Raw genomic sequence first — 288,358 nt, 5'->3', positions numbered from 1 at the left:
AAGGCGGTGCTTGATTAAACCTGAATTGCACAGGGGCAAGTTTTTGCCTTTTTGAACAAATTTAATCCAGTGCTGCAAGCTGTACCAGTTGAGTACATTGCACCAAGAGGTGCTGACATTTTTGATCTGGGATTAACTCCTGTAACTTTGGATTTACTGCCTGGTGGAGCCTTGGCCTGATTTTTGCTCCCAAATGATTTAGATAGTGTTTCTTATATATCTGCCTTGAACTCATTTACAACTCTGCTAACCTATCTTCTTCCAAACCTTGTCTCTGGATTGCCTCTGCAATACTGTCTGCAAGAAACTTCTAATGCCTAATGGCTAGATAAATGACCATTAGGAAATAATGGATTCATGAAATATAATTATGTAGCTTTACGAAGCAATATTTTAGTGATTTGCAGCAGGCCTAGGGCATACATACGATTACTGTGGACTTCTGGTGCTTTTGTCCTCCATCCCTTCTCACTGCTTGCTCTACCCACTTAGAGCATTGTATTTTAGCCTCTTGAATTTGACGGATTGAATAAGTCTTTGCAGCAGTATTTCCAAAGCTTATAATACAGGGAGTTCCCCAGCATATTGGAGATTCTTAAAACTTCAGGAGGGAGAAAAATATATTCAAAGCTTTTAATATTTAAATATATTTCCCCCCATTGTTTATAGTTTTACTTTTCGTAGTTATAGAAATCTTCTGAAAAGGACTATTGAAAGGGTTGTCTTGCTTTAATCAACTTAGTAAACTTTTGTTTTGTCCTTTATGTCGATTACAAAAGAAGCTGACATTACTCCATTCCACTTGCACCTTTTAAGCCACTGCGCTGTGTTAATGGCCGCGCACAACCTCACGGAGCCGCAGAACCCGGCCGGCCCATCAGCTGCTTAAACGCTGCTGCAAGAGTAGCACCAGAGAAAAACGTTGTCTGCAAGGCCCTATAGAAACTCTGTAGCTGGGGAAGTGAACTGCAAGGAGATGTGGCAGGGCGAAACTGTAGATGGAGAGGAGGAAAAAAAAAATGGGAAAAGGGGGTGGAAAGGCAAAGGGAGAGGCTGTTGCTTCAGTAAGTAGAGAGGGATGGCTGAGCAGGCAGCATCAGATTGCTCCCAGTCTCTGTTCTGGCACTTGCGGGTCTGTTGAAAATAGGCCAGAAGGACATGCTGAATTTGTTGCTCCCGTGTGCCAGCCTTTTCTGCAGCAGCGAGAGAAACCAATCAGTGCTGCTTCAAAAGCAGCTGGAAACTGAGAAAACTCTGGTCCCCTGCTGCCTGGCAGTCTGCAGGACAGGGTCTTCTCGGTTTCCAGCCACTACAGAGGCTCCATTGACAAAATGTGTGCTGCATTTGAAGGAGCACAATGTGACAATGAAAGAACCTGAGAGAGACAAAGCAAGAAAGAGGGGGGAAAAGAGGGAGGAGGGAGAATTAAATGGGACTGGGGGAGCAGGCTAAAGGGAGGGGGGACAAAATCAAAAGAAAAATATGCTAATCTGCAAAAGTGGTGGCAAAAATAGATCATAATTGTCACATTTGACGCTTCTTAAAATGCTTTATCAAAGAATATAGCTGAGACGGCAAGAATTGAGAAAACAAATTATTACTTTACTAATGTTAATCTCACCGCCCCTCTGAGACAGAAACAAGCTTATTTTAGTCTCCCATTTTTACAAATGTTCTTATGAAATACAGACAAGCTGGAAGGCATCAGGTCCCCTAACAGACTTACAGAAGCACTGCAAACAGGGGTTCACATCCTCATCCTTAGTTTCAGAGAGAAGTAGGTAAGAGCTCTGCAAGTCAGGAGGCTGGCGTGTCTTTCTGTTGCTCAGAATAACTGGGAGAGAAAAAAAAAAAAAAGCCACCCCAAACAAAGCCATTTCTCCTTTCCTTTGTAGTTCATTAAATCCGCAGAGAGAATATACGGCAGTGTACAAACCGGGGTGTTGCTGATAGCTCAAATCAAAGCAGTGTGGCTGGAGTTTTATCACGGTGTGCCTGGCTCTGTCGTGGGACACCTAAGAGGGGCATCCAAGAGCTCAGAGGAAGCATGTGTCGTAGTGTTCTGGTAATCTCCCAGCTGACCCTATTTGCCATGCTTATCCAGAAGGAAGAGTAGGCTGGGAGCACCAGAACTGAATTTTGTTACGAAGCAACTAAACTGGAAGGATCTTCCTGGATGCCCCCACATTGCTCATGGCCTTTCAGTCCACGGGTCCAGCTCTAGCTGCTTTAAAGTAAAATCCATGAAACACATACAAGAGTGAACACAGGGTCTTCAGCACCAACAGTTCCACCCTAAGTATCTGCAATAAGTTAGGAATAACTTGGTAGACGTGCAAAAGAGAATATTGCTTGGGAGAGAGCACTAACGTCTACAGATTTTCTGGGAATTCCTGGTACTTTCTGAAGGGTCAGAGAAGAGCGCCATAAAGATTGAGATCAAGTAATACAAACGACGATAGCAAATTTCAAAAGGTATGTCAGCCATGAAATGAGAAGAGGATAAATCCTTGATTGCCCACACTGGAAGTGGGTACGCTCAATTTGCCTGCATTTGCCTGTGAGCACCCTGTTGTGATCATTTTAGATGAGTGTTGTTTTTTTTTTATTTTTTATTTTTTTTCAGCAAAGGAAGGCTCCTGCCCTGAAGACAGGATTTTGAAGTTAACAAAACATTTAAAAAATTTTCTCCATTATCATTCAGGTTCAAAATAAACTGCGTCCTTTTGCTCTATTAAGTTGGCATTTACTTTCAGTCTTGGGAAATTACTCTCTAAAGTAGGTCAAAAAAATAGTTGTTTCTCCAAAGCAAATTTAATTTGAGCATGACCCATGGCATCTATACAAATCCCCAATTTTTAGGTCAGTGATGAAGCTGTCTTTCTCTGTAGGAATGGTACGTAGTGTGGAATGAAACTGACTTTTTCTGTGAAATTTTTGCTAGCAAGTTAGCGTGTCATAATTTTGAAAGAACTTGCAGATGCTTTAGCAGTTGTAATATTAGACCATCATCCTGTGTCCATCATCAGTTATCCTGCATTGGGTAGTAGTTTAAGAATGGGATAGTGTTTACTTTATTATGTCATCTGCTCAGTTCATGCATAATAGAACAAAATTAATATCATATTTTTGAATTTAGCATTTCAGGAGTTTCCCATCTGAACTGTAAGTTTATTTAAAATAAAGGTATCTTGCTTCAGCTGTAAAATCTTAGCTGCACCTCTTATGTTGTAGGAGGAGGTGATGGCAAGGGCTGCAGAAAAATAAACATATTGAGGTAAGTTTTATAATATTGTGCTAAAACCTACGTTATGATTCTCAGGACTTATTTTCTTTTTTTTGATTATGTCTCATAGGCTGGCTTTGTCTGTATCAATGAGTAATTCATCATAACAGATCACCATACTGATGTAGTTAATGCTGAGAATCAGCATGTTTGTTACAAGCCCTTTGCGGATTTGAACTTCAGGCTACCTTTGACTCGATCCCTCGGACTGGCTGTTCTCACCATACAAGCAGTTTAAAGCTGTCCAAAGGCCCACTGGCTGGTTTGGACTCTTGCATCCCCACTGGAGTTTGGAGTACATTTCCCACGCACTGGGCAGAGCTGCGGGGTTGGCTTCCTCTGAAGGGAACCTGAGCTGCTCTGTGAACTGAACCAATGAGCAATAAAGGGGTGTGATGAGGGATTTCTTTCAAAACTGCACTACTGCTCTGAACCAAAATGCCATTGTATATATAACTATATATATAGTTTGTGGTTTGGGGAAGATACTGCGTATTTTTCTGCTGTATATAAACCCAATAATTTTGCATGATAATGGTGGTATACCTTCTTGTATACATTTCTAGCCAGCAACCTCTAGTAAGTTCTCTATGTTTAATGGTGCAAGACAAAAGCCAACTACACTGAATCACTGTGCAAGCAGATAAATTCTTACATGTATACTTTACATGCAACTCAGAAGAGCAGATTTTATTTTATCAAGTGATAATAGTTGTGGTCCCCACATAAGCAATATGAAAAACTGTTTTCCAAGCTGTGATGAAATAACTGCAATGTAAATTGAGGAAGTGTTACTCCAAACCTCCAAAAAAGAGAAAGTGATGTGTTTGCCAAACCTGGAGAAGAGACTTACTGTCTGTGATCAAAGGCAGCACTGCTCTACACAGAACTTCATGAGAACACAGAAAGGGTGAAGAAAAAAAAAAGGTCTGGAATCATGCAAGTTTCATTTAGAGCAATGTACTTGAAAATTCATTCACTCAAATACTGGATATTAAAATAAATGAGTAAGTCCCTTTTGTCTTCTCAACTGGAAAAAAAAAAAGAAAAAAAAAAAAGACAATAGTACTGATCACTTCCCGTAGCTAACCAGCTTTCCCTGTTGCTGTAGTTCAGGCAGTCTGCATGAAAAAGGACACAGATCTAGTAACTTAAAATGATGGTACTCAGGATAGTTAAGTGCCTGGTATTTAAAACTCACCCACATTAAAAATTTGATTTTTCTGCCAAGATCAATCTTTCTGTTTCATCTTTGCTTTTATCATGGACTTCTGTTTTTGCTTATATTTTGGGCAATGAGTACAGCACATAAATATATTTCAGGGTCTCAACAAAAAAGAACATTTGCTTTCCAACTCATTTATTTTGATACTTAATCTTGAAAAGCAAGCTGTGCATTCTAGAGCTCCATGAAAGGCAAAGTCTTCTCTTTCTAAACTTGTCAAGGAAAAAGTTATCCCAAAGTATCAGTCAAAATCTGAAATGTATCAGATCTGAAGTCTGAAAAAAAAGTAGTTAACTTTCATTTGTTCTTACTCCTCTCTACCAGAGGTTATTAAAAGTAACATTAGAAATGCAGACACAATCTACTACATCAACATATTGCTCATGAGATCAGAAGTCAGAACTCCCAAATGCTAATTCTGACTTTGTCAATGATTTTCATGTCTCTCAGGTTGTTACTATTCTAGGTTTCCCACCCAAGAAAAGGAATATTAATGCTTCAAAAAGCACAAGCAAGAGTTTAACACAGTAATTTGCCTTTCCAATCTCTAGTTTATTTAAAGGAATCATTATTACTTTACTCTTAAAACGTTGATGCAAATTTTGTTTACTACTGCTGTCTTTTTGCACTGAATGTTTTGATTTTGAGCAGTCATTCATCCGTGTAATTTCTGTTCCCTTTTTGGGTTGCTGTAACTCAGGCAAATTTCTAGTGTGGTTGCTTGTACAGGCACAAAATCTAGTTTCTCTTAATTATTGTGTATATGATTTTTGCATTTGCATTTGCTCTCAAGTAATGATCAGGCACATTTTCAGGAGCACATTTCCGGAAAGCCAATAGAAAGTGAATGGTATAAAAGCGTTTGACTGCTAAAAAAAGACAATTCCTCAAGTATTGTGCTCTATCGGCTCAGCTCTAATACTCTTGAATTTCTTCCACTGGGTTCTGATCCATAAAGGGATTTGGTCACTTAAAATAGCAATTCTGTCCTAATGTTTGAAGTAGGTGTTGTTAGAGCTGCACCTCAGCTTCTGTTAATAGAGGGCACCCACATTTACACTGCTGATTATACTCCCAGGCTGCCTTCCTGCCTTCAAGGTCGCTTTGCTGGCTGCAAAAGGGAATGATGGCTCCTAAAACCATGGGCACTGCGGTAAATCCAGGCAAAAATGCTCAGCTGCCATGGAGGTGCCTGATCTCAATTACAGCTATGTTATTTTAACCCAGAAGTTCTTTTGGAACCTGTGGGTTTGCATTTGCACACGTTCAGAGCTGCATTTGTTAACTTGCTGCTCACTGCCATCGAGGCCCAGCTGATAACACCAACTCCAGTGCAACCACACCAGGGCTCGCAGAAGGGCCGACTTTTGTAGGAGCGACAGCAGCAGGAAAGATTTTTCCCTTGTAAAAGGTAGAAGTAGGAATCGCTGCCATCCATTTTTGTGAAATGTCCAATTTGGTCCAGTTTCCTGCAAATAAAATTTGGAGAATAGTGTCCCAAACTGGAATTTTCCTATCCCCAGACCAGAAGCGGAATTTACCCAGAGAGCTCTGAGATGCTGCTTCCTGGGGAGCTAAGATGTTGTCAGGCAGTTGTGGCTCCAAACTCCTGGCAGGCCACACGCTAATTAAAACCTGCTTCTGGAATGTCGTTTTGCACTTCTGCCTCGAAATGTCATTCTCGTTTAGGAAACTTACAGAGACACCCATACTCAGCTCCTTTCTGAGTTTGAGAGGCCTCAAAACTACATTTTCAGCCTCCTGGACTTTCTCTACCTCAGCACATCTCCTCTCTATTTCTCATTCTTGTCCTAGAACAACAAAAGTGAATTTGTTTCTTGATCAGAAGACACTGTTGTAAAGCATGCCACCTCATTTTTTACCAACTAGGACTTTCCTCATAGTCAGACATTACAGATAGCCTCAAATTTAGTTTTTAAGTTTTTTTATTTATTTTTTTAATCTGAACTGGAGGTGGTCCACAGGGGTGTCCAGATAGGAGACCTCAGTTTAGTCCGATGAAAGAACAGGACCTGTTTGTAAAAACTGCATCCGGATTTTGAACATCCCCTAGGGGTTTCTGATTTTCTTCTCTCAATGTAGCACAAAAATGTAAAATATCTTCCCTTCCACCTCTGGTCTGGAACGCATTTCGAGTTGCAGGACTTATGACAACTCCATGTCTCAAACAAATGTCAGTCGTTCTAAATTTTATCTCTAAAGAAAGCTTGCAGAACCCCTGAGCAACTGTTCATGGGTGCCCTGATAAGTCACTGAAATCAGTACTTCTTATCCTCAACCATTATGCACCCTACTACAGGTGAGTACAGAGAGACAGACGGGGCAGGCTTTTACTGAAGCATAGTCAGTCTGTACAGATTCATTAGAAAACAGGCCCAGCGCAGTTGATGCCAAAAGAAAAAGTCCAAAGCATGAAAAAAAAAAAAAAAAAGAAAAAAAAAAAAAGAATTACATCATTTCCTTGTATCTTCCCTGAGGACAAGGGATTGGAGAGTATGAGTCAGTCTGAAGAAATGAAATGAAAACAGCCCAGCTTTTAGTGACTTTTCCTTGTGCTTACCTTATCGAGCAGAGCAGGCCATCGAGAACAAACAGTACAAGTCCTACCACTTGCTAGGTTTTAAAATAGGAGTGAAGGTGTGCACGTGGATAGTTTGGCCTTACAATTCCTTACAAAGATAGAGTGGACAGGAAAATGTGGACTTGAATATGGGGCAGCACGGCCTTGTGGGCAAAACCTTTACATGAGGACCTGCTGCCTACTGTCAGCTGCAAAGTAGGTGTGCTCTGCAGCTGGTGGGTGAAGTGTTTTCAAAGCTCCTCAGATAGAAGGACACCTTCCACGTCCTTTTAGGTGCTCAAGCCTCTGCTTTCCAGTCTACAATACAGAGCTGTAGGGAGGATGAAGTAGCGGAGGACTTACACACTGCTTTCTTGGTCTAGGGAAAGTACATTTTGTCTGTGTCTTGTGACTTATCACTTTGCCATTTCCTCACCTTGCTGTCTGACTGACCTCACAGTGTCAAGTATGCTGGCAAATGACATTCAATAATGCAACCTATTTTTCTGCTTAATAATTCAGCAAGTGAGAATTATCTGGATACTAATGAACTTCCGACTGGGTCAAAATGCTATTGTTCACTTCTGTGTAAAAATGCCCAAGATAATGAAGGATTAGCTGCTTGAGACAGGGGTTCATTTGAGAGTATAATTTGTAATTCCTTTAATATCAAGGATATTCACAAGGTCAGTGTGTCTAAGAAACTAGGTACATGTATGACCTTTTTATTTTTGATGTGAATCATAGAATATCCTGAGTTGAAAGGGACTCACAAGGACCATCAAGTCCAACTCCTGGGTCCCCAGAGGACCATCCCAAAATCAGACCGTGTGTCTGAGAGCATTGTTCAAACGCTTCTTGAACTCCAGCAGGCTCAGTGCTGTGACCACTTCCCTGGGGATCTCCCAGTGCCCGACCACCCTCTGGGTGCAGAACCTTCCCCTGACACCCAGCCTGACCCTCCCCTGTCCCAGCCCCATGCCGTTCCCTCGGGTCCTGTCGCTGTCCCCAGAGAGCAGAGCTCAGCGCCTGCCCCTCCGCTCCCCTCGTGAGGGAGCTGCAGGCCGCCATGAGGCCTCCCCTCAGCCTGCTCTGCTCTGGGCTGAACAAACCAAGGGACCTCAGCCGCTCCTCATACATCTTCACCTCTAGGCCCTTCACCATCTTTGTAGCCCTCCTTTGGACACACTCTGCTAGTTTTATGTCCTTCTTATATTGCGGTGTCCAAAACTGTACCAGTGCAAAAAAAAACCAACCAAACAAACAAAAAAAACCTCTAAACTTTTATTTTATCCCTTATATGTTCCTAAGTTTATCTATCTATCTTACAATCTACTGGTTCATGTATTATTGTGCTGTGGTATGTGCTCCACAGCCAGCACATGCTACACTCACAGTCTGAGAGTGCTAAAGGTGCTACTTTCAGTGACAGAAAGAATGGCAATTAAACAAATTACTCTGATAGACATAATTCAGTTATTGACATTGGTTGAGAAAACCAAAAATGCAATACAATGTATTTTTTTTTCATACTCTCCAAAGTCCGTGACATCGTTCAGTGATCAAACCCAGAAAGATCCAGGATTGTCATGGACCCTGTCAGACCAGAGCTTCCAGTGTGGAAGACCTAAATAGCCAACTCATGCCCCTAAGTTTCACTGTCCTCCAACTCCTGAGATTTCATTTTAGAGGGAAAGGATTTGGAGTCTCCTCTTGCCTGTATTTTTACCTTTTTATCTTTTTGTTTTCTGTTTTTCACTGTTAGGTTCTGCAGTCAATTCTATCATTTCATATCGTATTCCTCCCCTGCTCCAAATAGATAGTCTGGCAAGCACAAAGACATTGAAGTACTACAACTAAGCTAAGAGTGTGTGTAGAAGTGACGGAGGATTTAGGATGAGAAGGTGGAAAAGAACTACCTGGCAGTATATGTTTAAGTTATCTGAATAGTTTTGGACCAAAACATCCTGAGGTTTGTTTGATTTTACCATGGTCTCAGTTTTCATTTCAAAATAAGTCCCCCTGAAGAAATATTTATGCCAATACTGATGCCTGAGTGTGCAGTCTGGAACAATAGCTGTGAGTACCGCTGATCTGCATCATGAGGTTCAAAGAGAGACGTTCAGTAGCTCAGGGCTCACTGACGACCTTATGAAGTGACTCTGTGTGCCAAGACAAGAGAAATGTGAAGACCCTGTTAAACTGAACCCACTAAAGCCTTGCCTTTTGGAATAATTGCCAAGGCCTCTTTGCCTCCATCAGCCTGTGAGAGGAAATGGGAATGAACTGTAGGATGGCCGTGAGAAGCCAGAACCACGCAAGCTTCATGTCACGCTGTGCCTTGGGCAGAGGCTTGCTGTAATCTGACCCTGTCCTCAGCATCTCTTTCCCCGAATTGCAAATCATTCCATTACCATCATGCTGTTTTACCATCATACAAATGTGAATTTACCCTATGACAGAACAAGTCATATCTCTTGATGGAATAGATTTCGCCATCCCGTCTCGTGTGTGTGCTTTATGCTGCAGGTCCTACGTAAGCCTAAGAAAAACCTTCTGATGTGTACTAGTGATTGTTTACATAGGTTATCAGAGGGGGGAAAAAAAAAAAGAAAACAGGAAAGGAAAGCTGGCAGCTGACACTGCCAAGAGACCTGGCAGTGTCTAGAATCACATTCAGATCATTTCCAGTCAATAGGCTCTGTTTTCATTTAAAAAACAAAAATACAAAAAACAACACAAAACCCTTCCTAGAAAGTTGCTGCACTGTTATTTTTTCTCCATTACAGTCAATACAGAGGAATACTTGCACTGACTCCTGTCCTCAGACCCGAAGCAGGCGATACCGTGAGATACTTCCAGGCAGAAAGTGGAAGGCATGGCTTGCCAATAGGTGCGGTAAGATACGGTGGTTTATACAAGCTCAACACAAGCAATGCTGCTTGGAGCTGTGATCACAGTTCTGTGCGATAAAGGCCTCTTAATGATAATGAAATCACAGACTTGTAATGCAAACAGAAATCAATGCCAAAATAAGAAGGAAGAATGCGATAAAGCTTAGGACCTAGGCATGTTTCTCATCTTCAGGTCAGGCTCTGCAACAGGGCTAGAAAAGACGCATGCTGGAGGACTAAGAATCCAGCTGCCTGCATTTCAGATTTGCCTGTAGCAGAGGGAACATTTCTTTGACCAGCTCAGCCAGCCCTCACAGTACTCTTCTGAAACTAAAATGTTGGAGAGAATATACTAATGCAGTTCTAATGAAAGTCCAACTCAGATTGTGTCAGACAACAGAAATGTGTTTAAATTTGTGTTGTATCAGCCTGTCTGTTATCAGCACATTCACATGTACAGACAATACAGGAGACTTTGTTAGGGTGAAATCAAAGTTGCAAACTCACATCGGTATCTCAGGTGCTCTAATCCCTGCTAATCCAGGCTCAAGCTTCAGAAGTCTTTGGCTTTAGATATAAAACTATTCCCGTAAAGTTAAGCATATGAGGATCAAGACTGTAATTTTTGAAAATGCTGACTCATTTTCTAATAAAAACTTGCCTGAAGAAATGCCACATAAGCAAAACTCGGATTTAAACTTCAGCATCAGCATAAATATTAGACATTCGTGTTAGCATCAGCCAGAGAGGAAAAAAAATAAAAAAAAAAAAGAAGGAAAAGAAACTCAAATGCAAGTAATCACAGTGGCAAGGAGCTCTAACAGGAATACCGTGTGAGAAGGTGCATCAGCATTTCTTTTGACATCTTAGTCATCAGGAGCACAAGGATGGTGGTTGTAATGCTGTAGAAGTGGTGGTTGTAATACTGTAGAAGCAGGACAGTGATAAATTCACTTCGTGTTCTATTATGGTGTCGGATTCCAGATCCAAAACATAAGGATTATCTCCTGGCATCATAAGCATGTGAAAAAGTGACTTTTATTCCACTTTCAGTTATAAAACCATTAAAGACAGGAGCACTGCAGGGTTTCTGTTAAATTCTACTCACTCCCATCAAGTACAGATATTTTACTGAAATGAAAACAGAACAAACAAAAAATTTCCCTTTTGAAAAGACTATTTTAAGGCAATTTTCTAATCAGAAAAGAAAAATGAAGAAACAAACAATGTTAGTCTTTTCAGAAGTTGTTGACATGGAGGAAGATATGCTATTTGCTTTTCGCATTTAACTGAGACACACTCAGGAGACTTGGGATCCCAGTTTTACTCTGTCATCCCTAGATAAGAGAAGACCAAAGAGCACCTATTAGATACTGGAGCTGCCTACAGGTTACAGTCTATGTTACTTCCCTCTGCTCTCCAAGGCAACTGGGGTATTTCATTTCGGAGATACTGGCTGTTAGATCACGTGCTTCAATACACCAGTGCAATACCAAGAGCTGTTGATACAGGGAAAACAAAGCAATGCTTGTAGGCTGAGATGTCAGAGAGATGACAAAAGCTTTATCTGAGAAGGGAACCAAAAAAAAGAAAAAAGAAAAGATGTTATTCATTCGGAACTTGTTGGGAAACTACCAGTTTCTGCTGTTTTTTTTCTTGCCAAAAGGACAAAAACGTTTTCTCCTGAAGGCTGACAATGGTAGGACATCGGCATGCAGCAGTTTCATACCTGGAGGTACTCCAGGCCAATGAAAGTGTAAAAGAAATTGAAATGAATAGACATAGGTTCCCCAATCTTCATCAAGACCTAATCCTGATCTGAGCTACTTCAGATGGCAACAATCGTCTGTGCCAGACTCCCAAATATACCTTTGTCAATGAACTTTTTATGTGTTTGGGAGAAGGGGGGAAACGTTGGATGAGTTAAGTCTGGCTGAGGAAATCTTGGTTCCCCATTGCAGGCTGAGTAGGAATATTTTTGAGTTTAGCTCTTCTGCAAGAACTGTCTGACTTCTTTCCATGAGAAGAGTAAAAGTGGACCAACACAGTTAATCATTTTACAGAAAAGCCTTTGCCCACCTTCATTTCATGCTCATGACTCCTGCAGATGTTAGGCACAGTTTGGCTCATAGCCAGCGCATGGCAGTGGCAGCAAAAACTTGTTTCCATTAGTTTCTTTATTTCACTGTTTCCCTTACAGACCTAAAAAGAGATGAATCAAAAATAATTGCTTGCTTACAGAGTAATAGTGACTTGTTCATTAAACCTTGTTGGGGCACTGGATGCAGGCACTTGAATGATCTGGAAAATATGAGAAGAACTTGGCTGGGGAACAAAACCAGAGCTGATATGTGATAATGGCAAAAACAGGAGTAGAAGCTATATAATGCAAGTGAATTCCTATTGAATGCCTCTTTGTCTTGCTTTAAAGAAGTACAGAGAAGCACTCAGGATGTACAGATAACCAGTCAGCGTTCCTCACTGCAGAGCTGAAGGAAAGAAGGAAATGCTTCAAGGGTTAGTGCCTGGCTATGTGGAACATTGCTGGGTTGAAAGCAGTCAGCTGGAGTTCATCGCGATACTCTCTCAAACCACTTTATCACAAAAATGTACAGCAATCAGTAAGAAGCAGCCGCAGTATTTTTCCCACCGATTGTGTTTTGTAGGCACATGGGGAGACAGGGAGAGAGCGTGGTGTTCATGTCAATAAAGAGCACTGCATCAAATAGTGAGATAGGTCTGTGTTTAAGTGATGTATCTTGTGGAAAGGGAACAAAAAAGGAACTGTGATGGCATGTGAACTTCCTGTTGCCTACCAGTTAGTTGTTCTGCTAAGCAGTAAGGGCAGTGTTTCGTATTTGTTCATATGCAGAACATGGAATAAAAAAATAATAAAAAAAAAGCAGGAATAAAGATGAGTCAATAAACGTATGGAGGCCTCATTCAGGAATTTCTTTGCATCTGCCTCCACTGCTACACTACCAGCTAGGGAGAGCCTCCAGAAGCATCAGTCCTGCTTCACAGGCTGATCAAATAGTTTGCTGAAGACAACATTTCTCCCTCTTACAGAAGTATGAAGTTAGAAGTTCCCAAGTATTGTATCTTAAGAGAAACTGATATTGGTTGCTTTCAGAGATAAGAGTATTGGGTTAACCTTCAACCAAGCCCCACACGAGTGCAGTTTTGGCACCTGTTTTCTATTTATACCGATTTATGGATCTGGGTCTTAAACTGAATCCTTTTATTTCAGTGTGATGTTTCTTAATGTTTTCGATATACAGCTTTTACCCTTTGCAGGTAAGGGTAAAGGTGTGTGGTGTGCCACCTTACTCTGCAGTTTAGATTCAGGAGAACAGTCATACTGCGGGTTATATTCCGCTCCCGGGTCAAAGTGCAGACCTGCTGTCATTGCATCCTTTGAGCAATGACATTGAAAAAATGAATTATAGTGGTAGTAACATCAGTGGCAAAATGACCCAGTGATATTTCTGTTTCAGGCAAGTTCTTACGCTGTTGTCCTTCTACTAATTCACTTCCAGGTGACACAGGATGTATAGTTAGCTCTGACCCAGTTATTGGACAGAAAATCCCAGTCTTGGCCTTAGTGAGATAATTAAGACCAATAGAAAAACCCTATTTTGTAGAGTTAAAAGACATAGGATTGATGGCATGAAAACAAATGCCTCTTCTGGCATTACAGAGATATGTTTACCACCTCTGTGAAATTGTGATACAGTCTTTGTTCAGTCTGAGTCATTTCTACTTTCCTCTTTTACTTCACATCCCTGCAGCCAGGATGGAAAGAGGAGGTCAGCTAGTCAGTTAGCATTTATTTCCAAATAAATAAATAAATAAATAAATAAACAGGTTTTTTTCTACACATTTGTCAAACCTGAAGTGCTCCCTCCCGGTCCTGATGGACTGCAGCCACGTTGCTGTAAGGTTTCTGTCCAGGAGCCCACAGCTCCAGAACAGCCCTCCTACACGAACAGTCCTGGGGCTGGGGGTTTTTTGGGATCCTACTAGAGCCAGAAGCAAGGAAGCCTTGGAAGCCTTGACTTTAACTTTATTTTGGCCTCCATCTCTACAGCAGTCAGCTTGCAACCCCAGCTGAAGCCAAAACATGCCTGCTTGCCAGGCGTCCTGCCACGGAGGAGGCTGCGGAGGTTCGCTGCTGATTCAGGCTGACGTGGGCTGAGGGTCCCAGGGTTTCCAGGCTCCCCGTCCAGCTGGCTCACCGGGCTCCCCAAGTCTGCCTGGAGTCTAGAAGCCATGGCAGATGCTGGTGTGATTCCTGCTGACTGAACTACCGCTTACCCCCGACTGGCAGTGACTTTCTCAAAACTGCTGCTCTGCTCCTCGCAGAGCACCTTCCTGTTTGGAAATTTTGTATACTTGGATTTCCAATTTTATTTTCACTTTGCCTGCTTAGCAGGAAATTTCACAGACTTTCCCTCCCCACTTTAATTTGCACATAAACCAATTTCAAAATGCCGAAATGTCATCGCTTCAGATATTCTGGGGTATGTCCATTTCCAGTCTAAATGTTCGTATTTAAATTCCAAAAAAAATATAATAGTTTCAAATGGAGAGACTCTCCCAGAATGTAGCAGATTGCACAGGGTTACCCTAGGAGATGAAAAGATAGAGTTCTGCTGACATGGTCCACCTTCTTCATACTAAAATTTGAGAAAGTTCATCCCATGAAGGGATTATAGCCACTACTTTTTTCCCCCATTTTCTTTAAGCTGAACAAAGACACTGGACAATGCTGAACAAGATATGGAAATTCACAAAAGCCATTTTTGCTCTCTCCGCAACTGTGGTAATGTCTCTGCCCAGCTGTAGAATCATCAATAACTTTGGGAAGGCAGGAGCTGTAATTTTTAATGCTCTTCTTTGCAGGTTGTTTTGTAAAATATCTCCTTTTAAGGCTGTCAGACAAGTGCCTAATTGCTCATGAAAAAAACTTACTGCTGATGCATAAGGAAAAGTCCATGGCCTCCTAATTCTTAAACTTCCTGTGCTCCTGCAGCTGAACAATATAGAATTGTGTTGAGAAGGAAAGCACATTCCCAGTGGTACCTGTCTGAGTTTGGGATTACGCTGTCACTTAAGGATGTGCCTAAATGTAGTTTTAGAAGGCTCCAACGCTGCCATTTGCCTGAACATGTAGTATGGCATTACTACATCCTTTTATCTGCCTTCTGCAACTAAAATATATGTATTTTTAGAAGCTTAGATTCTTGGGTACTAGTGTTTTGAAACCAGGAAGCCCTTGTGGCCATTGTGCTGGGTCAGATGAGTAGAAGAAAAAGAGCAAAGCATCAGTGCTTTGTAAACTACCATATCTCTGTGTGGTGATTCTGAAAAATAAATAAATAAAAACAGCTTCCTGCTTTAGCAGGAAACTTCCTGTTATTCATGTAGTCCTCTCTGTCACCTAATGCAAGGTGTCAAGTTTATAACTGAAATGCAATGCATCAAGTTTTGTACTTCCAAGAAGCTGAGCCAATTCTAATTTCCACTGCTTCATTCTTATGGGCACTGCTGGGAGTGGCATGAACAGAAAAGCGAAATGAGGAAGTTTCTGGATGACTATTTTGCTGCTAGAAGTTCTCATTATTTTTATATTAAAAGGAATTCTGTGAGTGGTGAAAAGAGTCTCTTCTGTAATTTACCCACAACATCCTGTATATGCTTTCAGCTCTATTTTGCCTCCAACTGAACCTCCAACATGAACAGGGTCTTTAACCCTGCAGATATTTGAAGTTTCAAGGCTACAAACAAGATAGAGTAGAACATGATTTCTTTTGCATGTGTTAAGGTAGAACAGAAGAGTGTGTTATAACAGAATGGTATGTGGCACTTTGAGACTATGTGGCTAAAAATCAGGAGACTGTGTTATTTTCCCTGCTTCTTTAATATTTTAATTTTCTTAGCAAGTGTGTTCTCTTTATGTATTACACCTTCTAACCCTTCTATCATAGATTAAAGGCTATTAGGGAGTGTTTGTAACAACAGGACAGGAAATATAATGTGGTCCTCCTACTGCAAAGTTAGTCCACTGCTACAGGCTGCAACTGAATTTCCAGAAGTGGAAGCATGGAAATGGGGACCTGGCACCACGGGCAAAGTGCTGCTTTACAGGTGCTGATCCAAGGATCCAAAACCCTGGAATCACTAACCAGCAGATGTCTGTGTGGGGGCTTTTCTTTAGGGAATGAAGGTCCTAACACCAAGCAAAGTATTTTTCTTGCTCTTACCACCATAAGAGGTTAGCTTCTGTCAACAGCCGCGTACAGGTTCCTATCATTTTAAGTAATAAACAACAAGAAGAGCATCGAAAGGCCCTGCACAAGTGTTTCCTGCAAAACCCTCTCTGTCATCTCTTCCCTCTCCCTTGGCACCGACAGATGGAACAAATCTTTCCCACTTACAAAGGTGCAGTAGGCTTCTCTGCAGGTTGTTTTCATTGCCTCTCCCCAGTGTTTTGGCTTTTGCAGCAAGACTGGTTTAATTTTTCAGATCTGCTAGGATTTGGCCTGCGTGTCTGGCTTTCCCTTTCCTGTGTTATTGCAGACTTGTGCCCTTCTTGCATACTTATTGATGGGCAGCCAGATAATGATACTCAAGAACTTATTTTTGTCTTCTTTTTTTTTTTTTTTTAAGATTTTTTTTTCATGGTAGAAAAAGGCATTGAAATTAAGTTTAAAAGCCTTGCATTCACAAGCATTGGTTTTGTTCAAAATCACTTTCAATTTTCTCACTTTAAAATACAAACAACCGGAACCGTTATAACAACAATGGTGTCATAACAAGTCCCAGATTTCTTCATTGTTTTCCAGCCTGCTTTTAATTGTCTGAGTGTTACAAAAGTAAATTCAAGAGTTTTGAATTAGCAGCATTTAAAAATCTCTGCATGTCTGGAACTAATCAAGCTTGCACTGAATATTAGTTCTAAAAAGAAAGGGCATTTCAAAAGATATTAATTTGTGGCCACTGCAATATTGGCATTAAGTTTTGACCTGAGTTGACTGTGTACAGAACTAAGGAAAATTATGTATGACGTTAAGAGAGAAACCAGGACCATAACTCAAGAGAACAGACAATGCTAGATGGGATCAGAGAAGTAGAGGCTCCTGTTAATGTAAGATCACTGAAGAAATCACAACCATATTCCTCTAAACAATGCATAAACAAAGGTGCCAAACATGTGGCGTAGGTGCACTTTCGAGAATGTGTGTGAATGAAAGTATCACTAATTCAGATTGCAAACGAGATGGGAAAAACTCCATTTGAACCTGCGTAGCCACCTGCCATTAACTAACCTAAAGTCAAGTGAAAGTTATTGTGTGGCTCGACAGACAGAAGGGAAGATTACTGAAAGCATTCAAATGAAACAGCTGAGCTTTCTTACTACAGCTACAGAAATAAGGCATAAAATGAAAGAATAATCAGGGAGAATTTGAACCTAGTAATCATTAGATCAATAAAAAAGAATTCGTTTAGGACAACTGGGAACTTAAGAATGTAAAAGCAAGCACAAAAGTGATGCTTTGGCCAGGAACGTCTGGACAGGGAAAATAACTTTTTTTCTAATGTCAGCAGAAAACTTTGTCTAAATGTCAGCAGCGAGAAGCAAATGTGAAATCGTCAGCAAAAAGAAACATTTATCATTCCTGAACTTCCATGTCACCTATGGCAATTTCTGGGAACAAGATTTTCCACAGGGAATATTATGAATATTTACTGGCAATAGATTTCAAATATTTTTAAACATCTCCCTGAAAACAAAATATGTCATTGAATGTCCACTCCAGAATGGCTTTTTGTGTCTGAGAGGAGAAAAAAAATGAACACCTACTTTTGAGCAAGATTCAGGAAGATTTTCAAATAATACAAAGACCGAAGAGGGTGGGTGTTTCAGGTCTTGCTGTAGAGATGCAGTCGGTCCTAAAATGCCAAATAACTGAACCCTACGCAGTCATTGTTCATCACAGTGAAGCGGTTATGTAAGAGCCCATTAAAAAACCCTGAATCAATCAGAACAGGTAGGCGAAACCCAGACCAGGTCATGTGAAACTCTGAGGAGAGCCCACCACAACGCAAACCACTCCATCTACAAGGCGGCGTAGTTCACCTTAGCAGAAGACCGGGTTGCTCCCTGTCAACCAGTCCGGTCAAGAAGTCCCTCACCTGCTGCAAAATATCCCTTCTGACCAGCCCAGGGTAGGAGCTTATACTCCCACTTCTGGCAAGTATTTATTCATTTTGTGGGAGTGGTTAGAGTTCTGGCTTGAGACTGATAAAAAGGGCCTACTACGTTCTTGGATGGAGAGCTGACTTTGGTAGGATGGAGGAAGGGGTGACACTGACAACAGTGTCCTTATCTTTGCTAGCCGTAAAACCAAACCGAGTTATTCCTAATACAGAAAATATGTTTCACCTGCAGGTAAAGGGGTGGGTAAATATTTCTCTGACTACTAACATCTGAGAGGGATGCTAGTTTTCAAGCTACGCTTAAAAGTTAGAGTGATGGAGTTTAATAACTCAGGACCTAGAGACAAGGGGCTTTCTTTGAGAATTTTTTTTAAATTATTTTTTATAAACTGTGAAACTAGCTGCACAAAATGTATGTATTACCACAGAGTCTAGCCTAGACTATTAAACCCAAAATTTAAATCATGGCATAGTTTAAGACCCCAATAACGCAAAATTTCTGGAAAAACTAGAACCATCTTCTGTGAGTGTTCATCAGTAAACAGCACAGACTCTTATTTTTTCAGCATAGAAGAAGACCCAAATAAACCCAAAGGGCTCTCAGAATAACTAAAAATACAATACCCATTTTTGTACCAAATTCATGCCCTGCCATATGCTAGGATTTTCATTTTACATTCTCATGATCATAGAATCATAGAATATCCTGAGTTGGAAGGGACCCATAAGGATCATTGAGTCCACCTCCCGGGTCCCCAAAGGACCACCCCAAAATCAGACCATGTGTCTGAGAGCACTGTCCAAATGCTTCTTGAACTCCAGCAGGCTCGGTGCTGTGACCACTTCCCTGGGCAGCCTGTCCCAGTGCCCGACCACCCTCTGGGTGCAGAACCTTTTCCTGGTATTCAGCCTGATCTACTGGACTACATAATCTGTCACATTTTTGAGGGAGAAGACATCTAAAAGCTAAGTTAACCTAAAGCGATTTGCACTTGTTTTGCCATAATTGGAGGCACTCCTGTTTACAGAAAAATACCCCTGAATTTTAAGAAGACATCAAGAAAATGGCACAGTCCCCTGTCGTATACAGGACTGCCATGTAACACATTCAGTAGGGGAGAATTCAAACCACTGTCTGTTGTGTCACAGGGCAGGAACTTTAAGACCTGTCCATGCAGAGGCACAAAGAGGATGTGCTACAACTCTCAGGAGGCTGTGGTGGGCTACTGAAATAGTAAAAGTGAGGAGAAGGAAGTACTATCAGTGCTCAGTGCAATAAATAAACAGGATTCTTAGCAAATAGGCATGTAGGGGGTTATCTTAGGAGCTAACATCGAAAATCATAATCACTTCCAACCACTTTACCCTCAAGCTAGGAAAGCAAAAATCCTAAATCTCAGGAAAAAGGATCCTCAGAGTACCATATAAGCCTTTTGACCATCAGAGAGCCACACTATGGCTCCAGGAATTTAAAGGCTATGAAAATAAACCCGTTACCATTCAACGTGTAAACAGGAGGCTTCATCATTACCTAAATGTCCTGCCAAAGCTAGAAGCAATTCTAATATTTCAAGAACACCCTGATGATGCTACTTGGAACTTGAGATTGCTACTCAAACCTTCTAAAAGGAAAGCTGCCATTTATTGAGGTTTCTGAAGATAAGTTGAAAACTTGGCTTCTTGCCATACAGCCTACCTGAATACATGTTATTTAAAGCTCCTATAGTGCCTTTCATAAACAAAGCCCAGACTTATCCTTGACTGGAATTGTGAAAATCTCTTTCTAAGGGAGATAAGCATTTGCATTGCTTCTTCTGGGCTTGCATAGTTCTGGATATATTACTACCATGGAAAATTCAGGAACATCTGACTGATTCTGTTACAGAAGAAGGAAAAGGTTAACCAAATCTCATGCCTATGCAGTGATACAATGGATTTATGATTATAAAACCCAAGCTCGTGGAATTTTGAACCCAACACAGTTTTTATTTTGCTGGATTAGAAGAGCAGACATTTTATCAACACACAGGAGATCCTGCAAATTTCATTTGATCATACTGCATAATTCTCTTTTCCTAATTTCAATCTGAATTTCAGTGATTCAGAAAATCTGAAGTGCCATTTTTGGATACAAGATTTGTAAAGTACTTTTTTATGTACACATATATCATACTCACATACCTGTGTGCCTGCACCCATGTTCCCTTTTCTGTCATTTCACCATTAAGTTCTATGTAAAAATAAAGGAGTTTTTTTGGCTGGTTTTCTAATGGCTTAGAATACCCGCTGAGGCTGAAAACAAGCCAGAGTTTCTGGAAACCTAAATCCTCTCATTTTAATAGTTTTTAAAATCCTTGGCGTTTAGCTTTGAACTTTTACTAAGAAAAGTTATATCTTATAAACAATGGCATTTGTTGATTGGATGAAAGACTAGATCAATATTGGTTTTGGCAACTTGTTTTGGCTCTGTTTGCCTGAAGAAATATGCTGGTTGTGGTGTTAAAAAGTTATGTCAGTTCCTTAACATGTGCCTCTTTTTCTTGGAGCACTGCCTGAAAATTAGTTTCCAAAGTTACTTCCAGAAGTTAACCTAGAGGCTGGCCTCCTCAGCAAAGGAAGCTACACAAAAAATACTGCAATATAGTCTATTATTGTGAGCTATCACCGTGTGTGAAATAAAACAATTAAAGAAGAAAGACTAAAGACATATCATAAAACAACGTATTTCTGTTTCACAGAAGTACTAAACCATAGGACACAATTTTCATTTCCATTAAGTCTGATTTACACCATTCTTAAATTACGCTATGCAATTTAAAAGGAGCTTGGAAGTAAATAAGTAGAATGATAGCAACAAGATTTTAGGCACTATGGGAATAACCTAGACGACACACAGCAAAATACAAGCCACGTGGTTTCCATGAATCAGTTCCTGATTCAAGGCCAGTGCTATGAATGAACAAAAATATATCTTTGAGGGAAAATGTGCCATTTCGATTTCAAAGTTTCCATTGAGAGGAAACGCAAACTGACAAATTGCTACAATTACCTTCAGAATTAAAATTTTCATCTTGTTTTGATTTGAACTTCTCTCGTTTCAGCTTCCAACCATTTCAGCCCATGATATGGCTGCTACAGGAAAGAGTCACTTTGAATTAAAATGTCTGTCCCCTGAGCTGATGTTGATGGTTCCTCTCTTGGTATTCTCTGTTTTTCAGCATGCTGGTTGAAGGTTGAGCTGGCTGAACTCCAGAGCCAGACAAAATAGTCCTGCAACTGGTACAAAGGTACCAGCATTAAATAATCTCTCATGCTTTTCTCTTTCTCCCAGGTCTTCCTCATGAAAATCACCTCTGGTGATTTTAAATGACTCCCTAATGATTAGTGTAAACTTGATAGTGGCCCTCTACTTATCTATCTATCTATCTATCTATCTATCTATCTATCTATCTATCTATCTATCTATCTATCTATCTATCTATCTAATCTCTTCCATCTCCTGTATACGTTCTAGTTCACCCATCTTTCTCCTTTCATGGTGCTTAGCCCTGTGATGTGTTTCCAGAAAGCAATCTCATTACATCCCAGCCTTTCTTTTGCTGTGATAAACAAGACAAGCTCCTTCATGCCTGCTCTGGAAGAGGTTTTCACATGTCATCCAGGAGCCTGCTGGATAACCCATGTTTAAGTCTGAATTCTTGAAAATGACTGAACAAGTTTCCACATAACATCTTACCAATAGTCTTGGTGAATAACATTAGTATTTTCCTATTTAAAAAAATAAACTCCTTCATCTGATTCATTCTGAATTTACTTATCCCTTTTTGCATTTGGGTCACTTCGTTCCTCTGCCTGACAAGAGCCTTTTCCACTTTTTTTGTTGTGCCCTGATGAGGAAGGCCACTTAACAACAGAAATTCGTGTTGTTTGACCCAGAGTATGGTATTCATCTCCTTTCAGAAAGTACTGAAGTACTTTCAGGCACTTTCAGAAAGTAATTTAGTCCGTCCTGAGAAAGGAATCCTGGACAGGTAGGATGAATGAGCAGCAAAAAGCTTCCATCTTTATATGTTAAATATAGATGTCTTTTGATAACAGCTGTAGTTATCAAAACTAAAGTATTTCATCAACAGGTTAAATGAATAAAGTATTTTATTTCCCTTCCCCTGAAAAGATCAAAACCACCTACCGAACATTTCTGGATTTTCTACATTATTTTACATTTTCCTCTAATTATGGCTAAATGGATTGATTGTCGTCCTCTCTGTCCTTACTTTTAGCACTTGATCTTATATATAGAAATAGAAAAAATATATATAATTAATATACTTTATTGCTTTGGAATCCTCCTTTACTTCATCCTATTCAGACCAAGGATATTTTATTAATTTTGGACATGCAAAATGATTATTTCTTAACACAGTATAAAGGAGACAAAACAGTCCCATCCAATGATATGCAAAGTAACATGAACATTTGACTATGTATATCTTTTTTTTTCCATTGTACTGTCCTTTATTAAATGGCTTCACTTTCACTTTAGTGTCAAGTTTTTGTTTTAGGAAAAAATGTGCTGTTTCAAGTGCTTTATTGTTGTAAATTATTGTTAATGAAAACTGAGTCATGAATGACATAAAACTTAAGTTTATGTTAAAGATGTTTATCCATCATAATTTAAGTGTCTTGCAGTTAAACTAATGCAATTCTAATAACCTATGAAGCAACATATTCATTCCATAGATCTTTTTCCCTGCTATCATGATGATACAATAGTTCTATGTGATTACTTTATTAATTGCTTTGTGTCAAACTAAATCAGAGGAATTTGTGTACTGTATGGGTAGCTGCCTTTGTAATTTTAATTGAGCAACTTCTTCCTTAAAGAGTTCAAAACTACTTTACAAAAAATATTCCAGCTGTACATTGGAATTATTCTATTCAATAAAGGAACGCAGGTAGCACTAGGGTATGAAGCAGTTTGATAGTGTATGTCAGTTTAGACAAATGGTGGAATTCAGGTGGAATTTAATTATGCACTGGAATTTGGTCGGTTAAATATTACTCTGCCGAAAAAAAATAGAGAAAATTCAATGGCAGTAGAGATTCTGCAATTGGCTTTGCTTAGTTTTCCTTGATACGGAAAATGTAATTTTGAAAGTCTGCTTTAGCCTCCATTGGCACAAGAACTGTACAGTGATTTATGAATAGGGCTGCTCACGGGCTTACTAGTGCCCACAGTAGAGTTTCTTTGAAGATGTTGTGACGGCTTTTTCCATTCTCCATTCTTTCATTATTCCAGAAAACTTTTCCAGTTTAGACTCAGTTAAATGTAAGTTTTTCATCACCAAATCTAATAATTTCCAGAAAAGGAGAAAACATCTTCTAAAAGCTAGGTGGCCCTTTTCCTTTCCTTTACAAGAAAATTTTCAGCCACTTTTGTAAGCCCAGCACTTCCTGCAGTCATTGGGAGTCTGATGGCTGAGTTTTGATCAATTCTACTTCTGATGGCAGGATCTGTCATCAGTTTGAAGTATATTGTGACAGAAAATACTTAGCATTTTACAGTAAGTTTGGATAGAGATCTGAAATGCTCTAATCCTCTTTTACCTCAAATGCTGATTCTGAATTATGATGAGAGCAGAAATAATTTCCTTATTGCCAGAATTTGTCAGACATCTGTGGGAGCAAGCTGTATAATGGAATTTCAGTGTCTCTGCCTATAACCCTAGGTTGTCAAATTCAATCATTTGAACCCCCCAAAAATTTTTTAAAAGTTCTTTCTCCAAGGGCCAAAAAGAGATTTGTTTCCCTTTTTGGTCCTCATTTCTTTTGCCACTGTTTGCTCAATCTTAATGTATGTTAAAAAGGTTGCTTTACCCGTAATACCAAAATCAATCCGCACTTCTTGAAAAGCTCTTGACAACTCCCAGGCAGCCTGTCAATGATACAGCCATTATAGCAGCTCCCTCCTCTACCATCTCAGTTGGACCAAGTGGAGCTGTTGGACTTTGTGGGGAAAGACTTTATTTTCTGCTGGGCTTTCAGGGGAGGCTGCAGGTCTCGTTTACTCAGTTTTGTACATTTTTTCATTAGATTGGAAAGCCATTTATCATCACAATTTTTTCTCTTCCTCAAAGAGCATGATTTGCACTCTCTTCCCCAAATTTATCATCCTAATGCATAGCTTGAGCGCCTTCAGTCTGTCTCTGTGCCTTTTCCTGTTCTTTAACGATTGTTGTGTATCATCTTTGGGTACTCTCCATTTTTTATTTAGATCACTCTTGAATGGTAAAAACAAGAGCTGTGGTATTCTAGAAGCTGTTGAAGCAACAGCTCAGTGCAGAAGCTCTTGGCCATCTCACTGGCTTGTCTCCTTGGGTTGATGTTGTGTCTACTGACTCCAGCACTTAGCTCTGCCCTCCTGCTGGGAGGCAGAGAGTAGTCAACGAGATTATCAGCGATCTTTGAGATCCTTATCAAAAGCCAGCAAGTATGATACATCAGTCCCCCAGCTGTGCAAAGGCTCTGTCAGCCCGTGCAGCCACATCCCAGGTCCCAGTTCGGTGAGATTCAGATGCCCGCTGTCTCCCCACCAGCTCTGGGGATGGACTCATGGGCAGGGAGGAGCCAGCACACACTTCAGCCAGGTGCTTAAATCAGACAACCACAGCACATACATGCCCTACAATTTAAGGATATCCAGGGAGACATTCAAACTTTGCTCAAAGGCTTAAAACCAGCCATACGGCTCTCAGAGAGAAAATAGCTTGAAATACGGATTCAGAAGTCTCCTTATCTTCCAATACGAGATCTCTCAAAGCTAGGCATGAAGGGCAGGCAAAATGTAACTGACTTCCATGAAAACTGACATAGTTATGCCTCTTTACAGCACCAGGCACAGATAATTTAATTAATAATTCAGGTTTTGCATTAAGTCCTCCTTTCTGGAAAAGGAATACAAAAAAAGAGCTAATACAAGGAATAAAAGGAATACCAAAAAAAAAAAGAGCTAATACAAAGTAAGACAGGGGCAGAGTAACAGCGCAGAAATGTTTAAGAGTACATTTAAATACACAATAAGCACTTGCAAGACATCTATTTTGCCCAGTGTATAGTGTCAGCGTGCGATGTCCATGCAGTGCTTCGACGTCCTGAGGCACGGGACTGACGGTCTTACGGCTTTATCCCCATCCCTCTGTAACTCCCAAGTAGAGAGGGTTCCTGGTTGGGCTGTGTTGTTTTTAGCTTGAAGTGGAAAAGGGAAGTTTTTCAGATCTTTCATCTGAAATTCACTAACTCTATGTAAAAGAGCAGACTTCCTGGTTCGAATATGGAGCAGGTTATATTCCTCTTTCACTATGACTGTCAGATCTGTGATATAACCTTCACAAACCCACTGCAGAGAAATTCAGACAGATTTTAGAGAAGTAACTTACTTTTACTAAATACAAAATGCCAGGGACTTGCTTTTAGTGCTCAAATTTTGCTTTAAAAGTGATCTTAGTAAGAGAAGGAAAATGAGTCATGTGGAACATATATCACGTGTGAGACATCCTACCCACAAAAGGGGAGAGGGAATACAGAGAGGAGTTTTTTCTGCAATTTTAACAACATCTGAAAGATTTTTTCTCTTTACCTTGCAGTATATTTCTTTATTTATATACAAAAGCAGTCATTATGCCTATCCTAACTTCTAATTGACTCAACAACATCCTTCCGTCTTGTATGAGCACTTAGGGGGCTTTGCCAATGTGACCTACTGATAGAAACTTCAGTGGTCAAGAGAGAATCATCTAAGTTTCAGGGCAGATCCTGACATAGGGTGCCTCCCATCGCACATCCTGCTATGGCAGCAGCAGAAAAGGGAAGAGGCTGGAAAGCCTCTGACCCAGCCAGCTTTCTGCTGCTTTTTAAGTCTTCTGTAACTCACACAGCCCCAGCATCAGCTGCACAACTCTGTCTTTCCCCTTCCTCACCACTCCTCTGGACTGCTGCAGGCTCCAGACATAGATGTGAATGACAGGAGGGAGAGAGGATAAAAGCAAGGCTATGGATAAAATTACGAAATCACATGGCCACTTGACATAATTCACAAAGCTGTCAGAGATGCAGTCCTGAGATGCTAGGCAGGTCTAGTATCCTTTACAAGAAACACCCACATGCTTTTCTGTCTTCTAACGTTTTCCCCTTTACATGTGTGCAAGGCAGGAGGAGGCTATCACTGCTCTCACTGCACACCCAAAGAACTGGGACCCAGAGGTCATGATGGGGCAGCTCTCTTAACATAAAGGGACGCAAAAAGCAACTGTACCCACATCTGTTTGTCAAACTGGCCCCAAACTGTTGAACTGCGTGTTGCTCTGCCGATGGCCACGGAGACTTTCGCCTACATGAAAAAGCTTTGACTTGGGCTCTTGGGTATGTCAATGGTTCCACTGAAATTATATTGCTGTTTTCATAAGCTATTTATTTCCTGTGAATACCTTGGAAAAATTCTTAGAAGAGACTTAAATTAAGACAGTATTGTAACTTGGCAACATCACTTCAAAATTCATTAGTGTTCCTTTTCTGTTTTCCTTTGCAGAGCTCTGGTGCCTGTCGTCAATAGTCAAGGGGAGAGTTGGGGGCTGTTTTGTTTTATTTTGATTCTACAGAAGAAAATCCTATTGGCTTCAGTGTTTGGCCCTAAAAAATTATTGAATTTCCCCTAGGAAGCTGCAACTTCAGAATATTCTGCGCTGATGCATTTTTAAGTCTGCCCAGATGTAAAACGCTTACATCAATTAGCTTCACTTTTTGAGTACCTAGGACAGAAAGATTTCCCAATTAAAGAAGATATATCCTTTATTAGTCTTTTGTATCTATTGTGATTCAAGCCATACGATCAATGTATTTTCTTTATGTCGTGGATTGCAGAGATCATTCAGCTGTGGTGATTTAACATAGTGCCATGCCGTGTTTGTGCAGAAAGATCGCACAAGGGAGATTCCAATGGGATTTTAGCAACCCCCTTCCAACACAGGAATTTTGAACAACACTACTTGGCCATAGGCAAAAGAATTTCCTTTTGGCAGTTTTTCTCTCCAAAGAAAACACAAAAAGTGGAAGTTAGATAGTACTGTTATTAGAGCTTTGTTGCGACAAGAGCAAAAGTGGTGCTCGCAACAGCACGGATACAGCAGCAGCTGACAGACAGCTTCTCTGCTGGATCTTCCCTTCACTCAGCCTCTTTCCTGGATTCAGGTCTTTACAGAGCTAATCCCTCACTTGGACCATGCCTGCACATCCCACTTCCTTTTCTTAGAGTCCTCCATATCATGGGGAGTCTTGGAGGGCAGAGATCAAGCGGTGAGGCCAATGTTGAGATTTTTCTATTTTAAGTGTTAGTTACTAAGGAAATGCTCGGAAATACTAAGGTTTGCTTTATGTTAAGTTCTAATGGAAGTAAGAAGATGAAGACTGAATAATCCTGTCAAAAAGCCACAAGCAAAAAAAAAAAAAAAAAGCACCCCACCCATACTTCCGCTTGGCTGCCATCTGAATGGTGTAGAAAGCACCAGAATATAGCAAGTCTGTTTCATGCACTCACTGAAGCCAGGGAAAAAATGTTAATATTTTCTTAGAAAACATGTCAAAATAATGTCCCTTCTGCCTTGGTTTTTGGGTTCCGTTTTCCTGGTTTGCTTTCTTTTCCTGTGTTCTCCTTCCATTTCACCTTCACTGGTGAAAGAACAGAAAGGAAGAAACTTTTCCACTTTTAAAAAGAAAATCTAATGAATGATTATTTCTTTTTCCAAAAGAGGTACTCTAGGATGTTATCCTACTGGAAAAAATAGTTCTCCATGAATAATACCCATCAGTTCTGGCCACATCTGCATTCATGGCTACTGATGTGGCACTGAATATGACTTCACTGTCAACAGAGTCTGATCGATATATTGCTAGTTAACAACCCCTCGGCCTTATGTTCTGACTTGGTTTAAGTTTTCCTTGGATGACAAATGCCAAGGTCTCCTTCTCTGTCTGCTGGGCTTGGTACTTTCAGATGAGACAAATTCCTGTGTCCGAGTCCTACCAGAGAAGAGTCCTAGGCAGGACAACCTTTGGCCACCTTCCCTTCACTAATATTCCCAAGTCTTTATCTAAATGTTCACATAAAATCAATTTTAATGAGGTATTGTTTCTAAAAGGCAACTCTGGGAAACTGTTGAGAAATGAATCTTTGAAAAATCCGAACTAACTGTGGGAAACAACTTCATTTCATTCTGTATTTCATGGGAGTCCTCAAGATACTTAAATTGGTGAGAAGACTTCTAAACCATTCAGATGTCATTTTTTTAGCTCTGTTTGCAAACTTATTATACCCTCAGCACAAATATCAGAATGGGAGCACATTGTAACACAATTTGGCACACATGTAATCATGTAAGAAAACCCACAATAGATATTTCTTTTTTTTTTTTTCAAGGAAACTACAAAACTACATCAACTGGAAGTAAATATAACGTTATCCTTACAATTTTAATTGATGGAAATTTGAATTATCTTTATCAAGAATTCATTTCAAATCTATTTCAAATGAACAACGAACTCCCTTGGGTCACCTGCTTTAAGCTTTGGAAATAGTGGATGACACTGGCAATCCCATGACACCCTGGAAATTTCCCAATTTTCCAGCACTTGTCAAATGTTTACCAAAATGATGCACCTAAAAGATCTTTTGACCCGTTCTTCCTCCTGCCCCACTACTTCCTGACTCCGCTTTTGTCACCAGTTCTTAGTGGCCTGTTTCTTTTTCTATCACACAGGGTGACAACCTCTCACTTCTCACTTGCTAACACCTACCCCATCTGCACATGAATGAGCGGCCCCTTACTATCGAGTTATCTGAACCGTACAGTTAGGTTAAACTGAATGGGGGGGACTGTGGGGGGAGATCAGCAATTAACCTAATTTAAGAGATCCCTCCCCTCAAACAAGGGTCCTTTCCTCACTGCACCAGTTTGCTGTTCCCCTGGCTTGTGCCTGTATTGGGTTAAAATGAGAAGTGGGTGGCAAAACGATCCAGGCACAAGTTCACCTGGCTGAATTATGGCAGTGAGCGATCTAGCCAGTGAGATACACAGGCAGGCACCTTGCAGTGACAGTCCATCTATTCTTTTGACTTCCCTTCATCACCTCTACACGTTGACTTGGAACTTAGTCTTGTTTCCATTTACTTTTCCTTTATGCTGTACATGGAAAAAGCAGCAGTAGGTCCTTGAATACTTCCCAATTTAAATTAACAATTCTCATGTTAAATTTCTGTTCCTAATTAACTATGCCTCAAACTGCTTTTGGCTTTAAAGAATTGGCTCGTTGTTTTTCTTTAATCATTTTTTCATGCCGCCTTCTGACTGCATAAGGTAACAAAATCATAGAGCACTCTTCCTCTGTTAGGTGGAGCTCCTATTTTAAGTCATCCTCTTGTGGGTGCAAGACTTTCTGTATTAAAAGTTGGTTCTTATTTTTAGAATCTCTTTTAAAAGAGTTCTGCATTAGGCACCCAGAAAAAGCAAGCTGAAGGCACGCAAGATGATTTTTTTTCTTCTTAGTGCTACCAAACAGACATCCCAACCAGTTGCATAAAAAGACGGGGCAGTCTCTAAAAGGTAGACACTAGTTCCTCTTTCAAATAGAGGCTGCGTGCGTAGGGGAGGCTTGGGCTCGCTAGTCCTCTTCAGCATGGTGCACAGCACCTTGTCACCCTGCACCCTGCCCCGACCTGCCTGCTGCCCCACAGACACTCCAGCTCCAGCCGCAGGGCCCCCCTCATGGCACTGCAGCCACACTCATCAGGTCTTATTCATGGTACGCATGGCAGCACTCAGTAAAAGAGGAGAGATGATTTTTGAAATGTGATTTAAGATGAGTAACTGCACCAGAGGATGTTGCAGAGAAGTGGAGCTAGAAGGGAAGCCAACATATTTCGGAGAACACAGACATGACTCAGAGTCACAGGACCACAAACGCTCAAAGTTCTAGTATGCAAAACTAAATATGAAAGACTATTGGCTCTTCCATCCATCTCCTTATTTTGTCTTTCTTTAGGACACTGTTTATGGTAGTTTTTCCATCAACTACAGGGAATACCAGACGAATTTATGGAAAAAAAAAAAAAAGTGTGGCTTGCAAAACACTGGTTTTCTGCCTTTCATAATGAAGTGCCGTTTGCCACAGGGTGATCCTTTGTACCATGAAGAGGTCATACACACTAGAGGGTGACTGATTCCATTTCAGAGTGTTACTGAGGGAGTGTAATAAAACACAGCATTAAACTTTGAAGAACTTGAGTCAACTTTGACAAGTATCACTTCTGAACAAAAGACTTTCTAGTCTATGTTCCACCTACCACGTAATGGCTAATAAAAATTAGGCCGTAAGCCTGCTTCCCTCCTTCTCCATTCCTCCTTCTGCTAGCATTGCAATTTACAGAAGCAAAAAGAGGAAATCTGATGATGACATTTTTCTAACTGCAGAACAATTTTAGCTTAGTGTTCCCTGCAGTGTTCTTTGCATAATGTTCTTGCTTCTTATTCCATTTGTAGATGTCAGTAGGAAGAAGTGATTGCTACAAGACTTGGTGTGCCCATGCTTGCTTTTAGCCAGGCACCAAGTGAAGGCTGAGGAGTCAGTTGCAAGACTTTTAGCAAAGGTCCCGGGAGGTTCCCAGTGCCCAGGCTGAACCCAATGCTACCTCATGATCACTTTTGTGAACACTGGAGAGCATCTTATAACTGACCGTGCTGAGACTGCTGTGGGAATATATCCTTAACTTACTTCTGATTATTATGAATCTTTATGGAGACAGGCACATAGCAGAGTAACACTTCCACAGTGATATCTATCAGATGATCTCAAGCTAATTTGCAAGGCACATTTGTGAGAGAAATACACCCTTAGAAACTTGCCATCCACTATACCAGAAGCCCTAAGACTGCTGGCATATCAACGTTCAGTGGCCCTCTCTGATGGTAGGCAATATCAGATTTTGTAAAAGACGATGAAGAAATCTTTGTAAAATAATAATAATTTTTTTTAAAGGAAACTAATTATGGTTAGTCACTGGACCAAAACAACTAATCCAAAACAAGATGTACTGCAAAGACACATCGCTGTCCAGATAGCAAATGTTCCCTCTGCCTGTTATCTAGAAGACTATATAAAGTCTATAAAGGTTATAGACAAGAAGGCTAAAGATGTTCAGAGAAAACAGGCTTACTGAATGAAGTGCTGTGTGAGACTGCTGCTACTTGAGGATCCTTTATGACACTGCAGGACTTCAGTTCTCCTAATCCTAAAAGATGATGTGGGCAGACAGAGTCAATGGGAAGGATCCAAAAGATAACCCCATTTTTACTAGCTTCTGTTGACTTCTGATGGATATCCAGCATGTGAGGCTCAGGTTCCTGTTCTCAGCCTCTCCCTTGTATCTTTTCTTCCTTCTCCAGTTTAGTCAATCTTTCTCGATTTCTGCCATCTGTTTAGTTAGTGCTGTCCTAGACTTTCTTTTGCAACACTGCTGCAAGCCGGCAACCAGAAAGATAAATGAGCACTGGCTTTGACAGCCCAACACTAGTGTAAAATTGCCAGGTCTCAGAGTGGCTGATAAGACTTTCAGCTCTGTTTTTCTTTCTTTAGAAAGAAAGAAAAAAAAATTCTTTCTCTCCTTCCCAAGGAAATGGTGAGATGGGCTGTACAGAGCTTCCAGTAATCGCTGTGGGCTTGAAAGTTGGTTTTCCACACCTGGGAGAAAGCCAAGGCTCTTCTCTTAGCTTGATCTCTCTTTCCTTCCATTCTTCATCTTGAGAAGCTATTTTGTCAAGTTTTGGTGAACTGACACTTCAAAGTTTGATTGCTACAATAAAACGACACTTTCTGACAACAAGATTTGTCAAAAGACTCCTAATGTTTTATAGTAGAGTGCCCAAATGATGTTCTGTGCACAATTCAACCTTGTGTAGTTTTTTTGAAAAGAAGCAGCCCTCTAATTTTTGTCTCTCATCAGTCTCACTTAAGACAGCACTCCAGTCTCAGTGCTTAAGAATCAAGTCTTATCCTACAACTTTGAAGACAAAACAACTGGAGGACAACTACTTGAAAGCACAAGATTTAAGAAACCAGAACTGTATGACAAAAGGAACACATAAATGAAAATCAGACTAACTTTTTTCTGAACTTTTGTATTTTTCTGCAGTATTACTTGCAGGGTCTCATATGCACTACTTGGCATGAAAAAGAAAAAAAAATAAAAATGCAAACAACTGAGCTATAGATGGACCTTGAGCCAGAGATGATAAAATGAGGTCTTATTGTCGCTGAACTGGCAAAGCAGCCTGACCACTTCTGACAGCTGAAAATGTGCCCTGAAGTGCACTTGGACCTACTTTAAACCAGGTAAAATGGGACTGCCACTAAAAATTTGGATCTCACCCCTGGTGCAGTTAACACTTTTCTTTCCCACCTTTGTGCCTTGTCTGCATGATCCTTTCCCCTGCAGACAAACCACAGGATAGCTTTAGCTGGATATGATTCTTGATACTGTTCACTGGGAGGCCTCCCAAGTACATGTGACAGGAATAAAGAATGGGGCAGAACTGGGAAAGGAGCAAGAAACCTGGTAGTTTATCCAGTCAAGGTCACCAGAAGCTGCACATTTCTCTAGAAGAGTTGGGCTATGGGGAAACCTACTTTTTATATCAATTATCCCTCTGTGCTTTCAATACAACAGAAATAAAGCATATTGGGACCATCCTGAGAAAACCCATTTTTCTGAAATGTAGCAGATGGCCATGAACTCTGTAAGAGGTGCTTGGCATCCCACAGGCCCGGGCTGTGTTATGTCAAGGGTAACTTGTCTGGCACACACAACAGCAGTGTGTGAGCTGCAGCACAATGCTGGATTCCACTCTCCCATCGGAGCTGAGAAGACTCGCGTACCTATTATTTCTCCAGCTATTGTGAGTGGGAGTTACAGGCTTCAACTCCTCACTTGAGAAAAACAGACTAATTTATTGACTAAAATAGTATTGTTCCTGTAAAAAACACACACACAAGATGTAAATGCAGATAAACTGTTAAGTAATTTCCAATGGTTTGAAACGTACATGCTCATACCATTCTTGTACACTTTTTTCACCAGAATACATTTTGCACTCTAACAAAGATGCTATTCCATTTAAGTCAAATTGAGCTTCTCTGGTGTATCTTAGAACGGAATTGGAGCCAAGATATGTATCTTGCTCAGTTCATTAGGCTCTCCAATACTGTAGATTAAATAAGCAAGTATGTCACTAAATCTGTTCAGCATTAAAATGATACAAAATGTATTTTTCTTCTTCCAACGAAATAGTTTTCTTCAAATCTGAAACAGATGGAAACACAGTGAGTTATCTTAGATGAGCTCATCTGGACTTCTGAATGGAATGTCCGACATTTGGTCACACATCTTGAGAAGTGAATAGGGTCTGAACGGGGAAATTTTTATTATCTTATGTTTACTCTTGTGGATAGGCTCATTAGCTTCAGTGGACAACAAGTAAAACAAATGACACGCACATACAGAGCAAAAGCATGCGGGGTAAGTTTCTGTATAAAATTTCTCGTGTAGTTCACATTCCCAAAGACAGTTGTCCCCAAAAAGTCCAACCAACACAGTAACAAAGCATAGGAAACTCAGCCTGAAAGTTGGCTAAAAATCTGGAGCAGATCCTTATTCTATGTCTTCCATTAAACCTGCTTTTAATGTGTGCCTGGAAGATTAATATTTCTGGGGGCACACTGACTTACAAGTCTTTTATGGAACAAAACATCATGTTGTCATTTGACTAATTAAAAAATATATATATAAAAAAATAAATATAAAAACAGGAATGTAAATTATTCCTTTTCATACTCATGGAAGAAATATGAGGGGAGTTTATAAATGTAGAGTGGCAGATATTAAATTCCCTCATTAAAAACAAACACTTCCAATGAGAACTTACTCCCATGCAGCAATGCTACCAGGATCTGCATAGGTTTCAGCTGTAGAATCACATTGTATTGGCAGGTAGGCTGAATGCTGCAGTGAAACTGCTCCTGTGTTGAAGAAGTACTTGTCCTGTCCTTTATTGGCCTGATCAGGCCAATCTTGCCCTACTGCAGTTCAGGAGAGCTTTGCCATTGATTTCCCTGATGCTAGAATTTTACCTTTAGTCAAGAGCCTGAATATGAAATGTGTTGAGCTCCCAGGTCTTCAGGAATGTAAATGAGACCTGTAGTGCTTAGTACCTTCTCTACGGTATGCACATCTGATTTTTAGACTGGTGAGGGCCGCTTCAGGCTAATTTACCAGCCTTCCTTGATAAGATAAATTAGCATATCTGGAACTCCTCTTCATGAGAATTAAGCTGCTTCTAATTTTTAGACTGAACAGGTTTGGTTCTTTAACTGCATTGAAGTGGGGCCAGCATACTTTAAATGTGCAACCCTCCTGACTCCCTTGAGCAAGGTAGAGGAGTCTGTTCTGGGGCACTGAAGAAGAGAAAATCTGTATATCTAAGAGAGAGAGTTAGCATCCATCTGCTTGAAAGTCTCTCCAAACTTTATTATGTTATTTAAAAATAAATAAATTTCTTACCACAGTCCTAGAATCAGGACTCACTTCATTACCTGAACATCACAAATTCAAGCAGAAAGATTTCTAATCAGAATGGGCTGTCTTTTTTCCTCCTGTGATTCCACTGAAGTTCAATAAGTATTTTGTATTTATTCTTTCCCTCTTTTGGAAGGAGGACAGTGAAAATAGTTGCATTTAAAAAAACTTCAGGCTCACAAGACAGCTTTCTTTCCTGGAGAATTCAGAGGTTTTGTGGTTTGTTTTTTAATCAAAATCAGAGACCCAAGATGTGATTTATATTGGCTAAATTCCACTTTTTTCTTCTTGCCTAATGTTTCCTCCCAGCTGGCCCTGCACCTTTAGCTGCCTGTAGCCAAGAGGAATCACCAAGCATGGAGACTCAAATGGAACTTAAACGGTCTAAATCTGGGCCTTGGTGTCTTCATTCTGTGACTTTTTTTTCATATCCCTGAGTTGCTTGACAGAAAGTTTGTGGTTCGAGATCTAGGTTATTATCTGAACAGCAGAAGATGAAACAGAATATTCTGAAACATAAATGAACTCAAAGCCGAATTTATCCAGCAGAAATTTTTCTGTAGGACATAACAGACACCAAAAAGAATGAAAAATAGCAGAATTTAAAAAAAAAAAAAAAAAAAAAAGGAAAAAGAATCATACTTACTGGAGCTGTGGACATTCTCCAGATAATTAGTTACATATGTTTTGGTTGTGCCCTAGGGTAAAATAAGTTCTGGGATGAGGTAATAAATAAATTAAATGTGGTTTTGGAAATAGTTATCCCTAACTACCCAAAATGTCCACTGCTAGAAAAAATTTGGATGCAGCCGACTTTGGAAATCTGAAAGGACCACAGAAACAATTTTTATAAGAGCAAAAATACTGCAAAGAAGACACCACAAAAACTGAAGTCAGCACATCTCAAATGCTGCTGATTGATGCACTGAGCAAATCTAATTGATATATTTTGGAAATATTTGTTTGAATAAGCTAGGTAATTTGGAAGTGAGGAATATAATGTACCCCCACATAAAGTCATCAGTTATTATAGCATCAATTATTACAGCACCAATTGAAATAATAGCTGCATCTTTTGTTCACAAGGCTAATTTCTGCAAATACTGAATTGTTTTCCATGACCACCACCCTCTTTTTCTTTTTCTCACTTTTTAGAGCAGAAAATGTAAATACAATTCAGCTTCACTTATCATGTCATACATTCATCCACTAATAGGTCTGTTGATCAGCCTTGCTTGCAGTACTTCTAGAGCAAACGTTTTAAAATGTTATGGGTCAGATCCAGATTAGGTCCTGTCCTGCTGCTGTTATGAAATATAAAATCTGTTTGACCCAGCCACTCTGAGAAGACAGATTGTAAGTCCTTCAGTAATAACTAGGGTTGTGCTTCGACCAAATTTCCATTTTCAGTGGAGAAGTCAGGGATTTCATATGGATCCAACCACTTTAATAGTACTAATAGTATTCATACTTAGTCTACAGGATCATTTCTACAGGATTGATTCCTATCTATCTTATGCCTTAGGTGACTATCAACAGAAGAACTTTTCAGAGAGACAGTGCCCAGGTCTCCAGCCCCCTGCCATTAATATAGTCACTTGCACTAGAGAAGAAGCTCTGAACGTCTATCCTGTGAAGTTAGCAGAAATTTACTCTTCTTTCAGTATCTGTATATACCTATACAAGGCCACTAACAGAATCCAGCTGAAGTGTTTTACTCTAGAGTCAGGTCCTCTCTCATCAAGGCAACTCAAGCTTCAACTCAAGCTTCAACCTCTCTTCTCTTTGAGTCAACAGAGATGTCTAAGAAATGAAGGAAGTACCCAAGCAGCATAAGAAATTAGGTACTTAACGCAAAACTTGAAGTCAAAAGATATCATGGGACTGCTCAGAAGAAAAATTCTGGACTGTCAACATGACAACAGAAAGATGAACATTGCTGTACAAGCAGAGGTAGACTGATCGGAGACGAAAGAACTTTTCTCCACACAAAGAGCTAATCAGTCTTTGCTTGGCTACTTACCTCATCTGAAAACTGTTTCGGCTGTGGTAATACTTTATTTCAGACTGACTAAGCTAAACCACAACTTTTCCCCTACTCTTGTCATGAAATCAAGCACTATGATTTTACCTTGCATTATTTACCAAGGTTAGTCAAACCTCATGAACACACACCCAAAAGAGGAGGAAGAGAAGATGGGATTTATGGATAGCTGATAAGAACATATTTCTGATGCTAATTATCAACAACTGATAGGAACACCCTCACAGATTACCCAGTGTTGAATCATATCTTACCAACATGTTTTTCTAGAACCTCCTTAAGTATATAGGTTGCGGCAGGGAGATATTGTTCACTTTTTTTCTTATTACCAAAGCTTCCAATGCAAATCTGATAGTTTGCAAGTTCTAGTTTCGTTTCCCTTGTGCTAGTGTAGCAAACACTTTATTAGTCAGCTCTCTGTCAGAGCTTGGAAGGCTCAGGGACTCCCCCAGCACTGCCTCTCAGCAACAGCACAGCATGAAAAAGTTGCTCTGGGACAAAAACTCTTTCCCCATCCTTGTCCAGTACACTGGACATCCATGCAATTATGCTGTTAAACCTTTAGGCACTGACCATTACTTGCTCCTTTGGTATTTGTTCCACATACTTCCAGACTGCCTCTCTCACAAGGTCTCTTTGCTGGTAGCGTTACTTTTGAAGCCTCCCAACTTTCTATGCACTTATTCCTTTTTTTTCACTGATCCCTTTTTCCTATATACTCAGGTATCCACAGTAAGAATCCTGCAAGCAAATAGCTAATGAATCAGAGGAAGAAACTATCCACTTAATGTCACTCATGTTGGATGCCTCACTGCTGAGTTCCTCAGCGTTTTTTTCCCAGATGTGAAATTATTTGGAGTGACTAATGGAGTTTTAAAAACTATGAATATTCACCTTGGGCATGAAAGCTAATCCAGGATGTTTGTGCAAATACCTCAAACCTAATTTTTGTGGACCATCACCTGACTATGCAGAATAACAGCTGAGTGTTTATTAACACAGCCAGAACTTCTGAAAAATTGTTGTGATAATTTCCTATTAGAAAGGTTCCCTCCAGGAGATTTTCTGATGATTTTGTCCAGAATCAGGTTTGCAAATATTACCCATACCCAAATCCATATCACACTAAATATCTTCAAAATGATCTTTACCTGAAAGTAGTATTAAGTAATGATCCAGTTCAAAGGAGAATAAGGACCAAACCTACCTCAGAAAGGCTACACATCATTGGGGGACATGAAGTAATCTGGGAAATATTGCTGGTTTCTAGACCTATTCTTATACTCTTCCCAGAGTGCCTGGAGTTGGTTGCTCTTCCTAGTGGATTTTCCTCCAGAAGTTATGAGCCTTAGCCAGTCTCTAAGAAAGCTGAACACCCTTAGCCCACAGTCTCCTGGCAAAGTGTGTGAGCAAAAGAAAAGGAAACTGGGGAGAAAAGAGTGATGGGGGGCAACGAATGAGAGAAAAAAAATAAAGTTCATGGTCACAGGTTAGAAATGAAGAACACTATTTGAATATGGAAGGAGACACCACAGAGAAAACCCTTCTAAGGGTCCAAGGAGATGGTAACTGCTGTGCAGCAGTACTCTGCCGAGAGACATGACAGATGATAGAGTGAACTTGGGCTTCTGTCTCTGGGATCCCCTTCAGGTATCTCCTCCTGAGCCTGTGAGAGGGGAAACTGATGGGGAGGTCTCCCACAACCTCCTGGATCTTGGGTGGGGGCATATAAGCAAAAAAAGCAAGGGAACAACTGAAACCAAAACTTGAACGAGAAGTTTTGGAGGAGCCGTAAGAGAGACTGCCATGTGGTGAACTCAATGCACTTGTGCCTCATGGTCTTCCAGTTGCCACAGAGAGGACATGAGTCAAGGGACCCACAAGAATTGCACAGAAGCCCATGTCCTTATTACACGAGCACTTTTACATAGTATTAAAGAAACACGCTACATCTAAGAAGTTGTGTGAGCAGCTATATATATTCACAGTTGAATTTAGCAGCACATTCTGTCCCTAAAGAATAAATAAGGAATGAAAATAAACTTTTAACAGCAGTCACCGTCTATGTTCTACCAGCATATTTCTGAAACATTCAACAGTGTTACAGAAACAGGAGATATTGTGGGTAAGGTAATCTCAACTCTGCACTTAAGTGGGCAGTTGCAAAGCATATGTTAGCCATAGCTGGTGACTAGAGTTAGGAGAGGCTGTCTTATTAAACTTCTTAATTAAGCAGTTTCCTATAGGATTGCACTTTACTTTATTAGGAGGGAAATATCTTTATTACTTGCAGCAGAGGAAAAGTAAAATAAGAAGTATTTGTTCACTTCTTGCCATAATGGTATATCAACAGTTGTAGACCTTGCTCCAAAGCCCTGCACTCTGAGCAGCAGCCACTTGTAGTAATGTGACTGGTAGTACTTAAATAAACTAGGATTAATAATTACTAGATATAGGGCTATGCATTGCATCATTCTGAATGTTTAAAATTAATAATCATCTTGATATTTTTTTTTACAATATCAAATATAGGGCTTTAGCACAACTCATTTTTCTGGCAAGCAGACAGCTGCTGCTGTAATTGCACCACCACACTGGCATTCAGGAGATGTAGGTTTAGCCACACGTTTCCTGTGTGACTTTGTATAAATTGCTTAATCTCTGTTTCTCAACTCCTCATCCATTAAATAGAGTTATTTCCTTGTGCCACAGGAATGTGTATTAAAACAAATGTATTAATGAGCAGGTACAGTTGTGACACAAACAATATAAAATGGCATGTAGACAAATGTTAGTATGAATTAAAATTAACAGTGAAAGGTCTCTGTATTCATACCCATAATTTATTCCTAACTTCAGCCTACAATTCTGCAGAACTATGTCAACACTTCAATGGGATTTTATTTATTTTTTTTTAATTTTCTGCTTAATTATAAATCATGGGAGGAAAGAATACAATAAAATTTTGTTTCCTGCAACAATTTTTGCCAGTGGTAAAAGTATTGTTGAACATTTTTCCGATGTGAAATTCATATATGTTAGAAATGAAACTGGAGTTAATTTGATAGATAGAAAACATGCAAATAGATTATAGCAATGCCTACTGAAGGGCCTATGATTAAAAAACAAGTCTTTGGTTGGGTCTTGAATATATTGGAGCAACTCTTTTCATGGAGGGTAAGAGGAATAGGGAGGCGAAGAGTGAGGGATGATGCAAGATTGCACAACTGCTCCACGTGGAGTGAATCTGCTCAAGCACTGAGGAACAGTTTGAGGAAGCTGGGAAAAGGAGAAGGGTGTGCGTGGTGAAACTGTGTCTCTGACAGCCATAACCACATGTTTAAAATAGCACTGAAAAAATAGACTGGACCATTTTTGTTGGTTTTCAGCGCAGTAAGCTTTCTATACAACGTATTTAAAAGAAGCATGCATACAGAAGGAAAAATACATTAGTGACACCGGTGTCCTTAATTTTCATGCCCCTCTCTGTTCTAAGTAAGAAGGAGCTTCCAAATCCAAGACTGTATGTAGATTATTGTCTAACTGATGAAGTAACATCTCTAGTGATGTACAGTGACAGAAAATGTAGATTCTGTAGAAAATGAAAGCACAGAAAAACAGGGAAAAGACTCATTCTCATTCATAGTAAAAACAAATGTGTAGGCTTATGCATCATGGGTCTAGATGGGTCACTGTCAGGAATAACATAGTATTCTGGTAAAATGGGTTTCCGCTTTCTACATGATAAAAGTATTTCATTTAGGCAGGCTGAGAGATTTTTCAGTGCCAAAGAAGTAACAGAGAAAGCCACGCAACCAGAAGCAGTAACTTTGCTAAAGGTCTCTTTCTACCCAGTTATTTAAAGGGAGGGGAAGTAGACATGGAACTACAACAATCACGGCTACTCTTTGAATTTGACAAAATGCTTTAGGTGACAGTAAAATGACAGAATGAAAACAAAGGAGATCCTCAAAGTGATCCATCTCAAAACAGGCCAAAAAGTCCTTATGCCACTTCATGCTAGCCCCTCTCTACAATTTCCCCAGGGCTACAGTCCCACATCTAGCAGAGACTGACTCAGTTCTGAATAGCCACACAAGAGATGTCTTTTCTGCTTGCATAGCCTCTTTTTTTTTTTTTTCTTTCCCCCTCCATCTGGACAAGCATGAGGAAAGGCACCTTCGTATAGTCACAGAGCTGTAGCAACATTTTGTGCACTGCTCCTTACATTAGAAGCACATTGCCTACCCATGTCCCCTATTAGAACGGTCTTCTTAGTGTACTTACTGAACTACCTTAGGACCACTGTTTTTGTATTGATTTAAACTGAAGGGTGATATAATGGCATGTATCCTTGTATGACAATGGGATTTGAGTTTTTTATCGTATGCATGATCAATTACTAAGGTAAATGGAGGCCTGAATAAACAAGTACAGCACATCAAACAACCAAAAATATTTTCACAGAATCACAGAAGGGTTGAGATCAGAAGGGACCTCTGGAAGCCATCTGGTTCAATCCCCTCTCAAGCAGGAACACCCAGAACATGTCGCCCAGCACCATGTCCAGGTGGCTTTTGAAAATCTCCAAAGAGAGGAACTCCACAGCCTCTCTAAGCAACCTGCACACAGTCACCCTCACAGTGAGAAAATGTTTCCTGACGTTGAGAGGAACCTCCTGTGTTCGTCTGTGTACTCATTGCCTCTTGTCTTGGCACTGGGCACCACCAAAAAGAGACTGGCTCCATCTTCGCACCCTCCCTTCAACTACTTATATACGTTGGAAAGATCTCCCCTGCACCTTCTCTTCTCCATGCTGAACAGCCCCAGCTCTCTCAGCTTTTCCACATATGTTTCAGTCCCTTGATCATCTTCATGGCCCTTTGCTGGACTCTTGCCAGTAGAGATTTTACAATAAATCTCCTCTTGCAATGGGCCAAGTTGATGAAGGACTGTATTTATTTCTTACTTTCCAAGAAAGAAGCATTGGCCAATACCAGTCTTGTCTAAGAATCTGTCATAACTTTCTATAACATACAACACTCTGTCTCTTGCCTTCCAACTCCACACACTCTGGGATCTTTTGTATAGGCAAAGCAAGCTTATTTTAGGGCTGAGTGAACTTCACTGCGATCAAATAAGCTTTTCTGAACTTTCAAAGATTTTGGGAAACTAATTTGGCAAATTGACCTTGTTTTCATATGAAGCACCAGCCTTGCATGCAGCAGCAGAGGAAGGTCCCAGATTTGCCCTCCTGTGTGGGGCAGCCTGTGCTGCACCTCCATTCAGATCTCCAAAGTGGCTCCTCTGTATTCGTACGTTTGGCTCTAAGCTATTAAGCAGAGGTTTCAGTTAGAGATGTGAAAGACTGTGATAAGCTCCTGGGAAAAATGTAAAATCTCATTCACTTAAGGTTTATAATGACTTTTTAAAACTGGCCTGCCAGGAATGTGTATGGACACTACATCAGTGTTGGGTAGTTTCAGGTCCAAGTTTTTTCCACCCCACCACTTTTACAATACCTAGCTAAGAGCTTCCTTTCTCTACTGGGAATCAGTCTGCAGGCTGAAATTCTCCAGCCATGGAGATAGCTTCTTTATTGCAGAGCCATGCATAGGCCAGTTGAACCTGAATAAAATAGCTTCCAGCACTAGTGCTTCTAGTTACTTCTGACTCAGTCTTATGGACAGCCTACATCAGGATGGCGTCGTGCCTCCGGCTCACACCGCGATCCTAGTCCACCAACACCTCCTCCACTCTCCTTCCCACGCATGACGACTTTAAAGAGCCCATTTCACCCTTTTTGCACCTGTTTCACATTTGCCTTGATTTATTGATCACATATCGAACATGTCACCTTATAAGCATTGTTCTTGTTGGGGAGCTCACAACTACTTCTGGCCTGGTGATCAGACTGACTGATATGAATACTGTGGGAGCAAGAGTCTACCAGATGCTCCAGAATACTTCTGAAGATTGATTGCAAGTTTTTTGTTGTTGTTATTGTTGTTTAGATTCAGCTGACTTTAGATTAATTAGCACTGTTGTTAATAAACAGTGGATGACTTCATGCTGAATGTTGCTGCCAGATACTTCATTTAACTATGCTCTCAGTGAGTATTTAAAAAGATCTTAAGGGAATCATTACATTCCCTCACTGTGAAGGGATTTCTTCTTGTTTATCTTATGTACTCTCACTGCCAGTTCAGGCGCTCAGCTTTTTGAAAGCTCCTTGTCACTTTCTTGGCGTGACATTGCCAATTCTGAACCACTGCCACCACCCTATTACCAAAATGTGTACAAAGTCTGCCATTCAGACCTCAACTGCTCTGCCTTTTTATTAAATAAGTATAATACTACTGTTATTATTACAATACTAATACCAGTCCCAGTGTTTATCACGATGGTAACATTTCTGATATGCAAACATCAATTAATTAATATCACAGCTTGAAGTAGTTACAGCATTTCCCTATGGCCCATTGGTTAGGACTCAAACCCCAGAGCTATATTTTTGTATTCTCACACTCATGCCCACTCTGCTATCTTGGGCTTGTCTTTAAGTGTTCACGTCCTTCAGTTTCTTTTGTGAAACAGGCAATGACAACTTTGCAGAACTTCTTTGTAATGTTTGTGAAAAGCCTTGACACTCTGGGATGAAAGACACTAGCAAAACCCAGAGTAAAGTTAGGAGCCTCATTTGTTTGATTGTTTCTTATCTAGAATCTACGAGATCAGAAGGTCCAACTCTAAACAGCCTGGTGACAGGGAAAGAAAAAATCCCCAGACCATAGGTGCGGTAAAAGATTAGAAACAAGTCTAAAACAGGCTTGCCACCTCGCACGCCCAGGGCTTTTGTTTAGCTGTCCCAAAGATCTGCTCTACTTGTGCTCTGTTGGTGTAGTTGGCCTCCAGGACACAGGAGCCCATCGCCCATTCTCCAAGCCAGCCAGCTGGAGCTGGATCTGATTAGCAACACAGGTAACCACGGCCAGCTCCAAGGACTCTCTTACTGTCTGCACCAGCACCAATATACATGGCCATACTCAGTCCATTCCCCAAATCCAGACAGGTATGGTTGCTGTTAAACCTCACACTGAAATAATTTTGCCTCTCACAGGTACTAGGCCCGTATCTACCTCTGTTCAGAAACTCATGTTCTCAGAGCCTCATTCTTTAGGAAAGGGCATTACGGATTACTGTGTAGGAAGGGACACAGATTCTCAACAGAGCAGGCAAAACTTCATTTTCCTCCCTGGGGATGAGAGGTCAGGCTATTTCTGCCATCGGAAGGGAGGGCAAAGGGCAGAGGAAGGACAGAGAGCGAGGGGAGAGCCCTTGCCTCCCACCCTGCCCTTGGGAGAGGCCCCAAGCCCACCTGCTCCTGCCCTCCAGCCCACCCAGGCCCAGGAGCGTGGTGGCAAGCCAAGGTGCAGGACCTCGGACAGGCCAAGCAGGCTGCAGAGCCTTTTTGCTACCTCCAGACATCTGCTGCTGCTGCTAATGGTCTGCTTTGCCTACCCCAGCAGCTGGCCCCTCCGAAAGTACACCTCGACAGACAGCTCTGGCCCTGGCCAGTGCCCCCCAGGCTGTGAATGTGTGCCCCCAGGGCATTGACAGACACTGTTGTGGAAGCAGAGGAGCTGCTGTTGTCCTTGTAGTCTAAACCTTTGTTTCTGACAGTACTTAATGCCAACTTCATCTGAGAAAAGCCTTAGAAAATCTGTGCAAGCAATTAGGGGATGAACTGCCTCCAAGGAAACTTTCTCTCTAACCCTTATTAGTAGTTAGAGGTTGGCCGCAGAGCAAGTAGCTTTACATTCTCAGACTTGCAGACACCACCATGATGGACACCACGATGGGAGCCAATTCAAAACAGACACATGGTACTGTGCTCAGTAGCATGGATGCCCTGGTGCAGATGAGGTACTAGCACTGCAGCTCCAAGCTAGATTGACATGGATTTATCTTTTCAAGGCACTGGTCTTAAAGAGATTTTTAAAGTTTTTGTTGTTGTTTTTCTTTCTTTTCCTTCCTTCCTTCCTTCCTTCCTTCCTTCCTTCCTTCCTTCCTTCCTTCCTTCCTTCCTTCCTTCCTTCCTTCCTTCCTTCCTTCCTTCCTTCCTTCCTTCCTTCCTTCCTTCCCTCCTTCCTTCCTTCCTTCCTTCCTTCCTTTCTTTCTTTCTTTCTTTCTTTCTTTCTTTCTTTCTTTCTTTCTTTCTTTCTTTCTTTCTTTCTTTCTTTCTTTCTTTCTTTCTTTCTTTCTTTCTTTCTTTCTTTCTTTCTTTCTTTTCTTTTTTTCTTTCTTTCTTTCTCTCTCTCTCTCTTTCTCTCTTTCTCTCTTTCTCTCTTTCTCTCCTTCTCTCTCTCTTTCTTTCTCTCTCTTTCTTTTCTCTTTCTTTCTCTCTTTCTTTCTCTCTTTCTTTCTCTTTCTTTCTTTCTTTCTTTCTTTCTTTTTCTTTTTTCTTTCTTTCTTTCTTTCTTTCTTTCTTTCTTTCTTTCTTTCTTTCTTTCTTTCTTTCTTTCTTTCTTTCTTTCTTTCTTTCTTTCTTTCTTTCTCTTTCTTTCTTTCTTTCTTTCTTTCTTTCTTTCTTTCTTTCTTTCTCTTTCTTTTTTAAATTAAAGCCAAAATTAACTTGATTTTGACAAGATTTCAACTTGTCCTGAAACCAAAAACAGACAGCCTACAAGCATCTTAAAATGAAATCTGTTACGAAAATACGTTTATTTGGGGGAATTTAAAAAAAATATTGACATCTCATTTAAAAAGTACTGACATCTCACGCAGTTGTGTTGCAGTTCTGTCTCATAGGACATGTAATGACTTACAATGCCTCCAATATTCTATTAGCTGATTCTCATATTTTATTTTATATATAGACAGCTGTGTGTTAGTGAAGGCAGAAACTCTTATTTTATGGATTGGAACCTCTTCTGTTTGTACCGTGACACATTTTTTTACAGAATATTTCAACAGAATTTCCATTCCATGGGAAGTTTCAGACTGTTTTCATTCTGAAGGAGAGCAATTTGTGAAGTGACAATATTTTCCATTACATGGAAATCCTGTCTTTTAACTCATTCCTGTCCTAAAGCAAGGAAGTGTTTGTCTGACTCCTTCCATCCCACTCCCATCTTCATTGCCAGTCCTGCCACTTCCTACATTACTGCTGCCTTTCAGTTCAGGATCTATGTCTCCAAGGTATGATTAGGTTGTCTTATCAAGGACAATTCTGAGTACAGACCTGGGAAGATGTCATGAAATAAGAATGCAATTTTTTGCAGGTGTCTCTCTTCAGATCAGAATCACACTCTAAAAACAAAGCCACAGCCCCAGATTAAATATATATTGTGCATGAGCAAGCCCTTCATTTTCCATGTCATAAGAGTTATTACCTGGCCTTGAATGGATTTGGATCCCTAGCTGTGCAACTATTTTGCAGAGCCTTTTATTTGCATGTACAGCTTCAGCTGTAATCATACATGCACCATATGCAAAGTCCTGCTTGCAATTCACATAAATTATTAATTCACAGCTTAAGCTGCACATTTCCTTTATTAGTCACATTTCTTAGAGGCTTCTCATTACTGCAGCATATGGAAGTCCTCCTTCCCTATGGTGCTGTGCAGTGATTAATTGTGGGAATCAAAAGGTATGTAAAAGACATAATGTAGGACCAAACTCAACGTCGAGATTTCCCTAGCACAAGCCTGAAGCAAGTACAGTTACTGAGTGTTTATATTACTGCAAGCTTTTCACTGTTTGAAGGCAATGTATTTTCAGCTTGTCTGATACCAAATGGACAACAGGAGTTTGTGAACTGCTTGTAGGGATTAATGACTAGCTGGGAGGAGCTGATGGCTCAAACGCAGTTGAGGGCCATTAATCGTGGACGGTCATTAATTCTCAGGCAACACCCAGTGTCAGAGTTGTTACTCTTATGAATCGTTGTTTAAAATCATGTGTATGAATGTTTTTAGGGTTAGGCGGTTATAGTCAGCACGTATGGGGCATCTCTAGAAAATTGATGTTTCACATGTTAGGCAGATAGATTGCTTATGTCAGCTCTCACTGTGGCTCTCATTTGCTAATGTAATTTATTGTTTTGCTGGATTGTGCTTTCTGTTCCTATTCACTCCCAACAAGGACATTTAAATCACACCTCCAAATCTTCCCAGAATGTTGCAGGTTATGTGAGTGTGCAAGGAAAGGACAAAGGCAGGTAGAGCCATACCTGCAAGATATTTCTAAGTCAACTGTAAATTTGCAGACACATGCTGGTTGGACACTCTGCAAACCTCTCTAAGATGGGTACAGGACAGGTAAAAATGAGCAAGTTCAAAGAACTATGAGGAGCTCGGGAAAATGGTACTGACGTATGAACTACTTTTCCAGTTAAAACTTTGCCAATGATAACCCATGTCTATTTATATGAGTTGTATGAAATTAAGGTGCTGTTCCAGTTCCATTCTCAGCACAGGTCCATTTGCATCACATAAGCCATCATCAGAGAAGATGTTAATATGACTTCCTTGTTGGGGAAGCCAAGATCTAAAGGACTATGGAAAACGAAGCTTCCTTTTCCTATTAGATTTATTTTCTTCAGACTGAGTTGGAAAGACAGTAGTGAAACACAAAAAAGCTTTCTTTACTATGTATATCTCTCAGGTGTCTCAGCATGCCTATTTAGCACCTTTCAGAAGTGCATTTTTAAAGATTATTTTAAGGAATGAAAAATCCTTTTTCTTTTTTCTTTTTTTCCTTCTTTTTTTCCTTTTTTTTTTTTTTAATATGACTACTAAAGTCAGCAAGCAGACATATAAAACAGCACATGAGCAGCTGCAGATGTCATCCAGGCAGCCAAAAGACTAGTGTGAGCATATTCTTCTAGATCTCAAACCCTGCCAGAGAACATCCATCCTCTCCTTTGCTCCCTTTCAAAACCCCCTTTGCCATCTTGCAGATTTGTTTATTTTCCCTACAAATCCTTAAGTTCTAATGTTTTTTAATAAATAAGAAAATAAAACACAAGTTGTTGGTGGCAGGACCTAGAAGTCCAATTGAGATCAGAGTTCTGTATGAACATACCAGTCACCAATATGACTGTATTCCTAATCTTGCTTCACATTGTGCTGTCTCTGAAAGCAAAGACTTCTGGAAGTGTTAAATTGCTCTGCAGGGAGAACTTAGAGCTTATGCACAAGGAAAGCATAAGGGTCAGGGAAAGAAGAAAGGAACAAATTTAATTCCCAGATAAAACTGGGTACTTAATTCACCCTTATAAATTATAGACACATCCATGCAAATTCAAGAGCTGTATATTTCCATGTTAGGGAACTGCCTCATCTGCAGACGCAGCAGTGTATTTTATGCACACCTGTTTGACTGCACAACAGCTTAGATTCTTGATCTTGCAATGAACTCTCCATAAGCAGGTCCCTGTGCGTAGGTGCTTATTTTTTGATAATGTAGCCTCTAAGTCTCTCTTCAGAATAGTTTTAAGGTTTCCATGAACTTTACTCAAAAATGTGCCAAAAGACTTCCAAGTAACAAACATGCTTTTGCAATTTACTGAAACTTTCCCCTTGTGTTCCAGAGAAGCAACCTCCCCATTACTCACCAGAGAGACACATGAGCCAAGGAGGAAGGAAAGGGAATCAGCTAGTAAAAACAGGCAATTCCCTTCTTTAGTGTCTACACTTAGTCATTAAATAAAAAATAGAAGTTAAATCCAAACTTTTATTTTTTTTTCCAAATGGGTCATTGCCTGAGCAAAGATCGACTAGGTCAGGATTATTTGTATCTTGGTTTTGATCAGAACTTTTTGTAATCAGTTGCTTTTTCAAAATAATACTGCTGTGCTTCATACCGTAGCAAGGGGCTGTTGTGTCTTTGAGGTACTCTGCATCCTTCCGAAGCAACGCAGCCTCCCAAGTATATCTTTTTACACTTCTTTAAATGACTAATGAAGTATATTACCCAATAAGCAAGGGGTTTGGGGTATTTTTGCCAGATACTAATTTTACTTGGAAAAGATTGAGTCAAGGCCAGGGCACAAAGTTCAAATCTAAATCAAATTCACTTTCCTCTAAAGTTGGAGTGTGTTGCAGCCTGAGGTTTCCTACTGCCTCTTCTTAAAAATGGTGTTTTACAAACTTTTAGTGTTGAGCTTGCTTGGGTCCTAGGTTTGTTTCAACTGAGAACTGTAAAATTTTGCAAACTGTCACGTGGAAGGACACGCATAGGTGATCATGACGTCCCTTCTAGCCTTAAAAATACAGCAATCAAGTAGAAGTTGAATTTTCAAAGGGAAATGTCAGTTGATACATGATTAAATGGTAATTCCTGTTCATTTCACACTATAATATATTCAAGCCACAAGAGTGATATTCAAACCTTACCTTCTGCAAGACAGTACTGTACTTAGTAATGCACTGTGTAGTATGAGCTGTACACTCGTAACTCAGGAATCCCCCCTGCAAGTTTTTGAGAGAAGTCAATGGTAGGTAGCAAAAAGCAAACACATGGATCCTCTTTTTTGAGTCATTCTCTAAAACCTTTCTCCACAAGATCACTGGAAAGACTGGGGCAGTGAGGGAGGGAGTACTTCCTTGTGCTTGCTGTACCAAAGTGACCACAGCATGGAAATCCATAAAATAATCAACATTACATAGTCAGAGAAACAATCTTTACATGCATCCTGGCCAGAGCAAATTCTAAAAGGTTTTCTGGTGCCAAAGCAGTTGAATCAAATTAAAAATTGGCTATATTTAGACATCCCTCAAGATTTCAGTTTCTGAGGATCATTTGGATGCACATGAAGGTGCAGAAGGACTCACAATCACAGGTCAAGCTGTCATAAATCATCTGAGGCCCAGGAAATACCTGGCTGTACACTTTTAATTTGGCCAAACACGTGGTAGTATGGCTTAGTTTAACCATCTTTCCCTGCAGGCAAAACTATGTCAAATTGCCTGACATTTTCCATGGGCTAAAAGCATTCACACTGGATTTACCACATCTCAACTGGTAACTTATTAAACATCAGTATGCTGATGAAGATTTTAATCCCACAAGATTTCTGAGTCTTTGAAAATAAATAATTTCTAAAGTGTTCTATAAAACCTCCACCTACACCGATACCTTTACGTTTGCAAATGCTTTGTGGATATAAGGTGCCAAGCAGATGTGGCACTTCAGCCTTTCTCTCTCCTCCCTCCTGCTCTCACAAATTATCATCCTATTGAAGCAAGCAGGCTATTTGGCACAGTTGTAAGCGTAGTTACATAACAAAGCCAAAAAAAGCAGCTCCCACAAATCCAAGCCACAGATTAAGTCAAGTTTTAGAAGATAATATGCACAGTAGTGACAAAGAGATTTATGCTGTAAGCAGGAACAACTCTCTGACTCCATTGCTCACAATAATTATGTATTTAAAATGCCCATACATAAACATTCCAAAACACAATGAAAGTCAGGTGTAATAGCCAGGATGGCATTTTCCTTTCATATTTTTTTCCCACACCTACAAGCCTACATTGGAGGTAAGCAAACTAGCTTGGACTGGGCATTCCGTCAGTAATGCAAGAGCTGTCTCTGGCAGCTGTGCTATCAGCATTCCGTGCTTACACACACAAGGTGATGGTGGAAGAAGGAAAGGGAAGAGAGGATGTAGACTTAAGAATTAGCGTGTCTTGAATTTCTTTTGGAAGATCCGAAAAAGCCCACCTACGGAGTCTTCAGAACCCTTCGCTGACCCACAATACCATTGACTCCTTTCTGAGATACACATATTTTAGGGGCAGATGCATGGCCGCACTCATCTACCTGTGGGTACTGAGTAACAAGTGCCTGGAGATTCTTGGTGAATGAAACATTATTTTTCTCACATCATTTGGGAAATGCCTCTCATTACTACCTTTTCGAGCAGATTAAAATGGGTCATAAAAGAACTGGCTGAGTGTTAGATAAGCTGTCTACGTGGGGCTCGTGAAGTATATATTCTCCTGTGGAACTTGACAATCTTCATTGTATTTGCTTTGTAATTTTGTATTATCATTAATGAGGATAAGAATAAAAATGAAAAGCTATGTACTTTGTTAGTGGGAACTGTAACAAGAACAACATGGTTTTGGCTAAACTTGAATAGAACAGTAGTTGAGGATACAATAAGAGAAAAGAACAAGAACTTTCAGATGCTGTAAACTGCAATATTCTCAGGCATAACAAAGTGTCACACGTGTCTTGACGTTCTGGCCCTATTATGCATATTTATCTTTTAGTCCCATTGGCTGATGTAGGAGAAAATGTGTAGCTACAAGTTTGTAAAATATTTGATAAAACTGGAATTGATTATGAATGACAAGAAACAGAAGTGAGTTTCAGACATTCCAGAGCTAGAGTCACAGCTCTCATAAAAAAAAAAGCAAAACACACACACACACATTAAAAAAAAACAAACATATACAAACACACAAAAAGCACACACACACCCTGCCCCGCCTCACCCTAAAGCTAACTTGTAGCATATGAAGCACAAGGATGAATTCATTATTATTACACTAGCAGTTGTCTTAGATTTGTTGGCAGGTTGAGTGTTGAGTAAGGACTAGCCAGCCTTGTCCAGGACACAATTTCTTGTGTTTCTTGAGTCAACAGAACTCTCTCTGTGAGAACAAATCACAGAAGGAACAACTAGAAAACAGAGGATGGCAGGATTGCATGTGCCTAGCCACTTGGCACCAGAACCTTCTAACGACAGGAGACAATGGGAAAATAATACCTGTAAGATTTGCACTGGAAGTGGTCAAACAGAAAGCATTGAACAAGGTACATGCCCTACAGATCTTATGCAGAGGGTAGAACACTTAGGAGTGGCTGAGGGATTGAAATCAACATACCACTTTTCTGGTGTGATCAGGACATTATCAAGCCCAAGTTCCTCTTTTCACCACTGCTGTCTCAGTGCTTCGGAGCTTTCTCACCAAACAGGTCTACTTCTAAAAAGAGCCTCCTATCTGGAATGTTTGCTCACCTTATAAGAACAGAAATACTCTCTCATTAATGCCTTAACCAGCAGCCCAACTATCTGATGATAGTTGTCAGCAACACGTGAATGCCAAACTGCCCACTCTGATAGGAAGTTCATCATGGTTCAGAGATGGCTCAAGACCAATAAATCAGGCAGACAGAAATTACTCTTTAAAAAGTATAGCACAATTACAACCACAATAGTTAGTTCAGTACCTAAACCAGCTCACCAAGCCAGGGACTTTAATGAAGAAGGTAGGCTGAGGCCCTGGAATCTCCAAAGAACCATCAATATATGGTACTGGTGACATCAAGTGCATAAGAAATGTGGTTCCATCTTTTAGCAGATACCTGTTTTGTCACTTCTGGATGATCCTATCCCATATATGTATGGCAAAGCTCACAAAAAGTGGGGAAAAAAAAAGAGCCATAAATTACAAAACAGTTTTATGGCTTTCAGTATTGGTAATGGTGAAGAACAAGTTTGCCTGCCAAAGGTGGAAATAGCCAATACTTCAGTTAGAGAGATTCACCTACCGAGCTCCTTGGAAAATAAGCAGTTTTTCCACTCCTAGGGAAGGAAACACTATCCCCTGAAGATCTCTGCAATCGCCATCTCATTCCTGGGCAAAACTATCAAAAAAAGCAGTAACCAGAAAGTGCCAACAGCATACAACTGCCAGCTTTCTGGAGGCCTCACAGTCAGGGTTCACGTCAGGACACGGCATGGAGACTGTCTTTACTGCCACTCAGCCTACCACTAACATGCAGAAAACTTTGATTATATGGAGAAAACTCCATATACAGCCATATGCAGGGATGTAATAATCCACAAAATGCTGCATACTGAAAGAGGTGACCCTGCACTGTGGTACCTGTGATATCATCTTTGAAGCAGAGCACAGAATGATATATGGCTGTGTCTTCTGTCCAAGCGTATCCTTCATCTTCTCTCATAGCTACACAGGTTCACTGGTGGATGCTCCAAGGTGGCAGAGGTATTGCTGATAACACTGCAAGAGACACTTGGTGTGAACACCTACAGCGCTGCTACTATTATTGAAAAGGCAGCACATTTACAGGAAGTCAAGTCTTAGATAAAGCAAGGTTCAAACTGAACTTAGGCAAGACTGAGTCAGTGTTCATCAGAATGGGGAAAAGATTTGAGCTGCCTGAAAATATAGCGGAAACCTTCAGATTTGAGCTATCACAGTCATGTGGCACATCAGGGCATTGACTGATGCCCTGCTAGGTGTGGATGGCCAGAGAGCATCACTCTCCTCCTCTGCTCTGCTGGAAAGCTTATTCTTCACTCCTTAGTGACAATCAACCCACCCCTCGGTCAGATCCCACCTTAGGCAGCCTCATTTTCTGCAGCTAAACAACCTGTAGGCGGTAACAGACCTCCTCTGTCCTCTTTCCCATCAACTCAGACCTCTGTATGAATATGGCCTTCCAGAAGCTTCGGAAGCTGGTTTGAAAATCTGCTCCTAATTTCTCAAGCATTCAATGGACTAAACTGTAGAAATGAAAATGAATTTTGATCAACAAGCCTCTGCAGCTGCTTTATCCTCTGGGACAACACGATCACAATGCAGCAAAGCCTTCCACCGCATCATGGCCCTTGTCTCCAATAAACCCCAAATATCTTCCTGCCCTGCAAAGAACTCTACCCACACCGTGTGAATGAGTATGGGCAACATACCAGAAACAACATGAAATATAATAGGCATTTAGCTAAGTTTTTGAGAAAGCATTTGCACAGTGTAGTGATGGACAGTGATACCAATCCCATAAAGAGGTAATAGTAATAAATTCTGTAACAATAAATAGTAGGTGAGTTCAATGTTGAGGAGGAAGGAAGAGAAACAGGAACCTAGGCAGTCAGAGTGATAGGAAAAAAAAAGAGAAAGATAAAAAATTGAAAAGTTGAAGGAAAAGGAAGGCTATTTTTTTTTTAACTCTTATGGGAAGAAGATGGTTCAGAACAGAAAGGTGAAGCACAAGTTTATGAATGTAGGCTACTCAGCTGAGTGTCCTAAACACTGCTCTATTTTGTGGTGGATATCATGAAATTTAAAGTCTCCTAGTATTGGGTAATACCCTATCCTTTTTAAGATGGACCATTCTAAGAATAAAAATGCAAGACTAACAGATTGTGTATCTGGGCCAGACTGAATGGGACATTTTTGTGCCATTCTGGTAATACAGAACAGCTGGAGTGGACCTTGTATGTATGCCCATATTTTTGACAATGTGAAATCTAAACTGGCTTCTCCCCTTTCCCTTCTATTTTCTTCAAAACAGTCCCCCAGCAATTCTGGAGAGATGCTCCTCTTGCATCCTGTACACTAATCCCCATTTGTGTGCTCCTTGGAATTAAGCACTGACTTCATTGCGTGGAAACTCTTTAAAAAATTGTGGAGGTGTGTGGGGGAAGTCATTTCCAAGTGGCATTCCAAGCCCCTCCTTCTCGCTGGCTCCGAGGAGTAATTACTCAGCTGGAAAATGAAACAACGCTGCTATTTTAGTGTGGCTTAGGACCTTGGGCCTGGTTTCATGTTTCAGATTAATGCTTTCTGTGCCTTCTGGAAATTCAGAAGAGCAGAAAAGCCACTCTTCAGATAAAGCGGCATCCTATAGTTGCAAGGCATTCTGCAGACATGTATAACTCGCTGCCCCGTTCCTATTTTGCTGCGTCCCATTGAGACAGACATAGCTATTTCCCCTCCCACTTGAATGAACTTCTAACCTGCATCTATAAAGCCACATCTGTTCTTCCTGACCCCCCGTCCCAGGTCTCTGGTTGCTCTGTGATGAACACTCAGCATACTTTGTTGCAACACACCAAGAAAGTAAAACAGACTAAACCGAACTGTTTAAAAATGAAGTACTGACATAAACCACGTCGAGTCACCCAGAAAATCTGGTCTTATGATATCTTATGATCCTAGGTCTAGTGGAACAAGGCTGACTAGAACCCCGGATCTTTAAAAAAGCAGCTGAAATGCTTTCTGGAGCATATTCTCTAGTATTTCAACAGGCGAAGAATAAGTCCTTCAGTCCTTCCTTAATATGATTCTACCATTTCTTATATTCCAGTGTGGTGGTTGATCCAAGAATATGGGCACACCAGGGCAGTGGTGAGATGCCATGCAAGGGGAGCTTTGACATAACATATCAGTCTGAGGAACAAATCAAAACAAGGTACCGGTTAGCAGAAACAAGGCAGTCTCAGACCAGTTTGGAAACTGAGAGCTACTTCCAGATTGTGAGAGTAAAATAAAGAATAATAGCTTCCAAAAGCAACACGATCAAGTAATAATCAACAGCTAAGGAAAAAATGAGGAGAACACTGACTCAGTAATTTGCCTTTCCAATCAGAATGAAATAAACTATGAATTTTGTGAATATTTCTATCCTCAGGTCCACACCTTTAAAGGTGTATGGAAAGAAACAAATAGTGTTTTAATAGCACTCTGCTATCTACTCCTTTATTTTTATATTCTAAAAATGGCTTAACATTTAGCATAGGAATTGCTAAGTCTGCTCAGAGACAAGATCCATTTAGACCTGAATACTTCCTTTCAAGTGTTGGGCAGGAAATGTTCCAGCAAAGGGCACAAGAAGCCTCAAAAAAAAAAAAAAAAAGCCACATGTGGTATGCTCTGTAGCCTTACTTCCACCCCAGCTCTCTATACACTCTCTTCTCTGGCACATAATAAAAGATGTAAAAGATGCAGGTCCTTTTCAAATGTCTGCATGCTCTTCAGTGTACCAACAATAACAATCCACGCTGCTATAAATTCTTTCAGCAAAAGCAAGACAGTTTATTAATAAAGCATGAGAAGAATGAATTCCCAAAGCTATGGGTAGGCCATTCTCCTATAAATCCCACATACACCGTTGCCAGCAGTAACAGTTAATAGCAACTAGACTGTGCAGCATCAGATCCCACTATCTGCTCTCCACTGAGAATATTATTGACCAGGTGATTCTTTCTGTTTGTTAAGTCTGGGAATGTTTTCAACAGTGCAAAAGCAGACACACATATACACCTCGGATCTGCCATATGTGTAGAACAAGTACCTGGTTGACTCGGTAAAGTTCTGAGCTCTTAAATATACTGGCAACATCTTACACATAGTTTTACTAAGGTAAGCAGACATTTTGTAGGGAAAGTACAAAAGTGAAGTATCAGTACTCCATAAAATCCCTTCACACTTGAAGAATTGTAATAATTTTAAATGAATCATTGATCTCAGACACACTGCCTGGAGATGATCACAGAGACTTCTGCAAAGCTTTGTGCGTTGACACGTTTCTCCTTGTGACAAGATACCCAAAGGTGGAAATAGCCATCCCCTTAGCTCCTTAGCAGTGAACAGAAATCAGTCTCCAAAAAACAAATGATCGCTCTCTTTTCCTTATGAAGTGCCACGATAACTCCTTCTGGCTCAGCAATAATAGGACTAGCTTACCATGCCAGTACATAAACACCTCCCCGCTCTTTTTGATGTCTCACATCCAAGTTCCTCCTTCAAATCCCCATAACAATTCATCCCTATCTGATATCAGTCATAAGAGAAAGTAAAAAGCCATGCTTCTTCAGGCGAGCTTTTGTTTTCTTTTCCCACAAGTGCCACAAGTATCTCCTTGTTCTTTGAACGTCATAGCGCATCACTGCCACCAAAGCAGTGTCATCACCTCCTCCTAGTGCTGCTGAGTCTCCACTCCAAGCAAAAACAAACTTCTGTCAATCACAGCCATCTTGCAGGAGCTTCAAGAGGAACTTCTCCTGTCAACACTGATCTTGTGTTTTAGCCTTTGTTTCGTGGAAAAAAAAATCTCAGGAAGTGTTATTATACTCCTTTTACCTCCAGAAAATGGTGGGACTTTGAACTTTATCCTATTTCCTGAAGTCATCCAGGAGCTGCCATAAATTGCTGCATCAGGGAGCTGTTCCAAGAAATATGAAACAGATTTCTAGAGAATAATGCAATATAGTGGCAAAGTGACTGGCGCAGGGGCATAAAATACAGGGACAGCTGAAGAAAGATGGCTGTTGTTCGCTGCTGTTCTTCGTGCTAACAGTATGAGTTCATTTCTCTAGCCCAAGCCACAACAGTTTATGTGTTTCTTTTTCAACACAAGTAAGTTCACTTAGGGAAAGAATATATAGATCTTCTATCAAGCATAGAAGTTTACTCCAGAAAAAAAAATCACTTCCTTCCTCGAAGCATGATAGGTTTCTTGGTATTTTCCAATCCCATGCTCTAGGCTAGCAAACTAAGAAACACACAAATCCTTAGAACAAACAAACCAAGAGATGTCAAATGATATAATTATTTAATAAAACATTTAAATGAAGGTTGAGTGTATTAGGGACAATTCTGTAATAAACTCGGTCAGTTAACTGGCTTTTGACTGAACACCTTTTATTTCATATTTTCCGTTTTCCACATCATGCCAGCAAAATGATTTTCATTCAAGATCATTGAAATTGGAGACAAATTATGGTGCAGTATGTGAAAAAGAAGGAAATAAATTATGATCTTCAGTTTCTGAATGATGGGGCTACATTTTAAACACTTCTAGGGAAACTGCCCTGCATGCCCAAATTATTTCTCTGGCATTTCAGCTAACACAGGTGAATGGAACAGTCTGAGGAATCCAAGCCTGAAGTTTTCTATCACCAACCAAACATTACTGCCAGTACAAGGTCTGGATCCAAAAAAATGAACTTCATCCAAAACAAGTTTGAGGACTGAAAAAAATAAAATTCACTTGAATCTTTTCACAGAAAATTTTAAAACAAAATCCAACAAAAGATTTCAAATTGAATTTCTTATGTTTTTCTCCCTCTCTTCTCCCCTCTGTGGAATGTAACAAGTTCAGTAGAGTTTAGGGGATGTTCCTTCCTTTACTATTTTCATGGCTATTGTTTCATTTACTCAACAAACTTCCTTCCAATTGGGACACTTAGGGAGCAACAAAGCATCACGAGTGTGGTGTCTTGCAGTTACAGAGCACGAAAAAAGCTCATCTTTGTATCTAGAGAAAGCTGGACGTTATAAAATTTTGTGATACTCTCTCTTAAAGGAGGGGAAAGGTTAGAATATAAAAATAAGTATTCCCCCTTTATTTTTAAATTAAAATTCATTCCACTTTAAGCCCCATGATGGAATTGCAGCAACAACATTCTGATACTTAGTTTTAAATAGCTTTCCATATTTTCACCTGCTGTATTCACTGGTCTGCCAAAGCTGGCATGCCTGGGTTTTTATTGATAACCACAGCACTTGCAAGAACTTGGACACAGTGGCAGAAGACAAATGAGGATCAGGACAGATTTGACCTTTTAGAAGTGAAGTAGTGGAAGATGAGATCGTGTTATCTGACAGAGCAGGTCACACTCACATGTGGGACTGACAGATTTCCAGAGTGTTGGAATAATCTTCCAATTAATTTTCTAATAATTGCCTTGTCTGCTTTTCTCCCACATTTGTGTCACTTCTTTCATCACCTGTATCTCCTTCCCCTTTTGCTCCCTTCTCTTTGTCTTTCTTTACTATCTCCCAAGCCTTTGGTCTCAGATGGGTACTCCTCTTTCTTTACCAGTGCCTTTCCTTTGATGTAAGGAACTTCATTGGTGGCAGCATTAGTTAATGCACTTTAAACACCTACAGAAAAAATAATACAGTTTCTCTCTTTGTGATGATTGTGAAAGGTCTCAGCACTACCATTTTTTCATATCCATTTAAGTTCCTTTCTTCAGGAATTCTACCTAAAATTTATTAATCCCTTGCTTGTGTCTTCTTATTTCTCTCTAAAATAGGAAGGAATCTATTTCAAGAGACCAAAGATTCCTCACCGCCCAGGATTCATGACAAATCCAGCCCTGGGGAGGAGCGGTGGCTCCACATTAGCCAAAGTATACACTGAAATGCTGTTCTGGTGCTTATGGTTTCCAAAGAAGTGTCATGTGGCAAAGATGTCACTTGGTATTTGATAGTTTAATCAAACCTTCAGGGTCAGCAGACGTTAATTATCTTGTAGTCCAAAAACATTATTCCCTTCCCAAAGTGACATCATTTAAGTATGACAAATGCATATCCTTTCACTTTTCTGACTGGAAAGCTAACACAAAATAATTCATCAACTGTATCATTTTTTCTACAGCAGCATTGTTGCTTGGGTGGAAAATGCTACACAAAGAAAGAATATTGCTATGAGCATGGCAAAAAATCAGACCAAAGCTTTCCCCATCACATCATCTTTGCCTTAATTGCAGGTAACCTTCAGTTCCTACTTACCTGTTGGAAACTAACCTTCACTTTGGGATCCTTTTACCCATTTACAGAAGTTTACCTCTCTGTGGAGTGAGTTATGTCAGTCAGGGACTGACTTATCAGATACCGAGTGCTTGCAATTCTCCTTGATTTCACCTAGCAGTGTTACAGGCACCACCCAGCTGCAGGAACATGGGGTGACCATCACTGAGTCCTGCAGCTAGTCTGGCCGCCATCACGTGCAATCATGTCAAGAGCCACTTCCAGTGGTTCTGCCTTACATGTTCCTGAGAAACAGACTTTTCCATTGAAAACTACTCTGCTGATTTTTAAACTTACTCCAGTTTGCAGGGAGAATTTCATTCAAATAGGCATGTATACTTTGTTTATAGTCAAAAGACCAAGCTGATGCTTAGGTTGTGTGCTCACCTTTAACAAATGGTTTTGTTTACTGTCTGGCCAGATGATGATTTTGTCTGGCTACACTCAAGAGACATCAGCATTTGTAAAGCATCTCCAGCCATCCAGGAAAAAAAAAAAAAAAAAAAAAGGCCAGACTGTAGCAGTCACCTTCTTCTGGCAGAAGCATTAAAATCTGGTATTTGATTAGGTTTCAGGTTTATGAACTGGAGAAGGCACTCAGGGAAGTTCTCTGCTTGGAACAGGACCAGCATGGAGCAAGCAGGTGTGTTCATCTGGATGTCTGTGGCCCATGTGTGCTACTGCTGGCGGGGCCCTGAGGGTCCTGCCAGCCCCAACTGTCCCTGACACCCCCCCCCAGATGTCTCCACCCTGCCCATGGCCCAGAACCCCTGGGGACATCAGCCCCTGCCCCAGCAGCACCACAGCAGGGCTGGGTTTTGTCTCCCCACAGCCCTGCCTGGCCATGGGCCCTGCTGAGCCAGGCCTACCCGTGGGCTGACACCCCAGCCTGGCCGTGTCCTGTCCCTGTCCCCAGGGGGCTGTCCCCATTGCCCCCCGGCCGTTCCTGCTCCTGGCTGGGGTGGTGGGATGCCCTGCTGCCCCATGGGGATCCCCCACATCCCAGACCCTGGGGCCTGCCAGTCCCCACGCACCCCCTCAGTATTAAGCAGTACCACCATCAAAAGTACCCAAAAGGGCGGCCCTTGCCAGCAGGCTGTCAGACAACAAAAGCATCCTGGCACCATTTTAGCTAAGCAGAACAGCTCTTGGAGCTGCTCTAAAGCGTCGACAGCTACCAGCGTGGCTTTCGTTTATTTATGTGAATGACCTTATGTGCAGCAATTACTATGCAAGCGGTACATTTCATTGCAGCCAGCTGAGCTTTTGCTTTTAGCTAGAAACTGGTTGGATGGCAAGAGTGATTTCAGAGCAGCTGGTTTGTCAGAAATGGCCATCCCAGAGGCCATGGGCTGCTGCACATGGGCCAGCACAAGAAAAGCAGGCATCACCCCACTGGAGATCCAACAGTAAAAGGCTAATTTGGGAATAACACCTCTCAGTACGGCTGTCTCCTTGCCATGCTGTGTGACTGTAAGCACACATCTAACTCCCACGAGTGACACAGAAGTCAGATGTGCTCCTCTGGAAAATGGGGCCCTTTGCAAATGCACAGGCATTTAAGTCAGGAACGGGGTTAGATGGTGTTTACAGATGGCTACTTGTAGAGCAGGCGGGCCTGAGAGACAGAAATTAGGGCTAGTTTAGGACTGCTGTTTTCTCCACTATCCCATCTCCACCCACAGCATCCACCCCCAGTGAGTATTGCAGTTTCTGGCAAAGGTTTGGAGACACTGCACGTCTTCTCAGTGGGATGTTTGGGAGCAAGAAACTAAGTGTGAGGAAGCCGGAGACAGAATAGAGAGAAAAACCTTAGTCACAGAGTAAGAAAGGGGTAAATGAAAGCAGGGCAAAAAGAATGGATTTTTGTCTTGACATAAGAGCACAGGGGTTTCCCCCTTTCACCTGGAAGTGAGAGCTTAGCCAAGTGTGGCTTGGCATAGAGTTTTATATTCCGCAGATTTGCCCCCTCAGAGCAGCATATTTTGTACCACAAACCTATGCTGCTCTTCAGTACATTGGCTTTTCTCTGCATGGGTGGCAGATAAAATAAAACAATGGGTGCCACTCACTTTCACATTATTTCAGCCTCCACCTCTGCATTTCTGATACAGAGTCATGGACAGAAGAAAGGGCAAATACATGAGTCAGTTCTGCTGTGCACATCAGCTAGGAAGGATCAGGACAGGATTTCCTCTCCAGCACTGTGCCATTTTATCCTCATCTATGTCTGAAGGTCTGTCTCAAGTTGCAATCCAATGGTCTCACAACCTGCAAGTTTACCTTCATTTGTGCTTTGTTGTTCAATATTTCCAACACATTTTTCACTTTACCTGCAGATATGACTTACTGAGGTCGTACATCATTTACCTCTTTTGGACTTCTAACTGAAGCTTGCACCATCCATGGCATAAACAGGCTTCTTCCAGGCTTCTTATAAAGGCTTCTTCCATGTGCTGCTTAATTGCACACCAAGAGTCCTCTAGGAAGCCCCTACATTGACTCATGCGGGGTTTATTTACAAGGTACATTGCAGACAGATGTTTTGGCGCTGAGGGCTGACTGGAAGCTGTGTACCCATGTTAGAGAAGTGTTAAGCCACAGCTGCAGGTTTATTAGTTGGGCTCTGCACCCTGCTAACTATGGTCTCAGCTCAGAGCACAAGCAGAGGGAGCTCATATCTGCTGGTGAGCAACCACATAGCTATACACGTAGGTATAAGGAAGTGAATAATAAGAAAACCCACAAACAAAAATTTGCTGGAATGAAGATGTCTGACACATCTTACTTTGTTGAAGAGTATAAAGTTCAAAGATGGCAACTCTAACTTTATGAAATCCAGCAATGAGGAAGTAAACATATCACCGTAATCAGGTTGTTAATCATAGCTGGATCAAAGGTCCTGTTTAAAATGAACAGATTAAGGTAATAAAGACTATCTGTGGGAAATGAAACATCACAAAGAAGCAATCAAATGAGTTATAAAAATAAGTGATTTTTGGATGACAGTTTGATCTGCATTAGTGGGGGAAAAAAGTGTTTTGTTTTTTTTGACAGTAGCACCTGTAGGTCAAAACAGGCTGAAGTTTATCCTCTGCTTTATGAGACTGAATCATATCATGTGCAACAAGCCTCAGATTATGGAAAAAAATCCAGTGTCAAAGGACACCGGGGCAAGGTAGCCTCTGAGCCCCCAGAGGCTTCCTGGCTACCAAGCTCAGAAGTCTTCAGAGCATCACTGGCAGTTCATCTTCCCCCACCTCTCTTCCCCTCTCATTTCCCAGCATTTGGTACTGTCGTTACTGATTAGGATACGTTTACTGTTCAAGTGACCTAAGTTACTCCTTCGTGGCTGGTAGCCACCTTCTCCCCACCCTCAGCTAAGATACAATACTTTACAACAGATAAAAAGTGTGCATGTGTCATCTGGACTATGAGATTTACTTAAACCCCTCCAACCCACATCACCTGTAAAGACGTGTTTCAAGGTGAGTTATTTCACTTTGCCCTAAAGTAGAACAGGAGCGTGCAATTAGATACAGAGTTATCTTATTCTGTCTTGGGGAAAAGATGAACAGAGGGACAGGATAACAGAAGACTAACGTGCGCACCATCTTATCTGAACTTGGCATTGATGTAAGATTTAACTAGTGCTAAACTTTTGCAGGTCACTCATGAATAGGGAAAAGAGTACAGTCTGCCTTCCTTCCATGTTCTGCCTCGTAACTTCAGGGTTGATGCTTTTCAATCCTAAACCCCTTTTCTCTTAGTTTTCTTCCCCAGGGTCTCCTTCGTCTTGGAGACTCACCTGTAATGCACATCAGGATGTGGCGGTAAGCCCACAAGTCTCAATACCTGAATTACTTGCCAGGCATCAGTGAGTATCTGCCTACACACAGCTACACATCTGCAGGAAGGAAGGGGTATAACCATCTTAGACTGAAATTATCACCTGCCCAGTTGTAGCTCACACTGTGGTATAAATAAAAAAGCAAAAGGTACACATAACATGCAAAAAAAAAACCCTCTGTCTTACTACTTAGCTGTACATGGCAACTAAGGGAGCCCATCCACAATAAAATCAGCTTAATGTAAGAAGTCTCTTAGGTGAACGGGGAGCTAGAATGTAAGTGCACTGTCTTTATAACTTCCTATATACTTGAAGTATATGCATCTAGAATGGTTCCACATTTTCAGTGCATAAAATCTAATTTTATTTGCTAGCCAACAGAAGCCAGTGTCCTGGATCAACAACATAGCTTGATAATTAAATTAGGTATTTAATACTACATTTTTATATATTTTATACTATATATATATATTTTTTTTTTTTTACTCATAGAATATGAGCTTTGACAGGTCCTGATCCAGACTCCTCCCTCAACCCCCAGTGAAGCCCATAGTCTCATTCGGTTTTGGATTAGACTTGTCTTTACTTGCTGTAAAACGGTGCATGCAGAGAGAGGGCAGGAGAGCTGCAGCCTACTTATGAGAGTGAAAGCTGAGGACTTTGCAGGCACAGTGTCGAAATGCCCTGAAGGTGTTAAAAAGTGACGCTGTGTTAAGTAAGGTCACTAAATGGGTTTCATCCATTTTGACAGGCTCAGTTCTCCACAGCTAGAGGAAGGAAAGCAAAGGATCATAGGCCTGGAACGGATCTCTAGGCACTTTCCAATCTACTTGCCCACCTTATTATTTCTTCTAGTGTTTAAGACAGGCTTGGAAATTTATGTTATTTCTCCCTTCTTTACCATATTTGAAGATTTACAACCCTCCTCAATTTGGTAATTTGTCATAGTTAAGTTTTGGGGTTCCTATCCTCTTAAAAGCAAAACAAAAGAACAAGTCACATATCCTAAGCATTGTTCCATCCCTACTGGGGTCAGAACAGTCTCACAGAGCAAGCTGTTGCAGAGGGAGGACTACACGACGTGCCGACTCCCTCTGACCCTGAAGTGTGCAGCACCGGGCCAGCAGCGTGCTGTGCTGCGGCTCTGTTCCACGGAGACACTTTCCCCGTTTATTGTTCTTGATTAGAAAAACATTCCAATTTTTAGAATTGACATTTAACACTGAATAAAGTTCCAGTTTGGTTTTATCAGGGCAAACTTTAAAATAGATCGTCTATTAGCCTTTGTTAGTATATTTCTTTTACGAGTGTGAGTGGGAAGAGCATTAAGGAAAGCCATAAATCAGATGCATACTTCTGGTGAGTGCAGGAAATCCTTTAACCTTTATGTTTCATATAAATAGGAATAAATGCGGATTTATTCATATTGTCTACATTTTCCGAAACATCACCAGAGGAGGCATTTCCAGAAGCAAAATAATAATAATAAAAAAAAAAAAAAAGCAAAAATCTTCCACCAAAACACAGCGGTGAAGAGGCAAAAAAGCCCTGCATTTTTACCTTCATTTGTTACAGGGATGGGTGGGGGGGGCGTAAATTAAACAAAAATCACACACCACACCACGGTACTGAGACTTGAGACAACTCTCTTAACACCAATAGCGTGCAAGTATGTCCACTGGAAAATAATCTGCCCTGAGTGACTGACTCCCAGCAGAAAACTCGGCGACTTGCCAAAATGTAAATATCCCTTCGTGTATGCAGGAAATCATTTTCAGCAAGCCCAGAGCTGGTCTAGCAGGCTGGGAGATTCTGGGCCGTGCACCGTGCGTCTGTTCGTATTGGAACGGGTTAAAAGGCGCTCACAGCAGCACGTTATGGATGACACCAGTGAGAATTTAAGCATGCAGCACAATGGTAAAGCAATTAATAAGGGCAGTTGCTAACAGTTGCACAACGGAGGAGTGTTTTAAAATTCCTGTGCTCTTTAACAATGATGTGGAGAGACGCTGTGAAGGGGGGGGAAAAAAAGCCTGGCATGGAAGGGACATTCCTTCAGTTCCTCTCAAAAGTTTGAAAAACCTCTGGATAGGAAAATACTATTGAGCAGCCAATTCTTTCCACATTTGGCTAAGCCCAATGCCCAAAATACACAGAACACTACTTCACTTTGAAAGGATTGCAATACTCCTATCTGAGTCATCTGAAAGCAAATAAAATGAGACCTAAACAAATAAACCTAATTGTGCATGGAAACAAATCCAGCTTTCCAGCTTGGCCATGGCTTTGTTTTTGTTAGTTTAAAGCCTGCATATGCAGTTTTAGTGGCATCAGGAGTTATACAAATATTGACAACAAATTGCCAAATGTTGTTTTTTTCCCCTCAGTGCACAGTGTGAAGAAGCTGGGGGAATGCTTCTAGGAACCTTCCCTGGTGCACTGAACCAAATCGCAGCTTGATGGGATCCGCTCCAGCCTCTTCTCTGAAGGGTAGACACTAATGAGACAGAGCTTGTTGTTTGTTATCCTCAAAGACTTGTATTTTTCACTCGTGAACCCTGCGGAACACAAGCCCAGGCTTTCGAAACGTAGCTCAAATGTTTGCACCACAGCCAGGGCATTGTCACATGCTCTGTCCTCCACCCCGTGATTTGTTGCTCGTTTGTGTCATCCCTAACCTGCTGCTGGTGGTTCGGCCAGGACAGAAACAAATAATGATGACAAGTGAGAAAACCAAGCTGCTCTCTGACATTCTGACATCCTTCCTTTAAAATGCGATTGCCACTTGCTGGCCGTGGAGAACAGGCAGTCACCGTGAGGCAGACATCACACTCACGAAGTCCCAGTGTCGTCTGTCGAAGAGGATAGTAGGTTTTGATCAAGTTGGGCCGAATCCTTCGCAGCTCCCAAGGAGAAATGAGAATGTGTTAAATCTTGATCTGTTGTAAGCCAAAGTCAGCAAAAGGATCTTTATATTTGACTTTTAAATCAAGCCCGGCCTTTCCTCTCACACGGAGCGAGTGAAACAACACATTTTCTTCTTTGCCTCGCGTTCACAACACACCTACAACTTTTAATACTCTAGCTGGCCAGATAACAAGATTTCCATTTTGCAAAGGCATGAACTTTCAATCTCAGGTTTAAAAAAAAAAAAAAAAAAAAAAAAGGAAAAATGGAAGAATATAAGAATTAAAGGAAGACCCTGAGAGTCTTCACACAAAGAAACCGGAGAAAACAGACTCACACACCCTCCTGAGCACTCAAAAAAGTCCAACAGTTAAGACACTTAGATCTTGGCCTTGTACATTTCACATATCACCCTAACTACCAGGTTTTTTAATACCCTGCAATGAAAGGCCTCTCTCTCTTTTTTATCAGAAGTTACATGTATGTATAAGAAACTCCCAGAGTTGCATCACAAGTACGGAATTTCCATGAAAAGTTTTAGGTTTTGGTTAAAACATCTTCCAGCAAAGAATGTTCTTGGCTAGCTGTATATATCTTATCTTTCACTATTAAAACATCCACTCTTCAAGCATTATGGTATTACATACTCATTACATTTAATAAAACATTAATGCAGAAGCATCTACCTAGGCCTCCTGTATTGTGTTTCTTACTGTGGTGCAAGTGCCCCTAAGCTCTTGCACAGTAAAGGGTGAATCATTAAATTGGTGGAAGACATAGTGAAAAGGCATGAGAATTTGTGGGTTTGTGAGAAAGTGGAGGAAAAAGAGGTCCTCTCTGTTTCACTGACTCTGGACCTTCATAAAAAAAATACAAAAATACCAACACAATGCTTGGGACTGTTCATGCTGTGAGCAAACGCTGAAATATGACAAGGCATCAAGGCGTGTTGCGTTACGTGATATTCAGACAGCTGCTGTGATGGCAGTTTCAGTCCACCAACTGGTGCAATGAAACAAATCTGAAATGTAAAAGCTAGATTTCCACCAAAATATTTCACTAATATTACATGCATGTAAGTCAGGGAACTCAGACCACTAATCCCCACAGCTACGCCGAGCCAGCCCTTGCGGACAAAGCAGCAGTGCAGCTGCTCAGACAGGGTCTCAGAAGGTATTCTAGGTTTCAGTTTGCCGACTGGAGCGTGCAAAATTTCTCTAACAATGTTTTGTTAGTGTATTTTCTTTGAAAATTTGTGAAGGGGGAAAATACCCACCGCTGTTCTGTGGAATGCAAGTATGAAATGACTGCGCACCAACATATGAAGATACCCAGATATAGCCGAATTTGTATGAACTCCTACCAGTGGAAAGTCCCACCCTGTGCAACAGACCTCAGCAACATGCTTCAGGTCAGAGGTGGAGAGCAGAGCCGAATCTTCTCCCGTCCTAGATTGCAAACTGGGGACCACCCAACTTCCATAGCATTTGCCACCCTGGCAACCCGTCAGCACAGGCGATGGGGGGCTGTAAGCCCTCTCAGGAGGTGCAGCCCCTTGGCACGCAGCAACAGAGCTTTGCCTGCCCCCTCTCAGCTGAAATACCCTGCAGGTCCCTCCTTGTGGGGGAGAGACAACGACAACCAACAAAAGTCACCAACATGGGAGAATGACATAGTTCCTAGTGAAAGAAGTGAGAAGGCAGGAGGTTGACTTCCGTCTGGTTTAGCAAAGCACCTTCTCTTCATGGAGAGATCCATTAAAGCCTCTTTCAAATTTAAATTCAGATTAAAGCAACGGGGATGAGGAAAAGTAGAAAGGAAAACAGCACCTGAAGCCATCCATAAAATACATGTCGGATAACAGATTACTGGACAAAGGGCACCTCACCAGCCTGCTCCCTCCCCACCTCTTTTCTCTCTCTCACACACACTCACGCACTCTCCTTGGGCTGGGTGGCTTTCAGACAAGTCAATTAAGATCTAATAAAAACTATAAATACCACACAGAGGAAGAAGACTGCCCTCCCAGCGTTAACAGCTGGCACTGCCGACCCGAAACGCAAAGGGACAGTGCTGTACTTCCCTCCCACAGCCCCCAGCACAGAGCCCGGCTTGCGGATGGGGAGGTGCCAGTCTCCCACTGCAGCACATAAGCTCCCCCCCAAGCATCACAGGGCAAATTGCCATTTGCCACCCTTGCTGCCATCACGGGTGGCCACACTGGTGTCCGCTCTCACTTGCACGGCACTGGATGTGTGCTAAATGTTGGATCTGGCATGCAGAGGAAGGTGTCCCGTGCAGAGAAGCCCGTGCTAGCAATATGTGACAAAGCTGCATTTAGCAGCAGTGTTACCATACAGAGCCCCGGGTCTGTATTCAGACTGGAACTTCTGAATTATTTGAAGGATAAATGAGAACACCGTGTTGCTCAGTTCATGAAAATGCAGGAAGAGAGCCTACTGGCACGTCTGTGTGCTTTACCTAGGGGTTTCTACCTGCACGCTTCTGCTTGGGCTTTGCCATACATTTAACAGCTTCTTACGATCTTCATTGTTCTATTTAAACATCTCTTACTTTTTCCTCTTAATTTTCTAGGCCACCTAGTTGTTCGATATCTGATCTTCTTGTGCTAATTATTTGACTGCTATTTCTGAGACACTTTGTCAAGTTATTTACCTTGCCGAAGTGACATAAATTCTTCCCCCCCCCGCTCCCCATCCGCCCCCTGTCTGTCTGGTTTCCCCCCTCTAGTCTGGTTGAAGTGACAAACTCTCTCGCTCAGCCAAACACTTGTTTTTACAAGGTATTTTTATACCATCACCTCTTCCCTGCATCGCCCCCGCCCACCCACCACAAACATATGCTGTGGTGGGAGGACATACTGGTTTCACATCATTTGCAATGTTGAGGTGAAAAATTTCCCCTCCTCCAAGCCATTTTTTTTTATTTTCAAGACCTGGTTTGTAAAATGCAAATGGCACAGGGCTAGTTTCTCTGTATCATTTTTAACAAGGTGCACGGAGATGCCCTTCTTTGCTTAGAAGGAATCAGTGGAAGAGAAAGCAAAAAACATTTGATGCATTACATTATTTAAAACCTATTTACTCTAGAGAAAGAATCAAAAACACACAGGAAGAACTTTTGCCTAGGGCGATAGATTCCTTTTATTCATCCCAAGGAAGATGGGGATGATGGAGATTTCCAAGAAAGTAGTTAAGTGTAACCACCCTACTGACTTCATTAGTCGATCGTGGTCTGTTTTTCCCTATATTAAAATGCACATGCAGTCACATCCACACAGTAAAAACAACCTCAAGTTCTCTAAGCACCAGGCTTGGAACCATGAAAAACATGACTGTGGCTTTCATCATACCAAATTAGGGGGACGTGTACTCAGCAGTGATTCTGGTGTGGCGGAGAAATGCCTAAGCCAGCTTTAAATTAGGCAGGAACAGTCTAGTTAAAACAGCACAGAGCCCAGTTTAGGCTCAGCCACTCTAAATATTTACCCTTCTCTGAGCTCGAGGTTGCAGTGGCATGCACACTGCCGCAAACAGAGAACTTCCAGTGCCTACAGTCACCCCTGTAAAGCCAGGTCCGATGTGCTATGTAGCCTGGTAAATCTAGCATGCGTACAGAATGGGCTAAATTAAGACTGTTTATGATAAGATTGAGTTTACATAGCAGGATGGCTGAAAAGCAATTTTCATACAGAGTGTATATCTATTCCGCATGTACCATTAGACTTTTTGCAGCAGGATAAAAGTCATTTCCCTATTTCAGGACCAGACTGAATCTTGTTCCAGGATGGCAGCTGCATTTTAATTCCCATTTTATGCAGAACTTTGAGTGCAACACAAGACAACCAAAAAATGTACACACCAATAATGCATCTTTGTTAATGTAATCTTGTGATTTTGTCTCTTATACAGAAGGGGAAAAAAAAAAAAAGAAGATAAATTTGAAAAACAAACCAGGGTGTGTCAACTCACTGCCAGCAGCTGAGCAACAAAACAGGAAAGTACTAAACAGTGAAATTTATTTATACTTTGAGGCAACAGGCTCCAAAGAACAAATTATTAGCAGAAGGAGCCAGTCACAGCACATGCAAGGCTTCCCTCAAATCAAACAGATACGGCTGTCACAGTGGGCAGCCAGAGAGCAGAGAGTGTGGAACAGAGGAAAAAAATACACAACTGAAAGCATTTCATAGTTAAGGGACTCAGAGCAGAAAGCGGGGAGGTCCTTTTGTTTCGCCTTGGTTGTAGCAAGGTCATTTGGGCCACGAAAAACCACCACTAGTGAACTGAGCAAAGAAGGAGAAGGGAACAATGTGAGTTTCTCGGTAAAAAGTAGGCAAATTGGAAGGACGTGAGCTGTTTGTCCATCCCATGATTTTTGTCAGAGATTGCGCCTTTTGCATGTTGTGGGAAGGATTTACTAGAGGAGCACTGGGCCATCGCAGAGGAGCCGTCTACCAGAAATATCTGGCAATACATCGGAGAGGAAGAGCCATCCCTGAGTCACCCCGGAGCCGTTAGTCTGCAGGGCTCTGCTGGAAACTGTTCAAGGAAGCGCAGTCCTGCTGGCTCCTACCTCATTGCCACCCCCTGGCACGTACCCAGAGCCAGGTGACATTTATTTGGCAGCACATTCTTCACTAGAAAAACAACCTGAAATCCCTGAATTAACACTCTGCTGCTGGCTAAAGAGACAGTCCTCTTCTGTGTGCCACTGAAGACTCACAAGTGACCTCTGGATCTCAGAATAAACATCCAAAGAGGTACTTGTTGGTCCATGAGGAAAATACGGCATTAAGCCTAAAACTGCAAACATAAGAAGACACCACTTCTCTCCCTTTTGGATCACTGGACTTTTCTCTGCATTAGACATTAGCTGAATATTCAGTCAGAACATAGATATGGCACAACCTGGCATGAACCAATTTTTAATTGCAATAATCAACTCAGTATTTCACTTTTTCTGATTTTTCTCCCCTCAGAAGAAGCAGAAGAAAAGAGAGATGCATCTTTGAGACTTGTCTTTTGCCTTCAGTCCAGGTCTCAGATTATTTTTCCTCTTAAAAATAGGACAACTGCACGTCTGTGCTGAAATGACAGCATCTCATACGCTCCCACCTGAGCTAGCTGCACAGTAGCCTGCTCAGGCCCCATTAACAGCGTAGCTGCACCAGCATGAGCTCAGCTCCAGCCACAGACACCGTCTACGCAGCTAAGGAAATACTCGGTCACGTAACCACAGCAGTCCCAAAATCGGTGTGGGCTCTATGGATGGCAGTAACCAAAGCAGGTAGTAAACATCTGGCTCCGATAGGCCTGCAAACGCTGGTGTTAGCTTGCGTTTGTTAACGCTTTCGAAACGTTCTGAGATTTTGGGCGAAAGATGCTGCGTCAGCACAAAAGCATTCCTGCAGCAGTAAACATGCTTGGCTGGACCGCTGCCTTGTCTTGATTTGCCTCAAGTAAATACGGTCATTTACTGCATGCTTCACCTTCTGATGGAACATCTGCTGTCTGTGAGGAGCCAAATCGCAGACAGACTCTCAATCCTCCTGAGATACCTCTGGCTAACAGCACGCATAGCTTTCCTCCGAGGCCAGCATGTCACTGAACAGTTGGCTTACTGTAAACCATCGCATGCTGTAGGTGTTCCCAGCTGCCTCGTGCTGCGTTTGTGTCACAGCCCGAGTTCCTGAGGAGCTCATGCAGTCTGAGACAAGCTTTTATACCTACCATGGGAGCAGCGTGTTTCTTATAAAACAGTTCTTTCCACCAACAAAGCAGAAAACGGAGAGCAAAAGTACTGGCTCTCGAGGGAAAATGAAGAGTGGAATGTGAAAGGGGGGCTCAGTGATAGTAACGCTGCTCAGCTTACTGGAGAGCACTTCTCCAGGAACAGGGAAGGGCAAAAAGAAAAATAATTAGAAGACCATGCGGACAGTGGTGAAATCAGAGGAAAGCAGGCGGTCAAGATGCACACAATGAACACAATGCAAGTGCTAGCCGAAAACACACAGAGCAATCTCATCCAAAACTTAGTGATGCAATGAAAACATTCAAAGGCAAAGGTAGATATGGCAGAAGTCAGAGGAAATTTTCCTGTATGATCACCACTAGATTGACTGGAAAGTAATGAAAGGAGGACTGTGGCAGGCTGTAGGAATGTGACTGTGAGGATCCTGGTCTGAGTCAGGCTGCTCACCATGAAGGAGGCAGTGCTAGGGCTGAAGTCTGAGGGCATCACGCGGTTGAGAAAGAAGAAGCTGGAGCACCCTTTAAGTCATATGAGGAAAAGGTAATATAGATTGTTCTTCAAAAACGTGGATTAGGTTGGGATAATGCCCAGGTTCTGTACAATGTACTGTAGGAGAAGATGAGCCAGAATCTTACCAGTTTAGACCTTTGTAGAGTCTGGTTACACTCCTGCCTGCAAAGGAGCTGCTCTCAGTCTGTATCAGCTTCAGCCTTGTCCCCCTCCATACCCAGTATTACCCACCTCGATAGCAGCTTCAGGCAAGAGCACAAAGTCACGCTGATCCAGCCAGGAATTCCTCAGCTCTCTCTCCCACCCAGAGAAAAGTTTTAGGTATCACAGATGGATAATGACAGATGGTGGCATGTAGACCCCTGTGCTAAACTAGTTGGTCAAAGCCCAGCAGCTGAAGTTTTCCCTACGTATCCAAGAAGGCAGGCTTATATCTATTACTCCTGCTTCAGAGTTTGAAAATATGAGGAGTTTTATTATTATTATTATTACTATGTTTTGTTTTAAATCTATAGCCAAGCTGTTCTGTTTTATATTAACATGTTGTATTCGCCTGCCTTATCCAGTTTAATAGAGATACAGGTTTCTTTGCCCCTCCACCCAAATACCTCAGAAAGCTTGCCCTACTCTAAAATAAAACAAGATGAATACAGTATTACCATTTTTTTTTCAAGGCTGAACAGTGGGAGCTGCTTCCACAAGGGCAAGATATGCCCAACTAGCTGAACAATATCTTGTCTATGAGACAATCAGGAGCTCCCTGTCGTCACTGGGCTCTGCACCTGGCGAGCCTCCTACCTCGCACAAGGCCAATGTCACTGGAGTTGTTGGCCTCAGTGCAAGGCAGCAAATGGTTCTTGCACCTGCATCACACTGACTGCAAGAACACAGCCAGCTCCTGAACTCGTACCACCAAGCTGAGCATGCAGGACAGAGCAGAGCGCACTTAGGGAGCTAACGTGTAGAAGAACATGCAGAAACTATAGATAAAAAATAAGAAATTCTACGTTCCCTCATGTTTAACACAAATCTTTCAATCATTATGACAGGCAGTATTTGGGGACTGACTTATTTTGAGGGTCAGCCTCTCTGGATAAGTACATCACATGGAGTATGAGTGGGATCCAGAAGCATGGGCAGAAAGATAGTCTGCGACCAACAGCTGTGGTCACCCGTGTAGGCTGTTCAAATCTGGTGCACGGATAAATTTATAAAAGTGACAACAGCTTTTGGGGGAGACAACTGGAGCAGGTGACCTAAGTAGGCAGGTAAGGTGATCTTGTTACGGATACACCCTATGGGCACGTGGAAGACTACCAGGGACTAAAACTTGGATCCTTTGCATCCCCGTGAGTGTTGTAAACATCTAACTATTGGCTAGTTTTGGGGAGGGAACACTCATTCCCATATCTTCTCACAACAAAACCTTCAAAAGATTTGTTTCCATCCCTGTGCGAAAAGGAACATCATTTTAAATCTCAGAATTTCAAGGAAGAGAACAATTGTTTACGACACATGTTTGTAAAGAAAATAATCCAGTTGCGTCAAAGTACGTAATTTACCCTTATAGTACAAAGGTGAAGAGAGTTCGAACTAGACTTTTGAACTAAGAGCCAACGAGGGCTACATTTTAACTTCGCATTCCGAAAAATCTTGGTCACAACTGTAAGGAGGCTCGCTTGCCCCATCTACTGGTCAACGGGAAGGCTGGCTTTATGCAACAATTACACGCATCACTACCAAGGCCCCAGTTCAGCCTAAGTATCAAGTTCTCATTTCTAATTTTAAAGAGATGCTTAAATGCCATTGAGAGTAGGATTTCAAAAAACACCTAAGTGCTTTACCCACCTGTAGTCTCAGGCTGACTGCTTATCATGGCAGGAATAGGGTAATGACTTCTTTATGCCCAAAGAGTAAAATGCATTATTTTCAAAGAAAATAATAGGACAACCTACTCAGTAACACTGACTTGTTTGCCATGAGAAATTAAAATTTATGTCTTACTTTGTTCTTAACTAGGCTAAGATCATATAATACTGTAAAAGAGCAGCCTGCAGAACCCCCATCACAAGCAGCCACATGCATTGCAGCTCAGTAATGTCACCACAAAGTTAACACAGTTTTTTAGGGAATTTTTTAAAAAGTATTTACTAAATAGCAAGTAAGATTCCCCAGAGGCCTGCTGACCTTATATTTTCCATCGCTGCATTCAGTGCATCCATCCCATTGAAGCAGGTCTGTTCCTGTAGGGGACAGGCTGGATTCTAGAGCGAAAATATGAAGTTTGGGTTGATTTGAAGAGGCCTGTTTTCTTTCCTCAGGTAGGAAGACCTGTCAGATGACTCTGAGCACATGCCTCATTCTCTTCGATGTTCTTTCAGGTCAGCACCTGCACTCGTATTTTAACATCCCTCTGCTCTATCACCTCCCATGCTGGTTGCAGATCCAATCAGATGTGCCTAGAGAGAAGCTGCAGCCAACAGAAAGGCTACCAAAAAGCCTTTAAGGTAAACCAATAAACCTGCAAGCCGATTCACCACGAGATCCTACACACAGGCATACTTTCTCAACATGACACCAGCAAACCTATGACAGCTTGCTGAAGTTAGATAGTCAACGTGCAAGTATTTACACTTCCCACATGTGCACATCTCCCCTGCCCAAAGGACTGCTGCATTTTGAAAAGTCTAAGCAGAGACAGCACTAAACTATCAGCATGTCTGTCTAGGCCCAGGCATGAAAGTTCACAGGGCGGTTATTGTCACATCCACAACAGAAGATAATGAACCATCACTCTCAATAAGCATAGCCCAGTATCATCTTTGGGAAACACAGGTGGCAAAGCACAAGTGTGACCACCTATCTTAAGGAGCTATGACTCTAGTTACCCAGTAAACTTGATGAAAATAAACTGGCCACAGCAGGAGAGGGAGTGCAAAGAAGGAACATCTCCACCGAGGTTTATTCATCTTGGGTGATAAACCTGAGAAGTAATTATGACTAATTCCAAATATAGCAGGCAGTGAAAGGATGTATGGGGTGTAAATCTGTACCTACTGGTATACCTAGTGTTGCGTTGTACATAAGAACTGAACTCATCAAGCACATGCACTATTCTGAAGACCATCATGAAAGATTTGCTTAGCTGCCTCCCAGGAGTATATTTTGATCTGAATTATTTGTTTTAAAGGTACGGTCAAATGTCTCTGAAAACTCTAGAGTCCAAGACTCTATCATGTGAAAACCAATGGACAATAGTGTCTTAGAGCAAATGTTTGCATAGCCTCACAACTGCAGTGTAAAATTGAATCCAGCGTTTCTAGATGATATCCCTAGAGAGGTCACAAAAAGAGACAAAACATTTCTCAGATGAAGCATATAATAGCTAGCACCTCACTTACCAAGTAACTGGAGTAGAACTGTCTGAGTCCTGAAGTGTCTACAAGGAAAGTCCATTGAAGAGAGGTGCTGAGCACTATCTTCCAGGTACACAGTGAAAGATTTGAACTACAGGCAGTGCCCAGGACCACTTGTGGCATAAGCTGCCATCTTCTAGGACAGGCACATTGTGAGTCCTGTATCTAAGCGTACCTGGCTTCTTCAGGAATTCCTCAGCTGGGTGGAACCCGTAGCACAACTTTCCCCACAGTGAGATTAGAAATAACTTCCAGTATTTCAATTCTTCAGTCTATAAAATCCTGAGTGACAGAAGAGGGGCCAGAACAAGCAAGCAGTGCCTGGGCTTGCATCAGTAGTAAATCCATTCACCCAAGCTTCCTCAAGTTCGAGCTTCCTCACTCCTGTAAGGATGTGCTGCGCTGTGTTCCCCAAGCAGCCACCCCCAGAGCAAAAAACTTCAGTGCTGCTGTGCTGGGGGAGCTGCTCAAAAGGAGACACAGAAGATAGTTGTGAAAGAAGCTACCTAGCTGAAGAAAGATGCTAAAAGGACACCAGTTCAGTCTTACTAGCCATGGATTAGTATCGTGTTGAAAGCAGCTTCCACAGACAAGTGCTGAACTTCCTTAACTCTCTGGTCCCTCTTGACAGACCCTCTTGTTGGGCCAAGTTCTGGGTTATTAGGCTGGGAACACCCAGTTCTTTTCCCTATACAAGGTCTGATTTAGATGTCTGGCTTACATCACAGATCCAAATCTTATTTTGTCAGTCTAAGCTGATAAATATTTCAGAAACTGTCAAAAGCAAATGTTTGGAGAGAGCTTTGAATATAAAACAGAATTTAGCTGAAAGCTATGACCAGAACTGCAGATAAACCATTGTCTTCCTTTTTCTGTCGCCATCAGTATAAGTGAGGTAATTCTTCTCATCACTTAACTCCCTGCCGATCTCTGTCCTGTTATCCTTGTTTAGAAACAATCTGCAATTGCTATTTGCATGGCACTCCACACCCTGTGGAGCCATTTTTTTGTAAAACAAGATGAATCAAAAATTCTTGTTCCTGGTTGTGAATAAGTCAATAAATTATTATGCTAGTTATACACAGTACTTTTGAATGGAAACATCTAGAACCATTCTTCTCGAAGAGATTTAATGTTCATGACTATATAACAGAATTGAATGCAGTTTTTCTTCCTTTACCTTTTTCCTGAGAACAAAATCTGTGTTCTTCAGCTGTGATCACATAGGCTACTGTTGTTGTGTTTTTTTTAAATAATAATGCACAAGAATAACATAAATACAAAGATCCCGAGAGACTGAACCATTATATCGAAAAGCAATTTGTCTTTACTTGGAAATAAACATCAAAGAAAACACTAAACAAAAGTTTCATTCTACATTCAGACAGTTAGGACTGGACAATTATCCAGTCGATTTGTCTCTGCCTGGGGGGCTTCTGGGGTGCAGGGTTGATTATATATCTAGTCTCAGATATTCCAAATTTCACAACAGAAGAAATAGGAAATGCAACTAGCCCAGCACCTCTTGCTACCACCACAAGCTTTAAGAATATTCTTAAACATACCACTCACCAGGAACTAAACATCTGAAGGAGCTGGATATCAGTGCTCTGTCACCACTTTGCTTTGACACCGCCACTTTCCGTCTCCTTCCAGAGGTCCGGCAGCACCTTTCCAAGCACCCCTGCGTCAGGGCATGCCGTAATATCCCACGGGAGCAGCCAGCTCATTCTGACACAAACCTAGGCTCAGGTGCTGGAATCAGCCCAGGGGCTGAGTCCCAGCTGGCAAATCTAAAATGACTTCCAGCCCAAGGGAAACAAGACGAGTGTTTGGAAAGAGTTTGCACAGAGGGCTTCCAAATGTTAGTATCTCTCCTTTAGAGAAATGCGAATACTGCCTAGGCTGCAGATCAATAGATGGTTGTATGAGGTGTGTCGGAGGGATGGCTCTGTTCTTGTCCTGAACAGGGGTGAGCAGTCCTGGATACTTTGCTGCTGTTTGCTGGAATTTGCACAAATATGACTGTGGCTCTTGCTTTGCTGGGTGGAGAGAGGTGTGATTATCATGCATGCCCCACTACATGGTTGCTTGCAGCTGCCAAAGCCCTTCTACCAAAGATACTTCAAAAGGGATCATGGCTGGCCAGCGCACCCAGAAGCAGCCCCTCACCTCTTCTGGCAGTGCAAAAACCTCTTCAGAAGCTCATTCCATCCACAGTGTCACTGGGCAGTAACTGCTGGTTATTCTGCTTTCCCACCATCTTTGGTGGGAATAGCAAACAGCTCTCTAGCTTTTCTTCACATGGTGGACACATAAATGCATATGTTCATCACACCCACCCACATTCAGATAAAGACATCACAACGACCCTCTGCTTCACAATGACCCGTAAATATACAGCAGGCTGCGTGGAGCCTCCTGGAAAGATATTGATTAACCCAGTCAGTGACCAGTGTTGATGCCCTCAAGAGAGTACAGAAATTTAATCTGGCATTCATGGAGTATGCCACCTAATACACAGAAAAGTGATATTGCTGAACTTTTTAAGCACTGTAAGGGTATTTTCTTTATAGGGCATGGGTGCTAAGTCTGGAGACAATCAATACCATTGTCAGCGGTACAGTCTAACGAGCTTTGCTCAAAACCCATAATGATACTTCTGCATACATTTCAGACAAACAGGTACTGATTTACCATGCTCCCAGAGGTGATGATGTTTTGTACTGACTTACCAAAGCTTGAGTGAGTAGCTACAGGACAGCACTTAACCCTGAGACAAACATCCATTGAAACTTGATCTGACTCTGAAGTTAACCCTGCAAGGGATTGTCCTCCATCACCTCCACTCATCCATTCCAGCATTTAGTCTGTGTTTAGTCTATGTTAGTCACAGCCAACATGGGTCATGAGGGGAAAGTCCTGTTTAACTAACTTAATTTCTTTTTATGATAAGGTTCCCATCTAGTTGACCAAGGGAAGCCAGTAGTCTTTCTGGATTTCAGCAAAACTTTCAGTACTTCTTGTCACAGTATCCTTCTGGTCAAAATGCCCAGCATACAGCTAGAGAAACACACAATACAACAGGCGAACAACTGGATGATGGGTCGGGCTCAGAGGGTTATAGTAAATGGGGTTACATCAGGCTGGAGGCAGTCCCTAGTGGGGCATCCCTGGACTCCATTCTAGGGCCAGTTCTGTTCAATGTTTTTATAAATGATCTGGATGCAGGACTCAAATATATACTAAAGTAACTTTGCAGATGATACTAAATTGGAGGAGCTGTTGACTCTCCTAAAGGTAGCGAGGCCTTGCAGAGAGATCTTGACAGTCTAGAGCGCTGGGCAATCACCAATCGAATGAAGTTCAAGAAGAGCAAGTGTTGAATTCTGCACCTGGGATGGGGCAGTCTTGGATATATGTATTGACTTGGGTATGAGAGACTGGAGAGTAGCCCCACAGAATGGAATCTGGGGGCTCTGGTCGATGTCAAGTTGAATATGAGCCAGCAGTGTGCCCTGGCAGCCAGAAGGGCCAGCAGTGCTCTGGGGTTCATCAGGCATAGCATTGCTAGCTGGTTGAGGGAAGGGATTGTCTCACTCTGCTCTGCGCTGGTGCAGCCTCACCTCAAGCACTGTGTGCAGTTTGGGGCACCACAGTATAAGAAGGACATAAAACCATTGGAGAGTGTCCAAAGGAGGGCTACAAAGATGGTGAAGGGGCTAGAGGGGAAGACGTATGAGGAGCAGCTGAGGTCCCTTGGTTTGTTCAGCCCAGAGCAGAGCAGGCTGAGGGGAGGCCTCATGGCGGCCTGCAGCTCCCTCACGAGGGGAGCGGAGGGGCAGGCGCTGAGCTCTGCTCTCTGGGGACAGCGACAGGACCCGAGGGAACGGCATGGGGCTGGGACAGGGGAGGGCTGGGCTGGGTGTCAGGAAAAGGTTCTTCACCCAGAAGGTGGAGCCTGCCAAAGTTCAAGAAGCATTTGGACAACGCTCTCAGACACATGGTCTGATTTTTGGGTGGTGCTGTGTGGAGTCCGGTAGATGGACTCAATTGTCCTTGTGGGTCCCTTCTAACTCGGGATATTCTATGATTCTTTGATTTTGTGATATCACTGTTTTTGAAACAGCACATTTATGAAGGAACAATTAAAATTGTGTGAATTGAAAGACTGCTTTTACCTCAGATCTTGGATTGAGGCGTTCAACTAGAGTTAACATCATCCTGATAAAGATTCTTGATGATCCTTGTGATCAATGGCATTAGAAAAAGTGGAAAGACACTGAACAGCATCCACAGTAGACTTGTGGCATTGCTCTTTCGTCTTGCTTGGTGCAGGGATGTACCTGCCAACGGAATGTCTTCTTTCCTACACATAATTCCTCTGCAAAAAAAATCCCTCCTAGCACATCTGTGGAGCAACTAAATATATTTACTGATATCCAGACTCTTCAGATTGAATTGGTTGTGTCTCCTCCTTCATTACTTTATAAAGAGTGTGTTGTTTTCAGTGGTGATACAAAATGGTATATCCATTAGATAGCATTTAACTCAGAAATACTCACAAGCATAAGCCTACCATAAAGCATCTATACTTAGAACATGCAGGCAGTTTTAAGGGGTTTCCCCTAACATACTTCTGAGTGAGATAATGATAATATGAATAATAGTCAATAAAAGTCAACACATTAAGTAACACACGAGACTGAAGGGTACAACTTCTATTTCCATTCAGGTAGTATCAGCAAAGCAGACATAAATATTACCACAGTGCTTGTATGCAGTAGAGGTAACATTTCATAAGGTGTTTCATACACAAAGAAGCCTATGCACTCAGAACATTTTATTGAAACTGTCAGAAGGTATTTTCAGATAGTTGGGACCTGAAAATCCAGTTCAGGGTCTATTCCAGGACAGATAGACCATGAGTAAAGAAGGGTCCCTCTAAAATAAGTATACATTAGTTTCTCTTGAGTTGTCTCAAAACCTGCAGAGGAGTCAACATTGCCTAATTCTGAAAGAATTAAGTGGGAAGGAGCCTTATACCTGCTGTATATATATACCTGCCTTATATGCCACAAGATACAGCTTCCTAAACAAGTTAATCCTAAATCCTATGGAATGCTTCTTCAGAATTAAACTGTATTTGTGACTAAGCATTTCTGCACTACTGGCAGAACACACAGCAAGGCCACTTTAGAATTGGAGTTGTCTGCCTGTCAACTTAGATAGGAAAAATGGTCTAGAAGATTAGAAATCTCCCCTATATCATGATTAGAGTCCAGAACTTGAGCCTGGTCTTGAAGATTTTATGTTTGTCTCAACAGAGAGTAGTATGCAAACTTATTTTTCCTTGAAGGCAGAAAATAAAAGGAACGAAATACTTTCTGCTCTTCTAAGACTTAGAGTCGATTGGAACCTTAAATAGAACACATTACCATGAGAAGACTCCTGGAAAAGTGTGGGGTGCAGTGACTTGCTGTAAATATAGCATAAAATTGGATGGAGTGAGGCATCTTCAGAATTTCTAGGATCCAATAGAGCATACCATACACGTCATATTCTAGGTAGATCCCAAAGGATGTGACAGTTCACAAATGAATCATAAAGTGTCGTATCAGTGTCTTTCCATTAAAACCATTGGCACAGTTGAAATATCACATTTTTTGCCTTAATCTGTACCTTTCCTGTGAATCCAAAGGATTGAAGCCAAGAGAAAGTTCCTATTTTCTTCAAGGCAGTCATTATCTGTATGTCATGCCTGCCTTGTCAAGAGCCTTACTAAGCAATACGCACCCATTGACCTGTGGAAAACAGAACCAGATGTAAATTAATTTGCATCACCCTGAATAATCTTGCTAATGAATGCAGAGATGACAACTGAAATAATCACACTTTGTCAATACGGTTTGCTAACTGCCCTTCCTCTTCTGTGAGTTTGATGAGAGATAGTTTTTGTGACTAAATAAAACTAGCCTTGTGTTCTTGAACAAAATTTCCAGCAACTTTCTATTAGTCAGGCCTACTTCTTATGAATTAATAATCAATGGCAGAGAGACAGGAAGAATGTAAAATTTTGAGCTTTTGAAAATAACCAATACCAGCAAATGTCTCTCCTTAGGCAGGAAAGGCAGAACCCTCTCACAGTGTTTACTTAGTTCTGACAGTGCCAGTCTTTCATTTCATATGCATTATGGTGCATCCAGACAAAAAGAGTATGATGATGTCTGGGTACTTCTGTGACTTCTTTTGGAAAACTTCTGCCTAGCTGTCATTATTGCCAGAAAAAAACACGCAAGGATCATGGCAAACTCTAAAGTAATGAAAAATGGGGATACAAATAAAAATTTAAATAGCAGATCATGTCAGAATATCAATCTTGCTACTTCATCAGGTAACCATCTTGTTAACATGACAGAAATTCAGGGGATTTATTCTGTCTGGACTTTAGCAAAGCATTTAAATAATGTCACGTGGGAGGCAATTAGTAGTTATAAGACTCGCAAGCCAGGTATGGAACTGAAGCGGAAATGACAAAAGGAAGTCATTGGCCTGGAGGGATTTTAATAGTTTCATTCCTCAAAGAACTACCCTGGGACAAATTTAGTTGTTTGGCACAAAAAAAAGTAGCAGTATACTAATGAAATGTTCTGATTAAATGGTGTGGGAGGCAATGTCAGTACAAAAGACTTGAAATAGCTGGAATGATAGCTATGGGACCAAAATTAACTGCACTAGTGCAATGGGGAATAATAACAAGAGGTTTTGCTACAAACCAAAAGCTTGTCAGCTGAAAACAACTAGGGGGAAGTCTGTGACAGGTTAGTAGGATTGCCAGACTAAATGTATGGGAATGCCTCTCCAGCTCCTTAGAGGCTCTTTCAGCCATTGGTGCTGCTGGCATCATTGCTTTGATCCATAGGCAGATTGGTAGGCAGGCAGTAGGTAGCAGAGGCCACAAAATCACATAACCCATATTAAAAACACAAAGAAAATGCAGGGGAAAGTAACAAGAACCAAGTTCTTAATATGAGGATTTTATAATGGGATTTTTGACAGAACCATGAGAAATTCTGTGCTAGCCACTCACAGGATAACTATAGGAAGGACTAAGGGAATGGAGAGCTTATTTCAGAGGAAGCTACAAGCAGATAATGAAGATTGTGTTACTGAGATTACCTGCTTTCCAGGTTTCAGAAGACTCCTAGTGGTGCTGCTCAGTCAGTAATGGCACAAGTTAGAGCTCTTGTATGAACCTTCCTCTGTAGGTGGGGAGGAGATCTGGATCTAGAGCTGGCCTGCTACAATCACTGGCACACCAAAAGTCACAGATAATCAACCAAGGAACTGGTTGATTACCCACAGTGGTTTCTCTTCTCCCAGGGTGAAAGAATAAATACATTCCTAAGCTGTGCTTGAGCCACCCAGTTCTGGGAGTGAATGGGTGGCTGAGAAGAAGGACTCCTCCTACAGGAATTTCTGCTGAAGCAATGGGAGTATCTTTCTCCTCTATCCTGATTGGTATTGCTGATATTCACCGTACTGAATTACAGGATAAAGTTGACAGTGAAGGAGGCACCTTTCCCTGTGAACTGGGGCCTAAAGTACATTTTTCAACATGAGGCCCCTTCCAAGCTGAATTATTCTAAGATTTCTGACTTCTCAAGGTAGGCTAGAGTGAAGAATAGTTATATTGAATCTCCTCAGGTGCTCTCCTCTAGTGATAAATTCACTGTCTTGACTAGGAACTTTCTTTAGAAATGTTTGCCTCTGATCTGCTGGGGTGTAAACATATAAGAGAGAAAGAGGTATCCCAGTCTGTGAGCAGGAGAGCTAATGAAGGCTGCTTTCCCATGGACTTATGTCCTATGTCTCTCATGCTCCTGTCCATTCAGCTGACCAGTAAGCCCTGTCTCCTCCTCAAACCCACCACCCTACCTCCAAGGTGTTCCTCCAGGGCTACAGAACATTATTCTCCTGCAGTATTTCCAGTTCTTCCTCACCTCCTTTAATTGCCACTTGACCTCCCCTGCTCAGGACTTGCAGCTACTTTTTTTAACATGTGAAGGTGAGAAGGTAGGACCCATTGTTTCAGAAGACAAGGGAAGTAACAAGTCAAAACACCTGAAAATTGCTTAGAGCAGACACCTGGGTCAGTAGCAAAACCTGACCAGTTTTGTGCTTTTTGCGTGGCTGCAGTAACATACACGCTGGGTAGCACTTCAACTTGCAGGTAGAAGTTTATACTCAGATTTGGAGATCTTGTAACAAACTGTCAATATTGTGAAAAACAGGTGAGCTTCCAGAATATCAAAACAAACAACCCCTGTATTTATCTTCATCCTGCCTTGCAAGGAAGAGGAGTACTATTACTCTTATTTTACAGACAGAACTGAAGCTGACAAGCTGTGTTACTTACCTGCTGGCAGGAAAAAAAAATTGTGGTGGAACAGGGAATTGACCACTACACTCCTAATTTCCAAGACAGTGTCTTAAACACCGTACCATTTTTCTTGCTAAGCTAATATGCGAAAAAGAAAGCTTTAATATGCTGTACCCTGCACTTTGTTTTTTGCCCTCCAGTCATGCATTGTCCACATAAAAACTATCTTTCGCAGCACTTTCTCAGAAGCTGGAAAATAATTTCCTTCCACTAGCAAACATTCTATCTGGGCTGTGTGGCACCACAGAAAAAGTCAATGTAGCTTTTCATTTACTGCTGTGTCTGCATGTTAACACGAAGAAGGTCAGTAGGAGTGTACACATTTCTGAGAAAATGAGTAGTTAATTATTGCTAGACTGCAAGAAGGGAAAATAGATTTATTTTGGTATGGAAAACTGCAAATCATAAAAACTGCTTTTTTTTCTGGACAGGTTTCTTTTTTTTTTTCTGGGCGAGCACATATACAGTAAAATTTGCAGATCAGTTGATGCTATTTAATGTGTTTACGTATAAAAGAAAAAAAAATCCCTTCTCACCTTACCAGTGAGAACTAGCTCAATAAATCAAGTGCAGTCATCAGCAAATATTTAAAAATACCATTTTTCTTTCTTGCCAGTATCCTTTGCCATATTTCTTCCTCCTGCAGCGTTTGCATTTGAGGGCTTCATTGCATCAACAGTCCGCAATGTGTCTGAACCATGTTGCATTTAGACCAAAATGCCAAACTTATTCTTCATAGCACAAATTTTAACAATTTCAAAATTTATCAGCTTACTGCAGCAGGTCCAAATTTAGTACAACCAGTTGTTTTTGTTAGGAAGTCAAAGCAGTGTTTCAAACTTTAATCCAAGTCCACCAAAGGCTGAAGTTATATTTGTTGTTCATATTCCAGTTGAATAAATAAGTATTCATATTACAGAATAAATAACTTTAAAAAACATTCCTAGAAAACTTTTTTTTTAATCAAATGTTTTGTCCCAAACCGTCTATCTCAACAATCAGAACAAGTAGACTAAAACCATAAAATGGAGTCCTCTCTGAAGGTCAGATTAGACACAGATTTTCCAAGTGCTAGCGATTATATAAAATAATGAATTATTATAAACATCTAACATCTTTGTGTGCTTGTGCTGAAAAACAGTAGTTGCTGCAGGCTACAAAAGTAGTAAAACCTCCTAACTTCAGAGCAAGATAAGGAAACACTTCTAGGGAGCACAACTTGCTATCTATCCAACTTCACCTGCAGCTGAGCAGTTAGGAGATGGAAAGGCTTGTGTACAGTGCCCAGGAGCACAGCAAAGCATTGTCACCACGCCCAGAAAACCAACTGCAGGATCAGGACTTCCCACAGGAGTCTCGGGCAAGTCTCCAGGCAACTGGCAACTGCCAGAGCAATAGCATAAAATTTCAGTGTAAACTGAGAATTATCACAGTATGTTCCTTGTTGACTTAACAGTTCTATTTTGTATTGGTTTGCAAGAAGAGTAATTAGTTTTATGCTGATAAAATACAAAAGATTTTGAAAAAGGCATTCACTCTCCTAACACTTTAAAGAAATGGCAAATCACCCATTTTATCAGGTTGAATACAGCAAATGAAAAGTTATGATCATTAAAACAAACATACGATATTTTGCTTCAATGTAGTTTGGTAATATGCAACAAATATGCGCTGCTGCAAATTCAAAACAACAAAAATACAAAACTTATCAAGCTTATTTGCATGTGTTGTCATCTCATTTTTGCCCCAGAATGAACTAGAGATCATGACCAACAGACGTGTTGGATTTTATAAATTCTAAATAATTAAGTTCATGTACTCAAGTGTTTTGCAACATTTAAGTGAAATGAAGGCAAAAGGCTCAGAACCTGGTAGCACGCAGCTGCTGTTCTGAAACCATCTAATATTTGTCTAGGAAAGATCCAGACTCAGCAAATTGTTCACGTTCACAACACAGAAGAGTAGCAGGGATTGTCTTATCTCCTAACTCCAAATTAAATAATTTAATATCCTCCATCACATCATTTATCCTGAAGGAGCAGTTTAATAACTGTTCCGCATTACCATGATGTATGCTTTGTGTCACTAAGCAGCATTATTGAACAATACTGAACAATTTCCAGTTTCTGCTAGAACTCCTTGGCTTGTAACTAGTCAGTTATAGACAGATTATTTGTATTTAAGCAATGCTTTATTTCCATTGGAAAGGTATTTTAGAAGAAACAAGTGTGCTGCAACTTTCTGGTTCATCACTGTTTTGTTTTGCTCAAGAAAGCAAGGCTCCCTCATTTTCACGCTCTCATTGAAGAAACGTTTAAGTGATAAAAACCTCTTTGCTCTTCAGTTTGATTCTTCTTTTCCTAGCAAAGACTGAATTAGCTTTGTGACAGAGTTGTGCTATGCCACGTAGTGAAATTTGTGTCAACAACCCTGAGGTTGGATGAACTCTGGCTTCAGCCATCATCTACCATGTAAGAGCACCTGAGAACTCAAAAGAATCAAGTGTGCTCACATTTTCCCAGCAAACAAGCTAAAAATAAAAAATTAAAATTAAATAAAATAAAAAAATGTAAAGCTTACTGGGATAATAGGAGATTCTTAAAAAAAAAAAAACAGGAGAGGAAGTACGTGTCTGAATGGGAAGGGAATTACAACAAAAGGTAGAAAAGGAATAGCAAGTAACAGAATGGTGTTTTGGAAGAGAGCATCATAAAAGTCAAGTATTTTATCTGTCATTAATAAAGCCACATGATGTCTGTAAAAATAGAAAATGAATTCCTCAACTTTATAAATAACACTCACTGCACATACATTCTACATAATGTACATGATTTTGCAGTGGTCAAAATGTTTGTCCCACAATGAAATACTAAGAATAATCCAAGGAAAGAAGACAGCATATTCAAGATAAATATGTATGCGATACACCTATATTCAACAACAACATTTGTTAGGATACAATCCGTAACAACTGTAGGTTATAGAGTGCTTCTTCTGAAATCTGAACACATCATTTATTCAGAACCTATTGTTAAGAGAAACATCCAATTAGGGTAAAGATCTTTAGCAGGGGCAATTCTTTACTAGGCTGTTTTGATGATCAGCATGCTTACCATAAAAATACGTTCTAAAAGCTCAGCCCAGCAGCCAAGTGGTTGGCACCTTTACGAAAACACATTTAAGATAGAACAGCAGACAAGCAGAGTAAGAAAAAAAAAAGTGAGAAATAGTAGCATGAATGCCAACGTCAGAAAAGAACGAGGGGAAGGAGGTACTTCAGGCACCAGAGCGGTCTGTGCAGAGGACCATTGCAGAGCAGATATCCATGCTGCAACCCATGGAGGATCCCACATCACAGCAGCTGGATTATTTCCTGAAGGAACTGCAGCTCATGAAGAACCCATGCTGGAACAGGTTCTCCTGAGAGGAGCTGCAGCCTGCGGAGAGACCACGTTGGAGCAGGGAAGAAGTGTGAGGAAGAAGGAGCAGCAGAGGAACTGCTACAAACTCACTAGAACCCCACTCCCCATGTGCTGCTAGGGGGCTGGGGTAGATGAGTCAGGAATGAAGAAGCAAAGTTAAGCCTGAAAGAGGAGGGGAGAGGGGAATGTTGGAGTGTTTTATTTTTTTTGTTGTTCGTTTCTCACTATCCAAACCTATTTTAATGGCAATAGATTACACTAATTTTCCCTGTTTTTATTTAGATCCATGAGTTTCTTCATGCTATTTTCCCCCTTCCTATCCAGGAGGAGAAATGAGAGAATGGCTGGCACTACTCGCAAAATAAATGATGAAAAAATACACATTGGTTTGAAAGGAAGAAATTTTAATGTACAAATTCACACTCACCGTGTTATATTTTGCATAAGAGAGCACAAATCTGCAGTGGTCTCTCTCAGTCTAAACTTCTATCATGTTTTCATAAAACCACAAAAAGTAATTCTCAAACTAGGGAGGAAACTGCAGTGGTCTGCATGATTTAGTCTATTCATATTTTTTTCTAGAAGTGTTTACAGATTAACCACAAAAATAATTCTTCTTCCCTTTTCTCAAGGAAATAAATATTTCACTTTTAAAATTAATCCTTCAGCACTCTAACAATCTGTGCATTGTTACCAAAGCACCTTCTATCAAATTAGCATTTTTTTCCTCTTGGCATTCCAGCCAGTAGCATTTGTTGCTCCTCATGCGCCCACACAGCATATTCAGAATTCTTCTCCAGCGACACCCACTGGCACACTTCAGTGTAAGAAGAAACAGCTGAAGAGTCCGTCTTCAGTTCTGCCTTGCAATGCACCCAGCCAGCGACATTACTTTCTTCCAAAGGGATCAGACCACACTTTTAACCCTATAAATCAAATATGATAATACCAGCAGTTCATAACTAGAGCATTGGGGAAAACAAACAAACAAACAAATCTTGTCTTCTATTCCAGCCTTGTGGACAAAAATTGAAAGAATCTAACATTTTCTGCACTGAGCTCTCAGCTCTGCTTAAGGTTGCAAAAATATTTATAAAGTCAACCTCATCTTGACCTTAAGCTTCAGATAATGGAAAATCTATTACACCCATGTGTAAGGTGTTCCAAGATCGTTGGGAAAAAAAACCACTAGAACTGCACCTTGGCTGGATTTTGTTTTCAACTAGTGGATTTCATAAATTCTTATTGGCAGCTAAATTTGAATTAAAAAATTATACTGAGGATGATTAGTCATCAAGTACCTGCATCTTGGATAAATGAGACAGTCCAATCTTCTTTACTATTTAATAAAAAGGCAGATTTACCAGGCTCCTATTTCATAATAATTTCCTGCTCTTCTTCAACATTTCACCACCTTCTTGGAAAGCAAGTCCTGCACTGACGAATTAACTGATGTGCGTAGTTAGGACATGGCATTAATCCTATTGGATTTTCCCCTGCTGCTGCTGTCAGGCTTTTCTAAAAATAGGAATAAGTTATCCTTTAACATATTCAAATACAAACTGTTTCATCAAGACAAGCATTCTTGTATCTTTAAACAAGAAATGCCAACCTTGCATAATGAATTGCCAACTCTGTTACCTAAGAGACAATAAACTATCAGGGATGGTCTGACATACTACAGTTTTGTTCCTCCATGCTTTCCTACCAACAAGAGGTAGAAAAGAATGGGGGAATAGCAGGTATCAAAAAGCTATTATCGTTGCATTCAAAACCTCCATTTGTGTTACGGATTTCTGCCTTAACCCTCCTACCATGAGCTTGGAAGCTACTGATAATTTCCTCATAAACTGTGGTTAAGCTGAGTTGTAAAGCAGTACTCAACAAAACAAGGTATTTTCTACAGCTAGAGCCCAGACCACTCATGGTTCCTTTACTCTGAGCTGGTTTTCTGCTGTGGAAACTGTTTAAGAAAGACTGAAGATTACTGAATAACTACAATTTTATTTGACCAGTTAGATCAACTGAAAACAGGTTTAGCAAATCCGTAATTTGTAAACCTGAGAAAACACATTCTTGATAAGTTTATTATACATGTATTCTTTGAATGTAATCTTCACTGTATTGTTTAAATCTATAGAAATACTCAGGTCTTACTTCAAGACCTTTAAAGCAATCAATGCAAACACGTGAACTGAGTATACCTGGAGGCTGAATATCCTCTTGAACAATACCAGCTCGGTTTATTGACTGTTCTTTCTCTGGAAAACAAAACAGAAACAACACTACTTATAAAAAGAAAATACCAGACACCTTGCCTGTACGTAATAAAGCAACACTGAAAATTACATTCATTCTGAATCCTACACAGTAAAACTCTGGTGAGTATCTGTGTATGCAACACAAATGTAGCATTCACACTTAGCAAGGAAACTAACAGCTAGTTTGTTCTGAGAGATTACAACCTGTAAGATAGTCATCTTAAAGTAATGACTACTTTTCTAAAAAATGCTGATATACCTGTTGCGATGCCATAACTTAAGCAATGACCGGTACTTTTAGGAGCTACCCCTCACATGCTCAATGCAAAACTCCTCAAAAGATTTATTACTTCCAGAACCAGTGATCCCCATCTTCAGGTCCTGAAAAATCTTTTGTCTCATCACAAACAGATTTCATGGCAGCATCTATAAAATTACTGCTGGCAAACTTCATGAAATTGAGTATTAGGAGGATGTTTTCCACAGAGTGGGCCTGTCTCAGGGTTTTTTTGTTTGTTTTTTTTTTTAAATCAAAACACTTCCAGAAAGAGAAATGGACAAAACCATATCATTTTCCCTGTTTCCCTCCCTTTTTTCCCCCTTTCCAGTCAAGTGCTTTACCACTGTAGTGCTTTGAACAGGAAGTCAAAGCTTGTCTGGATTATTAGCCTTTTGTCAATCCCACTGAATTTTTTAATCCTCTAAAAAAATTGTTGTGTGCACTGTCTCAGGTGAAACTCTGAACTAAGCCCACCTTAAAACTAAAGTTTTTGCACATCCTACCACACTTAGAATGCACAAGCACTGCATGTTATCAGGCTGTCTAGGTACATGACTAAGGCTACTAGACACTAGCAGGAATATCAAGGGGACAGGCACTCAGTTCTGCGCACTGAGAATAAGAACTGCTGTTCCATACTCTTTAGCATACAAAATCTCAATCCATTTTCAAACAATAGGGTGTAAAACTCAGAGAAAACAGAACCAATTAGGGCAAGGAATCAGACTTATTCCTAGACATGGAGAAGGACAGCCAAAGAGTATGAGATGGATGCTAAAATAAGAGGAAAGGCAGAGATCAAAATGGGAATCAATTTGAGAGGTCTGTCTGAAACACACTTGGGGTGAACAGAAAGAGCTGTTGGCTGGTCAGGCAAAGAAACCAGCACAGAGAAGAAACAGACGAGAAACACAGAGACTGGACACAGAATGGCCAATAGGGAGACTAGGATGGGGCCTGGAAGCAACTTGGAAAATGGGTAAAACAAAGAAAAATGAGAAAAAGCCAGTCTCGATGGCAGGACAACCACCTCACAGGATGCAGAAGGAGCAGAGTCTCACAATTCGGCAAAAACATGGATTCTACTGAGAAAATGCCTTATTCCCATCTGGCATCAACCCAAATAGATTCTGTCAACCAGCTGCATTAATTAATCTAAGTGGAAGAGGTGGAAAGATCTCAAGGTTTCAATGCTGCCACTAAACTATGTGTTTAGTAAGAGGAAATAGTCTATTTTAAAACTAGTCCCAGACATGAAAATATTAGGAACATCAAAGCTAGAAACGGAGATGCTAAAAAGCTATAAAATTATAGCATTTATTTATGAAATTAAGTCAGAAACCCCTGTGTGCACAATTTATGGCACAAATTAGCAATTTGATTACACGCTGTTTTCCCAAGTATCTTCCATTTTATTTGTTAAACCTCTAGGAACTCCTCTGAAGATGTGTGAGTATCACGCAGAAAATACTTGTTCCTGAGCATACCGTGCCTCACTTGTGCAGAATTCAGGTGACACACAAGAAACACGAGGCTGAAGAAAGAAAAGATGGCACTCCATGTTTACGTAGCTGAATGTCACTCGAGAACTACAATCCATTCTCGCCTCTTGCAGGATTACTACGGGATGCAAACCCAGATGTCCGACTGCAGACCCAGCTTCCCAATACGCAGAAATAATGAGTATTCACCCACAGCTCAAGTTAATGGGGGGGGGGGGGGGCAGCAATCTTCTCGAAGTTTTGTTGCTATACAGCTTACTAGAGTGTACTCAGAAAATTAAAACCTCTGTAGCCCAAACCCTAAAATTATTATTTCCACAGCAGTACCACAACCATGAAAGTCCATGTTCTCCTCTAAGTGTTAGGTGAGTGCTTGTGCTGCTCTCATGCAACTGGTGAGCATCAAGGAAAGCACAGGGATCACAGAATATCCCAAGGTGGAAGGGAAGTTACTGACGGTGCAGTCCAAGGAGAGTTTGAGCAGAATGTGCTAAATAAAGCCTAGAATCAGGCACGAAATACCAAGTGTAAGTATTTACTAACTGTACACTGCCCATTTTATGTGTTAAATGGAGACTTAAAAAAATTCCTGACAGGGATCATTTGCTTATGTAACCTGCAAACACAGGTGAGGAAATTATCCATTGGCTCTCTCCCTTCCGTAATGAAGGATCACACATAACATTTTTGGAGACCACACCTCAAGTAAAAAAGAGTAAGGTAGGCAAAGAAGAGTAAGGATTTTAAATGGGAACACAGGGGAGAACACCTGTCTTTGGGGGCAGTCTGCAGCTTCACCAACATTAAATAACTCCCGTTGCTTTCCAGTTACATTTTACTTCACTTCCAAAGCGAGGCTAAAGTCCCTCGGAGAAGATCAATAAGTTTGCCGCCCTATTTTTGGTCATTCTTCCTAGAACCCCCTCAGGAGCCCCACCAGCCGCCGGCAGCGGGGTGCCGGGCGCCGGGCAGACGGCAGGAGCCCCGTGTGGCAGCGCCGAGCGACCTCTGGGGACACGGCTCCCCGGCGCCCCCCGGCTCCCTGCGGCCCCCCGGCACTCACTGTACTCGTCCGGCAGCAGCAGCGGCCTGAAGTAGATGGGGTACAGGGCCGCCCCCACCACGGCCACGAAGCCGCCGAAGATGCCCAGCGTGCGGCTCAGCCCCGCCATGATGGCGGCGGCCCCCTCCTCTTCCTCCTCCACCGAGGCTCCGCCGCTGCCGGTTCCGGGGCTGATGGCGGCCGCCCGGAGCCGTGCTCCTCGCCTCCCGGTGCGGCACGGGGGGACAGGACACGGCAGGCTCCCCGCAGGCCGGAGGGGACGCGAGGGCGGCGGCGGCTGCTGCTCGGGGCGAGCCGCTGCCCTGCCCGGCCGGCGGCTCCTCCTCCTCCAGGAAGCCGGATCCGCCGCAGCCCTGTCGGCCGGGCAGTGGGCAGCGCCGCCACGCCGATGGGCGCCTCCTCGTCCCCCTGCTGCTGCTGCTGAGCCGCCGCGGCAGCATGGAGCCCGCCGGGCTGCCCCGCCGCGTCCCCCCGCTCCTCCTCCTCCTCCTCACGGTGAGTGGCGAAGCACCTGCCGCGCTCCCCCCCGGGAGCCGTAAAATGGTGGCGGGGCTGAGGAACCGGCCCCGGGGGGCCGGGGGGCTCGGGGCTGGCAAGCTTTGTGTAGTGAAGCCCTTTAAACTGAACCCTTTTAGCTTGAACCCCTTTGAACTGGGCCCCTTAGGGTTGGAAGAGTGGGGTGCCTCTGGTGTCTGCCTCGGGGTGCATCAGCCGCTGGAAACAATCGCGTTGTAAAGGCGTCTGCTGAACTAAGCTTCTTTCCCCTCTTTGCTGCTGCGAAATGCAAACTCCTGTCCAAGTCTTCGTTTGTGTACCCGGTATGGGTACATAGGAGCAGGTCGGCACCCTTTTGTGGCAGGTCTCCTCTTCACACATCCTAAAAAAGCGTGACGTGGCGGGTGTGCGCAGGTAAAGGGCTGGGGTTACCTTCAGGTGTGGTGCGAACTGGTGTGATCCCAAAGGCTCATGTGGAATTTCTGCAAGGGTGAGCTCTTATCCCGCTGAGATCGTATTCCAGTGAGTGAAGGCACCGTTTCTGTGGTATTTCACCACTGCAAATGCTCAGAATTCCTACTAATTGTTGTGATTTTCTCCCACAGTGATTTTACCCCAGCACTGGTGAGATGGCTCGGGCTCACTCCCTCAGGTTCAGCAGGTTTAAGAAAAAGATCCAAGAAGAAAACTTGGACGGCTTTTACAATCAAGTTGCCCCACACAATGAAGCCTCTGTGCCTTTCTTGCTGAGCCCTGCCTGTCTCATGATACCATTTTTAATCCACCATAGCTGGCCTGTTTACTACACTGGGAAAATTTTACTTTTAAATCTCATAATCACACTCATTGTGTAATCCTTTCATCCTAGCTCTCTGTAGCCAGAGATTATGTACAATTAACCCTGTGTTGTCTGAGGTAATGCTGAGGGAAGTGATGTTTAGGGTTCCTCACAGAAAGATTTATTTAATAGGCACGCTGCCCAGTACGTGAGAGCGATGTACAGAGGTAACCAGGTGGGAACAGACTCAGCCACTGTCTAGAAAAGTTTGCTGTCCGTGGTCTGCCACAGCTGCATCGCTGTGGGATCACTCAGGGGGGTCTTTTCACTGTGTTCCTTGCTGGATGAGCATCCCGAAGGATTTATGAGGTGTGGTGCAACAGCACACCCGACTGTGCTTCGTGCATTTTTGCAGTTTGTGCCTCAATACCTGAGGCACCACAGAATACAAAGAAAAGATTCTTGACTAAGCCTGTGCGAGCCATTTTGCAGAGCGGGCACTGAGGGCAAGGCAGCTGAAGCTGACCTTATGCATCAGTGGTCACGCTTTGTCATGCTTAGGTGCTCTCGGAGCAGTTTGTACTACAAGGAGCTGGCTTTGAGTTGCCTTGGGATATCCCCACCACAGGAAAAAAAAAAAAAAAAAAAACACCACTAGCATAATTTCTGCCAGTCAGCCTTTCATTGGAAGCCGGATGGCCACATTTCACATCCTGCTGCGTCTTTGCTAATGAACCCTGCCAGACCCAAGCTGTCTTTGCTGGGAGCCAGCTCCCATATCTCTGTGCTGGAGAAACCCCTGGGAAAACTGAGAGCTGCCTGGATGATTTGTAGCTGTAAATATGTGTATGCGGTAAGCATGCAGTGGTAACACGATGATTTGTAGTGTCTACCTGGTAGACTTCAATGTTTTGTGATAACCAAATGGCATGACTTTTATAAACTGGGGGCCATGCCATAAGGAAAATCATAATAAATCATACAGATCAAGCCGTTTTCACATACTGTTTCTTGCAAGGTCAAAAAGTATTTGATAGATATGGATGGTATCCATCAAGTGGAAGAGGTTTAGCGTAATTTGTGTTTGCTGTTGTGTCTGTTCTTTAGAGATATCTATAACCATAAAAGGTTTACATAAGAAACATGTCGTAATAGTATCTCTGCCTGAGAGGTATCGGAGTCAAAATCAAGGTTCTCTAATCAGCTTTTTAATTGGTGTTTGTGCAGGTGTTTTATTGCAGGTTGTGATAGTAACTTCCAACGGACACCAACCTTTCTGCTATTCCTTTTTTATCCCCTTCAGTAGGTCCTTCATAAAACACATCATATAAACACGGATCTGCAGATAGATTTGTTATATTCAAAGGAATATTTCTGCTGCGCTTTGCCACTAGTGACTGAAATGCTAATTCAGTTTTATAGAATTTTATAGGATGGGAAATAAGACGGGGAGAGAAAGGCTGTTACTCTGAAGAGACTACCTATTGTAAAAAGCTTAGATCCCGACATCATGGAGCGTTTTTCCTTTTTATGGCATTTTATTTGGTCAAAACAGACATTTGGGGGCTTACGTGTGTTTATGCTCAGCATCATTGCACGTTTGGCTTCCTGTGTCTCTCGTCGGACACGAGAAGATAAGGAACAGTCAGTTGTTCTTGTGGGAAGTAATTTGAGCGACAAGTTCAAAAAGACCAATAAAAGTAAATAAATCTTGTTATCTAGAGTTATCCAGTTGCTAGCTGTGATAGCCACCTTTCTCATCCAAAAGTTTCTTCATTCAGTTATGTCTTCCAACTTCTGCTTTGAATAAAGGGGAAAAAGAGCATTTGGTCAGACAATTAAATCTAAAATTATCTGTAGGAAGGAGGAGGTAGTACAGGTAAACTTAGTTGTAGCTTTTCCTAATATTTACAGCTTCACATGTTTTGAAGATTATTTTTTTTCAGAGTAGCTTTCAAGGACTTGCAATGTATTTGTAAGAAATAAAAAACAAAATGATTTATCATCAGGGATTTTTACTGATCCCTATCTTGGAACATGGGCAAGGTCTTGTCCTGCAGGTTCACAGCACATGCTTCTAATAACTAGAAATGTACAAGCCACATGGTTGAAGCTTTTAAATATTTTGAGAATTGCAGTGAAAAAGCCATCAGTCCGAGGTACAAGATCCAAGATACATTTCAATTCAATCTGTTTAAGCTTAGCAAAGTTAAAAGTCCCTGAAAACAGAGCCTCTCATTTTGAGTAATCCTAACTACCGGCTTGCCTGGCAGTCCTAAGAGGCGACTGGGGATGTTTTAGACAGATCAGGGAATCTGGCAGCAGTGCAGTGACAGTGGCTGGCCCTCCGAGCCGAGTAATCCTTGGTATCCTGGCAGCACATCAATCCAGTCACTGACCGCTGAGCAGAAAGAAAAAAAAGCAGATTGAAGCTTTGGAGACGACAACTTCAGCGCGGAGGATAATCCTGGCGGGTGTCCAAGAACTCACGAAGCATATAATGGGCATAGCGAGAGAGAGCAAAAGCTGAGCAAATGTCTTCTGCTGGTCTCGCTGCCCAGATTTGTAAGCCCATTTTGTGGATAGGAATGTTTCTGTAGTAAGTTCCTAAATGCTTTCAGAACATGGATTCATTCTCAGGAAACCTCAGAGTGCTGCTTTAGTCGTTATTCCAGCTCTTTGGATACCCGCACGAGAGGTAACACAACTAGTTAACTTTTTAGAAAGAGAGAAATACCAGGCTGCAGCCGTGCCAGCCAGCAACGATAGGATGAATAAATGCCAGCGCACTTCTGTATATATTCTTTAGGCTTGATCCAGGGAACATGTGTAAATAGCATGACGTGAAAGTCAGTATCTTAGTAGACCAGATTGCACTTGCAGAAGGATACACCCTATAAGTACATTTTGTTGGGAAGCATATGTGGCTTTGAGAAGTCAACATAGGTGAGTTATTACTGTTAAAACCTTGATGGTATCTCTTTAGTAATTCATATGCACCTGCTGTGTGAAGGAATCCTGGTATTTTGGAGTCTGAGTACTGTGTATAAACCTCCTGCTCCTGCAGTGTCCTGTTATTGTTGACAGTGTATTGGTAATCTTGCACATGTCGGTTCTCTGGTTAACACAGTGGTTTTACTCTGTCTGTTTTTCCTTCCAGAATTTTATGCCATCCTTTGGAAAGGAGACGTTACGGACAACAGCTGTTACTCCACAGTTTGAACGAAACGTGGATTATGCGGACTTCATTCATTTAAACATTTTGGAAAAGAAAGTTCTTAACAATTCTGAGGTTTTAGTTCAGTATTTATGTTCTAAGCCTTGTATCGTCAACTTGGAAGCGGTAGCCTCCTCAGAGTTCAGGACTGGCGTACCAGTATACAGAAGGAGGTGGAAGGATGAGAAGAACCTTTACATTAGTCAAACTCGGCAAGTGCATTTGAAGTTCCCAAGCATCATGGTTTACAGGGATGATTATATCATCAGAAACTCAATAATGGTGCACAGTGTGATATTATATGCATGGATTAGTCACAAACTAGTTAGCAGCTATGATGTTGAGCAGAATGAAAGCTACCAGGAGGCAGTAGCCAAAAATTACACTTTTTTAGAAGCAGTTCCGCCTTTTGAACGCCCATATAAAGACCACAAAGTCTGTCTTCAGTGGGGCACTGACTATTTGTGGATGCTCCAGGCAAACAAGATACCCCAGTGCCCTCACGAAAGCGGTATGTGTAATGTCACTTTTTTTTTTTTAATTTCTTCTGAGGGGACTAACAGGACCCAGATAACATCTTTGTAAGCTGTTAACATTTATTACAGGTACGCGCTTTTTGTGTGGAACGATTTACTTGGCCCACATTGTTGACTGTGTAAGCTTAGTAACTGCAGGGTTGGAGCTTCAAATGACCAAAGTCATCTTGTCTTTCATAGTCAGCTTGTTTAATCACAGCCAGCCTGGAGATCTCTTGCAGCACTGCCTTTTATTTTCTAAGCATATTCACAAAATATTTATCTAAAACTCGCTGAGGTCAATGGACGCCATTCCTTCAAAGAGAGTTGTTCAGTCCCACATTGCATTATTTCAACGTCAGTCTTGCAGTTCTTACATATATAACTCTCATATGGGATGTCTCATGTTTTCTGCTTAAGATGAGTGCCATATACTTGGAAACAGATTTTTTTTAAGACTTTATAGTGAAATAAACATTACAGTAGTTTTTTCCTTTTTTTTTTTGCTGAAGCAATTATGAACAACGAGTTTTTATTAAAATTAATAGTTTTAAAATTAAAAATATGCTTTTAATAAATTTATTTTTCAGCAATGCTAATTTTTCAACATTTATGCTAGTGTTAAAAAACTAAATATGCTGTATTTGACCATTTTGGTTGAATTCTGTTTTCTGTTCAGGTATAGATTCACACAAATCACAAGGAAAAATAATCATCTGCTAAAGAAGAATTGTATCATTTACAATTTGCTAACATAACAAAATACTAACCTTTAGGAGTGGTATACAAAAAAAAAATATCAGGTACATCCTGTTGGTTAGCAAGAGAAGTACTTTATTTGGGGCTATGCTTATAGTTTTAGTATTTATGGGTCTAAATATGAAGTCTTTATTTTGGCCTGCCTGTTTTATGCATTCTGAAACCCACAACTCTGCTTGCTGGGTTTTCTCGGAGTTCTCTTGATTATTTTTTTTCCTGTCCACCTGTCTCTAGCTTTACAAATTTAAATTTTTGTTGTTGTTGTTATTTTGTTGTTGTTGTTAACCAGAAAGGTTATTTCCTTCTAAAGGGTTCTCTCCTAGAAAATCTTTTAAAGGTATTTGTATTGTTTGGTTTTGCCACGTTGGCATGTAAATGCACTGAAAAGAACAGGGAAGCAAGGGAGTTGCTGCCTTCAGGGGCTTTCTAAAATACTTGTTAGAGACCAAGCATGTGAACTCTGACAACAGTGTGAAACATTTTACAGTTTATCTAATTGCTTTATAGGTAAGAACACTTAGAATACCAAGAAAAAGGAGGAAATAACATTTTATTCATTTTTTTTTAAGAAGTTTGTAACAAATTGCTTGATTTTTAGGAAACCTCTTGATATGCCTTGAGTAAGCTTTGAACATCTTTTTCCAGTTTCTTATCGGGGCAGCATTATCAGTTAGATTTATTACAGGGTTACGTAAATCAGTTAAGAACAGAACTGGTATTTATTCACACGTACAGTATAAAGGGGAGACCTGAAAATGGAGAGCAAGCCCAAGAGCTGTGGAGTAATCTCACGTAGGCATAACCAAAGATAGAATGAGATTTAAACGAGCGACATAAATTTTCTCCTTGCTAACTTTTGCTTAAGCTAACTTGTGCTTCAAATTTAAGCATCTTAGATGTAAATACCTGTCTTCCCTGCTTCTAACAGCAGCTGGGAATAGACTCCATTTCACTTTTCTGTGGGTTATTCATTTCAAGACTGTAATGCATTTAAGAACACTGAATGAACTTGTGCTTAAAGACTTATTGAAAGTTTGTGTTAATTTTTAATCTGTTGTGTACCTCAAATGTTTGACTATACAAGTGTGAGCTAATTAATTGCTCAGTTATCAATGGTTGTTTTCTGGCAGATTAAGAAAGACTGTATTTTGCAGATGGCGTTCAGATTCTCAACTTCATATATGCTTCCAGTGGGGAGAAGACAGGAATTGTGAAGAGATTTGAACAATTTGAAAACAGAGAACTTGAAGCAGTCAGGCAACATCAGATTGATTATCCGATGTAAGTATAGGCAAGTAACTGAAGCGGGCCACAATTGGTTATTGAAGGCTGTAGGGTGTACTGAAATTCTTGGGCTATATTCACAAAGTAAAGGAATACTGCCTGCTGTTTTGAGAAAAGGCTCAAAAGGAAACTAGTGAGCTATTCCTTCCGTTCTCTGATTTTATTTTTGGAGGGAATTAACCTGAACCTTAGAGACATAATTACACAGCACTGCACTAAGATGTACTGTAGGAGATACCAGTGGTAGGTGAAACTGAGCTGGTTATGTACAGTTAGGGGAGGGTAGGTTAGCTGATACGTGCTGTCATGATCAGACAGCTGTCTCATGACTACCTAGCCTGAGGTTTTCTGCATTACAAAGAGATCTGCATTTCAAACACCATTTGAAGACTAATTGCAGTGGTTTCTTGCAAGGGCAGGCAGTGTAGAACAGCTTTTTTCCCTATAAATTCACACTAGTTATTTTGCAGAAGACAAGCTTTTAGTGATTAGAGTCCCCTGCCTTGATGAATCATCCAGTTTGAGCTTAACACTGTTTCCTTCCACCATCCCTGCGTAAACTGTCCTAGTCAGATGGGGTAAAACTACTTAGCTCTGCACACCATGCAGTTACAGAGAAATCCCACTGGTAGGATCATCCTTCTCTGCTCTTCTTCCTCTTCCCCAAACTGTCACAACTCTTCAGTCGTATTTTGCAACTTCAGACAAAAAAGTGTTTGTGCACGCATGCACGTGCATGCGTGTACATCCATAATCTCCCTTCCACCAGATGCCGTTACCCCAGCAACATTATCACAGAAATGGGAAACGGTTGCAGGAACTTGAGCTTGCCTGCTGCTTTGTGTTTGGCCTGTAATCAGAGAGTGCCAAAGACTTGTCGACCGGTCCAGGTTCCACACAATTATTAGCCCTTATCCTGTAAGTCTGAAGTTGTCATTACAGAGCAGCTTTTAGCTCTTGGTCTCTTTAGGATGGGTGACAGCCTGGTTACATAGCCTGCTGCCCTTTGCTCGCCAGTGCAGGTGCACTCTGCTTCTGGTACTGAAGCTCTGGTTGAGAAAACAGCGGGAATTCATGCAACTTCGTAGTGGCTCCACACAGTTCCAAATGTCTCTTGACTTCAGGTTCTCTCTCCAGTGCTAACAGAAAGCATTGTCTGTGTGCTGTGGGTGCGTGACAGCCTTGGGTAGCTCTATTAAGAAGTGGAAGAGATTTTTCCTTCAGCTGCTTGTATGTGAGTGGTGGTTCCCCCTGCACTGAGAGGCAAACAGGAGCGGATGGATCAAACTGAAGTTACTCGTTTGACTTCAGTCAAGGGTTTAGTTAATGAAAGCAGCTTTCCAAAATAGATTTGCCTTTATCGTTTAACAAGGTGGTTGAGCTTCAATGTAAAGGAAGAGGAGTGGAGGTAGGCAACAGTCATTTGAGGCAGCTGCCAGTGCACAGCCTGCAGCAGGGACAGGCTGGGACTGTGAGGGACTACTCGTCCTGCATGGCACTCTGCGGCAATGGAGGAAGTGAAATGAGTCAGCATTGCCCCCACCTGCATCCCCGGAAATTTGTCCAGATAGGTTATGTGCTCAGACTGACAGTCCAGGAGTAAATGGAGAGTACAGCATTTGAATTTGCTGTATTGCCAGAGACGAAAGACGGAAAGAGCGATGTTCAAGCCGAAGCGGTATTGCTGGAAGCACAGTGTCTGCCTGTAGATCACATAATGATATATTTACAAGCAGTCATGGTTTACAAACCTGTCTACCTCACCCATGTGCCAGCTGTGGAGGATATTATGTTACTGGCTATTTAAGGTGTAGTCTATGTTAGGGAAAATTTTATCTGTGTTTTGTTTTTTTAACGTGAGAGCAGCTGTTACAATTTCAGACTTACCTTGGTTAAGGTAGGAGGTACTGTGTGCCTAGAAACTTCTCGCAAGAGATGCAAGGCAAGCTGACCCAACAAATATTTGCATTGTGTCTTAATTACAATACCTCCTTCCAGAAGTTAGAGAACTTTGTCAGAAAGCATTGTAATGCTTTGCTGGGCTGTATGTTGAAGCTAGGATTGTCAAAGGCATTCTGCATTTAGCTGACTTTGCTGTTACGGAAATAAGTGGCCAAGATCCTGTCAGTAGCACGGAGGCAGTTTTAGTCTGGCACAGAGAAACTCCTTAAAATCAGATCCAGTGGTACAAATTCTGCTTTTAGTGCCTTAGCAAATCTGCTTTGTAATGCCAGCAGAGCCAGTGAAACTGTTCCAGCTCTGTGCAGAAATTGCTCAGTAGATAACATTGTTGGGTCTTCCTTTTTTTTATTTATTTTAATTTGCACTGCTCCATAGTTTGATCATGCTCCACCTTTATTTACCCTTTGATTCAGCTCTGGGACAAGTATTCGTACCTATTTGTACTACCCAGACGTTCACTTCATTTTCACCTGCTCCTCCCAAGCACATTTTCACAGCTGTTGGTTAGTATAGCTTGGTAGGCAGAGCTTAGTTTTTACTGGCTTCTACAATCGAGATCACAAGAATGTGCACTTGGGGATTTTGTACTGTAGTCTGCATGCAGGAGGGTGGCTCCAAGTTGTCTCAGCTGCTTTTTCAGTTCCCTGTTGATGTGGGATCTGGCAGTAGCTCTGATTCACCATTCTGGAATTGATTCAGATAACACTCCCTTAACTCTCCTCTCATGTCAGTACCACAAAAGTGCTCGGTTATAAGGAGATCATAGATGCAACAATCTTACATAGAGTTGCTCTGAGTGTTTTTAGTGTGCAGGATGTGTGCTGTTCTGAAGATTACATGTGTGAATACAGTTGGCTAAATTAAAGTGAAATGCATGTTTTTCACATTACGTAGGGAGATTTCTCATCAGGAGTGGATTTTTTTTTTTGTTTATTTTTGCTCATGCAGGTTCACCGTTTCAATCTGGCTGTATTTACTGCATCACTGTGAAAAGGACTTATGTGGTATTCTGTATTTTATTGATCCAAAAGAAATGTATGGTACTCCTGCTGTATTTCTAAGTGAGGAAGGTAAGGGATTTTATTAATGGCCTTCAGAGGGGGTCTAATACAGCCTTTATAGATTTGTGCCTAGGAACAACAGTTATAAATATATTATCAGCCCTACTTTGTGAAACTGATCTCATGAAATGCTTTTTGACTATAATGTCTGAAGAGTCATGTTTGAAAACTGAAGTGTTGAAATTGAAGTGGTATTTTAATATTGCTCCCAATTCTTAGATACCTACTACATGAGATTTCTTGAGAATTTTGAATAGCCTCAGAAGAAGTTCAAATAATTTAAGTTCTTGCATATGTTGTGATGTTCAAGAGCATAGTCTATTTCCCACTCCAAAAATAAAGGTTGAGATAACACTTAGTCTAGCAACACTTACAGTCAAAGAACATTCCTGCCAGAAGAAGGCTCTTCAATCTCTGAAACCAAATGAAATTCGGCAGATGGGGGCTGGCTGGCAAGCAAAAGATTGCAGAGTTTTGAAAGTGCACACCTGGCTTTCTCATTCGAGGTTGTATTTTTTCCCCTTCTTTGCAAGTTTCACTGCTAATCTCTTCCTCTCTACTATTTTTGCAGTTTCTATTTTCTGTATCTTGTTACCAATTTAGATAATTAATCATTAGAACAGTTGGCATAACACTGTGGCGTGTTTTCCATTATCCATTGTATTTCCCTTATGAACTGGATGTGTTTCTTAGAAGACAAAACAAAAATAACAGCTCCCCTGGGAGTGAGTAGCTTGGTCTGAGACTTGCTTGGAGAGGTTCTGGGGCCTGCATTTTTCAGTGGTAGACTAGGGTATCAGAATAGTCTGTTCTGTTCGTACAGGTTCAGACGGTGAGCCCAGCTTCTGCAGGTCCAAGGAACAGGGCTTAGCATCATCCTGTACTTGGTCATCATGCTCTCACATGCTAACAGACGAGCACTGAGTAAGATACTCATGTGCCCTGTTTCCCTGTGCTGCGTGCTGCAGTCACGTCTAGTTTTTTGAGATCAACAGATAGGTTTAATGTCTGTCCCTCAGACAAGCTGGTTTTGATTCAGCGGTTTCACGTGGCAGTCTGTGCATTAGCACCTGAGATGCATAACTAGGATATAGAACGCGTTTCCCTGTGATTCTGTTAGAGTTGATGTGTTGCATGGTGAGTCCCCAGATGTCTGTTGATGACAGATGTCTGCTGGTGGACAGAGTCACTGTGAATAATACATTAGAAAATCCATTCTTAACATTTCTGTGGTGTTTATGGTCTTTTTCCTCCTTTGTTGCTCTATCAGGTTGCGTGCATATTCAGATGCACCTCATTAGAGGAGATGACCTTGCAGTGAAAACCAGCTTCAGCCTTCCTCTGAAGCAGTGGTTTCGACTGGATCTCTCTTTTAAGGGTGGACAGGTACGTGTGCTACTGAATCACCAGATAAAGACTGAAATTTGTCTAATTTTTTATGCCTCTGACAGATCCCTTAACAGATCTCTCAGGTAAAGCTAAGAGAAATAGTATAATCTGCACATGCTCACATAGCAAAAGAATGAAAAATCTTACACTAGAAATTGGCCACAGATGTACAGACTATCTGACGTCAGGAAGTCATCTTAGATGCTTAAGATAAGTGCCTAGAATTACTGCGTATTCAGCAGGTATCCTGGTGCACAGTTGCTGTCTGGCAACTTTATTGACTGTATGGGCAACCAGAACTCCTGGGTTAGACACTTTATCTAGATAAGTTACATAGTGCGAATAGCCCCCAGGGACTTTGGACTCGGAGACTTGTGCATTTTTATTTTTCTGATATGAAAATTTAAGTGTCTGGCTTCTGTGTACAGTAGCATGCCTCTTGTCTAGATGTTATTGTCAGCGTAGCTAAAAGAAAGCATGTGTAGTTTCCAAGTTTTGCATATTTGACAGAGCAGCATAGGATTGACTGCCATTAAAAGACACAAAAAATATTGCAGTATCCCTCTGTAGTAGATAAAATACATAATTTACATTTTGACAAATCACAATTGTTTTTCACAAGAACCTTCCAAAAGCAGCTCTGAAAACCATTCAGTCTCCCTTCCTGAGTTCTTGTCTGTACTTCCAGCTATTAAGATATTAGGGTGTGAAAATAATCAAAAACCTTATCAGTCTGCTTTTCTCAGCTTCTTTCTCCTTGAAAATGGTTGAATAGATTAAATTCTGAATTGTAAAAATAATTGCTAATAAATTGCCAGAAAAGCTGAGGCAGATTTAAATTATGAGGTAAGTGACCAATAAAGCTGAAACAGTGCTGTGCAGAGAGAGCTCTGTCCAGTCTAAACTACTGCTATTCCTTTTGCATCCCACCTATTTAAGCATGTAAATGGTGAGCTGATTGATTGGCTTGCAAAAAATGAAGTAGCATTGTGCATTAACGTGCTTTTAAATGTATTGTTAAGAGGAGAAGTGAAGGGAGGGGTTTGTGTGCTCAGAACTGTCTTCTGCTTGTTTAAATTGTAGTTACTAATTTAAGCTCATGGGAAGTGGAAGAGCGTATGAATTTTGGAGGCGCAAATGCAGAAGTTACTGTCAATATTGATAAAAGGTTATATTAGTCTTGCCTTGTTGGGAACTCGAGGATTGCCTGTACAATTAGATTAAGAAAAAGCATTCTTCCATGAGAGAGCAGAGTGAATATATTCAGGCATGAGATAAAACCAGTGGTTAATTAATTTCCGCTTCTGGACAAAATAAGGAGCTGAAAAGAGTTTAACGAGCACTCTTGTGGCAGGCAGAGAAAGTAGAACCAAACTTAAAAACATTTCAGTACTTAGATCCAGTCTTGGGGCAGATAAAACTGTGGTTCGGTTACATCTTATTGACAGGTATTCCTGTAGCAAGTTTTTAAGTGCTACAATCCTACAAACGTGCACAAGAATCTTATTATTCAATTACTTATTTCACTTCCATTGATGAGATATGCTTAGACCAATGTGATCTTATAAAAAAATATATATATAAATTAGGGAAGGCTGTGAGATTGAGGCATCAAGAAATTAAGTCAGATTTTAAGAGCACTGAAAGATGTGGATGAATCCATAAGGATAGCTAGGCACTTGATAAAATTTTGCAAGGTTGTTTTGTGAGTCCTTAGACAATATTTTAAAATAGCAATGTCTATGAAAACCTCATCTTGTCATCCTTTTCAGTCATCCTAGAAATTCTGGCACTGAAAGTCTCCTGTGGGAGTTGAACACAGACTTTTTTTTTTTTAATCATGGCCTGTTACATTAACTTTTTGGCCATTCTTTACCTGTAGGCTACAGCTACTTGAGATGATCAAATTTCTCTTCATTACATAAAAGGAAAACAACCTTTCACAGTTTGGAAGAGTAAAAGCTTCAGCAAAGTATAAACATCTTATAACTGAACACAGGGATGAAATAGCTGATGTAGGCAACATCTGTGCTATTTTTGTTTATCATCATTGGTCAGCACAGACAAATGTCCATGTTTCCACTAAGCTTTCATGACATAAATCAGCTATGTGACACCATCCTCTTTAGCACGGAGGAGATCCAACATGCTGCAGCTGTAATCTTGTAAACTGAGTTAAAGTGACTTAATAATGTGTAATATTTAGTCTACTACAATTAATACTTTGTGTTCTTTTAGATAGAAGTAAGCAGTGTTGGGAAGAATTTGAAAAGACAACATCATCAGTCTTTTATGTAAGCAACGTTTTCTGTTTTGCTGAGTGTGTGTGTATATGTTCAGGTATGGAAAATGGTAGGCTGACAACACAAGTCTGTAACTGAGATTCCAGATTTTCAAAATTTCTATGTTTTTTTTTTACTGTCTACACTCTCAAAATGAGCTTGTTTTACTGTGCTGACACTGAGAATGATCTGATCTGAATAATTTGGTTAATGCCATGAACTCATGCTGCACGGTCTAGTACTGGAGTCTGATTCCAGAATCACAGATCCTCCCACTAAAAACTGATTAGGAAGATCAGTGGTATTGGGATCACTCTTCAAATGAAGTCTTGGCCTTAGTGAAGTCAAAGGGAGTTTTGCTATTGCATGAAGCAGCTAGGATTTCACCAGTGTATCTGCTTTGCTTAGGTAGATAGCAAGATTTTTAGTATGGAAACCGTATAAAAATAAATTGCATTGAAGGCTTCGTAGTTGGGCTTCCTCTATTGTGGTTTACAAACCAGAGACTGTAAATTTGTAGATGGTAACTCTAGGAGACAACTTAAATTTTGATAGGCCAGTTTTAGAGAAGTGCAAGGGAGGGATAAAATTGAAATCTTTGAGGTTATTTAATGATGCATAAAACTGCAGAAGAGTCCTATGGGTCAGCAAAATAAAACATTCTGCTGCTTTACTATTTTTGTAGACAAGGTGTTTGTTAAATCTACTGCAGAAATCATCATAGTAAATGACAAAAGTGGATTTTTAGAGTCGATTTCTTTAGATGGAAAAAGAAAAAGATACTGGTAATAAATTTAAGGCTGTTGGTTACTGAAATTCTAAGTTAAATTTCTTTTTTGTTTTCTTTCTTTCTTTCATAATACCTCTTGATAGCCAGCTTATTTCTCTTTCATGTTTTCAAGTTTTAGGGAAGATTTCTACTACGATGACACTGCTGGATATTTTGTTCTTGGAGGCAGTGGATATGTCAATGGTATTGAAGCATTCTTTGGACCCGTGAAATACTATCGGCTCAATGTGTTGGACACAGAACAGGTAAACAGCAGCATTACCTGAGAATGTTTAAATATTAGCAGCCAGCCAGCGGTACTTCACCAAGGGAAATTTCTTGGGGATCATAAGAGCGTTCTAGGCAGACAAACACAGGACTTTTTTTTTTAAACTGAAGCTCTTACTAAATGATTAACTTGCTATGACGCATAAGAGAACTTGGGAATATATAACCAATATACAACAATCCGTTCATGTTCAAGTCTAGGAATGTTAGTTACCACTTCAAATGTTAAAAGATAAGACTTCTAAAACCAAGTAGGTAAAGCAATGTTCCCAAATTTGTATTTAAATAAGGACTTACTGTAAGTATTGCTCAGTTTTCCAGAGTTTTCAGTGATACAGTATTGAACACATTTGATTAATTTAAGATTTTGTTAAAGCTGGTGGTAAGCACACAGGCTTCATCTTTTTTTTTTTTTTTAAAGTTCATCTGTTGAGTTACGCTGGCTATTTGAAGCCATAGTCTTTTGTGACCAGCATCAGGTTGCTTGGCACGTTAACATGATGTGCCAGATAAGCTGACAGTAGTAAACAATCACTTTCCTTTTGTTGTTATTTCCTAGAACACTTCTTTCTCACAAAGTGTAGACAACAAACGACAGATGCTGTACATGACATTTATTCATCATTTGCCTTTTTCTAGATTTCTAACCCTCTTTATGACAAAGAAACAGCGGAACAAATTGAACGCTACTATGAGAGATGTATGGACATTCAAGAAGTAGTTTATGAGTACAAACGTATTGTAAGGCAAGGCCAGCTAGCACAAAGAGATTGTAAGTATCCATGAGAAATGAATTTAAAGCTGTCATCTTTGGAGACCTGTTTTCTTTCCTTTTACCACATTCTGGCTAATGATCATCAAAAGTAAATTTAAATTTGGTCATATGAATAAAAAGAAAAGAGCAATTTTAAGAGTTTAATCTTGTTACTGGTAGCTAAAACTGGTTTTGTTCCTGCAGAAGCTTTTGTACAGTGGAATCCAAACTTAAATCATGTTTGTCATTTTTCTTCTCGAATAAGACAGGTACGCAAAGGGACAAAGAAACGTTTCCAAGTTTAAATGGAAGCTATTCAATTACCTGTCTTCTGTTTCATTACCAAATTACTCTAAAATCACTTGGTATTTTAAGCCCTTTCCCAAAAATGCATGCATTTTTGCTACAGCGTCTCTTCCACAGTCAGCTAATATAAAGCAATTGACAGGCTTATACCAAAGCACTTTAATCAAAGAAGAGTATCATAGTCTAAATGTGTGCTGAACAGGAACTTGTGTTTCCAATTAGAATTTGATTACGTGCATTGTGGCAATATTATGGAAGAGAATAGAATAAATCTTATGTATTTTTAAGCAGCTTATGCTGTCTGTATCAGTTTTCAATACTGCTTTGTGCTACAGAAGTGTCCATCTTGCCCATGAATTTTTAATGTACCCTTGAAACATCTTTGTTCTACTGGAGGCTTGTTTACAGAACAGCCAAGTCAGCTTTCATGTCTTACTTGAATATTCTGTTTTCTCAAGGTTACTCTGAAAACTATTACTTAGAGCAGCTTCGCAAATATGGAGAAAAGTCCAGATGTGATGCCTTCATGTGGGGAAAAGAATTCAGGGAAAAGTACCACACCTTGTTCAAACTGTTGCAAGAGATGGATTTCAGTGCTCCAGATGGTAATCATATTTCATGTTATTGTTCTAAAATAACTTCACAGTATATGTCATTTAAGTTGGTGTGCTTTGACTTCAGTTCATGTTTCATGGATTTTTGTTTTCACATCATCTGACTTAGTAAAGGCTTCTATATTGCACTGCAAACGAAGGATGGCTTATTATGTAGAAGGAAGTAGAGAGATGTTTTCAGGGGTTAGTTACTTTGATTTTGGATTTTTATTCACCCTTCCTATTCAACAATACCTAGGAATTTGGTTGTCTGTATTGAGAATACCTTTCAGCAGGAGAAACAGCAGAATCTGATTCAGTTGTATCGAATCAGAGGGGAAATCCATTCCTGATTTTAACTTCGTCCCATGTTGTGTTTTTCTTGTTAGAAGATGAAAGTGATACAATTCTAGAAGTTGGCCAGAGGATATTTGAGAAGGTTGCAAAGGATTTATCCAGTGCTGATGGCCTAAGCAATATGGGCTCCTCTGTCCCTTTCTTGGTGGATTCCAGTTGCTGTGGATACCATAAGGCTTCTTATTTCCTTGCAGTTATATTTGAAACAGGGCTCGGTGTGCCTGTGGATCGTACAAAGGTAGTATATTTAATACTTTTCATTATGTCTGTGAAATTGATTACCTTTAAAGGCAAGTTAAAACTGGGATAGATTTAGGATCAGTAGAAATAAAAAAACGTGAAATGGCCTCCAGATCCCTTTTCAGGCTGCAGCTGTAATCATTCTCTAATACTGTCACTCCTAAATAACCCAATGTCACTGAAGTCTTAATGAAGTCCTTATAGCAGGGAAATGAATGATTTAATAAGACCTAAAAGTGGTGGCAAGGTGAATGGCATGGAATGTGCTTCTCTTCCCAGTTGCTGAGGAAGTAGGATGAGGGAGTAACATTCAAGTCACCCGTAGCCCTTTGTAGATGGGTATGAAAAAAATCTACCTTCAGGCAAATCTCCTGAAGTGTAAAGGTTGCATAGCAGAGTCAGAAAAGAAGTCCCATGGTACTGTGCACAAAAATGTGGCACCGAGTATATGATCAAATTATTAAAGGTAACCACAGTAGGAAGGTTTAGGTAGTTAATGTTTCTGTGGTAGAGACCTGGTAAATGCAATCCGAAATCTTAGCAGTTAAATCTTTGGTTTTAAGAAGTTATGTTCAGTAGTTAAAAAAATACGGCAACTTCTGAAACCACCTAGATTGCTTGTAGGTGTCTAAAATTGGGTAGAGTGGGGAAATACTTTAATATTTTTGGGAACAAAAAAAAACTGACCATGCTTCAGCTGAGCAACTGCACAATATGTGAACTCCAGACTTCTTAGGCAGGTTACAAATAGCTGAAATGTTTCTGGAGTCCATTGCGAGGTCAAATGAAGAGCGTATTCCTCACTGGAAGAGGGCTGTACTGAAAATGCCAAAAGATATTTAACGATGATATAATAGTGTAATATAAAATGTTTGTAAAGAATAACAGATCTGCCTCACGTAGTTACAGGCCACTAATCAAAAGAAATCCTGAGAGACCAAGTTGACTTCAGTTTCACAAACCCAAGAAACCTTAGACAGGAATTGTTTTTTATACCATAATTATGAAGTGTACCTAGTACTAATTATGAAGACTAACGAATTTCTTTATTGGATCTGCTTCATATAGTGTAGGAAATAATTTAATACCCAGTGCAGATGGGGCACCGCTGTTTTTATTGCAGCGCAGGTGAAAAATTGTAATACTGTTGAAAATGATGTTGGCAAATGTGCGGTACCTAGACTATTTCTAGCACCAAATAATGTGTAGCTAGAGGGAGCTTTGTGCTAAAATCTTGTAAGCCACAAGTCCCAACCTCCTCGTCCTGTCAGATCCTTAGGGTAAAGTTTTTACATGGTGTTTGTTAGCCTCCATCTGTTTCCACCGAATTCTGTGCTAAAACTCTAGTTGATGTCAGTAACAGTAGAGATAGGTCACTGATGAGTATAAAAAGTATCAGAATATAATTAACGCTATATTAAAGTGGCATTAAAAATCACCGCACACTTAGTGGTTGCAGTGTAAAGGCGATATTTTAAAAGTAATTAGAGAGTCTAACTTTTCTTTCAAAGCTTTCTTTGCATATAAAGGACATTTCAGCTACTTTGGGATCATGCTTGATGCTGTTACTATGTTTGTTATATAGCTAGTATATCAGCTACCATTATGAACTTTCTGTTCCCTGTAAATCACAAAAATGCTAAATGTGTGAGATGTGCAGTGAATTCAGTCATGTTTTTCTGTTGATTTTTGCCAGGGACTGCTGTATAGTTTGGTTGGTGCTCAGGGGAATGAAAGACTTGCTGTGATGAATCTTGGCTATAAACATTACCAAGGCATTAATAACTATCCAGTTGATTTGGAGCTGTCATATGCTTATTACAGTAATATTGCAATAAAGACATCCTTGGATCAACACACTATAAAAGGGGAACAGGTAAAAGAATTCTAAGTGTATATGGATTTATTTTCTGTGCAAATGACTTTTCATGTTAATATTAATTATGTGAACAGGATATTTTAATCTTCATTTACAAGCGTTAACACATCTGATTGTTATAAAATCCCCCAAATTATGTGTATCATTACTTCATTTCATAGGAGGGGGAAAAACAAATCAAAGTTAGTCTAAAATCCCCAGAATTGTCCACGTGTGTATCTTTTGATAAAGTGTAAGTCTTACTCCTGGGCATTAATACCTCACTCAGAGTTTTAATCATTAATATTACTGGCCATCATTATTAAACATCTGGTCTGCTGTTTCAGTAGCCGAACATCATGAAGTTCAAGGAAGACATGAATTATCCTCTCAGTACTTCTACCTTTTCTATAATCAAATCTAAAAGATTTGGCTGTTAAATATCTATCGGAGGAGGTAAAGTTACAGCAAAATGACCTCAGAAGTAGTAGCTGAGCAGCAGATAGCACAGCTTTATCTGTAAAGACTACTCAAGGTAGGCCAGTACTAGAATTCTGAAAGAATGATTATTGGTTATTGTACAAACAATAGAGAGATTTTGATTGCTGAAGAACAAGCAGAGAACCACCTAGGTACAAACACTGTATTGTAGGTCTTCATTAAGCTGTCTGCCAGCCGTTTTTTGTTTTGAGAGAAATTTGTATACAAACTAAAAAGCCTAAAAAACAAACAAAAAAAAAAAAGCCTGAAAATCCTATTCCTTTTATTTTAAGTTTAGTCAACAAAAGCACTTTGTACATTTAAATGCACTGAGTGTGTTTAAAACTAAGATTTTCTTTTGCTGTTTTATTTTGTATATAAAAAAACATATTTTTATTAGTTTTTATTTTATTAGTTTTTTTTTATTTTATTGGGTTTTATTTATTTTTATTAGTTTTTATTTTATATTTTCTGCATGCTCTTCCAGTGTACAGTGAACTTATGGTTTTGTACTATAACTGGATGTAAGGGTGTCCCTTAATGTTCTGGCCAGCAAAGGGTGGTGAAAATTTTAAAACGCAGAACTGACCACTGAATTTTTAAGGATAAATAGGAAACAGACAACTTTTTTGTTTGAGGGCAGATGTATGAAATCCTTTGTAATATTTTTTTATTCTGTTCACCTACTCTTCAGGCGTTTGTTGAAACTATAAGGCTGATGGATGATGAACTGCTAAAAGCTCAAACAAAAGAAAATGGTGATGTCTTTATGTGGTTAAAACATGAAGCAACAAGAGGAAATGCAGCTGCACAGGTATAAAGTAATACTTTTCCCCCTTCTTGGTTTTATACACACGTTATGTATGTACATTTGTAGACTATATATGGAAGATGCAGAGAAGAGTGAAGCAGACTTTTTCTCTATAAACCCAGAATTACTTATTATTTATAAGCTTGAACTATATCCCTTGTTTTTGTCTGATAATGTCTAGTGACTATGTAAACAGCTATAACAGCAAAGCGAGGTAAAAGGGAAGAGTTACCGAGACTTAGCAAACTCCGTGTCTGATCATTTTCCCTGGATTTGTATCTGACGTGGTACATTCAGATCAGCAGCAGTGTTGTTATACTGAATCATTTGCATACATTTACTACTGCCTTTGTCATATACCTCTGCACTTAAATCAAGCCAGGCTGTCGTGGTCTATAAAAGGCAACCCTGCTGGAGGTTTGTTATCAGTACATTCCATCACTGGGAAACCCAATGATTATTCCTGATAACTAGTTGCTTCCAAACTATCAAGGACATGTAACTAGTTTCTTCACACGTTTAAAGTCCATTTAAGCCTGCAAAAGTTGGTTCCACTGGAAATTCCGATCTCAGCGCTAATATTTATGGTGTTGGTGTTTACCTTGTTTTCTTTTAGCAACGATTGGCTCAGATGCTATTTTGGGGCCAGCAAGGAGTGGCAAAAAATCCTGAAGCAGCAATAGAATGGTATGCAAAGGGTGCAACGGAAACAGAAGATCCAGTGTTAATATATGATTATGCCATTGTGCTGTTTAAGGTAAGTCATGTTTCTTGTTTTCACTTCAAAAATCATTCCTTAGAAACATTCATGTTTCTGAGTTATCCACAATGATACGTTGTCAGAGTGTGTACAGGTGATTTTGGATTTACTCTGAAAACCAGTCAATAGTTCTTGAGCTGGTGTTGATTTTTACCAGGTATGTCCAAAAAATATTAAAAAGAACAAGTGAAAATGAGTTTAGTCAGTTTGCTCCTAGACAGATTCAGGATCAAAACACCACCTAAATTGTAGACCCTAATTATTCGTAACGGCTTGTCAGCTCAAAATATCTGAACAGGTAGCAGGCAAAAGCCTGAATGTAGAGTTGTAGGTAGAAGTTACGTCCTTCCTTGTAATGTCTTAGAATGCCCTTTATTAGATCTCTAAGTGGGGATTTCATTTGAGTAGGAGTTAATTGTCTCCTGATGCAGGTTTTTTTTTCTGTACTAGAAGCAATAGACAACAGGCGCTCAACTCGGGTCTAACCCCAGCTGAGTCAAGTAAGCGATATCAGCTAAACCGAGTTGTCCGTAAGACAGTCTACAGTATGAAAAATTAGAGATTCTAGTAAATATCTGCTAGATGGTCATCTAATTCCTTTGACATTGGAGGGCTGTTGTCTACAAAATGCTTGCTTAAGTTTTGTTTGTGTTAATTTTGAGCATCCATAGTCTATTTGACCTGTGTCTGGAATTTATTTATATGGACATCATCAGCATAACATCTGTGTATTTCCTCTGGAGGCACTCTGACATCCTTTTTCAGGCAAGCTGAGAGCTCTTATGCATTACCAAATTGTGAACAATCCATGCACCTATTGATACTATTAATTTTTCCTTAGCTGCTGAAAATTAAATGCGTGTGATATTATTTACCCATAAAAATCACATGGATCATATGGTGAAATAATTTTTCCTAGAATGAATCATTAAGGTTTTGTAAAGCTGTGAATGAAGGATGGGCACAAAGCTGCATTTTAAATTGTAGCTTTTTGAAGCTGAATGACAGCTAGTAAATAATGGTATCAATGTTAAAATGCATTTTGAGTGATGTGAATTTTCGTTAGTCTGTATTCTGTATTTGTAAGCAATGATTATTTCATATATCCATTTCCTAGGGCCAAGGTGTGAAAAAGAACACAAAGCTCGCATTAGAATTGATGAAGAAAGCAGCAGCCAAGGTAAAATGCAATATTTTGTCATAAAACTACTATGCCAGGTGCTAATACTAATGATCTCTGCTTTATATGAAATACATATTATCATAATTCTGTGTAAATAATAGTTGGTTTTCCAGTTGCTTTCACCATGAGTGGTGAAAGACTTATTTTTCCTAACTAAGAGACTAGAACACTTAAAATCAGCCAAACTTATGTATGAAAAAGAATTTTCTCTCCTTACGTCTTTTTGAACTTGATGATGGTTAAGTGACTTACAGAGTGAGTAGTTTATCCGAGAGTATGTTTTTGTCTTGTGTTCCAAAGCGTTTTGTTTTAGACCATGCTAAAAATGTTTTTTCATGAAAGCGCCCACCAAGCTTGAGTTTTTGACGTGCCAGTCTCTCTAGGTGGATGCTGGTGAATGTACAAAGGCCGTACTTGCTCTCTCTGGACATCTCTCCTATGTCAGGGAGAAGATCTGGATGTCCCAAAGCCTTCTAATTTTTCCATGGCTGGGGAAAACATTGACAGGCACCACAGAGAGGAGGAGCCTCACTCCTTTTGTTGATCTAGTGCTGTCAGATTACCCAGGCCACAATCTGTTTCTTACCTTGCTTTGTATAAATAAATAAATTAAAAAAAAAAAAAGCAGTACCTAGGTCTTGGTTACCTTCCTTGCACCAAAAAAACAGAACTAGTTAAATTTCTGATGATGTCCATGGGACTTCATTATAGACCACCACCAGAAAAGAAACTACTGTGTCTGTCATCTCTTTGAAACACAAGACTACGTATTCTTTTGACAGTTAGGGAAAGACTTTAATAAACAGAATAACTTTCATGATATGACAAATGTCCCTTAACTCGGGATCTGAGGAGCAAATTTCTGGGAACAGCCTAGAGACAACAATTTCCTTACTTTTGCTAGGCTCAGATACTTAAGTTTTTATTCTCCCATGTACATTTTCTATAGAAAAAGAACACCATAATTATTGAAAAGTTGAACTGCTTTTGGATTTTAATGACTAAGCAAGCAACACTGTTCCAATTTGAAAGGAAAAGAAATCCTTTTCCAGAGGGCCTTTGTAAATGCCAGTAGTGTACAGCTCTTACTACAGAGATCACAGAAAGAGACTGCAGTGTAGAAGCTTTTGGCAGACAGTAGCAAGCAAATAGCTTGGATTTGTGCACTGAGATTTTTTTAGGTAGCTTTTACCTTATGACACTGTTTCTGGCAGGGTTCCTATTAAACATCCATTCTCAACTAAGAGAAAATAGCGTGTCCAAACCTATCTATTGGTGCTGAGTAATTTGAACTGCTGGCAAACTTACAGCCACCATATGATCCGTGACATGAGTTTATACAAGGAGACAGTGACTCACTGCAGCCAAAATAAAAACTGTGTCCCAGGAAGATTTTCTCCTTACAATCCATACTTACTGAGTCAAAGATGCAACTTAGTACGTTGCACTCTATTAAGAAGATCTGTGTGGGGCTAGTCAAATAAAATACATACCTGTGTTTTGAAAACATTGTAAAATTCTGTGTTCATTGCTTCCTGTTTATTATCACAGAAATGTTCGAGTTTAGAAGTGTGGGATTTTTTTGATTGCTAATCCTGTCTGGAATTGCAATTATCTCCCTGGTTTTTCTTATCACCTTCCCTTATTTCCACTGCAGATGCACACAAGAATACTTCTCTCATTTAGGCTTTGCAGAGGAAGTCAGTGAAAAATGTTCACAGTTTGTTCTTGTCACCAAGTACAGGTCTCAATGCAGACATGGCTGAGCCTGTAGAATAAGAAGTCACAGGAACTGGGTTCCAGGGCGGAATCATTCCTTAATGAACTGTGGGAGGCACTGAGGGAGTGACTTTATAATCCCTTGCAGTCAACATGAGGCCATAAGGAAAAAAAGTGGGGGAAAAAAAGGCAAATCTTTATATATCTCCATCCCAGTTGGAATTTTGATTGGATGCATGTGCCAGGTGTCCAGATAGGCAAGCTCATGAGAACACCCAAAATTGGGCAGCAGGTTGGAATTGCAATGTGACCCAAAGCAGAGTTGATGCATGACCTGAGACTGCTCTTTTTCTTCCCTAAGGGCTTGCCACAAGCAGTAAATGGATTGGGATGGTATTACCACAATTTTAAAAGAGACTACAGAAAAGCAGCCAAACAGTGGTTAATTGCTGAAGAGTTGGGGAATCCAGATGCATCTTACAACCTTGGTGTCCTTTATTTAGATGGGATTTACCCTGGAGTACCCAGTAGAAACCAAGTGAGTAAATATTTTATAGTCTTATTTTACATTAGGGCCCAATTTTCAAATTTTGGCTTCGTTCTTGAGATTGCTGTGTTTATTCTGAGTCATTTTTGGTGCTTTTTGTCACAGAGAAGAGTGTTAGTGGGGAATTCAGTCAGATTGCTTAGAGAAAGAGAGAGAGTGACATTACTCAAATTTCTCAGCTGTGCTTCTGTGTGTGTGTTTGTGCTCCTTAAGCTTAGAAGCAAAGCAGTTGCAGGTTTAGCTCCTACTTTTTGCCACCCTGGGTCAAGCAGACTAGTTTCTCAGCACTGATGACTTCCCTGGTACTTTAGGGGGAAGGATGTTTTCCACAATAGACAAAAGCAGCAAAACCTTGTCCCTGAACTTGTAAACAGCTATGCTGTATTCACATTGCTTCTGCAAACTTCGGCACTGCATTAAAAGACTTTCAAGCCAGACTCACAAATGTAGCTGTTTAATATAATCATGGTAGATGGCACTGTTCTGACACTGTGCCTTTCTGTGATATAGCCCGTTTAATTTTGTGTGTGTCAATAAGAAACATGTATTTTCCCTAACAAGAAGGGTTTTCTTTGATTATATTTCCATTAATTAACTTTGCCAAAAATGCTGTGTGTAGGTAGTTCTCAACCAACAGCACAAGCATAGTGAGGCAGGCTGTAAGAAATGCAAGCAGACCTTGTGCTCGGAGCTAAACGAAGCGTTCAGCACGGCCTGTGGGTTCTGAGATCTGGATGTACTCCAGACAGTGAACATTTCTGCTGCCAGCAGCAGTGCTCACCAACATGTGCTTTTGACAAACATGTTTTCCTTCCCTGGGGACTGAAATACACTGTTCAGAGTGGACTGGTTGTAAGAGTTACCCCTAAAAGTGCCCAGGTTTCTTTATTGATCAAAGCTATGGGAAGGAAGAAGTACTTTGTTGTGGCAGTGATGGATACTCTGAAGTCTTTGATCACTCACAGAAAACAGATACAGATAGTTAAAAAGTTCCTGAAATAAATTATTTCAGGCTGTATGTTGCTTTGGTTTATATTATAGGTTGCTTTTTGTAAGGGTAAGATGCGGAGAGTCCCACAGCCCTCCTGCTTTTGTGGCTCTGTCCCTGCCTGCTCAGGCTGAGTTATCTTTTATAAAAGTTTCAGAGACTTGAGAAATGTGGTTGTGCACAGCAAGGTGTACTGAGCATTGCTGTTGCTCTGCAGCCTTCACTTAGGTCTCGCCATTGTAAAAGTCCCAGTCTATGTCTGTTCTCCAGGGTCCCTTATTAATTTCTCTACTAGTACCTAATTTTAGTTCTGTAAAGCTTGTATAATACCAGGTGTCAGATGTATGTTTAGATACTTTTCTATTTATGGTTCAGAATTTCATTTTTTTTAAATCTTTTTCGGGCCTAAACTCTTAAAAAGTTGAAGAGAGGAATTCATTTCACTTATCTACACTAAAAGCAGTTAAAAGTGGTTGGTCTGTGTTAGCCAACTGCTGTTTTTAATTTATTAATAAAATGAGACTTGGGAAACAAAACTCATAAGCATTAATAATGTTGCTAGTTGTGTCTTGTTTCTTTGCAGACAGTAGCTGCACACTATTTCTATAAAGCTGCTCAAGGAGGACATATAGAAGGGACTTTACGATGTTCTCTGTACTACATCACAGGAAATATGGAAGACTTCCCTAGAGATCCAGAAAAAGCTGTAATGTAAGGAATTAAATCATTTGTTAAAGGAGAATATGTTTTTGGTCGGATTATTTTGATTATTGATGATTTTTAAGTCCGTAGTCAAAATATCCTTTACTTCATGGTACTTACCTCCCTGAGAAAAAAATTTTTCTGCAGTAAAGTTTGATCCCCATGAGTATGTGTATTATTTAAATGACCAGTAGATTGTGAGAGATGCTGAGTATTTCTGGTGGACTTCTAGATGCACAAGTACGTAGGCTCTCCGAGTTGTTCCAAGGGAAATAAAAAGAAAAAAAACACCTAGTGTGTAACAAAACAGCGCATATTTCCTTGGTGAGGCATGAACAACTTTCAGTGTGGTATAAGGAGACTGATGAGAAATGATAGCACTTACATCACTAAGGTTTTTTGGTTTTGTTTTCAAAATACTAAATAATTTTGCCAAGAAAAAGCACAGGATGTCTCCGGTATGTTCATGGAGATGAATGGGTAAACATGTTCTCATTCAGTCAACACCTGCATGACTGATGCAGCAATTACTGTGAAATCCCACAGTTTATTTTATGAAATAAGTCAGAAGGTGATCCCATATCCTTCGTGTCCTTCACGTCAGTGTGAGTTGGGATAACATTACTGCAGCACAGCTGTTCATATTTCTTTGTTTGTTCTTTTCTCTACAGATGGGCAAAACATATTGCAGAGAAGAACGGTTACTTAGGTCATGTCATCAGAAAAGCACTCAATGCTTATCTGGAACTTTCATGGTATGTTTGTTCTGTTCTCTTCAAGTTCATGTTCCACTTTTTATTACTTGATAGCATGATAAAACAATTAACATTGGGCCATCACCTCAAAAAAAAAAATACAAGTAGCAGCATCACTGAAATCAGTGTCAGAACTCCTATTGACATAAAGGGAAGCAGGAGTTTACCTGAAGTCTAATTCAACCATTTTGACAGGATCAAGTGAAAAAAAGAGACTTTGTGGAGTAAAATAGTGTTGCATCTAATTAGAGCCCACAAACTCACATTACAAGTGGCTGTATATAAATTAGTGGAGCAAACAACAGAGGACCCTTGTAGTCCATATGCAGATTGTGAAGGAAGGTATTGATCATCCCAAGGAGCATAGTTAAAAAAATTAAGACAAACTAAACAGATGTGTAAATAAAATTCTCCTGTTAGTTAAGCTCACTGTGTTCTTGAAGATTTTGCCAGTCTCATTTTTAAAGGTAACAGTGTTCTCAAGGGATATCTAGAAATAGGTAGGTTCTTCAAATTGTAGTATAGTGTGGGGTTTTTGCACTAGACTGTGCAGGAAACAGCAGGGCCAGTCATTTTTTTGTCTTCTGCTATCTGTGCTTTTCATCTGGTAGTACTCTTGTATGTAACGGGCACTGGATTAGCCAGAGGAATGCCTTTCACTTCTTTTTTCACTCTGTCTCTGAAAACCACACATTGTTTTCTCTCTTCTATATAATTTCTAGGTTTGCATAGTAGACTCTGGTTTATTAGAAAATTTCCTTTCCCATGTGCCTGACCAGGTACCTCTGGCAAGGCCCACACCATTTTGAAATTCAGGAGAATTTCTGAAAGTACATTATTGAGCAAGTGCATGCTGCCTCAGGACGATGCAGGCAATAGTTGCTTTTGCACTAGGGCCTTTCTGGACTTGATAAGAAACAGTCCGAGGGAAAACCCAAACAATGAAACCATAATGTTTTACTTCACATTTTATTTTTCATATGTCTTTTTAGCTAGCAAACTAGGGAACATAAGCCTCAAGGCAGTGAGAAGTATCAATGCAGCGCGAGGAGTAGTGAAGCATAATGCTGAGATGAGACATGCCTTGTCGCTGTTCATCAAGTTAGCCATAGTCTCTAGTAGTAGGCAAGGCATTTTACAAGTGAATTCACCATGGGCTCAGCTCTCCCAGTGACTTGTAGGCATAAGCACCAGATACTGTACGTGCAGGCACCAGGCTGTAGAAACTGTCACGCGATTAAGACAACAGCCTTTTTAGCCATGCAGGGTGCCCCTGTTAGCACTTAATTAACGCTTTGGACCTAGAAGATACACAAGAAACAGTGGACTGTTTCGAAGTAACCCGTTCCTGGCAGTTTTTTTATAGTTGGTCCATCACAGGCATTTCTCCTGAGAGCTGACCTCACTTTTCAGCACTGAAAAATTCTCAGTTACCATTTCTGTACAGGTTCTGGTGTACAACCTGTGACTCTACCCAGCTCACCCTGAATACAGTCCCAAGAAAGTCATACGCACTAGACAGGGTATTCAGATCCCAAAAGGTAGGGCATTAAGGTCTCAAAAGGTCTGGTGTCAGCAGGTAGGAGGAAGAATCTTTTAGATACCCACTTTAGGTGCCGGAGACTGGAAGTGTATGGGGCAGTCACTTAAAAACAGTGGTCTGCTAGTCATATCTCTTTTATTTAAGAGTGTGTTCATGTTGAAATCTTTGCCTCTGAATATTTGTTCATGTATCTTGCACAGTTGTGCGTTGTTACACTGCCAAGCAGACCAAATAATACCTGTTCCTCAGTTACTGTTGTTAGCTGCTGCATGTCAAACACACCTATAAGAGTTGAGGTTTGATCTTCGGAGACTGATTTAGAGATCTTAAATGTTTCTTTTCTGAATTGTCCTTTGAGATGTAAGGATCAGAAGAACTAATTGCCCAGCTTAGGTATCCTGGATTCCTTCTTTGGTGCCAGGCCTCCGTTATCCCAGATGGTTTTGCAGGACAAGTACTAAGGAAGAATCTTGCTAATCTTGCAAAAGCAGTTTCGAAACAGGAGGTTACACCTGCTTATTCTTTAGGGGCAACTGCTTTCACAGTTTTGTTTAAAGTTTCTTCACTTAAGCACCTACTCCTGAAGTCAAATGTTATGTAACCATGTTTGCTTCCAGTTACGCGAATGAACCCTGAAACTTGCCATAGTTTTAGCTTTATGCCATGGAGAAAGTCATTGGAAGCATGACCCTTCAGTAGGAAGTCTAACAGGAAAAAGGTGCACAACGTAGTACGTAAAGTAGCAGGAAAAAGGCTTTTTATTTTGTAACTTTTTTTTTTCTGAAAGCATAGTCTTCACACTATTGAACAGATGAGGGACAGAGAACATGAAAGAGATGCTGTCCTCTGGAATCATGGGCAGTGCTGCACTGCAACACTGAAATGCTGTGTTGCAAATGCAACATTATCTTTTATTACTTCCTTTACAGTAAATGAAATGCCTAGAGTGCATAGAGGGACTGAGACTATTCTCTTACATGTTCAAGTATGAGAGAGAATTCTTCTTCCAAAGAGCCAGTAGTCTATAAAGACAGAACAACAAAGTCACATAAATAAATGGATAAAGGGTAAAGCGTACCAAAGATATACTCAGATGAATTTTTGACAGATATGAATACAAGTATGTTAATAATAGATTATTTTTTTTTTAAGTGCAGAGGGAAAGAATCTTTTAAGAATGTATTTTCCCAAAACGTTCAAAAAGTTAATTGGGTTTAATGTCAGTACAGCTTTATCATCAATCTTGCACCTCAAAACAGTAAACGCACACTGGAGCCAGTCTAGGTTCAATGCAAGAGAGAAAAAAAATTCTTGAGATCCAGCAATGCTTGTTACGCCAAGTGCTGACAGTAGATGTAGCTGTTGCATGAGTTCACCAGCCTCTTGTTTTTAAGCCTCATACCCAATTTTGCTCCTAGGTGATTTTATCAATTTAGTTATTAATTTTAACTGTAACTGAAACACTCGTGACTTTTGTTAGGTTTTTCACTAATCTATTTTATCAAATGTTAGGCATGAAGCTCTGCTGCATTATGTTCTAGCAGCTGAAACTGGGATTGAAGTGTCACAGTCAAATTTAGCACACCTCTGTGAAGAAAGGCCAGTAAGTAAATGTATTCACATCTCATTACTCTAAAAGGAACACCCATTAATAATAACATTATCCTAATATCTCCTGTGTGTTATAAATGGATTAATTCATTTTCTTTCCAGGACCTAGCAAGGAAATACCTAGCAACTGATTGTGTTTGGAGATACTACAATTTCTCTGCGTCTCAAATCAATGCGCCCTCATTTGGTACGTATAAGGAATTCTTCCTGAATTTTTATTTTATTTCAAAAACTACATCTGTTGCAACTTTTGTGTGATGAAGCGAGTTAAGGGAAGAGTAATCCATACTTACAGACTTCCTTTTCAGTGTTTTGATAGGAATATTAGAAAATAAGTGTTTTAAGTGTTGTGTTTCAGCACACCTTTTCTGAGAATTTCCATTTTATGGGGTAACATCAGAAAAGAAGGGAAAAAAGCTAAGCTTAGAGCAGGCCAGACCTTTAAGAGCCTGAGAAATTGACTCAACATTTAAAAAAAAAAAAAAAAAAAAAGGCAGTAGACTTTAAGAGCTCACGCTGTTTAGTTTATCAAAGAGAAAATCCAAAAGCAAATACGCTTCCATATCGTAATTGAGTCATGAGAAACAAATGAAGGCTAAAGGATTCTTTATCTAATTTATTATGAGTTTTCTATTAGGGTACAGAGTTTATCAACATAGGTACAGATTACCGTGGGGGAACTGAAGGATTCTCTGTCTGTAAAACAAGAGTTATGCCTTTCTGGAAGGGAAGGTTTATTCACATGTAAGTTCCTCTGGTCTTAAATTTTAATACATCAGTGATTTTATTGAGTAAGTCATTTTGGTGCCTTGTAAAGAGTTTTTAAGTACTTCCACATGTTCATCTGATTGTCTCACAAGACAGTTTAAGTGTTTTGTAATAAGCATATGAAAAAGTGCAGTCTAAAAATAATTCAAGCTATTAATTTAAATATGTAGCAGCATTGGAAATAAATACCACATTGACAGAGTCTAAAGCCACAGGAGCCACAGGACCCTGTTAGCTTTTGTGAGGAGTCTGTTGATACCTTAGCAAGGTGCAGTTTTGACCTTATAGATAGGTGAAATCTTACATTTAGAAGCTTCTGAAGTTCATGGGGTGAGACACTGATTCCATTGAAGGAAAAGAGAGAAGACTTGTTGACTTCATCAAAGGAAGGATTTTATTACTCTTTTCACATAAGTAACATAAGGAGGGAGTTTTATCTCAGGCCCCTTTCTGCAGTAGCAGAGGATTGAATCCCCAGTCTAGGGCTTGGGGCTGAGGGAGTCTAACCCTGGCAGCAGAGATTCCCAGGGCTACAGTATTGGTGCAACGCAGGATAACTTAAAGGCCAGTGCTTATTCCTGGAGTGTTCGTAGAACCAGGCTGGAACGACGTGGCTGATATGGTCAAGGGGAGCTCTCATCGTTATGATTCCCTGCAGTGTTCGTGACCTACCACTCTGCGTCTGTGCCAGGCACTCCGTGTAGTCTTTCTGCCTTTGCTGTTGGGACTGACTTGCTTCCTGGAAGACCTCTGCTATAATCCCGCCTGGTTTTACAGTGGACTTCTAGATAACTGCAATAGACACACAAAGCAAGGTTCAGAAGTACTTCAAACCATTATGGCACAGCTTAGCATGGAAATTTATAAATTCTTTAGCATAGGTTAGTGCAGTGAGCCAACGCTCTAGTCCTTTGCAGCATTTCAACATGAGAGAAAACATGAGAGAAATATATTTGTAAAGTATTTGCTGGGCATTGCTTCCTTCTAGACCAGGAAAACTCTACCCTTACAGTTGTCCTGGGTGGGATTTGATTTGAAACTAATGACATTATCAGCAGCAAACCTCTGTAACTTTTGGGGTATATTCAGCTACCAAAGAGACATGTACATGACAAGCTCTTGAGCAGCATGTTTTAAGACTTACCAAGTTAGTAAGGCTAACCTGAATAATAAGGCTACAGGTTGCCCGAAGACAGAGTCAGCAAGTGAAGAGGGAATACGGTGTGAAGTCTCTAAGTCTGTTTTTGTAAAAGTAGCAAAATCATTCACTGTATTAATTTATTAAAGAGCAACCATGAGAAATTTCATCCAGAATAAATGTTTTCAGTAGTTAGTCAGATGTGAAGCAGTCATAGAGACAATCAGAGAGAAAGATACACAGCTTTAAATAGAAATATTACTAAATTCTCCGTCACATTTCTGATTATTTGATTCTCTCTCTACAAATGCTTTAAATGACGTGCTACTGGTTTCTTCCACAGCTTATTTGAAGATGGGAGATTTCTACTACTATGGCTACCAGAACCAGTCTAAAGACCTTGAGCTGTCAGTGCGGATGTATGCACAAGCTGCATTAGAGGGAGATTCGCAGGTAGGTCTGCAGTTGTAATGTGTTAATAAAACACCAGAGTTTAGAACAATCTGAAGATTAACCTGAGAGTATTTATTCTGCTTGGCTACATCTGTGCACTGAAGAGACTTCCTAGAATAAGTTAAAATTATTTCAAGGTACCTAGTGAGTCAGAAGGTAGACCTAGAATAGAAAGACGGTCCTAGGGTTAAGGTGTCTTGAAAGCTTAAAGTGAAGAGCCTAACTCAGTGCTACCATACCTTGATGGATTTGATTCTGTTGTGACCTTCGTATTTTTTGTTACTGCAAGGGGAGGTGTTAATAGACTGCCTGAGTTTTCTTCTAATTCTATCCATTGCTATTTTAGGAAATAAACTAGAAGAGCAGTCCATTTTCATGGACATGCCGAGTGTATCCTAGAGTGAATTTTGTTCACTCCACCAACAAAAGCTCCCAACTTAAAATGTTTTATAGTGAAAAGATATATCACGTTACATTACCAAAGACATGCAGCATTTCAATGCCCTGTTCTGCCTTCACATCCTTCTGAAATATCCTAGATGCAATCTTCTGTTCTCCCTGTACCTCTGACAGTGTCTCCAGATAGTATCTTGTATGTGAATTTATCAGAGGTAGTACAGATGGGATATACTTTGAGGATATTAGGACAAAACATGGCTGATAAACTAGCAAAAGAAAGATGATAAACATGAACAGTTATTTTAAAGTATGCAAGCCAAACTGATGGGAAACCCTGCCATACGTCTCCTCTGTGTTCATCTTCATGGCTCTGAAGAGACATGTTGATGCCTTGGACTAGCCCAAGTAGGCAGAAGTGTAAGATTAAGGATTTAAATTTCTTAGAGCAAGTTTCTGCTCTCAGTTGCACTGTTCTGATTTCTGTTGATCTAGGTAGAGGGGAATTAAATGGTAACAGAACAGGAAATTATTCCTGCTTTCAGTTTACATTTCTGCAGTAGATAAAACATTACGGTTTGATTTTGTGGCTGTATGTAAAGAGGAAGTAAAAATGAGAAAGCTCAGATCTTTTTTCAAACAGTTTCTCAGAAAACTGTCACAACAGATGAATGCTAATTCTTTTGGCAGTTTCTGGATTTAGCAGGCTATATGATTAGGAGGAAAGGCTCTCAAAATTATTCAGTGAAGATCACATTACACTAAATTAATTTATAGAAGACGTTTATAATAATTTAGATACTTGATGCTTATATTAGACCTTAAATACACATATGAAAAAACTGATTAAAACATGTATATGCTTTTTTATTATTAGGGTTTCTTTAATTTGGCCCTTCTCATAGAAGAGGGTAACTCTATACCTTCCTACATTCTGGATCACTTGGAAATTGATCAGGCATTGCATTCTGGTAATACTTCACTTCTTCAGGAACTTTATTATAGGTGAGTCTTTTTTTACCTTAATCAACATCTTCTGTTTTTCCATGAGTAGCATTTACTTTTGAGAACAGCATCTCCTGTAATGATTAACTTTGTTCTCTGGTATGATTTAAGGCAGGTTAAGGTCAACATGCTTGAAATGCTTTAACTGCCTAAATATGCTGTTATGAGAGACTTGATTGTGTGTGGTTACCTGAAACAGCAGGGACTGGATTTAATGATCCAGGAGGCCTTTTCCAATTCTGTGTATTTAAATTCATAAGTTAGGCACTGACAATTTGTATACTGTCCAAACCAATTTTTAAGGATAAATATAGCATAATTTAATATGGAATGTAAAAGCATGTAACTGGGATAATAGCAGTCCTTCCTGTTGTTTCTGCAAAGATGTTCCAGTGCGTCTGTGCCGCAGGGCATCCTGGCACCGATGTGGCACAGAATATTAGATGTGAGAATGTTACAGATCTGCTGTCTGAACTGCTGTGCAAGTACTGTGCGTGCAGAAATCAGCTGCAGAACTCTGGTTCTGTTTACCTAAGAGCTCTCTTTACCAAAGAGAACTTAGGTTTCCCTTCCCTAGATGAAGTAACGTGTTAGAAAAGCACAGTGGGAAGGGAAAGCTTACAGAATATTTGGTGGATTTGTGGAACTGCCTTTCAGATTTTTAAGGAAGGAGGACCTAATGGTTAATATGTATCTGTGAACAAGGAATAAGTGGTGTTTCTTCTGTTTTGCCACAGAGTTGTGACTCAAAAGAGTGGAGATGGTACCAACATTAAGGCCTCACTTGTTGATTCATCAGAAATCCACCAAAGTTGTTATTCACTGCAGCTAGTCTGAACTTGCTCCCTAAATTACCTCCAATCCACATAAAATTACCACTTAGCTAAGTAGGGCTTCCTGGGATTGTAAGTTTGAACCTGAATTTTGCCTTCACTGAACCCAGCTGCTCTGCAGTGAGAATAAATCCAGAGTGGACAGCGCCACAGTAATTTCCCATCATCCAACACCATGCAACCCTGCTTAGCTCGGTTAAAAAAAAAATATATCTTTTCAAGCTTATGGTAGCTGTGATTTAGCCATTTAAACTACCCAAGTTGGTGAAGTCCTACCTCCTGGAAAGCAACTCAGCTCACCCTGCAACAGACACCTAGCAGCTAGTCAGCTAAAGCACGCCGAGTGCTGAGCGCGTTATATAATACTCCATTGTTTCTGAAGGGGTTTTTGGCACCAATCTTCTGCATAGACAACTGAATTTTGTAGGCCTAATCTTGATACAAGTGCTACTTTTGTGGATTCAAGTTGACTCATACGAGTCAGAGCAAAGTATCTCAGATATGAGGTTGTATTGTGATTGCTTGACAAGGGTAGCCTGGCTTCTAGCCAGGGTCTCCTAAGGTAGCTAGTTATCGACTCATCGGAAAACAAAAATATGCTCCTAGGGTAAAGTATTCTGTGCTTAATGAGGTTAATCTGATATTTCTCTGAGTTTTTACTATCTGTGATACAGTGATAACAGTATCTGCTTGTTTTTCTGTGCTATTACAAACACACTGGAGATTCCCAGATGACAGGTGCCACAAAATAGCAAAGTAGGACTAATTAGTTGTTTTAATCTTCTTTGGTTGTAGGTGCTGGAATCATAGTAACCAAGAATCAATTAGTCCATGCTCACTAGCATTGCTTTATTTTTACATGAGAGTTGTCTGGAACAATATTTTACAGTCTACTCTGGTATGTATTGTTCTTTTGGCACATGTGCCAAAATCCATTTGCAGCACTACTGCAGCTTTGCACACATCTAACATTTTTAAACTTCCTGCCACAGATATACTTCATGGGAACCTTTCTTTTATCGATTCTGATTGCATTTGCAGTGCACTATTTTCAGACTCTATCTGGTAAGTATTTCTCATAGTAAAACTGAAGAAATGGTATTGAATGGTAATGAAGCAATGTTGTATTCTTTCCAGTAAGAACTTTAAAAAAAAGGAATTCTAGATTAGGTAGAGCTCCCTATGGAGAGCAAGGTCTTTGTCATATGAGTCATTCTTTGATGAAAAGAAGTGCATGAAGTAAGCGAGGCACAGATGACTGGTTTAAGCCTGTCAGTTTCTGGAGAATTTCCCTTGATAAAACCCTTGATTCTTTATAAAAGCACAAACTGTAGGAGACTATATGGAAACTAGTTATATGACTGTATGATTTCATACATTCACACTTTAATATGTGATGAGACTGTGTGCCATGTTATGTATGACTGGATCCATTCAGATACGAGGTGGAAGTAAAAGTGAGGTGCAGAGAGCTAGTACACTAGAGTAACTTAGGAGCAGACGATGCCTCTTCAGACCAGTAAAAGAATGAGTAAATAGTTTGAATCAGCAATTGCATATTCCTCCTGTCCAGAACTAAAGAGTTAGCTCTATGTTCTCTTTTCTGATGGGACACTCATGATTAAGAAATAGAAAACCGAATGTCAGGCTTCAGCCTATTAAAACCCCGTTTTCCTTCTCACCACACTGAAAGAGATGTCAAAGACAAAATAGCATTGCTAAGGAAAGGGGAAAAAAAACCACACCATCACATGCAAAAATAATGAATCATCATTTAAAAAGCATTGCCAGCTTCAGGCAACTCTTTCACTTAAAATCACAAGACAGGGTCTTGATCATTAAGTTGTGAAATAAACATTACCTGTTACGAAAAGACTTTCTTCCACTAAATGTATTTTCTTCAGAGGAAGAAGAAAAAATAATAAACCTGTTTTCTGACATACTTCTGTAATAAAATATAGAAAAAAGTCAGTTTCCAAGTTGCCAACCTACACCGAAAGGGAAAAGGATTTAAAAAATAATAATCCTATCCATAAATATTAAATATAAAAAGATTATTTCCTAGTTAATAGACACCATTTAGGACATAGGCTGACTATGGAAATAACTTTGCAATCTTGTTTTCCTTTCTTACTAGCTATAATTGGTGTAACTTGAGAATTATAGTGTGTATGTATGAAGGGAATAGTTAAAGTTACAGATACTCTTCTTTTGATATTTCCTAACCTTTGAGTATTATCGTATTTATATTGTAATTTTATATCCATATAATATTTAAAATTAGACAAATTGACATCTTGGGTGCATTGAGGTTTTTAAATACTTTATTTTGGCATTTTTCTGTAGCCAGTAATTCTCTTGGAACAAGATCAGAGCCATCATCGGATGAGCCTTCTTCCTCAGGGAACAGCAGTGAAAATGCTACACGGCCAGCGCAGCAAGATGAAACTACTTTATCAAATGATTCAGTGGAGCAGGAGTTAAACCCTCAGAACTCTCTTGTTACCAGCTGAGGTGTAGTTTTCTTAAGGTTGATATTCTATCAGGACGATGGGATATGAACAACTACAACTGTAAGAACTGGCAACCAACCCTATTAATGGCATTAATAATGCAGCCCAACAGCCAAAATCCACTGAACTAATTTCTCTACTGTAACTTTAAAAAAAACACCCCTACAATAACTTTAACACTCCGAACAGAGAATACAGCTTATCTCACTATACCCAACATATGATCATAGTGTACTATATTGAAGGATTACAAGAACACAGGCACACTCTTTACCTAATTGAAGAATGAGGTAAGCTCCCACTGGTTTTGATGAAGAAAATATCTTACTCAGATGTCTAATAACTTATTAGGTGGCCTTTACTGCATTTGAGCTTACCTTAAAATTACCAGAGTTTTATGAGTTGGAAGCACGGAAATGATGTAAAAGTGAAACCCAGCCACCTAGTTCCACTTTCCAGATTCCATGGAACACCAGCCAGGACTTCGGTACCGTGATAACAATTACTTTCTTGACATCTTACATTCCATCCTAGCTCTTTTATGCAGAAAGTATTTTCTTTTGAAACAAAAATACTGGGAAGATTTGCAATATGATCATAACATAGTCCTATTGGCTGACTCTCGAAATGTCAGTTTCATGAATGTCAGCATTTTCCTGGGGCTACAATTAAAGGGGTGTCAATTGGGTGTCTCCCACCCCACCCAAGAGCCACTGATTAGAGAAAGAGTCTTTACTAGATAAATAAAAGAATATTTAAATGTAACCAGGTGACATGAAGTGAGTGAACAATTTGTTTTCATTTCTTACATTATGTTCTACCGTACCTTTTCAACACAAGCGTTAAAGTGACAATTTATTTGATAAACATTAGATGGGATAATGAGTATAGAGTGCAAACGTCTTCTGTGTGATTTAAGGCTGTGAGGTAAGTGGCTGTAGGAGAGGTCTGACCTTTAAAGCAGGTGTGTATGCACCTCTGCAAAATTATTTAGATCACAGTCTATCAACTGCATCAATCTATGCATTACTATTGAGGGTTAAATCCACTCTCCTTGCACTACATTATTTACTCTTGTAAATAAAAATATTTTTCTAATTCAGCCTAAATGTGAAGGATTTTTTTTTAAAGCACCTTTCAGGTGAGAGTCTCTTATAGTATCTTACCGTTGCACATTTTGAGGAACATGATCTAGGTGTCTGCTTTCTTAGCTTCTAATAGGGCAATCAACCACTACTTTCTTTGAAGAACACAGCATTCTCACAGAACAGACCTGGAGGACATTTTGGCAGTCAAAAAGTAGCAGTTTTCAGTAGGAAGGGAATGAGTTAAATGGGGAAAAAATGCAAAAAGAGATTGAATTATATAAACAAGTTACATATCAGTGTATATTTCTTCTCTAAAGAACTAAAAATTCCAAAGTATTCTGAGTTGCAGCTTTGAGCCAAGCATTTTAATTTTACCAATTTTTTAAACACAGGCATATGGATATTTTAAGAATTCTCCCAACTTCATGTTTGTCACCTAATAAGAGATAACATTGTGCATTTGTAATAAAACTGGGGTAGGGTGAAATCGTGATCCCAAAACTCTTGCAAAAAGTATAGCCTCTGAAAACAAATAATTGTCACAAAATAGGCATGAAGTTATGTACCAAATATCCCATCTAGAGTGGTCACACAAAAAATACTTGAATGTGCAAATAGCAAGCCATGCCATTTAGTAAGCTGTGCAAAATGTATTTTATTACATATGCCATAGTCACAAAAGCAACTGTCCCTAAAGAGAAAAATTGCCCCCCCCCCCTTTTTTTTTTTTTAAATGCCCTAGTAAAATATTAATCCCATGGAAGCTCATTAATGGTGGCATGATTGGAACCCCTTTGCTGAAATCACAGAGGTCGTTGAGTTCCTGTATTCCAGGTTGTGTCGATATATAAATAAGCATTAGCAGTTGGGCTGACCGCGTTGTCCTTTCCAAAGTCTGTCCATGTTTTCAGCTTTATTAGTGAACTGACTAGAGGCGGCTTGCCAGAAGTGTTATTTCACATCTATATTTCAGAAGGCAATTGATAAAACTACCCTATATTTCTTGACGCCAGCAGTTAATAATCATGTCTTTGTTTATTGTAACCATTACAGCAGAATTCCTATCAAAGAATATTTAACACAAAAATATGTTGAGATAAAGTGGCACCACTTAAGGTGGAAGTAATAATAAATTACCCTTCACAGATCTGATTTATAGAAGGCTATTATTTGACAACCTAGAGAATTATGTAGTTCCCAGGGAGAAGGAGAGGATGGTTAGTTAAAGCAGTGACATAATTCTACAACATGTGCAAGGAAACCCAAAAAGAAGTTGTTTCAACTTAAAAAAAAAAAAAGAAATTTTGATAGAACAAGGCCAGTGCAGTTTATAGTTCTTGAGCACATATTGAATTGTCAGGATGGGAGTGAGAAATATTTAAAGAAAAAAAATCAGAAGCATAGAACTCTAGACTGGAATTCTGCGTGCTCATACACTTTTTACAGAAGCCCAGCCAGCTCAACAGCACAGCCTAGAAATAAAGGGTTTGCAAAACAGGTGGTGCTTAAGGCAGTGTAAGTGATGTACGTTTTCCCCTTTCTTTCTTGGTTCAAGCTTAGAATTATCTTTAAGAAGTAAGTTACAGACATAAAATAATTCTAGAGTCCTTATTTACAGAGTAGGTGCTGAATGATCTAAAGTTGATGTACGGTTTGTACCAACTAAGTAAATGTGTGTCACTGCAAGTGACAAAGGCTAGAAGTTCCTATGCACAATGTATCAAAATGCTACAATAAAAAAATACCACAGAATTAGATACCAATTACAGACAGGGAACATCAGTACGTGAAGGTAAACTTCAAAAATAAAGTCAGTGTTGGGTAGTTCTAAGTGGGCGACAGCCTGAAGATTATGTAGCAGGTGTTTCAAAGTGGTTATGCAAAACTTAAAGAAACTAAGGTTTGACTTACATACCAAGACAGTATCAGGACAGAACTGACTGCAGACATCCTTACGTGGGTGATTCTGTGACCATTGCATGATGCTGTTTCCCAGTCCATACAATGATGAACATTACACCCTAATATACAGGTATGAGCATGTGCTTACAGCTGCATATATATATATATGACACACACATATATTAGTCCTGGTACTTGACGTATGTATTTCAAGTACATCTCCTACTGGGACTATAGTTTTTCCATCTGAGCTACGAGGAAAGCTCAAAGCTATGGGAAATACCTGTTATGAGATTAGTTTTCATACCCAATTCTTGTCCGCGTAACGTGTCCCCATTGACTAATGGACTATGGCATTTAGCACTGGAAGACTGTTGGCCCTTATCTTGCATGAAGTGCAGTACGGAGATATGAAACAGGTTCAATAAGCTTTGGCTGAGGAACTTCCTCCCCACATCCTTTCTTCCCTGCCATAAATATATGAACTGAATTAAAAGACTGGGCCATAGAAAGAGAACAGAAGTGAAAGAGACAAGATGGTATTTTTGAAGAACAAGCCCAAGTGCAAGGAAGCTAAGGAATGACGAGGCAAGTCCAGGCATAGAGCAATTTCCTTGCTCTCTCCTAAGACATAGGCAAGAGAAACAATGCCTGAATAACTGAAATAACACAGTAAACAACGACAAAAAAAAGGCAGACACTGGGGTATAGACATGCTAGAAACATATCACAGCTTCCATTTTTTAGGAAACTAATTTTCCTAAGCTATTAAGGAACTAAATCCTGTGCCAGAAGGCCAAATTATTATTTACAGTAAAAAATGTCCAAGTCCATGCCTAAGTACATCTCTCTTATGAAGAGTTGCATATGGGTTCATGCAGGTGAGAATCAGAAGAAAAAAAAGAGTAATGAGTAACCCAAATGGGAAGGAAGAGATAAGTTACATAACTGCAGTCCATGGAGTTTATGCATATATAACTAAGCGTTAGATGACGTGTTTGCAAAGAGCTTGCTATAGATTAGATGTTCTGAAGCAGTGAGGTTCCAAACAGAAATTGCCACAGCGCTTATGTGCCCCTTGGCTTACAGGACGTGGGTTGCTTGGTAAATGCCATCAGATACTCACCTACCTTTCAGCATCTTAATTACCCTTTAGAAGAAAGCTGGCTGTGGCAGGTTGTTTTATAACTTTGTCATCAGTGATTGTTCCTCTCCTCTAACATACCCATTGACCTTGATTCTGTCCCCTGTTCCCATCACCTGATTCTTGGTTTTCTCCCTTGTTTGTCCCTGTTGACATCTCTCTTTGATCACCTGTCAGCTTTCCAGATAGCTCCTAACACTCAGCATTGCTGTTTGTTCGTATCAGTTCCACCTGGTGAACGGCAATAAGCACAACTTGGTTAGCAGGGCCTAGCACTATTTTATAGGCAGTTGGACAGAGTAGAAACTGAGAAACCTACTTGACTTTTTCCTTCTGTTCATTATGGCCTTGAGTCATGGATTTACACAGCAAGTGTCTCTAATTTGCTTCTAAACTTGCACAATCTCCAGCTAAATTCATACTAATGAGCTAATGAAGGCCAGGCTCCACTCACCGCCTGGCCGTGAGAGGAAGTGGTAAAGCATGACCATCGTTAAACTCTTCCTCAGAATATGGGTGCCTCATGAGCTGCGTGTTGGGAGCAGCCCTGGTCCATAGAACCCCCTGGGCTGTGTCCCGACACTGTCGAGTGGGGTAAGACTTGAAGAGGCTAAGCTGGGGAGCACGGAGCCAGACAGCACAGATGCCCATGAGCCAGGGCTCACCACACACATCCTTAGGCCTTGCTCAGATTAAGTGGACAGATGAACTGCCAGTTGGCTGCTGGCCTCTGCTTTGTGAGGTGGGCCCCGTTACACCCCCCCCCTCCCAGTACCTGTTGTGAGGTTAGAACTGATTTCTGTGATTCACCAACCCGTTTATCAATTCGTCCCTCCCAGCAGTCCCAACGTGTTCAGAGCTGTCTTGAAGACTTGCTTTCATGCGAAAGGTGTTTGTAGACGGTAAGACAGCCTTTCCAACACGCACTGCGGCTCACTGAAATGGTAAGTCAGAGCTTCCACTCACACTTCGCCTCGTTCCAGCAAGTTCACAGCACTGTTTTCCCCTTCTGCTCTGCAGAGCTGGTTAGTGGAAAGAATGCTGTCCCTGCCATCTCTGTCCCACACCAACTCCACGTGCTGTCCATGCCAAGGTTTGGAGGCTCGTGTCTGCTCCTTGATGTTGCATTGCTCCTCCAAGCCAGCTGCAGTTGCACATGAGCAGCTCTTCCAATTTCATTTTCAAGTCAACCACAGCACACTACTCTTAGAAAGAGTTAACCATATGAGCCTAGTTGGTAACGATACCAGTATGGGAAACCCAGATACACCTGCTCTAGTGAAAATAACCTAGAGCTTTCTACATTCTCCACAATTTCTCATATTTTTTTAACCAGAAATCTTTCCCCTAGTTTTCTGTTTTTTTTTTTTTAATCTTTACTGTATCCGGTCCCAAACGATAATAAAGTATATGTTAAAAACACAGTCAACCTCCAGAAGCTCCAGTAGGCCAGTACTTAGAAGTTTATGTACTGACCTGAAAAGCTGCAATAATACAGAGACATGAATCCAAATAATCCATAGCCTAGAAGTAAGCATAGAGTAACTCTGGCCAAATTGTTCAGATACCCATCTCAGACCAACAGATTCAGAAGCGGTGACTGATATACATTATAAGCACATACATGTCCTTAGAGAGGCTGAAACCCACAGCAGAAGTGGCAGCCACGCAGATACCCATGGCAAGTGCAGACAGCACCTCAGAGGGCCCAGAGGCGGTCTGGCAGCAGCCCTGCTGTGCAGCCCATTTCTCAGGCTCTCCTAGGGCAAGCTCTTCTGCCAGGCACGGCAGATACACCCTCTGTGCCTTTCCATCAGCAAAGCGAATAAAAACATCATTTTTTACCTGACATATCCAGCGAGAAGCATGCAGGAGGTCCCTGGTGCTCAGATACCAAGGAAGAGCATTGTGACAGACTCGGCCGCTCTCTGATGTTGATGCTGATATCAGAGACAGAAAATAACTTGTACAGCATTTTGAGTTAGGATATCTATGCAGCTTTCTAGGTAAGTTTTATTATCCTTTGTGCTAATCCAGTTAGCTAGGGGAAGAAATAAAAAAAAAAAATCAAACCGGGTTTATGACTCTCACAACTCTCCCCTACAACATGCCTATTTGTACCTTGTACCCCAGTATCATTATCCCAGGAACACTTAGATTCTCTTGCGATGCATTAAATGCTTAACAAGGGTATATTCATAAAATAAAATCCCTCTTTGAAGGAAAGTAGTTTTTATGTTCATAACTCTGCCTATAAAAAAAATAAAAATAAAAGTCACAAATTTGCCAGGCACTCAGTTACACCACCACCACCCCAACACACACACACGCGGGTGGAAGCAGAGCTTTGGATGCCTCCTGCTGCTTCCTGTGGCTGCTGTACATAATTCCAGAAGTGTTTGGAGGGCTGACGATGGGATGCCAAATTTAATGAAGGTCCCTACTGTGTATATCTAAAGATAAAAATCAGTCCTTCCACTGAAAACAGTAAAAGGCTTTTCCTGAAGTATTTAAAAGGTTGTGCTATCATTAACAATCACACCAACTGAACTTTTCTGTCCTAGGAGCAAGAGATGACTTTTGGAGAAGATACACAGTATCAATGCTACTTCACTGATGATTAGTCTAAAACTTCAGCGTTTGTCTCACCCTTGATCCCCTCAACATACAAAACCATCCTGCCAGAATCTGATGATTTGAGTTGAGGCTAGCTTAAAGGGAAAAAGAAAAAAAAAAAAAAGCCTTTTTGTTTGTTTGAGTGTGAATAAACTGACTTCCAGCAAGGAAGCATGGGAGAAAAGAAGAAGGGATAAGGTGCACACACGTGCACACAAAACCAACCCCATTTCACAATGACTGGAGACCTGAGAGTCCCCAAAGCCTTCCACAGTCTCCATCATTCCCCCATCCAGAAAGGGAAGAGCAGTTCTCTGGGGTTTTACTGCCATTCACTGATAAATGCTGTGACTTCGTTGCAATGGCAGAAGTCCACATGTAGCACCAGTCAAGACAAAGCAGTTCAGAGATGATTCATCGGGGTAGTTGCTTGCATGGGCTATCCCAGGCGCTATCAGCAAGTTATCTCAGCAGCAAAGATCAAGTAGAGGTTTACTGTCCCTTCTCAGCCCACTGCTCCGGACAAAGGTTCAGCGTAGTACTTGGACCTGCTGGAGCTAATAAGCTGTGCCAGGTCTCTGGTGTTGGCTGGTAATGCTGCAGGGAGCAGCGCAGGGTTTGAACACACATTTCTGTCTGTAATCAGACCAGGGTACAACTGGACTGTGATCTGCAGCTCTTACCCTGGGAATCTGCCATACTGGTGGTCTTGCCACAGCTCTTGTGCCACCAGCACCAACCTATATCTCAACCATTCAGGCTAGTCCATGCTTACACGCATTTGCTGGCACAGGTAAAGGAAAATCATGAGGTGCATTATCTATATTGCAAGACAATTTTATTTTTTTATCTTCATCAGATTGAGGTCACTGCGTCATTCTTGCAGCATCCTGCAAGACTTTAAAGAACGTGTCCTCAGGATTTGTGTTCTGTGCCTAATTCTAATAAATTAAATTGTTCCTTTGGACTTTTGACTTCCAGCTCTGACATCTTACACGTTCAGCAGGACACATTCAGACAGCGAAAGGTTTACTGCTATAGGAGGACTGGACTTTATGCCACTTTGTAAGTGAAGCAGAATGGTCCAAAGCAGTTCCCCTCACCACAGAAAGAAACATCACATAACTGTACGTGCGTTTTGAAACCGAAAACAGAATTAATCCATTAGATTTGACTAAACGCAAGTCTTCAGGGGAATCTTTTTCCTGTCCACACATCATGGGATAAAGGCCCAGAGTCCTCGGCAAGTGTGAGTAGCCAGGAGTTGGATCACAAATTTGGGATCTGAATGCCCAACCTTAGAAATATATATATAGTTCTAATAATTCCATGAAAGTAATACTCAGGTGGTCAATTTCAACAATTCAGAATAATTAAATCCCCAGTCTAAAACTTTTTCTGCCTTATAAATTGGAATTTAGACACCTAATTTTTGTTGGTCTGCAATTATAAGCCCTTGAACACATTTGAAATACCTGTCTTTTTTTTTTTTCTCCTAATTTTCAGCAGCATTCTTTAAGAAGACTCATCTAAGAAACAGAGGAGCTCAGAGATATTTGTGGTACATCTTTTTGACTAACTTTGATTACAGCTTCTAGGTACTGTAAAAGCTCAATGTTTTGTGTAGCTGCTCCAGTGCCTATGATGCCCACAAACCTGCTACTCTACTGATACCACTTATTTAAAAAAAAAAAAGTGGGGGGGACACTTAATACAATGATACAGCTGTGTGATTATGCTACTGTCTTTGTAAAAAAATGTATACAGCTTTTTTTTTATTATAAAAACAACTTTGTGAGTGGAGAACCTACTACAGATGAAGCATCATTCCATAACCTCTTAGTCCAAGGAGGTTCATGCCTACATCTGTCACTTCACAGGAGGCTGCCCTGCCTCTACAAATCATGAGATGTCAGACAGGTGACAGTCCTGACAACGTCACCTACTGTACTGAGAGCAGCCAGCTCCTGTACGGCCCCAGCAGGATGCTTCCCCATCCCTTTTACTGGTGGTGCCCAACCTGGGACACACGCACCTAATGCTCCTTCCAAAAGGACAGCAGGAGAAATGCATCCACCACCTGCCCATTACACCAATAGCTCCTGTGTCAGCAGCCTAAATTTAATTTTTTTTTCCGCTTAGAGGTTTTGAGCCAGCCCCATACTAGCTCAGCCCAGGAGCAAGTCCCTGAAGCAGCACAGCCAACTCACACCATCCTGGAGGTGACAATCCATGCACACAATATTACCATGCGGTATATGGGCTATAGGACTTCCAGCTCTGTTATAACTGGTGCTACAAGGGGCTGTTCTTCTATTAGCTTGCTTCTTTCCACTGTCCTCCACGTGATCTTGGAAAAAAATTAAAAACAAAGACCTACCCAGCAAACACAAGTTCAGCGACCCTCTCTGAGCCACAGCTCTAACTCAGCACGAGACTTGTCTTCTACCCAGTGATATTTCCACAGGTCACCTCCACACATAGGCGAGGCAATCTGGGGACAAGATCCTTACTCCCAGGCGCTTAGAGTCATAGAACTGTTAAGGTTGGAAAAGCCCTCCAAGATCATCTGGTCCAACCACCCCCCCCACCACCAATATCACCCACTAATCCGTGTCCCTAAGCACCATGCCCTTGCCACTGCTTCTCCTGACCACTGTATCCCATCTTGCTCTTCACCCAGACGCTGCATACAGCTTGCATCTCTGTGCCTTCACATGCCAGATTTCTAAAGAAGAGGTTTTCTCGTCTGTTTTCTTGTTTGTCTACAGACAAAGTTCCCAGCACCTCCTTTACTGCAACTTATCTTTTAGATAAGTTGTCCACGTTGTGCAGTGATAACTAGCAATATTTAGCCACGTTTTACATCTCCTTATCTGCACAACAAAAAATATGAGCTTCCTTCACAAAGACAATCTTTTTCTTCTATGTTTAAAGTACAGAAATCCAACCCACAGCTCCTAAGGCATTATAGTAGCAATGAGCAATAAGTACATGCAGATACCTACTGTCTTACTTCCTCCCTACCCCACCCCAGGAGAGAACAAAGTCTTAACTAAAATTTATCCTCACATCCAGTACACAACTATCAAGGATTTCAGACTTGGATTGTACAGGACACCTTCACAGGAATTAACTCACAACCAGGGAAGGGGAATAAATACTTAATGCTCATGCAATAAATATTGAGAAAAAGATCCTCACCGGTTACATTTTTCAGAACACCACTGATGCGCCCAAGCAGAACTATTCTCACCTTCTACCCAATCTCCTGTGGTTCAAGAACATACTCAATCTGAACAGAAACCTTCTGAGCTAGTAAAAAAATTCAGAAAAATTGACTGTTGCTTAACCCCCCCCCCCCACACACACACACACAACTCTTACTTCTCCATTAAACCGCCACAGATTCAGACTATATATCTCTAAAGCCAACTTTGCCTACCACAAGCTAATCTTCTGAAGCTTAAATAGATAGTAGTTTCTGATTCACATCCTTAAACCAGAAGTTGACTTCTAATTCAGAGATTTTTCTTCTTATTCAGTTACTTTCCAGCTGTTTTCAATCACTCCCTTTTGCTTTAAAACATCTCCAGGTGTGCACCAGGAGCTGATATAGCTAGCTCAGATGGTTTGTCTCTATAGAGCTGAAAGACAGAAAGCTGGAAGGCTACTTGAAGCTTTTAAGGGGGGGAAATTAAATAAATAAATAAATCCCAGCCCATATTGAGTGATGTTCATTTGTAACACATTATATGTTAGGTAACATTTTAAGTGTTCATTTATTATTTTTCATTTCCACATCAAATGTTTTGGGTTGGGAGGGACCTTAAAGACCACCCAGTTCCTACCCCTGCCATGGGCAGGGACACCTCCCACTAGACCAAGTTGCCCAAGGCCCCATCCAGCCTGGCCTTGAGCACCTCCAGGGATGGGGCATCCACAGCTGCTCTGGGCATCCTGTTCCAGTGCCTCACCACCCTTACAGTGAAGGATTTCTTCCCTATATCTAATCTAAACCTACCCTCTTTTAGCTTAAAGCTATTGCCCCTTGTCTATCACGACATACCCTTGTAAAAAGTTCCTCTCCGAATTTCTTGTAGGCCCCTATTTCATTTGTTTATTTGCATGTCTGGAAATATACGTGGATATTTAGAAAACAACTGCACTTATGATATCTTACACAGCACCAGTTATCCTACCAGTCATTCACAGACCCAAGAAATGCCTGTCCTGCAGAACATACATTCAGGCATAGCTGCACTTAGAAAACCGTGTCCCATGGAGACCATCGTCAGTGCCTGTTCCTGAGGCAATGCCCCCAGTCCAGGTGAAGCAATTTTAAATTCTTCTGTGATTTGCATCTGGGAGGATTGCCAGGACATTAACAGATAGTGTTGAAATGGCCCTTCCTTCTGCTCAGACGGGAGGCCCATCAGCAGCACTGGGACACTTTCCATTAACTGTAGGCTGCCTTGTTGAACGTACACCGAAGGGATTTTTCTGCCCAGTCTCGCTTGTAATCTTCTTAAAGTTTTGCAATAATGTTAAATTTTATGTGAAAGCACTAGGTGTTCACTCTCTAGTGAGGAAAAAGGCATTCCACAAAACTGATCTAACATTTCTTTGGGACCAAAGCAAGCCAAACTGAAATTAATCTACCCTCAGCTTTAATCTGCTTTGACCTTTTCCTCTTGTGCTGATTAATGACTCCGGAGAGAAAATTCTTTCCTGTAAAGCAAATACTAGCATTGTAAAATACAGTAGCTTCCTTGTGTACCACGTGATTTCCATGTCGCTGACAGAGATCCCTTCCTCAGGCTGTGTGTGCTTAACTCTTCTCCGTGGCACTGCTACGGAGGGGGGCAGGATCTGTCCCAGTAAAACAACTGAGGTAAGTGGGAATCAGCCTTGCAGGCTGCGTTTTGCCATTAATTACTTGTTTATGGTGATGGATGAAGCATTTGGGCATGGCACCAGCTTTTAGAAAAATGGCAAGAGAAAGGAGAATCTGTCCAGGCCAGGCTCAGGAACCGGGGTACACTCAGTGCCCGACACCTGCACCGTGCTAGGTGATCCCTGGCTGCTCGCTCCTGCCGCATCTCCTGGTTCCTCACTGTGCCTGACCTGGGTGTTGTACAACAGCCAGCCCTCCTCACCCAGTGCTCTGGATGCCTCTCACCAGATTTCAGCAGTTATTTATTTCCCAAAGTGCTCTGTCTGGCCTAACAGCCACCTGAAGCCTGAGACTTAACAATTTCTACTGATACCTACTCCCCTCTCTTTATATTTTCTTCTACACTTACACCCAGTATCCTTTCTTCCTGTGGGGAAGCACGTCATGATCCTAAACTGTCAATCGGGTTTGCCAGCCAGGAAATAAACCCTGCAGGCACCCAGGGCTAGCCTCTGCTCAATCCCACAGCACCGCGTTTTGATTCACAGGCCAACCCCAACAAAATGGGTGCAGCTATACCAACACGCAGTGCTGACAGCCAGCGCACCAACACCTCTCTGTGTGCGTGTACCTTAGGAGAGATGGCCAGGCTACCATCCTGCACAAGGAGAAAGGTCTCCTCAGTCACTTCCCAAGCAGTGCCCACGATGAAGCCCTGTTGATGAGGTGCCCCTGAACACCTGTGGTTGTTTTCCCTCCTCGTGGGCCTCAGCAAACGCTTTGAGCCCACTTTATTGAGGGCTTTGTTGAGATTGTGAATGTATGGGGGGTGGTCTCCTACCTGATTAGGAGGTGTGGGCTGGAGATGTTCCTTCACATCCATGATCGTGAGGTGTCTGGGGACTGTCAGCTCCATAAACCTGGGCTTAGGAGGCCTTACTAAGTGCTTACTACGTGTTTTGTTTTACTCCAGGGGAGTAAAATGGATTCCTTTCCCTGTACCTCAAACTAGTGTTGAAATTGCTGATGATGAATCCAAAGTGATCTCTGCCTGCTGTGATGCACACGCAGTCATTTAACCACCTGGTCCAACCTGTCACCCAGCCCCAGTGTTAAATTCACCTCATCTGCCCCCAGAAGTCAGCTGCGTTTCAGAGCTGTGTTCCCCCAAGCCCTGCTCCTGTTCTGTGGTTCCTTATCCCCCAGCATCCCAGGCTTGCAATGGAGGAGAAAGGTAGGAAAAAATGAAATATCATTCACTGCCCCTATTTTTCCTAAGCTGGGTGAGCATTGCCTTGGGATTTCCTTGTTTCAGTGCCATTGCTGTGCTTGAAGGGAGGGGAAGAGAGCACACAGGACTGAAGGCAGAGATGGGATCCCACCTGAGCTACAGTGAGATGCTTGCTTTTTTCCTGTTGCCTTCTCCTTTTCCCTTTCTTAGAGAGATGTCAACTGTGAGGGAAGCGAGGATAGGCCCAGGCTGGCCGAAGAAGGCAACCAGGCTAAGCAGGACAAACGTAGACCTCTTAACTTTCTTTCATCTTCCCCCATAAGAGCCCTTGACCTGAGCCTGAGCTGGCCAGGCTGCCTTGCCAGGCCGCGCAGTTTGGAAATGGCTGAGAGCAGGACAACCACCACACCGCTGGGCCATGGACTGAGCTGCGTAGCTCTGTCCTGACCTCAGATGGCTCAGCTGGAGACGGAGACACTGAAAGCATTTCAGAAAGACCACAGCAGGAGAACATCTGGCGAGAGCTGGCCCTGCTAGGTTCACACTCGGTGAAGAGCGCTGCGACCATCAGCAGACATTTATTGATAGGTACTTCTAAAAACATCTTCTCAGGCGATGTAACAGCTGGAAGCAACAAGCAAGAGCAGATATTGTATGTATATATTAAACAGCAACAATGCTTGCTCTCTGCTGGCAATCATTTGAGATCCAGTGCCTGAGGCCATTGCATTAGTCAGTTAAAATAGGGCTTAATGCTATCCTAGTTTACACGTGCACAAACTTTCCTAATGTCAATTACGGTTGCACGTTGCCTAACCAAGGGCAGCACTTGGTCCGTAAGTTGTTTGCATGCCCTGTAATTTATACTTTTTGTACTCGGTAAAAAAAATATACAACAATCAGCTGAGCTATTGGTTGCAAAACATCTTCTCCTGTAATTACCCTGATTGTTTGTCACGGTAATGTGTCCTTAGACGTTGAGCAGTGTAAAAAGATTGATACACCCCAAAAGTGTAAATGGTAATTAGGAAATTTCATCAGGTGCTGAGTAAGATGGAATGTTTGTGACATTTTAATGCTAGCCTTTGCTCTGTTCCTCTGTCTTGTTGAGATACCTAGATGTCAGTTGTTGTGGGAGATCTGTTTGGGGGCAGTTCAGTGAAAATCAGTATGTGTTCAGTATGCCAGTGCTCTGTTCTTTCATACAAATTATGGGTTTCCTTTGTAGTAAAATTGTAATAAAGGGACTAAGATCTACACAATATTCACTACAAAAATATCACAAGCAGGTTTACGTTTACAGTGTCATGCTTTTGGCATGTACCAACAGCAGGAATGGCCATTAGCTAGAGAAAAAAATATCTGGATGCAAATAAATCATGGCACGGAAGCACAGCCTGTGGAAATTGTGCAGTTGCAGTGTGGCCCAGCATTTCCATGAATGTGTATCAAGCATATCCTCCTTCATGAAACAGCTTGTGAAATAGTGGCTTTTTGCTTGGTAGTATTAATTTTTAATCTTTGGCTGACAGGATCAGATCCTTTGCTATTGCCAAGCTCCTGCCAGTGGTACCACACCAGGCTGCATGCACAAACAATCTGCTGTAAATTAGTGAGCAGCCTTTCTCAGCATGGCCAGGGCTATTTTGGGGACCTGATGGGGTGCCAACCACTACAAGCTGAAGAAAAAAATGAAGAATTCAACCTGCATTTCTGATTAATGGGAATCCATCATAGTGGTAGTTAAGTGCAGTATCAAGAGAGTTTGGATCTGGGGGAAGTGAACGAGCAGCTTTGGCAGAGGGTTAGCAAAACCAGAAGCACCAGAAGGAGCCATGACCATCATGGTTAAGTCATAAGCAGAGAGGAAGAGGACTGATCCCAGTCACAGGATCAGGAGCAACCTGGCAATTAGCTGAAGCATTATTTTGAACATTTTAAAGGCTTCTGGCCAGTGCAGCACTTCAGCACGTATCTGTTGTTAAATACGGATAGGCGTCGCTGAACTTTGCCCTAGGTAGCTCTGCAGTCTGTTTGGAAACTGGGAGATGGATGGCACAACCTGTGCATGTTTCCTGGACGTGCTTTGATTCCTGATGGACAGTGAGTCATGGAGGCTGATGGCACACGGAATTGCAATATTTCTGCTTGAGTGTAAGAAGCTGTAAGTTTTAAATCATGGGCCTAGGGTGATTACTGCTTACATTTTAGAAGAAGACTGTTCATACTGTATTGCATAAATATTTATGTTATAAGAAATACTTCTGTTATCTTCATTTCACTAAAATATGGTATAGTTTGAAATGGCAGTTTTTTGGGGGGCTGCTTCCTCAGCTTCTGCTGAGCTTAGAGTTAGGAAACCTAACAACCTTTTAAAATAATCTTTCAGGCATTTAAGGAGTACTTTTTATTTCTCTCCATCTCTTCATTTTAAGATCACATTTAATCAAAAAAAAAAAAAAGCACGATGGCTATTTTTGCCTAGTCATAAGCCAGACGTCACTCATGTCAAGGGAAGCATTTTGGAAATACTCCGTGTGCCATCTTTCACGTAGAAGGGAGAATCTGAGCCTAGCACAGTGAAACAGGCTGTTTGCATCTGGTTGTTACAGAAGCCTTGGCTTTGGTCTCCTGTGCTTACCTTCACTGAGGACAGACTGCAGAACCCTGCTGGAAGATATTTCAACCTGTGCAATTGCACTGAGCAATTTTTTTTTCTTCATATGAAAACCTTTATTGGAAACACAGCCCTCTAATGGGTTTCTTTAGTGCCTGGGGCTAACCTCAGTTCCTTTATGTTGTACTATGTTGTTCTGCAAGCTTCCATGATATGTATATAAACAGATAGTATGAAAAAAGTCTTCATTTTTTAAAACTTCTCTTTATTTTTACATTCGGTGCACGAGGACAGACAAGATGAGTATTCAGGACAAAGTATAAAGCCATATACCGTCCTAAAAACAGTAAAAGTGATAAAGTTTGAGAGTTTAAAAAAGTATTTTAGAAACAATGTATTTCCAGAATTCCTCATTACAGAAAATTCAAATCTTTTAGAAAAGCGGAGTTCAATATCCTTGTGCATTAAGCCATATGATGAAAGTATGTAGGTGTCTTCAATCCTTATTTTAAGAAATCTGTCTCTGCATTACAAACAATCTTTACGTAACCCATTGAAGGAGCCAACAGCCTCCATAATACGCAGTATACACAGTTACAAACAATTTAAAAAGTTATATTACAAAATATACAGTAGTTCCTTTTTACATTTTTATAGATAAACATTGCATAGTTTTCAAATACGTAATATATAACACAATCACATGAACCTCTTTCTGTATAACTTACGAAAAGTTCTGTACACTCAAATAATTATAAATAAAGTGTAAATATCTTTTGTTAAGAGCAGGGGGGGAAAATATACCAGGACATGTTGTGCTGCCAAGTGTTAATCAGAAGTCGTTGTTTGGAATCTGCCTAAAACAAAGGCACAATATGGCCTGAAGTTCACCAGCAAGGAGAGAGTGAGAACTGAATATATCATATGGGAAATGTTACAATGAGGAACATAAAGTACTGATAAGTCCAATCATAATTTTTACCCTGATTCTTTTACAAGAACTGCTTTTCCTCTAATGCTTTGCTGAAAGTTATCACTGTGTTTGATGGCTTTACTTCGAGATGCAAAATAAGGTGCATGTTAAGAAATGAGTAAGAGTAGGTGGAAATGTTTCCTGTTTCAGTGGGTGTTCAATGGATGCTTAAGATAACTTTGAAATAATTCTGGATAATTTTCACATTTTTTTTCTGTAGAAACAGAGCATGGGAAATGCACGCTAGGATCTAAAGAAACACAGATCATGAAAGCATCCTGAACTGAGAATAAAATGAAGAACAATTATTGAAGATACCACAATTCCACTTTGAAAATGAGATGCTGACAAAATTCTGTTTGAACTACATGAAGGAGAAGGTAAATACTTTTCAAAAGAATAGTTAGGCGTAACTCTGCTCTGTTACTAAGCCTACAAGGAGCAGAACTACACCAAAATCAAATGCTTTTGGAAAATCACTCTGATTCTAAGCATTTTGTCATTGGCTCACAATTGTAGCAACAGTTGGACTCTCAGTATGAATGTAATTTGCAAACATGTTTTAGGCAACTTAGTTTGCCATTTTAAATGTCATCTTTAAAAGGAAATTAAAAAAAATCCCCTTCTAAAATGTGTGCTTACCTGATAGCTGAATGCAGCCTACTGATCCTAGTGCTTTGCATAAAACAAACTGTTCAGAAGTAAATGTGTTCTAGCAGCATTGAGTGGCTATGCTAAACTAAAGGTCTTCTCAGCATTTCCATTACAAATGTAATCTCAACTCAGCCATATAAACTGGCTTTAAATTATACTGGTTGGCCTACACCCAACCACATGATTTTTTTTCTCTTAGTGGTTGGACCTCAGATATTATCCCGTGCTCACTCATATCTAAGCTATTGAAGGCCAGCAGAAGTACTCAATGCGTCTTTGAAATGTTCTTTTTCAGACACTGAAATGATGCCCTTTGTGAGTCCGTGATTCAGAGCAGTCTCATAAACATTTAGCAGAACATCAGTAATGGTAAGACCTAAGCACAAGCAGCTTCACACCAAGTGCTACACTACCTATGGATGGACTACAAGTGGCAATGACTACACTACCTATGGATTTTACAGGGGATTTGTAATGCTACATTCAATTGCCAGTAAAATTCACGTTATTTCCAAGGAGCATACAGGGATGGTGCAGAGTGAACACTCCTTTCTCACCATTAAATGCTACTCTATGTCCCGCACTAGCCATAATCTTCTCTCTGGGTTCCCTCTTTTGTAGCCCTAAAGCTACTCTTATAGCTCCACAGCTGCTCTTAAAGGTCATTTTGTGGCTCAGCCAGACGGAGCCATAGTTGCACACAGGTCTCTTGGCGTCAGCCCAGACTTGAGTGGCTCTCTCCACACCTACACCAGCCACTTGTCCTCCCTCCTGAACCATTCCTCTAATTGTGCCAGCGCAAGAGCTTGTGGGGTTACATGGTGAACAGGACTGGGGAGGACTATCTAGACAGAGGAATGGCCACGCAACCACATCCTGAGCCCATCAAGCTCTTTCATAGCCACTGTGTCTCCAAACCCAGTGCTTAACCTTCAGCAGGAAAAGGGATCAGCAATTAGTTTTTGGCCTTTAGCGTGAGATGACAAAAGACAACAGCTCCTGTCCCCAGTGTTACAGGAGACAGAGGGCTCAAAATGGGCTTATGCATACCCTTATGCCAGACCAGGACTCCCAGAGCTTCTCAGGGATGTCCCAGCATTTCACTTTCCTCCACACACGGACAATAGATTTTGCCTATATTGGGAATACTGTTTTCCATTTTGACTACTGCAGCCACTGCAGGCAGGCCAATGAAAATGCTTGGATGCTTTTTGTTAGCTTGGTTCTTTTTTTTTTTTCCAGAGCATCTGGGGTATCAAAGTAACTTTTGCTGAATAAGCCAATAGGCCAGAAAGGCTGTTCTACAGGTGCCTTGTTTGGTTGGTTGTTTTTTTTTAATTAAGCTTGAATTGATCACATTCCTTTCATCCTCTGTTCATGGGACTACATCAGGATTTCTTTCATTTGCTACTGATAGCATTGGATGAACGTACAACACAGTAGAGCCTCTGAAAGCAAATCTGTCTTTAGCTTTTCAAATGATCATAGATTTTCTAGGGACTCTGTCAAGCTTGTTTGACTCCATTCCTTGATGAGTGATATATCACTGGCTGCAGGAACCTAACAAAATGTTCACTCTGTCCTCAGTGCATTGTCCAAGATGGTTTTCAAGAGACTAACCATCCTATGCTGTATCTCTGTTGATCCGCTACTATAAGGCTGTGTTGTTTGTGCCTGTTTTTTCAACACAAGCTGCAGCTGGTGCCCTTCTTACACCTCTTTCTTCATCAGCCATTGCAATGGTGTTTTCATAAACCTCCATAGTTTTTAGCTGATTGTCTTTGGCACCCTCCTGTTCTGCATTGACTTTGCAGCACTTGCAGAAACCGCAGCAGTGTTTCCCACAGAAGGCAAGTGTAGACATAATCATATTGTCCCAAGGCTCTAGAGAGTGCATCCAGATGGGTAGGAAATCCCAGTTTTGGAGCTTCTCAGGCAGTGAATGTGGTCGTTTCGTCTGCATAATGTTAATTACAATCACAGCAATACACAGAGCAACCAAGGGAAGGCAAACACCCAAAAGGACTGGCCAGCCTGCCAGTGACAGACCAAATACAAACAAAGGCAAAAGAAAGAAGCAGACAAGAAGATAAAATATAGCAAACCATCTGTACTTGGCTGTTATGTTCCCCAAACTCTTGCACAACCGTATTGGGAGCCGGGTAAAAGGCAGCGGGTAAAATAGAATTATCCCAGAGACATTGAAGAAAAAGTGGCACAAGGCAATCTGAAAGAAAAAAAAAGTTTGAGAAGTTTGTTCCTACAAATGCCTTTAAATGCTCCTACCTACATAATAATAACTTGCAGTGGTGCTGACTTCATAATTTCCCTTCTCTTGCTCCTCACTTCTTTTTTCTTGTCTTCCACGCTATTTCACTGCCAGGCCTTTCCTGCATGAAGCAAGGACCGGGTAATACCTCATGCATTGTAAAGATCTAAACCTACAAACAGGCCATGGCATTTGGAAACAATGCAAGCCTAGAGGGGACAACAAACTGCCCTGCAGATGGAGAAGTTTTAAAATGCAGCTTTCCACTGCAAGAAATTGAGCCCACCAGAAATACAGCTGACAAACCAAGCAACAATCAGGAAACAGTTCTGTTGTTAGTAAGGCATGAGAACCACATGAGAACTGTTCATTACTAGGTTCTGCATCCCTAAGTTTTCAACTAAGAGATGGGAAGAGTAGATTAGATATTGTATACAGGTTATTGAGAAATTGCTAATTGTACGAACCTGGATTTTCCAAACAATTAGCAAAAAGTTTACAGGGCACTGAGGAGATTCCTGAAATGTGACTTTGTCTAAATCTTTTATGATCATTTGGTTTACATATTTCAAAATCCTTTTTAAAAAAATAAGCATGAAGAGACATGTACTTGCTAAAGCTTTCAGAAGTCGCTTGGACAGAATAAGCATACACTGAACAAAACAGTACATTCCCTGCTCCCATTATCTTATTTTTCTTTTATAACTATTATCAGACTAAAGCAAACATGAACATACTGGATTCTGATTTTTAGAGTACGTTATAAAAATAGCAGGTTAACACAAGAGCTGAGGTTGGTCAAGATAGTATCTTCACGTGATTATATCTGTTCTGTCATGCCTGAGGACAATAAAATAACTTCTGTAATTTTCTTAATTTATTGTGGCTAGTAAAAAGCATTCATCCTATTCACAAAGGAGACTTCATTATCTTTTCACTCTTTGATGCAGAGGGTTCATTGAAATGTTATCTTCTGACTGGAATGTTCTTTACTGGATGGTAAATGGGAGCCCAAAGCCAGGCTGCCTACATCTCAAGTAGTATGAGGCAAAAAGAAATTCAATAAAAGCTGCCCAGATTAGATTTACAATGAGAATGTAGTTGTCATGATGCTCACTGCAACGTCATACAGGTTGACAACTTGCCATCTTATGAGTTTTAAAGCCTCCACTTAGATGACAGAAATCCCTGTATACTGCATGAACAGAGTTTGAGTCCTTTGCATGGAACTCAACATAAATTAGTAACCCTCGTAGGGAAAAGACAAGAGAGTTGTCAATGTGAGCACTGAATTCCAAAACACTAAGATCCCATGCTCTGCGGTCAAGTGGCCAATCCTGTCTGATTTCTGAATGAATTAATCAGATCAAGCTAAATTTACGAAAGCAAGATCTGACTATATATTGACATTCTAGGAATGCTTAATAGAAGCTTTTTGCTCTGATAGTTGAAATTAATGAGCAGTCACTAGTAGCACACAAAGAATCAAGCCCAATTTCTATGACATATTTGCATCACAACTAATTTTGTCAAGTCTTTATTCAGAAAATTTGCAATTCTAAATGAATTCAAGAAAGCACTGGTTTATACTGACCTGTAATGAATATTTTAATGTACTCCCTGGGCTTGCTAAAGCTGCAAGTATAGCTGTTGTGGTTGTGCCAATGTTAGCTCCTAAGGTGAGGGGATAAGAACGCTCAATGCTTATAACACCAATGCCTAGGAGAAAAGAAACAGCATTGAATGATTGCAGAATGCTGAAAAAAGATAAAACATGGGGATAAAAATTACAATATTGACAACTTACCAACAAGAGGTGTAATAGCAGATGTGAAAACAGAACTACTTTGGACAACAAAGGTCATGCCAGCCCCTGCAAGCATAGCCAGGTATCCAGCTAGCCAAGTAAAAGGAAAAGGGAAATCTGAAAAAAAAAAAAAAGGAGGACATTGTCTTTAGAATAACAAAATGTTCCAGTCATATAGAAAACACTATTAAGCATTTCAAATGTAAATATACTGCTTGCATATTGTCTAAAACAAAAAGATTTGGGGTCAGAGTGAGTTCTATTACTTTAATTTACCCTGTTCTTTGCACTCTCTCTCCAGCCTTCCACTACTGGACACACTGTGAGATGGATACTAGACTAGGTAGACCTTTGTCCTGACCCAGGGTAGCATATGTGTTGTAATACGAGTAGGTACCAGAAATTTTTCCACTGAGCTCAACACAAAACTTTCTAGATGTTTAAAGCATCTTGGTTTTGGCAAGCAGGCACCTGCTACAGGAATCAGGTCTTCAGAAAGTTCTGAAGAGTATCCTGAGAAAATAAGGTGGTTTGTTTTAACTAATTTTAAGCTGATCATCTCCTCATAATTCACTTGTTACTCTTGCAAAGAAAAGCTAATCACACTGATCAGAGAAACTAAGCACAATAGTCTGCAGATTTATGAGTGACAAGAGGTCAGGACTCCATCAGTCAGGAAGACATAGAGGGATTCCAAGTAGGTCACAAATGAACAGTAACTGGCAGCTGATCACTTTCTACTCATTTATTTTGATTTGGGCAGTGTTCTTTGCCCAGGAGAAGATAGAAAGGGGACAACTTTGTTGTCCTCCCCATGTCTGTGAGCACTCTCTTCTAACAGAATCAGGTGTATGCCAGGACTGCTTTTCCCTGGTACAGGTCCTGACCTTCCATTCAATGGAAAATGAAGAAAAGGCAGCCAAGTGGAAAACAAACAAAACAAAACAAGACAAAATAGCTGTTTGCACACAATGAAAACAGGCTGAAAAATCACCTGGATAACAGAGGGAAAGACAGAAAGTACCAATATGCAGGGCTGCTTTTCACCCTGAGGAGACGGTTAAGGAATGGAGCAGGGCAAGTAAAGGAAATTAGATCATTAATCTCTACGTACATTTATTCAGCTTACTTTAAAAGAAACATGCAGGCCCTGTGCCCAAGCAGGCAGTCATGATCTCAGCACTATCTTTTGAGGATATGAAGATTACATTTCCAACAGCTAATGATTATACATCAAGATACAGAGCCTGAACTTTGGTCTCCGTTGTTAATCTGCAGTCCACAAGCAAGCTGTTAACTAATAGCTTTTAAAAGGAAGAAAATAGCATGCTGAGCTGAAGAAATATCGGGGGGTGATGACTCTGGTTTAATACTGTTTTCTTGAACCTATTCTGTAATAACTGCATAACAGAACAGGAGATGTCGATAAATGTGCCTAATGTCCTTGCTATTTCTAAGAGCAATCTTCAGGAAAAGCAGGTAATTACCAGTGTTGATTGTCTTCTTGATAACACTTGCCACTTGTCCTTTAAGTACAGAGTTTAATAGCTTAACGATCATCACCAAACAGGAGCACAGAACAAGCAGGGACAAAGCCAGAAGGATGAGACCGATGGCAAGATCAGGCAGGTCTGCTTCTGCAAAGAGATGCCGGCCTGAAAAAAAAAAAAAGAAAAGGAAAACAAATTGGCCTAGTCACATTTTTGCTTCTGATCCCAAGGCCAGCTCTGGTTTTCATGCATAGCCCTAAGAACCTGAGACCAAAGCACACACAGCTTGAGGCGGTGACGAAAAGAGTGAAAATGCCACCTCCCTGGCTGCACAAAAGCTATGCCTGAGAGGGACTCATGTATGTACACTTTCATAAATACACAGCGGGCACGTCTGCAGGGCAGGCAGAAGCAGGGTGACCATGTGCAAGGAAGGAGAATAACAATGGAGTGAGGAAATTGTGGTGTGCTCCAAGCTGGGCTGTGAGTCAGCTCTTCCCAGGGACGGCTGTGTGCCTGGGAATGGCTGCTGAACATCCTGAACATATAGGGATGGAGGTATCCAAGCTGCCACCACAGCACAGTAACTGTAGCACCGAGTCACCTGGACAGCAAGGGTATCATGATACCGAGGACCCCAATTACTGGTATCAGGGAGCATGGAAAGGGATCCATGCGCAGCCAGATGCAGTGATGATGATGATGTAGCTGTACAGCAGAGCAGAGGCTGTTTTGACTGCACCTGTAGTAGTACCTTGTATATGCATACAGGCGAGTGCCTCTTGATACAACTCTGAAGCGGTCTGTAGGCACCATTAGGAAGATAAGCACCTCTGTAAAAGTATTGCAGAAGGAGAAATAGTTCTACTACTCACATTTGCTGATATATTCTGTTTCAGATACATTTTTCATGGTCCATGTCACGTTTCCTTCAGTCCAGCAAAGGTCAGGAGACGTGCAGTTTTCTGAAGGTGAAATTGTGACATTCTGCAGTGTCTAAAATTGCCAGAGAAAGCGGATGGTTCAGTCACCTACAGCCTTCTTTAAGAGCCCATACAAAGTTCTAGGTTTTTGCTACAACCAAAATTCATCAACTGCAACTACAGGCAGGTTTCTAAGCTGGAGTATAATTAATGACACCAGAGAAATGACATGGCAAAATGTTTTTGTTTTGTTAAAATAAACAGCTGAGCTGTTACTCAGGTCAGTCAATACGACTTTTAAAGATGAAACCTTCTATGTCAGAACAACCATATCACCAGATCGTCAGTAGCTAAGAACCGTAATTACTGATCTCAGGGCTCACAGAAATAGATTCAGCCTGCACTTTCTGTGCCATTGCTCTCCTTCTAGGCGTGGGAGGACTGCAGGATGCTGATACTCAGACCTGAGGGGGCACTGGGAGCAGCAGGCCCGCCTCAGCCTCCTGCCGCACCTGAGGTGGAGCAGCCGGCGCCGCTGCAGGTAACCCAAGCGGAGTTTGACGCTACCACGGCCTGCTCCTGGCCCTGTCTGCCATGGCTAGCATTTCACTGGCCATCCAGATCATCATTCAATAGGAGCAGGGCTCCTCTGAAAACTCAATTTTAATCTCCACTCTGTGTGTCCTTTAGCATCTGCTGCCTCAGGACTTCGGGAATCAGTTTTATACACCCACTAACAAGTAGAATAACTCTCGTTAGAGGTCCAGGGGCTGTTCAATGCTCTAGTTGTTAGTTTAGCTGAACAACACAAACCAGACACAGCTCCACAGTCCACCAAAGTACTCCTTGGTGCCAATCTGGGCAACAAGTTCCTCAAGCTGCAGTGCTGCTCAGATGAAGAACAGATGATTTTAGCCACACAGAGGCTTTGTCTGAAGGCAGTTTTCTGAGAAAACTGAAGTAACCAACTGCCAGCAGACCACACTAGCACATAAAGCTGCTTAGATCAGATAGGTGGGCAAAAAGAGATTTTCTTGGGCCTACGTTGCAGATTTTTTCCACTTTCAGGGATTCTGTAGAGGAGTGCCAAGTTTAAAGGCATTTTTATGTGAAAGGAGTAGAAGGTTTGGCTCCAAACCACCAGTTCTGATAAGCAAGGGCCTGCAAAAGCAACCAAGTCAAGCCTGCTGCTGGTATGACATGCTTGGTTTAAGCAATACAAAAGCTACATTAAATTGTCTTCATTCTTTTTCTGCAGCAATAAATACTCATTTAAAAATCTAATTTCACAATCCTATGATAAGCAATGCCATGCCAGCTATGGATCAATAAATATTTCCTGAGGAGCCTGACAACTAATTTAACATAATACTCACCACATTGGTTTCAGTTACGCACCAAATCTTTACAAGGCTTTTGTTTTTTGCTGATTCGTCATTTGTAGCAATTGCATTTATTACAGATTTATCAAGCTTAAAAAACAAAGAAAAAAAAACAACAGTCTTAGTCCAACTTCCACCACACACTTCTGTTCAGCTCTACCCATATAATGACTTCCCTTTTGGAAGCTCAGCCACATGAAGCCTACATGACCATCTCTAATGCTGGAGCTGCTGCCCAGCAGGGAGGATGGGTTTTACTCCCAGAAAAGGTACAACTTCACGTGCACAAATACTCACACTGTGTCTCATTCTCCCCAAATCACTCACCCCATCATCTCAGCCATTCTGCTTAAACAGCTACACTGACACAACTGCCTGAAGCAACAGGTTGCCATCCCATCCACCCCATATGTCACCTGCCTTCCCAGCCCTCTAGCTAGGCCTATCCTCATGAAGGTGAAATGTGGGGGAAATAGAAGTGGGAATTATGGAGCTGGGTCTTTATGAATCCACCTGCTATTGAGCTTTACCCCAAGGACACAGAGAAGTGATTGAGTCCCTTTCCCATATTCAGAGCATTCCTTTTAGCTGTGGTGGTATCAGGAAAGTAGCTTCATTAAAGAGAGAAAGAGCTTACCTCAATGATGAGCTTTGTAAAAGGGTCTGTAATAACTTTTAGTAGCTCAGGGGCATCCTCACCACTTTCAAGATGAAAGGACTCCACTATAACATTAGTGAGATGGTAAAGATAGCCAGAAATTACTTCAATGGGCAACAACACAAACACAGCAAGCCAGTTGAAGAAATCATGGATTGTTGCCCCGGCAAAGGCCCTGCAAGAAGAAATTCAAAAATAGAGCTGCTTTTAATTAAACAATATGTGCACAACTTCAATTAAATATGAAATCATAAGGGTGGGGATGAAGCCCATTTCCAGATAGGAATTATTTCATTTCTAAGGTCCCAGAAGATGGTTGCTTTATTACAGAGCTCTAAGTTTTTTCCACACCGTTGCCCAAGTGAAAGAGTCAGCCAAGGTGACCAGAACAAGAAAAACTAGAAAATACAAAAGTAATCCTCAACACAAGGCTGCCAAGTGTACTTAACAGCTTACATTGTTTTTGTATCTCACCCTGTTTTGGTACACTTCTAATTCTCAACCAGGATTTGCTTCTAGGATCTGTTCTCCCTGACTCATGCAGAAGACGTCTCTTTGCAGCCCTCTCACATGCTCTTGCAAAGCATGGGTGTACAGCTCCCTTCCAGCCTCTCCTTCACACCCTGAGGAGCCACAGCTATTTCCTCAAGGGCACTCTTTCCAAAGTTCCTGGTAGGTGTTTGTGCTCCTCTTAATTCTATGCAATATGCCTGTATTAGTTTTAAAATATGACTCCTTGAATTAAGCATTGTAGAGGAAGAAAAATGTGGAGGAAATATTCCTTGAAATGCTAATCCTGTAGTTTAGGTTCCAAACTGCCTGAGGGGAAATTAGGTGGAGCATTCAAAGTAGGCCAACAAAATTGAGAGTGCTACCACAGAGAGAATATCTTAATCGGTGGTGGTCACCAGAGTTTTTTTTTCCATTTTGTGAAAAATACACCTGTGAGTGCCCTACAGAACAAGCATATGCAGAGGGTATTTAGAGACTAAAGTGATTGTTAATGACTACATTAAAAACTTCTTTCCCATTATTATTTATTTCATTTCTCTTGACTAGAAACTACTAAGGTACTTTGTCATTGGAATTTAAGTGACAGAAACTAGCTCAACCAAAGATTCCAAACAGCAAATCTTGGAGAAATATGCTTCAGCTAGGTGTATTTTGTATGTTTGGTATGCCATAAATATAAGATACTAAAGTCTTATATCCCTCCCAAGTTAACTGCCCATCTCCAATTAATTAGAGCTCTATGTGACAAAGTGAGCTCTTAGTGGTAATGCCAAGTGACAGCAAAAAAAGTTGCTGCTTTATTTATTTGACAGCTAATACACTTCATTTTTCTATGGCTACCAGCTGTTGCTTATTGTAGACTTCAAAAGCCTGGAGCACTGGAGTCCTTCTTAAGGAAAGTAGATCAAAATAGTGTATTGTCAATTTATTAACTCCTATAATTAAGAAGTAATAAAAGGTGGGTGGCATCATTGGAGTAGTTTGAAAATTTATCATTGTGTAAGATCCTGTTTAAAATGGTGGAATCTTACAAAACCACAAAAAATTTAAAAGAACCCAATATGCTTTTCTTCATGTATATGAAGCCATATATCTAAACAGCATTGTACTTGGCAGTTGTGCAAGGAATGACAACAGCTTAAATCTTGCTATCATGTCAAAGCGGACAGTTTAGGAAGCTGAAAATTACAGAATTCCCATCATAATTTCATAGGACAAAGCAAAAAAAAATGAACTTTTCTTTTAAGCTTCATTGAGATAAATGGTAAAATCCTTTATGATTAAGATCTATTGCATTTATAGGTCATTAACTTTGCTTTAGAAGTTTCTTGCAATTTTCCTAACTAGACATTAAAATTCTGGTCAGTAGAAGGGTTGAATGGCTGTAGTGCTGATAGGCAATATAGGAGAAACCTAGTAAGGAGGAAGAAAAGCAACTTTTCAGATCTAGTGTTTAAGTACAATACCTTCTAAATTCATTCCTGTCCCCGGCTTGCATGAGTGCCACAATTGTGTTTGTAACTGAGGTGCCAATGTTTGCCCCCATAATGATAGGAATAGCTGATTGCACAGTCAGCACTAGAAAGTAGAAAATGAAGCATTGAATGAAAAAATCAGATCATCAGCGAGCTATTTGGTCCAATGAAAATTAATCTATGTTAACACCACAGGGACCTGACTTCCCTTGATGTCACTGGGATTAGACACTCTAATCCAGACATGTTTGCTTTAACCAATCCCCTTGGGAATGTGGTACTCTGATAGTCTAGTGACCCCCCACTGCAGCCTGTGGTTATCTCCTTTCACCGCATGTTAGAAGGCCAGGGTAAGAGTCTCTTCTGTCCCAGGCATTTTCCTACTTACTGCAGAATTTTGAAATGATGCTAGAAACATATGAAGTTTGGTAATTGGCTAACAAAAGAAAGCAATACAGATACTTTAGAAGTTAATGCATTCAGTACCAAGGCTTCCAGTGATTTTCTTTGCTATTATGGACACTATTTTCTGCAGTGTATTAACTTTTTCTTCCCCCTATTTTTTTTCCTTAATTTGGTATCAAGGCAGCAGTTGTGAAAGGCTTTTCCTGCTATTCCTACTCCTACACCCAATGCTTCTACAACTTCAGCACAGGTTGGAACATTTGTTCAACCCCACACTGAGATTTGTGGATGATCTTTAGGAAGATACTGTAAGCAGACTTACGTGTGGAGGACACCATGCTGACCACAATGGATGAAGAAGTACTGGAGCTCTGGACCATAACGGTCACCAGAACTCCGATCACCAGTCCCGCAACAGGATTAGACAGCACTGAATCGTCTTTAAAAATGTCCCCTGCTGCTTTACCTGCAAGAACATATTCTCAGAGTGAGGGAAGTACAAGGTGAAGTCAATAGGAATTAGCAGAGCATTTAATTAAAGATCATTCAACCATTTAATATGATACATAGGTAGCCATGCTTGCCAGCCAAAAAATGTACAAGGTGATGTAGCCCAGGGATCCAAATTCAAGTTCTGAACTCTCAGTTTATCAGTTATCAGGCAATATGTTATATTTTCTCATTTCAGTGACTAAACAAGCTACAGTGAACTCTGCAAAGAACTCTGCATATAAAACCATCATCAGAAGAAAGACCGTAAAGAAAAAAAACCACATATACAGAGATTTAAATGCTATTTCTGCCCTGATGGCTTTTGGCTACTGCGTCAAGGAAAGCTACTTTAATAATTTTGAGTAATTCTGCTCCGGTAGCTTTCCGTGTTGCTGAAAATCCAGATAATTCTGCAGATCACATATTTCTTTGATAACCACTTCTGAATCCATCAGCAGAATTCAGCCCTTGGAGAGAGGTGAATGTGAAAATATATTTTAATAGTTTTCATCTTTGAAGGATTGAGAGACATTTCAGTGCAGAATGCTTTGATCAAGAGCATAGTTTTGATATTTCTCCTTGTTGAAATGACTTTCACATGGGACAGATTTATGCTCAGGTGCATTTGTGTAAACTATCGCTAAAGTAACAGGAACCTCCTAAGAAACTGGGGCCAATAATCCCTACATCAACAGCTCTTTGTAATCTGAGAAACAAAGGCCCTTTTTTATTGCAGAGGAAAGCCAGTTTTCAAGCAGAGATACATACTTCTGACTCTGTATCTCTATACATAAATCTATGCATTATGCTCTTGAAGAGTGAAACTTGCATTTTGTTCACTCGGATGACATTTAATGCCTCATTTGTATTCATTATTCCTGATATTTTAGATGCATTTTCATACCTACCTCCTACCAGTTGAAATGCAGAGCTCAGTACATCCAGAGAGCACACGAATAAGTAGAGTAATCCAAGCAAGATGATAAACTTTCCTATCCCGTAGAGTACACGAATGATTTTTCCTTTTCCATCCAGTTCTGCAAAACAAATACATTATACATAAAAAAACAACTTATTTATGTTATCTAGTGTTTTCTCCAGAACAGTTTAATGTGCAAGCAGAGACTACAGAGTTAAGTATGGTGTTATGACCCCAGTGTATAATTAAAAGAGTGTTATGGTTAATCCAAATTTCAACTGCAGAAATGGGTAGTTCATTTAGCTAGTTTTACCAAGGAAAAAAAAAATTAAAAAGCCTTTGGTATATGATAAATACCTTATGAAGACCAAGACTGATCCTTGGTTTTACACATTCATCCTACTGAGTAAAGAAGGATAAATAGGAGCCTGAAAATAAGATCAGACGGCTTGTGGGTTGTTTTCCATATATCCCCTTGTGCTTTAAGGAGGGTAAGCAGCATGTTTTCCAATTCCTTCTAAGCTGCCTAAATACAATATCCCAACTTCACCACTGTGGAAGGTGACACAAAGTGTAAAGCCTACATCTCAAAACTGCTCAAATCCTAAATTCTGTTCTGCAGCAAATACCATTTCAGAAAAAATAACTGAGACAAAGACAGCAAAAGTAATGGAAAAAAAATAAATGCAGGTAGCTTATTTACTGAGAAATATCTACCTGACCACTTGACCCCAGTGTCCTGCAGTTCTGGCAGAGCCCATGGGTCTTCTTCTGGTGTTGTCTCATCTATCAAGGCTATTGTGGAAAATGCAGGTTGAATTTCCACTTTATTTCCAAGTGAAGTCACGTTGCCTGATGAAATAGAACATTAAAAAAAAAAAAAAGTTTAATTACTTTCCCTCTTCTCCATGGAGCGTCAAACTTACATATCTCTAACTCAGAGGTGAGAGCACACGTTACCTTTGTGATTTTCTCCTTCTTTTCCCGGCATGTTCTGGTTTTGTTTGGAAGAATCTCCGATATAGTTATTGGTTTCAGGCTTGTCCACCTCAGGCCAAGGAGCCATGATCTGTGACTGATAAAGTAATGCTGATTAAAATGTATGTGAACTCAACATACTCAATTTACAACAAGGTATGTGAGAATATGATTAATTTTAAGAGAAAAAGAAATGGAAAAGAAGTAATTTGTCCTTGACCACAGCTTTTTACTAAGTTTTATGAACTATTCTTTTATTTGTGAAATTGATATCTCATTTACTTTCGAAATCCCACAGTTGATTTGTTGCAATTTATGAAATTAATAAAAAAGTCAATCATGTCTATATTTTTGTTCACTTTTAACTGTCATGAAAGCAAAGGTTTCTCAGCTTTCCTAACCTAAAGCATTTCTTTAATTCATTTTATCTCTTTTCAGCAAAAAGTCAGATTGCTTTATTTTTTTCCATCTTCTGGTTTTAACTGACTACCTTTATCAAACTGGTAATTCATTCTTCCTCGATGCACTGCATAGTTTGGGGCATGTATGCTAAAAACAACCTTCTTGTTGCCTCTGCTGGTTCATTCCCATGGAAGGATGGAGGACTATGTGACTCTGGACAAGTCAAAAGAAGACCCAAGCTTCAGAAGGTCCAGAATGACTCTTGCTGAAGGGCCAGACGAGAGCATTATTAAATGACAGAGGCCATTTGCGGGTCTGTATTTGGAACTCCTGCCGCTGACGCTAGAAGTGAAGCGGAGCTAGTAGCAGCACCTGCAGGCTCTCCCATCTCACACAGACTGTCTGCATGAACTTTTTCCTTCCTGACCCCTTTTGAGGTCAGGCATTTAGCACGTATTTTAATATTATCCAATAATAATTCAAAAAAATAAGAAATTACATGGCCAATTCCTGCTGGAATAAGTAAAAGTACGTGTGGAAGACCAAGCCCAGGCCCAAGTAGAGGAGGCAGATGCTTCTTGAACCAAAACCTGGAAGACCCAAGCTACTTACTTCACCAGTATTGGGAACCAGGGGGAGAGATAAAAGAGGGGCAAGGTGACTGTGGGGGCTCTAACAATACATGATTATAATTCTTCCCTCCCAGGCTTGTAAGGTGGTTGGTTACCTCAGCCTACGTGACCCAAAACTCAGTGGAAGGGACGGGAGAGGTGAACGCTACCCAGAAAAGCTTTACCTCGGGGTCTGTCTCTTCCACCCTCTCCACCACACGTGTCAGACCATGCCACAGGCAAGGCTGTGGCCTGCCTGGCGGCCACCACGTCTCACACCCACACAGCTCAAACAAGGATGAACAAATTTGCCTGCAATGCTCCTCATAAACAAGGCACCTGCACCCAGCCTCCGAGGGTCAGTGTCGGAGCGGGTATCGTGCGCCCGTAAACAAGGCTCAACCACGTTTAGCAGCCACTCTCAGGGAGTATAATTAATCGTTTGTTTAATGATAATCATTTATGCAGCTGAAGTTTTGTCCCTGCCCATGTCAACAGCCACACATCCTACTCCCGAGTTCAGCTTTGGCTGGGAAGGAAATGGCACAGAGATAATTCCTGATAATCATTGTTTTCTGGTACTTCCCACATTAGGGATTTCTCCCCTTCCACATTAGCAGAAAAAGTCATTCTACAATCTCATTGGCAAAAAATATACTTTCACACAGTTGTTAGCAGTGGCATGAGATCCAGTGCAGGTCCTAAGACACACAAAGAAAGATCTCAGAAGAGATGGATGAAAATCACTCCTGCTTGTTTCAACAAGGCTTTCCATCTGCTTGAAGCAAATTCTCATATTTTTATCCATGCCAGAACAACCTCCAAGCCCCACCCATGCCAGAACACCTCAGTCTTGTTAAACAAGTTTCATTTATACATGTTCAGCATTTAAAGAGCTCTGAAAAAAAAATATCTGCTCAGCACAAATGCTCCTTAAGTGAAACAGAAGTCGTGAAAATGCATTGGAAATTCAGGTGCAAAGTTGCATTGATGACATATTCCTGCCACGGAGAAGCACAGGATATACTGAACAGCACCAGCCCGAGAGATGCCATCAGTACTTCTACAGCTCTTCTGCTCAGCTCAGTATGGAAATGAAGGATTCAGCCTGCATGGTCACAGCATGGAAACTGAACTGCTGCATTCACTACAGAAACTGGAGCTTGAGAACTTCAACAGAAAACCAGCCTCTAGTTCTCCTAAATAAACTCTCCCTGTTCAAGAATTCAGCAAGGCATCTTAATAAGCATCACTCATGTTCCTGAGGTGCTCGGGATCCCACAGGTACGTCATTATTGTTTTTGCTTTATGTGATTAAATACCCTAGAATGAGAATTGAGCACCTCTGTGGCGGAAGTTTTTTTATAAGTATGTTTATAAAATTATTCATATGAGTCCTAGCCAACCTCTCATTTGGCAAGGTAGACCTGAATACCAAACATCCTAACAGTATTTGCCTCGTGCAGTTGGGTTTGCAGTGGTATTCCTTGAACAGCCAATTCTGTGCGATCGCTATCAGGGACGGGTGAAATCAGAACCACGTAGGTCCTTGAAGTGCTACCAAAACTGTCAGCTTTCTCCAGATCCCAGATCTTGTTAGACGAAGCATCTGAGAAGATAATTTACAGCCACCTGATACTCCAGTTGTCGGCGTCCTGGCCACAGCTACTTACTGTTAATTAATCGCTGCACTACGAGGATAGAGTTTTCCCTTCAGAGAGCTCTTTCGTGCCCTGAATACAGACATTAAATACCTTGAGAGAAACGTGCAGAAGAAAACCCAGATGCTGCGGAGGAGCAGGGTGACAGAGCTGCCCGCATCCCTCCCCAGCCCCTCGGGTCAGCTGCGCCCTTGGAGAGGCTGACGTCAGTCACGGCGTGAAAGACCAGCAGCATTTTACGCAAGATATACACGACTACGAAAGCACTAATAGTGGTTTCCTCCTGAGCACTGACGACAGCTGCAAGGGAACATGTCAGGGAGCAGGCAGAGGACGGGCCAGCGGCTGCACAGCCTGCCAGAAGGAGCCACGCTCCCCTAGACCCGCCGGTCCAGGTCGAAGCAGCCACAACTGCTGGACGAGGTGCCCAAAGCGAGGGGTGCTGCCGGTCCCTCTGCCAGCCCCGGTGCCTCTGCAACACGTTCTGCTGCTGTGTTAGCTGGTGCGAAGCCTGGCCAGGTGCCTGCATCCTGAGCATCCTGCTCAGGGCTGTGCTGAAACGGGAGCCCGCTCCCCCCCGAAGGTGGCAGGTCACGGTACGCTATGCATATTGCAGAGGCCTGAAAACTAACGCCCGTGCAAGCTGTAATCCAGCCTGCTCCAGCGAGCCCTGTGGCAAACCCTCTCGCGCCGCGGCGCAGCCAGTATAGTCTTTCCTTCGGAAAATGCTAACTGCCTGTGACGTCCTTTCTGACTCCAGGCGAAACGGAAACCTTCCGCTCCTCAGGGGGAGGCCAACGTGAATGAATGAAACCCAAATGCTGGCATAAGATATGAAGGATATGAAGTTGAAGCCACATTTCCTCTCTCACTGCTGCATCTCAGAGCTGCAGTCCCTGGGGAAGGACAGGAGCGACACTAGGTGTCACACAGCCACCCCATATTGCCTTCCCCAGTGACTCACCCAGCTGTAACAACGCTTCCGCTGCTGTAGGGCTGGCTGTCAGTGCTTTTCGGTCTTAAATCAACAGCAGTAGTAAATCTGTTTATTTTGCTGGTCTTAACCTGGAGAATATAAAGTTCCATTTGCACGTGCCCGGACGGTATTGTTTGTAGCCCTCCAGCCGTGACCATTCACCGAGAGGGCAGCTTGTGCCTGCAGTAAGAACTACAAGCTGTAAGCCTTAAATACATCTAACCTCGATGGGAACAGACCCAGCGAAACCACGGTGAAGTAAAATTTCTGGGCAAAAAAGTTTCCCCAGGTTGCTTAAGCAGCTCCAAGTCAAGTTTGGGTTTCTGCCAGGCTTTCCCCCTCCCCTCTCTCCTCTCCCAGCTTTTGCACAAATGCATGCCACTTTCTTGTCATGAACCATCATGCTACATCTTATGCTGAAAGGAGATTTACCAGCTGATCCGAGATCCAGCTGTATGAATTAGTAAAGGTGAATATTTGCCACACGTGCTTCATAGCAGTAAATGCATAGCTACATTGCAATCCTTCTTATGCACAGTTGGAAGAAATACAAAACTTTTCCTCAAAATTTCAGACAGAGAGGCAAATTAGGTCAGGACAGGAAGGGAAAGACTCTTAGCCAGCACAAATTAATTTAGTTGCTTTACAACAGTGGACAGTTTTGCCCAAGAGCCTGGTTCGCTGCAGCCACAAAACCCCAACAAAAGAGGCAACAAGTTAAATAAATGCCAGCAAGGGTCCAGCCTTGCTCGGAGCAAGTCTTGCCTTTGCTCTGGCACTTCCTTGAGGCTTTTTCTCTGAATAAGTTAGCAGGCTCAGCTAGGATGTAAGTTTTCAACTAATGTAGCAGCAAATTAAAAAATAGGTGTGTGAAAGCTAGAAAAATAACATCGTACTCACTGCTTATTCCTATGAATTCCTGAGACTTATTTATCACAATTCTGAATCTAACACATGGCAAAGCTGAAAAGTAGATAAAACTAACATGGAAAACTAATGTCTAAGCTAGTGCAGAGAGAAAACAAATCCCAAACATTATCTTCTGCATTCACAACCAAGCAAAGCACCAGACACAGCCACTTAAGAGCCAGAACCAAGAAAGCTCAATGAACTGCTTGAAATGCATGGTAGGTATTTAAAAAGAACAATTCCTTTTTTCTTTTTTTTTTTTCTTTTTTTTTTTCTTTTTTAAGAATAAAACAGCAAAACTTGTTTCCAGCAACAAGGAAATACAACAAGTTACCCCATCCCGAACACAAAACACACGGTAAAGAATGGAGAGGAGAAAGAATAATGACATTAGAAAGACTTACTGATCTAATGGAAGAGCTGCTAATAAAGGTTACTGGGAAACCAGCTGATTTCTGCCTACTGTCACATTAGTTGAGCTAACTACATTAGACTAATGTAGTCCTTCTACCTCGGTGTATCAAACTGAATTAGCATAAGAAAATGTTTCCATCGAGAACAGCCTGGCACTGCCTTGTGCAGTACACAGACCTTACGTGCTATCTATGCTAACACATGACTGACAGTATTTCCTTCCAATGTTTCATTAATCGTATCCCGGACATTTATCGTGACTTAAAATCTCACTGCTTTTCAATCCAAATTAGAGTTAAAACAGTAACACCTTATGTTATAGGCAGTTATTTCTGGTTTTGTTCTTTTGACAGCTGTTAATACAGTGGGTTTTTTTTTACCTTTACCATATTACATTAAAAAGAAACTAGTTACTTTCAAACAAAAACTAGCAGAGTTCATTTTTAGAACTATGATTTTTTAATCATTTCCTCAAAACATAAATTCATCTGAAAGCACACACGCTGAAAATGCTAACAACTGGCTGACATTTCACATGCCACTCCAGTTCCCTGCACTAGCTCTCTGCTGCCTTTTCTTGAGCTGCGAAAGCAGAGCTTTTGATTTACGAGCTAATTAAGTCTTAAAAAAAGAAGAACAAGAAGGAGAAAAAAAAAAACACCCTTGGTCTTAGTTGTTTTTACTTACCACTTCTTTCTTCCCAGGCAACAGAGCGAACGGATCAACTGGGCAGCCACTGCAACCTGCAATATATATAGACAGGTGTTGAGCAAAGTTTGCTTTCATCACTACGCACTAACATTCCTATTTTACAGTCCGGAGGCACTGCCTACCTGCAACTTAATGATCACAATCAACCTTTTTTTAGCAGGAGTGGGCAGCACCCGAGAGTGATAAAACCACAGGCTATTTCACACTTATCACATTCTAAAAAATGTCCCATCAGCATTTAAGTAGGAGTTGCTAATGTGTTCATGTGAGTGCTACGGGACGGTTTATTCCAGCCTGAGAAATTGCAGCCTGCCTGATCATTCAGCAATTTTTTTTTTCCAATAATAATTTTCAAACAATATTTTGCGATCTTGAAAGCCTGTCAAGAGGGTGCGAAGAAGAAGTAGTACTGTTATTTGTCTGTTCGGGCGCCTATTAATCTGCCTAAGGACAGCAGCGAGGGAGAATCAGATAAAACGCGGTGTAAGTAAGAAACACGTAAGAACTTCTTTGAGAAGAGAGGATGGAGTTTCCTTCTTATCAGTGCTCCGTGTTTACAATTAAGGCAAACTCATTAGCATTTTGGCTGCGGTTCTCCTTCTAAATGAGATTTAAAGATGTAAGGACACCTTTGATAATTGCATTCAGAATGCTATCAAGGAAGAAGACTATGATAAAGAGGCACGTTATCCAATAAATACAGTAAGCTATTATAGATTAGGCACAGAAGTCACTGGCATTGCTACCTGTTTTACTGGTGATTTTAATGGGGAGCTTGAAGGGCTGCATTCGGCACCTTTTGAATTTTTACTGTCTCAACGTGCGACCAAGAAAATAAGCTGTAAAGCAGCAATTTGATCAGCAGATCTGCTTCATCTGCGTGTACGCAGCCGTATACCCCTGCAACTCAGTGACTTAGTAACTCGGCGAGAAAAATAAAACTCTTGCTTCTTGCACCTTTCAACCCGGTAGAGACATGCAGCCTTCGGTGCTGGGAGCCAGAACTAAGTCTTTGCCTGTATCAGTGTCAGAGATGTTTAATAAGTGCTGGTTGTGGAGCCTCCACAGCCCCGTCTGCAGAACCGCCGAGCTCCTGCCACGGACCTGCTGGTGTAAAGCCAACCACCGCCATGGCCCTGACTAGGGGTGGTGATGGAGACAAGGAGACCTGAAAAGAGCCTGAAGAGGAAAGAAGTGATAGGAAAAGAAGTGATAGGGAAAGAAGTGACAGGAAACAGCCCCAAGGTCCATTTGCACAGGCTCAGTTTCCTTAATGGAAGCGTACTTTAACATCACCTTTAAAAATAGCCGGTTATAAACGATGCCCTGCATGTCGGAAGTCAGACGAAGCTTTTAACTGGGAAAACCTTGTGTTTCTGTGAGCTGTGGTTTATTAAGTCCTGAGTCACTGTTTGTGAAACCCAGCTCTGACGGTGAGAAGTGACGAAGTGCCCAGCTGGGGCTCGGCTGGCACATGGTGACGTCTCCGACAGCATTTTTATTCCGACGCTGTTCAGTCTATTTGCTAAGCACAGTCCTATGCACTGACCACGCTCATGCTTTAGGCAGGGATCAGACCCATTGTGTTCCCCCAAAAATACTTTTGGAAAGAAGAACACGGCCACTTAGGGAGACGCAGGCAATCTAGAGGCTGTCGTTGGCAGTCCGGGGCAGATTTTCCATAGTCAGTGTGGAACAACCTCCATAAGCAGCCGCAAGGGACGAAGGCAGGTCTTAGTTATCCCAGAAGCCTTTCCCTTGTTCAGGATCAGAGGAGAAGAGGCTGAAACTCTTCCCAAGACACCAGGCAGTGACAGCTATAGCCCAGTGCACTAACTTAGCATGCTTCAGGAACAGATTCAAGAGAAGATGCTACTGAGGAAAACTAACCCAATGCTCCTTTTCCCCCCTTTAAAGGTTTATTTTGAAGCAACTGCCCTAACGTCAGAAAATATTCCTGAACAGAGAACATTTAATAAAACAAAACAAGCAAGCGAATTTCAGGTGTTAGGATTTCCTGTCACAAAGGTGTTGGATTACTCCGCAGTTACCTGGGATCAGTCTATATGTCAGCCTAAAACCCACCTGAGACAGTTCTGGGTTGCACAGAAAATGTCTCAAACACAGAATGAGAAAAAAATTCCTGGCATGTGCAAATCCCGTGAGAGCTGAACTCTGTCCAGGCACTGTTATATGTTGCAAGAAGCTATAACACAGGAGAGAAACATGTCTGCATAACAGGCTTCTGTGCTACAAGGTCCCTCGCGGCCTTCTCACACAAACGAGAGGCTTGCTGGGAAGGTGTCAACCCCGTTCAGATTTAAGAACCAGGCCCTAGTACAGTAAACCAAGTGTACCTCAGTCACAACTAAAATCTACGTAAGTGAAGGTAGGTAGCAGAAATGGCCCTCTGTCCTGCAAAGGTGTCAGAGCAGCCGGGGTGTGTTTCCACTAACCGTAACATGCACAAAATCGAGTTGGCTCTTTCAGTAGACAGACCTCCAAAGGGTAGCAGGCATGAGGGAGACTCTCAGCTATGATCAGCAGAGGAAGTATTTCTCTTACAGTTGAATTTAATTTTCAAAGAATGCACTGCTAAACATTTACCGGGTATTCAGGATGCTGGGAAACTAGAAAACAACTCTGTGGCTCTTTGCTGAAGAGAAGTGGTATTGTCTGTGGCATTTGGAAACAACATTGTCCGTTTCAGCCTGTTCAGAAGTCTGGAACAAAGGTGGCTACCTGCACTTGGGAGCTGCAGTAGTTTGAATTAGCCTTTCCTCTTGCAGATATGTAAAACCACAAAGCACTGACCAATAAAGAGAGAGATCGGTGCTGATTTCAATGTGAAGTACAGCCACAACAGCTATTTGGGTAAGGACTTGCCCCTGCTCAGCTGAAGAGCACCTTCTTGCATTGCGCAGCTACTTACAAGAGTTTAAGCTCTGGCTTTCTCTATTGTCTGAAAAGTATTCAACATGTAAACGTTTTAACCATGCAGTTTGTTAATGAAAAAGCCCAGTCAGATATTCATTGTGATTGTTAAATTCCACATTGACATACAGCTGGGTATTTTCTAGCAATCAATATTTGTAACAGGCTCTGTCCCTGGCGTTATATAGGATGTCTCGATTTAACAAAAGAATGCAAACTTTTTTTTTTTTTAGTTGATTACCTCATTCGTATTCCATTAGGAAGTGTAAATTTGTCTTTAAAAATTCAGTGCCTACCAGGAAATTGTCTGGTGGGCATAGCTGCAATGCAACCTGAGAACATTCGTTTTTGCCCAAAGTTTCTACTGTAGTCAGAAATAGTGAAGAACTTACAAGGCTGCTTTGACAGCAATAAGAAACCACCTGATTGAATGTATAAAGAATCTGAATCCTATCACAAGGTTCTTCATTACAATACTGTCTCTCACATTAATGATATGCAAAAGAACTAATGGAGTTATTGTAGTTAACATACTTCGGGAGCTGAGTAATGAGTAAAGTCATAAAGAGGCAGCAGTCAACAGAGTCAGTGCCAGGAATGGGAGGGAGAAATAAAATGCAAAGTGAAGGAGTCAGAAAGAGAAAAACTACAGAAAAGGCTTTCATAGATAAAAAAGGAAAAGAAGTATTTCAATACAGGACAGTTTTTATGAAGGACTCATATGGCCAACAATTTTAGACAAAGTGATGAGTCTGAAAGGAAAGAGGGACCTGGTTTTGTAATAACTGAGCAGACCCTTCACTATGGAACCAGTTAATTCTCATTACAACATGCTTCAAATATTTTAGTCGGTACAAACGCATCCTTGGGAGACAAGCTAGTGGGGTTTGTTGTTCACATCCTCCATGATAGCTGTTTTTCCATCAAGGACAGAAATGACAATTGTTTTTATTCTTGTTGGAGACCCTAAATACGTCCTACCCTCTCCAGAGAAACACGACAACAGACAAAATGGTACAGACACAAATAGGGCTTGTGCAAAACAGCACCAGCACGAGCCTGAATTTGATTTCAGTCAGAATGCTAAAAATATTAATTTTATCAACCACTTTGAAAACTAAAACCCGGATACATTTAAAAAAATATCATAGCAGTTCGGAACTTTTATCATTTGTCTTGAACACTTAATTAAAATTTGAGAAATGTGCATTAAAAAAACAGAAAAACTCCAGAACAAAGATCTGCTGAGTTCTTTAGGGTAAGAAATTTTTAATCACAAAAGAAACCCAATATTATTCCCCTCTTGCTAACCTTTCCTTACCCTTTTTATAGTCTCACCCCCACCCCACGTCCCCCTCTCTTTCTCCCTTCTGTTCAATCTGTCAGCCAATCTTGTATTCCACATCCTCCCGTTGCCTCCCATTTTGGACACATATTAATGAATGCAAATAGCATCTTCCCAAGAAACAAGTAATGGGGAGGAGGAAGAAGAGAAGAAGTGAAGGGAAATGTGAGAGCTCTTAAATAAATAATAATATTTACACTCTTATGTAAACCTTAATTTACAGATCTCAAAGTGCTTCGGGAAAGTAGGTATTGTTAGCTCCTTTATTATTCAAAGACAGTTCAAAGACTCTTTTCTTTTTTTTTTTTTTTTTTTTTAAATCCATTGTTTTCTTCCTACACAATTTGTTAACCCTTGGCTGACACTGGACGTGGTGTTGCCGGCAGCAGGATGAGCCAGTATAATTACCAGGCAGCCAGCCCAAGTGTGTTTACACTGCCGAGGAGACTCATCTCACATTCCCAGCCTGTCCACTTCTGCTGCCCATGGGCTGGCCTGCCCGCTGGCCTCCACGTGCCACTCACAGGGCAGCTTGCCGCTTACCATAGCCATGCTTATTTGTCTTCTACCTAAATGACTTCTGCCTAAAAGGTTGATTTCAGAGTGACTTAGTATGAGGATTTTGTTAAAATAAGTAATCTCCCACAAAGATGCTACTCTTTCAAAAGGCGGATAGGTACTAATTTTGTATTGGAATTGCACATTTCAAGTATTAAACACCTCAAATTCCAGTTTAGAAATTGAATTTTTTTTTATCAGTGACAATGTTTTGTTACTTATTGTTGCAGAATCCTTGGCAGTATCTCCTTTCAAAATTTTTGTCCCTGAGATGGCTTTTAGACAACTCGGCTCTGGTTGAATTACTAAAGCTGACGTGTTGCCATAAGGCCAGAGAATAAATCTCTTTTCTTTAAACTTACTTTCCATACAGCTAACTATCCAACGTGATAATTTTGTATGTAACTTTAAATGAAATCTCTAAAATTAACAGTAAAATTAAGCTCTCTGGTATCTAATAGATACTCTATCTGAGTAGCATTCCATAAAATGTAGTTCCTGAACATGAATAGTTTGTGATTATCAGCTAATATTTCTGTCGTAATAATCACTAATGGACCTCAGGTCAAGTTTTTCAAAGAACTCAGTGCAAGGATGGATTTCTCAGGAGTTAGCGCTACAGTAATTTTCTTATTGCATTTGACAAACTAGTTTTGCTGCATAGTTGTAGGATCTTGTAATTAGAAGACTTTTCTGTGCCACACATCAGAAAAATGTTTTCCTTCTCTCATAGCAACTTCTCCCAATTGCACCTATTCCCCATAAACTACTTTAATCCAATCCTGCTATCACCTGTAAAAACTACAGGTAGTTTTGGAGGATTTTAGTCTAGTAAAGATGATACTCTGCATGACACAGGAACTGAACCTGTCTCCTTGTAGTTTAAATTGGATGTTGGTCCTCAGCCTTCACAACAAACAACATCCAGAGAAATGTAATGGCAGTCCTTCCCTTCCCTTCCCTTCCCTTCCCTTCCCTTCCCTTCCCTTCCCTTCCCTTCCCTTCCCTTCCCTTCCCCCTTCCCTTCCCTTCCCTTCCCTTCCCTTCCCTTCCCTTCCCATTTCTATTCCCACAGACTTTCCATAGACTTCAGGTGCCCATCTTTAAGATGTACACAATGAGTGACCTCACTGGAATAAGATGACCATCTCAATCTGTTAATGGTACAGCTTCTTGTAAACCTTTGCAAATAAAGATCTACCACAAACACAGTACTTATTGCAGTTCTTATTGACTTAGAGGAACTTACATACATTTGCCTGTATGTATGTAGGACATATTATGTTCTAGTTAATCCTTTCACACAAAACATTTTTGGCTTTTTGAAGGGGTATTACAGGAGTAATGAGAGCAATGTTTGCTTTTCCAAAGGAAGGATTCCATTAACGTAGGGACACACAAAGGAGAACTTTAAGGTATTGAATAAATCTCTGAACTTTGGGCTTAATGCTGGCAGAGAGAGACTTTGAGCAGTGAGGCAGGGAAAAGTAACCAAGGAAGTTAAAAAAGAAATCAAAACAAAATATTCCCTGACCTGTTGTTAAGCTGAATTCATGAAACAGGAATTTGAGCATTTCTGGTGAACACACAGCGATACGTCAAGGATATGTGACTCCATCATTAACATTTTTTCCTAATGCAAACTTTGGCTTGTCACTCAAGCCAAAAGAAGTAGTACAAAAACAGAGGCAACCTTCTCGCTGCAAAGGGCGGATGTTGTTAACTATTAAATTGAACAATTCCTCTGCATAGGAAGACACAAATTTATGTCTCTAAAACAGACCAATTGATAAAGCTCTGGGTACATAGTTTGGTTGCTCCCTAAAGTCTCTTCAAAAGCCAAACTTAAGCCCCAGTCTTGTGCTTATTGATGATCATAAATTTCCTGGCATAATATGATGTAAATGAGCTGATGATTTGAGTCTTGCTAAGTATCTCTGTCACTCTGTATGAGCATAACTTTAATAATCCATTACTCAGCTAACGCCCCTCCTTTAAAATCATTGCAGTATCAATAAAGTGACAATAACACAAAAATGAAACTTCCTTAACTTGAAAAACAAGTGTTTCTTTGTTTGAGAAACAAGCATAAATTACTGCTGTGAGAAGACAAGAATTGCTTCTTAACTGTTCTGGAAGGACCTTTTTTTTTTTTTAACCTGAAGGTAACAAATGTCATTTTGCATATATTAAGATTTAAACAGGCTTCTCTGTTACAGATGATGTGTAACCCAACACTTACAGAGTTGTAAAACTGTAACTTTATGCTAATTTCCATAAATTATGTAAAGCCCATTTACAAATATGTTATGTGCCGTCCTTGATCCCCGCGCTATGATCTGATTGGCCTGCTATTTATTTATCAGCTTGGTCTCCAAATGCCTCATAAACTGTTAATGGTTACAGGAAATATGATTTGATTTGTCTTCTCTCCTTCTAACCTTGAAGTTAGTCACAACACATGCCACATATGACATTAGTGTTCCATTTCATCGTTGTACGAGTTTAAAAACATCCGTAGAGCTTCTTTATTTGAAAAACGTTATTGAATAAAAGAGGATGAAATACAGACATTATATTCAGAGATATTTCAAAACAGACATTTTTGAGTAACTATTGGATGACGTCTCCACATACTGAAGCTCTTACCGGATGTAATCGGTATGTTTGCAGTTATTCCTTTCACTGGAGCACAGTGTCAGGACTCATGACCGGGACTCTTCCAGCCTAGCTGCACTAAGGGCAGTAGGGCACCGCGACCAAAGCCTGTCTGAGGTGCTCGGGGACCAGCAGTGCCGCTGGTGTGCAAAGGAGCTGTGTCTGAGCTCGCTGTGCCAGGAGGCAGCCCCAGAAGTGCTGCAGAGAACGGGAAAGTCCCTGGTCCTGCAAAGGTGTTTGGTGCACACCCCGACAGCTATGCAGAGGACTGGGAAAAATTCAGCTGCACTTTCCAGATGAAGGCTGCAGAGAATGTGGTATCTTGTGAAACACATGGGTATTTCTCTTAAAGGAATAAATAGGAAGTACACAGATTCAGAGGAATGCAGGAAAATGGGAACAGAGCGAACTGTTGAGGTTTCCAGTGGAGTTTACGATGTGATTGCACGCACCAAATGTACAAGACTAGACCCAGTCCCCTTCTCTCTGCTTTTACTCACAGAAGTAGTTCATGTAAGTGTTGTTACTAGCTGCAGCTGCTCTTTCAAGTCTACGATGCATCTCATGCACTTACCTGCGAAAACGAAGCACTCCTGCACAGTAGGAAAGGATGCAGATTAACAGCGACGACAGCAAAGGGTAGCATGGGGCAGAAGATATAGCTCATGCAAACCACTTATTTGTAACCAAGCATGTTATTACATCTGTTCTATTGACTTACTGATATTTCCTCAGTAGAGGCACTGCTTCTTGTTGCATTAATCCCACCCCTTTCTAATAGGTGTAGTATTCACTGCGTAGACGGATTCAGCTAGCATTTGGCACTCTGAGGATTAAAACAGCCCATAAATGGTATTTAATGCAAAGCCAGCACGATCTGTTGAGGAGGCATACAGAACAGTTTCCAGCATCTCTGATGTATTCTGTAAAGAAGATACATAAGGCTAAATGTGTCTGATACCAATATAATAATATCTGATGTCTGTAGAGTGCATTTCACATTAAAGGGAATTAATCTGCTACAGCATGCTGAAGATGTAAGATTAAGAGAGAGATACAACTGGCTGAGAGAAACTCCCGATGAAGGACAAGTTAATGCTACCTGTGGCAGACATCACACCATACGTGACATACCAACACTTCCCCACTTCCCTATTTTGCAATCTTAAACTTTCTAGATTTTGGATGGTCCTGAGTTTAAAATTGTTTTTTGAAGGGGAGTCCAGGGAAACATCCATCTTAAACAACCATTTCTGAGAACTGCCTGTGCTTGAAAGCGCTTTCTTGAAAGAAGCGGCTTAGTGCCAGCTCTGTCCACACTGGTAAGCACAGGAACATTCAGGTGGCCAATGTGAGAAAGCTGAAAAAAATTCTACTGAGCTGTTCAAAATGTGCCACCTCTCGGCCAGGTGACAGCATCGCGTAGCATCGACCCATGGAGCAGCTCCCTCTGACTTTGGGGTAGGTCAAGGCTGCCCACTGCACCCCAGCTTGCACTACTGCCATTGGAAACAACGTTTGGGGCTTAACCAAGACCTAAGAAAATGGTGGAAATCTTCCTGCCATAGCCACGGGCCCTGCTTTGATGCTCTGCTCTGAGCTGGACCGCGCATACCACCGTCAGCGCATCTCCTCACCAAACACCTTCCTCCTCCTGCTCCCAACCCCGTGACACCCCATCCCAGCTCAGCCTGACCACAGCAACCCACAGCGCTCTGCTTCTGGAGGAAGAACTGGCACCATTACAGCCAGGAGCAGACAGACCTCGACTGACGCCCTAAAATCACCGACACAAGCCCCAGCACAGGGCTTGGGAGCAGTGCGTCCCATCCCCTCCGCAGACACTGCCTCCTGCAGCGGGACGCACGGCAAGCACCCGCAATGGGACCCCCTCTGAGAGCAACCAGGGGATTCACACCTCGGCAACGAGGAAGAGCTGGCAGGGCTGGGGAACGGCACAATAACGCCATTAAGCCCCATAAATGCGCATCTGACAGTCTGGTAGTTATTCGCAAGGTCGTGCCTGCACCGAGGGAGGGAAGGAGGACGATGGCTCGGGTGTTCCCAGGAAGGTTGCAGCTGTTAATGTGTAAGCTGCTCCTCACCCACGGCCAGCAGCAGGTCCAGCTGTGCTGCGATTTGTCGCCACACACACGGAGCTGTTGGTCAGCAGCTCTAGCAGTCAGGGAGAGACGTGCAGAGCTCATCCTCCACCGAAGTGTTTACAGCTTGCCAGAAGGAAAGACAGTTCTCAGATCTGGAGATGCAGAGATGCAGACGTGCTGCTGCTTTGTCTGTTCCATAGATCCCGGTGATATAGCAAAGCCACTCACAGATAAGAAAACGCATAGTTTTTTTGTGGGCTTTGCATCGCAGGGATTTCTAGAAATGTTTGCGAGATACAGCTCCACTTTTTCTTTATTTTTTTTTTCTTTTGTTTTAGGACAGTCTGGATGCTAAGGCCCTTTCTGCCACAGCATTAACTTTGTCAGATGGGAACAAGCCTCAGTAAAGGAATGTTAGCCTTGGCTAGGTATTCAGAGTTAAATTTTAATTTAACCTGTGGTGTTAGAGCTACAGAGGAGTTGCTAGCGGTTGGAAGATGCTTCTGCCAGGAGGACAGCACATAGCAATTATTGTCTCGATAAGCTACTCCACCTAGACTTCTCCAGCTAATTCAATATCAGTTTACTGCTGATATTCTTGCCATCCACCCTTTCTGCACTTTATATCTTCATGTTTAGACTGATTCATAGTATTATAGTCCTCTTTTTTTTTTTTTTGGTATGACCCACTGAACCCTGTCAATACTGACTGACATATGTCAATCAGATAGCTCTTCATCTGTGTCCCACTTCTCCCCCAGATCGAAAGATTTGTCTTTCCTTTTTGAGAATATACTCAACATTTCACAAGAAGCCAGATAAGGAATTCAGCAGGCCTAGAAGATGTTTTCTGTTTTGTTTTGTTTCCAAAAAGTTGTGGTTCAGCACAACTACCTCCATTTGACTTCCTTTTCGATCACCCTCTATATGTTAATAATTCTTACCCTATAAATTGCTCTGAAACCTTGTACCATGAGATATCTGTATTGGTCTGATCACTGGTTTGTTCCTTCTTACAAGGAAAACGTACTACTTTTGCTATTCCCAGTCATGTTATAGCCCTCTTGGACCAAGTTATCTGACCCAGTTCCCCATGCCCGTTTTTCAGACTGTTCACAAGTAACCAGGCTTCCCAGTGCACTTCAGCTCTTGCTTCCATTTCGGATATGGTCGACATATTCCCATGTCTCCAACCCTAGTAGCTACCCTGCATTTTACTCTCTGAAGAATACTCTTTCTTTCCTGCTTTCTTCCTCAGATACGCAGCTAACCTTGCGAACAACAGGAGACACAGATACCCACATAGCCAAATTTCTTTCAGAGTCAAAGAAAGTAAGAAACCGTCTGAGCAATATTCAACGAACGCACTTACCTACGGAATAATCCTCCCTGTGCTTAGGTGCGTAAGTAAAGACTAGATTAACTGCTATTTAAAGATAAAACACACCTGTCATTCCCACAGACAGGAAAGGGGTGTACAGAGGATTCCTTCTGCTTTACACTTTTGAGAGAAGCTTTTTGAGGTCTAGGCTTTTGAGCATAATTTCATTTTTTAAAATTCCTTTCTTGTATTCTCTTTCATTAGGCAGATCTTGGAAGTAAGAATTGCCTCTCAGAGCATTGCATCACCTCAGCTGCTGTTAAACCAAATAACAACACACAAGACCACACTATGTCTAGGATTGCATGTGGAATATGTGAACTTGCTGGAAACTCTTATTTTCCAAATATAGTTGCACACAAAGCGCTGTGCCAAAAATGCGTGAGAAACAAAAGAGGGGACGCTTTCAGTCATTACAGTAAATAATACTTTCCTGCCTGACAGCAGAGAAATTTTATTTAGTGTGTCATGCAGTGCAGCTGGCGCAGCCTTCATCTGGTGCCAAGTCACACAGCTCGTGCCTCTGAGAAGTACCTGCTCAGTTCGATACTGCTGCCCACAGCCAAAGGCACGGGCAAACAGGGCCAGTTCTGGATAGGAGCTAAACTTGAAGTGGTAGGTCCAGGACAGAGAAAGCCTCTGAGGAGCAGAGAACCGCTCCACAGCCTTTGAGTACAAAAACAGAAACCATAAAAACTCACAGGAAATTTCTCCCTCCTTTCCTGGGAACTTGGTCATGCTTGCTGGTGCAATTTGAGCCTTGCCCAATACAGAAACCACTGCGCAGGAGAACCAGCAGGACGGATCTCAGGGACCCTGGAGAAGGAGGTGGCCACTCTACCACCCTCCACCTTTAAGCCTTTTCAGTTAATTTTGTTTCTCTTACATTTGATTCAAAACACTTTCTACAATTTATTTATATTTTGTAGAAGGCCAGCACAGTAAACACTGTCTTGTGTTCAATAGCATTGTGCATAAGAATAATCAGGAATTTGGAAGTGAAATTGGAAAGACGATGCTCTCCATGAAGCTCAGTGGAATAACGTAATACTCCAGTGTCTCACTGGCCATATATTCAGTCTTTTGTGCATTTCAAGAGAAATTGGAGTGGATCACCCAACCTGCCTTTCTGAAGCATTGCCTAAAATCCCAAAGGAGATGGAAAAAGAGGTTAGAGGTGGAGGTGTTCGAGACATTTCAACTCTTAGGGAATGCTGATTTGTCAAAACTCTTTGTGATTCATGCATTTTTTAATGATAAAACTTCTGAAGGAAAGATTTCTTGGACTGGAAATTGGACTGCTGTTCAAACAGGAGGAAAGGTTTGTGGGATGTGAGCCCAGAGGTTTCGTTCATGAGTAATTCCCAGTAAGGCTTGACTGTACATCCTCTTCTAACCACAGCTATTCCATGCAAATGTCTGGGGGCAGTGTCATTTGAATAGCAATTGCTGGGGACAAGAGCTACTTGAGCTCATTTTCATGTAGAAAGATCAAGAGTAGATAACCTGAGCAACTTAGTCAGCAGAGCTAGCTTTAGAGCAGGGATGGCCACCTGGCAGGGGCTTAAAGACACACGTCATTTAGCCCACATAGTTATCCTTCATACAAAGAGAAACAATCAAAAATGTCAATAGTAACCAGCATATCAAGTTTTCCATGTTTATCACCAAATGAAACGTAAGATTAGAAATGTGTGTCTTTCTCCTAATGGTCACAAAAGAGAGAAAACATTTGCCTTTTTATATTTGCCCATATCAGATGTGTATCATTCTCAGATATAAAAAAGAATTGAGGGCCTGTGCGTGAAAGTAATTTGTATCCTAATAACACCAAGCCACAGTGAAGCTCAGGAAGAAATCTTTCACAAGCAAACAAAATACAAAGGTCATCAAATACAAAAGTTTAAAAGTTCAAAAAAGGGAAGGAGGAAGAAATAAAAGATAATGGGTATAGACAATAAACGAAGCACCACATGAGGAATGTAGTTAAAAGCTCTGCCAGAATCTTAATATAACATGCTTTATAAGGAAAGTACAAAACAGTTTCCAACTTTGATAATTTCCTTAAACATGTCTCTTCTACTAACTCATAGGAGCAATTTGACGACAATACATACATATTCCAGGTACCTTAGCAAACTCTGAAATAAATCCACCTTTCTTTGATCATTAATTCATGTTAAAAGTCCTTCTTCTCAACACTACCGCTTTTACATTCATTTGATGCAGATGTTGAAATCTGATTAAATCTAACAGTGACTGTTTACAAGAATACCGAGGAATTGCCAAGAAGAGGTAAAAAGCACTTATGGACATGATGAATATCATCAAAGAACTCAAAGATAGATCTGTGTGTTTAATGACGTTATTGCAAGCTGGCATTTCTGGTGATACAGACAGACAAGAAAGTACACGATCTCGATGGTGCTGAGGTTAACTGTCTCCATTTGGAAAAATACAACTTCTGTGTAAATCCCCTATTCCCACTGAAGAAGAGAAAAAGATCCTTCAGTATCCTGTATTCAGCCAAATACTTTGCAATGAAACAAAGTAAAATCAATTCCTGTAAATATGATAAATGTAGAGCTGAAGAGAGAAAGAGGGCAAGTTTTCAGCAGATTCTTTCAATACTCCTACTAGCTTCATAGAATCATAGAATGGTTTGGGTTGGAAGGGACCTTAAAGATCGCCCAGTTCCTACCCCTGCCATGGGCAGGGACACCTCCCACCAGCCCAGGCTGCCCAAGGCCCCATCCAGCCTGGCCTTGAGCACCTCCAGGGACGGGGCATCCACAGCTGCTCTGGGCAGCCTGTTCCAGTGCCTCACCACCCTCTGAGTGAAGAATTTATTCTGAGTATCTAATCCAAATCTACCCTTTTTTAAATTTAAAATCACTACTCCTTGCCCTATTACTATTCTTCCTGACAAAGAGTCTCCTGATTTCCAGTAGGTCCCTTTTAGGTACTGGAAGGTCACTATCTGGGGAGACATTTTATGTGGAAGCACACGTTGACCATCCACTTTAAAACTAGGATTTTAATTGTAAGATATAGCTACTGACCTGTAATTAATTTCCACCACTTCAGTTTGCCTTCCATATTTCTAGATGACCTAGTGACAGAGGTGATAAGTTATGTTGTCATATTTCTCTTCAGCTGGTTCCTTGTTCTCATCCTTTCCTTTATTCTCCCAAGTGTAAAGACCCTCTGGCCACCAGAGCAACAGCAAGATTCATTTCTGGAAAAATGTGGAGACCTCCAAAAGCCATTTCATTCCCCTACATAAAACACTTTATCTAAAATAGATTCATCTGCCTTCTGTAGACACCCTGGAAACCTAGTCTCTTGACTCTCACTGAGTATAAACTCAATGAAATTAAAACTACCATAATAGTCACCATCTTGTTGAATGAAAAAAATAAAAAGCTGAAAAAGGAATGGGGAGATTTTTAACATTATGTATAACTTCCTATGAGAAAAGAGTCACCAGATTTTGTTCTACTGCCACATCTGCCAATGCCTTGCAAAATTCTAACAAATACCTGACATTTATATTTCACTTACCTCCACACAATGACTCTTGCTTTTAACATACAGATAAGGAAGCTATAAAAACCCTGAGCATTACACAAAAGTGCTAGAAGCGGCACTTCAGAGGAATTCATAACCACCATTCTCTCATAACTGGGAATCGAGAGAGGTACTGAAATAGTGAGATTTATCCTCACAGGGTTACTCTTGGAAGCTTCCAGTCAATCACAATCAATGGAGAGAGACCTGCTCTTTCAGAATGTGTTCAGTGGTATTACCGCAGTACCACTGCAGAAAAGCTTTTTTTCTCTGCTAATGGAAAATGCAGTCCACAAACATTTGCTCAATTGAATTTTTTCTCTAAACTCATTTTCTGAACTAATTCAGTATACTGTGATCCCAGCTGACTGATGGGTTACGTCAGAGAAATAACCTTGGCATTTTGATTTCCCAGAAGGCAGTGATAAGTAACTTTCCTGTCCCTTGGACTAGGTTGAAGGACTGGATGACTTCAGATATCAGTTGTGAGGTTCTTCCCTAGGACGGGTCTTCCTGAGAGAAGAGGAGGAACCAGAACCAAACCCATGCTCAGAGCAGCAAGGTAAGGCCAGAAGACAGGAGAAGCAAAGCCCTATGATTTTTAAGGGACTGTCCTTCAAGAAGGAGAAAAGAAGTGGGAAAAAACCACCATGTTTCCAGTTATGATGTAGGCTGGACCAGAGTCTGAGCCTGCTGTCTATCAGTGATCCCTACAGAGATCTGAGATACACATGTGTATATGGAGTCAGTATTGGGTTTGTTGACCTACCGCTAAACCAGCTCCAGATCTGAAATGGTGTACCTGCCTGACCAAGTAGAGCTGCAGAGGACGTTTTAACTAGTGCAGAGATAGTGCCCACCTAAAGCAGCAATCATCTTTGGAGGCCCTTGCGCTACAGCCATGTTACTGCACTGTACCACAGTCACCTCGCTTTGAGAGTTCAGCTATGACGATGCACAATGCTTTGCAAACATCAGCAGTTGTCACAGGCATGAAGAAAGATTGGGTGTTGACTTTTGAATTACACAGTTCAGAAAAGAAATGCCATGGGATACTTAAACATAGTAAATACTTGGGAACTCTAATTTATGTCTAACTCACAAGAGGGAAACAAATAACAGTGCCCCAAACCTAATGGCATGCAAAGCACGACAAAGGAGACGTTCCCCGTTGCTCAACTGTTGATTGTACATGCTAGAGAAACCTCAGCTTTGCCTCTGGTGACAAACAGCTTGTAAGGTATGAGGAGATTACAAGCCAATGCTCTGTAGTTGCAAACCACCAACAACAACAACAGAAAGGCTGAATTAGATGTTCCCTATTGACAGAAGAATGCCATGCTGAAAAACAAGTATAAATCCATAAAAAATAAAATGTGGTGCAGAAGTATTATAGAAGTTGTTCTCTCCCTCTGAAGTAACTGTGGATTTCTTTCCTGTACAGCTAAAATCCAAAATCAAGCTAAACCTAAGCAACATTGCATGACTTTAAACAAATAAGAGGAAGACTGGGTTTAAAGTAAAGACACCCTAAAATACTTGAGTCTTGTGTAACCGTTTCCATCTTTCCTCAGCAGTGGGACTTCTAAGATTAAATACTAAATTTTTTAAAATGTGTATACCAGACACATGACACAGAAACCTCCTATTCAATATAAGGAATAGTCCAGTTTCACCCCTTCTATCAGTTCAAGTCTGTAGCTTGGATTTTCTATAGCATATTTCTGGAATTTACAAAAGACACCAAGAGAGGCTGCATCAGCATTGTGCTCTCAGGGTATGTGCCTACAGCTCTGGATCTGTGTGCAAGCTGCAAACGTCTTTTGTACTTCACTACTGTTAGAATTCAGCATGCACTCTAAAACAATTTCAGTTGTTCTAGAAGTAACATTAAGACTTTAAATAGATGCTTTTGCCAACTTTGCACACAGTGCTGATTAAGAAATAGTGCTATATGCAGACCCGGATATGACAACTTGTTGCTGTACCTGTAAGCCTATAAAGCTGTATAGTGATGCAATGCAACACACAATCCTAAATACGTCTATTTATTTACATTAAAAAATCTGATTATTCATTTCTATTTAGATTTGTGTAACATTCATAACTACACTGACATTGTACTACACCCAATTGCCAAAATCAGAAACAAGCCCTCCTATGTCAGTGAAAAGAGTTGTATGGAAGGGGCGTTGCCTCTGGATGAGCGAGTGTTGGCCAATGTTTGTGAATCAAACGCAAAGATAAGACTCTTCTACATCCACAAAAGTGGAAAGGAAGTAGGCAGGTGTTATATATTTGTGGCATTCTCTGTTAATAATAATTGATGCCAGATCCTTTTTTTTCTCCATCCAAATTCATTCTATTAAAAGTTTCATCCTGCTTATATTTTTCAGGATCCCTGACTTCCACAGAATCAGTCTTATATCTAAAGCAAGCAGGACTGTAAGAAAAATTGCTTCTTGAGATCACAGTGAAAGTGCCAAGGAGCACATCGTGTTGAAGAGCAGTGCATCTCAAGCTCCTTACTTGCCCCCACAAAATGCTGAAACAGAGCGGGGGTACACCTGAGGGAGCATAATTCAAAAGGAGTAAGTGGCACAGCCACATCAGTGCTAAGCAGTGTCCGAACTACAAGTTCTTACGTGACAGGGTGCAGCATTTCTCTAGTGCAACCACTTTGATTTTGGATCCAAGCGTGCAGTTCTGTGTAGAGACACTGCTTTTGAACAGACAAGCTTGGCATTGGCATTACTTCAAGTCCTTCTTGCACATTCTTCCCGTGGCTGGTGCTGACCTGTCCTCTCTGAATGAGCCCAAATTCCACTGTTGTGGAATGAGTCTATTTTCTACATTCCCAAGGACTTCATTTTATTGTGACCACAACTGTCAAGTTACAGGTACACACAAGGGATCACAACATCCCACATTTCAGGGTACCTCTTCAGCATCCCTTTGTCCCATAGCTGTTTGTATGGTGGATCAACAGGAATCTTCATTTCTCTGAGCATAATAAAGTATTGTAATAGAATTGTATAACAACAATAATGTACATATTTCTTAGTAAAAATAGTTCAATTTCAAAACAAAAAGCTAGCTTTATAAGTAGAGGCTTGCAAGGGATTGCAAGCTGTGAGGTGCAGCTCCCCACACCACAGCCTGTACTGCAGACTACAGAGGCAGCAGCACTCCAGTCACACTTTGCAGCTCTGCAGTTTCCAGAGGAACACATAGGATGCTTATACATAGATATTTTTTCCTGATAAGAGGCTTAACCTTTGGGAAATTGGTGATGCTAACTACTAAAGCCTAAGCTCCATAGTGCTGGTTCTACAATCCTCTCGCTCACCACTCCAGTCATCCTGCAGGAAATCATCTGTTCTCACAGGATCATGTATTTTGCACCAACCAGAGATGTGAAGAAATGTTCTGCAAATATTTTTCATCTTTGTTAGTTCAAAGTACTGCATTTGCTTACACTGCAGCATAAAGCCCCTGTAGAACCATCCCTCTCCTCTTCTACAGCCCTGTAGCCCTGCTATGCACTTGGTAAGCTTTTCACCATATGTAGATAATACATTTTCCATCACTTATAACACTTATGTTCCGAGGGTTTTACTAGGAGCTACTTATTTTGCTCTTACTTGTATTTTATCCTCTGTGATGAAAGCCTAGGAGTCAACAAAGAAGGTTGAGCTGAAATACTGATGCAAATAAATAATTAGAAAAGTGATGTTAATGGTTAATGAAGTGCCCCATTTCACAGAATAGGAGAATAACGTGAAAGAGGTCTACCAGAATGCTTTTTTTTTTTTCTTCAAACAGTTTTTCTTCTCTTACATTTTGCAGTATTAGAATGCCTAAATGCCTCTCCAGCTGGTGTGGCAATGAACCGCAGATGAAGGTAGACAAAGAAGCTGAGAAGTCTAGATTTTTCTAGTTTCTAAAAATGTCAAATTTTGCAGGCGAAGCCTCTCTTGAACATTTAACATTGCTTCATTCCCATGAAGCATCAGGGAAGACAGCTTTATGATCCAATAAAAAAGAAGTCAAGTGGTTTGTTTGAAAAGCTCTTTAGCCTTTCAGATAAAGCCAGCTTAGCTGTGAACCTATCTGTCAAAGTTTCATTTGATCAAAAATAAAAATATCCAAATCCAAAAGCTAAACACTGACCAAACCTGAAGGCTCGTGTCCTCAGAGTTCCCAGATTTTCTCTTAGTTTTCTTTACCTTTGTAGTCATGACTCTTTGTTACTATCTTTAGCACCAGCTTCTCTAAGCATTAACAAAACAAGCAGAGTCACATTCCTGGAACTAAAGGAAAGTCAGCTAGACAATAGGGCACCCCAACCTAGCTGGAAGAAGACTACACACCATGAAAAAAGTAAATTCAAGTAAATAAATAATACCCCCTGTGAAGCTTGCAAGTACCATGCTTTGACCAGACATGTGCAGGCACAAGCTGGAATATAATAGGACCCAGCTATCTTGATTCCAGGGCCACCGATCAAAAGGTGTGTTTCCCAACCAGCAACGCAGGCTCACCACCCACTGACTTCTCAGGAAAGAGCCGAACCTTCCCCATTTGCAACCAGCAAGGAAACAATATCCAAAGAGGTGGCTCTGGGTGGAACAGCCTTTGCACGAGACTTCTTCTGGAAGAATAACAAATGAAAGGCCAAGTTTTAAGGCTGCATAACACTCAGAACTGCAGGTATCCACGAGGCTGACCCATTTATCACTGCGAGCTCAGAGTCTTTAAAGAAAGCCTTGTTTTGGAGACACTGCCTCTGAAACCTGAGTGAATACAAACAGGTCAGTACTGGTTGGTACAGCACACACTGCAGGTGAGAGGGGCAGGCAAAAGGCTGGATTTTTGTGTCCACGCTCACAGTAGGTAGCACCTTTCTCACTTCAGCAGTCCCATTTAAATGAGCCAGCCCATAGAAAAGTTTTCTCAATATAAATATTGGATTCTAACCAACCTACTTTCCATTTACACATCTGGGATTGCTTCAGAAAGGCAAGAGGAAAGCTTCTCCTAATAACTCAGAGCCAGAACATGCAAAGCACTTTTAGGCAATTTGTCCGTGGCTAAAGAAAGAAACAATGGCACTGGCATAAGTTTGCTAATAGGCTGGAAACTCCTGTCCACTCTGCTTTCCCCTGCAAGCCAGAGATTGCAGCTGCCATGTCTTGTTCCTTATTGTGATGCTTCATTTTCATTGTTTCAGTACCTGAGAACATGCACCATATCCTTGCAGGACGTTCGAGAAAAAGAAGAGCTCTATAAAAGCAACAACTCAGGAAAGCTTCCCACACATAGCGAGGGGAGTGTTATTATTTATTATCTCCTCCGAGTTATGCACCTGCAGTTTCAGAGTTTACCAACTGACTGTACATCAAACCCACAATTTTAGTGGGTTGAAGCCTACAGAAAATCTGGCTTACAGAAAATACTTAGCCTTGGTTTGAAGAGAACTGATGAAGGCAAAGTCAGTACCCCCCTGAATTAACTGTTTCCAATATAAACAATACTCACAGTTTAAAAAAAAAATTGTGGACTGTATTCCAAGTCTCTCTCTGTCCACCCTTAATATCTGAAATATTTTTCTTAAGGTAATGAAATTAAATACTTAGTACTATTCAGATCCTAGCTTGAGCACACTGCCAATCTGCCAAACTGAGTAATTTGCACAGAAATTTTAAAAACATATATTTTTAAATACAGAGGAAGTACCTTTTCCAAGTTTTTTTTTATATAACTTTAGAACTGAATGCTATAGGCAAATCCAAGCACAAGTCCATTCTTCATTTTCTGAATTCACCCTAGCATGTTTACAGTTAAAAGAAAAAATTAAAAGGATTTAAAATTGCTAATAAATATTCACAGATAAGAAATATAAGTTAGACCGTAATATGGAAAAAAAAATTGCAAAAAAAATAATTTCTACCTCTATTTGGTGTATTCTATGGTTTCTCCTGTGTTATACTCACTTTGTACACTCCTACTGCCAGACATTTTCCATGTAATGTAAAATTGTAATTAATATTGGTCGTACATTTCCATTAAAGACTATGACAGCAATGGATGAAAACTGGCATGTGTACTAACACACTTTTTCCATAGCTGGTAAAATTTTAATTCATCCCCACCATGTGCCTACATTGAAACTGCCTCATCTGGGACCGACTGACACCAGCTATGCTGCCAATTGGTCAGTGGACTCATTTCCAAACGAACAAGCAGCCAAATCACACAAACTTTATTCACATTCAGTCCTGTCCAGCATCCCTCAAGTATAATGTCACCAGAGATGCTCTGAAAACCTACAGGATTCCTTGCCCAGAAAAGCAGTGCCTTCCAGAGACAGCAGGTCAATAGCACGGCCATGGAGATAGGGCAGTCTCTCTGCCCAGTAAGACTGTGGGACTCCACAGATAACAATCAGGCATCTTTTCATTACCTTTGTTCTTTATATAAATGTTCTTTATATCCTTATGGAAATAAGAACAAAGTTAAACTTAGCAACAGCCAGTTTCGGAAGTTTTGGAAGCGTTTTGGAAGGCTGCCTGCTCCAGATGCATGACAAGTTTCTCAGACCTGCTGCTGTGACATCCGTACTTACTAAACAAAAGGATACTGGGCCGCGCCCTTTTTCGCACCAGGTGACATTCAGATATAATGCAATCTGTAATTTCATTAAACCTGTCTTGCCAAAGTTTGCAATGATCTCAGCCTTAGTGCTGCATCCTCACCTTCCTTCCTTTGACACAGACACTCACGCTCTTCTGCTTAGTGTTGCCTTCTCTTTCCTTCACTGTCAGCCTTCTGCTTTTCTTTTACTTCTCTCACAGTTCTCAAAGGAGTTTTGCCTTTCCAAGTCCTCTTCCAATCTCTTCCACTTTCTATTAGCACCCTGTAGGTCTTTGACCTTGGTTTCTTTCTCTCCACCTTCAAAAATTCCTCCTAGAATCCCAAGTGCAAACACAAGTTACAGCTACTGTTTCTGTGCCACTGAAGTGTTAAAGGTAGAGAAGGTCTTATGAATTATTAAAATAAATCAGAATCATTAGCAAAATAAAAATAGCAATTTGTGTTAGAGAGCTTCTCAAATGTGTGCAGTGACTGGTTTTATATACAACTTCCTAAGATTTTATATACAGAATAAAAAAATTAATAAAAATAAAAATCCAGAGCTACTACAGAGTGGAATTCATTCATGTTCATTCTTACAAGATGCACTTCAATTTGGGGCAAAACCTGACTTGTTAGCATATTCCTTGAGAAAGTGCACTTTATATAATAGAGACTCGTACACGTAAACAGGAAGCAGCACAATTTTGTGAGTGCAGGCTTATGTGGCTAAATTTTGTCTTCTTACTACTTAGCTACAGACTTTTCACGTTTTCAGCTAATTCCCCAAGACACACACACGGGTAGCCTACAGAGATAATGCAGGGTGTTAGGCTCTGAGTGCTATGAGCACAGAAACAGAAACCAGTCACCATCATGAGAAATCCTAGCCCTGCTGAAACAGGTATCAAAATCTCCACTGAAAACACCAGCCAGCCTTTCATCTCCTTGTTTAAAACCAATTTAGTCTATTTTTGAAGACAAAAAGTTACCACAAGCACTCCTAAGGAGAGCAGAACAACATGAAAGCACTTAAAGATACCAGCAACAAGTAGCAGCAATGGGTTTTGTACATAAAGTCATCTGAGCTGGCTCCATCTCAGCACAGCTCTGGACCCCAGCACTGCAAAGCACACATCAGCCCAAAACAGCCAGTGCAACCTCAGGTGAAACCTGTGCTGGAGTTAGGACTAGGGAAGCCTGGCCTCCTGTGCCCCCGGGGGCCTTGGTGGCACTGCCCACCACCACGGCAGGGAGAACCATTTAACCCGAATAAAGGTGTGTGGAAAAAAACAGATTGGAAGAGGAAACAGATGAGAGTCTGGCAAGAACCGATTATCTAATAGAGAGGAGATGCAGTCATAGCTGGTCACAGATAGATAGTGAGATTAGGGTCTCGAAATCAATGAGTGTTCTGGGATGAGTAAGAAGGGAGCCAGATCTGAGGAGGAGTACTGGTAACTCCAGTAAGGAGTGGGAGACAGCCAGGGAAGGAAGCTCTGAGTGGAGAAGGAGACTGGAAAGGAATTCTGCCTGAGAAGGAGGGAAGGATTAGAGGAAGAGCAGTTAGGTGCAATAGGAACCAGCCGAGCAGGCAAAATGGGGAAAAGCTGTGGGTCACTGATGGAGTTAGGGCACTCCAGAAGGAGGGTGGTGGCTGGTGAGGGAGAGAGGTTTGCAGGCTTGGGCAGTGATGTGCACAGTTAAATTCAGAGGGACATCCGGGACTGGAGGGAGGAGGAGGCTGGTACAAGGTACCTGAAGAGAGCTGAAGAGACGAAAAAGCTGTCAGGGTGTGCAGAACTAGGTCAGGCTCAGACTAGAGAGGAGGGGAGAGAAGTGACCGGCCTGGGGAGAGAGAGGAGATGAGGGAGCAACAGAGTCTGTGCCACCAGGAACACACCTGGGATGCAATCCAGTGCTCAGGAGCCTCTTCAGCCTCTCCCTGTGTCCCAGCTACAGCGCCACTTTCTATTTTAAACAGCAGCACGCTGCTGCTTTGACTGGGAGTGCCTGCAGGAATTAGGAGCTCAGGTCATGTTATTAACCACCACCTCGCCCAAAGACAGATACAGATCTGTTACAAGAAACTTGAGGTTATTTGTATATCACTTTCTGATCTTTGAGCTTAAGCGTTGGTTTTTAACATAACTATAAAGCTGTTTACTATGCTAATGTTGATAACAGCAAATGAGAACAAAAAAAAAAAAAAAATGTAATCAAGAGCAATCAAACATTATCTAAGGATTAATCTAGCCTGGTTAAGGAGCTGCATAACTCACTGAGTGTATTTCAGGAGTTGGTTTGTTATGAGATAATGCCAGACAGCTGACTTCTGCAAGGAACATTTTTTCCTCATCAGTTTAATCTTAGAAAACTATTAGAATTACAGAAAATTATGATTGATCAAACCTGTTCATTAATTCCACTGCAGTAGTGAATTGAATGCAGTTATCAGAGTGGGAAAACACTTTAAATCACTGTTCATCAAGAAAGATGAAGTCAAGCTCAGGAAAGAGCACCTGAAAATGGACAATTAGACATTAGCTCGATGAATTTGTCATCTTTCTGATCTGGCCACCGGCAGCCACCAACAGCCAGCTGCAGGGCACGAACAGGCAGCCAGCGCAGGGGGAGGAGGGCCGGGCTACGCACCTTGCTGTCAACCTGCCCTTAGATCAGTTCACATCAGCAGCGAAGACCGACCCTCTCAGCTGGCTGCAGACCTCTATTCTAATACTCGTTTTGCACCTGAGAGAGCAGGTATTACGTAAAGCTGCTTCACTTGTGAAAGAAACAATTTCGCTTGCATTGAGGGGAAAAACAGCCTTTTTTAAGACCACACAATGACAATTTAAGGAGACTGTTCAGCTGCTATTCTTGTTATTCTATATAACTCATATCTGGCAAGCACTTCAGAGCAGTGTTGACAAGGTGACTTGTTTTCTCAGATGTGAATCACAGTTCCTTTTGCTTTGCATATGCTTACACATATGTGAGCAGTTGTTCCTTGCAAAAGAGAGCATGACAGCTGCACTTTCATATTGCTGTCTTTCAGGGAGGGTAATACCAAAAACTGAACCTACAGCAATCTCCAAGATATCTACTCACTAACCTGCACTGATATTCTTGACCAGGTGAGGATCATGCATCCCCCTCAAAGACAGCATTCATTACTTCAGGAGGCTCTGTAAAGTTGTATTTCGTACTCCATTTTCATGTATTTTCCTGCCTCCCTCCTTACTCCAATATTTAGAATGTCTTTCCTTGTGCAAAGCCCCTCAGGTGGTGGTTTAACATTTCCCCAAAGTAGCGGGGAGTCATTCTCCCCTCTTTCCCTTGCAGGAGAGGCCTTAGCTTTTGGTTTACCTCAGTGTTGTCCTTTGTGTTATGATCTAAAACCATGTCAAATCCTGTGTTTCCCATGCTCACCTGATCACTGACCTCTCAAAGGGATACACAAATACATCTTTTTTTCTTCCACATCTGTAAACTCCAAAGTGGGTTGATGTCATCCTGAGAGTCCTTGTCCCCTACGGTGCCAAATGATCTTAATGACAAAAGAAACAAGAGCTTATTTAGGAAGATTTCAGGTCGTGGTAGGAGACCGAAAACAAAAGCATCACAAATGTAGAGCGCAACCCATCTGATGTTCAGCTGGATACCTTCCAAGATGCTTTTGCCTCCCTTGCTTCAGAGTTCCCCAGATGTATCCCATGAGCTGGAGCTGGGAACACAGGTTTTACTGCACCGACATGTCTTCCAGGTGTGTGCCAAGTTCTGAAATTTTCTATGGCAGGTTGGAGTAGACAGAAGGTTGGTTCCCATCTTCTCCCTCTGTCAATTTCACAACTAACATTTCAACTGGATTTTTCATTTTGTACCTTCTTCTCAGGATAAATGGCCTTAATATTGAAAAAGCTTCTTGACTACTAATTCTGTGTAACAGAACAGCTTTCACTGTGTCCTTACTCTGTTTAGAGTTAACATCTTAGAAGATAAACATGCTGCTATTTTTTTTCTTCGTGAGCAGGAAGAAACTCGCCAGATGACAACCTGCCTCTGCTTTATGACTGTTGGCTAATGCCTGTGCCTTATCATCACACAGCTCTATCTGCAGACTGAACCCTGACCTCACCTAGAAGATATTACTGGATTTCACTTACATCCTATGGGTCTGATCCCATAGGGATTGGATTTGGGACATTTAATGCCAAAAATCCCAAAGTCCTAGATACATGGGCTCATTCTACACCATTTTCTCATCTCTCAGCAGTTACAGGTTCAAAACACTGGTAAAATTACCTGATTTTTTTCCATGTTTAACTACCTTCTTCCAGTGATGAAGGGTATTTTATTTTATTTTTTAATTCCTGCAATATTGTGAAAATTTGCATAATAAACCATTAAAAAAACATAATTTTCACAGCATCACAGAATGGTTGAGCTTGGAGGGGACCCCTGGAGGTCATCTGGTGCAGTCCTCTGTTCAGGCAGGGCCTCCCCAGAGCAGGCTGCCCTGGACCATGTCCAGGTGCCTTTGAAGATCTCCGAGGAGGGAGACGCCACAGCCTCTCTCGTAAATGCTCTGTCTCCCACACAGTAAAGAAGTGTTTTCCTGGTGTTTAGAGACCTCTGAGTCTGTGGCTTCCTCTCCAGAAAAGCCAAGAAACAGAAAAATCACTCTCAATTGCTCATCCTGCTCCTATTTGCAGCTCTCTCTTCAGAAACAAAGCCCTACCACCTTGTAGGTAGAATCCTGACATTGTCCTTTCACGCACTTGAAGCTCCTACTCTTCCTCTGGTACCAGAGCTGCTGGCCTCTAATCAAGTCTAATAAAATGACCATGGATGTTGGCCCAGCCACAGGAATAGGAACAAAGTTTTATGCTTGGGCTGTCAATTTGACATTCCCAGAACATTGCTAAAATGTCCTGAGAAATATTAGCCATTTCTGGATGCTGTTACACAGTTTTAGGAACCAAGGGCACAACTTTGTATTTTGAGTCTGCTTTATAATTGGCTGATATCTTCTTCTCAGGCAGCACTTGCACCCACATGTAGGTATCTCAGCAGCCCCAACATCAGATGTAAACATTATTTCAATCATTAATTCAACACTGGCTCAACAGTGCTTAGCAGTTTTGGAAAATCACCCCTGAACCAAATGATTCATAAAGGTTGTGGTGTTTGGAGGTCCATATTCAAAGGATGCTGGTTACTTGTGTGAGTTCCCGGAGGGAGTAAGTGCATGCACTTGCTGAAACACGCACAGTGAACTATACAGAACAGGCAGAAGGTAGGCAAGTGCTGCGCTGACTGGTGTTCTTAAGATTTGGGTTTTACTTCTATAAAAATGAATTATTTTGTTCTACTTACCCAACACAGCTACATTACTTTTGTGTACAAGCAGTGCTCACTCTCCTACCTTTTATTTTTGTTTCCTCCATCTCTGCACTTAAGGGATGTTTTCGAGCTCCAGAACTTAAATATTAGCCACTAGGTACTTACAGAAATATCGGGAGTTAAGGATACATCTCACTTAAGAAACCCTATGTGTACTGCTCTCTGCACCTCCTCTGGAGATCAGTCATCCTCCACCTCTTCCTCTGGGACCACTTATAAGTTGATTCATCTTCTTTAACTTGTTTGACATGCCTAATTATGACATAGTGCTATCATTCAAGGATGCTGTCAGATAAAAAAGAGGGTGTAGTCTCCATGCGAACACGTTTTCCTGCTCCTAAGTCAAAGGCCTTCCTTTAATTAGAGTCATCTAATTAATTTAGGCCCAAATGAAGCTTCACAGGCAAGGGCAAATCCAGATGAGGCATCATAAATAAGCAATACAAATCACTCATTCATCCTATAATTATTAGATGTTTTCAAAACAAGCCTTGCAAGGAGGTTGAGGTCCCCTTTTGTTTCCATCAGGAAAGGAAGAAAAGCTTCTTTAATCATACTATTTTTAAATGTATTTATAGAGAAGATGATTAAATGAATGAATACTGTAATCTAAAGTGTTTACAAAGCAATTAAGACAGATTTTCAAATTATTTACAGCAGCTAAAGCTATTAGAACGATGGACAACCAAATCCTTCCCCTTGAAACAGTTCTGGCAATTAGCAGATATTACTCCTGATTATTGAAAGGCTGCTCATATTTTTAATTTGGGAATTTCTAACAGAGTGAATCACTAATCCAGTCCAAATAGCACATTTCACCTCAATCAGAGAGTTGTACTTAAAGCTTACACTTTAAGCCCCAAACTTGGTGGTATTCTGATACCAAGAGATGGCTCAGCTGTCTATCCAGCATCTCGCTACCAGTTTCCCCATTTGCTTTGGTCCAAATTATCTTTCAATACACACCAGCCATTAGTCCTGGCAGGAAAGGAGGGCAGAATGAGTCCACCACTATTTTCCAACATTTCTTTTTGAGGCTGGATACAAGTGGTCTGTGAGTAAGCAGTAAAGGTGATGTGGATGGAGGGTGCTTTGTTCTTTCAGCTGCAGCACCAATACAAGGAGGATGAGATGAAGAGACAGAAAAAGCTGCAGTTCAGTGGGATTTCTGCAACGGGAAAACTGCCTTGTCTCTGCTCCTTTGCATCTGACCAGTACACACCTCCAAGGCAGCACTGCTCACAGAGGCTATAGAAATAACGCAGTTATTCTGGAAAGAAATGAACAGACCCCCCTGTTGCAACTTAGAAAACAAAGATTTGTGCAAGTAAAGGAAAAGAAAGGAGAAGCCAGGTCTCTGCTCTCATCTCTCAACTCCCACAGCCCACCAGCTCTAGTTTGTCTGCACCAGCACGCAGTACACTATTTGTCTTCAAGGCCTTTCAAGTACCTTCTGAAGAGCATCCTGAAATGGCAACCAAGCAGCCAAACCAGACACAAGTTTACGGAACGTGATGCTGATGAAGCAATCACAGCAACTCCACTGCTTAATCTGAATACACAGAGGTAAAATTTTCCCCTCTTGATCTGGTGAACTCAAACCCATTTTCAGTTTCATTGACTATTTGAGTGAAAGAGTAGATTATCATGAGCTGGGAAGATGGCCATTAATTTTCCTCTAAAGCAAAACAAGTTTTTAGGAAGAAGTAATATATATATATATATATTTCCAACCAATCAGTTGCTCATTGCTGTAACAGATGAACTTACAGACAGTGAAGAAGCAATTTTCTTCCTTAAAGTAGATCTGCTTTTTTTGTTGTTTTGTTTGTTTGTTTTTCCCTAGCTTTATCTGTTGGCCTGGTAAAATATATTAACTTCTCAAAACATCACAGGTGTATCATAATCACCACTACAACAACTGATCATGATAGTTTTTCATATTAAAGAGGAATTTTAGGACAAATCGTGAAGGAAGATTAAGCCTGTTTTTCTGAAGTGCCAATAATTAGGCCAGAGCACTTCAGACTGTGCAAATGAAGAAAGGACAGATTTAAGTAGGCCAGATAAGGCTACCAGTAAGTGACATGCATTTCCCAAAGCACTTCCAGGATGAGCTCCTAATGATCAGTGCTTGGGACATGTTTACTGACAGTGGCTGATCTACGCACCTTTGTATCAAAAGATTCCCAAACATAACCATTAGGTCAGTAGAGAAAGTGTACAAGTGCCCTGGCAGGTCATCCTGCAGAGGACACAGGCATCTGAAGTGTGCATCTGATATAATAAAAACATTGCTGGAAGGCTCCCAGAAATACCTGGTTACTTAAGACGAAGACAAACAGGAGTTCAATAGCAGCTTTTGCAGTTAGAGAACAATGAATCCTGTAAATATTTTCCACTCATTTAATTTAAAAACAAATCCACCTAACTCTGCATTCTCATTTTCTGTACTTGCTTTCAGTTATTATGGCAAACAATTGGGCTAGATGGAGTACTCTCATGAACTGACTGCTAAGCAATTAATACAAAGAGATCACTCTGAACTTAGCAGCAGCAAATATGTCCAAGCAGACTGGACAAGAGTAAACTAAACAATCAGAGAAAAAAAAAAAAAAGTCATTCTGTATAGTCAAAATATGTCAGTAATAAACGAAATGGATCAAGCTGGCTTCCTAAGACCCATAATCGCTCCAGCCTCATTTCCCTCCTCCCCAGTTAGCCCAGTGAACCCAAGACACCAAATGTCACATCATAATTCCCTTTTTTTCAGGCCATTAGCAGTCCGTAAGGACCAGCAAAGAGGGCATGGTGATATTCCTCCAGAATCACAACACAAACAGTCAGAAATGGGAAATACAGGTTTAACCAGAAATCTTAAGTCACAGTTATGGACTTCAGCTGAAACAGAAAGGATGCAAAGGGAAAAGGACAATAACAAAAGATCTTTCAAGGTTTCTGTCCTCTGGTACAAAGTTAAAGCTTGGCTTAGAGAAAGTAATGAAAGTGCCAAACATCCAGAACTGTAAAATAATTGTAGTGCTTTATCTAATAAACCATGCAAATCATTCACCAATAAGGAAATGGCATCGCCAAGCTTCTGGGGGTTTCTTCCCACGCAGATCCTCTCCCTCCACTCCAGAAAGTTCACTTGGCCATTTCTGTGTGTTTTCTGGATGTTAGGTAACTGCTAACAGTTACCTAGCTAGCTGGGCTACCAGGTATCCAGAAATTCTTGATAAATGGCCACTTCACAGACCAACCCTACAATGTGTGTGCACTGACTGCTGGCAGTCAGACCTACTAGACACAGAGTGCATGAGCTGTGCACATGTGGTAAGCTCATCATGTGCAGGACACCAAAAAAAAAAAAAAAGAACAAATGATGTATGTCTTTACTTAACAAACACAGCAAGCAGGCTGGGGGCCAGCAATTTTTACACTGAGGCAGTAAAATAAAAATCATACCTTTCAGCAGGCTTTTCACCGATCTGTTGAGAGCCTGCATCAGGTCCATCTGCATTTCAGATGTGCTCATAACAGTAGGAGCGCATGCCCACCTGCCGCAGTCCCATCTCAGGAGAAAATTCCTGACCAAGCCTGGATGTTCAGAGCTACGTGCCTGGTGCACAGCCCCTCTCACAGTCACACGAAACACCCGGTTAGTCCTGGTGAGCCCAGGAATAGCAAGAACCAAGGCAGATATACATCATCCAGTAAACCCCAACCATTATTTTTGTACGTATTCTCTATGTGCTCATGAGAGTGATATTAAAAAGGACCCAGGTTGTTCTTTTACCAAAACCGATTCTACTTTATAGGAAGATGTGAGGATGAGACTACCTAAATGAGCTGCTGTAAGGTGAGGTAGGGCGTGGATTTATGGCACACTAGGCATTCCACAATAATTGCCCTTTAAGTGTGCCCTTATCAGTGCCAGTGGGCTTGCTCTGCTCTCACTGCAAGGTAGCTACCTCACTTGTACTACCAAATGACAGCGTGTGCGTAGGCAGGCACCACTCACTAGCTTATTTCTGTAAAACCAAACATTACTACACAGTCGTTTGTGGATCCATACATACTGGTCCAGGTTTTTAAAGGGATTTGTGCGTTTAACAGACTGGCACAAGCAAGACTAAGCTAAATCACTGCACATACTACAACAAGGACAACTTGGTTCTTTGTTTTAACTAAGAGATGCAGCACGGGTCTTTTCAAAGCACAGCCCCACCTGCCCATGTGAACCTTGAGAGTTGCCCAGTGCTAAGACAGGAACAGATAGCCTTCTTAGCATGCAGAAGCAGTATTGGGGTGGTATTGGGAGACATCAGGAAGGCATGCTTCATTTTAGTTCATGTATATCTGGATAGGTAAGGAAATTCAGCTGCATTTAAAAAAAAAAAAAAAAGCACTACATCTTTGTCATTGCAGTAGTATTATCAATATTTGCCTACAATACTGAAAATAAACCTTTCACTATGTCCAGACATGATTTACAGATACACTCCTTCAAATAGAAGCACTGTGCTAGTTTTAAGACAAATCCTTTCTTATGTCCAGATCTGATTTAACAGTTAATTTCTTTCAAATAAAAATATGTGACGCAGATTTCCATTTGCTTTCTGCCAGAATCTTTTATTTTTAGATGCAGGGCAACCTTTAACATGCCTACCACTCCTGTACAGCAAACGGTACACCTTAGCAAGCGCTGACACATTCCACTAGATAAAATGCAAAATTGCTGACAAAATTGAATCAACTTGATAAGAACGGCAATGTGTTTGGACCTCCTACTTGATGGAAGCATGCTAAAGAAAATAACTCTTTTTTTTTTTTGGTCATCACTTTCACATGAGGAAACAAACCAGAAAAAAAGTAGCTCTCCAGGCACGCTCCATGCTTGAACCAAATTGCTCTAAGACAGCATGTCCGTCTGCATCGGACAGGTCGGGGTTGCTCTCGAACTCTTTGCTGCTTCCCATTTCCAAGACGCAAGGTCTCATGTCATCAGCTTTGACTAATGTTGTCTCCACCTATGTCTGTCTCGCTTCCTCCCACATTCACCTCCCACTCTCCATGCTCTACCCAGATGACTGTCCCTTTTGGATTCTTCATCCACTCCCAACCCTGGTCCTTCTGATATCCCACCCATGCTAACCAACGCAACCTCGCAACCAGTATCTACGAAATACTTTCCCTTCATCATGAGCTCCCAGAAAACTCCTGTCCTGAAAAGATTCCAGTCAGTGTTAAAGATTACAAGGATGCGTAGAAAACATGTTGTGTGCAGTACCTTGCGTCTGACCCTATTTCCAGTGTATGTTTGGTAATGTCCAGACAATACAGATAAATACTTTGTTAGCTAAATGAAAGTACTAAAATAGTTTTGCTTTTCTTTTTCCCCCAAGAGACAAACTTGGTTTTAGTTTTTCAATGAAAGTGTAAAAATTGAACACATTTGATACGTATTTTTTTCCCTTTCTCCTTCCCTATCTCAGTATAAATCTAATAGGGTTTTCCTGATTGTAAAAACAAGCACTTTATCTATCTTGTCTTTGCAATGCTATTTTATATTTTATGAAATGATAACTTTGAAAACATAGATTTGAATACATATTGGGAGAGGAACATACATTTACCGCTCTCCCCAAAACTAAACAGTTTTGTTATCCAAAATGTGTACATGCAAACATAAAGGACTTAATTTACTAATTTCACCCTCCAGAATGTCTCTGTAACACAAGTAAAGTGAGAGTGAAGATCATACAGCTCAGAAATACCGTTCAAGGGATCCGTAATACTCCTTGTCCCAAAGCTTATGGGAAAAAATCAAGTAGGAAAAAAACTTTTATTTTTCTTAGCCAAATGATTTTGAGTTATTTGAAACTGAATATTGGCCCAAATGTTTACATTACCGAGCAAATGTTAGGTAGACTCCACCCAAACAATGAAGCAACTTTGAGCAATGAGTTACAGAAACTGTGCCTCCCTCACATATTTACTTCAGTAAATGTCTAAAAACAATCCCATACTCATGTATCACAACGAGAAATGAAAAATACTGGGAGGATCATAACATTTGGATCAAAAACCCTCTTTCACCATAATGTAGATAATGTCTGTGTAGGACGAGAGACTTTGTACTCACTTTCATGTCTCACGGGTGTTCTCACTTATCTATTCTTCTCAATGCTTGCAAAGTTATTTTCTGCTTTGACAAAACAAAACTATTTTTAGAAAAATTCTCAACTCTGGAAAAAAAGTTTTAAAAATAACTTTTGGAAAGCCCACTAGAATGAAAAAAAAACATACATCTTCCTCCTGATCAGTCTGACTGGCACTATCAAATATTTTCAGTTTTATTTAAAACACTCCCATAAATTGAGAAGACAAGATCCTGGAAATAATTATACTTACTCCACAATACTGATTGAATAGGAATTCCACTGAAAACACAAATGCAGTCTCCCTCACATTAATGATCAACTCCTTCAAAATAAATTACTATAGAATTGCAAGTGTCTTAAGCATTAAATTAAGAGCTTTGTCAAAGATACGGTTATAACAAGTTACATGTTATGATATGGTTATAACAAGGATATGGTTATAACAAGTTATGGTTACTACTACACAGATTAAAATTGGAGAGCAGAAGCATGTGGACAAAGCTGGAGTTTTACCAGTAATCAAAACTCTAAGTTAACTGTGGAAAATACTAGATTACAAAAATACTATTTACTCATTTTTGCTGTATGACATTTTCTCTATTTTCTACTGAACTAGCAAACAAAGGTGAAACAAGAGTATCATCTAACCAGCTTATGCAGTCATATGCAACATAGCGAACATTTTTTTCTAAGCCAGTGCCTGAAATTTTTGCTGGCTACCCATGGCTAATACATTCCCTTACCTCTCAAAACAGACCTTTACTATTATGGCACTACAGCACCTTGCATCTGCCCCACATTTCTAAAGTGCTTCTAGATATGTTGGAGGAGGGCTGAGATTTTTAAATTTCAGTTTTCAAAGAATGCAATGTCTTTCTTTCCTAAAACAAAACAAAAGAATCAGAGGCTAAGAACCTGAAGTGTTAACAATAATTATGTATGTTATTAAGGAACATTCCTGAAAATTACTACAAAGTTTGCCTTGGGGCCAAATAGTTACGATAGAAAAACTGTAAAGTCTCCAAAAACTAGACCAGAAAACAGGAACCCAGTGCCCTGATTGCAGAAACCTGTACAGAATTACCACTAGAGCTGTTTCTCTACAGGCTGCTCACCTCTGGCAAATCACCTCTTATGAAGAGCTGGCTTGAGGAGCAGACTTTCACTACGGAAATCTGCTATACCAAACCAGCAGCTGGAAGAATAGAAGACAAGGAAAGTAATGGCATGGCACGATCCATGTCCAACCGCAGTTGCTTCTCAACCTGAAAAACAAATAATAATAATACTTTCTAACCTCAAGGTGTCGCAAAGTGATGGCATTTTCAGATACTGCCGAAGCACTGACACACAGCACTGGTAAGTCAAACTGTACTTGGCAAGGACACCGACTTTAAAACAAATCTCTGTCCTGGGAGAGGGAGCTTTAGGAAACAGTCTCAACTGGCATCACTTCACAGTGCTGATACCTTAGTGACATAATATTTTACTGCCAAGTCTGGCATCCTCTTGTGAATCTAAATGGAGCAAAGAGGTCATCATCCCTGCCTGTTTACTACCACTATTCAAGCACAGGCAGCAGCAAAGTTCTTGTAAGCAAAGTCATCTGGATCAGCCTGTGCTGCACAGAGTGGTATAAGCACTGGCTTTGCAACAGATCAGGTAAGGAAAACTAGATCAGTCACAAAGTCCATTCCGTAAGTGATGGTAACGAAGAAGAAGGCAATAACGAAGAGCTTGGAGAGACAATATAGTTGCCAAAGCAATCATGTCAATCATAAGACACTCAGGAAAAATCCGTATGCCCCCCTAAAACACCAGTGGTATTCCACACAGCACCTAAATTTCTGTTGTTCATCTCCTGCCTCCATCTACTCATACTTTATTTGTGAGATATGAGATAGTCACAGCAGTTTGCTATAAATTAGCAAAATTATATTTGAAAATACAAGAGGGTTTTACAAGAGGGTTATCCACAGCTGCTGCAGGTGTCAAAGCAACCAAATGCATCAGGTGCCAATATGTAACAATAACTAATCAATTCTGAATATCTTGGAAAAATATTACAGAAAAGATACTGCTTGTTTAGGCAAACATTTTTAAGACATACGTGTATACAGTATCTGGGCTCTGGCCTGGGTGTATTTCGCAGAGGGACACAGACCTTTCCATGTTCTTCCTTTCTACAGCTCCCCAAAGGTAGAAGGCTGTCCTTTCAGTGCAGGGTTGTGCCTGTGAAGTAGCTTTTAGCAAATTCATACTGTCACTAGATTTTTAGAGAATCCCTCAAGGGCTTGTATCTAATTAGAAACTAACGAGGCAGTATACAAAAGGAATGCAGTTGAAAGGTAAGCACAGTAAACGTAGACCTTATACATTAGGTGAGGTAAAAATGTTTTAAGAACTCCTCAAGGGATAAGCCTCCACATCCAGATAAGAGTAAATCTTAGGTATTATTAAGATCAGGTAGGGGATTAAAGGCAAAGCAAAGGAAAAACTGAAAAATCAAAAAAGGAAGGGGTAGAAAAATAGAATTAGTTCCCCACTTCTGGGGGGGTCGACGGCTATGTCCATGGTACATTCCAATTAGATCTGTTGCTTTGGTCTCACTTTTGCTATGCTATCACCTCTAAAATGTGGTTTCCTCTAATTAGACTCTAAATAGAAAGATGTCCTGTGAGAACAAATGAGGCCGAACAGGGTTATTTTGAATCAGAGCAAGAAAATGGCCTAGAAATTTTATATTGTGCACTGGTCACCCTTGCTTGCTGTCAGCTCGAGCCTAGAAACATCCACACATTACACCAATCTCACAAACACGATCTGCATCCATTGACAAAAATGCAAGCAAATTCTCCAGTGAATTTACTTACCTACTTAGGTGAGAACACAATGGGAGCCTTGCCTGTATTAGGTATTCTTTATCTCTTGCTAGACTGCTATCTCCCAGGTACAAACTGTCTTCTTACTCGGGAACGCAGCACACCTAGCACACTGTAGATTTGCCTGCAGTTCAAATAATACTCTATTATTATTATTACTTTTTAAGGAAGAAAACTACCTGGCTGTGAAGTAACTGACAAATGAGAGCCCAGTAATAAAGTCACTTCTGATTTCATGTTAGTGGCTGCTGTTAGAAGGCAGAGACCAACCATGAACTTCATCCACTAAGCAGAGTTTCACCTTAGAAGATAGGTAGAAGTGAAAAAGCACAGTTAGGAAGCTGAACGTCTTAGTCACTTGTTACTTGGAGGCACCATTTTAGGAACATCAGTATTTTTTTAATTTCAAGTGAAGCAGTTAGATCTTTTTTTTTTTTTTCTTCTTTGTTTTACTATAGTCTGGATATCGATTCCAAGTATGAGGAACTCTATCTGCTTATTTTAAGTCATGATATCATTGACTCTGCATGACCACAATGTTTCCAATATCTGTGATAAACTCTGGTGAGACACCAGATCAGGAAGTAGGTCAGATCTAGAAAAAAATGATTTGTTAACACTTGTCATAAAGATAGTAGGAATTTAAGGGCAGAATCTGCTTTCAATTGTACCCACGAACCTCCAGTCACCTTTTACAGGGATAACCAAAGGTGGAACTTGGCCCAGAGCAACCTGCTTTTAAATTACATTCAAACATCAAGGTGATGAATAGATACCACAGAAAAATCTAAATATCCCTAAACTCTGGATGGGTATGTTGATTTATTCTTCCAAAAAGATCTCAACAGATGCATTGCTAAAAAAGCTTTACACCCAGTTTCATTCGCCTTAGACTGGGTCCATCCTTTCAGTCTTTGAAAACCACCCAGCTACATCCATCCTCCTCGCCATTATTTAAGTAATCGACACTGTAGCAGCCACACAGCAAACCTTAAAGTCGTCCAGTGTAAGAAGGGAAGCTGATTTCATTTTAAAACAAAGCTGATTTCATTCATCCACACTCACGCCCTCATATTCGCGTACTCACAAGTACCTGGCTGGATTCATGTATCCAAGAAGTCTGTTCAACATTCAGGCACCAAGACTCCTGAATCCAGGTCTGTCTAGGACTCCTTGTGACCACACAGGGGGCAGGGAACACCAGCTATTCAGTTCTTTTGACTTCGGGCTCTTCTCAGACTGGCAACTCTGTGCTGACTTTGGATAGGCCTTTTTACGTCCTTCGGGAGCTCTCAATAATCACTCTGCAATCACTGCCCATTCTGTCCTGCCTCTGAGAGTCATCAGGATTGGCTCATCTGCTTAGGTCCTTTGCCTCCTGACCACCTGCAGGTAGATGCATGCTAGGACTTTGAAGACAGCTAATCTAAGGGACATCAGCACATACCATTCTTATAGCCCTGCCGTTTGTTCTTTCTGGTACCTCCACGCCCAGGCATTCCCATTCATACCTATCCTAGCATTACAATTCTCCAAAATTTCAGTGACCACCAACCATGGAAGGGAACGACAGAAATGGTAATCCTCTGTGGAATGAAGCACAGAAATCGTCTTACTGCACAGCAGAGCTACACAGTATTTTAAGGCAAGCACTGAACTAACCATGATTTGACCATAGGTTATGAACAGGTGGCCATCTCTTGTTAGTATCTTTATCAGCCTTTAAACAAGGTCATATGCATGCTGTGTTCTTTCTCTCAAAGGATTACTCTACATTGAACAATGATCTAGAAAATAAACCCATTTATAAGATATTTATTTTTAGGCATGACAAGAGAAGCATTAAAAAAATCCAGCATTCTTATCCACTTTACTCATCAGTACTCACCTGGTCTAATACTTTTTAAAAAAAATCAAGTGACTAGAAATTAGGGCAAACAGTATGTTGTTTTTCACGCAACTGATCAAAATAACATCATCCCAAAATTAAACTACACTGTCAGGAAATCACAGTGCCCGCAGATACTTTCCATCTTCCTCCTGAATTTCAATATCCTGAACACAAGCTAAGTAGTTGGAGCACTAACTAGCACAGACTAGCTGCAGGAGAGGGGACATAACAAATACAATTCATTTCTAAAAGACAAAGCAGAGCATTGTCCATTTGCTTCTAGCCTACTAGGATTCCACTATAAAGGGAATACTGTTAATTCAACAAACAGAAAGGCAAACTTTATTTTCTTCAGATGATCCCAACGTTTGAAAGCACTTGCCTTTTGCTGTCCTCAGGAAACCGTAGGTTACTTCAACGGCCTAAAATAAATATGTGACCAGAAGAACAAATTCCTTACCTTTGCCCTGTGATTCTTATCTGTAGTGGTTGTTTAAGAGAATGATTTTCAGTGCACCTTAGGGTAAGTCTTCATCTTCATTACAGAATTTGTACATGAATTTTCTTGAGAACGATAAGGAGCAAAATCAGAAGAATCTCTATTCTAATAACTCGTTTAAGAAAGAAGGACACAGAGAAAAATGGATATGCCTCTAATATGTATAAGAATCACTAGAGTGAGAAAGATGTTGTGGGGATGTCTGTTTGCTTTGTTTTTTCTTTTCCCAAATCCTGTTTACTGCTCAGTTTGGGAGGTCTTCCGAACCAACCTCACTTTCTCAGGTGGACGGCAAGAGCCTCAATCTCCAGGTTGCAGAAAATCAAAAATTTTTCAGCCAAGCAAATTACTGGTTTGTTCAAAGTAGAACAGATTTAGTGACATACTGAGAGAACTCCAACACCAGGTCCAACATGCACGAGCTCTGCTGAGGTGGGACTGAATTCCCTTTACATGACAGTAATCCATATAACCGTATGGATTTAAAAACTGTGTCTTTTACTTCCTATACTAGGTCCTAAGTAGTTTTTTAATTTCTTTTTTGCAATGATAGACTCACTCTAGGAGGTAGGGCTCCTGGTGAGATCTGTAAGAACGAAAACTGATAGGATTCTTTACTTTATCTACGAGGTTAAGGTGTGGGAACTGGAGTGGAAAAAAAAAAAAAACACCACCCAAGGTCTTCTGATTCACAGTAGCAAGCATGATTACATCATTTGCACCGAGCTGTAAAACAGCCAGACAGGAGCAGCAGCCTTATAATACCCCCTGGGGGAAGAATGCCAGAACACCGACACAACATTCATATCCCATTATAACCTACTTCAGCACTGGGCTTTGCTGGCACCAGTCGTCTCCTGATTTACTAGCAGCTCTATTACTCAACCTAAAGGTACAGTTAAACACATTTTATTCACCTACAAGTGGCATTTCTTCTCTTCTACTTCTAGAGTTTCGTTTTCTTTTTTTCTTAGAATTCTTCCACAGTGGCATTCTCCATAGAGATCCTTATGTCATTTTGCATCTCCTCCCGTGAAACTCACTCACCCTATGACAACCCCTTTCATCCTCTCTCCTCATTCATATACATCTCCTTATGAAGTGATTCACGCTGAAGTCTTCATTCCCCTCTCCAGCATGTCCTTCTTAGACTGCTACCATTGCTCCACGGTGCAAGCTAAGCTGGCACTTCTGCTAAAGCAGCTTGTGAAGCAAAAAATTAAATTAAACTGCAAAAGCAATAGCTAGTTTAAGGTAGCAAGAGAGATCTCAGATATCACTGCAGTATCAGATGACACATGAGCCAACGCTGACTACAGATATTAACACAGGCCACAGAAACTTACTAAAGAACTTAAGTACTCACCTAGATGGCTTTCCCATTTTGTTGAGGCTTACATAGGGGCTTAAACAAATGCAAAACAGCCTTAAGCGAGTTTTTCAAAGCAAGCAGCATCACAACCAACTGCAGGTATTGTTAGAGAAATACACATCTCTTTTCCACTCTGCAATAAGAAACAATTAACTAAAGCAAGCCTACATTCACTATTTCTCTCCATTTACTTCCTGTCTGAGAACAGCTCAGGTGCCTGTTTGTAAAGACAGATGTGAGTGGGCAATCAAACCCTCAGAAGTGGGAGGCAGCAGTACCACAAACAGATCACGGCATGCCCAGACTATGAAGCAAGGTAGCACTAACTGGGGAGAGACTGAAGCAAAAACTTGGCAATGTGCTAAATTTGCAAGTCATGGAGACCAGGCAGAACAGCCACGGACAAAAAGTCTGAAAAAGGGACTACACGAGATGAATGGCTGAAAAATAAAAGAAAAGCTGCCAAAAAAAAAAAAAAAACTAGAAATAACACATGCAAAACAGACGGACATTAGAAAAAAGGCAGCAGTAGTTGACTGTTAGAAACCTAAAGATTAGTATTATAAAGAGCAGACTCGGGGCATATTTGCTGAGAAATAGATATATTTTTTACTATACTACCAACAATGAGAAATCGTTAACAGCAGAAAAAGGCTGAATGAGCCTTTGATTAGCATTAAAAAAGGAGGATGAAGAAGAGATCTATGTGGAAAGTGAATTCACCAGGTTCAGACACCACCAAAATCCTCAAAAACGTCAAGATCAATTACTACCCTTTGAAAAAAGGATGCATAAGCACATTACCAACGCACATTACCAACACGTTTACTATTACAGAAATCACGTAGCAAAATTAAGACAAAGTTTGACAGAAGGAATTGGCAATACATTCAGTAGCACTGACCTAAACTGCTGCTTTTGTTTTGTGTCACTGGGAAATTCAGAAAGTACATATGTACTTATTCAACCCAGAAACAAAATTCCCATTCACTCAAGTACATCCAAGACCAGACTAGAAAGGTGCACAGAATAACCCCAGGGAGATTTCTAAAGGGCATGCCCCTGTGAAATGGGACACGGCTATTATTAAACCAAATTTAGAAACAATTAAGGGCAGGGCAGATCACATTTTCATATGTGGGCAGACTAAAGATACTCAGCAGAAAATATAGCAAAATAATTGTTTCCAAGCACTCCAGCGTGCCAATCCTTGAAGTAAGATCAGTGGCAAAAGTTTCCTGGAAGAACATAAGAGCAAGCTTGAGCTGGGTTGGTTCTGTAGTTGCAGCAATTTCTCACAAACACCTGAATGGACACTCCTGCCCCTGCTGGCCTACAGCTTCCTTGTGCCTTCAACCATTGTTAGATGAGAACACTGAACAACCAGCAGCTTTCAAGGAGGCTGGAAAGGAAAAATAAGAAGTCGCTTTCTAAGTTAAACAGCTTATTTAGAAAGGCCTCCCCCAACAAACAGTCCAAAACATCAGAAAGTTCACCAAAAAAAAGGTACGTAAAAAAAGGTGCATTTCAAAACAAGAGCAAGAGGATGATTCTAGCGTTTGATTTTTGCAATGCCAAACAACATTTTCAGAAGCCACATAGTTCTGAAATACAGAATGAAGCACAAGAATAAGACCTGGTCCTCTTCAGAAATTAAACATACACTCGCTGTCCTGGAGGAAGATCATGCATTTAGTCGCTTTGTTCATTCAAAGAGCTGAGGTGAAGTTAAGACTCCAGCCAGCTAGTAGGCAACAAGAAAACATGTCATGTTTCTAAACACATCTGCTAGCTTTTACTGCTTAGCACCACACCACTCGTACAACAATACAAAAACTAGCAAGGATCATGATTATGCTGAAGCCTATGCAAGACACACAGCACCACATCAGAATAATAAAAACAAACAAAAACAATCTCTGTTGTAACTTTTCATTACAAAAATACCAGGTGGAGGAGAAAGACTGGAGCAATTTCATACAAACCAGGGGGCTGAGACATCTGACAAAACATAAACCCACACACATCCACAGAAAATGTTGTACTGAAAACCAAAGAACTGCAAACTGAACAAATACTGTGTTACTGAGGACAGATTTTTATCAGAATATTTTTTAAAAGTATGTATTTAAATAACAGTTGCTAACTTTTGGTATCCCACCATTTTTATACTGATCTGCAAGCCTGTTGCTGGCCATGCACACACTTAAATTTTATCTTTACAAGAAGCCTCTGCACCCATCAGTAGAACACAAAGTCTGACAGGGAAAGATTTTGGTCCTTAAAACTTGGTGTTTTGTTGTTTTCACACACATGTTCATTTTATCTTCAGAACAGTATTCAGGACTGACCAGATTAACTATAAAAACCTTAGTTGGCATTTCTTTTTCTCTCCACCTATAAAAAGCTTCAAATGGAAAACTCTCAAAGAAAGAAATTTAGTTCCTACCAAGCCAATGTGCCAGGTAAAAAAAAAAAAAAAAGCAAGAAAAAAAAAAGAAAGTATACTCTTGAACTCGGATGGTCTTAGCTGAGAAGTGAGAGAAGTGATACAGAATTGACACCCAGCAACATGTTCATGCCGCAGAGCGTGTAGGAGACACATCATCTCAGCAGCCTGAAGGCAGATTTCAGCCTTGTCCCTTTATCAGTGTCAAAGTCTCTATCAAGGACCCAGGCTTGTTTCATGTTCTTCAGCTTCATCAGGTAGTTCTTCAGCAGATGCACCACACACACTTTCTTGGTTATCTGCAGACTGATTCAGCTCTTCAGGTTCCCCAGCTGCAGTCTGAGTTATCTCTTCTTCCTCCTCTTCCTCAACTTCCCCATCATCCTCTACATCCATCTCAAACACCCTCACGTGACGGAGATTTGAACTTAGCTATGGAAACATTAAGAAGTTTCAATTAACAAATGAAAGCACCAACACCAATTTAAGTGTTGCCCAACGGGCCTGAAAATAGCCTTTATCTCTGAAATGGAGGTATCAAGGAAATTTGAAACTGTTTTATTGCTCTGCAGGCTGAAAAGTAAAACCAGTTCATCTATTAACTTCTGTTAAAGGTTTTTTCCTGGTTGTGTTGTGAGACAGGTACGATTGTATCCTGACACATTCATAACAGACTCTAAGAGAATAATCAATACGCAAATAGCGATAAAAATCAGAATCTTGATGAACCTCAATGAACTACGAGAAACAGGTTATCACCCTCTCTAGCTATAGTACATTTCCTTTAATTTTTACAGGCTTGTTCACAGATACTGTACTTACCACACAGGAAACTTTTCTAATGCCATTTACAGCAACATACTGAGCTTTCATATTCTCCAGCACTCTCCACTGGTTCTCCAAGAAGATGGTACGTGTGGGTATCTCACCACTCTGCTCTTCCAGTCTGCAAGAAGAGAAGCACAAAACTAGTACATAAGAAAATTCCAGTAGTAAAAAAAAGATAAATCTCTGTGAGTCCCATTTTTTTTTGTCTAAGTTTTATTATACCACATGCAGCAAGCAGATAAGCATTTAAAACCGTCGTAACTCTAGATACTCCAGATACTCTGCAGGAGAGGATCCAACAGAGGAGACACCGCATGTTTCAACTGAGGCAAAAGATTACAACAGAACAAGAGGGAGTTCTAGAGTCCCATCTTGCCACAGATAACAACTATAGCAAGAAATTGAGGCTAGGCTTCCTTCAAATCCCTCCTCTGCAAGAAGAGTTTCCAAATGAAGTCCTGGAGGCAATACCTCCACTTACACAGAAGTTTGGCCTCCATGACCTTAGACAAACATATCTGTTCACTCCCACTCATATGGACTACATGAAGGAACTCCCTATTACAGTGGCCACGATTAGTTCGTACTGGTTTTTAATACTGTCTGTTCATTCTTGAATATAAATTTCTTTGTGGCATAAAAAAAGAATCTACAGAGCAGTATGGCCCTTTGTTTTGAGCCATTAGTATATCTTAATCCACCCACCAGAAAGGCACATGGAGAAAAAAGAAAAAGCAAACGAGGCACAACAGTTTAAAGCTTGGATTCGCCATTCAAACTACGATGGCTTTTTTTTTCTCCTGTGTGCACTTCCTCCAGATGCTTTCCCCCTCCTACTCCAACAGAGAGGCATCAGCTCATGTTTTCAAGGCTAAGCTGACAATAGTTGTAAGTGTGACTACCAGGGGAAAGAAAAAAAAAATCTGTGCCTGTTACAAGGCACAGGCAGATGAGCAAATACACTGAAAACATCCTAAACTCAATATTCTGACCAGCAAAGTTATCATCCGCTTCAGAAAACAAGTAAGATTTCTGCTTCTATGAGATGCCTTGAATCATTCCTCCCATTTCGTCAAAGTAGAACCAAGTACACAGGTAGTATTCTGTCCAAAAAACAAACAAAACTAAAACAAAACAAAACCCATGAAACAAACTGTTCATGAAACTTCAGTCCTTCACCACACTTTCTCTAGCACACAAAGAGTTTTTGCCTATAAGATACTTACACACACAGAATACACAATTAGAATATTTGCTGTATCTGCTTTTCAGTTCTGCACTTTTAGGCTTCAAAGTTTTTCAGTACCTTTTAGTGGAATCCCAGATGAACTCCCCTTCTTGATCCTCATCTGTGTATACTGAAGATAAAGGCAGCTGAGCCAAGATTCTCTCCTTCCCCTCTTGTTCCACACTCTCCTTCAGAACTACAGTTACAGTTTCATCATCATAGAAATGTGCATCTAAACAACTGTAGCATCTATAGAAATAAAACAGTGCCTATATTTTAGAAAGCATCAAGGAATAAAAGTGAATGCAGAACTTGCACAGCACCCACGTTAAGTATTCAGTAGTTAACAGGGAGCTTTACTGTAAACAATAAAAAGGTCAGACATGCAGCTAAGACACTGAAAGACTGTTAAAAACTCCTGTAAGATATGGAACAAATGCCACTGAAGGACATTACTAGCAATCTTATTTCTTCCCATTTCAGTTGAAATGTAAGAAACAGTTAACACAAACACCAAGGAAAACTCGAAAACACAGCTGAAGGTACTGAGAGCCACCACATTTGGCCTTTCTACATTAAAAGCATTAACTTAGCCTGCCACGTCTTCTGAGATGCCTCCCATTCTATCTTACTTTAAGAAGATTGCAGATATAAGCAAGAGCTGTTTCCAACAAGCTTTGTTTCCAGCACACATACTAAAGCTCTAGTTTTCAACTAAAAAAAATAAAGTGTTTCTTGACTTCGAGATTAAGTACAAAATAATTCAATGATCTCAAGATGCACCAGGGGAGGTTAAATTGGACATTAGGAAGAATTTCTTCACAGAGAAGGTGGTTAAGCATTGGGACAGGCTGCCCAGGGAAGTGGTGGAGTCCCCATCTCTGGAGGTATTAAGAGACACGTGGACACGGCACCTGTCTTACGGTCTGACTCACTCAGGAACTACAAGCTAGTCCAGCATCCCAAGTACTAATCTGCAGGATAAAAGCCAAATTATTATGTGTGAGAAGTTAACTTCATGTAAAATAAACACTGGAAAACATGGTCTTCAATTCAGCAATGTGCAACTCTGGAAGAAAAATCAACTAAATATACTGACCTGGAGTCTGAGCTCTCATTTATACTGTTGTTCAGGAGGTTTCCAAACTCTACTGCAAGAATTCCGTTACTGACAGATCTAAAAGGACAGAGATCATTATCTTGGTGACACTTCTTTTCCACTTGTAGAAAATACAAAATCTCTAATGGCAGCTGTGGTAAGAGAGGGTGTAAGCCTGTCTAAGCTTAGCACAACACATGGCTACATCCCAAAATGATATAACTGGTGGATGCGAATCTTTTGATTTCTTCTGCCCCTCAGCAAAATGTGACTAATGGAGTCAAATGGGAAACTGCGTCTGGCCTGTGGGATACAGTTTGTTGCTGAAGTCTTGGCTCAACTGTTTCAGACCCAGGTCCATTAAGTTACTTGTTTCTCAAATCTAAAGAAAATGAGTTCAGGCTGTCCAAGATACCAATGAGGGAGGAAATAGGATGGAAACTACACCACAAGGCTATAATTTTGTCATCAGAAGCTCTCAACTGGAAACACTGAGGATAGCTTCATCATGTGTTTTCTTCAGCTGTAAAAATGTTTTTAGAAATTCTCACCCTGTCATTATCTCCTCAAATTAAATGACACAATTATAAAAGTCAGTATTTTATGGAGAGAAAGTTTTTGTTGTTTTCTAAACCCTGGTCATTTCAGCGATTCCACTGACAGAATGTACCTTAAACAACTACATCAGCACCACTAGGCAGTGACAAACTACATCTTGGGTACAGAAACTCCTGAAGGTGCCCAAAACTACATCCCAAAGAGATGTATTCTATTAGTTGAACCTATGAGTCCAACACCCCTATTTTTCCCTAGTGTATTAAATCACAGGCTATAGAGAATTAACTAAAGAATATTTACTGTAAGACAAACCAATGCTGAAAACCTCATTCTCTCTAAGTTTTCTTAGTTAACAAGCAAGTAATGCTCCAAGGAGCAAAACAAGGACTGTTTTTTTTCCTGAGCCTACAAACATCTTGGGTGTTTTGATCAGATTTTCTGAGCCTAGTAAAATACAAACTCTTACTGTAGTTTCCTACTGCACCTCCTAATGTCTTCCACGTTTATGGATTTATGTTCATGCTGCTCAATCCGTCTTTTTACAGAAAGCTTCAAGTTCATAGAATCATGGAATGGCCTGGGTTGGAAGGGACCTCAAAGGTCACCCAGTTCCAACCCCCCTGCCATGGGTAGGGACACCTCCCACTACGCCAGGATGCTCAAAGCCCCATCCAGCCTGACTCCTTCACTTCCAGGAATGGGGCAGCTTTCAGGGTTGGGGCAAGTTGTAATTGCCTCTAAACACATGCTAAATCTCACAAAACATTTTTCTCCCCCCTCCTTTTTATTTCTTACCTGGAAGTATCTGTATGTCTCCTCAAAATGTATATTTTAGAAATAGAACTTTCTAATATGGTGAAGAGCACATAATGTATATTGGATGCTTTGTCATTCCACCTATAACAGTGGGGGAGTAAATGGGAAACGAAAAGTCAGATCACATTTTAATAACTGTTAAATGATATATAACAAGGAATAGCAGCATACTTACAAAAATGGTAGTTTAAATAACTGAGGTGTGGAATCTTCACTGAAAAGGAAAAACAAAACCAGCATATAAAATACTATTATAATTTTGTGCAACTGAACTTTACAAATAATGCAGAAAAATACCTTTGAGAAGTTTTGTAAAGAGACATGCAGAATGCTTGACGCACTGACTTTCCAATCACATCCTAACAAATATAATGAAAACAGACCAAAAAATACAGACAATTATTCATAATCATATTCCTTCTTAATACCATTAAATAAATAAATACATAAATAAGAATAAAACCCTAGCATATTTGAAAGAAAAATCCACCAATATTTATATTGGAATACAGATTAATGTATTGCCAACTAATCACCTATCTAATCTACAGTGCATACATTGAGTTAATTAACGTTAAAACAGCTCTCATTAATGCACATGGCAAACAGAATGCACAGAAAACACAGAACAAAAATTCCCCCATTATGCTCTTCCTAACCAAAGGCTTAAGACACCCAGCAGTGAACCTTGAACGCGTGCTGCCACCTAGGTTTGAGGCACTTAAAGGCAAAGATTAAAACTTCAGGCCTTGCTAAGCCTGGCTACTAGCTTCAGCTGGCTGCTACCCCTAAAAGAAAGTTACCATTTATGTAAATTGAACTTACAGCTGGCTTTTGTAAACACTGATCAATGACTCCTTCCATTTGCTTTTTGACAAAATGCAGTGATTTCTCAGGATAGTACGGAAACAAAAGCGGACTTTCTGCAAACAGAGAATCAAGGTTCATTTAAAAAAATGTTTCGTTTTCTATAAAAATATATTACGCTGTCACTAAAGTGACAAATTGGAGTGAGTCCAGTGAAGGGCCAATAAGATGTTCACAGAGCGAGAGCACAAATGGAAGGGGCTGGGTTTGTTTAGCCTAGAAACAAGAGGGCAAGTGAGAAGGAACCTATTGCTCTCTTCAGCTACCTAAAGGAGGAGTTACGGGAAGCAGAACATCATCATTCACAAAGTTGCACACAGTGAGAGGAGATGTAGCAGTCAAGCTCCAGCAAGGGAAATTCTAGTCAGATACAGAGAAGTTTTCACAAGGACTGGAGCTGGGCACCTAGAGAGGCTATGCCGTCTCTATCCTTGTGGGTATTCTAACTCAACTGTACAAAGTCTTGAGCTGTCCAACTTTGAAGTCAGCTCTCCTTTGAACAGAAGGCTGGATTAAGTGATCTCCTAAATTATTCCCTGATTATAAATTCTAACTCCAGTTAGATAGCATTTTAGATAGCTTAGATAGCATTTTCTAGATCCTGGTTTGCCAAACAAAAAATGCTATCATGTCCCCTCTTTTTATCGAATTAGTTGGTAATGACAGAAAAAGGCAGCTGTAGCAAATTATGTTACAAGACAGTTTATGCTGTAAAAGTTTTTACAGTTTACAAGTTCTATGGTTAAACAAGAATCATTCTCAGCATCAGTTTGTTACAGTCTCTTACTTCCTTTTCACCACTAATTAACAAAATATTCTAGGAACATTGCAGAAGTTTATAAAATTCAGTGAAAGAGAATAAGCAAGAACACTTCCCCAGGATGTGACCAAATGGTACTTATTACTTCTTTGCACTGGAATTAACATCTCTTAAAACAGACACCTTCCTGCAATTCCTTCCAAACCAACACTTCTGAGACTGGTACATAAAATGTAGAAAACTCCAAATAACCAGAAAATTGTAGACAACTAAGTAAGCAGCTGCATAAAAACTCTGTGAAATAGCAAGGCCTGTTTATTTTATTCTGCTCAGATGTCATAACTAACGCTACAGAAATAACTCATAGGCATGAAAAAACTGATTACTCTTCTACATTTGTTAAATTTTCCATATACTTTTCATTCAATGTGTTGTAAACCATACATTACCTTTAAGATGAGTGCTGTTTTTAAGAAAATTAAACCACTGATTTCCCTCTGTATTAGGTGGTGATACAAGATCATCATCTTCATCTTTCAAGTACTAGAAAAGAAAGAGACATTTGTAAGACTGCAAATTAAGAATAAATGTCATTAGAATTCACTTCTAACACAGCCTCTCACAAGTCTGTGAAACGTTCCTTCTAAATACAACACCTCTGCTTTTAAAATTAAATATTCTACCCCTTCAAGGAATGAATCAGAAAATAAACTATCATTTAAGATCATATGGACATTTCCATATGGAACTGATTTCCATGTGGACCATTTCCATATGGAACTGATTTTTAAACGATGTTTAGGGACAGGGACAGAGAAGAAGAGTGGGCACAGCCTTTAGAATTTTCTCCATCTAAGGATTACCTATTTTATTCTCTTTTTCCATTTATTCCCTGGTTCTTTACCTGGCCAACTCTCTCCACGTTAAAGTATTTTCCTTTACGATTGTAAAGTTCTGGTGCCTGAAAAAAAAAAAAGCAAACAAAAACAAAATTTAAATACAAAGGTAATAAGAATTAGGATACAAAAAGATGATTTAAGTATTTAATTTTTTTCAGATTCAATTACTGGCAGCAAAAATACAGTTATTAAGTGCAACTGCTGTACTCAGCAAACCAATATAACTTACCTCATTGAAGTGTTCAGTAAGAAAATCAGCAACAAACGTGATATCTTTCTGAGTCATCTAAAACAAAACAAAAAAAAGGGGGGGGGTTCAAGAGGAGAGCAAAGGTTGAGAAATACAACTCAGTGCCCACAGAATACCTGTTCTGTAGGCTGAACAAGACCAGCTCCCTCAGCTCTGAGGACAGGGTAAGTACTCCAGTCTCTCACCAGCTTGTGGGCTCTCTGCTGAACTCACTCAAGTTTATTCATGTCTGTCTTGTATGGGAGGGCCCCAAACTGGAGAAAGCATTCTAAATGTGATCTGACTAGTCCTAAATAGTGAGCATAATCACCTCCCTTCAGCTCCTGGCCATGCTCCTGTTAGTACAGCCCTTGTTACTCTACACTGTCTTTGCTGCGAGGGCCCACTGCTGGCTCATGACCAGCTTGCACCCACCGACATCTCCAGGTCCATCTCAACAGAGCTGCTCCCCAGGTAGCTAAGGCTGTGCCATTGCAAATTTTTCCCCAGGAAGAATTTTGCATTCATTCTTGCTGAACCTCAGGAGGTCCCTACTGGTCCATTCCTGCAGCATATTTCCCCCTGGATGTCTCCCTCTGTCCTCAAGTGTACCAACTGGTTCACCCAGTGTGTCAGTGTCTGCAAATCTGATGCAGGTGTAGTCTAGTCTATCTCCTCTTTCAGGGCATTGATAAAGATGTTAAAATCCCATTCCTGTTAACTTTGTAATTTAGGGCATCTAAAGAGCCACTATACAGGTATTTCACAGATTCACAGAGGTCTTGTGTCATATACAGTGTACTAAAAAGGATACTATTAAAGAAAACAGGAAAAGTAGTATATGCAAGACAGCACATTAGTATATTAGTGTGAATGTGCAGGCATCAGCTTTCTCAAAGAAATTGTACAAACACCATTTTGGTTTTGAAACAAAAATAAACCTTTAATCCCGCCCTCTAAGTCAAGCAGAATACAAAATACACCTCCATTTATTAGAAAATGTTATTACTACCTTGTTCAACTCTGGAAGCACATGATCTTCTGACATTCTCAACATGGCTGAGGGGAAAAAGATATTCTTAATGCATTAATATTAATATTTTTCCTAATATTCTTAATTTTCCATTATTATATAATAAGACACGTCTGATAATATAAGAAAGATTAATTTGTCAGAAGCTAAAGAGTCTGGAGTGAACTATTACGAATTGGGTCTGAAATTAAACTTGCAATACAAATCTTGGATAATTTTTATCTTTTATCCTTTCCAACTGCATTATATCCTCCACAAGACTGAGATAAAATTATTATAAGAGTTCATAAGAATTTATTCATGTCCATAGTAAGAGCAGTAAAATGTGTATACATAAAATACACTTTTTGGGCCATGACAGTATTCATGTGTTAAGAGTATTACAAATAATTAATTTTAAATCAGTAAGAATTAGATAAAGTTCTCTGTTTAGTTCCAAAACAAACAATCACAGTGAATATTTAAATAATTGAAGTACTAATGTTATGACAGAACTCTAATAGTTCTACTTCCTGCAATTTTTAAAATTCAAATAATTATTTTCCTGTTTGCAAGTTCACAAACACTGCATTTCTGGTGCTTTTACAGTACTGGGTTAGACTGCTTAGGTTTTTATAAAATAGTTCTGAAACAATTAATAAAAAAAATATAAACCTACTCATAACCACTTTATAAAAGCAAGCTGTCTAAAACAAAGGGTTCTGCACTTTCTTCTAGCATTTCACCTGCAGCTACCCAGCTACAACTGGATGTGGCTACAAACTGCATCAGAACATGCAGAGACTGCTAACAGGAAAGTTACACACCAATGTAAACTAGGTGTCCGTATGAGACAACAGTGAGTGACAGAGTCAAAAAGTTACACTACACTTCAAATTTGGTGTAAACTAAAAACAATCCTTTCATTTCCCCAAGTCAAGACCAGCAAACTGCTCAATGAAGCACACAACAGTCTGGGGTAATACTACAGGTTACAAATATAGAATACCCAGTCTAAACACATGTAAATTGAATGGAGATCTATCAATATAAAACAGGTAATACATTTATAATTATTCTTGCCTCATCAACTGTAAACTTATAGATGACAAGAAAATTTCTATAATAATAATAGATAGTTATAACTAAAATTGGCTTAATTACTTATTAACATTTTGGTGCTTACCATACAAAACAGATACTGAATGTTTACTATGTCATCAAGCTTACCAACATACAGCCATCGAAAAAACGCTTTGAAGTTTTTCATACTACTGTCAATAACCCTGCACAAGAAACAAACAACAACAAAAAATTACCAGACCTAAATGTCATAAGCTGTTCTGGGTTTAAGTTTCATCTTTACTATGGAAAGGTCTGTAAGCATATCAATTTCTTAAAAAATGCTGAAAGCAACCCTCCCAGTAAGACTTTTCTTGGCATATAAGTCTATGAGATGCAGTGAGACCAGATTTTAAAATTCTCCAGACTTTATACTTACTGAAGCAGCTCATTTGCTTTCAGGATGAAAGAACCGACAGCAGTAATAGCCTCTGCAAAGAGAGCAAGCCATTGTTATTAAGCTTTCAAAAGTAAAATGAGAGTGGGTAAGTACCATACAGACTACTGTACCTTCAATTCCAGATGCATCTAATCCCAGAGACTCATATTTTTGTTTCCACAAAGCCATCCCCTTCAATTCACTCAAGTGGTATAACAGTGCCTCTGAGCCACTAGGAAAGCAGAGCAAAGAAATATTATAATCTTTTAGCTACCACTTGGAAACTCTTTGTTTCATCACACACCACATTTTTATATTTTAATGGGCAAAGCAGAGAGCTTTATAAGGTCATCTGGCATATAACAGTTAACAAACTATCACTTCACAGAAAAGCAAACATTGTCCTAATGATTTTAACCATCACTCAAAGTTGATGTGAATATTTTGCATAGATCCTATAAAAACACCAAGCAGTGATACATGGATAATAGGCCATGGAGACTGCTTGAAATATTTCTACAGCTCTCCATCACCCAAGAGGAAAAGAGTACATTCTGCATTACCGTGGTCTCCACAGCAGCACACCTATATACAAAGAACCACTGATACTGCATACTGCCTTTTAGCAAAGTATATAATATGCCATTTTATTTAAAACGTATTGAACGCTTCATGACTTACCTCTGCAAATGACTTATGACCAACTTTTGTATACTAGAATAGGAGGACTCTATGGACTGACCGAGTTTTTTTAAACCCTGTTAAAAAAGAAATACAAACATACAGTAATATTCTATTAATACAACCGAACAGTGATTGAAAGATCCTGAAATAGATCATTTTAACGTTAAATAATATTAACGTACCTTTACTGTGAGTTGGTTCATTAACAATGCCTGAAGTTCCAGACTAAAGGGGGCGAGGGAGAGAAAATCAAATATCCTATCATTTTGTATTTCAATATCAAATGCAAATGCATACTCAGATAAAACAACAGTAACTACCTTGCTTTGCCCCATAACAACAGCTGCATAAACTCATCCTGAACAGAAGTGGTTGTATTCTTTTCCTGTCAGTCAAAATGATTGAAATAGATTGGTAAAGAGTTTAAATCCAGCCCCACATAATCTCACAAATACCTCAATTAAAGTACATCATAAAACCCATCCATACCCTTGAATGCTGAAATCAGACTACTGATCACTGGAAATTCATTTCAATTCAATGATTCAAGTCCAGTATTTTAAGTTATTTTCAGTTGTATTAGTAAAAAATCTAAAAATTTCAGTTTGCCGTCATCAAGAATCTACATTAAAAATAAATCAGTTCCTTGATTCAATTAACTTTCAGCCATGCACACAAAATATAAGCAAATTCATGAGCATCCCAATCCTGTCTGTTACATTTGCTCTGTTGAACCAGGCTGCAAATGCGGGTGGGCTGCCACTCCGCATTTACAGCGGTCAGTTTGTCAGTGACTGAAGTACAAAGAACACAACCTTAAATAGAAAGCAACTGTTCAATAGTTGTGCAAGCTGAAAACTGTAACTTAAAAAACAAAAAAACGTAGAATCAATGAAGTAAAGGAGTATCACAATACAATGGCACTTGACTGTACTCAGGTATCTTCAATGCTAGAGCGACTGATACACAATAGCAACAAGGTTGTCTCTGAACTTAGAAATTGTTATCTGGAGGCATTACACAAACAAAATCAAGATACTTTGTTAGCATGAACAGCAGAAATAGGGCAAAAAACTTTCTTTCCAAAAGAACAGTTAATACTATGATACCTGTACAAACTTTGTTAACCGTGAGTCCATCTGCATCAGTATTTCTTCCCATGCTTCACACATGCATGTCAATGACAACTTTATATACTGTAATACAGAAACAAACATTAGCATTACTCCCTTTTTTCTCCTTCAGTACACATTAGAGAACTGGCTGTTACAATGCAAAGGAAAAATATACTGCAGATAACAATTGAAATTTATTGTCAACTTTTCAAGTCAGAGCTTTACGCTTACTTAAAACCAACTTACTTTTCCTACTAGGAAAAAAATTACTTGATTTAAGAATATTGAAGCCTCTAAGAACTGCGATATTAAAAAGATGTCATAACAAAACTGTACCTGTAACAGAGTTGAAATGTGAGTAAACTTCCGGGCCATTCGAGTTACCTCAGGTAAATAACTTGATAATAGACTGGTATCCAGCTACAACAAACAAACCGAGAAACATTAACAGATGATTTGTCTTTTAAACAGCTTTAGATAACAAAAATGAAAAGACAGATGGGGAGGACCCACAAAAAAAGCTGTCATTTCTCATTTTCTTAAAGTTGATTTTAAGAGGGAAATTAAGTTAATTCAAAGAGGTAAGGAATATTTTAATACATCCAAAAAATTCTTGAAAAAAAGTCCTAATTCTGGAGTTCTAACGGTAATTATTTGAAGGATGACTGTTCTGGATAGACTATCCAGCCAACACCATTCTGGATAGACTATCAATCAACACCACTGCTTCTATGCCTTTGTGTGAAGACTGAAGAAATTTTGAGTAACTAACTGAATAAATTAATATTATATTTAAAGTAATATTTTAAAAGAATGCCTCAGAGCATCACCATCAGTCTCATCTGTGAGACTGCTTGTCAATGTGAGATCGAAAAGCTAGATTGGGGTGAATTTCAAAGAGACTGAAAATAATAGTTGTGGTGTTTTTCTGCAAATAATGGGAAAGCAATAATGTTAGCTGAAAGTAACTAAAGCAAGCAGTTTTACCTTTAAAGAACATTTTAAAATTATTTTACTTGCCTGAAAATATGTTATCTCTGCCTCACTGTCCGAAGAGTCTTGTATTTCTGTAATAACTGACAGTGATTTCAAATCACTAGACAAACATAGTCCACGACAAGAACCTGCCACCTGAAGGATTGCAGTTTAAATGTTATTGAAATACTGTAATTTCTTATGATGCATTTACTGCTCTATCACATTCACATACAAAGAAGACTGCATTCAATGACATCTAAAAACAAAATGGAATTTTCAGCTACAGTTCAAGAACAAAAGCACCCTTTTTAATGTGGATTAGTGTTGAGCTTAGTTTCATTTGAAAATGAAAATACATTAAAATGATCAGTTAGAGCTGGAATGTCTTTCCAGCAATAACCACACAACCCAACCCAGAAAAACAATTACTCCTTTCTTTGAAATTTCAACAATGCAGTTTCACTTACGTTTAAGCACACATACGCATTATTTCATTCAATGCAGCTATACTTTGGTATATTCTGAAGAAAAAAAAGCATGGAAAGGAAACAAACATACCCCAGTTACTGTAGCAATCTTGAACATTCCGTAAGCATAAATTTCAATAAACCCTGAGCTGCCTCCAAGGACAAGAGCATTAAGCCTATCAAAACAGAAGAGTATGTGTTGATGAGCATACCAAAAGAAATTAACAGCTTTTTTCCTGGACTATCAGAAGTCACATCTGCCAGTTTAGAATGCAAACAAATATAATGTTCCCTAAATTTGAACCTTCTAGAAGAAAAAAGTAGCAGCTTACAACAGCCTGCCCACCAATACAGGCTGCAAAGCACACTCTGATAAGACTACACTTTCATTCCCCTGCATTTATCCTAACCACACACATAGTAAGTTTGTTGCAGTCGCTCATTGGTTCTCCTCAGGAAAACCTCAGCAGCAACAAATATATAACATAGATCCAGCTGCAAAGAACAGCCACAGGTAACAACAGCATCAGAGACAGAAACCCAATTCAAAGAACAGGATCTGGGACAAATAGATCTGTATTCTGCTCAATTACTAACATCAATTTGCTGCAATGACTTATAAAAATGCTTCTCTTTGACCTCTTCGTTTTTGTTTACATTTAAAACATTGGACAGGGAGGTCGTCTATTGCTGCTGCACACCAATGCATCTTCAACTGCACATAATTTGATTACATTACAGTGAGCAGCAATGCTCTGCAACATAAAAAATCCTATACCAAACACCAGCTGCCACATTTTTTCCCCTAGCAAGGAAATCCTACCAGAAGAAGAGATATCAAGACTTAAAAGGCAATTTTACACATCCTCCAGCTGTTCCTCATGTTTCCTAATGAAAGATGTTTGAAGTTACTGTAGTACTGCTAATTTCAGCGATAATGTTAAGTTCGTCTTAATCACACTCATGCAAACCTGCAAAAACAAATTCTCTGTCTGAAATATAACGAACATTCATGGGGTCTCCAAGATCAGTTTAAGTAAAACATACAGGATAGCCTTCAATTGTGCCCCAAGAAATCTAAGGAAAAGAAGATGTGGCACCAACAGCAGTTGTTCATAAGGTGTCTGACAAACCCTCTAAATTGAGGAAGAAAAATGTAAACTGACGGATACTTTTTTAAAGTATATTCCTTGAACTTCATCTTTGTACACAAAAAAAGGAAACATTCCATACCCTTTCTCCAGGACCCTTAAAAACAGATTATGAATAACGTAAAAGTAAGCCCCTCCATTATTTTAAAGCCAACAAATAAATGAATAAATAAATAAGAAAGGAAGAACAACCCACAAACAGAATTTACCTTACGTCACCCAGAAGCTTCATAATCTCATCTGACTTTTCTTCACTGAAAATATAAAATACATGATTGGTTTCATGTAGCTTGTCTCAATAGCAGAAAAACAAACAAACAAAACACAAAAACTAAAAAAGATGATAGTTTACCTGAAAATTTTTGCCGTTGTACTATAACTGAAAAAGAAAACAGTATTTTCAATTACAATCTGCTGACATCTAATCCAAAGCATCTGTAGAGCAGTATAGATAAAAAACCAAAACAATGACAACAAACACAAATGTTACATTCCTGGATTGCTAGTATAACACTCACTTTTTTGGTAGTGCTGGTAATTTAGGCAAAAGGAGATTTGACTCATCCTCAGCATTATAAAAGGAAGTGAGAACACTGAAAAACAAATAAGATTACCTTTACTAACCAAACTGTAAAAATGGGAGGGGAAAGAGAATTTCTAACGTTGAAGTTACAGCACATACTCAACATGTCACTTATATTAAAAAGATAAAACATCAGAGAGTAATCCCTTATGGGGTCTTTAATAGCTAAATTTATCTAATAACCAGATTAATAAAAGAAGCCTGATTTATTTATTTTTAATTCCATCAAAGGAGAATATTTGGAGAAAGTTTGTAACTGCTGGCTCAGCACCTTAACACTGAATCCCCCATTATCTGTAATGCAGTTACTGAGTGGGGCTTCCTGTTTAAAACCCGTACAGTCCTGGAGCTAACCTACTTGCAGCTCAACAAAGCTTCACTCTAAAGACACGTACTGCAGTATGAAGACTAAAATACAGTCCTTATACCACACCTTAGACATGTCTGAATGATTAGGTTCCCTACAAGTCTATCCCCATCTATCCTTCACTCAGTGGTAAGGCGCAGGCACAGGATGCCTGTGGATGAGAGAAGCTGTGGATGCCCCGTCCCTGGAGGTGTTCATGGCCAGGCCAGATGGGGCCCTGGGCAACCTGATTTAGTGGGTGGCATCCGAGCCCATGGCAGTGGGGTTGGAACTGGGTGATCCTTCAGGTCCCTTCCAACCCATTCCATGATTCTATAATTCTACAATCAGAAGAACGCTAGAACAACTTGTGGTATAGCTGTTTTCTTGGTATCTTAAGGTTTTCATTCTCAGGAGGCAGGGTGGGAAATCCCTGCCAGTCAGACTTACCCCACATCTCTTTTTCAAATAAATGTTTTATTAATTATTATCTTAGACTACAATTAAGTGCCACAATTAAGACCACAGGAATGGGGACCATGATATCTCCCAGCTCACAAGTGCTCCTGAGAATTATTTAATGCCACAGAGTTCACAGTCACTACGAGCAAGCAATCTGACTTCCTGAGCAAGCACACCCATGGCAGAACCGCCAGCAGGTTTGGATGTCATACCAAAGACGCACTGCTAAAAGATGTAAACACCGAACTAAAGGTCTTGAAAGCACAAATGAAGAAAGGTTTAAATACAATACCTTTTCTAAGGAAACAAAATAACCTAATAACATTATTATAATTATTTTAATAAATTAATTGGTATCAAAGTAAACTGGATCAGGAGACATGCTGTACAAGTTAACACTTTCATGCTGAAATATTTGCTTATAACCTAAAGAATCACAAGACTAAGGTTTTAGCACTGAATATAACCATATGAAAAGTATCTGTTAAAATTTTCCTTTTGGTTAGAATAAAGCAATAAGAAGATGACATTTGCTACGACATATTTTATGATGTGACTGGTTGTAACATACGAAGTATAAATTATTAGTAAGGTAGTGCTACATAGCCCATAATTTACTTGTAGTTTCTCAGGCCCACCTGCTTTCCTCAGTTACTTCCATCCAGTGCATGTAGGTAATAGATGAGTCCACTGAGAAGGAGTGCAAGCTTTCAGGTTTTTCTACATCGCACAGAATAATCCGCTTGGTATCAGTAAGGCCAAAAGCCAAAACTAGAAAAGGACGAGTAAAATGTATAAATAACCAACATGCAAAACTTTGTACTTTACACTGAAACAACGCATCTTCAAAGTCCACCTCTGAACAGAATTTTCTTTGTCCATTTACAGTGCTTCCAAATTCTCACTTGAAACCTACTGATTAGAATGAGGGTTTGAACTCTCATATTTTAAGTGATATATTTAAGTCAAAAGCCTGATTCCAAAATTATTTATTTACATGTTGAACTGAACATGCTTCTAACACAGTCCTGATCAGACAGCTTTTCTCTATTTTCCCAATAAATTTAGTAGTTTACATAAAACTGCTTTGTTAGGAAATGGATGCTTTGCTACACCTTGAAAAGCAGTATTTTGGACATAAATTCATCTTGGAAATCTTTCTTATTCACTTTGAATAAACCTACAGAAAATTAAGCTACCCTTTTCTTCAAATAGTTTACTTTAAAGTTTCTTTTGCAGATAAAATGTATCAACACCATAACCTTCAGTGAATTCCAATGTGATTTTTATTGCAGCATGTCACCTCATATACTTTACATTACTTTTGCCATCGGGCCTCCAAGCAAGAGCAGTCACTTCTTTTCCTGTATTTTCATTTGGTGGCAAACTCCAAACTCGTTGAAAGTTTGCAAGCCGATGAAGCAAAACCTACAAAGCAAACACATTTAAGACAGAAAGATAAAACACTAATTTAAATAAAACCATTAATGCCATTTGTAAATCAATTCAAGACACAATATTTTACCATTTTTAATAACTTCTACATCCTCAATAACACCTTCTCCTGCAGTAGATGCTTCGCTCCTATGTGATTTAGAGACCAGCATACTGTTTACTGTACAGCAATACAGAGGAATAGATGGCGCCTTGTAGAATTTAGCAGCCTGTGACCTTCAGGGTTACCCATGCTTCTCCACCAAAGACAGTCCAAAAGCATAATCAGTCTGCATGCATGACCACACAGCAGTTTCAGGAAGAAGAAAAGCTTGAAATTTGATTTAATTTAAATAGGAAATTTTACATGCTTTATAATCTCACAGGTAGAGGCACTGAGAGTAACGTCAGCACACTCAACAAGGCCAAGTGCAAGGTCCCACACCTGGATCAGGGCAATCCCAAACATGAATAGGGTGGGTGAGGAGTGGATTGAGAGCAGCCCTGTGGAGAGAGGGGCCTGGGGTACTGGTGGATGAAAAGCTCCACATGAGCTGGCAATGCGCTCTTGCAGCCCAGAAAGCCAGCTGCATCCTGGGCAGCATCAAAAGCAGCGTGGCCAGCAGGGCAAGAGAGGGGATTCTCCCTCTCTGCTCTGCTCTCGAGAGACCCCACCTGGAGTGCTGCATCCAGCTCTGGGGCCCCCAGCACAAGGAGAACACGGAAGAATTAGAGTGAGTCCAGAGGAGGGCCACAAGGATGATCAAGAGGCTGGAGCACCTCTCCTGTGAGGAGAGGCTGAGGGAGCTGGGGATGTTCAGCCTGGAGAAAAGGCAGCACTGGGGAGACCGTATAGTGGTCTCTTTATCAGTGACTGTAGTGATAGGACAAGGGTTAATGGCTTTAAATTGAGAGTGGGTAGATTTAGATTAGATGAGGAAGAAATTATTTACTATGATGGTGGTGAGGCTGTGGATGGGGCAGAGCAGCTGTGGATGCCCCATCCCCGGAGGTGCTCAAGGCCAGGCTGGATGGGGCTTTGGGCAGCCTGGGCTGGTGGGAGGTGTCCCTGCCCATGGCAGGAGGGTGGGACTGGGTGATCCTTCAGACCCCTCCCACCCCAACCCTATGATTTTTTTTCTGCAAATTAAAACCGGAAAGCATAACGAGTACTGCGAAGCCTGATAAAGCGTGGCTGTGCCTAGACACACGGCCACGCTTCCAAGCAGTCACCGGTGACGGGACAAGCAGCGCCCCAGGCACCGGGCAGGCCTTCCCTTCCCTTCCCTTCCCTTCCCTTCCCTTCCCTTCCCTTCCCTTCCCTTCCCTTCCCTTCCCTTCCCTTCCCTTCCCTTCCCTTCCCTCACGCACGGCGCAGGGCGGCCGCGAGATGGCGGCCGCCGCCCGCCCCCGCCTCCCTCAGCCCCTCAGCCCCCGTCCCGGCGGCGCTCACCTCCCCGGCCCTGTTGGCCAGGGCGATGAGGTCCCGTTTGGGCGACCAGGCCATGAAGACGACCTCCTGGGGCAGCTGCTTCTCGCCGACCTGCCTGAAGGCGGGCATGGCGGCGGCGCTCCTCCAGGCGGCCGCCTGGCACCCTCCGGCCCTCCTAGGGGGGAGCCCCCGGCCCCGCACGGCCCCTCACGGCCGCCCGCCGCCCGCCCGCCGCCGCTCCCGCCTTCCGGAGGCGGCGCTTCCCCCGCTCCGCCGCCTGAGGGGAGCGCGGCCACGGCCTCGCTGCTGCCGCGTCCCGCTGTGAGGCGATTCCCCGGTTTTCTTCTCCTGCCTGTGCCCAGCCAGGGGCTGCATCGACATCTATGTCCAGTCTTACTGTACAGCCCAGCTCCACGCTGGCAGTGGGAAATGCGACTCAAAATCACCCAGACAAAACCCTACCGTGAGAAAAATGGAGCTAACGCAGCTTGGATTCCTAAGAATTTGTGGCTTTCCATCACTCAGCCTCGCCCCAAATTCACCAGTGTGTACCCCGAACTGCAGTACCCACTCACACCCGAGTACAACTGACCTCTCAGCACTACTCCTTTGACCTCAGGCTCCTGCTAAACCAAACAGCTAAACACACAACATTGTGACATTATACAAACACATGGTAAAGAGCGTGGTTTATTTTGCTTCTGCTCCAGTAACGATGTGCAACAACAGAATTGTCACTTTAAATCAGATTTTATTTTGAACATTGATATTAACATTTAACAAAAAATTGAATCAAAGGCTGTGCGTAAAAAAGTCTGTTAAATAATTATATATCAAGCAGTCATGTCTTTTTTTTCTTATTCTTTATTTTTCTTCTGGAGAATATGGCGTGTTTCATAGCCAGTCTTTTATGGATCTTCATCTTTACGCTCTTTAGAGTTTTCTGTCTTTGCTTTTTGTCAGCTCTGTAAAGCAAGAAAAATAAACAGATTAGAATACAACAGGGAACATACTTTTCTACGTTTGCTGATAGTTTATATAATCTGTCCATATAAGCATATGAACTTAGAAGTACTGTCACAAGAAGTTCACAGTAGATTCAGTTTTATAGTATTATGACATTTAATCTTCCAAAAACTGTTTGTCTGCTTTATTGTCATTTATTACTTTTCATTTATGTTCTTATTCAGCGTTTACCTTTAAATAGCTATAGGAAACTTAAAAAATGCCACTGACCAAGTATAAAACAGCACATACAGATTTTTGTGCCGAGTATTTTATGTATGAATATATAATAGAAAGGCATAAATGAAAGTAGATAAAGTTTAATAACAGTATAAAATGCAAATAAGGGACCCAAATATAATTAGCAAGTTGTTTGTTTTCTGTCTCCTACAAAGGATGCATTTCATAGCACAAAACACTGGGTAATTTTAATAAGTAAAATATTTCCAGGTGTTTTTATTAGAAAAAGAAATAAATGTCATTTTCAGTTATTTTCAGTAATAAATCAGCAAAGTAAATTACTGATAGCCTGAAAGGACTAAACCATTTCCAGTACAATATGTACCCCACTGAAGAAACAGATGAGGTTTCATGAATTTCTTTTAGTATCATTTTTACTTTTGAAGCAAAAAAAGAACTGTTAAAGGAGGGAGTAACATAAAACAAAATATTGCTACATTTTAACTCTAATACTCTGTAACCAAAACGTGGATTAATGTTGTAGCAGGGCATGAAGCAACACACCTGCAGTCTGCTAAGATCTAGCAGGCAGCTGGTGAACATCTTGATGCTGACCCAAGAGGTTAACTGCCTGAATCTCACTATCCAAGAGAGGTACATCTTTTGGGAAGGAAGATTTGCATCTCCACTGTTACATCCATTTAAGTCAAGAATCACAAATAAAACCATTCACTCTACAAGGGAAGTTACAAAAGTGTGGGCCAACTGTCACAAACTGGAATGACTGAGCCAATTGCTGGACCATCTCTTAGCAACCACTCTTCCCTCTTTACAATTAGTTCTACCTGAAGACCATCACACACAATTTTTGTCTTTTGATACATAAAAGTATGTGCTTGTGTATGTTACAGAAACACAGCCATGGCAGAATAAACATACTTCATGTGCCCCTCGTTAATAAAGTTATCACATGGTGCAGATTTAGACCTTACTACAGAGAACACATGAAATACCAGATTGAAAAAACAATCTACAACAAAGCAAAATGGATTAGAAGCAATAAAACCTGTGCAGTGACTTGTTTTTCTGCCATTCTGTGAGAAATCCAAAGGGGAGAAAAGTTTTACATTACTTTAGATTAATTTTGAATCTTCTTGGCAGAGCTATGCCATACACTATTCACTAAGTTTGGGACCTGTATAAATCCCTTTTGATAGAAGACAGTTAAGGAACTGGGAACCACAGGAAGCTACCTGTCTAAATGAACCTGGTTTTTATCATATCCTCCTTTAGTATATACTTCCCAGCAACACAGCAAGTGGACAATACTGAAAGCTGACAACACCAGCACGCAAAGCCTAAATTCTGTCTTTCTAAATCATTTCTATGTAATAGGGTCAACTCTCATCTGAAAGCTATTTTTCATTATATTAATACAATATCACACTTACTGGCATGATGTTCTAGTGCGGGAGAGACTGGGACAGGTACTGCGTTTGTGACCTGCCTTGCCACAAACAAAGCAGCCAGCATCAGTCTTCTCACAAGTGTGGCTTTGAAGAGCACAGCAGTTGCAGTTGTTACAGTGAAACCAAGCTGCAAAACAAGTAAAGTGACTTATGATCTAGAGAAGGTTCAGTATTGTCATTCTGAAGCTGAGTTTTAAATATAGGCTATTTTATGAGGGTTTTTATTTTGTTTTACCTTTTCAGAGATGTGGGTATTCAGTCTCTGGTCCCTTATCATACTTGATAAATATTCATTAGAGATACCGTGTAACTATTTCAATATAACTGAATTATTTTGTCATTAGAACTATTATCCTGTACATGATCTTAACAAGAAAAAATGGCTCACATGTTAAAATGGTTTTACAAAGATACAATCTCAATACTGGCAACCATTTCAAATGGTTGCTTCAGCTAATAAAACACCACTATAAATACAACTTCATTTGCGTATGAAGCATAACTTGATCATGCCCTCACAAACATTTAGCAATTGCCTGTGTGTTTATAAAATTCTAATGAAAAGTTTACAACATTAGGAAACACATGACAGCTCAAAATATTTCAGTTTTCCCATAACAAATACAAGTGGGATTTTAGTATGTCTTGAGAAGAATTTAGGTGTATTTCCACTGTGTGGAAATAACTACATTATCTTATGGCAACTTGTGTAAAACAGATTTTTCCTTTAAGCTATGTCTTCTGTATGATCCCATTTTACTTCTTTTACAGAATATTTTCTCTTCTGATTTGTCATCTCAGTTTCCTTGAAATATAGCTTAAGTGTACTTTTCTTTAGAGAAGTATTTTTCTGTACTTACAGGGTTTTACGCATTTTTTGCAAAGAACACAGTGTTTCCATTGTCTACCATCCTGCAAATAAAAGATGAATAAATGCAATGTTTGTTTTAAAAAACATTGAATCTATTTTAAAACTGAATTTCTAATGTATCATCTCCATTATTTAAAGAAACAAGTGGTGTGTAGAAAGGACCATAATTTAAAAACATCAGCGCTGAGAATCTGTGACAACCACCGTAAAATGGCTGCATTTTGAAGTTAACAAGCACTACAGTTTCTGAAACATAAGAAGAAAGGCATGTGTAAAACAGACCACTGATGAATAAGGTGTGGTCTAAGTGGCAAGCAGATAACTTTTCTGTTTCTTGATTCCTTTCTGTTGGAAAGAGGACTGGAAATTAATTCCCAGTAATTTATGAATGATGTCCAGTGAAGTTAGTAAGACAACTGAATTAAAATATCTGGGGTTTCCCAAGGAAATGAGTATCAAAATAGGTTTTTACCAGACTAAATGTTACAGAAGTTATTAGGCTATTGCTAAAATTGTCACCCAGAAAGAAGTCAGAATACCTACTTTTGATGTACATGAATTGCATATCTCACAGTGTTGGTTGCCAGAACTAACATATCGTTGACATATAGCACAGAACCTGGTAAAAATAAAACTGTAAGTGTTTTGGTCCAATACTTACTAATGAAGCAATATGAATGAAGTTTATACAACAAAAATAAATATAAGGATTGCAAAATCACTTTGCTGAATCAAAGATCATGTTTTTGATTCATAAGCCACCACTAAGGCCCAGAGCCTCATAATCAAACATGGCACAAACAAGCAGTAAAAATTTGGGTGCAGGAATTCAAATTAGCAACACATTATCAGCAGTGAATTAAACCAAACCCCATTAATTGAGCCTCATCAGTAAAGTTCATTTGTCCCTGACACTTCTCTTGGTGCACATGTAATTAACTAGTGTCTCAACGAAGCTGATTAGCTGGGATAGCTGTACATCTCCATCTCCCATAGGCGTACACATTTCCTATCATTCCACAAGGGAAAATGTGAGCTCTTTCTAGATGCCCAAGTCTCCTACACACTGTTTACACAGAACATGTGACCTTAGACTTAGTGAAACATGCTCTTGAACCTGGTATCCAGAAGTTAGGTATGACAATACTGAAGAGCACATTCCAAAGTCTTTTGAGCCTTTATACCCTAATTAAAAACAAACATTCATTCAGTCATTTGACTGTTAGCACAACTTACCTGTAGCCCTCTTCTACAGGAAGTATAATCATACTTGGGGAGAGGTTTGTGAAGATACGGACAGGAGACTGCCTGCGACCTGTCTTGCCGTGTTTATACAGTGCATGATTATCATAGTCTACCTGGAAAAAAAAACATAATTTTTTAAAAAGAAGTCTTACATTGAATGCTAAGCACAGAGAGAACTACTTGCATATTTATTCCCTTTATCTTATGAAATTGTCATTTTTATCTAGAAGACTCTAACCTCAAATTAGATTACAAATTCTACAGACAGTATTTTGCCTCGTTTCTTTTTAAATTTGTGCAACGATAATATCAGACTAGACTCAGGAAACCAAGTTTTCAGCACTGCAACTATCCAAGTTAACTTCTCCCTTTTTACTCTTTTGCATAGGGCACCTGAAATAACATTTTGGTTGTCTTATACTATAGAGGAGGCTGTTCTACAAAAGTGCAACCTATTAAAAAAAACAGAACTATATTGTTTGTTCTGTCTGGCAGAACAAGAGTTGATGTCCATCTTAACCCATCTCAGAACTATTAGAACGCTGCAAACCCAATTAGCACTGCTTTTTCCAGCTCTGCCTCCTAGAACTTGCCCCCAAAATTCTCATCTCTGAACACCCACAGGAACAGAATCTAGACTAGCATTAGTTTCCAATTTTTTTTCTAGGAATTTCCATTCTACACAATACAAATATGTTGTCTGGAATACCCATATCAAATTTTATGCAGACTTGTTATAGAAGAAAATAAAATTTTAACATCATCAATACACGATTGCTCTCTCAAAAGTCACTGATGTAAACACTCTTAAACAGCTTGTAGAATGGATACAACATTAGAGAAACTGATTCCAAATTATCTCTTTATCATTGACAACTTCATTTATTACATAATTCCAAAAATGTCCACTGTAATTCTACTCTTGTCCCAGTAGTTCTGGATACTAAAGACCTTAAACTTTCTTTTGACCAGGGCTGGACATTACTCATCAAGCTAAGGACATTTCAACATCTGGGTAAAATTAAGCACTCTTCCTCAAGCTACCTCTTCACTTCTGCAATATGCACCTGTTAAAATTAGTGCAAAGTTTGTCACACTGAAAACATTTCAGAAGAAGTGGACAGGTGACAGACGAGCTTGTATATAACAAGCTGTAGGAGTGTGACAAAGTTATTAAAGGTATGACTAATACAAATACAGAATCTGGGGTTCACACGATGAGCATCACATGGTTTGCAGTGCCTCCAACAGAACGAGAAGCTTAGGAAGGCCCACCCGCGGCTAATACCATTATGCCCCTTTTCATCAGATTCCTGTTCACACTGCACGACTGAAATTTAGCAAATTCACTGGGCTTGGTCATACCTGATAATCCATCATACTGAAGCTTGGGAAAAATTCAAGAATACGAGACTCAAAGAAGTACGGAAATATCCAGAACATGGGCATCTCTTGGTTTTCATAACCTTGTGATGAAAAGATTTGGATGTACATTAAAGAAAAACAATGTATGTGAAGGATGAATAAAACTGAGTAAATGTTCTGAATACATAAACATACATACGTATGTCACTCTGGGCATAATAACTAGTTCCTCTAGGGGGCAGGAAGTTTTTGGCATGTTTGTATATACTGAGCTTTAAGTTCCATTTGCTTCTAACAATTTGTATCACCTGCCTAGGTCGGTAAGAAGTGTTACTAGCAAGAATTACAAGTAGCAAGAATTACAGACTTTTAAATAGGTACTTTTTCCTAACGTGATGTTACAGCTTAACCCACCTCTCTGGTTGTAATACATACCTTCTTTTTCTGTCTCCTTCCACATTGCCATCAGTTTTTTAAAACTAGAAGCCAGTGCTTCCACTAAACCTCCGAATGGTGGATCAGTCACCATAATAACTCTTTCATCTTTGTCTTGATGCAAGAATTTCCTACAAGTTTCATGTTCAGCCTGTAAGAAAGATAAATTTCTAAAAATGTAGATTCAAGAACTGTAAAAAGACTGTATTTGGCAAGATAATAATTATTTTAGAAGTTTCAACTTTAACACTGTTGGTTATTTCTTCTTGTGTAGATGAACACACAGACCACCCTTCCATTTCATTCTAGAGGATTCTTTTTATTTTTTTATTTTCAAGAACTCACTAAAATTAGGCTTTAGAATGGGAAACACAAACAAACAAAAACCAGCAAATCCGTGGCAGCTTACTAATAATGGCAGGAGAAAAGCAAACAGTGACAGAGGAAATTACTAGGCTAAGTGCTCTGAAAAGTGTTTGGAATTAAATTACACTATGATCCTCCATTAAAAAAAAAACAACAAACCCACAGTAAATGTTCTATTGCAGCAGCAGGTTTCCTAACAAACTCAAGTACTTAATGTGCCATTTAAAAAGAAACAACGAATTACAAATTCAGCATTTGTTTTACCCAGGACACTAATTCAACTTCATTTTATGACAAGGTTAATCTTTTGACTTTGCTTGCCTGGTATAAACCAGGACAACCTCCTCTTCCTTCCCACCAGTACATCAGTGAACAAGTCTTGTAGCATCCACTAGGCTTGTGAAGGCTGGGAATAAAACAATTAATTCTGTGGTAGCAACACAGAAACAGAGCTAACCAACACTTACGTACAGCAACAAGTCACACCAAACTGTCTTTTAGTAAGAGCTGAGCTAAGGTAAGTAAACTTAGCATGAATTTAACATGCAACTTATCATTGAACCAAGTGGGAAAGAATTACTGAAGAGACACTGTTATTTTTTGATTTCCAGTATTTTTGACTGCTTTTATCCCATAACAGTTGCTTTCTAACAAACCATCTAGACTAGCCAGGATATTCTTACAAAATTCTGCATCAACAACATGTATTCTTTACAAAGCATTCAAGAAATACTTGCTCTTACCTCTCCACCAAAAAAATAATGATTAAACATGTTGTAGTGGCAGAATTCATCCTCTGTGTAAAATTGTGAATACCTGCAAAATAAGTTTTAACAGTAACAGAAAAATATAAATATCTTTTTGCCTGCCCTAATGGGATTTACAGTGAAAACAAGACCTTAACAAAGAGGTGATTACTGACAACACAGTACCAGGAATTATAAAGTACAATTATTTTTCCTCATAAACTAGCTGCCATTTGTGTATGTGAGTAGAAGTGGAGAAGAAAGAGACCGGAAACAGAAAACAACCACCAATTTATCTTTTAAAGTATTAAAATATAAATATTTGCACGTACTCTTCAGACAGATGAACATTTATCAAAACCTACCTGAAATCAATATCTAGCAGAAGGCTTCTAACCCTGAAATCTTCTTCTTGTGATGCTTTTGACTGGATCATTTCATGAAGCCTGAAGTATAATTGGAGCAAAGAGATTTAACATATAATCACTGGCTTCAGAAAATATCTTGCAAGACAAGAATGTCTGGTACTTTACTAAACCTAAAACCAAACAGATAAAGAAAATGGAGTAATCTGAATTTGAGTAATTCTATTTAGCTTATATTTAAAGTTAGAAAACTATGTTAGTCTTAAAAGATGATATCTCACTAGAGACTAGTAGATCACCATGAAAAAAAAAAAACATAAGCTAAGAAAGTTATCACTTTTGTGAGAAACAAAGGACATTTAAAAAACAGGTGGCTGGGTGGGAAGTTAATTGCAGTGCAGCTACACTCTCCTTGTGTTATCTTGTGAGCTCTAAGCAAGGTCCCACTAGATGCCTGGATAATTCCAACCAATTAAAGCACAGTGAACCTCTTTTTATAGGAGAATCTTAGATTATTTAATTTTTAAATATTAGTAAGCTGCACAGTATTGAAACAGTAATATTATTTGAAAGCATAACAATCTCCACTGACGTACCTAGGTGTTCCAACGCAGAGCACTCGTCTAAATCCTAACGAAATAATAAGGTCCAGTAGAAACCGGCAACTTCTGTCTGCAAATAAATACTGTGCATTTGTTTTTTTATTTTCCAGTGGATACAGAAGTTGACTGGGGCTTCTTAACTGGGCAGTGGAGATATCACACAGAATCTGGTGACTGGAGTGTTTTTCCCATTCAGCTGGCAACAGCAGTTGCTGACATTCCTGGCAAAACCTCCTCTTTGATAATGGCAACAGAACAAAATTCTTGTACCTTTAAATACAATAAATAAATAAAAGCCTATATAAAAGAAATGAAAGGGGTTTCATATTTTGTAATACATTTAAATAGGCACATGGCTTAAACTGTTCTTGCAAAACTCCATTACCTACATGTCAATGAAGTAATTTTTATGAAAAAAATATTCAGATACTTTCAAAAAGCCTCCCCTGAAAACAAGTAAATAATACACTAAATAATACCAAATATATTGAGAGTTCCCAGAAAATAACTCAATTACAGAGCAAAGACTCTGTAACAACTACCAGCAAGCAGTCCTGTATGCTTATACACAAAACTCACAGATCATTATTAGTGTAATACATTGGTGTCTTTTCACAACATGTGAAAAAAAGCCTCTCACCTTTTCACACTGAAAGTTAGGAATAACTTTTTCAACTCACATCATTACTGACCTGTTGTTAGCACACTGAGAGCACTAACATAAGAAGAACTATATATATATATATATTTTTTTTTTCATACATATAAGTATATATGGAAAAGAAAATAAGTTCCTGGGTCAAAAACATCGTGCTATAATCAGATGTTTCATGCTATTTACCCTTTGCAGTCAACCATTTATTATTTTTCTAAATATCTCTATTATGTCCATATTCAGAGTACTTTAACCTATGTAAGACTGATTTTTACTAAAGAAAATGCATTTAGCAACAATACCTTTCCACATTCTGTCTGTGAGTAAAAGGCGACTGATGATTTCTATTATATTCTTCACGTGCTGCAAGCCTAGTTTCTGACACCTGTAAAATTTACGTATATAAGAAGTTACAAAACAAATAGGTATCACTGAGTTGCAGATTAAATCTCAGTACTAAACAAAAAGGATGCATCAAAGGTCTCATGGTTCATTAATTCTGTTCAAGAAAATTATTACATTCCTTGGATTCCCCACTCAGTAACAAGCATGACTGCAGTGTAGCGGCATGCTGCAAAACAGAAGTCTCTCTGAATTCAATCCATGCAAAAACAAACAAATAACATAAGGATTTCATTCTTCTACCACATGTAACACTGAGGGAAAAATCTCAGAACATGTTTACGATGCAGACAGAGAGGGACATGCTGTCTGTGAATGCATTCCAACAGTTGCATTCCCTCTGCAGAACAATGACCTTACCCTGCAGGACTGACAGTGGAAAAATATCCCAAGTCTTTTGCGTGCCGTTATTTTAAAAGCACGTCAGCTCTGCTGACTCTTTTACTTTGCTTCCACACAACATACTTATTTGCTCCACAGTTAATAGTTTCAAGACATTTGCACAAAACTTACAGATTTGTTTAAAGGGTGAGACAGGGAAATTCAAAGGAACAAAAGTCCCTTTGACACAAGTGATGTCATGTTCATTGTGAAATTTTACTAGGACTACCTAGTATTTAAATCTACACAACAAGTGATTAACCACTTCATTTTCGCTTCATGATACTTTTCAATGGTAGCTAGCACAGCGCTGAAAAGTTTACGAACCCAAATAAATTCCAACCTGCCAACCTGTTGAGGACAATAACCGCAAGATACTCAATTAAGACAACACAGAAAGTAACAAAATGCGGCGCACAGAAGCCACGGCAAGCTTTCCACCAACACACACCAATCTCAACTTTGTTGCCCTACAGTTTTCCAACCAAACTTCTTTAGGAAAAGTGCTGCAGATGTTCTGAGACTACTGAGCACCACGCTGATCCCACTGTCCTCACTATTTCATGCGTTTTACACACCACCTGCCTGTATCCACCAGGCTTTCTCCGTCTTAACCGTGGAAGATGAGGACCACTTGGAATCAGAACTATCTTTTTTTGTTCAACATTGCATAGTATTAGCAAAATTCATAACTTGGTGTTTTGGTGATAAAAGAAACAAACACCAGTTTTGCTCAAAATGTGCACAGTCTTCCTTGAAAGGTATATATGAAACACATTTCTGCTGAAAAAATTATTTCAATACCTGAGTAAGAGCTGTTAGACGAAATTTACAAAACAATTGCCACAGATTTCCAGCACACACACACATATATATATATATTCAGTTTTGCGTTAAGCAGAGTAAAAACCCCAATGTTTACTTAGCCTGAAGCAGTCCTCGCTTACCTTCTCATCCTCCCACTGGAAAAAGTTACAATCTTTTCTATCCCTACAGGCCGAGCAAGCATAAAATCTTCTCCCCTCCTCTTTGCCGTGGCTGACCTTTACGAAGAGGAGAGCAGGACCTGCAGGACAGACGCCATTACACCTCGACACACGGGACACCCGCGGATCTTTAACGCCTCGAGGAACCGCGGTCAGTCAGTCAGGGCCCCCAGAGCCCCCCGTCGGGACCCCCGGCCCCCATGCTCACCGTGCGGGCAGCTGGGGGCGCCGGGCACCGCGCCGAGCAGGGCCGGTCCCGCTCCCGCTCCCGCTCCCGGTCCCGGTCCCGCCGCGCTGCCGGCCGCCATCTTCCCGCCGCCTTCCCGGCAGGCGCGCGGCGGGCTGGGCCTCCTGCCCAAGTGATAATAAAAATAAAAAATAAAACCGCAACTCCTCCCCCTTCAAAAGAAACACGCCCCCACCGCGCTTTACGTCAAGCTGATGCTTCTGCCGAAACCGCCCTCTTGCTAACGTTGTGCCACTTCTAGGCAGATAAAGTCCTTAAAATTAAACGTTAGAGTTCAGAAAGGCAAATAAATGCTGCTTAGCAGAAATCATGCTACAAGTTGTGGAACAGTTCTGAAAAAAAAACACGATTTTGTACTTCTCTGCCCTTCTCTCAATAAGGATTTCTAAATCTGCAAGTGGGGTATAACGCTGTAAGTGCCCTGGTTGAACTACAAAAAAAAAAAAAACAAAACAAAACCAAAAAAGCAACACCACACAGAAGAAGAGGCAACACTGAACAAGAATTGGCAAGGTTTTGAACTTCACTTGCTCCTTCCTTTTAATCGAGGTACCACAGCTTGGTGTGTTGTGTAAACAGGTTACACACAGCATCTGTTCAACACCTTCCACTAAGCAATATTAAAACTAGGTGTTAAAGAAGAGATGCTTCTGAGGAAGGATTTGTGGAAAGAACAGAGAAGAGATGAGTTTTGATTTTTTATTAAAAACAAAAAAACAAACAAAAAACAACACCTGCCTAGGCAAGGTGATCCTAGGAACCTAGCATTGCCCAAAGCCCCGAACCAAAATGCAGCTTTGCAGCTGCATGTTCAGTTTCTCCCACTATACCACCAATGAAGCCTTTAAAGGTCTAGAGAGCACGTACGAGTGTTCTGGTCACCAAGTCATAATAATTCAGTTACTACGAAAAAGCCATAAAATAGTACAGCGAGGCACGAGGAAACGTTTCTGTGCAGCACAGACTGCAAAGCATGCTAAACAAGGGCCAGGGCCATTAAACTTACCTTGCAGTGCCACTTCAGCTACATCACCTCAGTAGATACAATTTAGCGAACACTTCCACCCTGTGACAGCTACATATTTGGTACCACAAAGTTGTATGAATCATAGAAAAAAAAAAAGGTTGAAACAAAATTAAATTAACGACTGTTTTTTTTTGCAGGACAGAGGCAACATTGGAGCCAAAAACCTGTGCATTTTCAACTATGACATTTATTTTCTTCAGTAGGAGGTCTGGTACATAAATACCTTCTTTAAATTTTAATAAACTGTTCGGATAAAAACAAATCATGGAAAGTTTATAAAGGTGGTCATTTCAGTCTCATTTTGAACTCCACCGCACAGTAAGTTTTACATTTAAGGCTTAAACAATTCAGTTAATCATGTGAATTGCTAACATGCTACATTAATATTTACATCCACTCAAAATTATATAAAATACAAGCATTTTATTATTTGAGTTCAACAGTATTGCTTAGAATTACAAAATACAGCAATGTCTGAAATACTGAAGGTTTCATAAAAGCAGCAATTTTCTCCCATTCCCAGTCTTCACTGTCCAGAAAATTACCAAAATATTTATCATGTAACATAAGCCATGGATCTAGAAGCATGACCATCACGTCTTAAGACACAACTTAAACATAAATGAAAATTGGCAAATAAGCATGACATTGCTAAGAGTCCAATTATAAGTCTCTGTGCTCTATGTATTACAGTATTTTTTTTTCCAGTCAAAAAATAATAGTGTGTTTGAATAGAAATTCAGAAGGCAGACAGGCTTTGAGATGAATAGTGCTTCTGTCATTAACAGTGAAGAACCACTTTGGTGACTGATGAACACATTTATATTCATATTGAGAATCCAACCTGTAACATTGTGCAATTCTTCATAGATTCATCACAACAAAAATCTCACATTTTCCATACGTGTAATTAAATACACGAGTTCTAAAAGCTACAGGTGAAGCTTCACCCTTTGAAATGTACACTCAGTTCATTTTGTCACAGTAGAAACTGTGTGTACTTACTGGGGATGAATTTTGCTATAATTCAACTGAAAACTATTTAACCATTTTTGGTCCCCATGTGCAAAAAAAAAAATCTACATGAAGCATATTTTCCCTTCTCCCTTTCTTTCACTTGTGTCTCCATAGCAGGTTTTTTATTATTATTATTTTCTTAAGTGCATGACTTTTTTCAAGTAACTAGCCTATGAAAAATCTATAAACAGCTTAAAACATCAGGAAGAAATTCCAAGGAAAAGCATTTTCACAAAGATAGCATTCTGCACTTATTTTTTTTTTTAAAGAGCATATAAAAAGAAATTGATAGGGTATAGGTTCTCACATTTATACTAAACAAAAAGAATTCCTGTTGTATTCAAAAGTAGTTTCTCAGCATATGCAAACTATGCATCTTCCCTTTAGTATTATTCAGAATACATTAAATTAGCCTATAAAAATACAGTATGGACAAGTTCTTCTCATTCCCTGACATATGAATTCACAATTTTGACACAAAAATTGTAAACTTATTACATTCAAAATACATTTCTTAAGTCTTTTAGAATTTAAGTACTGAGGTGTCGGCAGTCGGAGCTCTTGGTATACAGCAGAAGTACATTATTGCAGAGCCTTTACACAGAAGTAGCTTACCACAGTTAGAGAAGTTTACTCTTCCCATATATTTCTGTTGCTACCAGGAGGAAAAGAAAGGCTTCCTGCTATGAAAGGTCTGTGTGAATGTGTTACTCAGATGAACAATTCGGCCCTGACTTCCAGTGCTACTTCGCTCCACAATCACACGTGGCATCTGAACAAGCTGAATGGGACTTTTTCCATCCTTTAATGCCTGAGTAAGGTTTAGTATCTAAAAGAGTAAAAGCAGGTAAGGTGAGGGCACACAAGTTAATCTGTGGCTAACAGGCTTATAGGTTTAGCTGTCACTCGTTTTATTCAATAACACAGTCTTCTACAGAATTGATTTATCAATTCCAAGTAGAAATACCTTATTTGGTAACATTATAACATCCAACTGCTATTTGACTATCTTACTCTTTTATTATGTTAATCCTCTTCCAATTTTTAAAAAGGAAGATAGACAGATCTATAAGTAAATTATTACTTCCAAAACTTCAGTGCTCACTACCTACCCTGATAATTTGCTCCATGTTCAATAGTATCCTTACTGTAAACTACAGCAAGCATTCAAATTCAGTTTTGCTGACATACTTGCATTAGCTGTAATCTCAACCCCCTTTTTTCCCCTCTGGCACAATGTCTCTTCCCTTGTGCAACTCACTGACCTTCTGTTCATTCCACACTTCCATGGCTGAAGAAATTCCTTAGCATGGCTTAATGCAAATCGGCTCTTCTAGAAACTCCTCTTTTCACTTACATTTCCTAAGTCCTAAGGCAATCCTCTGTAGGTCTGCATTACTTGGTTGCATAATTGCTATATTCTTGAAAATTGTTTAAGTTGGGTTTGAAACTCTTCCCAGAATTTTTCCCCTGCTTCACAACAACATGCTTCTAACTACTTTCAGTTCCTCAGATTTAAAGTTGCCTGAAGCCTAACGTACAAAATACATTGCCCTTTATCATTCTTACACTTAGGTTCTTCTTTTTTTAACAACGTATTTTAACAGGTATTTTGGCTATCACTCCAAACAGCATGAACTAAAGATTACTATCTTCTTTCATAATCAATGTAGTTATCCATTTTAACTATAAACTTACTTGAAACATACTTTTTTTTTTTTTTTTTTTTTACACCAAAAGCAAGTCTAAATATCATTGCTAGAAGGCATCATTTGTAGTGACATATTCTTGCAAAGGTAGAAAAGTTTTTTTTAAAATTCTCTGCTGAAATCCCCCTCAAGAAAAACGTTGGAAGAAAGGGTCCAGATTCAGCCTTTTTAGGGGGAAATTAGTTTAGACATCCTTAGCTAGATCTCTCACAATTATAGAAATTAGCTTTTTTCCCTGTAGCTTTTTCTTAAAGAACAGATTCCCTGTAGCCAATCGACTCATCACAAAAAGCCACTTAACCCAGTTTAAGATGGATGAATACTTCAGCGTACTTCCAGCAACTGCACAAACTTCTCCAAATAATTATTTCAAAAATAACTATTAATAATTAAATGGAATAAGGTTTGTTGGCTTTTAGCCAACACACAAAACTAATGTTAACCGAGAGTATGTTTGACTAAGAACAGTAGTCTTGTGCAAGGCACTTCCTGATACAGGAAAAAAAGTCAGATTAAGCCACTCCTGGAGTTGTGAATGTCTGGCTTTAAAGTACCCATGCTGAATTTAAGAATACAGGAGTCACTCTCAGTAAATTCAGGGCTAAAAGGACTATTAATTCATCCAATTGTTTTCACAAATCACTGGTTTATGCCTAGCTTACTCCAGAATGAATTGAATTAAAGTTTTAGCTAAAGCTTGTTTTCTAGCACATCACACCAATTTTAAAGCAGCAAGGAGATGAAGAAAACCTTTTCCTCCCTTGCTTCAGTGTTCTTAAAAAAAGGCTTAGTTGTCACCAAATTTCTAATCTGGAAATACCTGAGTTACTTTGCTAATCACTGGTTCTGACATCTGCTAGGATGAAGAAATTCTATTACCTCATTTCTTCCTTGTAAAACTTTAATGAAGTTAATCCTCCAAAATTAAGTCATATTTAGTAACATACCTATATTTCCCACCATTTTTTTCCATCCAAATTCATGACTATTCTTTGATGGATTGTTTTTTAACTAAGCATATACAGGTATGTACATCTCTAAGCATATACAGTCTATACAGCATATACGTCTAAGCATATACAGGTATGTACATCTCCATTCCCTGCCCCCCCCCCCCCCCCCCCCCCCCCCCGAAAAAAAAACACACCAAACCTCCAACTACATTTTAGAAAATATTTTATAAAAGAAAAGAAACAGTATGTGCTGTTGTCTTGAGTATATGCCAATAAGAACAACCTCTAGAAAGAAATTTAGTCTAAGATGAAAAGACCTTCAAGTGTCTTTCAAATGTATAGGAGTTTGTGTCCCCCTACCCCCGAGATACAAAAATTAACATCTGAGAAGTGATGACAAATTATATATATATTTTTGAAATGCAGTCTTACCTGCCCCCTCATAACAGACATTTGGTTTTCAAAAGTAGCCTTGTCAAATCCTTTATCAGTCTTTATTAAAAACAAAAAAAAAACAGTTACTATAGGAAATGACCTATTTGTTTTCAGCTATGTGTTTGGCATGCAAATTAATCAAGTTCATCTTATGCACGGTCATATTTGCCAACACAACAAATTTCAGAAGAGTCCACTTATTGCAGAAAATTTGCATATATGAAAACAAATGATTTATCATATCATAAAAGTAGAATATATCAATAAATACCACTTAAGCCGGCCTACCTACGCATTAAACGCCAGTGCTAAACTACTTGGACCCACACCTTTACTCTGCAAATGGAATACCTCTTCCTCCTCCAGTTTTATTAAATCCTTCAAATTCTACTGGGTTTAACAGAAAACCCAGAGTCACTTTGAATGCAGCTGAGTCAGATGGAAATATTAGTGGCAGCATTTCAGGATCTAGCTTTGAAGTTACTGCTGCATTTTCATTAAGTTTGAAATCACATATTTTTTTTTCCACCCCGTTCAAGTGGAATAATCTAAATGATCATGAGATACATTAGTGAATTTTACAAGTTCTCTACCAAAACACATAATTGTTTATGGAATGTTTCAGACAAGGAGATTCCATTACACGTCAATGTTGTAGCACAGTTTCAGTATCTTTAAAATAAATTTGACAAAGTTTTCACTTGAAACCTTATTTAAAATAACAATGGTCAAGATTTCAGTATCAGCTTTACACAATAAAAGTACGTAAAATTAAGCATATAAAAGGTATACAGGTACTGTAAGTTATATTAAATGTAAGATTTCTTGGGCTAATACAGTTAAAGTGTATACACACTATAGAGGTATGTTAAATGGAATCCTTACAGATATTTGAGATATAAAAATTAACTAGCCTTAATTATGTGATACTTAAATATATAAAAATTAATTATGTGTTCAGATGGGCTGATTAGTCACAACGGTGATGGTTTCCTCTAATGATATAAACCCATGCCAGTGTTAAAGCTGCTTCATGGCATACACAAGTTAAAATCATAAAAAGAAAAAACAGCTAATAATTGCAATGGAACAGTTAGGTTCTTCAGTAATGTCAAATTCACGGTAACCTGCTCACCTTAAATAGTTCATGAAGATCTTCACAAAGATCCTGTACAAAGTTCATATCAGAGATGCGAGGAAGAACTAAGTCTCTGGTCTCCTGAGAGAAGGGAACTTGTGCTTGAGGAAGCCAAGCCCAGTGAAAGGGATCTAAATGTAGGTAAAACACATTTTCAGATTAACAACAGGCAAAAATTAAATTTTTAAATGCTTACCACTGCTGTGTTCCCTCTTGAAAGTTCTCAGTAACACACACTTTTTCACAGCATTGCCTGTTACCCCACATACCTCATCTGGCTGCAACTACAAAAGCAACTACTTAGCTTTTTTCCAAACAATGAAAACATATTTAAGTATTTAGTTTAAGCAATAACTAAATACTGTAAACAGAAGTAGAGGCTTTCTCCTTGTGCAGTAATGCAGTTTCCTCTGGAATAAAATAATGGCTACAATCAGAAATCTTTCAGATGTTCAGTTTATACTGAAGAACAAAGAAGTACCTATTTTTAACAGTCTTTTGTTTCTATTAAGATGCCTTCTTCTAAGTACACTGAGAAAAATATTCTGAATTTTTCATGTAGCTGCTATTAATCAGCTTCTTCAAGAGAAGGCAAGCATTGCCATGTTTCCTACCACCTTTAAGGGAAGGAGGCATTGCCATGTCCGCAGAATTGACTGTAGCAGAGAGATACCTTGGGACAGCAGCTATTGAGTATCAAGATGTCTAGGACTACGCAGAGCTGTGAGTGGGGTAATTAGCTAGCCTTTTACCCACAAAACTAGCCCACACTTAAGTCATAATTACCTGTTTGGCTAATAGTTCAGACAAATAATTGTAAGCACCGCCAGGCACTTCCCTCTAAACTCTAAGTAGTCAGAGATGTTTTCAGATGCAATCTAGATTTATTGGAAATATCAATATCCGATCTGCTTGGACATAGTATTAACTGGAGATTACTAAGCTAAAGCTGAAGAGGAGTAAAAATAACATGCAGATTGTCTGCTTATTCACTTAAAACAATACCCTTAAAATACTTTTGAAATAGAAAATTTGCCATTAGAGAGACAAGTTGTATATCCTTACACTCGAGTCATTTTATATGACATTAAGAGAAAAATGTGAGAAACACTGGTATTTTTTCAGTTCCACTACCAGTTTACACAGTTTTAAGGGTTAACAAAAACACACATTAACAAGGATGAAACTGCATATGCCACTGCAGAAATACAATTCATTGCTAACTTTCTGAAGTAAAGTATGCTATTATTTAAAGATTCGATATATAACTACAGTGATGGGTTATAATAGTAAAAAACTATGAAACCAGACTGCAAATACTTATTTAGAAGTTACTTCCCCCAAATTATTGAAGAATGCAACACTTACACGCCCTCCACTCATCAGGATGCTTAAAAGGAAAAGCTAATCCATTGTCAATTGCAGCAATTTTAATAGTAGATTCTTCAGCTACAGTCCACTGGATATCCTAGGGAAGGAATATTTCAAAGGGATGCTTATGTGCTTACAAAAATAGTGATATACATTAAAATACAAGTACAAGATAAGCAGCACAGGAATAGCTGTAGAAATGTAGAAATGTAAAATGTACTTAAGAAACAGCAGACAGTTTTATTACTAATAGTCCAAACTAGTAAAGAAAAAAAGCACAAAAATAACTTCCAGCAGTGCTCTCTCTATTCAGGCTAGTCTAATCCAAATAGCTTTTCCACTCACTTTGCCTAGAATAATTTGCAGTATCAGATTTCTTAAGACTATGTACCAGGATTAAAGCCATTTACTTAATCCCAGGCAAGAACAAGATACAGAACAGTTCAGTGTTTCAGAATATTTTCTTACCTTATCTGACAGATCAGGCCCATCATCTTGTTTTTCGTACCTGACTAACCAGTTATCATTACCTCTGTCTTTAAACAAGAAAATGCATGTCACAACATGTCATTTACAAAGTAATGAGCATCTAAAATTGTATAGAAAGACTAATATTGTAAACTGAGGATTTACCAAAGGAGTCAGGCAAAACTGTTCACACACAACCCCTCCCCCCCAAATCAACACGTTTTACCTTTAATAAAACCTTTGAGGTAATTGATTTGCTGGAATGACTGAAAATTTACCAATCATTCTTAACTATATATTACTTCTTTAGGTTCCCTAACTGGATGAATATACTGTAGAACATCAATAAAGAAATATCCTCGGATGCTGGCATGCCTGAAGAACACTAAAGATGCACAGCTCAGATGAAGCAACAAAGGAAACATTTCGATAAAACTGCCTTTGCATCTTAGAGGAAAAATAAATCACCTACAAAGTCAAAAGAAGAATCTCAGCCTCTGAGTGAAAGAAACACGAACCCAGGAGTACAGATACGCATCGCAGTTGTACTTCAGTGCCTGGTCACAATGAATACAAAGCATTTTGCACTGATGTGAAAGTGTGCTGTTAATGGTATCCAGCTTAGCATAAAAGGGATGGTAGTTGTGGCTTCTCTTATCCTTCCTGAACCCCCATCATCCCTTACCCTAATTTGGGGAAACAAGTTAATAGCCAACTGACACAACTGAAGTGAAATGAAAGAAGTATTTGTTTTTGAACTCTTAAATTAAATAAAAACATTGTTTGGATATAGTCATTCTAATATTTAATGTTGATCCAACAAAAGGTTGCTGTTGATCCAACACAAAGTTGTTTGGATTTTGTCATATTCTAACATGTAATGTTTGCATCTCAAGTTTTGTGGTTTTTAAGAAGTTTTAAATGCAGCATTCTGGCCTTCACTTGCAAGACAAACATTTGAAATGCATTAACGCCTTCATTGATAGCTTTCAGTCAGCATTATTTACAATTTCTGTATCAAGAGAATAGGGACATACTGCAGGACACTATGATACCTGTATTTCTGATGACATAATCTAAGATAACCAGTCTTTCAAACTGTGACTGGAATTCTTTCCGTGTGTTTTCAGGTAAAGGATCAGTTTCAAACTTCCTGAGCCAGTAGTCAGCTTCCTTATATCCTTCAACAAACAGCTGGAAGGAGCCAACCTGAAACATTAAAAAACTGTATATGGAAAACACTCCCACATAGGTCCATTTAAATAATTTTATCTTTAACAGAAAAATTGATGATATCCTTTCAAAGTACAGAACACTGGAAATATTACACCACCTAGCAGGAGTGATATACATATAAAAAAAAGATTAAGTGTTTTCTTTTTCACTCCTAAATTCTTAAAAAAAAAAAATCAAAAAAATCTATCATTAGGATTTTTTTTGTTTGGTTTGTTTCTTAATGTGTTTAAGTACTCAATGAGTTTACCAGGAACAAAGCATAGCCAGACAAACCAACATAAATGAATGTCTGGTATTACGAGTAATATTTCAAGTAAAGAGGAAGAAATACAATCTATTCTTTTTCATTGGGAACAGTTGGTTCACCAGTTCATAGGAAACTCACCAAAATCTACAGCAGAAAAATCTTCCTCTCTGAAAAGCTTGTATGTTCATTGATGAGACCAGCAGCTTTGGTTACTTTTTTTTTTTTCAAGACAGATACTTTTTGCATGAAATACTTTTCCCAAGAGTCCAAGGAATAAAACTACAGACTGAATAGACTCCATATGTGTGGGCAACAGCAAAGATGCTCAAGATTAAAATTGAAAAGAGGGATTATATTTGAGACATAAAATGCAGATAGATGCACGCATGCTGAGATGTGGATGAATATACAGTGTGTCGAGTAACCATGCTGATACCAGCTTGCATAACATGTGTCACATGAACCAAAATTGCTTGAAATGACAAGTACCAGAGCTGTACATAATCTGTGTTTTTAAAGATTAGGAGTAGACACTGTGGTGAGGTTCTGGGGATACAAGAAAGATGAGAGGTTTTTGTCAGTGAAGTAATGTACACAAGAAGGAAGGTAGGATGAACGTAACAATAGGATACCTGAAAGAAGAAAAACAAATAGAAGGGAGAGAAAGATTTAGGAAATATGAAAGAATTAGATAAATACCAATGGGAGAAACAATTATGCAATATAAAAAAAGACACTGAAGGGAATGTCACTAAACAGTCAAGAAAAGCACAAAGAGGGAGGTACAATATTTTAATGTGCTTTTCTCCTCCAACAGAAAAGCTAGCCTGCAAACTGATATAAAAACAGTTAGATCATAAATATAGTCTAAGAGAAGAAATGCTGTAAGAGTGGTCAGATTTTGCCTAGTAACAGTTATATCAACCATCAATCATTCAGAAATAATTTTTAAATAGGCAACAAGCTTTTTCTTCTACTGTTGACGGTTTTTTTATTATTCAAGGTTTTGTATGAGTAAGGAAAAACACAGATCACTTATCTTTAATCTTACCTTAGGAGGTAGTCCAATTCGATTAAATTTTTTACCAACTTTTGGCACTTTCTCTAAAGCGTATTTTTTTCCTCTTGACTTTGCACGATCTATTGCACTGTAATTAAAGGTCTCACTGACAAGCCAGACAACCTTAAAATATGAAAACATAGCCATTACAAATGTTAAAAACACAGCACAGTTCTTTATTTTATTTACAGATTAACAGAAAATTTTATGCTCAGTTGCAAAGAAAGCAAAAAGGAGCATCAGGCATTTCCAACAGGCAAGTTTTATAGGAAAAGGTGAATATTTGTGATTTTACATATCCCAAACAGAAATGTGATGAAATACGTTTAAATTTGAATCTTTATATGCTGCTATTTGCAATCCTGATGCTTCACACCAAATTACAAAGCACAAAAATAGCAGAAAATACTAAAAGCTAAAGTAGCTCAAAAAAAAAAAAAAAAGAAAGAATTAAGCTCTCAGACTTACCCTGTAAAACAAAAAATATACAGTCACTGTTTCTACACTAAACCACTGTGCACTAGGACTTGCAATAGTCTGTAATTGACTCAGGACTAATGCATGATACACAAAGATGTCTTCACAACCACAGTCCAGAGACCGACACATCTGTGACTGTATATTTGCATTCAATAATTTATATATTTGAACTTTTACCTTAGTTTTGGGTACAACTCCTAGCCCCAGCTTGTCATCTACAAGATAGGCACCAGCTTCAGAGAGATATCCCTGATTTGGAACGAGGCAGCCTCTGCCAAAGCAGCAAGGACAACAAATCTTGTGAAAATATTTGGTCCATTTTGGATTTAGATGTCCATAAGGCTCTTCAGATTTTGGTTTGAATACTCCAATAGTTTTCTAGGATAAATAATATAAAATTAAACTATGAATGCTTTAAGTTGCAAAATATTAACCAATACTTTCAGTTAAAAAGTTTTCAAAATAATTTTAAATACTAACCATTGCATTTTACAATTGCTCTTTTTAGATAACATCATAAAACTAGATCTAACAAAAGATATATAAAAAGATAATAATATAGATCTAATAATAAAAAGATAATAATAATAGATCTAATAAAAGATATATCAAATAGATGCATCACTGAACGCTTTTCTAGAAGTAGCACAAATTCAAATTAAACTCTTCATAACAGAAAATCAAAACCAGCTAACATTTACTAGTTTTACAAAATTAAAAAGGACTGCATTTTAAAATAGAAAAGAGCTTTTAAAAGTAGCTTCAAAAAGCAGTTTCAGCTTGATTGATTGATTAGATATTCCAGATTTATTAGATATTTGAGACAGAGACAAAATGGCTCCAGGAAAGCAACAAATATACAGAATGCAAATAATCAAGTGTTACATTTTATATTTTGTATTCATTTTATTTATTGCTTTTAGTTAGAATAGATCAAAATAAAAAACTGCACTTTGCAATTCCGAAGAGTGGTGTAATTTACTACTGCCGTAGATTCCTTGACTCGAAGCTGACAATTCATACTGTCAGCCACTATTTTCATTGGAGACATTGAGCCAAAGCTTAAAATTACTCAAAGTACTGTGTTCAATTTTGGACATTATGCTTCAAGAAATCCGTGAACTAACTGGAGAAAATTGAAGAAAACAATCAGCATAAGCAGAAAAATGTGAATAATGAAAGATTGTATGAACTGAGGTTGTTTAGTCTAAAGAACAGAAAATGGGACACAAAATGAACCATGCAACAGCTTGCTATAGAGAAACAAACAACACATTTACTGTTAATGAAACAAGAAATCATATGCTTAAAACCCAGCAGATAAAATACAAAGCAAAACTCTTTTGAACCAGACTGCAACAAACTTCTGGATTGTGCTGTCTCCAAAACAGGATGCCACTAAGAACATGTTAGCCATGCATTCATCACGAATCCAGTTAATGCCTGTGCTGTAAAGCAAGATTGTCTTAAAGAGATGATTTCTCAAGGTGCCTCCTACACATGATTCTATATTTGTTAACCTCAAACCGCAAGATTCTTATTACACTGAAATAGATAACCTTCCAATTACATGTGATAAACTCTAGCCTAATGGTCCTATCTAATAAATATTGAAAACAACCATTTAAAATATTTTCACATATTAATTTTTCTGAATCTTTACCAAAAAAAAGTGACTCTCTAAATAAACCAAACATTGACGGTAGCCATACCACAGTTTTCGTAGCTGTTTAACACTACAAGTCATAAATAAATTTGCTGGCTGTCAGAAACTAGCATCCTTCTCCATGAACTGCCAGTTCTGCTAGATTATGGAGATGAACTAGCTAGTTGTTCTGGACCTGCCTTTAATCCCGCTTTGGACAAAATTAGCTACAGGGAATTTGCTTCATTCCATTTGTAAACAGTACCCAAGCCACCAGACACTAGTACAGCACCTGTCCTGCCCATCCGGTTGGAGTCATCCCATCAACTACCAGAACAAAGAGTTACAAAATATCACTAGTTGCATTCATCCTATAAAATAAGCTTCCTATCAAGAGGAAACATAGTGACAAAAGTTCTCTTATGTTTTCAACATGCTGCTATCTGTGATTCGAAGAGTATCTTCAGAATTGCAAGCAAATTCTATGCAAGGGAACATTTACTATTCAATTTAGGCCTCCACAAAAGGCTTTTAAGTTTACAATAAGCATTCTCTGTGACATGACAGTCCGGGATGCAAACCTATGTTCTCTGCACATAATACATCAGTAATTGGCCTTTTTAAAAAGTCACAATGCTTTGGAAACTGAATGTACTTGGTATACGACTTTAGTCAAAACCCCAACGTTAGGTTTAGAATTGTTAAGAAGTTATTTAAGTATTCCTGTTGACTCACACGTACCTGCCTGCTCAAAACAAAGCTAGCAGCTTTCTGTTTCTCAGAGACGCAGTGGTGTACGTGGTAGTATATGCCAAGCCATTCATGATCTCCTTTCTGAGTCACTCTCTGGGTAACACTTCCCGCAAACTGAACGTTCTAAGAAGGAGCTTAGCTCGTTCCAGTACTCGCCTGGACCACGCTGTGCTGTAGCATCAAATCGAGATATGGTTTTCAAGTTTTCACTGAAATTTGAGCCATGATAAATTTTTCAGAGCCACTGATGTTGAGGACCGGAGTAAAACCAGACAGCTCAGTAAGCAGACAGCCCAGCAGGCCAGCCTTCATTGTGCAAGCCGAAACCAATTTCTAGACAGGCTCCATTGACATTACCAGTTAGCCAAGAGCTGGATGGTCAGAAACACCTTGCAGAAGAGTTTGTGTTTGCAGCAGACGATCTCTTTTTCTTTCCTGGTTACACAGTGAGCAATGAATGCAGAAATATTCATCATTTCAGCAAGAGTGCTGCTCAAGTACTGAACTGCTGCTTATCAGTATAGAACTATGCCAATAAAATACACAAAGGTGATAATTTTAATTAGACAATTTTAGTTTTGTATTTCTGGAAGAATCAAATCAGTAAGATGACCTAGTGGCAACGTCTTAGCTCTAAGCTGGTATTAGCGTGGGTAAACAGTGCAGAAGCTGACCAGTAAGAAGGCTGAGTGCATCTTTTAATAAGCTCTTTCCCACATAACGAGAAGATTACTCAAGAAGAGTAGGAGAAAGCAAGTCACAAAACTGGTCTGAAGTAGGATGATGCAACACTCCGTCAAACAGGACATGAAATCCATTCTACAAATGGGAGTCAGAGTACTGGCAAAATTATATTTTTTAATCAGACCTTTAATAAGGATAACAAATTTAGGTAAGGTCTAAGCGCGAAGAACAAAAGCAAAATTCAAAGTAAGCTAGGAATTCAGTATTATTCTCAGTCATGGTAGTAAATACTTTCATATTTTGCAATGAAATCTTTCTGGCCTCCACTAAAAAAAAAAAAAAATCACCAAATTTTTAGTTTAAGTCTTCACTTCTCCTAGACACATTCAAAACAATGACCTGCATGAAGTGGGGAGAGGTGAGCAAGTCACTCCCGGGAACAAAACCAACACCCCACTGCAAAACAGAAATAAAACCAACAGAATCACCACATAAGAAACATAGAAACAAGGTGCTCCATCCATAATACTATGGTTACAAAAACGATGCTTACGTTCTCATTAGCTCCTGGACACTGTGAGCCTCAAGCATCTCCTCAAAGATATTTACACACATGGAGATACACAACAAGAATGACTTTTCTAGCCCTATTGGCCCTAACTTTCAAAGAATAAGACACTTTGATTGCACAGCATTAAGAAAACTCCACTTAAGCAGATTGAAAACATTTTTAGCATAACACTGTAGAAGCAAGTTAAGCAATAAATTCTTTAAAAGTATTAGACAAGTATCTGCTTCCTTACTTGATTAATATACACCAGGAAAAAATTCTAAAATGTAATCTTAATTTAAAAATCTCTTCAAAAATAGTATACTACTTGAAAATGCATATTTTAAATATACAAGCTGAAAACTGACAAAGAACTAAACTAATGAAGTAAAGAAGGGACTTGAAGTTAAAAAAACTAATGAAACTGAACAAGCTTTCATAAAAACAGCATTCTAGGCATAAGCAAGAATCCCATAAACTGATTAGAGAAAAAAACATTTTATTCTTCCACTTTCAGAAAGAGAGACCTCCTCCTTCCCAACCTACTTAGAGTCTCCTCCAGTAGGATGAGAGGGCTCACTGCTAACAAATGTTCCTGGAACACAAGAGTCTGAACTATAACATGCAGTTCTTGGATCTTCTAGAGGTAGTTCTACCACTGTACATTAGCAATAAATTTAGAATGAGAACACAACATAAGTTATTCACATATTTATTTGAATTAAGTCAGGCAATCACTGACTCAAAAGCGTAAATGCCATCATCGGAAATCTGGCATTAAAACAAGCTGGACATCTATGAAAAGTAAGTGGCAGAACAGGAATATATTCTGTACTGACCAACAATACGAATAAAAACTAAAACAAAAATAAAGATAATCCCTAAACAAATGGGAAATGACCTTTCTGGAGATGCAGGAAGTGATCTCGAAGGCGTTCTGAAAACCTAGGCACTTGAAGTGTTACAGCTTCCATGTCCACCTCGACTAGGATCTCAGAATTAACAAACATCTACATCTACCTAAAACCAAAGATTGTTGATGGAACTTAAAATAAAATTGGATAAAACAAATCAAAGGTATAGGGAACGGTCTTTTTGGTAGTTGCTGAAAATGTTTTGGAGTCCTCCACTCTTTAGAACAGGTCCGTAAGCAAAGTATTTCTGATTTAAAGAAAACAGTGTGAAAGTAAGTCTGAAGTGTGAAGAAGTATGTCATCTTATTAAAGAATTCTACCCAAATGTTACTTTTCAATCAATCTGTTCAGGTAACTAACTTCTTTGTCACCTCTTTGATGGTACCATACCTATTTCAGGTACCATTTAGTACTAAGGGAAAGAAAGGGAAACAAAAACTACCAAGTTAAGATTTAGCAGACAAGTATAAGTAAAAAGGCAGATTTGGTTGTATCACTCATCTTGCCAGTCTACCAATTATATAGGAGCAAAGAAACAAAACCATCTTAAATATAAGACAATCTACAAAGAAGAGATAAAAACATAGAAGGCTTGCTAAAGAACTCTAAACAGCACCCAGATTAGAAGCTCGGTTGTTTCAAAACAAAATCCATAGAAGTATACAGAGAACAAAATGTTAGATTCTGCACCAAAAAAAAAAAATCCCTGAATTGTTTTCAGAGGTTAAAGAGACCCTTTTATTTCCTCCATATTTCTCTGGTGCAGATCATCCAAATCATGATAAAACTGCAACAGAGAAACAACAGTTATTTACATTTCTAACATCTTGCAGCATAAGTGAAGTCCAAATATTTACTTGTGTTGACTTTTCCAACATAGATTTTGGCATACCATAAAGTACTAAGGAACTTAGGTAAAAGGCTTTCAATTCAAAAGGAATTTATAAGTTTCATTTTAAATTAAGTGTTAGAGTCTCTGAATTTGAAATATTTTGCTCACCCCTTTTGGGTCCTTAGCGAAGTAGCTCCCACTGGATCCTTGAGAGATTCTTTCTGGGAAAACTCCACACTCTATAGCTTGCTCTGCTCTCAGAATGATTTCTGCAAATTCTGGATCATCTAAAAACGTATTCATATCAACAGCGTGTCCTGTATGCCCTGAAAAATAAGGAAATAAGCAATTTTAAGTGCAATTTGTACTAAGAATGAATAACAACGTAAGTAAACACACAGAAGAACTAATAGCTTTCCCTGCTAATGCTTTGTCAATAGCAGACTGAAAAATCCAGCCCATTAAATCAGTGCAAGCTTGCCCACTGATTTACCCACATCTAATAAACCTCAGCCAGATCTACAACACTTTTACAACATTTGAGACTACCCTTGCAAAGTGTTTATACTTTCCAATGATTTTTTAAAAATTTATTTACATAATGAAGCCTAAAAAAAAAAAACAAAAATCAAAAATACCCATAAAAGATACATGAATGCACTAAAGATTTACATATCACTTTTATTAAGATTCCTGTTCCTCTGTAGAAAAAGCTAACAAAGTAAACTTGTCCATTAACCACTACTAGGATGGTATCACATCATTCAGCTCTCAGCTTGGCTAGCACGTTCACTAACTGCTCCTAAGACACAACAATGCTATTCACAAAGCAGTATGCTACACGTAGAGCTGACAAGTGGCATCCACATCCCAATCGCGCATGGCATGCCAGCACCATTCCAGCATTAAAGCACCACCACTTGTAGAACTTCTTCGCACACTGACGAAAAGATCAGCTCTATGTAGATAAGGGACATTTAGAAAATTAACTAGAAAAGCAGTTGGCAGGCGTTAATACTTGTGTTACTCTTAAAACTTTTTGCAATTTTTTTGTGTGCAAGTTTTTAAACTGAAGATTTCTGCAACATATCTTTAGGCTAGCTTTCTCAGAGGTCAGTTTTTAATTCCTTGACATTAACCCCAGAACCTGTAACCATAAGAATCCTTACTGTCTCGGGGAATATATTCTTCAGTCATGTGTCTTCTTAAATGAAATATAGCTGCAGGAAGAATGTATTAAATTAAAAATAAAAAAAAATATATTATGCTGTATGCTCAAGAAAAAATATTTGAAACACAGGATTTGTTTGTGTTGCTACTGTGCTACTAGAAAGCCATCACTACGGCGACGGGGGCGTACAAAAACATATGGCTGAAAAGAAGGACGTTGGCAGTTTTAAGAAGTTTCCTTTCAGTTTACCAATAGTCCCCAAGTGAAAATATGCCACTTTACTCAGAACCGGTGTCTGTTGAAAGTGGAAGAGTCTTCCAAGTTGGTTTCCTTCTTCAAGGATTAAAATAATCAAATTTTCCACTGTGAAAACATGTAACATTCACTTCTTGTTTCTAGTACAGTCTCTGAACTTAAAGTTGTTGAGTGTTCAAGGTTCTTCTTGCAACAGCTGTGAAAATGACTCTTTCGAGTAAACCCCCATCCGGGAGACCAGGGCTCACCCCCACAGTCTAACTGTCCATCTAACTGTTCTCAAGTTAGTTCACACGAGGTCTGAGGCTGTGAAGCTGCTGTGTTTGAACGAAGAAGACATCCCAAGGACACCAGGGCTGTCACCCAAGTGTACACTTCAACCTGTTCTTCCATCAAGTTAGCAATGACATAAGCTAAACCAATATATTTTGTCAGTGTAGCATGACAATTCCTGTAACACTAAACTTCCTTTACACTCTCTTAACATTAGTAAGGGTTGTCCCTTCAACCAATTCCATCTCTTCCTATGCATGTTCTGACCATAATCGTATTACGAGACAGTCTCAGTGTTGTAATAATCATGCATAACACCTGGTGCATTTGTTCCACGTGACCCAGGCAACAGCAGGAAAGACTCCTGCACCTACAAGTGTCTGACAGACAGAGAAGGCGAGGACAGGGAAACGAGACTGAGAGAAAAGATGCTGCTCTGAGACTTTCTTACATGGTCTTGGGCAGATCCCAAGAGCTCTGCATTCACCATCCTTATTGCCCCAGCAGGGCAAGACACATGGCTCTCGTCTCCACTCTGAAGCGTTACGTAATATTTTTTTCTTTTTTTTTTCCTTATGTTTAAACACATTATGCTAGCAAAAACTCCCTATGGCTACCAAGGAAAAGTTACTAGCATAGTTTATTTTGCTCAGATTGGTGGGGAAGGGTTGGTTGGTTGTTTTTACAATGAACTACTCTTGCAAAAGAAACTTTCTTTTTAAACCTGTCTCTGGCAAGAAATCCTACTGTATGATTAGAACAACAAGTGCTAGTCAGTGCCACAAACCTTTCGTAGAAGAGCTAACCCCTAGGTGCACACCTGTTTGCAAAGCCATAGTGCAGCAGAAAGCTTGAAAGTCTGAGGAGAAGCAGCAAACAACGGTTGTGTAGGTTATCACCTGGCACAAATACTTAACACTGGCCACCAGCCGTGCTCATGCTTTCCAGTTTCATAACTGAGCCCGCGCGTTTCTGGGTTTTTACCCCCCCCGATTCCTCTCCCTCTTTGAGGTGGGATTCGGAGACACGGCAAGCAGAGAAATTCACGGAAGACAAACGTCGGAAGGGTGCCGGGGCCGCCCGCAGCCCCCGCTGGGTGCCGGCACGTACCTGCGGCGCGGCGGGGCTCCCTGCCCCAGGAGGGCCGCAGCAGGGGCTCCTCCTCGCCATCCCCCTCGGCGCCTTCCTCCTCCTCCTCCTCGTCGTCGTCCTCCTCCTCCCGCGGCTCCCCGCACAGCCTGACGGCCCCGCCGGGCGCTGCTCTGACTACCGCTGGCGGCCCGGCGTGAGGCGGCGGCTCGGCGAGGCGCAGCAGCGGCTCCTCGGGCTCCGCCATGAGGGGACGGGGACGGGGGAGGCGCCGCCGGGCTCAGGCCCCTCCGCCGCGCCCCATGGCGGCCTCGCCGCCACCGCCGGGCCCGCCGCCGCGCCGCGCATGCGCGCTGCCCGCCCCCGCCGCCCGAGGGGGCTGAGGGCGGCTGCGGGAGCCCCCTGGGGGCGCCTCAAGGCCCGGGGGTCGCGGGTGCTGTGGTGAAACAGTGCTCGGGAAACCGCGCGGGGACGGGGAGGGTCCCGCTGTAGGTTATCTGGAGGGGGGAGCTGCCCGCAGGGTGCTGGGGCAGCGGCAGGTGCTAGGGAAACGGCGCTGTGAGGCAGCGCGGGGTGTTGGGGTGCAGCGCTGCGCCGTGCTCCTCGAGGAAATCGCACCTGCCGGCCTCAAAACGCTGGTCACGCAACAAAACAGCCCTGAAACGTCTCCTTTAGCTCCAAATCCGAAGCTGGATTGGTTCCTGGACACCAATTCCCGCTCCCCAGCTCCTCTCCCACCTTACAAGATGTTCTGCACAGGCCACAGAGTGCAACTTCCAAAGGGAAGCGGAAAAGCAATGAGGGAAAACAACACCAGCGTATCATAATTGTTTGCACCTTCCCACAACCGTCCTGACACGCTCTAACTGGAAGAATTCAGTAAAGTATTCACTGAAGTGAAACCCATCAGACGGCATCAAACTGTGACCTGGATGCAGCCTCCTACATTTCCCTATACAAGGGCACTCCTCCTCAGCACAGCACTCAGAGGCATTAGTGAAATAAGACACAAAAACACATACTTGGAGTACCTTTACAGAACTGAGATTCTGGGCTGTACCAGGAGCGAGGCAGTTCTCAGCTAAAACAATTATGTGCATTTATTATTCATTATTCTCATAATTATTCATGCCATAATGATTCATTCTGTACATTACCTGGATCATGGAAAAAAAATTACTTTGCTCGGTTACTAACAAAATAAAGCCTCGCTGAAATACTTCACTTGTGTTTGTTTTGTCTCAGGTTACCTGTCAGCCAGTGGACTTTGGAACAAAGTTGGGATGTTTAGTTGTGTAATCATTAGTATCTGTAACATTTGTTAAAATCTGTTCACATTTACATTTCTGTTTCCATTCCTCTCTATTCAAAATGAACATATTCAGTCAATTGTGACTCCAAATGAATAGGCATTTTATGCCCAGTAAACAAGAATATGAAGTATACAACAACTGGATGCAATGTGCAGCGCAGAAAATTATCCTGCTTATTTTCTGCATGAAGCAAACAAAAAGGTCAGACTAAAATGAGAAACCTCTTAACATTTTGCTCAGCACATCACTACAGAAGAATGCGTCTTCCTTTAGCTACAGTAGTTGCAGTAGGTTTAGTTACAGTAGGGTGAGTTGTTAGCATTGTGTTAAACAGCTCACCCATGGGTTTCTAAAAGATTTAAGAATTATTTCTTTTGAATAAGGTAAACAAGAAATAACTCATCAGTTATTTCTTCTGCTGTAGGGATCCATCTACACATGCTAGTGTACGTGTACACACACTTAACGCTTACTTTTGATCTATTGTAATGAGAATTCTGTAACTTGCCCATGTTTTGATCTCAAGAAGCTTTTACATTGCCTCTGTCTTCAATGGTGCAGAGTTCAAATGTTACAACAGCTCATCATTCAACAAAATACACATCACCATAATAGTTATTAACAAACAATTAATTTTAAATCTGAGTAGCTAATACTCTCAATTAGCTACCTGGACTAAAATTACTAACAATTAGAGCATGCAAATAAGTTTGCTCATTTTCCTCATGCTGACACTTTTGCCTCTATCATTCTAGCCCACAGTCCGCCTTCTCATTTGTTTATAATATCAGTCTGAGCACCACGTCAAAACATTGGAACGGGACAAACAGAAAAAAAACCAACAGGGAATACATGCACAAAGGGCACTTTTTGCTTTAGGTGAGCGCCCCCTTGTGATCCTTTCAAATAAAGAACAAGCTGAATAGTTCTGTTTCTAAAATAACATCAATACAATGCCTCGTAACAGTCCAAACGCAGAATGACTATGGAGACTAAGAAGCAGGACAATTCAATTTGCAAAGCTCTTTTATGCTGAAAAGGGTAAGAAACTGTGTTAATCATAGTCTCAGCTGACAATTCAAACAGGCGTGTAAGATTACTCAGCCAAAACACCTGACAGATCCTAATCAGGGTAATTAAACATACAGAATCAAGACGGTGACTGTGTACTTTTCTCATGTTATTTAGCCACCTGAGCTTAAAAGTGTAAAACAGAAGAATCTGATAAGACTTCATCAACAAATTCAGTCGACCAGGCAGGTTAATATGAAGCCCTGGAACAAACACTCTTGTGTGTTTAATGCGCCCCTTCGTTTTTTTGCATGCTAGCCACTGGTTATTTCAGCACAGCAAAGGGCAACCTGCCAGCCCCCATGGAGTGACAAGTACAAGGGTGGGAAGGTTCCTGCCTGGTCAGGCTTTGCTGGCAATTCCTAGCAAAGATGCAAGGCCTGTCCCAGGTTTCCTACTGGCCTGTCTATTTTCCCAAATAACACAAAAAGGAAGAAAATGGGATCATTCCCAGCAGCACGTCTCCCTACCTATCACACAATTTTTGCTTTTTTTTTGCTGAACTGCCTGACTCGGGTAGGGCGGGCCTGAATTTGGCTGCATACACCACCTTGATTTACCACAGACAGCTCAACTTTGTTCGCAGAAACCTCCTGAGGAGCAAAAGGGTCTCCTTACCCTGAGGGGCACCCGAAGGGGGCGTTACGTGGCTGTTCTCTACCGCTAAACTTTTGGGGGAAGCACACCCCAGCCAGCTCTCCTCGGCCAACAAGTCTACCTCCCTCGGGGTTCGCTCCCCGAGGGCCGGGCAGCCGCCGGCCGCCACCTCGGTCCTCAGAGGAGCCGAGGAGGGGAAATGGAGGCCCGCAGCGGCGCGGAGCAGCCCGACACCTCTCGGCGGCACCCGGAACGGGCCCGGCCTCCGCCAGGGGAGGGCCGCCGGAGCAGCCAGGCGGCGCATGCGGCTCCGCGGGGCGGGCAGCGGCCGGCCGCGCTAAGAGCGGCGGTGGAGGCGAACCCGCTCCGCACCGCTCCGCTGAGGGGGAGCCGGGCTTCGCCCCCCGGCCATGAACGCGGAGAACTTCGGCTCCAGCGAGCGCCTGGTGGCGGCGGCCTACGTGCGCCAGGGGGCGCAGGGCCGCCGCGGCCATGAGCTGCTCCTGCGGGCCCTGCTGGAGCAGGTAACCGCAGTGCCGCCCCCCGGCCCGGCCCCGGCTCCGGCTGAGCCCGGGGGGCTCCGAGCTGGGGCCGGGATCTCGGGCAGGGAGGTCCCGGGAGAGCGGCGTGCCCGGACCTGCTGCCACGGGCCGGCCCGGGCCGCCCGGCGGGGGTGGGGGCGAAGGGCTGCCTCAGGGCTGCCTCAGGGCTGCCTCAGGGCCTCAGGGCGCGCGGGGCTGAGGGAAGGTGGCAGGCAGCCAGATTGTTTCGAAATGCGTTGATAACGAAATTAAATCCCTCTCGTGAGGTGCCGGAGGGATGTGTTTCTTTGTCTCCGGAGCCATTGTCGATGGTTTCTTGAATGTTTCAAACGTTTTCATTAGTCACATCATCCACCATGACAGACTTCGCTTTCATACAACACGTTTAACCTAAAAATACGATTGAATTAGCTTTGTTACCGAAAGCAAAAACAAAACAACAACAAAAACCACTAAACTTTGATTTGCAATAGGAATGCTTTACAAGTTTACAGTGCCTTTCCTTTGAGGGTCTTCTCTGTACTTCACCAAGATGACTGCGGTTCTAACACCGAGAGGAGCACACAAAACTCTGTATCTGCTTCCAGCCCTATACAAATTACTTTCAGAAGGTAGTTAAGTCTTGAAGTATTAGGGTAATAACTGGAAAGGAAACTACGTGGATAGGAAGATGAGTTACAGCTGAAACTATATTCCGCTTATAATTAGTATTTTTGTTACTATTATCCCAATTATCTCGTTTTCACCCAGTTTGCCCTGCTGAACTTCTGCAGTGTTAAGCCTGTGTGTGGAGTATACATCAAATAATCCATAGTCTAGGGAGCAATTAGCATGTATGTGCTGCAGTGGTGGTGTGTGTACCTTAAAGGGTACTTGAAAGTGAAAAATACTCTGACTATTTTAATATCAGGATATGCTAACGGTAATTGTGTTGAATATATGGAAAAATCATTATTTAACATTTCTCTGAATACAAGTTTGTAACACTAGGTAACAAAAAACAGAAAGCAGAATCAAAATACAAACTACAGTTCAGCATGGAGAAGAAGGGTAACATCAATCAACCAGATTACATAAAGATGTGTTTGTTCTTAATTTCCAAGTTTAGGAGTTATCTTTATATTATTATTAAGGGAAAGTGTCCTGAAGATGGATGGGATGAAAGCACCATTGAACTGTTTCTTCATGAGCTTGCCATAATGGATAGCAATAACTTCCTGGGCAACTGCGGTGTGGGTGAGAGGGAAGGAAGAGTGGCGTCAGGACTTGTAGCCCGAAGGCATTATAGGTACACCTTATTGGCAGTTTGAATTATTCTGTTTTATTATTAATGTTTCCAAAGTGCTTATTTTACTGTCAATTGTTATCTGAGACCTAGATAGCATTTGAGAAAAATAGTATAATGCAATATTGACTTGATGCAACTTTCTGTATTAAATTTTCATTAATAACTCATTGGAAAGTCTTGAATGTAACAAAAATCTTTTGTCAGGGTTATGTCCTGTATGCTGAAGTGATAGAAGCCTGAGTTGTCGAATTGATTGAATGCAAGGAGAGATCTTCCTGCTTTAAAATAATTCATGCATTACTTGCCTTTTTAACGCTGTGCAGCTCTTCTTCTGTGTATTATTCAAAAGTACTGAATGTTGTAGTTCTAAAGTATTGAACGTTCCTAGTGAACAGCTAGTTGTATTTTTAATGTTCATTAATATATTTATAATGTGATAAGTTGATATGCACATAAAAACTCAGTCTATTTAAAATTTATATATGAAGTAAGCAAATTTATAAAGACTAGAAAATCTGTTAATAGCTTGAAGCCCTTCTTACACTTGACAGGTGCTTTGAATGCTATAATTCTAGTGGCTCTGCATTAATATCTGAAGATAAACTTTTTTTTTTGCATAGTGTTCCGTACTGTGAATGTCTTTGCTGATGTTCCGTCCAGCATGAACGAAACTCAGTGAAACTTTTTGGAATGTTTATCCTCGAAATATTAGCACAAAAGCATATTAGAGACCAGAATTGTTGTGAGCTTTACCATATGGAATTTGAATTACTGAAGCTTAATGGCTTTCTGAAACCCTACCATACCATGAAAAATTGATGAAGAAAACCACTAGTACATCAGTTTGGGTTTTCTGTTTTCTGTACTGCTGTCTAGTCTAAGACATGTCGTGAGGGAGGTAGAGTCACACCAGTGGAGTATCTACATAGCTGCTTGCTGAAGATGCTGGAGAAGGCAGGCCCAGCTTCTGGCCACAGAGAGCCTAGGCTGTCCTTAGCCATGGCATCTCACCTTCACCCGTGAGCGTAAGCAATAGCAAAGAAAGGTTTAGAGGCTTTCCTCCATGCCACTTATTTCTGCAGTGAGTTTTACCAGCTAACTTTGGTAGTGGTTAGAGGTGGCAGGAGATGGTTGTGGAGCTGTCTGTCCTTTCTGCTTGACGCATTCTAAGGGCCAGACTTTGAGAGCTCCTTAGAAAGAAGTAAATTATGTGCAGAAAAGAAAACAAAGTGTGAGAAAGCCATTAAGAACATAGCAGCAGAAACTAAGGGAAGAAAATATTTTGATTGAGTGAGGATTGGGTGCAAGTTTCAACTGATTATCAAGCCATTGTTCGTTTCAAACCATAGCTTGAAGTGGGGAAAAAACACTAAACTGTAAAACTGTGCTCCAAGAAGTTCTGAGTTTCATCCAGTCATGAGACTGCATTTTACTCCATTCCCAAGACAAAAACGGAATTAAAGGCATAAATAAATGTGTATTGTTAGTAGCTTACTTGAACAGCTGCATTTTAGCCATAGGTAAAGTTATTTCTGTCAGTTTAGATTTTATAAATGATTTGAGGATACTTCAATCCTGAAAGGTGCTAAATAATATCTAAGGTTTATAAACACAGTTTATAAACATTATTTATACATGTAGAATGCAGAGAGAGACAGTATTGTATGACAGATGAATTGAATAGGACAATGAGGTAGATGAATTGAAGGTGTAGAAAAAGATGGGCAAAGAGATACATTAACTTAAATGTCTTTGAGGGTGTTTTGTCACGGTATATATTACTTCTTTGCCCTGTGAAGGTAAAGAATTTGTCAGGGGAGTATAGTACCCTATAGTACCCTATAGTACCACCGTGCCTATACTATGTTACACTATAGGCAACTGATTTTTTTTGCTTTGGATTTTTGTGTCTGGTCATATCAGTACTTATAATGCTAGTTCAACAGGCATCGAGAAGTTGCTGGGGTGTATTTAAAAGTAAGCCTGCCAGATGCTAAAGGTGTTGCAATTTTGGGCCTTCTCCAAGTTTTTATTTGCATTCTGGAACATGGTCAGTCTATGGATCAAAACAAAACAAAAAACGGACAATTTCATACTAATGTATGTAGTTTGTTATAATGGAACTCAGTGTGGCAGGTATCACGTTGGATACATTTTCTGCAGTAGTTTATCGAACAGTTCTTTTCAGTCAGCAAGAATTACTGCTTTGAAACATGAAAAATCTTGATCTGTGTTTTCCACCTTCTTTGTTTAGGTTGATCCATGGAATCGGAAGGTCGGGTGATATCTCTGCAGTCCAGCCTAAAGCTGCAGGGTCCAGCCTTTTGAACAAACTTACTAATTCAGTAGTTCTGGATATTATAAAGCTGGCTGGTAGGTGTAAATCTAAAAATATCTTTGTGTAGACACATCCTGTGTTCTTCATGTTAATTTCTGACTTACTTCTGTTTTTTGTGTGCAGGTGTCCGGACAGTGACCAATTGCTTTGTGGTTCCTATGGCAACTGGCATGAGTCTAACTCTGTGTTTTTTAACATTGCGGCACAAGAGACCAAAGGCAAAATACATTATTTGGCCACGTATAGACCAGAAATCTTGCTTTAAATCAATGATAACTGCAGGTAATAGAGGGACAACTGATTACATGATTGTGTTCTTCTAACAGATTATAAAACTTCATCTTTCAGAGTGATCCTGAATTCACTTGCTTGGAGTAAGATCTAGAAAAGGTCTAATGCATAGCAGTGCTAAGTGCTTTATTTCTACACACCTGATTTCTAACATGCAATCGCATGAGTTTTCCTAATGCTTTATAAAATGTTGGAATATGCTGAGGCAGGAAGATGCATAAAGTAGTCAGTAGAGAGCACAATACTAAGGAAATTACCATTCATTCCTTAATAGATGCCCAATTTGCTTTCCTGAGAATGCTGTAAAACTGCGGTTCATGGTTCACATCCCTCTCAGATTTATGCAAAATACAAATGTCCCCTAGGAATTGGGATCAGAAGGTGACAAGCTAGACGTCTGACTTGCACATTTTTTTTATTTTGGAAAATGGCAAGTGTTAGCTGCCCCATTCGTTTGTAATCTTGCAGTGTCAGTGCTCACTCAGAAAATGAGTTTGGTGCCTTACTTAGTTCAAACCTTATCTTTTTCTCAAAAGGAATTCCTTGTTTACCAGATTATAAGCAAGCTAAGGGTAGAAGTCTGTCCCTGTTCTGATTCCGTCCCCTCCTACAGGCAGATTTATGGGATCAAGGAAAGGGCAAGTAAGGGATATCATAATTCTCCAGCTCGGTGAGCAAGTGGTGGCATAGATTTTGGTCCTAGTTCCTAGGAAATGTTTATTTTTTGCATAAAAGATTCACTAGATAAAAGCGACAATTAGAAAGAGGGACTGGATTCAGTACTAACGTGTCTATGTTCTTAATCCAAACCTAAAAGAATCTGTTAAAAGGAGAAAGATTTTTTTTTTTTTTGATTTATACTAGAACCAAAACTCCACACTTAGTTGGAGATTTGATGATATACATTCAGGTCTTGTTTCGTTTGGTTAGGTTTTGAGCCTGTGGTGATAGAGAATGTACTAGAAGGCGATGAGCTACGGACAAATATTGAAGCAGTGGAGGCTAAAATCAAGGCTCTCGGTGCTGAAAATATTCTTTGTGTGCATTCAACGACGTCTTGCTTTGCTCCAAGGGTACCTGATAGGTAAGTAGTCTTCGTAAGAAGTGCTTTTTTGTCGTTGTGAAAAAGCTGTGTGTTTTGGATGCCTGTCTTCCTCATGTTGCCTAATTACTGCCAACAACTAGGGCAGATACTTTAATCCCCTTGGGTAAGGGTAACGGCAAGTTGTCAAACAATGTTCCACTGTCAGAAAAGTGTATGATGGAAGTAAGTAATACAGGTCTTCCTTCTCTCATATGACTGAGGTCGCTTTTGGTATAATGAATGTCACTTTGGCAGTGGTTTGCTTTGTAATTTCATAGAAGTAGTAGGAGAAGACTTAGGTAGAAACATAGTCCAGAAAATATAGTTCCACAGCTAACGCCAAATTTTAATATTGCTCTTGCCTGTTCTACTCTTCTGTAGTCAACGATGAATTTTCCTAGGCTATTAATTAAAAACTACAAAAAAACCCTACAGCCAACATTTAAAATCTTTGTTTGAGTTGCTCTTTTCTGTATTATGCTGGTGTCCGTAGCACTAATAAAGATATACTGGTACAAGAAAACTCTTGAAAATATGTCGGGCAGATGTGCTGTAGGAGTATAACATACAATTTGCCCTACTGTAACATATCTTGGTTTGAACATTTGCTGCCTGCTTGCTTGCTGCTGCTGCTTATGATTTCCAGCCGTTAAATCACCATTAAAAGAATCGCCACTTAAAATACATTGCACTCCTTCCTAATGTTACATGTCCATATGCATAACTTCTGTAGTTGCTATAAAAATATGTAATTCAAGCACTAGCTGAGGCAGAGGTGGACACTACAGTTACGGGGTAGGAAATTGCATATTTGAGTCATTATTTTGATGTGTAGATTGGTTTTGAAATATTTGAAAAATTTCTCAATCTGAAAGTGACTTGTTGGAGTATGGTTCTGGATAAAGTACTTGGTATGTTGAGTTATTTGACCAAATTAAGCATCATTGTTACTTGCAAAACCCACTTTCTCTTTTTGCTTATGAAAATAAGTATTAAGAAGCAAATTTGCAACGTTTTAAAATTGAACAGGTACATTTTTGTGGGCCTGCATGTACTACACGCAAGTACAAGATATTAACAGGGTGTATTTTCTACATGTTTTTAAACATAGTGTCTCAGTTGCCTCACTTTAATTATTTTGTGTTTGTCATGAAGTTGAGAAGACTTATGTTTAGTTTTCATCTGCAGTGCATTTTTGTTATTGTGTTACCTGGAAAATTAGTTGAATTTTTGCAAGTTTAGAAAAGAAACGTTATTGAGTCTGAAACATGGTGAGTAAAGGAATGTTTTCTTCTGATTTCCTACCTTAAAAAAAAACCACAGTATTTATCAGAGGTTTAACCTAGTTGCTAGAAGGAAGTTAAAAACAAATAATTCTGTCAGAATACTATGAACATTGTTTGAAGTTGAGTCGCAAATTTATTGGCTAGCTTAAATCAGAGCTATCAGAATTGAATGGTCTATTTTATAGCTCGGGTAAATGAATCTTCTCCTTATCTGCCTTCTCTTTTTGACACGCGATTGTTTTGTTCTCCACAACTAAGAGATGAAATATTAGGTAGTGGCGCTGTGTTATGATATACCACAGATACAGGAGGAAATGAACGCACTTTCTATTTAAAGGATACTGTCAGCTATTGAAGGCCATAACATCCATCTTCCTACAGGAAGGAAAATGCAGCATTTCTGGAGGGTACCATTTTATAAGTCTGTTTTTAAATAGTTTACATTTTTAAGGTTTTGTTTAGTTGTACTAGTGTTTTATAGTTTTTAGTGGCTTAGGATTGTTAGAAGGTCAGGGAAGACGTTTGTGCCTGTGTACCTATACCTTTCCCTTGAAGTATTATTTAACTTTATTGGAATAATGCACTACTGTATAAATCCCTTTGTTGGAGAGACATCAGTTCTCTGATAGTCTTCTACCTGCTGTTGCTGTGAGTTTTTTCTAAAACTACTGTGTTTTGAAAGAGAACAAAAGGAAAAAATTATCTTCTCGGTTAATTTTTGTACTTAGCAGAGCCCTCTCTCTATCTTGTTACTTTCATTAGTATTAGAAGAAGGAGCAAAGCTTTTTTTTTTTTTTTTCTTAATGAACTTTCACTAGAAGGAGAGAAAGAAGGAATAAATTGGAAAATATTTCTTTAAGTCCTGTTTGTGACTTTTAGGAACTTGAGTAGTAGCCTAACTTAGATTAATGCTTTATTTTTCTGATATGACTAGCTGCTCTTAATGGTTCAGTTTAATCCTTGGAAGCAGATAAGTGGTGTGCTTAATTGTGTGCATAATCACGCATAATCACATATTCTTTTCAAGCTATAGCCCTCTCATCCTGTATTGTAGAATGGATCTAATCATTCAGTAGAACAATTGTAGGAAAAGTAAAGAGCCTTTTCTATTTTCAGGATTTGTAGAATATAGCTTACTGCTTCTCTAAGGCTCAGCAAGCTGAGAAAGGTGAGCGCACATAGCAGTAAACCCTCATGTTTCCAGTTTGGTGAAATCCTCTACCTGCACTTAAAAAGAAGCCTGTCAGAGGGGGAACTATTTTCCTCTGAGTCTCTTTGGAAGGCGAGGGATGAGTCTGATCTAGATCAGCAGATCGGAGGGCAAAAACTTTGCCCTGTGTAGTGTTATGTTTCCTGAAGTATCCTGTTAATGTTATGTAGTTCAGGATTCAGGATGTTGATAAATGTGAAAAATTACTGGACATGCAGCTCCTGCTGAATATCTTGACTGTAAAAAATGAATACGTACCCGATACTGCTGGTGTTACCTAGTCGTACTTGTGATTTACATACTGGTGATTTCTTTAGAAATTATTTCTTTAGAAATAAGACTGTAATGATGCTGTTTTCCTAAGGATTGAAGTTTAGAAAATGTAGCTTGAGGTTTGCGGCTGAGTTTTGCATTACAAAACAATGCTGGGCAATGTAATAAAAATAGAATACAAAGGAATGTCACCTCTTGGAAAATGTTTTCCTACTCTGTCACATTTTATATGGGTGTCAGTAAATCACAGAGAGAGGCTGTACAAAAGGAGATCTAGTCAAAAATACATTGAAGGCTTGGATTTTTCTGTTGTTGTTTTCAGTATTACCTTTTATCATCACTTTAAATTATTGTATATTACCTTATTTTTTACATACAGGTTTTCTTTTTAGGAGATATTCATAAGTTTGTTAAAAATCAAGGGATTAAAGAAAATGAAGCATGATTGGAGTGCCTTGAAAAGGTTACTAAGCATATGTGTGTTTACAAAGCTGAAGTCCCTTAATGGAAATGACCTCTGCATCCACATAAATCCTAGTTTCACTGAGAAATCGATCCAAGCTGAACTCAATGTAATTTGGGGAATTTCTAAAGGCAAATGAAAATTTCTCTTTATTTCTGAGTAAACAGTTGAACAAAGTTTAATGTGTTGATCTCCACATTCAGACATTTTAAGGCTATCCATTCAAAGCTGTCATTTTAAGGCTATTCATTCCTTTGAAGAATGTCTTTTCTGTTAATCAGCTTAGCTGGTTTCATTTAGAATACTAGCTCTTTGAAACAAACAAACAAACTACACACAAAAAAAAAAACAACATAACCAGAAACATGTAAAGACTTCCTCTTTTATGAAGCTCTCAGTTCTCAATTCCCAAGACACACCCTGAAGTTTCCATAAGGCCGTTTTCAGGTTGAATATTAAAAGAAAAGTGCGTAAATAGCTGAAGTTCTGTTAGTTATTGTTAAAGTAGCATGAAAAAGATGTTAATATCTGAAACAGAATGATTTGGGATCTATTTACTGTGTGCTAGACAAAACTTCCAGTGAAGCATGAAAAATTTCAGCCTGGGTCAACAATTTGTAGTATGTATAAAAGCTAACAGGTTCTCCTTAACCTTTGCTGCTTAAGGTGACAGCTACTACCATGAGGCACTAACCAAAAAAGTTCTTCTCATCTCTTGTAGACCTTTCAGTCTTTTAAAGGTCTGATTGATAGCATGAATTACAGTTATCAGTATTTCTCTAAATTACAATTTTATATTCACAGGCTGGAGGAGCTGGCTGTCATTTGTGCTAAATATGACATTCCCCATATAGTCAACAATGCCTACGGAGTTCAATCTTCAAAATGTATGCATCTCATCCAGCAGGTAGGAACTGTGTATTTCAAATATTTTTTTAAACCAAAATGAGAAAATCTCTAATTAGAAACAATACTAGCAAATTTTGTCGTGTTTCACAGCTCCAAGGCTAATCCTGTGCACGTCTGGTAGTTGAACAGTTTTCTGAGAACAAGGAGCAGAGGGAAATAGCACTTAAAACAATACTTGTTATTTCTATTATGTGCTTTTAATTTAATAAAAAAGTGTCTGTTATGATGGAATAATCTTTCTTAAAATATTTCATAAACTTACTGACATAACTAACTGTAAAATAATAGGTCATACTTGAATGTAGATTAAACCTTGTAACACGTTCTGTTGAGATTTTCAATTTTTTTCAACTTTTCAATTTTAAAAAAAAAAAAAATAGTACTTTAATATGTATCTACTTGCATATTATTTAATATGTATACATCTTCCTGAATATACTTTTCAGGTTATATTATGATGCATAATTCTTAATTGTACAGTTCAATTATACAGGATTAATCAAACTGAAGTCGCACAGCAGAATCTACCATTTTTATTTTTTCCCTTTAAGAATGTGTAATTGGCTAGGTATAAGGACATTTTGTTTTCCAGGAAGAGGGGGAATCTACTGTGTGGAGGTTAATTGGATCTTAATTTTGCAGGCAACGTGATATAGAATCAATAGAATATCCCGAGTTATGAGGGACCCACAAGGATAATAGAGTCCAACTCCTGGCCTCCACACACAACCACCCAAAAACCAGACCATGTGTCTGAGAGCATTGTCCAAACACTTCTTGAACTCTTTGTAGCCCTCCTTTGGACACTCTCCAATGGTTTTATGACCTTATACTGTGGTGCCCCCACGGCTAGCAACGCTGTGCCTGTTGCACCCCAGGGTATGGTTGGCCCTTTTGGCTGCCAGGGCACCCTGCTGGCTCGCATTCAACTTTCCATCAACCAGAACCCCCCAGCTCCCTTTCCATGAGAGAGCGTCACAGTCCTCTTGTTCTGATGCAGATTTATTTATATATATTATTATTTATATATACTTTGCTATATTTATATATCTCAAGGAAAAATGTTTCTTTTCTAATGAAGCATTAACCTGTAGCCCTTTACTGTCTGAATCTGTGCGGCTTTTTGATTTGTACAGTTTTAACTGCATAATTTCCATTAAATTGCAAGGATTTCTTTGGTAGTTACTGAAAACGAGCTACATTTTATAGACTTGCAGGAACTAAACCAATATTTCAAATTGCAGCAAAATAAGAATTTTTAAGGCACTATGTAAGCAGACAATGAATAATGATGAGCAACACTAAGAAAAGGTAATACTGCGATTTTTAACTGTTCATCACAAATACAGTATCAGAGAGTTTTAGGAATTACGTTTGTTTCAGTTACATTGCTGAATTATGTTTAATAATGATGCTATCATAAGTCTCTTCTAATGTATGCTATGCATTTGTTGTTGTTGTTGTTCCTTTTGATAAAGGGTGCTCGAGTAGGCAGAATAGATGCTTTCGTTCAGAGCTTGGACAAAAATTTTATGGTTCCAGTAGGTGGTGCTATCATTGCTGGCTTCGATGCGTCCTTCATTCAGGAGATCAGCAAAATGTATCCAGGTAAGTAGTTCGCAGACTGATTTAATCCATACAAAGTAACTGCAGAAAACTCGATTATCAGCTGTCTTTCACTTCTTCTTCTTTTTTTTTTTTTTTTGGTAAATTTAATCTGTATATTGGGTTTCTGTTTGTCTGTTTTTTCCAGGAAGAGCTTCTGCATCTCCTTCTTTAGATGTCCTCATTACACTTCTGTCTCTAGGTGCCAGTGGCTACAAACAGTTACTGAAAGAGAGAAAGGTAAGCTTTTTGGGAATCAGAATTTTCTTGAAGTCAGCGGTTAAAAGTCTCGTTGCAAAACTGCTTTGCGTAGTAAATCCTGTTTCTATACAGAAAGCTGTTGAATTTCTTCAGATCACACAGTTCTTAATCTGGAAAGACAATACAATATAATTACTTCATGGCCAAATGGTGTTGTGAATAAGCCTGATTTCCTTGTTGTATTCCAAACCAGAGAGTTAAACTGAGGTCCTGTACTATCTATCTCGTGCAGTATTCATATTTGTTGTTACAGAGTATGACTAATACAGTAGGATTTTGCCCAGTAGAATCTGAGAAGTGCTGTACTGTTATGATCACAATGCTTCCAGGACCAAAGCATGAGACTGGACACGCAGAGCTAACCCAGGGGTTTCTGCTCATCTTCATTCGGCCATATCGTGGTTTTGTGCTATGGTAGTGTTTAATTAAATGCTTTTGTACAGCGTTCTCTAGAGAGTCACAGCTTCCAATAAGTTAAAAATAATAAATACTGTGCATGGCCACAAAAAGATTAAAAGACTGTAATTTAAGGTATTTATCTAGATACAGAGCTAGGTTTCTTCTGTGCCTCTCCCAGACTGTGTGTTTTAAGTTGGATATAACTGCATTGCACAGATATTCCTGTGGTTTAAAGTTAGAACCTGTACATATCAAGTTGCCCTTAATTCTGGATGTATTAAAGGCCTGATCTTGCTATCTGTGTGCATTAACATAGAGAAATATTTTTGTAAAGGGTTTTAGACAAGGAAATACTGTGGATTACATACTGTAAGTTAATAGTTTTAAATCATGCATGATATGCTCCATTATTTTGTTTATGAAATATGTTCCAATTATTTCCTGCTGACAGCTTGCTCTTGCCTCTGATATCAGAGCAGAGCAGTAGTGCTAGATGCTATGACTTTTTTCTAGCTGTTTGTACAGGCATGCAGATACTCTGTACTGGAATTGAGATCCCTAGGAATAGCTAGGATATAGAAAAAACAAACAAACAAAAAAAAAAACAACTTAGTTGACTTAGGGTATGGAGTGATCTGTACCACCAAAGTGAAAACACGGCTTGTGAAACACTGAAAGCAGTCACGTTTTTGCCACTGTTGGAATACAATTTCTAACGTTGTTTTATTCTGGACTGCTGTGCGTATTGCTGTCTATGATTTGTGTCTTCATTAAAAACGAATTTTATATTTCACCCCTTTTACTCCCACCTCCGAAAGAGTTTCAAGTGAATTTATCTTGTCTTCTGCAGTACTGACTTTGATGTTTAGATTTACACTGTCGGCAGATAACATAATGGGCAATATAAATATTGTTCAAGTCATAAATAATAATTCTTTCATAAGTAAATTGTCTTAATGAATAGCTGTATATTTTAAATTATATCGTTTTCTTGGAAGTAGGATTCTAAAGTGAATAAAGCATTACATTTTTACAACTTCAGGTCTTTTTTATATCAAGTGTGAGTACACTCTATAAACATAGCCTTATATATGGCATAAATATGTTTCTTTTATTGGATTTGCTGTAGGAATAGAAACCTTTTTTGCTTAAATGTGTTTGTTCCTGAATTGTAAAAATGTAATAGTGATAGTTTATTGCCTGTGCTCTGTGAAGGCAGAGGCAGAGCTATTAGGCTCTCAGCAGGAACTATTTATAGCTTGACATTGAGTACTCCTTTCTATATTGGTGCAGCTACACCTACTCACACAAAGTCAGCTATAAAAAACTTCCGATATTTCTTTTTCTTTCTCTTTTTATACTTATTCATGAGTGTTATTTCAAGTTATTTGAGCTCAAGCCAGAGAGATCAAAATATTACTGAGAAGAGATTAATTTCATACAACCAAGGGAAAGGAACAGTCATAGAATCATAGAATCTCCGGAATTAGAAGGGATCCACAAGGATCATCAAGTCCAGCTCCTGGTTCCACACCGGACCACCCCAAAATCAGACCATGTGTCTGAGAGCACTGTCCAAATACTTCTTGTACTCCGTAGGCTCGGTGCTGTGACCAGTGCCCTGGGGAGCCTGTCCCAGTGCCCAACCACCCTCTGGGTGCAGAACCTTTCCCTAACACCCAGCCTGACCCTCCCCTGTCCCAGCTCCATGCTGTTCCCTCGGGTCCTGTCGCTGCCCCCAGAGAGCAGAGCTCAGCGCCTGCCCCTCCGCTCCCCTCGTGAGGGAGCTGCAGGCCGCCGTGAGGCCTCTCCTCAGCCTCCTCTTCCCTAGGCTGAACAAACCAAGGGATCTCAGCCATTCCTCATACACTTTGCCGTCTAGCCCCTTCACCATCTTTGTAGCCCTCCTTTGGACACTCTCCAATGGTTTTATGTCCTTCTTATACTGTGGTGCCCCAAACTGCACACAGTGCTTGAGGTGAGGCCACACCAGCGCAGAGCGGAGTGGGACAATCCCTTCCCTCAACCAGCTAGCAATGCCTTGCCTGCTGCACCCCAGAGTACTGCTGGCCCTTCTGGCTGCCAGGGCACACTGCTGGCTCACATTCAACTTCCCATCAACCAGAATCCCCAGATGCATTTCCGCAGGGCTGCTCTCCAGCCTCTCATTCCCCAGTCAGTACATATATTCAGGACTGCCCCATCCCGGGTGCAGAATCCAGCACTTGTTCTTGTTTAACTTCATTCAATTGCAGCTTTCTAGACTGTCAAGATCTCTTGGCAAGGCCTCACTACCCTTAGGAGAGTCAGCAGCTCCTTCTAATTTAGTATAATATGCAAACTTAGCATGCATTCGAGTCCTGCATCCAGATCATTTATAAAAGCACTGAACAGAACTGGCCCTAAAATTGAGCCATGGGGGACCCCCCTAGGGACTGGCCTCCAGCCTGATGTAACCCCATTTACTATAACCCTTTGAGCCCAACCCATCATCCAGTTGTTCACACACTGTATTTTGTGCTTCTCTAGCTGTGTGCTGGGCATTTTGTCCAGACGGATACTGTGACAAGAAGTACTGAAAGTTTTGCTGAAATCCCGAAAGATCACATCTACTGGCTTCCCTTGGACAACTAGATGGATAACCTTGTCATAAGATGAAATTAAGTTAGTTAAACAGGACTTTCCTCTTGTGAATCCTTGTTGGCTATGACCAATGACTGTGTTGTCTTTCAAGTGTTTTTCAGTAACTCCCATGATAATTTTCTCCGTAATTTTACCAGGCACTGAAGTGAGACTGACAGGCCTGTAATTACAAGGGTCTTCTTTCTTGCCCTTCCTGAAAATTGGAACAACATTTGCCAGCTTCCAGTCTCTCCAGATTCCTAAGACCATTGAAAAATAATTGAGAGAGGTCTTGCAGTAACATCAGGCAGCTCTTTCAGTACCCTGTGATGAATCCTCTCAGGCCCTACAGACTTGCATGCATTCAGCTGGAGCAGCAAATCCTGAACAAATTCAGTCAGCAGGGATTTTATTGTTCCCCCAGTTATGGTACCCCAACTCAGGGCTTGGGGGGCCCCAGGGTCCATCATCAGTGTTAGAGGCAAAGGCATTAGACATCTCTGCTTTATCCATGTCGCTGTTTGTTGCCGTCCTCATCACGTGATGGACCGATGTTATCTCTGGTCCTCCTTTTGCTGTTAGTGTACTTTAAAAAGCCCTTTTTGTTGTCCCCACAGTACTGGCCAGCTTCAACTCTAATTGAGCTTTGGCCACACAGATTTTCCTTTTACGATGGTGAACGACATCTCTGTAGTCCTCTCATGTTGCTTGACCATGTTTCCAGTGGTCATATGCTTTCGTTTTCTGCCTAAGCTCAAGAAGAAAATTCCTGCTCTGCCAGCCTGGCCTTCTGCTCTGCTTGCTTGACTCCTGACACCTTGGAATTGCCTGTCCTTGCACTCTTAAGAGGGGGCTCTTAAAAAGTGGTCAGCACTGATGGACCCTAATACCTTCAAAAGCATATTCCCAGGAGTCCTTAATAACTAGTTCCCTGAGCAGCCTGAAGTCTGCCCTTCCCATATCAAGGGTCAGAGTTTTGCTGGCAGTTTTTCTCCTATTGTCAGAGTTTAAACTTGACCGCTTCATCGTTACTACAGCCAAGACAGCCACCAATTGCCACTTCAGCCACGAGACCCTCTCTGTTTACAAACAGCAAGTTTAGGAGGTCACCTTTCCTGGTCAGCTCCCTTACTACTTGTACCAGGAAGTTATCTTCAACATGTGTGGAAGTTCCAGGACCTGTTCCTGTCAGCTATATGGTATTCCCAGGTAACATCTGGGGCGTTGAAGTCACCCATAAGGATGAGAGTGGATGATCTAGAGGTTAATTCCATGTAGAATAATTCATCAGTGTCCTCAACCTGTCTGGGTGGCCTGTGGTAGCCTCCCACAATGGCATCTGTTTTATTTGCTTGTCCCTGAATCCTTTAGGATCCAGAAGCTCTCAACTGTGTCGTCACCCCCTGCAAGCTCTATACAGCCCAGCCTCCCCTCATATCTGGGGCCACCACCACCCCTCGCCTGCCCTGCCTGTCCCTCCTGACAGGCCTGTACCCGTCCATCATAACGCGCCAGTCACAGCACTCTTCCCACCAGGTTTTGCTTACACCCATGACGTTGTAGCGCTGGGATTGTGACAAAGCTTCTAGCTCCTCTTGCTTACCACTCACACTTAGGGTAGAAATATTTCAGTGTGCCCCAGCGTATCCAGCTCATCTTGGAGCAGATTGAAGGGCCTTGCTGGCACCCAGCCCCTCAAACATTGGCATGCCATCCCATGCGAGCCTGGTTTTACCCCTTTCCCCCTTCAAAGATTTGAAATTTAAAGCTCTTTCAATCAGCCCTGCTAATTCCTGAGACAAATTCTTTTCCTACTTTGAGAAAGGGCCATCCTGTCAGGCCTGGTGTCGTGTAGACCATCCCACGATCAAAAACATCCAAAATTCTACCAGTGACACCAGCCTCAGGGCCAGGTATGTACATGGCATGGTATTTTCTGACAGGCTATCATTCATGGAGTATGAGATTGTCCAAGAGTATGAAATTTGTCTTCTGATATGAGGGAATAAAATGGTGCAATGAATCAGAGGACAGGAGAGCAAGGCAGTAAGTAGCACATGCATGCCATCCAAGTGTCTGAATAAACATGACCACTTATGACAACGTAATAAGGAATGTGCTCTGCAGTCATATTTAGCCTTGATGTTGCTAGAGAAAGGATGGAAAAAAACTCCCAGCAGTCTTTTTCTTGCTTATACAGGATTCTCATTATTACTTTTTATATGTTTATGTAGAGTTTAGAACAGTGTTTTTTAAATTTCAGTAAGGGATTCTAGGTCCTTTTGTAATGCGGACAATAACAACAGATCCATGGTCAAATTTGTTAATGTTGTTGCTTAACTCATGTTACTATGTGAAGGTTATGCTTATGAATTGACTGCTTTGATTTCCTCAGCACCAGTCACGTTGTGTCTCATATTCTGTATTGCCGGGTCTTAAAACTCTGTCTGCATGCATGCATTTGTCTGAACCAGGCCACACGTAGCAGTTAGAGGGGCTGCACTGCGTGGTACCACAAACAGTGGGCTTGCACTGATCGTCATGTCAGACCTGGCAGACAGCGAGGGACCTGCGTTCCGTAACAGGCTTAATACCTTTTAACTATTTTCCAATGTGTACGTAAGCGATCCATTTAATCCAATTAACTAGTTAGTGTGCTATTCTTACTGAAAAGGTAATAGCTTCACCTTCTCTTCAGCGGTTACGTCTTACAGCAGTCTTCCCTTAACAAGCTAATGATCAAGATAATTCTGATTGTCTTAAACATATTTCTGTGTTACTTGGGGTGTGATGGAGCTTTTTATGTCTGTGTTCATCTGTCTGTATACTTTCTAGAGTGATTAACTGGAGCCGTTCTTATGTCCTTATGGAGTGTGCATCTAAAATATTTAAAACCACACTGAGTGGGAGGAAATTGTTTGATTTTTACAATTCAGTAAAATACTGGTTTTACATTTCATGTTTTATTGTTGATGCAAGAAAATGTGGTTTGTTCTGATAGGAATAAATTATTTGTACTGTTCAGTACGAGTTTATATTGCTGCTCTACTTAAGATTGAATTTAAGAGAAAAGATTTAATGCTGCGTATTAAAAATGTAAAACTTCAAATATTCTTGCAAGAAGAAAGACATTCATTACCTTTTTTTTTTTTTTTTGGTTGAGTCAGTTTGCTACACTGTAGTTTGTCAAACCTGTGGGAGTATTGCAGAACTTTCACCCTGTGAAATATATAGAACCTTATTCAGGTTGTGGTCTGGATGGAGGCGAGATGGTTTAACTGGGTGTAGTCATTACGTTAAACGGTGGTGTGTAGTTAAGCAAGTGCCAAGTATGGATGGAAGCTTCGAAGCGCTGTGCATACTCAGACCAAGTGAGAGAGGTATGGCCCTCAAGGAGCCACATCTCTTGGCCTTGTAAGTGCTGACAAGAAGATTTGCTGAATTAAAAAAAAAAAACAAATAAATAAGTATGGAGTTTAGTGTTTTCATACCAGGTTGGCAAGACTCACTGAGCTGTTGCTGTTAGATTAGAATAGAACAGTTCAGCTGGAAGAGACCTTCAAAGATCACCCAGTCCACCTGCCTGACCACTTCAGGGCTGACCAAAAGTTAAAGCATATTAATGAGGGCATTATCCAAAGGCCTCTTGAACACTGGCAGGCATGGGGCATCAGCCACCTCTCTAGGAAGCCCGTTACAGTGTTTGACCACCCTCATGGTAAGGAAGTTTTCCCTAATGCCCAGTCTGACCTCCCCAGGCACAGCTTTGTGCCGTTCCCACACGTCCTGTCATCGGTTCCCAGGGAGCAGAGACCCACACCTCACTCTCTACTTCCCCTCCTCAGGGAGTTGTGCAGAGCAGTGAGGTCGCCTCTCAGCCTCCTGTTCTCCAGACCTGACAACCCAAGTGTCCCCAGCCTCTTGTCACAGGACGTGCCTGCCAACCCTTTCAGGCATCCTTCTTATGTTGTGGAGCCCCAAACTGTACACAGTACTCAGGGTGAGACTGCACCAGTGCTAAATACAGTGGGAGAGCCACCTCTTTTGACCAGCTGGCTATGTATGCTGTGTTTAATGCACCCCAAAATGCTGCTTGCCTGTTTGACTATTGGCCAGCACCCCCAGATCCCTTTTTGCAGAGCTGCTGTCCAGCAATTTGTCTTCCAGTCTGCTTTATGTGATACCAAGCTTTCAAAGTCCTTTAATAGGTTTTGTATTTTTTAAAGTTTCCACTGTTTTATGAATTCAGAACAAAATTATTTTTTTCTCTTGCAACGCAAGAGAATCTATAAATGAGACTGTGTGGTATATGTAGGTGTTGCACATACGTATGAGTTTCTGTTGTGTTTTTGGTTGCATTTCAAGAAAAGAAGCCTTTAAAAGGGGCTTTTTGGGGCTGCTACTAACAGGCCTCCATGCTCAGCATTGCAGCCTCATTTTATATGGGTGAAATGGTGTGACACAAGGGGGAATGGTTTTAAAGGGGGCTGGAACCAGGTAGTCTTAAAGGTCCCGACCCAAACCGTTCTGTGGTTCCATGATGTGAGAGTCAGTCTGTATGTAGAGCAAAGAGGTTGTAAAGTTTTAAGTTTTTAAGGGGAAAGAGAATTAAATAACGAAACATAATTGATATTTAGTGCTTGGGTTGCTCAGTGCAACTTCAGCATAATAGTTAGCTTCACTGGAGAAAACTTGAATGCCTACCATGGAAATTCAATTATGTAAGAGCTCGTTTGTGTATAATTGCTTAGGGTGCTTATAAATTTTCCACATAATAGAAATATTTTGTAATAGGGGTTGGTTATAGATTAGACCTCACAAAATATTTCATTTTTCTTTTTTTTTGGAGAGGCCATTAATCTATTTTACAACAAACCTTTTAAATTCTGAAACTATAAAATATCAAGAGGTCATAAAAATAAGAAGTTTTGAATTTTTGTTCAGATAGCTTCAGTCAAACTGATAAAAATGCATATTTGGATATTTTTTTCCCCATCTTCGCATTTTTACTGGTTCTGCCAAATTTCTGCGTATGTGAAGGCTGATCTAGTAACGTAGGTACTTAATATAATTTAGTACAGTGGGTAACTGTTTATAACAACTTGAAGTCCTTTTATTAATAAATACTATAAGAGATGCTGTAGAGAATTCCCTAGGTATGACAAAGACAAATGAATTGCTTGGGAAATTCTTCCTTTTCCAGAATAGGCTTTTCTCTGTACTATTTTCATCGATAATATCTCCATAGTAGGCACAATTAATGTATAGTTCTGTAAAACTCTGCTTCGGTTGTAGAAATAAATAGCCAGCAGAGGGAGCACAAATTAGTTTATGAATTGTATTCCAAAACATCCTGATGTAATGGCTAAACATATTAATGATGCTCATTGTGGAAAGCAAATAACAAATGAACAATGTGTTTATATTCAGTGAGGGACTAGAAGGAATGGAAAAGTGTTTGAATGTTTGAGTAAATGTTTTTCAACTTCTGCGAGTGAACTGTAAATAAGCTCTGAAGAATCGAAGCCCCAAAATCACTTGATTTCAAAATACCTCTAAAAATATCAGTGGAATGATTCTTCACAGATTTCAAGTTCTGGAATACCATAGATGTCTCCCATAGTTTTCTGTTGTTGTTCAAAGTATTGCATAAGTTTTATGGTCTGGTTGATAGTGAATCTGCAGCCTGATTTCTTTAGATAGTAACATAGTGCTTTTTCTCCCTGGCAGAATTCATTCCATGGTATTAGGAAGCGCAAGTCAGGAGCGGCGTTCATTTGATCACTCATGAAGTGAGACTGGTTTCACTGCAGTGGCTTAAGAAAAACATCTGTAATCTTCTAACTTAGCTACTACAAAACTCACTAGGTTTCATAAGAGCTGTGGGAGGTTCTGTTCAAGAGCATAATTTTGATCACAAGCTATAATCTATACCTGTCAGAGTGTGCAGGTCAGAACAGGATACTGGTCTGCAAACAGAAGAGACAACTCTATATGAAGAATGAAAAATCACTTGTCAGGTCCAGATATTGATGTGGATGCTGCAACAGGCAGTCACATGGAAGTAGCTGAGAGGCAGAGTCCTTCTGGCCAGAAAAAGAAATCTGATGTTTAGTATCTTTTAACGACTACCCAGTATCTGCATGTTTTTGTTATTATTTATGAGAAACAAAGCATTAAAAAGAACAGAAGAGAAGCCAAATACAATAAGAGTGGTGTTAATTCTTACTGTGTCGTGTTTTGAGCTGATATGTGAGGGGGAAGATAATAAACTGAGGAAGACCACGAGCAGTTATTGTAGATTATTATAGAAATAAAACAGGGATGAAGGAAGAGAAGCATACTTTAATGTGCAATGGGACTTGTATCTTAGCCAAAACATCTGTGAATCTCAGTTTTATGATACTTTCACAATAAGGGTGGAATCCAAGTAAGCAATATCAGGAATTCATTTCCATTTTTTTTAGTAGGCTTGAAAAGGACTGGCTACGCAATAGAGCTGAGTATTCAGAATATATGTTGTATGAAACAAAATACATTCAAACATGTAGTCACAGCCTTCTCCTTAAGAGACCGTATTGCTTTTTGCATACAGAAAGTCTGTGAACCTTTGGGAGTTGTGATTGTATAATAACAATAGTAACAAAATGTGCTGGTTTTAGCCTGGAATGTGTTAATAGAAGATAATGTAAGGAACAATATCTCACAACGTGGCTATCTGTGATGGTAACAGTTCATTCTCTGGCTCGTGGGGCCAGGGTGAGGGGAAGCTCTTGCAGGAGTGGGGAAGGGTCTACTCCTTCAAGAGGATACTAGCGTGGAGGAGGACCTGCTGTATAGCAGTAATCTCTTAAAGATTTTACTTCCCTAGGCTTCAGATCCACAGAGAGAATGGCTGACATCCCAAACACGGATATTAGTCTAGATAGAGAGCTTTCCATCATCTTGAGGGGAAGACCAGGGTTAAGGAAATGGAGCTTTTCATTTATAGAGGGATTTCAGAGATTTGTCTGGACAACTTCTTCGGTGTGCATAAAAAGGATGTAATGGAGATTTACCAGTTTTGTGAAATAGGTACCATTTTCTGTTTGATAGCTAATAACAAAAATATTGCATCTTTTTTTTTTTTCCAGGAGATGTTTTCCTATCTTTCAAGTGGGCTGAAGAAGTTGGCAGATACCCACAATGAGAGACTGTTAGACACACCACATAATCCCATATCCTTAGGTAACTTGTTTGTTATATTTCAAAAGAAATTCTAATATCCTGTGCATTTGTAATGCAGTTTCATATACATTTCCTATACATTAGTCATTGTTCTCTACACTCCATTAAATTGTTCTTAAGCCAGGATGAAACCATTGAACCCAATAAGGTAACCATCTATAAAAGCAGAGCAGTAAAGCAGTGACTCAGGCCCTTTACTTTTTACAAAATTGCTCCTGTCCAACATACTCATTTATTGTAATCAAGGCAGGCAGAAGATGTTAGCATGTAGTAATACTTTATAAATAAGTAGATTTTAAAATAAATTAGGGTGTAATTACTTCTCACTTCATCTTACAGTGCTGTAAAAGAAATTATGCAATTCCTACTCAAGATATTTGATCTAACCAAAAATTCTGCTGAACGTCCAAGTAATGTTGCCCCCTGTGCAGAATCTCTGCCTTATGTACAGTCCAACCAAAGAAGTAATCCATGACAGCTTGTGGGAAAACAAAATGATGAAACTATAATATTCATATTTATTCTTCCTTGATATCTGAACACAAATATTTGGCCAGATTTTTATTGTTGGAAGACACCTTATCCCCTGCAGTTTTTGGAAAAAGAGAAGCTTTGTAGTAGAATTAATATGATCTTTTGTTACTTCAGCCATGTCACTGAAGAATCTAGATGAAAATAATGACGTAGCCGTTACCCAGCTCGGATCTATGCTTTTCACAAGACAAGTTTCTGGAGCAAGGTGAGGATGCTATGAACTTGAAAATTTGGAGGAGTTGTATTAGGATTTCATAAAATATAAAGTATAGTATTTGTTTTGTGCCAGTTGCCTCATGATTACAGATTTCAGTGTGGCAATACAGTTCCAAGAGTAATATACCCTTTTTCCTCAGTGTTATCTACTAATAATGTGTGTACCTGCCTGAGTTAGCAATGAGGCCCTCTTTGTTAGCTTTGGTAGACTAAATAGATAATCTATCCCCATTTAATTTAGTGTCATTATTCCCTAGAACCCCTTGGTTTCATTTAGTTTCCAGCTGTTGTCTGATCTTACAGTTAAGTTGTAAGCTGCTTAAGGAAGATCTTTGTTTTGTTTATTGCAGCACAAATACGGTTGTGCTGGACGTCAGGGGAATAAGCTTCTAATACCCTGCATAGCTTTTTGTCATATGGAAGAAAATCCCGCTTTCCAGAACTAGCTGTGTTTAAAAAAAAAACAACTTCAACTCGAGCCGTTCTGAGCTGAATTTATTCTTATTGACACTGGTATGTGGAAATGTAAGCCAAATCATTTTTAATGATTTTGGTTTAAACGTTTTAGAAGAAGAGAATGATTTAGAATTTGTTTTGGCAGAATTCTTTAATCTGAATATTACTGCTGCCATGCTAGCTTCTGCTGTAGACTTAATGTCATTTTCTGTAGCAGAGTTGATTGTTTCCACATCAGAAGGTATGCTTCATTAGCTTGGATTATTCCACTTCCTGCACAGATGAATGACAGTAAATCTATGTGTACTGTAGTTAGATGCTCTTTTTAATTTGCCTGTCCTAACCTTGGCTTGTCCGGAAATTTCAGTCATCTTTGGCTGAAATGATTCAAGAAGCTCCGTATTTGAAAAGTTAAAGCTCTCCAGTTCTTTGTGTGATACAAAGGCTCCCCTTTTTTCCTTTTCTTGTATAAGCAAGTGATTCCTTTGCAGTAAATATACAGTTAGACCTGGCATTTTGACAGACTTTAAATGTTAGGCTCGTGGTGCACGGCAGTGGTAATAATAGCATCTTCCTGCTTTGTTAGCACACAGGCTTTCGCATAACCTGTGGTTTGAGCACTTCAGTACAGAAAGGATCTGCTAATCCTGGTGGAGTTTGTCTGAATGCAGTTTCTTAAATGGATTGCAAAGAATGTAATAAATTCTGACTTCTGACTAAAATTGATTGGTGTTAACTGTTTCTGTAGGTTTTAACTATAGCCATAAGGTGAGTTGTTCCTTTGACAAGGAAAGGTGTGGATTAAGGTCTCGGTTTATCAGGGAATGGGTGTATGCTGAGTGCTGAGAAATAGGGTGTAATAGGTAGGGGTTCTTCATATGAGGAAGAGGTAAAAGCAGTGGTGAAAAGTATCCGCTGTGAGGAGGGAATGTGATTCTGAGATGTCTTTCACCCCATGCTAGGGAGCTCAAAATACCAGTAGTGAAGATCTTAGTAATTTAACTGGAGAGGGGAAGGGACACACCCCTATGCCCACAGACTTGACCTAATGTAGGATCTGCTGCCACTGTCACTCATAGCGATGCTTGAGCACTAACTTGGAGAATGCCTATTGTAAGCCTGCTTACAGGCATTTGTTTAGAGTTAGGAGATATTGCACTGTATAGGAATTTGTATACGTTCATCATAGAGTATCACATAAAAATATTCAAGGCGTCTTTAACTGAATCACAATTTTGTTTGTTTCAGGGTTGTTCCTTGTGGGTCTGTACAGACAGTGAATAACTACACTTTTCAAGGCTTTATGTCACATTCAAATGACTATCCCTGTGCTTACCTCAATGCTGCATCAGCAATTGGAATTAAAAAGCAAGATGTAGACGTATTCCTAAAAAGACTGGACAAGTGTTTGAAGACATCTAGGAAAGAAGGAAACAAAGAAAAAACTGTGAATGAAATATGTGATTCTAATACAGGCACAGAACAACTTGCAAAGTAGAAGATACAGATGTAGTAACACAGGAGGATACGTTTTTGTTTGAAGTATGGGGTTTGTATTGCATTGTGAATCTGCAGTGCAGAAAATTTATTCCTAAAAACAAAAAACACAACAACAACAAAACTTGGGTGAAATTCAGGCTCAGAGGAAACAGATGATATTCTCCTATTCTCCCTTCCTAGAAAGTCAGACACAAGCTCTTTGCACCACACAAATATACTTAATATCTGCCAAAGTAAAGCTCTACATTCATAAAAATCTTGACCTGGCCTGTCAGCCTGTGGGTGACTGTTGGGTCTGGTCACAGAGTGCTTATGCACATGTTCTTCGTTAACGAGATTTTCTGTAGCAATGACTAAATTCCTGTCTAGGTACACAACCAACAAGAAATGTTTCACTGCTCTCAACGTGTCTTGCTTTTCCTCTGCTTACTTGCCACTTTTCATTTGTTTTCAAAGATTTATAGAAAAATGTTGGGATAGCCTTTACTAAATACAGTGTTGAAACTTGGTGAAGAAATTACAGGGTTGGAATAATAGTCTTAGATGTTCTCACATCTCATGAACTGCCTAGAACAAAGGAGCCATCTGTGGCAAAGGAAAACGTAGAATACCTCATATCCTGCCAATACTCAGCTCTTGAGAACGTTTTCGTAGTTCAGCAACCAAATGGAATGCTGAGGAAGAGCAGTGATGAAAGCATGGGTCCATGGAGCGGAGAGGGAAAATCATTTTTATTCATTTCATCTCTTCTTTGATAGTTACTTTTGAATAGGGGTACTCAGGTCAGAGATCCACTGAAAAGGCAGAATGCTTTGTGGGATGAATGCAGCAGTTTCAAGAGCCAGCCAGACCTGAGGGTGTTTTGGCATTTTTAGTCCATTGTTTTTAAATTTATAGACATCCACTTCTGAACTGTCTCACAGTGCTATTGGCACTCGCGCTTCTGTGGCTGTGTGCAGTTACTGATTTGAATTCATAAAAGAAACAATAGATTCAGGGTCTGTTCCTGGAACAAAGGTTCCATATCACTGGAGTGACAGTGCTGTAGGTTGCAAAATTTTTAGTTAATTATTCTTAAATACAATTACTACATTATATGCAGGTTTTTATGTCATTTGCTGTTCAAAGTGAGCTGAACATTCAAAGACATTTTTCTTTGTCCGTAATGTAGTAATACTTGGGACACCACGATTAATGAGTTCCAAATGTCAGGAAATTTTCTAGTTACTTTGTTTGGTGGGATCTGAGCCGTATCCTTCAGAGCCCTCTGGAAATTGCCTTATCAAAACAGTGCTATTGAAAGGACCGTCCCTCCAGTGTGCTCAAATGAATTGATACAGGAGGTGAAGTTAATATGTGGAAGTTAATAGACTGCTAATCATTCTGAAGGCGCTTTCACTTGTGAAGCTCATTGTATCTTTAGTTTAAATTGAACCTGCTCCCACATTGTTATTGCTACAGTTACACTTCAGATTGATTAAAGCTTGTGGAAGGGATGGCTCCCTGGACTACAGTCACAGTTGTTATTTGCTGTACAAGCACATCGTAGGAGAAGGGTAATATAACTTGACCACTAAGTCCTTGTGGCCATAAGGAGATGTAAATTTCTTTTTTCTTTTTTTTTTTTCCTTTTTTGGTTTTGTTTTGAGATGATGCTATACCTCAGTTTTTCCAGTCAGTAAAGTTCTCCTACAGGCTTGAGAGACAAAACTGTAGCTCACTCTGCCCTCTGTATTCAGAGTATTGGAGCAGACAGTGAAAATCACGGTGTCTTAGTGATACCTTTCTTCCTGGTTTTGGATATTGCTGTTTCCTGCCTGAATGAGCATAAGTTACTGATTTAGATGACTAGTCACAAAATGTGAATATTAGAACTACTGTTGTGAGAGTTTGGGGGGGTGCATGGTAGCAGCTACAATGAGGATTTGATGAATAATATCCTGAAACTGGAAAAAAAAACACCCAACAGCAGTTGCCTTTTCTGAGAGGAAAAGACCTCTACTCTACCTTTTACGTTCTTGTAATAAATTGTCTGCTGCAAATAATTTACTCACTTCTACTCTAGATTGAACTGCTTTCTCAGGTAGTGTTTCTCTTGTCTTCAAAATGTTTCCCATTTGAAATCAGGGATAAAAATTTCAACAAATCTGTCTGAACAAATATCCAGGGAAAGAATCAACTGTTTTGTTCTGATTTTGTGCTTTTAAACCTTCTATTTTTTAATTGAAAAACATCTTAATGTGACACGTTTAGTTATAAATTGTGTGTCTGTGTGTCATTAAAGCTCTTCACAAATCTTAATCATTCCACCTAAAGTCAGACAGTTTAAAATATTTTGAGAAATACGCCCACCATGAGGTATAAACTTTTGAACTAAATATTTGTGTTCTGTTACTTTGGCAAGTTGTACCAGTTCACGGTTGTGTTTGCCTGCTATGTCCCCTGAGATGTGGTAAGTTGTAATTAATACTAGGTTTATATAGACAGAAGCATTATATAAATGTCATGATAATTATATTGAAATGTTAAGGAATTCAAGTGGCAATATACCTTAAAAGAAATGGAGAAGAAATGGTTATTTACGGCATATTTGAAACAGATAGATAGTATTTTTCAAGGAGAATATAGACCACTTATTCTCTATTCACCAATATCTATAATAAAGTAATAAAATAATACTGGAACATATAATTATTAGCAGAGTTTTCATTTTCTTTGTGTACTAGGTAGGGGGAGATTCCATGGCTATGGCAGGTCTGAAAATGCTGAAAGATGATAGTAGCATTGGCAAAGCTTTGTCAAAAAAAAAAACAAATATATTAGCAATATTTGCCATCTATGAAGTTTTTTCTAAGGTTGTACGATGAAGTTAGAAGCTCTTTAACTCAAAAAATGAATGGTGCAACCCTTTTCCCGACCTCTATATAGGCACATGACACTAAAGGCTTTCACGTACCTCAAAAATCTGCTAGAGCCAACCTGTAATCTGCAGCATCCGTGTTACTAATGAGACATTTAGGAAAGCATCATGGGCTTCAGGTAACACTTGGGGTTCATTTAGCAAGAATCCGTAGTAGAAACACCATGAACATGCTATTTCTGTAGCTACCTGTCCCTGTCTTGTTATGGGTCACAGCACGTGGTTACCAGCGGTGAAAGAGGAAAGGGCAAGCACTTGAAATATTCCGGAAGAATTTAGGATTCAGAAGTTGAGGAGGTTCCCGTTCTTGCTACCTAGTTTGTTGCTCTGCCAAAAGTTACTGCCTTGTAGCAGGGCTAGCAAAGCAATCCGTCTGCTTGGCATCTGCCGCAATTCATACGCTGTATTAACAACTACCGAAACAGGAGTGTTGGAGTGAGCATTGCAGGTAGGAGAAACGGTGCCTGTGGAGCAAGCATGTTTCCTGTTCTGCAGAAAACGTGGTCTGCAGATAACACAGTCTGCAGATACCTGCTCCTGAAGATCATAACCTTTGGCAGCGGGGCAGGGTGCGTGGGTAGGGAACAACCCCTCAGGTTGCCGCAGTCTGAACCACTAAAGCGACTTATGCCCCCTAAGATGCCTGTAATTGTTCCGTGAGATGCTTTTCTTTCCCTCTGATACTACATCTTATGCTGTCTGAATCTATATAGGTGAAAGAAATGAAGGAGCAGATGGACTTGCCTTATAAAAATAGCGCTGGGATAATATAGTGCAAGCAAACTGACACTGAATGATCCATCTCACAGACGCGCTCTGAGTTTACTTCTGTAGTATCTGAGATAATGAACAAAACTAAGGACTATTTGAGCAATAATATTGCCTATTCACGCTTTGTTCCTAACGATTGCCGAAGATACAAAGCAAATAAAAGCTACCAGATGCAGCAAATTCTCCTGAGCCTAAGAAAGCAAAATTGTAATGTTGCAAATGTAAATGCTGGCATTGCAGCTTAATACACATATAAACCGAGCGATCTATATTGTGTGATCATCATTTTTTAAGAAAGGCTGG

General features: G+C 40.2%; 7 protein-coding genes and 3 long non-coding RNA genes across 18 annotated transcripts; 4 read left to right on the top strand and 6 right to left on the bottom strand.

Annotated features, from left to right (window-relative positions):
- Window positions 1-64,734: 64,734 nt before the first annotated feature.
- Window positions 64,735-78,096, bottom strand: LOC125179861 (uncharacterized). Its single transcript, XR_007157789.2, has 3 exons — window positions 77,923-78,096; window positions 74,522-74,598; window positions 64,735-65,994 (listed from the first exon to the last, which is right to left on the bottom strand). It is a non-coding gene; the product is annotated as an uncharacterized lncRNA (long non-coding RNA).
- Window positions 78,097-88,002: 9,906 nt separating this feature from the next.
- Window positions 88,003-92,854, bottom strand: SMIM20 (small integral membrane protein 20). 3 transcript variants are annotated; one of them, XR_007157781.2, is made up of 4 exons: window positions 92,722-92,854; window positions 89,820-89,876; window positions 88,917-89,133; window positions 88,003-88,541 (listed from the first exon to the last, which is right to left on the bottom strand). XR_007157781.2 is itself a non-coding variant. In XM_048046823.2 (3 exons), the coding sequence occupies exons 1-3, from the start codon at window positions 92,828-92,830 to the stop codon at window positions 88,504-88,506; spliced, it is 204 nt and encodes a 67-aa protein (XP_047902780.1). In that variant the 5' UTR covers window positions 92,831-92,854; the 3' UTR covers window positions 88,003-88,503. The 3 variants fall into 3 exon arrangements, 1 of the variants encoding a protein (XP_047902780.1); XR_010830988.1 differs by having other exon boundaries at window positions 88,980-89,133; XM_048046823.2 differs by lacking the exon at window positions 88,917-89,133.
- A 128-nt stretch (window positions 92,855-92,982) lies between these two features.
- Window positions 92,983-130,935, top strand: SEL1L3 (SEL1L family member 3). Its single transcript, XM_048046822.2, has 24 exons — window positions 92,983-93,216; window positions 97,155-97,722; window positions 99,640-99,766; window positions 102,680-102,801; window positions 104,063-104,178; window positions 106,420-106,475; window positions 107,366-107,498; window positions 108,160-108,292; window positions 109,039-109,185; window positions 109,563-109,768; window positions 111,467-111,646; window positions 112,803-112,922; window positions 113,536-113,676; window positions 114,797-114,859; window positions 116,943-117,119; window positions 118,700-118,827; window positions 119,490-119,573; window positions 122,629-122,719; window positions 122,830-122,914; window positions 124,977-125,086; window positions 126,360-126,487; window positions 128,116-128,218; window positions 128,313-128,385; window positions 129,667-130,935. The coding sequence occupies exons 1-24, from the start codon at window positions 93,160-93,162 to the stop codon at window positions 129,831-129,833; spliced, it is 3,315 nt and encodes a 1,104-aa protein (XP_047902779.2). The 5' UTR covers window positions 92,983-93,159; the 3' UTR covers window positions 129,834-130,935.
- An 11,690-nt stretch (window positions 130,936-142,625) lies between these two features.
- Window positions 142,626-144,970, top strand: LOC136790649 (uncharacterized). Its single transcript, XR_010830986.1, has 2 exons — window positions 142,626-142,714; window positions 142,922-144,970. It is a non-coding gene; the product is annotated as an uncharacterized lncRNA (long non-coding RNA).
- Window positions 144,971-148,178: 3,208 nt separating this feature from the next.
- SLC34A2 (solute carrier family 34 member 2) lies at window positions 148,179-166,491 on the bottom strand. Of its 4 annotated transcripts, XM_013181047.3 has the most exons (14): window positions 166,073-166,491; window positions 165,927-165,982; window positions 160,249-160,363; window positions 160,006-160,140; window positions 159,278-159,406; window positions 158,200-158,343; window positions 157,464-157,575; window positions 155,464-155,659; window positions 154,821-154,916; window positions 153,397-153,517; window positions 152,519-152,686; window positions 151,032-151,148; window positions 150,819-150,943; window positions 148,179-149,182 (listed from the first exon to the last, which is right to left on the bottom strand). In XM_013181047.3, the coding sequence occupies exons 3-14, from the start codon at window positions 160,352-160,354 to the stop codon at window positions 148,607-148,609; spliced, it is 2,025 nt and encodes a 674-aa protein (XP_013036501.1). In that variant the 5' UTR covers window positions 160,355-160,363; window positions 165,927-165,982; window positions 166,073-166,491; the 3' UTR covers window positions 148,179-148,606. The 4 variants fall into 4 exon arrangements, with proteins under 4 accessions (XP_013036501.1, XP_013036490.1, XP_047902786.1 ...); XM_013181036.3 differs by lacking the exon at window positions 166,073-166,491 and having other exon boundaries at window positions 165,927-166,065; XM_048046829.2 differs by lacking the exons at window positions 165,927-165,982; window positions 166,073-166,491 and adding an exon at window positions 165,230-165,867.
- On the top strand, window positions 162,207-183,493 carry LOC136790650 (uncharacterized). Its single transcript, XR_010830987.1, has 3 exons — window positions 162,207-162,563; window positions 180,955-181,063; window positions 182,898-183,493. It is a non-coding gene; the product is annotated as an uncharacterized lncRNA (long non-coding RNA).
- Window positions 183,494-206,163: 22,670 nt separating this feature from the next.
- On the bottom strand, window positions 206,164-226,500 carry ANAPC4 (anaphase promoting complex subunit 4). Of its 3 annotated transcripts, XM_048046827.2 has the most exons (28): window positions 226,274-226,500; window positions 224,709-224,814; window positions 224,025-224,157; window positions 222,514-222,588; window positions 222,348-222,374; window positions 222,205-222,249; window positions 220,936-221,020; window positions 220,420-220,530; window positions 219,736-219,819; window positions 219,394-219,480; window positions 218,605-218,669; window positions 218,467-218,509; window positions 218,282-218,358; window positions 217,732-217,832; window positions 217,601-217,652; window positions 217,330-217,385; window positions 216,100-216,146; window positions 215,088-215,144; window positions 214,864-214,920; window positions 214,409-214,502; window positions 213,158-213,255; window positions 212,630-212,691; window positions 212,508-212,546; window positions 212,312-212,413; window positions 210,959-211,036; window positions 209,938-210,108; window positions 208,626-208,749; window positions 206,164-208,235 (listed from the first exon to the last, which is right to left on the bottom strand). In XM_048046827.2, exons 1-28 carry the CDS (start codon window positions 226,379-226,381, stop codon window positions 208,020-208,022), a joined length of 2,400 nt encoding a protein of 799 aa, XP_047902784.1. In that variant the 5' UTR covers window positions 226,382-226,500; the 3' UTR covers window positions 206,164-208,019. The 3 variants fall into 3 exon arrangements, with proteins under 3 accessions (XP_047902784.1, XP_013036463.1, XP_013036453.1); XM_013181009.3 differs by lacking the exon at window positions 226,274-226,500 and having other exon boundaries at window positions 224,690-224,814; XM_013180999.3 differs by lacking the exon at window positions 226,274-226,500 and having other exon boundaries at window positions 224,704-224,814.
- A 424-nt stretch (window positions 226,501-226,924) lies between these two features.
- On the bottom strand, window positions 226,925-237,752 carry ZCCHC4 (zinc finger CCHC-type containing 4). The gene is made up of 13 exons (XM_048046832.2): window positions 237,534-237,752; window positions 237,287-237,405; window positions 235,859-235,941; window positions 234,896-235,171; window positions 234,300-234,380; window positions 233,932-234,004; window positions 232,823-232,973; window positions 232,388-232,488; window positions 231,014-231,135; window positions 230,321-230,396; window positions 229,767-229,818; window positions 228,889-229,033; window positions 226,925-227,217 (listed from the first exon to the last, which is right to left on the bottom strand). The coding sequence occupies exons 1-13, from the start codon at window positions 237,631-237,633 to the stop codon at window positions 227,094-227,096; spliced, it is 1,503 nt and encodes a 500-aa protein (XP_047902789.2). The 5' UTR covers window positions 237,634-237,752; the 3' UTR covers window positions 226,925-227,093.
- A 1,014-nt stretch (window positions 237,753-238,766) lies between these two features.
- On the bottom strand, window positions 238,767-257,221 carry PI4K2B (phosphatidylinositol 4-kinase type 2 beta). 2 transcript variants are annotated; one of them, XM_013180980.3, is made up of 10 exons: window positions 256,901-257,221; window positions 254,260-254,417; window positions 248,891-249,091; window positions 248,225-248,356; window positions 246,746-246,899; window positions 245,691-245,758; window positions 245,220-245,319; window positions 243,849-243,982; window positions 242,711-242,770; window positions 238,767-240,445 (listed from the first exon to the last, which is right to left on the bottom strand). In XM_013180980.3, exons 1-10 carry the CDS (start codon window positions 257,124-257,126, stop codon window positions 240,272-240,274), a joined length of 1,407 nt encoding a protein of 468 aa, XP_013036434.3. In that variant the 5' UTR covers window positions 257,127-257,221; the 3' UTR covers window positions 238,767-240,271. The 2 variants fall into 2 exon arrangements, with proteins under 2 accessions (XP_013036434.3, XP_013036430.2); XM_013180976.3 differs by lacking the exon at window positions 256,901-257,221 and adding an exon at window positions 255,261-255,303.
- Window positions 257,222-260,151: 2,930 nt separating this feature from the next.
- SEPSECS (Sep (O-phosphoserine) tRNA:Sec (selenocysteine) tRNA synthase) lies at window positions 260,152-287,051 on the top strand. The gene is made up of 11 exons (XM_048046833.2): window positions 260,152-260,384; window positions 261,536-261,690; window positions 263,945-264,063; window positions 264,152-264,310; window positions 265,250-265,403; window positions 269,440-269,542; window positions 271,023-271,152; window positions 271,298-271,389; window positions 281,565-281,658; window positions 282,307-282,397; window positions 284,113-287,051. The coding sequence occupies exons 1-11, from the start codon at window positions 260,271-260,273 to the stop codon at window positions 284,360-284,362; spliced, it is 1,461 nt and encodes a 486-aa protein (XP_047902790.1). The 5' UTR covers window positions 260,152-260,270; the 3' UTR covers window positions 284,363-287,051.
- Window positions 287,052-288,358: the final 1,307 nt, after the last annotated feature.

The sequence above is a fragment of the Anser cygnoides genome, chromosome 4 (genome assembly GCF_040182565.1).
Source record: "Anser cygnoides isolate HZ-2024a breed goose chromosome 4, Taihu_goose_T2T_genome, whole genome shotgun sequence".
Classification (NCBI taxonomy): domain Eukaryota; kingdom Metazoa; phylum Chordata; class Aves; order Anseriformes; family Anatidae; genus Anser; species Anser cygnoides.
This window is presented reverse-complemented; position numbering and strand designations above follow the sequence as displayed.

Bases quoted from the DNA above. Each gene is read 5' to 3' on its own strand.
- PI4K2B (XM_013180980.3), bottom strand. From the start codon at position 257,126: ATGGCGGAGCCCGAGGAGCCGCTGCTGCGCCTCGCCGAGCCGCCGCCT. The intron at 246,900-248,224 runs GTAAGATTAAAG...TTAATGTTTCAG, and splicing joins GAATTGGACTACCTCCTAAG to GTTGGCTCCTTCCAGCTGTT. The intron at 240,446-242,710 runs GTAAGACTGCAT...TTACTCTTTTAG, and splicing joins TGTCTGTTATGAGGGGGCAG to ATACTAAACCTTACTCAGGC.
- ZCCHC4 (XM_048046832.2), bottom strand. From the start codon at position 237,633: ATGGCGGCCGGCAGCGCGGCGGGACCGGGACCGGGAGCGGGAGCGGGA. The intron at 235,942-237,286 runs GTAAGCGAGGAC...TAAATTTTACAG, and splicing joins TCCAGTGGGAGGATGAGAAG to GTGTCAGAAACTAGGCTTGC. The intron at 231,136-232,387 runs GTATGACCAAGC...TTTTTTTTCCAG, and splicing joins TCAGTATGATGGATTATCAG to GTAGACTATGATAATCATGC.
- SLC34A2 (XM_013181036.3), bottom strand. From the start codon at position 166,025: ATGAAAGCAAACTTTGCTCAACACCTGTCTATATATATTGCAGGTTGC. The intron at 159,407-160,005 runs GTAGATATTTCT...TTTGTTTTGCAG, and splicing joins CACTGGGGTCAAGTGGTCAG to AACTGGATGGAAAAGGAAAA. The intron at 154,917-155,463 runs GTAAGCTCTTTC...TTGTTTTTTAAG, and splicing joins TTACAAAGCTCATCATTGAG to CTTGATAAATCTGTAATAAA.
- SMIM20 (XM_048046823.2), bottom strand. From the start codon at position 92,830: ATGGCGGGGCTGAGCCGCACGCTGGGCATCTTCGGCGGCTTCGTGGCC. The intron at 89,877-92,721 runs GTGAGTGCCGGG...TTTGTTTTCCAG, and splicing joins GCTGCTGCCGGACGAGTACA to AGAAAGAACAGTCAATAAAC. The intron at 88,542-89,819 runs GTATACTCAGTT...TTTGATTTATAG, and splicing joins AGAGGATATTCAGCCTCCAG to GGTTAAAAGTGTGGTCTGAT.
- ANAPC4 (XM_048046827.2), bottom strand. From the start codon at position 226,381: ATGCCCGCCTTCAGGCAGGTCGGCGAGAAGCAGCTGCCCCAGGAGGTC. The intron at 216,147-217,329 runs GTAAGCTTGATG...TTTTCCCCTCAG, and splicing joins TTTTCGATGGCTGTATGTTG to CCATGTTGAGAATGTCAGAA. The intron at 212,414-212,507 runs GTAAGTATGCTG...CCACTGTTATAG, and splicing joins TTATTTAAACTACCATTTTT to GTGGAATGACAAAGCATCCA.
- SEPSECS (XM_048046833.2), top strand. From the start codon at position 260,271: ATGAACGCGGAGAACTTCGGCTCCAGCGAGCGCCTGGTGGCGGCGGCC. The intron at 261,691-263,944 runs GTACACCTTATT...TTCTTTGTTTAG, and splicing joins GTAGCCCGAAGGCATTATAG to GTTGATCCATGGAATCGGAA. The intron at 264,064-264,151 runs GTAGGTGTAAAT...TTTTGTGTGCAG, and splicing joins GGATATTATAAAGCTGGCTG to GTGTCCGGACAGTGACCAAT.
- SEL1L3 (XM_048046822.2), top strand. From the start codon at position 93,160: ATGGAGCCCGCCGGGCTGCCCCGCCGCGTCCCCCCGCTCCTCCTCCTC. The intron at 99,767-102,679 runs GTAAGTATAGGC...TTGCTCATGCAG, and splicing joins CATCAGATTGATTATCCGAT to GTTCACCGTTTCAATCTGGC. The intron at 122,720-122,829 runs GTAAGTAAATGT...TTTTCTTTCCAG, and splicing joins ACCTCTGTGAAGAAAGGCCA to GACCTAGCAAGGAAATACCT.